General features: G+C 45.0%; 1 protein-coding gene and 1 long non-coding RNA gene across 2 annotated transcripts; both read left to right on the top strand.

The window, feature by feature from the left end:
- Positions 1–36,818: 36,818 nt before the first annotated feature.
- On the top strand, positions 36,819–176,941 carry LOC119169362 (uncharacterized). The gene is made up of 3 exons (XR_012889258.1): positions 36,819–37,092; positions 175,268–175,450; positions 176,723–176,941. It is a non-coding gene; the product is annotated as an uncharacterized LOC119169362 (long non-coding RNA).
- Positions 176,942–199,210: 22,269 nt separating this feature from the next.
- LOC142775667 (uncharacterized) lies at positions 199,211–208,139 on the top strand. Its single transcript, XM_075877311.1, has 2 exons — positions 199,211–199,288; positions 201,540–208,139. Exon 2 carries the CDS (start codon positions 203,588–203,590, stop codon positions 206,981–206,983), a length of 3,396 nt encoding a protein of 1,131 aa, XP_075733426.1. The 5' UTR covers positions 199,211–199,288; positions 201,540–203,587; the 3' UTR covers positions 206,984–208,139.
- The last annotated feature ends 80,219 nt before the right edge of the window (positions 208,140–288,358 follow it).

Here is a 288,358-nt window from a genome sequence, read left to right on the forward strand (position 1 = left end):
GTATTCAAAGAACAAATTTCAGGATCCCAGCTAGAATCGAACCCAAACATTCTGCGTGGCAATAAAGTATTTTACCACAGAGCTACCCCAGGTCTCGGAACTACTTGCCAAATAGACACTAATCTTCGTGAAACGTCAATAGTGGTTGCAGAGATGCTCACGCAATTTCATGAACATTACATACCTACTCCTTTGATACAGCCGTCCCATCGGTTTAACGTCAATTGTGGTTAGTTTCCATGCGCGGAAGTTGATTTATGTAGCAGCGTCTAGGGCCAACATCTTTGCGAGAATCAGCGTTTCGTATCAGCTTTTGGCTTTTGGTGTTAATAACACGCATGTTCCAGTTGGCATCGTTGCGCAATGCAAACGACTGGTTATATGAACATCTGCAACTCTTCAACATATGTCTGTGCGTGCAACATTTGTACATTTGTACATATATTTAGCGTAATTTCATGATATGTCGCTCAATAAAAATTGTGGAATGGTCACATTCCGTCCGCATGCTTTCGCAGAACGTCGATTCCCGGGTACGTGAGATCTGCCGAACTTTTTTGATATGGGCTAAAACCTTAGCAGACGGGCCACAAGCACATTCGCTTCCGTAGACACAAGAACCGCCGCGACCAGGGTGAAACCCACGCCATTCGGGTCAGCAGCCGAGTACTATAACCAGTCTACCACTGCCATGCTCATAATGAAGTAAGTGTAACCAGCAAACTAAGTATACTCTGACTGCAGACCGAAGTGAACTTTCCACTTTCAATTGTTTTTCTCTCTCAAATTTGTCAGTTATAAGCCTTTCTGAAAAAATGCGAAGTCACGGTGCATCAAAAAACCATCTTAAAAAGTACTCGTCTTCCCTCTGTCTATGTGAAAACTCAAGTCAGCTTCGCTCTGGTGTTGCCAAGCTAGAAAAAAAATGCGCAGCTGGGCAGCCTTCTTTGTCTCCCATTTTAGATGCCAAGCATATATTTGACTGACGTTCGTTACGTCATATGCAAGTCCGTACGAACGCGCCGCGATGGGATTCCCTTGCCGCAGGTGTTGAGGCGGTGCCAAGTAAGCATAAAGTTTCCTAAAATTAACTAGAGAGCTCTGGGGCTGCGATCGTTCAGCGACCATTGGAATGATGGGTACTACACGGATTTCCCTATTTTCATACCTGCGGGAAGCGAATCGCACTTGTGGCTTCATTTATTGCTTTGGTTCAGTTTTGTTTCGAAGGAAACAACAAACCCTTTTTCAACTGCGTCACCCAATTTGAAATGGTAAGCCTAAAAGATCAAATTGGTCAAAGGCGACCGCTGAACATTCGCTGAATTTTTTTTTAGTTGCAGAACAGCTGCAAGCCACACGAACACAAACGGACCCAGAAGAACGAAGATGAGACAAATCCGTGTTCCATCCATAATTTCCATGCTCTCTGAAATGCCATGAGAGTCAGCTCCCATACACACTAGCGCCAGAGCTCTCTAGTGAATAGTTTTCAATGGAGGCGAAAATGTTGTAGGCCTGTGTGCGCAGATTTGGGTGCACGTTAAAGAACCCCAGGTGGTAGAAATTTTTGGTGTCCTCCACTACGGCATTCTCATAATCATATGGTGGTTTTGGGACGTTAAACCCCTCACATCAATCAATAGATCCGTCTAGTAAATATATAGGAAACTCTATGCAAGTAAGTAGATCGATTCAGAGCTGCGCGTTGACGTCACGCTCACCTCACACGCTTCTGTCACAGGCGCGCACTGACGTCAATCCCTCACCTGCAGCACGTCCGCCGCAGCGCCCCTCCTCCGCCCGCTTGCAGGACGCTTCTCGCTCGCTTCACCCTCACCACCACCCGAAACCCTCGACCGCACATCGAGGGGAAACGCTCTTCCGGCTCGTTTACCTGTGATGAAACTTACACAATGCCCAACCTATCTCCCGAGTCTTTGTGTTTGCCCCGCCGCGGTGGTTTAGTGGCTGAGGTACTTGGCTGCTGACTCGCAGGTCGCGGGTTCGATTCCCGGCTGCGGCGGCTGAATTTCCGATGGAGGCGGAATTGTTGTAGGCCCGTGTGCTCTGATTTGGATGCACGTTAAAGAACCCCAGTTGGTCGAAATTTCCGGAGCCCTTCACTACGGCGTCTCTCATGATTATATAGTCGTTTTGGGACGTTAAACCCCGCATATCAATCAGCCTTTGCGTTTTAAAGAAATATTTATTCGAGTAAACACTAAACCGAGTTTCGCTTCAAACCCTTCTGCCAGCACCCACGTCGAAGCCTGTTTTGACCGGGTCAACGCCGTGAGCTAAGCTGCTGCTTCGCATCCCATCAGAGTTCCCTTCTTTTAAATATTTTGTCGTGCACCTGAATTGATAACTCAGTTATTATTATTCAGTATAGTGTGATAAAAGCATGCGCAGACTTGAGTTCATAGAGCACAAATACCAGCGTGTTCCATAAAAACATACGTGCTTAGCAATGCACTAAAACGATTGTTTTCAATGTTCTGATTATGTTATTTTACGAAAGGACCATGAATTCTTCCATTCAGGTATGCCGCAAATATATGTAATGATTGTATGCTAGGTTGTCTCATTCAAGTACCATACTTGTTGTCGTATGAAAAAACATAGGTGACGCTAATCATGGTCTGCATGAATTTTCTTGGTACCGAATAAGAGAACGCTGCAGCATACAATACCCATTGACGGGAACACTGTTTGTCATACTCGAAGCATTATCTGTGACGTATGCAGCACCTATAGGTAAACAGAACTTTTTTATAGAAAAGTTCCACTTACTAGCTGGAACCTATGTGGAACCAAATAAAGAGTTAAGCCTGAATATATCAAATTTTCAAAACGCATGGAACTGTTTCTGCATAAACAGTTGCATTCGTGTTTGAAATCTGGATTATTCAGGCTTAATTGTGTCGACGGAATAAAGCTTTTATAATCACCGAAGTATTGAATATCTGAATGATTCAATCAATATTGAGTCCTAATGACGAGCTTCTTGCAAACTGAATCACATAGCATCGAGTGGCATTGTGAAGCCATTTGCTGAGTTCGATATAACAGCACTCAATGGGACCGGAACAGATCATATATTGTGCGCCTTTTGTATGCAAAAAGCCGAATCAAAAGATAATGAGAGTTTAGCCTAATGCTAATAGCAGTTAATGTAATTAATGATCAATCTCCCTTTACATGGTGAATAAATAGTCTAACTCATCGCAAGTGGTATTGTTTCTTTTTCCGTGGGCGCAGTTTTACGGCAGCAGCTTCGCATTGAGGACGGGAGATAACTACAGATTGGGCTTCTATTCTCTTGGACCGTACAGAGTATTTCTAAATAAAAGTTGTGATGTAAAGCACCGCACCATGAAGGTACCTCATTAAAGGCTTCGACAATTTCGGCTTGCACATTGTGTCCAAGGACGCTTGTTTATCAATCTAAGTGAAAGTAGCTACACATCTGTAGCGGGAAACATATCTTTCAAACCTTACATCTGCTAAATTATATTGCTTTGTCGCTGTGTAACACAAAGCTAATGACCGTTGCAAGGAAGTCTTTGTAACAGTTCATCAAGGAAAAAGAAATATTCTTGATTAGGGTGAGGACCGAGGGACAGCTTGGGGAACGTTCTTTTTCAGTTGAGTTTATTGTATGCAAATAATGGTGTTGAAGTAAGCCCAAGGAAAAATTGCAATTTTAAGGGAGAGCTTTCATTAGCAGCGCATATCAGCCGACAACAAATGAGCTCTAGAAATGAAGATGCTTGCTCTGAAAACTCAAGAATCACCCTGTTAATAACGCTTTGTTTTAAGGATATCCAGCCGATGTCAGATTTGATTTGAGAGGCGCAAAAGAAGTGAATCACTGGGGCCATGTTGTTTGACTACTATGGCGTCAGCTGGGACCTGAACCATGTTCTCATACTTGAAACAACGGTCCTTCAATCACACTTCATGATGTCCACCGGATTATTCACGATATATAATTGCGTGACGCAACAGTTGATTTGTGTACTGACACGAAAGACCCGTACTTCCAACTTGCAGAAACAACTGCGTTCGTTTCGTGCAGATGAAAGCCACGCAATGGCGTCACCCTCAGCCCCACTTCCGACGCAGTGCCGTCGACAACACGTGGCAGAAATTAAAATTAATCTGGAGGTCGTTAAGTGATGAGAAACCTGTTACGAGGAGCCCGAATCTCGATAGGTGTGCTCACTTGTCAAGAAATCAATAGTGAAGAGAAGAATTCAATAGTGAAGAGAAAGTGAAGAGTGAAGAGAATTAATAGTGAAGAGAAAATATCTGCAGCTTCATACGACTAGGTGGCAATCTGCCTACACTGTAATGTGGCAGACACTCTATAGCCCCCCTTGTACTATAATGCAAAGGCAGCAACACAGTCGTACAAGCAGCAGCACTAGATGCAGAACCAAACCTTTTGAATTAAGCGTCCGAGGCTTCGATCTTCAAGTCGGACATGGTCGATCAGCCCAAAATCGACGCTCAGGCCAGGCAGGTGATTCAGGCCAGAGGGTTCTTGAAATAAGGGACCCTCTCACATTCACTCATTGGCCCCCTAATAAACGTTTTTCTTTCTCCGCATGCTTTATTTGTAGAACTGCAGGGAATAAATAAAATTCAGGGACACTTTGTGTAACCAAAAATAAAAAAATTATCAACACGCATTTGCGATGAGACCATAATTATAGTACATTTCATACCAACATGTAAATACATACGCAGTACCTAAGGGAAGTTACGATGCATTTGAAGAGGGATTTAAAGCCAAAAAAATACGCGACGCTGATAGAACAGGGTCTATGTGCAGGGAGGGGTGGGGGTGTTCCCTTACATGGTTTTTACGTCTTGTAAGCTCACGGTATCAAAACAGCTAGCAGTTGGGCGAGTTAGAATGAATTAATTGTTCAATGTGAGTTATCTCTCATGTTGTTTGTGTCTCCTCCTCATCCGCGTCTAGCGTTGCGCACTGAACAATGAGTTCATAGTATCACCATGCGCAAGTTCGTCACTTGCATATATATTGCCAAAATGATGCGTGTAAGCTCACGGTATCAAAATAGCTAGCAGTTCGACGAGTTGAAATGAAATAATCGTTAATTGTCAGTTATGACTTGTGTTGTTTGTGTCCCCTCTTCAATCCGTGTCTAGCGTAGCGCACTGAACAATGAGTTCATAGTAGCACTGTGCGCAAGTTCGTCACTTGCATAATTATTACCAAAGTCATAATTTCGGGAGATGATAAAATATATCTTGTGAAATCCCTATACGGTAAATCTGCCTTCACAGCTCAGATACCTTGTCGGGGTGTAAATTCCTCATATGTAAATTTATGGAATCGTTCAGAAGGCACGCATGTCACCGCTAGCCCTGAAGCAATTGACTTTGCGTCTGTTGGGCGAAAGGTACTTCGACCGCATACATGTTTACACCAATGGCTCCACTAATTCCAACAGCTATACAAGAGCAGTGGTTGTTCCATCTGATAGTGTGTTGATTCAATACAAGTTTTCTCACACCACGACGTCGACAGCAGCAGAGATCGCAGCAGTTCAAGGTGCAGTAAAGTACATTCTTCGGCAGCAACCAAACCAATGGGCTATTTTTTGTGACTCGAGGTCAACCTTACAGACACTGCGGTTCATTATGCAGCACGGGTTACACGAACAATTAGTATATCAGATAAGCCATGAATACCGCGAGGCGCTGAAGGAAGGTCACGATATTGTATTTCAGTGGTTGCCGAGTCACTGCGGAATTGTAGGCAATGACCACGTGGATGAAGCTGCTAGATCGGCTCATGACCAAGACCAGCGCACGCCCATACCACTCTTGAGAACGGACGCTGCAAGGCTACTACAATACTTGCTCGCCGTATATCTCTCCTACAATGTAATACGCAGAGTTTCTCCAACACGCACCTGCATTCGATTGACCCAAACTTGCAACTTCGTTTGCCATCCGGGCTCCGACGATGCGCTGAAACTTTATTGTGTCGCATGAGGTTGGGCGTGGTATTTACGAATTCGTACTCTCGTCTCCTTGGAATGGCGAGCACTTCGGCATGCAACATCTGCGCCTGCGAGGAAACGTTTGAGCACATTCTATGTGATTGCCCAGCATAGCAGACCGAACGACGTATTATGGAAGCCAAGCTCTGTCAGCTGGATTCACGGTCGCTTACAGAAAAGAAGATCCTGGGACCATGGCCGACGGCTTCCCTTACGCGCAAAGCCACGAAAGCCCTCTTGTACTTTTTAAGGGCCACCAGACTTCACGACCACTTGTGAAAGAACTGTGCGAGACCGTGCTGTGTAGTTTTGAGCTGAACAATAATCTTTCTGATTCTTACTCCTCTTCTTTTCTACCTCTTTCCTTTCTATTATTCTCCCTTTATCCCACCCCAAGTGTAGGGTAGCCAACCGAGCCAAGCTTAGTTATTCTCCCTGCCTTTCCCCTCTATTTATCTCTCTCTCTCTCTCTCAAATGCTCATGCGCTTAGCTGCACATGAGAGACTGCATTTTTCTGTGGCATAAATTAAATTAAAAATTACATGACTATTGGTCACCTCAAAGCTGGTAATAAGCTCACGTGCCACATTACGCCCACCGATCGAAGAGTGTTCCAGACTCGCTGTCATGGCTACTAGCGGCGCGGACTAACACTTCCACCCTCGAATGCACACATATACCCCATAAATTGAACAGAACAATGGCCGCCGCTGCCGATCAATTAGAAGAGCACTGGACGCGTCAATCAAAGGTCGCAGGTCCTGTCCCTGGCAGCAGCAACCTATATTTTCGTCCACGTTTCTATCTTCTCATTTGCTTTACAATTACTACTAATAACATCCCCTTTACTTCCCTTGGCATTATTGTCTGTTCATTTTATTTATCATTAACTGCAAGTACAAGTGGGTTGCATTTGAAAGCTCAAAAGCAATTAGTTTTATGGGCGAAGCCATCCACGTCAACGGGGTCCATCATGCAGATATTTATGAATGCGAAACACAAAAGAAAGGTTCAACAGTGGACTAATATTGAACACATATATTAAGGAGCAAAATAAAAAAAACCTAGAAGTACAAACCCATTACACTGGTCAGCGACTTCAACGTACGCATTACGAACCTTATGATCTAGTTTCGCCGTCGACTCTCACAGTCTGCTATCATGGTATATGAAAAACTTAAGCACTAATCGAAGATATATATCGATGTGAATAAAAAGAGGTTTGCAATAGACAAACAGTGGTCATAATTAGGATGGAACAACACAAAACACCTACAAGAACAACCCCTTTATACTAGATGGTCACTTTTACGTATACATTATGGATCTCAGGACCCAGCTTCGTCATCGACTCGTTATGTCACTTTGTGTCACTCAATTTACACTCTATGTAGCAACGCTCGGGCAACGTATGCTTTCTACTCCGTACGATCCGCAGAGGTTCGCCTGCTCGTCGTGATTAACTTTGCCGAGAAGAATGAATGAATAAACTATATTCAAGTCCGGCTGTTTCTTTGGGCGAGGTTGGAGAAGACTGGATTAACCCCTCCCCCTTCCCACTCTCCATCGATTGAGATGACGGTGCCCCCGGTGACCGCTAGAAGTCCTGCTTGGTTGTTTCGCCTCGCATAATACTCACTTTCTGACGAAAATTGTTCATGTGGCACTGTGCCGTGTTTCTTCATCCTCCATCCGTAATAAACAAAGCCAAAAGTAATTATATCACTCACGATAACCCATGTTTGCAAAAGAAAATCTTCTCTCCACAACCATCACAAAGTGTGTAACAAAGATCAGCAGATACGAAACATTTTGAAGTCCACGTGCGTCCATCAAACATTCTTTTTTCTCAGGTAAATAAAGTGAACGCAGAAGGCGGGTATCATTCGAGCAACTGTTTCCTTTTTGTCAGCGGTTTTCTGTTGTGTGAAGCCTTGGGTGAGCAAAAATCTTTATTGTCACATTTAATAGTCTCGAAGCTGCCTTTTTTTTCAGTGACTAGGATGTATTGTTTTTCTCGCACTGAGTATTGAGTATTCAGGAGACTGCCCAACGAAATAACTTGCATCATATTGTTGCTTTGTTGAGACGCATTATCTGAATTGCTTTCATGATTACTTTTCATCTGAGAATTTCATAGCTATCAGTTTCTAATGAAGCCTTTCATTACATGCCCTGTGCGAGCGTAGCTACGTATACAAATCGGCGCACGTGCATCTCTGCTATTATTTGGCCTGTCATTGTCTTACTTTCAAACCATTGTGTTTGCGAGAATCGCGGTCCTTGGCTTTAACACAACGTCATTAACGTTTCTGTCTCGCTTTTTTGTCTTTTATTTTACTTTGGGGGCAGGAGATAATTTGTTTCCTATTTTTCTAATTAAAACAACGTGAATGACGAAAGTTATGCGTTATTACAATAAAAAATATCATCCTTTTTTTACTTGCTGAGGAACCCTGCGCGCAAGACAATCTAGGAGAGAGAGATATATATACAGATGCAAGGAAAGGCAGGGAGGTTAACCAGACGCACATCCGGTTTGCTACCCTGCACTGGGGAAGGGATAAAGGGGAGAAAAGAGGTTGCAGAAAGATGAGAAGGTACACACAATCACGAGCACACTCGGGGAGCACACACAGTCTACAGGCGGTCGCTCAGGTTTGTTGACATGAGGTAAAGTAGCAGTGCTTTTGTTGCTTTCTGCGCAACTGAGGCAGATGCCCAAGGTCCTAGTATCTTCTGCACACAAAATGGTCCGGGGTGAAGTCGATTCAAAACCATCCGGAGCTGGCATCGCTGTGTGTCGTAGCAAGCGCAGCTGCACAGGACGTGTTCGATGGTCTCTAGGAAGCCCTTGCCAAACTCACCCTCTTACTTTTGTATCCTTTTAAGCAAGAGGGATGGTGGTGGTATGAGGCATAATTTAGATATTTGAAAAACGCGTCTTCAGGAGCCGTGTAACTCCTCACTTGTCACCAGGCATTGCTATATTTTTATACATTATGAAGAGTTTTCGATATGTACCCCACGCAGTCTAGAACGAGAGAAAGACTGTTTCCTAAAGATGTTGTACAAAAGTCCTATTGCAGTTGTTATAGAAGAAAAAGAAAAAAAGGAGAAGATGGTGGGGCAAAATGATCTTGGGGAAGGCACACGGGTACAGACAGTTTGCACACGCACACACACACCTCATACCAGAGACCACTCCGCACGCCTTTTATATACTTACAATGTACTCCCAAAAGCCAATTCTGCACCTGTTCAGGGAAAACAATTGCGCTGACCGACGCAGATTGATCAGAAACAGGACACTTTGGGCAAAGTAACTAATCCTGCCCGGCAACACTACCTGCGTTGATCAAACAATCTTACTGCTGAAGGGGATGAGCAACTCTTTTCAAGGCAGACAATCACGAACAAGAATATATGGAATGCAATCACGAGCTTGGTATATATTAATTGCTTTAACCAATGACTATCGCTACCATGAAATACATTTGCTTATAAATACGAACAAGAGGAGTAATGACAAGAATGGACAAGCGCGTTCAAAAATAAAAAAAAAGACGGGAGGAAGTTTTTGCGTATTTACCTCTTTCCTCCACACCGACGTGCGCTATTATAGTTTCTTTTAGAATTAAGACAAAAGTTACGTATCTCATTAAGATATCTCTTTTGGTTCTTTTAATCTCGGAGCTGTATAGAGCCCCATAATTTGCAGTCACAACATCTGACTACGACCAGTATAAAGCTGGTTTTTTGTTTTTTCTTTGTCCCGTTATAGATATGACGTTCGCAATCGATGCTTACATAGTATCATTGGTAGCCTCGTGACTCAAATGTGACCTGCATTCTCAACGCAGTAAGATGGCGAGAGCTTATTCCAAGAAGTACAAGCTGGTACTTGTTCATTTCTTTCACCAAGAACTATAGCTGCCATGGAAAACGTTTGCTTATAAATACGATCCAGAAGAGTCATGCACCTAACATAAACACCGAGAAATGCAGCAGCAGCCCTGTGCTGAGTGAAGCAGCTATAAGTCTGTCTTTTGGTAAAACACATTGTAGTTCATGTGAGAAAACCTGGTTGAATGGCAGCGCATAATAACACGAGGCCATGGTCTTGACGTGCAGCAGCCATCAAACGTTTCGGCATTGTCCCTGGTGCTCTCGCGATTTCTCGAACAGGCTTGACTATTCACATACTGCGTTTAATTTTAACAAAATGAGCTCTATCAATTGTGAAGGCTATGAACATTGCGGTACCAAGCTTAGAGAGAGAGAGAGAGAGAGAGACAAAGATGCAAGAAAAGGCAGGGAGGTTAACCAGACGCACATCCGGTTTGCTACCCTGCACTAGGGAAGGGATAAAGGGGAGAAAAGAGGTTGCAGAAAGATGAGAAGGTACACACAATCACGAGCACACTTGGGGAACACACACAGTCTACAGGCAGTCGCTCAGGTTTGTTGACTTAAGGTAAAGTAGCAGTGCTTTAGTTGCTTTCTGCGCAACTGAGGCAGATGCCCAAGGTCCTAGTATCTTCTGCACACAAAATGGTCCGGGGTCAAGTCGATTCAAAACCATCCGTAGCTGGCATCGCTGTGTGTCGTAGCAAGCGCAGCTGCACAGGACGTGTTCGATGGTCTCTTGAGCTCCGCAGTAGCCGCATGTAGGAGTGTCTGCCATACCAATGCGAAAGGAGTACACCTTTGTGAATGCAACACCCAACCAAAGGCGGCATAACAGTGTCGCATCGGAGCGGGAAAGTTGTGATGGTAGCTTAAGCTTGAGCGAAGGATCCTGTTTATAAAATTGACACCTTTGGAAGTTGGTAGACGACCAGAACGTGCGTGTGAGATCTCGAGCCAGCAGGTAAAGTTGTCTTGCTGCATCATTCCTTGATAGAGAAATCGGGACTACACGGGTTTCTTCATGGGCTGAGCGGGCTGCATCATCGGCTAATTGATTTCCGGTAATACCGATATGTCCAGGCAGCCATTAATACATAATATCATGCCCTCGTGCTAGAGCTTCATGATGGCAATGTCTTATTTCTTGTACCAGTTGGTCATGGCTCCTCCTACACATGGCAGACTGCAAATTCTGAAGCGCTGCCTTTGAATCACAGAATATGACCCATTTTCCTGGACGTTCTTGAACGAGATATTGTAAAGCAGCCCTTATAGCAGCAAGCTCTGATGCCGTAGATGTAGTCATATGCCACAACTTAAACTTGATTGTAATTTCTGCAGCCGGAATTACAGCGGCACCTGATGAGCTGCTGGATGAGACGGACCCATCAGTTATATCTGCGTTCGGTCTAAGTACACCTCATGTAATATTAGCAGTGTTGCTTGCTTCAATGCTACTCTGGAGTGACTGCTTTTCTTTTTGATTCCCGGAATTTCTAGACGTACTTGCGGCTGGTCGAGGCACCACAAAGGGCATGCCGTTCTCGCAGCTGGCGTATATCCTGATGGGATGCTGTTTAGGTACTTGGCTATGACGTCTGAAAACGTAGCACGTGGTCTTCCGGAAGGTAGAAGGGCCAAGTGGTGGTCGGGGACACGGCTAGCATGTCGAATGTGCGCTCTGAGGCAATCCACAACTATATATGTCCTGACCGGATGGTCTTTGGCAAGCATGATTGTGGCATAAGTAGAAGCGCATCGGGGCAGTCCTAGGTAGATACGCAGTGCCTGACCCTGCAAACTCTCCAATGAACGAGTATTCGATTTGCAAGTGTTAGTCAGTACCGGCAAGCTGTAGCGCAATAGACCCAGAAATAGGGCCCTGTACAGCTGTAGCATGGAGGCCACAGAAGTTCCCCATGCTTTACCGCACAAGAATTTCACGATATGCACAATATATAGCAGTCTCTTCTTCAAGTACGCACAATGTGGGCTCCACGAAAGACTTCTGTCGATAATTATGCCCAGGAAACGATGCGTCCCTGCATATTTGACACTCTGCCCATTGATGTAAACAGGGTATGGCGTCATTGGTTTGCGTGTAAACGTCATCAACGCACATTTCACAGTTGATATAGTTAGGCCTTGTTTCTGAAGATAGGCTGTTGTAAGGGTTGCTGCCCGCTGTATTCGTGCACGCACCTGAGGGCGAGTAACTGCAGCACTCCAGAGGCAAATATCATCGGCGTATATGGATAGGCACACCGACTTTGGCAGAACCTTCACCAGACCGATGAGGGCCACATTGAACAATGTGGGGTTTAAAACACCTCCCTGAGGTACTCCGCAGTAGGTGTAATGTTGGGCAGTTGTACCCTCATATGTTTGTACAAAGAAACCCCTGCCAGTTATATAATCTTTTATCCATTGAAACATTCGTCCACCAATGCCCATTGCTGCGAGAGAAGTGAGGATGGCATCGTGAGATACATTATTATATGCACGCTTCACGTCAAGAAAGAGTGCCACTGATATGCGCTTGCGACTTTTTTCTTGTTGAACAAATGTCGATAAGTCAAGGACACAGTCAATGGAGGAGCGGCCCCGACGAAAGCCTTCCATGCAAGAAGGGTATTTGGTGTATTGTTCCAAGTACCACTCGAGACGAAATAGAACCATTCTTTCCATCACTTTTCCGAGGCAGCTTGCGAGGGCAATAGGGCGATACGCTGTCAAGTCCAATGGTGATTTTCCCGATTTTAAAAGTGGTATTAATCGACTTATTTTCCATTCTCGGGGAACACTGCCGCTGAGCCAGGAGTTGTTTAAGCATGTTAAAAGTTCTTTTCTAGCTTTTTGTTCAAGGTGTCCCAACGCACTATAAGTAATACCATTAGGACCTGGCGATGACATGCGCTTAGAAGCGACTAACGCACCTTCCAGTTCTTCCATGGTGAACGGAATGTCCATTTCTGGTAATCGCGTCGCAGGAACGATCACGGCGTCGATGCTCTCGTTCATAATATTCCCGGCAACTCTCGTGAAAAATTCTTCAGCCACCTCGAGTTCTGTTTTTCCGCGATGGAGTGGCAAAGCTTTAAAAGGGTGCCGTTGTTGTGGAGAGGAGCGAAGACCACGAACTGTTCTCCAGGTATATGACAGTGGTTTATGAGGGTCTAGAGATTCGCAGAATGCTTTCCAGCGTTCGGTCTTCAGTTTTTAAATGCGTCGTAGAATCTTTTTTTGGAGCCGCCTTGCTTCCCTCAGATCGTAATTTGATCTTGTGCGTCTGTATCGTCGTTCAGCACGCCTTCGTATAGCTCGTAATTTTTCCAGTTCGATGTCGAACTGTGTTGTTTTAGACGAAAATGGTAATTTACATTTGGACGCTTGCATAGCTTCCACTATGGTATTTTCCAGGCTGCAGGCGAGGCCTTCTTGGCAAGCGTTCTCAAAACGCGATGCAAACATTGACCAGTCAGTGCCAATTGCAACACCGGAAGAGAAATTTTTATGATACGATCGATCGTCACGTTGGTGGGTATGTGATCACTCCCATGAGTCTCGATATCGCAAAACCACTTAACTTTGTGAGAGAAGCACCGTGACACTAATGTCAGGTCAAGGCAACTGCCATACGTGAGACCCCGCAGATATGGGGGGGCACCATCGTTCATGATGGAAAGGTGGTAATCGGAAGCGAATGTAACAATGTTCCGGCCCCTGGCATTCATCCTAGTGCTCCCCCAAAGCATGTGATGGGCGCTGAAGTCACCGGTGATGATCCAAGGCCCATCGGTTCTCATTAGGATGCCTTTTAATCTGTCGCAGTCAAATCACGATGACGGAGATATATATCCACCAATAAGCGTGAACGAAACAGCATTCTTCTTCACACGAAGACATACGTACTGATTGTCGTCATTTGAACTTATTGGGTGCGAAAGATAAGTCAAGTCTGTGCGAATGTAAACAATTACTTTGCTTCGTTCTTCGCAAGCGGCTGAACAAAAAGCTTCATAACCGGACAATCTATAAGGCGTTGATACGTTTGCTTCACATATGACAAGTATAGGGAATTGATTGGCCCGAACAAATTGGCGAAAGTCCGAGATACGGGACTTCATGCCTCTGGCATTCCACTGAAAAATCGACGCACTTTTAACTTCAGTGCGGAAGATGAGATTTTGTTGAGCCATTGTGCTTATACGAAGTTAGCAAGAACTGGATTCAGTGCATCCAGTATTTGCAGTGCACTCTTAGCAGACGGAGATTGTATGCTGCTCAGTAGCGTGCGAATCGTGGCAATTAATGACTGCACGATTGCAGCCACTTGCCTGTCTTGGTTGGAAAGATCTCGAACCGGGACGATTGCAGTCACTTGCCTGTCTTGGTTGGAAAGATCTCGAACCGGGAGCGCGGACTGGCCGTCATGAAGCTCCTTCGGTTCGCTTGATGCTGCTTCCCTTTGAAGTGCAGGCCACTCTGTCGCAGTTAGGGTATGCTCACTGGCTTTGTCCTTTACAGCCTTTCCCACGGCATGTGGTCTGGGAGGCAAAGGAGGTGGTACTGATGAGGGATCACGCAAACGTGTCGAGGAGGTAGCGGGCATCCTCGAAGACCGACGTCGACGTGAACGACGCCTTCTGACTTTAGCTGCGGCTTCTCGATGAGATAAGTGATCGCGCACCATCTCATTCAAGATGGCAATTTCCTTCTGAATCCGCGGGCAGTCCTTCGATGTGACTTCATGGGATCCATTGCAATTAGAGCATTTCTTGACAATTGCGACGCACTTATCCGCTTCATGGTGCTCGGCGCAGCGGTGGCATACCACCGAATTCTCGCAGACGCTGCTCACATGTCCAAGTTTCATGCATTTACGGCACTGGAGAGGCTTCGGAATGAAAGGCCGCACAGAATGTCTGAAGTACCCCGCCTTCACATGAGAGGGGAGTGATGTGCTCTTAAACGCAATCTTCACACAAAGAGACTTGCCTAGCCGGGTGACATCAACAATTGGAGTATCAGTTGTTGACTTAACACGAAGTTGTAAGTCCTTATTGGAAATAGTGACATCAATGTCGTAGATCACGCCGGTTACTACATCACATCCCAAGGGAACATGAGAGCGCGCCTGGTTGCCGTCCAAGTCAGTTACACTGCGCAGAACGCCCAACGCACTTGCGTGCAAAACGTCCACAGCCAGTATATTCTTTCTGGCGTTCACTCTTATGTCCGTGATCTCATTTGGCACGAGCGTTTCCAGAGACCTCGACACAGACTGTCTGTTAAGGCGTTTCATGCTGACGGTGGAAGTGCAGGCAGAAACAGGATGGTATAAGTGTTCGATTTTGGCGCTTCACTTACAGTTTGAATAGTTGAGGATGAGAATGTCCTCATGTTCCTTCTCTTCGCCTTGCGGCTCAGCACAGGTTAGAAACCGATCTGAGAAGTCCTCACTGCTGAGATAGTAAGCATGAGTATCTTCACTATCGCTGTCGCTCGCTTGTCCCATCCGCTTCCTGGAGGCGGTCGCCGCTGACGCCGCTGGTGCCGGCAGGCGCCCGGGGTGGTCTACTTCCATCCCCTCCAAGGGAGCAGCGGAAACTGATCAACAGACTTAAATTACAACTGAAATACGCCGGAGTTATCAGAGATAGCTCCTATTCAAAACACACTTCTTCGTCTTCCCCCGGTACCAAGCTTAGGTCTTTCATATGGCCTCTGGGACATACCGTGGCGCCAGCTACGTGATGATCTCAGTCAAAAGTTCCGGGTTCACTTTGCTAGAAAACTGCATTTCCTGCGCTTTTGTTGTGGGCAGCGTGAGTGATTTTCTATTTTGAGGCTCTGTTTTTAAAGAAGTGGTAAGACCTTTTAATACGGGCAAGCAAACTACGAATCAGTGTTCCACTGGCACTCTAGTGTCTAATTTTCATCGTGAAAACGCGACTAAGAACCGCTGCAGACGTATTGGATGGTGCAAGTGGTGTCACAAAAACAAAGCTGCCGTATTCCACAACTACGCATTCTGTCTGTGACGTCGAAACAAGTGCAGCGTGAATGCCGCAAAAGTTGACGCTGGTTCGTGAAAACTACGACCCTACCCGCTGAAGTCCCAGACTTCACTTGGTTGAGAGAATGACAGGCGTTGCCAATGGCCGACCGCCTTGCGGCGTGGGGTGTGGCGCCCTCCGCCCCATGTCCGCAATGCGGCCGGACGGAAACTCTAAATCATGTACTTCACGAAAGTCCTGTGGCACGTACTTTCTGGCGTTTGGTGACCAGCATGTTTCAAGTCAGCATGCAATGGCAGTCGCGGCACAGAGACATTTTTGTCGAGTTTGTGAAATGTATTGGTGCTTTTCAATTGCGGAAGCGGAGGGGACTGGCATGGCTGCGGAGACTTCCTCAAAGGGCCATGTTTCCTCTGCTACATCGCTTAAGAACCATGATGTTAACACATCTGAACGAACAGTTATTCATTCTGGGGGAGGAAGCTTTCCTCCTGCGGTGGTCAACACGATGTATTCTTCTCGGAAAGAACAAAGTGTCCATGCCTTGCCTTGATTACTGTGAAGGTAGGCAGTGTTTGTGATTTCACTGAACCTGCATTTAGTATTGTATAAGTATTTATTTATTCTTATACAGATTTTTATTGTTGTTTTTGTTCTTTTTCATAAATTGTACGTACCCCTGAGCGTAGTTTTTTTATGCACGTTATAATTTCTGTTTACGGGTACAAACAGCTCTTGGGCATTTAAATGTATATTTAGATATATTAGCAATGTCATGAGAACAAACAATGTAACACATAAATGTCTCCTGTGTATGTATGCTTTTTTCAGAAATAAAATTCTTTCAAACGCTGGCCTCTCAAGTGGACGCCCTCGCGGCCGCAACACCAAAAGGAAGCAATAAACGCGTGTGGTAATATTGTAAGTGCATACCTCTTGTTGCTATCACACAGCCAGGAAGACGTAAAAGAACATAATTAGAAACGATGAAGATAAGGTCAACGGACAATTCATTGTCGTTTTCCGTGTTAAATAACATATTGTAACAGATAGGTTACACAAACTTACGGCACTGACCACAGCTTGTCGCTCAGAGAAGAAAAACTTAGTTTACAATATTGATCACACAGTGTCACGCCAGCCTAACAAAACATACATTAACACGAAGTTGTTTGCATGATTTTCAACTGCCAAATACGAAAACGAGTTCTGATGCAAAAAGCAACTAGAGTTACTTCGAGTTACCTGCCAATATAAAAACACCTAACTTATGGTGTATTTTGTGTGCTTATTTGCGCGTGCGTCAGTGTTGTTGAGCGCATGTGCGTCTTACGAACTGCAACTAACAGAGTCCCGGAAAAAAGTTTTGAAAGGTAGAGTTCAAGAAAGCAATTGAGTTAGCACTTTTAAATCAAAAGTTCGTGTTCCCTAAATACCGCCATAAAAGCTTTACGCCGGGGCTGGCACTTACACCACCATACAACTTTATAAAAACCATGGACGAGCTCTTTCGAATAAAGAACATTATTATGTGATAATTTTCATTAAAAACAGCACCGTGCCTTCGCGCTCTGTTTTATGCCGTTTGGAAGTGGACAGAGCAAATGCGAAGCAGTTCACGAAATTGCGGAGGAAATGCCCTCAGAAGAGTTCAAAAGAGCAAAGCCTCTGTATTGCTTGTGTGTATTTCTCTTTATATCACATTACTTCCTATTTTATTCCACAACGGTTTATTTCTCTTCAGTGTGGGCAAAGCGCAATAAAGTAAGCTGTCGAAAACACTAAGCTTTCCACTCGCCTAATGCAAGCAGACAGCTTGTTCTATAACTTGACCAGAACACGGATTTCCTGAGTCTATTCACTTAAGAAGCTGAGATGAGGGTGAACAAGAAAGAAAAAAAAGAGCCGCTTGTGCTTTGCACCAATAATTCTACCAAACAAATTTTAATACGGAACACTGAACGCGAGAGCGCCCGATTGCAAATGATGGCGTTGGCTACATTTTCAGAAATATTAAAAAGAAGTGCGGATATTAGTAGAGCTCTTGCTCTTTGTTTTTTTTTACTTTTTTCACGTCTCTTTATTTCACGCTCTTTTTTGCAGTTCCTCATTGTTTTCCACGCATTTATTTCTAATGCTTCTACTTTTATTGCTATATTTTTCCTCTCTTTTTCTCTCTTCCTATTCTTCTCTTGCTTCCTCTTTCAATATTTCTACGTGGTTCATGTGGTCGTGTTTCCTCGGCCATAGCACTAATGTCGGCCCTTTCTAACTAAGGTGCTCGAAGAACAGAAGAAAGGTGACTACGCTTAAGCGCGAGTGCGGGTTTGGTATGCTACACTTGGCTATGCTATATGTAGTTGCGCCTTCGTTAATATCGCCAACAAGCAGCTCGAAGAACAAAAAGGAGAATACGTCTCTTTGGCGCGAGATTGCACTCGATATGCTAAATCTGACTATGGTGCATATGATTTTGCCTGCACTACGTCAAGCGATGACGACGGAATACGACAGCATAGGATAGCCTCACCACCTCAAGTGCTCCGACTTGCCTCAAGGACAACGCCCTGACTGTGCTTCTCGCAGACAAGGAAGAAGGGTTGGCTGTTCTTTCTTACATGCTTTTCAATTCTAAAGCAAGCGAAGCTGCTTCATCAGTTTTCAAAAGCAACGATATTGCTGTTATTTTTTCTTTGTTTCTTTTTGTTTCTTATTTTTTAGAGTACTAGTATTTGTGGTAAAGGTTGAGCGGAGAAGATTGAAAGTGCGCACTCTAATTTCTAATTTTACGACTACTCTGTTTAGACAAGAGCTTTGAAGCTTAATAAATGTTTGATTGTATATTTGGACGCATAATATTATTATTTTCTAGTTTTTACCCTAAACACAAGGTGGAAAGGGGAAGCTGTCACAAAGTAACTTTTTTATTAATATTTTGTTTTTATCAAAACACAGCTCGTTCTGTTGTCACTGTCGCCTCACTGATGCGAAACCAAAACGTTCTTTTCTCTCATTATTCTTTTCTAGCTTTCAACGCCCGCTTCCTATTTTAGAGTTATTAGCATGACGGCGGCTCAGTTCATATTTTTCACAATGTGTGCTAAAGCATAAGGAGAATCCATTTTTCTTCCTGTTTGATTGAAACCATTTCTGTGTCGGAGTTTGTATAAACGCTGCGTAATGGCTGGTAAGATTTTTATATGACCAGGACTTAATCTTTCCAGAGTGTTGTGAGGTTATGCTATTAAACAGATGATGCTGTCTTCGCTTGTATGCGAATGCATGGACGTCAATTAAAGTAAATATATAACGTGAACAAAATACAGATAGCTGCTAGCGCTGACAAAGGGGTTTCAGCTTTCGGATGCCGGAAGTGAAACGAGTGGTCTTTGCCCAGCTGTGGACGTCATTTTCAAAAGATCTACCTGATATATTATGCATGCTTGGTCAGAAAAAAAAGCACAAATACGCTAAACCCTCTCTTCACGGACAAAACATTTCGTGTTCTCTGTACGCGTGCGCTATTGGCTTCCGGCTAAATCCTACAATGTCAAGGCACTGAACATTGTGAAAGCACGTACCTGACCTGAGAACAAAAGTGAAATACTGGAGTGAGATGGTTAGGCAAGGTGCCAGCCTCTTCTGCCAAACAACCCCCAGCCATCGCCACAAAAGCTGGTGTCTGCATAACGAAAGCATTGTTTTGAAATCATAGCTTCGTAGAAACTGCAGCTTCATAGACGTGCAACAAGCATAGGTCTAGGGCAGTTTTAGTTCAGCAGTGTTAAATACTGCACCAAGTTCCAATCTTAACGGGTTAAACAAGGGTGAAATGTGAAAATACATTTCATGTATCTCCAAAGTTTTTTGGGGGCCTTCTTTGATTCTCGGGGCAGCTGACGCTGTGCAATTAATAGCCACAAAAATATTAAATCCTCAGTATATTGTTTCTGTTACCATTTTCTATTGCCAAAAAGGTCATCAGCTGGGCCAATTCATGTAGATGCATAAGTGGTACTAGCATGGACAGAGCTAGTTCTCGTTTTGCAGCGAAAGCTGTAATGAGATCAAAACTCGCGTCACGCGCGGTGCCGTTCTTGTCCACCGTCACCGGTGTGCTAAACCACTACCACAAAACAAGAAAAAAAACTTAGTACCACGGACCAAGTGGGGCTCGAACCCGGATCCACGGTTTGCCAACGCAGTATACTCCGGTGAGCCATGCCGGTGCTTGAGACAAGCTTGCCTTAGCCAGGCTTGATGACGAGAAACTAATGACGGGAAAGTAATGATACTGGGAAACTAATGAAAAAAATACACCCTGTGTAGAATGTAAGGAGAGCAATGATTGTTTAACACTCATTCAGATCAGACAAGGCATTCATTATCTTGAATGAGAATTAGCGTGGTTAAACAAAGCTCCTGTATGTGTTGAAACATTTCTGCAGAAGTAATGTTCAAGCAAATAAAAGCTTAATTAGTGAAGTTTTGTTAGGATAATTACAAACTGCATCAAAAACGTTCTTGTGGCTGCAGCCAAGATCCAAAGCACCGAAGGAAAGTATATTCTCTATTCTGAAGGTTAGCCCCTGGCTAGCGAATGGGATGACTAGAAGTGTTTTTCTGAGCAATCCTTATCGGCAACATGATGAATAATAATGATCTATTGTCTCTGATTCTGAACAAAAGTTTCATAGTGGTGATATCGCCAGACCTTCTCTATGGGAATAGAAGTTTAACATGGGGACATGACATCGAAATATAGTTACTACGACTTACAACTCTCTTGTTCAAACACGATTTCTCATATTCGTCAGCCACTGCATGAATAATTGGCACAAAATTCATTTCAAGTGTTCAGCGAATACAACGCTTCTCAGAAGAATGATGGAAAATAGCATAGCGAATGGTGCTCTAGTCCCGAGAACTTATAATCACTGATGCCGTTGTGGGTACCCAGAAAAAGAGCTTGCAGCAGTTCCCAATGAGTGGTTCGAAAAGGCTCCGAAGGGCCACTCTTCTACCTTTCACTGGGACTGTGCTGCGCCTTCTGGGCAGACCTAACGTATTTTTCAAAATGATAGTCTTTCTGGTGATACTTTAATGCGGAAATTTCGGTCTATCTGTATTTCTGTCTGTCACACATTTCAGCCACCTGGCTAAAGTTTTACATATTGAGCTGGTGGCTGCGTCCATTCTGTGAACATAGTGGATCAAAAAGCAAGTGTTACGCATATCTGAGGCAAAACATGAATACGTAACTATTAGGTGGCGTTGTCCTTTCCTGGAAAATACATGGATAGGTATTCTAGATACCGTAGTGTTTTTCACGGTGTGCCGAAAATGCAACGTTATGCAAGAAATAGCGGGCGCTTCCAACATTTTAAAAGACGATACGGTGTTGCCACCTACCAGTTTCTTTGCGTTTTACTTTCGTTTTTTGACATTACTACCAGATGGCGTCCACATATCGCACAGCACCTGCAGACAATGGAATTCCATGGAACGCAAATTAAAGAGGTTGAAACAATCCGAATTCTGGGAGCGCACCTCAATAATAGGGGCACCAACTCATTTGCTTTACATAAACTAAAAACGTCCTGCCTACAAGAGAGAGAGAGATAAAGATGCAAGGAAAGGCAGGGAGGTTAACCAGACGACCATCCGGTTTGCTACCCTGCACTGGGGAAGAGATAAAGCGGAGAAAAGAGGTTGCAGAGAGATGAAAAGGTACACACAATCACGAGCACACTCGGGGAGCACACACAAGTGTGCTTACAAATTTCTCGCATGATTAGTCGGGTGGCTAACCGACGACGAGGGATGAAAGAACACGACCTAATGTGACTCATTCAGGCATAAGTTATCAGTCGCATAAGCTGTAGCTTTCCTTACCTGAGGGTCTTGAAAGCAGATGAGCACCAAGTAGACATAGTCATACGTGGGACTCTCGAGAAGGCTCTGAACCTTACCCCGTGGACACTCACGCAACGTCTGCTTCAAATGGGGCTCCGCAATACCGTATCAAAACTTTTCCATACACACCACATGAATCCAGTCATGTGCCTCACCATCACTAAAATTGGACGGAAAACACTCCCAGAACTTGTCATCGAAGCCCCCATTGAGACAAGGGGAAAACAACGTATCCCACATGAATGGAGGCAAGACTTCATTATCAAACCACTACCACGCAACATGCATCCTTAGTTCTATGAACATCGACGTCAGGCACGGGCAAAAGTTCACGATAACTACTTAGATACTGAGGGCGCTTTCTCAGTCGATGCAGCTGGACCAGTGAACGGCGAATATACAGCAAGCGTCATTCATCGTGGAAAACAGGTTGATTGTATATCAGCCCAGGACACAGACACAACTAGTATGGAATAACCAGGAATTGCCTTCGCCCGACGAAACCCAAGGCCCACCTACATTCTAAGAGATTCAAAAGCAGCCTACCGAAATTCTTGTAAAGGCTACATTGGCCCCATTGCACATTGACTTCTTACACAGCTCTCGACCTCACGTTCAGAGGGAGAATGGAAAGAGCTGATATGAATACCCGGTCCCTGCGGAGTTAGAGGCAATGAGCTCGCCCATGTCTAGGCCCGAGAATTACTCTTCCGGACCTCCGACCCCGACATATCACACCCGCCCTCGGTTATGCGTATGAACCCGCTCCTAACAACACAGATATTTTAGAAGATCAAAGACTCGAAAGACGGAAACGTCCGCCCCAGGGCCAAAACTAAGTAAAGAATCGCGGGTAGCGTGGCGTCGCCTGCAGGCCTTGTCTTACCACAATGCATACATAATGTGCAATATAGATCCCGACACATACGCACCACAGAGAAGGTTCTGCGTCAATAAAACAGCCACCCTGTACCACATGGTATGGCAATGCCCACACAATCTACCTCTACAACCCAGAGTACAACACAACACTTTAGGGTGGGAGGCAGCTCTGTTTAGCTCAGCTCCGAAGACTGGAGAGGCCCTCGTGAGACGAGCGAGGACAGCGGCTCGTGCCATTGGGATCCCGTACTAAGGATCCAACTCACCTGCAATCTTTCCTTGGTCGCAAATTAATGTTTTATTCTCTCTCTGCAGATAGAAGACAGTGGTCTGTCGACGGCACTTACAGCGAAACACGCAGATATGTGGTAATTTTGTTTTCTTCTTGTGTGGGTAGCTTTCTTTTTCGTGCTGCTTACTACCATATTTGTTTTTTATTGCCAGCAGATGTACAACAAGCGTTCCTGGGGTATTTATGGTGACTCTGGAGACAAGCATAAGTAAAGGCCATGAAATTCCTGTGGGAAGACATGAATGGCCTCATTGCTTATTTACACTGCGCCGAATATTTGTCTTATATTGTCAAGAATGACATATTTTTTAACGTTGGAGTTGTTTAATCTGACCACTGGGACATGCGGGGCAAACAGAAAACTATTGTTATCATGAATCGACACACGCTCAGTTCATACTTTTGCACATCTTCATCGATCCTGCGACAAGAACGTTCTTACATCCAGTGTGGGATGCTATAACTTCAATGGGGAAGTAAACGAGTACACCAAGGATTGGTTGTTTGGTTGCGAAACTTTATTGTGGTACTGCAAGGCGCGCGTGAGCGCGCAGGGGGAACTCCCACGTCGGGACCATAAGGCCAAACCTATCGGACGGTGCGTCCCTGTTTTCCGCAACCCCGTTGGCCCCGAATCGTTGCCCTGAACCGGAACAGTCGGTTAGTGCGCACGTGATCTCGTGGGTAGACTCGTTGAGATTGGGGGGAGCGCCTTGGACCTGTCCAACATGTGCAGGAAACCAGATCAGTACGTGGTGCTTGATATCGTCGCGGCCGCCGCTATAAAGCACGCGAAGGGCTTTCTTGGAGACGACACGACGCTCGAAAGTGTGAATAGCTGACCTAGAGTTACTATAGATGACCTCCCTTCCCTCTTGCAGTATGGCCAGGGCGATGGCAACTTGCTCGTCAATTGTCGGATCGTCAGTGTGAACTGATGCACAGTTGGTGATTTGCTGTTTAATGTCGACGACGACTACGGAGAAGATGCGGCTCCCACGGTACGCTGCCGCGTCGACAAATCTGACGCCACGCTCCTCACTGTGAATCTGCTTGAGAAAAGTGGCAGCTCTAGGCCATCGCCTACTACTATTGTGCTCGGGATAGACATTCCTCTGTATTGGTGCCACGGCGATGAGGTCGAGAATCTCACGGTGCACCTGTCTCATCTTCTCGTCCACTTAAGCCGGAGAGTGGCCGTGCTTTCGGATCACATGTCTGCCGGTCTCGGAGCTCAAAAGGCGCGCGAGCTGGGCCCACTCCTGCGCTTCGGCGATCTCCTCCAACGTGTTGTAGTACACAGAGGATGAAAAAAAAATAAGTTTGATTGATTGATATGTGGGGTTTAATGTCCCAAAACCATGATATGAGTATGAGAGACGCTGAAGTGGAGGGCTCCGGAAATTTTGACCACCTGGGGCTCTTTGACATACACCCAGGTCTGAGCACACGGGGCCTACACCATTTCCGCCTTCATCGAAAACGCAGCCGCTGCAACCAGGATTCGACCCCATGACCTGCGGGTCAGCCTGAGTACCTTAGCCCCTAGACCACCACGGTGGGGCAAAAAGAAATTTAGGACAGAGAAACAGAAAAATTGAGTGAAAAATAAAAGATAAACGGGTAAAAGTAAATAGAATGAGAGAAAATGAAACAGAAAGAAATAGACACATAGAGCATGTAGCAAAGAGAAAGAGCAAGAAAGGAAGAAAGTAATAAAAATAATATCTGAGATTTTACGTCCCAAAACCACGAGATCGTTGTGAGGTACGATGAAGTGTAGGGCTCCGGAAATTTTAACCACCTGGTGTTTTTTAACGCGCACTGACATCACACAGTACAATTTCGCCTCCATCGATATGCGTCTGCTATGGCCGGGATCGAATTCGCGAACTTCAGTCATCAGCCAAGCACCGTAGCCTCTGTTCCAATGAGGTGGATCAAGACCAAGGAGGTTCGTGCCAGAGCACTTCTCTGTTAGTTTTTGTCATATATATATATATATATATATATATATATATATATATATATTGTTACAGTTTATATGCGGCTGAAGATTCATTGTTGCTCCACTTTCTTACAGGAACGGTATGTATTTTGCATGGGCGTACATACGCCCAATTTTAATAGAACGCGTGCATTCTACTATAGTAAGACCGTGGTGTGAGTCATAAGCGACGCATCAAAGGAGTCTCTGCGGCGCAGTGGACAGTGCGTTGTACTTCTAACCCAAACGTCTCGGCTCAGAATGTCAGCAGCGACTCCATCAATTCTGCCCGCTGGCAGTCTACGTGTTAAGCTGCTAATGAGCCGAAGGAAGTTTAAGTTTCAGCGTGAACAGAACGCGTATACTGCACATGCTACAATATGAAAGGCATGTGACAGTTGCGGCTGTGCTAACGGTTCTGACTTTTTAGATGTGAAGCAGCTCTTTGACTCACGTGCGTGCATTCCTACAAACGCGCCGCAACGCGTTTCCTTCGCCGCATGTGTTAGAGCAGTGCCAAGTAGGCTACGCTGCAGCTGCGCGTTGACGCCAAACTACCCTCACATGCCTCTCTCGCAGGGGTGCGCTGACGTCACTCTTTCCGTCACCCGCAGCACCTCGCGGCAGCACCCACATTTGCTGGCTTCTCCGCCCGCTTGCAACACACTTGTGTCTTGCTGCACCCTCCGCACTGCCCGCAATGCTCGACCACACATAGAGTGAAACACTGTTGCGGCTCTTTTATCTGCGATGAAACTTACATGAAACCCAACCCGCCTCTCGTGTTCTTGCGCATCAAACAAACGCTTACTCGAGTAAACGCTGCACCAAGTTTCGATTCAAACAGTTCTTAAAATAAACACACAAACTGAAATCAAGCCTACATTATCCATACTGGTGAGAACAAGGATAACGAATCACGCATTAATTAGCCTAAATGTGTTCCTAATTCAAATATGAATGACAATACATTTCAAATCACGCCCCTAAGTGAACGTGATAACATGAGCTCCAACATGCATGATATAGCAGCCATTTATTTATCTCACATAGGAAGGGTAAAGAAGGCGTGTGCCTACACAGAGAAGTCCCACATAGGGCAATTTTTTTCTTTACGAATTAAAAGTTAGGTCATGCCTCTTTCACGGGAATTGGTCACATCACAAAAATGGAAGCACGACGGTTTGGGCTAGTTGCTGGGTCAAGACGTTTGTTAGAACGCGAGCTCAGAATGATTCAGCGCTCGCCTTCTTGTTATTTGTCGTCATTCTGAGCTCATGCTATAATACTTGACAAAAATAAAACACTCCTTCATAGTAACATTTACAAGTGTGATGAACGTTAACGAATAGACTTTGCACAATGTCCGTTGGTATACTATCGGCTTGCAAGCCTCTGGCGTTGGCGCACCCCGCAGAAACCATTGTGTGTCGCATCTGTCTATCTCGCCGACTAATGCTGATGACGATCCGTAACGCGTTGTGGTAACTGAGGTGATTAACCTAACCATTGGATGAAAAGTGCTGTATATCACATGAACATGGACGTTGACGAAACCACACGTATGAAATCACTTGGGCTATCCGGAAATCGCTTTTTGGAATCGTGGTCCGCTGTCAGACAGCCCAATCTCGGTGCTAGCCTACGACCGTCTTGGGGGCTTCGCTTGGTGCGCGGTGTCGTCTCAGCGACAAGTTTTGCCGGAGCTGAACGAACTTTATGTACCGGCACTACAGTGTACGTGGCAGCTCTATATAACTTGCGAGGCGTTAAGTTTCACGAGTGCGAGAAGTGCACTACTCGAAGTGTTCTATCAAGTTTTCAAGCACTTTTTTTAAGCACAAGGGTGTTTGATCACCACGATTCGGGCTCACCCTGTTTTCTTATTTTTAGAAAGTCCTAGCTTTCGTTAATGGCTGGACGCCCGTAATATTGAACTCAAACGAACGTAAAGGTGCACTAAAAATATATCGCGATTTTCAATAGTTACTATATAGGAATGGCATAAAGCTGAACTGGTTGGTGAGTATCATTCTAAAAGACAAGGCGTAGGAGCACAGATACACTGCAGGCAAGAAGTTGAGACAAGACAAGCGTTTGTAGTGTCTGGACTTATTCTGTGTCTGTGTTTGAGCGCCCTGTTTTTTAAAAGGAAGCATTGCAATCTGTCCGTCTCTTTTCTTGAAAGCTTGTTTTCTTGCTGTCGTGAGATTCGCATGCTGGTGAGCAGTTATATCTTTATTCTACATCAATATTATTAAAAAATGTGTCGTCTGCACAAAATTCATCGCAGTTTTCTCACCAACAATGTATGCTTGTGGCCGCTGCCTCTTTAAAAAATAATTAAGCAACCCTAATCCTTCATCTTTAGGAGTTGAACGTGACAGCGACATCCTGTTCCTAGTGCGTACTTGAAACACTTAGTGCATGAAACCTTTTCCAAGTTGCTATGACTCCTCTATACGTGGACTTAAGGGAATAATTGCAGTAGTGCGTGTACCTTTTGTAGTGAAGTACCAGCTTACAACAACGGAGCCACTAGGATAATCACACATTCTGATGCCCATCGGCAATGGACGCTTGCACCACGCATTATTACTGCAATATTTTATGTTGCATTGTGAGCATTTATATAGAACGCGTGTGTTTGTGAAGCATGAACTCTACTTTCACTGTTTTATTAGCAGAGGAAGTTCTTTTGACTGTTCTTCCAAGCAGAGGCGTGGTCGAACGTCCGCTTGCCCCGCAAACAATCCAAGTTCAATTCACACTCAGACTCAAAGAACCCTGGTTTGGTCCCCACTCTACTGTAAGGTTTCTTGTTTTACTTGCATCGTTATCGAAGTTTCGGGACCGCACAAGATGACAATTTTTTACTCACAACCAACGATGCCAGCGCCGACACCGCAATTTCTGAAAAACGAGCTCTTTAACGCTATTAAGCTAAAAAGGTAGAAACCCTGTCAAGAACTTTAGTATGCAAGCACGTCCCCCATTTCCGTTGTTTGTGGAAATAAACGAATACAATACTGTATAATGTACAGTAGTGCACTAAAACAACATTATCGCGTATGATTGGGGACTGCCTTCGTATAACAAGGTGTTTGAGGCAATGCGCTTTGATTTAAAAATTTGTCAAATATAAATAATAAGTGAAACTAAAAGTTACCATAAATAGAGTTTGGAGTGTACTGGTGCAAGTTCATAGGAGGATTAAAATATCGGAGTAACACAAACACTGGCAGCTGTAAGGAAATCGCACGCCTCTCCGGAGACTAGACAAAATTCTTCTTTTGAAGGTTATTGCCTGAGACATAGAATGTGAGAAAAAACTTCCTCACAAAGGTAGTGCGCATATCTAGTGATATTGCTCGTTCTTAAAGCAGCAACATCAAAAGCGCCTTTGTTATGCACCCAGAGCCTTGGTTTTTGTCGCTGGAACAACGATACCCATTCGTGAAACATCGCGCAGCTTTATGTCCGCACTCAAAATGACAATACGGCTCTTTGTCGGCGAATGACTTAGCACAACAGAGAATGACTGATACAAAGGAGTGCGTTGAAAGGCACCCCTATCTCTTTGACTTGCTACAGAGAAAACAGAATTTCAATGGACGAGTGTGAGCGGTTACCGTTTTCTTCAGTTTGTTTCAATACCACATCTTTTTTTTTTCACTTTGCAACTTATATACTAAGGTGTCTTTACAAAAAAAATGCGGTGCATGATAATAGTGTCAATAACAATTCATTACCCTACAAAGGGGCCGATAGTAAGCCACATGCAGAAACTTATGCCAGAAAATAAATAAGTTGCGTCAACTCATCGAGTATAGAGTGACGTTGCGAAAGTTCTTACGCAGTCGTTCTCCACGTGCGCCGTCGAGTGTGGGTGTTCCAAAAGTCGCATTCATTGAGGAGGAACCCGCATAAAGGCAGGCTCGAAATGATGGCTTTTTGGCGAAAGTTTGAAATTATCAAGCGTACACGCAGCGCCTCTGACTAGCCCGGTATCGGCCAATATTTGAAATTTGAAGAGGGCTTTATGTTCTCTGATAGTAGAGCACCAAGTGCTTAAAATTTTCAACCACATTTTCTAAACACACATGTATGAATCTGACTATAATCATTTAAGGAGCCAACATCAATGTGCTCTACATTCGGCTTGTCTTGTCCTGCCCGATTATATTGATTACCATCTTCGTCATCAACAACGGGCAACGATACCGTTTTTTTCTCGGCTTTGTCTGCATTGTTCTGTCTTGCCACTGAGAAGTCTACATACCTAGCCAACACTGAAATCATACAAGATTCACAACGCGAAAATTCGGCCAATAAACAATAGAAGAGACGACGTATAAATACTCACCGTCCAACAAAACGTTTTGAACACACGTACTTATTACTACGATAATTACCATCACGCATGTGTGCACTATACTTTCAAAGAAGGGTAACTCCTCATGAGAGAGGTTTACAGCATGAGTGCTGACACAGGATGAACTAAAAAAAAAACAATTCAATGTTGTTGACTTGTTTTTGACAATGATGAGGAGAAGCAATAAACGTGATAGGAACAAGTTTGAAGGTCACGCGCAGAATGGCAAGCAGAACCAAACGTGCCCGGTGTTTTTCACGCACAAATGACGCACAAAACGCACTCACAGGTACAGATGCACACGAATAAGCGTCTCAGTTGTTACTTCGCTGTTTCTGAAAAGTGCGCACTTTTCGCAAATGGAGACTGCATTGATTGCAGTGACGTTCCTGCGCCCGGTAACTGCAACAGAATCGTTCCAAGTAAAGCCCGAGGCTAGCCAAGACGTATGATCCTCCCACCGCCAGATAAGAGCGCACGATGGAGCGTCACTCCCTTCCTCTAAACGGGACGAAGTACGTCTAAGAGACTAGAGCGCGTGCTGCCGCGTGATGTGACGACGCGCGTTTATTGCGCCATCTTGCTGGTGATGTTGAAAACACGACAATTTTCCCCGAGATGCCCGTCAGCAGCAGTAAGTGGTATATATATATATATATATATATATATATATATATATATATATAGCTTGCCGTTTGAACATTTAAGAACGTGCTTCTTGGTTGCTTTAATATTGAAACAAAAAGTGCTTCTCGGTGGCTGAATCGTTAGAGCCTCGCACTCAAGATTCAGAAGACCCAAGTTTGAATCCACGTGCCGAACCGAAGTCTTCTTTTTTTTTTCTTCCATTTTCGTATATATACATACGTATACAAAATGGTAAGTGACGGCGACGGCGATGGCGACGTCGACGCTGGCGGTGAAATTCAGCCGGGAGAGCCCATGCAATTGATATCGCAATGAAAAAAAAAAACTTTTCAGCCTGTATAACTTTGCGGAGAAGCCTGTCACCTCTTCTGTCGTAAATGTTGCAATGTGGAAAGAGTAGCTCAGAGCCACAATAAGTGCAGTGTGTTACAAATGAATGCCATTTTCTGTACACTTTGCGCATGGTCTTTAAGTCATTCACTTAAACCATGCCCTGTCTGCCACCACGTGACAGCGGAACACTGTAAGCTGATTTAGCATGTGCCGGCAACAATCTAAACTTCGTGCTCTTCTCTACAGCCCCATTAAACACAAATGCTCTTTGGATTGCACAATGAGGCTGAAAAATGCAGCACAACAGTTCAATTGTTGCCTCCACTGCTGATGTGGTCGACAGCATTCTGCTGTCGTGTGGTAAAAAGTACATATGCTAGACGTGGCGATGTTTGATAGATTGATATGTGGGGTTTAACGTCCCAAAACCACTATATGATTATGAGAGACGCCGTAGTGGAGGGCTCCGGAAATTTAGACCACCTGGGGTTCTTTAACGTGCACACAAATCTGAGCACACGGGCCTACAACATTTCCGCCTCCATCGGAAATGCAGCCGCCGCAGCCGGGATTCGAACCCGCGCCCTGCGGGTCAGCAGCCGAGTACCATAGCCACTAGACCACCGCGGCGGGGCTATGTTTTATAGTGTACTAATATTTTATGGGGTTAAATGTGGTTAAGGAGACGCCGTGGTGGAAGGTTCTAAAAATTTTCCCCATCTGGTGTTCTTTAACGTGCACTGAATTGAACACTACACTAGCCTCTATTTCCCCTCCATCAAAATGCGACCACGGCAGCTGCAATCGAACCTGCGAACTTCGAGTCAGCAGCCGAGCACCTTAACCATGGATACACCCAGATGTATAATTCAATATTTAAGTAAATGCTTGAATGCACACTAGGAAAATATAAAGAAAACGGTACATAAAAATCACCGAACAACACACTTTACCTTCACAGCGAAAGCTGTTATAAGATCGGAACACGGGTCACGCGCGGTTGTCCGCTGCCACCGCCGCTGGAGCCGTCGCCGCCGGTGTCCCTAACTGCTATCGATACATAAGAAAAAAGGAAACCTATTACCAAGGACACAATGGGGCTCGAACCCGAGTCCGCTGTGTGCCATCCCAGTATTCTACCACTCTGCCACGCTAGGTTTTTTTCTGCTTTATGGCTTGTTTCCAGACACTATGTAAATGAACAATGACGTAAACGTGAAATCAAGTAGTGGGAATCCTATACTGAATAGACACTAGCTTTAAAGTTTTTTGAAGTCTGTCAGCGGTTCCATCCTTGAAAACCACCCAGAAACGAACTCCTGTGTTTTCTTAAGTTCCACAAAATTCGCAATGCACTCTGGGAAGTACATTTTTGCGGGTCGTGCATCTGAATCACAATGAAATCCGGCCAAGTGGACCCGCCATAAACAGTGGAGGTCGCTTAACATTATTAGGTCAAATAGGAAACCATCCTCATTATCAATCTGGAGAAATCCGATACCTTACGAGTCTAGTGGAAATTCCTGTTACTGAGCGACACCGGGGCTTGGGACTTGTTCGCAACCTTGCCTTAAGCAGGCTTAATGTCGGGAAAGGAATTGCGTCAATATGAGAAATAAAGCGTTTCAGAACAGCAAAAGAACAACGAGGTGTCCCACAACGCGAATAGCGTAACGAGTGGGTCGTCCGTTGCTCTAACCCAGTACAAATACTTGTTTTTCATCACCTATTAATCGTGGCGCATGCCCATTTCAGGCATAATTTCTCATCATCGTCAGCGTCTGCATGAACAACTTGAACAAAATTCCTTGCAAGTGTTTAGCGTATACAAGGCTTCTCAGTAAAACGACGAAAAATAGCATAGCGAATACTGCTATACTACCCAGGAACTATTAATAATAATACTGTAGTGCATATAAAGCAAGTTTGACAGCAGCAGTCACCCAATGAGTGTTTAGAAAAAGGCTTTGAAAAGCCGCTCTTCCATAGCTTTCACTGTGACTGTGCTGCGCCTTCCGCGCAGGCCTGGTGTTTTTTTTCTTTTCTTTTTGTGGCTGTGAACTGCTGTCGCATGGTGTACTGTTGCTGCAGAAGTTGCGACAGGCTCATACGCGAGGTCATAGAAACCCGAAAGATAGCTTCTTTCAGTTGAGCCTGTGAAACCACTCATTATATACACCAGTGAAGTAAATAGTTGTCATTTCTTACAACGCAGTGCGTACATGTGTGACGGTGCCGAGTACATTATAAATACGTGTGGGATTCGATCAACTCATCTGGGTATTTAAGGATCGAATTACGTACTTTCACATAATGTGTGTCGGTCTTTCTCGCGCCTCAAACTATTGCCGGAAGAAAGTCTACAGGCCCAATCAAATTTACCGCAATTCTATCACAACGTGAAGAAAGCAGGATGTGACTGATTTTATTAACACTTTCGTGCTGAATTTATCGTCAACTAACAAAAAAGAGCAGCCTCAATTGAGGACCGCGTGTATGTACCAGCAATCATACCTAAATGTCACAATTTGAAAGTGTGAACCATCAGCAACTATTTTAAATGCGAAGCATTTATTAGCGAACTTCGGCGACATTGAGCGTATCTATCTATCTAATCATCTATCTATCTATTTATCTATCTATCTATCTAGCCGCTTACGTATGGATGCTCTCGTGGTCACCCCCTTAACTTGGCCTGAACCAAAATTAGCATGGGAGCATAAGATGGTTTGACGAGTATGACGCGCTGCTCAAGACCTCAATAATACAGTCCCGTCACGTACGTCGTCAAACACGTCCTGCCAGACAGTGGCACATACCCGTGGGCGGGTATGTGCCGCTGGTATCCGGGTATGTGCCACAGGTGATTGACACTTTGTATCTACCCTGGAACGATGAGAACACAGATGGGCAATTTTAACGTGCGAGCGTCAAGAAACAACATAAATTGGTAGCGTCAACCCAACGAATGCAAATAATAAATGTCAGGGTCGCAGCTGGAATCAAACCCGAGCATTCTGCGTGGCAATATATCATTTTACCAGAGAGCTACGCCAGGTCTCAGAACTGCTTTTCAAATAGACGATAATCTTTGTAAAACGCCAATAGCGGTTGCAGCACTGCCTACCCAATTTTATAAACATTACACATGTGCTCCTTTCTATATCCGTCACGTCAGATTAACGCCAATTGTGGTTAGCTGCCATGCTCTGAAGTTGATTTATGTGACGGTGTTCAGGGTCAGCATCCTCGCGAGCATCAGCGCTTCATATGAGCTTCTGGTGTTGCTAATACGTATGTTCCAGTTATCATCGTTGCAAAAGTGCAAATAACTGGTCTTATAAACATCTGCAACTCTTCAACATATGTCTATGCGTGCAACGTTTGTTCATATATTTAGAGTCATTTCATTACGTGTCACACAATAAATAATTTGCAACACGGTCACCTTCTCTCCGCATGTTTCGCATAACGTTGATTACTGGTACGGGGGAACTGCTGAATTTTTTAGATAAAGTTTTTAGGAGTTTTTCACGCTTCCGTTCAGCAGTTCTTTTCCAACGTAACCTGAATTTAATTTCCGTCATTCCAGCTGATACGTCCTGCTTCACTTTGTTTTTAGCAGCAGCTATTCAAAATTTTGTCGAAACCACGCTTACGCTCTGTATTTCTAATAAACTAGTAACAGAACCCTTGCATTGCCCTTCCATCTAGACTACGAATACTACGAAGATAGTTTTTTTACCCTGATTTTTACGACGAAGATTTTGTCGCAATTTGAGCTTTAGTCACAGAACTAATTCACTAATCTCATAGAGCGAATAATTAACCTCCCGAACTTCCTCCGGTAAGATCTGGTATCTCATGCAAAGCAAATATGTACTTGGAAGTTTAGTATTACCTAACAAATTCGTCATAACGTATGATTTCGAAGTTACCAGACCTGACGCAGCCCATACTGTTTATATTTTCACAATGGAAGGAACAAACAAACGAAAACAAGTCAGAACGAGCAATACTACGTAGGACGAGAGTATCAATCGCATATCTAATTTGCTCTTGGCTAGAGGGTGATGTCCCAAAATGTATTTATTTTCTGCCAATGACCCGCGAAGTGTCGAAAAAAACATGGTAACTGCTCCCTCCTAAGCTGCATGTAGTGTTCAATAATTATTCAATTATCTGCTTCAGCGTTATTGTTCCGTAACTTAACAAGGAGACAAATAATGAAATTGCCTTATTGAATCGCTCTAATGGCGAATCTCAGCGTTCAAGATAGCTTTGAAGAGTAGTGCAAGTTAAAAATATTTAAATCCAGATTAGAGGATTTTGCGTATGTGCTATAATTAAACAGCGTCACCATAGCAACGAATGGCGAAGGCTAAAAAATACAACTGTGCATCTGCCTCTAATTATTTTGCTGAAAACTTCAGTATTATTTCATAGTCCTGATAGGAGCGATGTGCAGTTTCACTTCCGGCATTTCGGAACGGTTACTTCAAGTCGCAACTTTCTCTCAATGGTGCTTTGCAATTTGTTAGACTATGACAAAAAGCCTTATTATAGCATATATGTACGGATGTTTGGAGTTTAACGTCCCAATACCATCATATGATTGTGAGAAATGCCATAGTGAAGGGCACCGGAAATGTTTTTACCATGTACGGTTTTTAGAGAGACCCTGAAATAATTTTTCAATTAATCATGGAATGAACTTACTAAAAGAGCTTATTGCCTCACAAATTCAAAGCCGCAAAAATTTTAAGAATCCGTCCAGTGCAAGAGGAGTTACGAAGGTTTGTCACAAGCTGTAATTGCATTCTCTCTTCTCTCGTCCCGACAAAAGCGCTGAAAGCTAAGCAAGGAGGGATGGCAAGGCCACAGAAAAATTTCACGTCACCCCGTGACCTTGAGCACTCTTTTACTTTTTCTTCGAATGCGCGGCTTTGTCAGTGTGATCATGCGCGCAAGCGTGCACGAGTAGCGACCTCCCACGGTGATCTCTGTAACGAGCGAGCGCGCCATGTTCAAATCAGCCAATGGCTGATAAATGGGCTTCCGCGTGTGGTTTTTGGGCATATTTCGTGGTTTGTCGAGAGAAGAGAAAGCAATTTTTAACTGACTTCGATAATTTTTTTTTAGTACCGGGGAGCGTGCTGCGCTATAATATTTGGCTCACGTGTTTTTGGGAGGGAGCCTCTACTAACGATCGGCAGCGTTTTCTGACCATGCTCAAAAAGTGTTTCAGAGCCCCTATAACGTACACCCAAATATCTTATTACGCGCACCCAAAAAGTCTTCGCTCTGTGCACAAGGAGATTGCTGATTTGTATTTTTTGCAGTCGTCCTCAATGCTGCCGGTGTCACTTTTTTCATAACGTTCATGCGTTCAAATTACCAATCTCGGTTTTCGCTGTTCCTGGGTAGACAATAGACATGAACTCTCAATCACCTCGGTTGATGTCGTCGGGGCCTGTGGCATGCGATTATGTGTGACACATGTCTGTAAGAAAGGGTTTGAAGACGTACGCGATAGGCTTTCCACGTTATGCTTGTCACGACCAGCCAGACAAAATTGTCAAACGCGGTTACTCTCTCATACTAACTTTGGTCTACTCCAAGTTAAGAAGGTGATCACGCGAGCGCTCAGATGTAGGTGGCTAGGTAAATAGACGCATAAATACAAGCGTAACTAGAAATGCTCAAAGTGCCAGAAGTTCGCTAAGAAATGCTTCACCATAAAAAGTCACCAACCTGAAAGGCGGACAACTTCCAGAACAAGTTTTGAAGCTTCCTGGTGTCAGCAGTACGCATCTCAAGGCGATGTTCACCGGCGACACTGGTTTCACTGGCGTATAATCCACAGCTATAGAGGAGATAAGTTCAGCCGGTCCAAATCATGTGCAAAAGCTGCGCTCGCAGGACAGGCACAAGGCACAACTCAGGTGAACCAGCATTATATCGGCACCATGCATTCGTTAGGAGCCGCCACAGCCGTGCGCTGCTTCCAGTGCCGAAGAAGCAGATTTGACAGGATGCGGGAGCAGACGACGCTAGCGGCCGCATGTCACTGTGCGATTATTTGTTGCTTCACTTGGGGTATTATCGTTCCCATTTGATTTCAAAAGAGAAAAAATAAATCGTTAGCAACCGTGATAGAACCATAGTATTAGCGTGTGAACTTTTTCGCCAGACTTCGTGCACCCTCAGGCGAACGCGGCCGCATCAAATTGTTGTCGAAAACGACAACGGGGTCGACAAGCCCGTTGCGCGAAAGTGCACGCCCGAAGCAGCACGGGCCGTGTCACTCTCTAAACGATCACCGTTTATCGCCCTCGGGCTAACGCGACAGCAAACTCGGCGGCAGCATGAAGCAGAAGACAGCAGCGATTGCCCTGTCATGGCCGCTGCAGGGGTGGTATCACGGAGCGTAGCCTCCTGACTTGCCCTACGCTGTTTTGATAGCCCAACACTCGCGGCTGGCTGATTGTATTGATAGCGTGGACAGACCGTCGCTGTGACGACTGGCCAAGCGCAAAAAGCACGCAGGGCTTTCGCAATTGCTCCCCTGTGCGAGCAGCTGAGAACATTCTTCGAAAAAGTTACGTATTCACGGAGCCTGTGGTGCCAGGACAAGCACGTGGCGCAGATTGAATGAACTGACGTCTAATGGTCTGCGAAGGTAAGCAAGTACTTTCAAGCTTGCGTAACTTCAGCCTGAAGTTCTACTGCCAGAAAAATGGTGTCACTTGGTGTAACTGAGACATATCCTGCTTACCGCAAAAACTTATGACAATGCCGGGTATTATTTTTTTTCGCAATATCGCCAACACGAATCGAAGGCGAAAGTCTGAGCTCTGCATATCAATCAGTCATGGGTAGTACCCGTCCTTTATGAAACGGAACATGTCAGTGCGTGGCCTGTGCTTTGTGGCGGCTGCCTGCAGGACCATCGTCAACCGACAGCAAAAGACAAAGACGTTAGCTTTTGGCGTCATCTATTGGCAAACAAAACAACGAGTTATGACCGCTGGACAAGCACTGCAAAATACTGTAGGCAGCCGTTGTAGAGAGCAGGTCACTCGATCGGGTGTTTTCTTTCATAAAGAACGACGGTGTACACAGATAAAACGCCTTGAAACGAAGTCCTAAAATACTGCTCGGTTTTCACCACGTCCGTGGAACGTACAGCCATGCCTGGACAAGTGGATAGATGCGACGCGTGCGCATGCGCCCCCTTTAGCAGCACCAACGCAACGCGTCTCTGTAGAGCTGGATTGCTAAACATGCGTATCGTTGCGGGGCCTATTCTTCCTAGTCATCCGCTAACATAGAACGTCAGCACACCACGCCCACTCAGGGGTCTTAACCAACCACTGATGACACACATAAGAAAGATGGCAAAGTCATAACTATGATTCGTTCTCTCATCGATGCCATCCGGGAGATCTTGTTGCACATGAGGACAACGTCTGCTCGAAGCGCTCTCAAAGTACTAGACGCTTTAAGCCCAGTACTTGAATCGCTCGAGTAGAAATATGGCTAACGATAACCATCACTTCTAAGAAGTCAAAGAAGCATCCATCATTCAGTGCTCCAGTGGACTAAACCACTCCAGTGGACTAAAACCGCGTCTTTTTGGACTTTCGCCAATTAGTGTACGTCATTATGTTCCAAGTCATCAGCATTTGTGAACCCAACGCGTGTGCGACCTCTCGTTTCTCTCAATTTTTTCCCATCTTTCAAACTCCCTCATTGCTATTCCCTGTGTAGGGTAGCATACCGGTCGCTCCAGACTGGTTAACATCCATGCCTTTCTTTTTTCTCCTGGTCCTCCTTCGTTGCGGGAAGAGCCGCGCAACGTTTCAGGGGCGAAGCTCCTTAAGCCGTGGGTCGTTTCACCTCGAAAGTTTTTTTGAATGCCTGCTAGATGGCGGTGCTTTTATATGATGAATATGTGAAAAAAAGATGCGGGATGGCAGTACTTAAAGTGTTCACTAGATGAATGGATGAACATGTGGTCATACGAACGAATAGTCGAACGGATGGACGGACGGGCAGGCAGACAGAGAGATGGATGGACGGATGGACAGACACACGGACGGACGATTCACGGTTTACTGATTAAATCCTCCAAAGCTTTGCCCCACTCATCATCGTTCACTCTGTGGATATGCTGTGATTTTTTTTTTGTCCCTGACCAATTCTGAGCCGTCCAGCAGGCCGAGGATGCCGCCCGAGTTCAGGGACTTCAAGCCGCCACCTAAAGCCACTGAGACCAAATTGCCGGCCCATTGTGTTCAATAAAGCCTTTTATCTCTCTCTCTCTCTCCCTGATGCTATCGCGACTGCTCGCGTGACAGAAAGCTTCCCGTAGTGAAGAGCAATAAGGTAAGTGCTTCTTGAACATCGTCATTCTCGTCCAAAGATAGTTCAATGTGGCTCTACGAGAATATACCATTAGGAGCCCGAAATTTGCCTCTTCGCCACACTGACTTCTGAAGGCGTCGTTAATGCAGGTGCGCTGCAAGAATCATGCGCCGGGTTCCGGCGGCATACCTTATGTTTTCTACGTTAGCGTGGAGCGCTAGTTTAGACGGCACAGATTCAATAATTTATGTTGACCCTCTCGGATACAGTCTTTCTGCTTCCCTGTGTGTGGGCGAACCATGCACATAACACCATGCAAGTGCCCATGTAGATCCGTTGTTGCGGCATTCACACCCTCCACGAGGCACTTTAATATCAGCGAGTCCTTAAACCTGGTGCACTCTTCATTTTAATCATTATTAACAAATTTACTTCGCGCTTGGAGTGTTACTCACACCACAAAGAGCGAAAACGTTGTGGAAGCACGCTCGTTAGCAGCAGCGCCAACTAATGGCTTGCTGCACAATGTGCCCGGCAGTCATGGAGTTTCCTAAATATACGCGAGAGGGAACTCTGGCACTAGTGTCTATGAGATCTGCATCGCACGGCGCTTCAGCGAGCAAGGGATGATGTGTAATACATGGATTTGTCTAATCTTTGTGCTTATGGCTCCGTGTATGCTTATGGCTCCGTGTTGCTTGAAGAAGTTTTCTCAGGAAACAACAATTGGCAAATGTTCGGAAATCATGCTTCATCACCTTCACCTTTTCGTCTTAGCTTTTCAAAGCGGGCCCCGAAGTTAAAAATTTTTTTTTCTTCGAAACAAAACCGAAACCAGCAATAAACGAAGCCACAAGTGCAATTAAGCACCGGCAAATACGAACATAAGGCCAATCCGTGTACTCCCCATAGTTCCCATGGTCGCTCAACAATCGCAGCGCGAGAGTCCTCACTAATTTATTTTAGGAAACTCTATGCCGGCAGTAGCACGGCAAGTGTTGAGGCGCGCGCTAGCTCCCTTCTTTTATGGCCTAAGCAGCCACCACGAATACAATAGAGATGTTTCTATAGAGTAACGACGGCGCACTTCGCGTGACGGTGTCGCGAGCCATCTTTTCAAAGCACCTTTCGTAGCATACTAATTGCATTGTAAGTCAGCTGTATCCAGCCACTTTGTCGTGCTAATTACTTCTTCCACTTCTAGGAAGCGGTGAGAGTATTAGAGGCGTGTGTGGCGACAGTTCCTGGCACTCATGCGTTGGGCAGCAAATACGCACACGCAACGCTACAAGAATGTCGGCTTTTACAGCTTGAGCACCTTGTATTTGCCGAATTAGGAAATGCTTGAGGTTCGTGTGCTTATTCGATTTATCATTAGGGCGCACGTTGAAAAGCCCCAGAAGGTTGAAATTCTCGGAGCCTTCCACTTCGGCGTCCTTCATAATCGCAGTTAGCCGTGAGACTCATCTGCTTCGGTTTCGCCTGAGTTCGTATTCTCACACGTCGCGCGTCGTGCAGACTCCGTCCGCGTTTAAGCACTCACAAAGCTCATTTATTTTCGCGTGTGAAGGGGAGACGCCACGGATGGCACCGTGCGAGGGAACCGAACACCGGCCTTCGCGAGTGCGAGACACCGAAGGCGTTGATATTTGAGTCTTGCGCTTCGCAGCAGTTAAAATGGCAAATAATCAGCTAACCAACATACACACACCACGCGCGAAGGATCACCCGTCGTCAAGCACTGCTAACATGACACAAGGTCTCTCGAGCGGCAAGGTTCTCGCACGACTCGTCATCATACGTAAAGGGAACTTAGTGCGTGGCGTAGCACATGCAGGAACAGCTCTTCCGGCCCACTCGGTGTGTTAGTGTTGGTTTAACTGACATCATGGCCTAAAAATTCGATGATTAATCTCTGACATCGCGCATGATATTTTCATTTTTAGTGAAAACGATGCTTGTCATAATTTGTGATGTAGAACAACTCAGACATATAAACAACCATCCTAAAATTGATTATAAAAAGTTATTTAAATTGTTTTGTAGATAATGATTCTTGAGTGATCCAAATAGTACTAAATCTTCCCGCCTTTGTCTACAAATTGGCTGCGAAGATAAGGCCGTACCTACTATAGTTTTTAAGTAAAAATACCTGTTACTTAAAAAAACTGTTATATTCGTAAGTAATAAGGGCAACGAATATGCAATTCGACCAACTTGTCCAGATAACAGTACGTTCATTTTCACTCTCACTTAGAAATCATATACGCTGCAGTCTTATATGAAGTTGCCACTTGTACCACAATACACTCGTCTTTGGAGGCTGCTTTTCTTTTATTATTTTCATCGAAGGAAAGTGGGATAAAACAGGGATTAATCCCTATTCCCCCCGCTTCGCCCGAAGCAACATCTAATAAAGTTCATTCATTCGTTCGATGGTGATTTACTCTCCACATTCTCCCCTTAGCTTGCTCGTTCGATGTGGTCTGGCCTCCGATTTCTGCCTCTGCGGTAAAGCATCTAGAATGCGATTCGTAAGTACAAGACTTTTATGCGATAGTTTCTTTTTTGTTCACAATTTTGAATTCTTGTGGCTCCTACGTACAGAGGAGTCCACTGCTAAAGGGAACACCGGAGCGTGCGTAGTCTGCTCGACGCAACTGTCGGCCGGCACCGGCGCTTATTTTCACGCAGAAGCAGTGAGTGCAGTGGGCAGCACTCGTTTGTCGTCTGCTACAGTTGCGGCCGAACTTCAGCTCGTCGCGAAGCGCGGCCGAGGTCGCGCAATCTTCGAATAGTCGCTTTCCTTCGAGCTAGAATAAAAATGTCTGGAATGTCCTCTAATCAGATAGCTATCCCCTGGCCCATCAGTCGGATTGCCGTCTTTCGTTATCATTCTGGTTAGATAAGAAAATGCCCGCTGCGAAAAAGCTCTTTCATACATACATACATACATACATACATACATACATACATACATACATACATACATACATACATACATACATACATACATACATACATACATACATACATACATACATACATACATACATACATACATACATACATACATACATACGTACATACATACATACATACATACATACATACCCGCCTCGGGGGTCTAGCGGTTAAGGCACTCGGCTTCTGACCTTCACGTAGCGGGATCGAATCGCACTTTTAATGAAGGCGAAAATGCCTGAGGCCCTTGTGCCTGTATTTAGGTGCATGTTAAAGAACCCCATGGGTGGTCAAAATTTCCGGAGCTCCCCCAGGTGGCGTCTCTCGTAATCACATAGTGGTTTTGGGACGTTAAACTCCAACAATTATTATTACATGAATGAATACACCCATAAAGACAGACCTTAACATTAGAACACAGCGCACGTGTATATCTTTGCCTTCGAGTTTCGTGCGTTGTTATGGTGCTCTTGGTTTTTCACAGCCCTATACCAACCAGTCCGAACGTGCAGAGTGGCGCACACGAATCACAATAACTATAACGCTTACACAATTTAGTTTATGTCCACTCCAACAAACCCTACGTGAATGCCATGTTCTTTGAGAAGGCCAATTCTTTTGCATCCGAGAAAGTACCTCGAGGGCTCCATCCGGCTGGCCTATTTTATGTGCGCACCGAAGAGAACTCAACTTTGCAAGAAGCAGCCTATAGCTACGCGTGACCAGGAAACTTAGCGTCATCCACTTTGTTCGCCCTTGTAGTCCTTTGATGCAAGCGCATAAGATGCCCGGAACAGAACAAAGAGAAAAAAAAATAATGTCGACCATGGGCAAAGAAGCATGCTTGTCTTCGCTATGTCGGAGTGCTAAGAATTCGAATAAGGCCGAGGTGCTTGTTTTTCGCAGTCACTGTACCGAGAGTTGTGACTAGAGCTTTTATTCAAAAAGTTTGTGTGAGTTGTGTTTAGTTCGCTCAACTAGAAGCCAGTCAAGCAGGCATGCATGGTAGCTTTCAGTGAAATGCCATGGGAGCGTGAAAACTCGCCATGTGCTCAGTCGCACTATAATGGCTTAACGTAGCGTACGAGAGTTTGAAGGAGAAGCGTTCCATCGAGGTAGTCTCCGATGTCGCCTAGTGAAATGCGTATAAATTGTAGGAATGGTTTCGCGAGGCCATCGTTGACGCATCTGAATGAAATGTTCTGTAGTTGAGACAGAAATAAAGTTATAGATATAGTAACCCGCAGAAGCAGTGCACGCTTAGATATTTTTATACGTCTCGGGAAAACTTGCGAATGCAAATTTGTCGCTTTGTACTCTAAGGAATTGGTGGCTTTTATGTGAGCTTTATACAATTGCGTCAATTTACTTCTTCAGATTTTTCGCACGAATACCAAGATATTATTTCGAGGCACGCCGTGGTGTAGACCATCAAACTGTTTGTAACTGCAACGGGTTTAGCATGCGCGTCAATTTCAATATATGGTTGTACTTGTATTTCGTTCCAGTCAATATTTACCCGTCTTGGCAAGGAATCTAACCTCCATTGTCGACTTCATCCGCGAGATACTTTAGCCGCTGAACTACCAAGGCGCATACATTTAAGTAAAAATATTACCAATTATTGTTTGTGTTTTGGAGCACAGAATTTTTACTTGGTCGTGTGACTTAAGATGATGACACTCGGCCTATTAAAGGAGAAACTCTACCCGGGAAATGAAAAGTCAATGTATAGACCTAAACTTCATGTTTTTAAACAATGGTAGGTGCCATCGATGTACTGAGGCGCTTGCAGAGGCGTCGTGACGCGTTGGCTCCGTCAAGCCTACAGAGCTCACCATCACTCTGTGTGATCCCGTGACGACGAGCACCGAAGAGGCACAGCTGCCTCCGAGCACAGCGCGTCGGGGAGCCTCCCGCGAGTTTATTGGGCACCAGCCTATAACACACCGTATAGGCACAAGTGGTTAAGCAGCTCATCCACGTCACGTGGTCAATAATCACTCATTCTTTTTCCGCATGGCATACCGCTTCATTAATTCTCAGAAATGAACCCCGAAATGATTGAGATATCACCCACCGTGTATTCCGCGTTTGCTCGCTGCCTTTCATCCATTTACATAATGAAGTACGATGCGAATAACGGTACGAAGTGTAGCATATCCAGCAGCTGTGGCTTCCGTCCAGGCTTTCTTTTCCTCGCTCATCTTCATGCAGTGAATCAGAACCTAGTAGTGAGAGATAGGCTGCTAATAGGTAACTGCAACAAGCCTAATCCAATCTTCATCTGCTGAATTGCTCTGAGGTCTGCATGCTGATACTATGTGCATCTTATCTGTCACCACTCCGTTACCACGCGTGCATATAAATGAGGTATCGGTAAGCAGAGTACATATGGAAGGGGTTCGAGAAGGCGAGTTTCTTCACATCGTTTTCTGCGCTCTTGTCTTCTCAAGCGCATATAGACAAAACTCGGCGCACCGAAGCAAATAGCACGGGCGACACGGCTGCGGTCGTCGGCACGGCAGGTACATTCGTGCGAACAAAGTAAGTGGACCATTTGCCGCTTTTTGGGGCAGCCATGCGGCAGTGCCTCAAGGCTCGCCAAGGTCCTTTTTCGAGGGAGCTCAGCTGAAAGAAACCGTGAGCATACGTCATGGTGAGGGCTTTTCGAAGGGCACCTATTCTGTCATGCTGAAACTGGGAAGTTCAGAACGAGAGAGAGCCGCGCAATTGTTCGTAAAAATTTATCACAAAAGAACCGTGTAGAGAAAGAGCTATATAACACCTTCGTTTACCACGATTTCCTTGCCCTGCTTGATTACAAAGGTCTTAAACTGCATCGGTCTTCTGTTTTGTCCTTTGTACGACCTGCGCCTAAGGTTATCATGTGAGTGTCTATTGGTACATGTCCGGAACGTGTGATCACGTACTACGCATCACTCCACGAAAAAATAAAAGAGTGTTCTCATCTTTGCGGCGTGAAGCTCCTTCAAGCACTCCCGGGAATGCCTAATGATTGGGATGGGGAAGTGGTTTTTATTGTAGTAGAATTGTTAGAGCGTCCGATGCGTATCGAATGGTTGTGAATTCAGATCCCACCGATGATACTGATGTTGTGTGGTGAAAATTTCAATTTTTACGTCATAAGCCACGTCCTAAAGGCTATATAACTAGAGCTAGAAGAGAACTACTAATGCCCCTATGTTTTCATTCGTCTAATTGTGTGTTGTATATATTTGGTTGTGTGTACCAAAAAACCGAGGCCCTCAAAAAAAGAAGAACACTTTCTTCCATTTGTATGCAAAGAAACCCAATATAACAAAACTATTCCTATCTATCTTTATTTAACAGGCTGCTCGTGTTTTAAAACGTGACTTAGTGGTAAATTGTTAGCTCAGTAGTCTTACCAGAGCCCATGCAGTGACGAGTAATGTTTTTCGTGCATCCAAACGCGAAAACAAATGTGATTGTGGACATTGCGGGCACAGCGACTAAACGAAGGGAACTTTTTATGTTCACATGACGTAAAGACAGCTTTGGAAGAAGCGCAAACGTTGCGATGGCGTTAATGAAAACAAACGACGTTGCTGTGACAGATGGCAGCAACTATTCCCTCGACGATCCTCATTCCCTGTGACCAGCTTTAACAGGCCGAACACGGCGAACACGCCGACTCTAATGACATTTCAGAACAAGAAACTGGTTTTAGAAATGAAATACTCATAATTCTGGCAAAATAACATAGCTTGTATTGTAAAAGTGGCCCACCAATGTTCGGAAGAAAATTTGAAAAATAATTCGGCGACAGCCGCTCTGTGTGTTCGTCTGTCCGAAAAATGTTGCAGTTAGTGCATGCTTTTTTCTGTTTCTTTTGTTTGTTTCCAATACGCTCTAATCTTTGGCCTTGGGCAGTAGCCATGTCGCCTCGCTAATGAAACGAGCGGCGAATTTCGCCGTCGCAATCTTCCGCATTGTTCTTGGTGGCACAGACGCGCACATCAGAGATCACATCATTTACTTATATTTGCTTTTTTAGAAGGATGCCAGTAGCCTAGAGACAAGGAGAGAGCAATAGGAGAAAAGCTGCGAGGTTGGCCTGGGCCGGCCCCGCTGGATTACACTGCACTGGGGAAGGAAGGTGCGGGAATGAAAGTTACAGAGCACAAGAGACAAATCCTTTTTTAGGCAACGTACTAGCATTGCCGCGCGTAATATCGCAGACAGTGAATGAGTCCGATACCCTTGAGATATCGCAAGAGCGATTTCGTTGTTTTTGTAAGTGTGATAGGCAGCGCCATGGTCTCAATAAATTCTCCACAGTAAAAGCGCTTTTATGCAGGTGAGCAGTAGGGAGGTGAAGCCTGCCATTTACGTAAGTCGGACATCAGCACAAAAGGTGCTCGATAGTTTCATCAGTAGAACAGTAACTCCACGTCGCAATGTCGGCCATATTGTCTTAAATGAGTTGGCGTTGGTGAATACCTACACGCAAACGACACTGTAAACTGCGAAGCATGCTGGCAATGTTACGTTGCCAAAGCTTTCAACATAGCGATAATACTCCGATGAGCACACTTGCGCAAATTAACTGGCTGTTTCAGAAAACTCTGGAAGATGTTTCTTTTTCTTATTTTACTCCCGTGTCACAAAAATGCAACCAATCAGGTAATAGGCACTGTTTTTTTTTCAACTGATAAATGCATCATTTTCCTGTATAGTTTTGGTAATGGCTGTGTAAAATGAATGAGCTCACTCTTAAAGTTTGTTCTACGCTAAAACTGTAAAGCTTATAAGTAAACATTTGTTTCCTTATTTTTCATGAACACAGCTATGGCTAATTTGGCTTTGGTAGACGGCAGTGAAAATGAACGAGATTTGAAAAGCATTGATGGACGAGATCTTTGCAGGCAGCTGCGTGGGTGTCGACAATAATTATGGTAACAAATTACCGATGCTACACCCTCTTCCAATTCTACCTAGAAGCATCAACATGGTGCAAGCGAAAAAAAATTAAGTCAGCTCTATCCCATAGTTGTGCCAAGCTTGAATATAGGGTGGAGCTCGATGGCCTCATTCGCTTCCCTTTATCACAGTGAAAGATGTCATGAATTCACAACAACGGCCGTTTTTGACGCCATAGTAGTGCTTCCCCGTTACCGCAGGGTGTCTGTTATCACTAGCACGCGAAATGAAAAAATATTCACAGCATATCAACGAAGTGAATGATGAATAGTGGGCCGAAGCAACTGTCGGGTCGTCCGTCTGTCTGCCTGCCCATTCGTTCGTTCGTCAGTCCGTGCGTCTGTCCGTCTGTCTGACCATCTGTCTGTCCGTCTGTCTGTCCGTTCGTTCATTTGTATATCCTTCCATCCTCCTGTCTGTCTGTCTGTCTGTCTGTTCGTCCGTCCGTCCGTCCGTCCGTCCGTCCATCCGTCTGTCCGTTCATGGTCCTGCAGCTCTTGCGGTGGTTTCGTTCACATGGCATGTAGCAAAACTGGTATGGTTTGGCATGATTGCATGACAAACACAAGCGACAGACCCTAACATAAAACTCATGACATATGCGTCATGTAACAACATGACTACATGCCGCGCTCATGATGCACTCACGGCCGTTTCGCTAGCTTAACATGGGCCAAACTCGGTATTACAGACGCGAACGGACGACATAGGTAAATGACACATCCAAACATAATAATCACGACGTCCGTGTCATGTAACAACATGAATACGTGCCACACTGATGATGCGCTCACAGCCGTTTCGCTAGCTTCACATATGCCAAACTTGGTATTACATGACGCCAATAAATTACGAAGGTATGTGACTGGTGCAAACAAGATAATCATGAGATGCGTGTCATGTGAGAACATGACTACATGCCACAGTCAAGGCGCCAATACATTGCGACATGATGCAGTGCGCGTGCTCGCCGGCGTTCGTTTTGTCGCGTCACGCCGGCGTCGCCACGCCAGGCACCGGTTTTGCCATATACTGCGTTGCTTTCACGGATGCGCGTTTAAGCGGGGAGCGAGCGGACGCGCGTCGCATGCGCTCCGCCGAACGTGTGCTCTCGTTGACCAGATTACTTCGATATCGTCGCCGGCACTGTGTCGGATCATCAAGTTTTAACTGTCCTGGGAACCGCACACCCTTCCCGAGGCTGTAGAGCATCTCCATTTTGCTCTATCGCCTTCAGAAGAACCCATGTGAGCGCTGGGCCGCTGGGCCTAAGCGTCGACCCAGCTCGCCTGTGCGAGTACGGGTGACTAGGCCTAACGGCGGGACCCCTTCCACAACAATATGGACGCTAGCACTACGCCAACTGCTGACGTGACTACTACCGGATGCGTTCAACCTGCATTCAGCCCCAACGACACCCATGTTAACACGGAATCTCTCGACCTCGACGAGCTCACCTCGGCAAGCGAAGATGAAGTTGCCGTGCACCATCCTACATCGTCAGCATCGCTGGGACCGGCGAACGACACCGACGCCAACTAGAAACTGGCGATTTCCCGTCGCCAGCGTCAACGCCAGAAAAAGTTCGACAAAGCTCGAGCGGAATTGATGCAGCCGGCCAGTCCTGCAAGCACTCCGCCCAGCCACGTCAACGCCGGGGCAGCTGCGGCTGCGAGCGCTCCTGCTGCGCAGGCAGACGCGGCCGGCGTCGCACCGGCGCGAACACCACCACCCGTAACGAAGCCGCGCCAGCTACGACGGAAGCTGCCGCCGCTTCCACGCACGGACATAAAGATCATCATGCGCCCGAAAAAGGGCCTGGCCATTCGGAACTTCACTACGCATCAAATCTCCCGAGCCGTAGCACTGGCGAGCAATTCACGACAACATTGTACTGGTGATCATTTCATTATACGTACTCGCCCCGGGTCGAACATCATCATTGCCAGCACGCCACATGTTGAGACGGCCGAAATTCTTCGTCGGATCACCACCCTCACGCTTGAGAGGAAGACCTACGAATTCAATACCTATGTGGCGGCCCCTGAGGGCACCTTGCGGGGAGTTATTCATGGGATAGACCCTGGCACAACTCCGGAAGAACTCACCGCCAACCTCCGCGTGCACACGCAGGGAGTGACAGTGCACAGAGCACGAATGCTTGGTGCTACCAAATCTGCCGTGATCACTTTTGAAGGCCCCTTCTGCCCCGATATGTACTGTATTACGGTGGGGAGGTGGCCTGCCATCCGTACAAGCCGACGCGACAAGCCTGCCAAGTCTGCTTACAACCGGGGCACCGCTCAGACGTATGCCCCACGCCAAACACTCCCGTGTGTCGGCAGTGTGGTATCCTCAACCCCGTTGACGGTCCCCGCTGTGCTCCCAAATGTCACTTGTGTGGAGATGCCCACTTAACGGGCGCGAAAGAGTGCTCTCAGAGACTGAAGGCCCCGCGCCCACGGCCACCTCCTCAACCAGCAGCACCAGCCAGGGGTCGCAACCCCCATCGTAACCCACCCACTCCCAAACGTAGGTGGTTCAGCAAGGAAAACGAGACCTCATGCAGCCACTCCCGCTCACGCTCGAGGTCACAGTCCTTCCCGCCCCTCCCTTCTGTGGAACCTGGCCAACAGCAGCAACCACAGCAGCGACAACATCCGAAGAGCCAGATGACCAAGGGGCAGCAGCAGCAGCAGCAACCCACCTGTCAACAGTCCCAGCACGCCTCCAGCAAGCATAATGAGAAGCCCAATCCCACTCCATCAGCCGGTGCCGACAATAAGGTGAGCTGGTCAGCAAATGTAGATCCTCCCATCGCTCCACTCAATACCCTGTCCACCGTATACGAACACCTTCTCGCAGAAAACATAAAACTCAAACAGGAGCTGGCGGCCGTCAGGGCACGTCAAGCAAAGGACAGTTCTCAACTTCATGCCCTAATGGCACGTCTTGGATCGCCGCCCGACTCCCCCGAAAAAAACCCCCCAACCTCCCCCAAGAGACAGAAGACCCCTAAAACGGCGCTATCAATTCCTGCTGCGTCGGGCACCACAGTCACACGCGAAGAGTTACGCGAAATGCTCTCAACGCTCACGCAGCAACTATCGCAACAATTCAGTGCCGTATTCACGCAGTTCGGAGAACGCCTCGCCTCTCTCGAGACACGCTTCGAGGCGCAAATTGCTGAAACAGGCGAAAACATACGCAGGAAGAGGGCCACTCGTAGCTCGCACGCCACGACAGATCAAGGTTACCATAGACTAGGATTGGAATCACATGCATCCGAAATCCTCGCTACCCCCGCATTGACACCCAGCGCCCTCACCCTCACTCCTACATCGGCGTCGCAAGCCGAGATTCCGATACCCACGCCTTTCCACTCAACGAATTAACCATGGGCAGCACAGCCCCACTCATTGGCGAACATTTAGAAGTCTGGCAATGGAACTGCCGCGGCTTCCGCAGAAAGCGGAGCCTCCTCCAACACTACATTAACACACACCTTGCTCGGCCAGATGTCATAGCGCTTCAGGAGCCCGGAACGCCACCCATATTTTCAGGTTATGAGTCCTAGAATAGTCAAACAAAGGGCAAAGCGGCCATCCTGATTGACAAAGCGCTAACCGCAGTTGGCTTAGACAATATCCCAGACACCAACATAGAACATGTGATTGTGGAGCTAGTTCTCAGGCAAAAAAAGAAAGGAGAAAAGCGAAGTATCATCATTGTCAACGTATATAGCGCCCCAAAGCAAAAAAACACTGATTTCCATGCCCTCCTCCAAGGTGCCTGCCGATTGGCCCAGGGAAAAGAACTCTTACTGCTCGGCGACTTCAACGCCCTCGACGAACGCTGGGGTTACAACCGTTCGGATGTCAAAGGCAAACAGCTTGCGGCTGCCACTGAAAAATTTCAGCTTGAACTGCTTACGGATCCCGCGTTCCCTACCCGGATCGGCAACAGTGTGTGCAGGGACACTTGCCCCGATCTCACCTTCGCCCGTGGCCGTGCAAACTATAACTGGGACAACCTGCAGGAATCCTTAGGCAGCGACCACTTCATTCTCCGCACAAAATTTACAGAGAGCGCAGCGCGTCGGTCTATTGGAGAAGCACGCATCACAAACTGGGACGCCTTTCGTCGTGAGAGCGAATATTCACTCGACAGCCTCACAAGCCTCACCGACTGGTGCACCCAACTTAAAGAAATTCGAGAGCGTTGGACCACCACCATTAACAGAACACCTGCACTGCCGGAAGTGGACGGCCATCTGCTACATCTGTGGGAAGCCCGAAGGAGCCTCAACCGCAGATGGAGGACGCAAAAACATAACCGACGCCTCAAGCTAAGGATCGCCACACTCACCACTCAGGCAGAGCAGTACGCTACAGAACTGGCGCGACTCAATTGGGCCCAGTTTAGCGACTCTCTTCGAGGCTCATTGGGCACGGCCCGCACGTGGCACATTTTGCGCGCTTTGATGGACCCCACTCGCACAAAAAATGAGATGAATAAGTCAGTCATGCGCCTCATACACGCCTTTGAGGGTACTGACGATGAGCTGCTGGATCAAGTCCGGCGAAAATGCTTTGGCGATTTCTACCCACCCGCATCTCAAGCTGCGTATCGTGGACGTGCCAATGGCACTCTCGACAGACCAATAACGGTGGACAAAGTTTACGCAGCCATTCGCAGCAGCAATCGCAACACAGCTGCTGGGGCAGACGGAATCACGTACTCCCTTATCAGGAACCTCAACGACAGCGCCGTACAAGAAATCACGGCGTGTTTCAATGATCATTGGCAACGTGGCACGCTTCCTTCTGAATGGAAGCACGCGGAGGTCATAATGATACCGAAGCCGGGCAAAAAACTTCAGATCGAAAACCTCCGACCAATATCCCTCACTTCCTGCCTTGGTAAACTCTTCGAGCGCGTCATCACTAATCGCGTGCAAGATTACCTCGAAGACAATGACCTTTTCCCGCACTCAATGTACGGGTTCCGGGCACATCTTTCAACGCAAGATGTACTGCTACAATTAAAAGAAGTCATTGATAACGCCCCCTAGCAAGGAGAAAACATTATCTTGACTTTAGACATTAAGGGCGCATTTGATAAGGTTAGCCACCAGGCCATACTTGAGGGCCTCGAGGCCCTTCATTGTGGGCAGCGCGTCTACAGTTATGTTCACGCCTTCTTGTCGGACCGCACTGCCACAGTCGGTCTCGGCTCCATCCGATCAGATGTTATCAAGGTTCCGAACAAGGGCACCCCGCAGGGCTCAGTGATTTCCCCGCTACTCTTTAATGTAGCTAAGGTTGGCCTGGCACATGAACTCCACCGCATCGATGGCATTCATCACGCAATGTATGCGGACAATATCACCGTCTGGGCCACGCGGGGGTCCCTTGGAGAAACAGAATATAACCTGCAGCAGGCAGCCACATGCGTCGAACAATACGCGCAGGCACGAGGCCTGGCCTGTGCAACAGAAAAATCTGAGCTTCTACGAATTTATCGACGCAAGCTCCCACCATCGACGCAGAACAACCAAGGCTCCCGCCTCCAGGTTGTCCTTGCTGGCAAACAAATCCCAGAGAAATCCACCATTCGAATATTAGGCATGTGGGTACAGTCGAACCGCCATGTGAATCACACACTTTCCCTTCTCCGCTACTACACTGCAAGTGGCCCGAATGATATCTCGGGTAGCCACTCGTCGCCATGGCATGCGCGAGGAGGATACCCTGAAACTCATACGTAGCCTCGTGGTCAGTAGGGTGACATACAGTTTGCCCTACCAACGCCTCACCAAGAGCGAACAGGGCCAAGTAGACGCAATGCTCCGCAAGGTCTACAAAGTGGCACTCAAGCTACCACCGGGTACTCCTTCTAGCAAGCTCCTCGCATTGGGCCTACACAACACCTTTGAAGAACTTTGTGAAGCGCAACTCGCCACACAACTGCAACGGCTCAAGCAAACACCTACAGGCCGTGACCTGCTCCTATGCCTTGGCTACATCAGCCAGTTTCACGACGCAGCTCGTCGCAAGCCCATTCCTGACCAACTTCGTGCCACTTATAAAGTCGCTCCCATCCCCCGCAATATGGATCCCCGACTACATCAGGGCCGGAGGGAAGCCAGAGTGGAAGCCCTCGAGCGAACTTATGCACATAAAAACACTACGTACTATGTTGACGCCGCCAACTACGACCATGCTACAATAAGGCTGTAGCCACAGTCGTGAACCACACACTCACTGAACGTACCAGCGCTTCCGTGCGGTGCCGCAACATCACCGATGCTGAAGAAACTGCCATCGCGCTCGCTCTCGCCCTCGGCTACAGACAACGAAGGTCGCTGACAGTTCTCACGGACTCTCAAGCAGCTTGCCGCAACTACCTACAGGGGCGCATCAGCCAACCCGCTCTCAGCGTCATCATGAGCGTTACAGACACTGCCGAGCATTCCATTACACATCCACTCAGAATTTGGCATCGGAATTTATGGACTCCGGGCCACATGGGACTGGAGGGGAATCAGGCAGCGGATAGGGTAGCTCGAGGGTATGCGAGCCGAGCACCTTCGAACTCCGCCCCTGAGGAACTCGTTCCGGTCCCTTGCGACTATTCGGCCATCCTAAACCATTACAGAGGACTTAGGAAAGCTTATTCGCTACCACACCGAACACTAAATAAAAAGGAATCGGTCAGCTGGAGGCAAATTCAAACCGGCACGTTTCCAAATTTGCATATCCTGAGTAAAATGCACCCCTCGGCATACTCTCCTCTCTGCCCATGGTGTTCAGCTAAAGCCACTCTTTACCACGTCACGTGGGAGTGTCAGGCCATTACAGCCTTACAACCAGTACAAAATCCAACAGCGGAGCGATGGGAGGAGCTGCTGGCCAGCGAGAACCTGGAAGATCAATTGAGTCTGATCAACCGGGCCCGCAGAGCGGCTGCTGCAAGCGGAGCCCTGGACTAAGGGCCCCCCCACCGCAAGCCAAGCATGTCCGACTACTTGGAGCTTCTCCGCAGAAAATTTCATGTAATTAAATAAATAAATATGTTTCCACCACCGTTTAAGCGCTTCTGGCGTCCCTTCGTCACGAAAAGAGGGAGAGACAGTGTTGTCTGGGTAACGCACCGGCATGAAATGCAGCTTGTCGCATTTCGCGCTGGTTGCCGTCGGGCTGCGCCGACCGACGCTGGTCGCGCCTAGCTTCAGACTATAATAGAGTGCTCGCGTTTCGCTAACGTAGCGTCGCTGTGCCCAGCGTGCACGCGCGTCACTGCTACATTGGAGTATATTAGGCCCTTCATGATGTGCACGTGGCCGTTTTGCTAGCTTCACATATACAAAATTGGGTGTTACGTGACGTCAATGGATGATGAAATATATGACTGGTGCAAACATGATAATCCTGACACGTGTGTCATGTAAGAACATGACAACATACCACGCTCATAGCTTTCTCGCAGTCGTTTCACTAGCTCTACATATAAATTGACCATTTGCGGGAAAACCACTGCGCATGAGCAGTAACCGCACAGGTAGCGTTCCTGTACAGGCGTTTTGGTTTTGGTTGGAAAACATCAGCCTGACGTTCCATCAATATGACCCGTAGTAACGGCGAACACTGCCGTTTTGACGCAAACATTGTACCTCACAGACGGTGCACAAGCCGTCCTCACTGAACCTATAGTTAATCGACAGACATTTCAAGGTTCAACTTCAAGTGTATAACATAATGTTCTTCTTAAAAGAGCAGGCGTAATGAGCCTGGCGAACCGTCGAGGTAGCGGAGTGCAGGTATCACCTCACTTCGTTATTTCTCAGGCTGAAACGCGAGAAATTCTTGTTTTACACCGTGTATACAAACGTCAACAGAATGTTTTTCTCCTTTACCTTCTTGTTTCAGTAACGGGCATGCGTTTTCGGTCCTAAAGCAACAAAACAAGCGTTTTGTTTTCCAACCAAAAGCGAAGCTTTCCTGTTTACACGACAGGGGGCGCTCACTTTTCCGCAAATGGTCAATTTGGTGGCACGTGAGGCGAATAGATGACGAAGGTAAACGACACATCTAAACATGATAATCATGACACGGAGGTCATGTACTGCATCATTTACCTCCACTTCGTAACATTGTGCTGATTTGAAAGTGCTTCGCGTATCATCTATTCCCACTGTACATGGGATCTGCCAATTTTTCCCCTTGTGCGACAGCGCATAGACGAATTGAACAAAGTACATACGAAGCGGGTGTGCTTTTGTAAACCCTGTTTTTATCATTATTTATGTTTCACGAACTCGAAACATCGTCATCGCCTTACAGCGTTCTGCACTTCTTTGCAGATAAAGAAACCAGACCAATTAGAAGATACTTTCAACCAAACATCTGAATTCTTGAAAATAAGGTAACAATAACGAGACAGACAAAAAGCTTTATGGAAGGACTAGCCAGAGGAAGAGGGGCGGGGGGCAGACACGTGAAGGCTCCTGGCAGGCTGCTTCCTGCTCCCATGTCGGAATTGCGAGGCCATGCCTTACTCTTTCATGGAGTGTATACTGTTTTCTTTTGTGTGTATTTGTGTTTCCCAAGCTAAATCAATGCCGGCCAAGCCAGTAGTATAGGTTAAACGGTACTTCAACTTTGGCGACAACTTGCCCATTGGTTTCCCTGATGAGGCCGTCTGGTTAAGTATACACCTAAGTTGAATATTGCTATTTCGAAAATAGGAAATGTTATTTGGAAAAGCAAATGTTGTTGCTTACAAGATTTCCTTTCTTCTGCTTCTTTTCTTGCAATAGGCTGGCAATTGTAGCATTGGCTGCCGAGGGAGTATTCCTGTTCCGATAGTTGGCAGCTCTAATGGTAGCTTTTGATTAATGATCTCGCGAGAAAAGAAGCCGAGTGGTTAGGCAAGAAGTATTGATCGACAGTGAGAACAAGGGCTGAATGAAGTGCGCAACCTGATTTATCGAAAGAAAGGCACTGACTTAGAGGAAATAGGGAGTGGTAAATCAATGCGGCAGTTGAAAAAACGTAGTCGTCAAGAGGTCTGAATAAAGCTCCAAGGCTATAAGAGCCCAGATAACCACGAGACGTTCTTCTTTCATCGTGATGTAATTACTATGACAATGTGAACAGCGCGTGAGACATAGAAGGACAAGAGATGAATGAGTTTAAGCACTGACTTCCACGTTGAATTTATTAACACAAACATAAAAGAATAATAACAAGTAGCACATATGAAAACCGCTGAAACATTTGCTCATGACGGTACACTTAGAAAGGGAACCGATAGGCACAAAAATAGCAATAAATTGCCAAAAAAACGCAAAATTACATCAAGCGAAGGGTTCGACTTGAATAAAACACCACAGATTTAGAGAAACTTGTCTTTGTCTGCGTGCGGTCAGCACTAAGGGTGACACCACTGGCTTCTGTGGGCTTTTCTCTGTGGGCCGTCGGGTGATAGTGGCACAAAGTTGGGCCAGGCGTCAGCGAGCGAAATCAATTCTTGAAGGCCTCGTAGTACTAAGTTGACTTCGAAAAGAGAGACCCATTGGTTCCAAGGAGCTTCATTAAGGGTGTAACTATGGTAAGAAAACTGCAAACGAAGCATCTGACGTGCGAATCCCGGCTAATGATGCCCTAAATATTTATTGAACGCTGACTCAAGAAATTCAGTGATAGCTCATAATTTATCTATTTTGGGAAGACTTCCATACTTTCTTGAACATGACGCAGCCTAGTATTCTCAGCTACCGTGTTGCCAACCAGCACTTCTTTAGGTTCATTTGTGGAGCGGCGTTGCTAAAACGCTTTAGGGATGTGTGTGTTGATGATGCACGAAGAAGTCCGCAGTGACAAGAGTGACGTCGATGAAGTAGCGCTAGCACGTGTTCTCGTTCAAGCGTCCCTAAGCAGTAACCATCATTCATTCGAAGATCGTGGGCGCATGACAGTGCAAACAACCTGATGTTGAATTTGTAGAAGCTGGCGGGTATTACTGAGGCTCGATACGGGCGAGACAATAATGAGTCACAGGTACCCTAAGTTCTATTACGCTGATTGCAGATCAAGAGATGAAAAGAATTCTTCTGCTTATAGGATGTGAGTCGCGTCGTCCATTTGTGTTTACCAGTGATCTCCGACTGTGCGAAAAGAACCATCCATCTTCGCAACACGAACAACAGGAGACTCACAGGGCCTGTTTCAAGGTCGGATGCCATCACGTCGAAGTATCTCGTCGACTTGATCGTTCATTACACAATGTTCTTCGGATATACGCAATATTTGCGTTGTTGCAGTGACATTTCGGAGCCAGTGCCGATGCGATACGTAACAATGAATGTGCGGCCTAGAGTGGTTAGGGTGATATTGGAATAGGAGAAGCTCTTTCAACAGACACATAGGCTGGAATCTCAGGTGCGGTGTTAGGTTGTCAGTAATGAAGGAACCGAAGACAAATGTGGGACGGATAATACGCAGAAATAATACAGGGCGTATATACAGGAACTAGCACAGTTCATGTATCGGATGCGTCCAAGACATGTCAGTATTCGAGAGGATATAGAGGTTAAATTTCGCTGAAGCACTGCCTTCGCAACACAGTGACAATGTGTAGAGAAAGATTAAAAAAAATAGCATTGTTTCGCCGAGTGATTAGAATGGTCACAAAAGACAACAGCAAGCCTACCTAAGAAAAAACATAGTCAGAAGGAGAATTTGTGTGCAATGAAGGGCGGCGTCGTCATGGGGGAGAAAATTGTAACTAGGTTGGCATCGTGGAAACATGCAGGAACTTCTATGATTGCTACGACGTACATATTTAGCATCATAAATGGCGAAGCTAGGTGTGCATACATACTGCTGTAATTTAAGGTAGATTCATTCTGTGGTAGCTGTACGAAGGGATTACCTCATAAGTGGCATAAGATGCCATGTTTTTTTAAATATTTGTGAAAAAAAAATTGGCAGATCCCACGTACAGTGGGAATCCATGATATGCGAAGCGCGAATGAGAAATGTTCAAATGTCACTTTAAAATAAGCACAATGTTACAAGGTGAAGGTAAAAGATGCCGCACATGACTTCCGTGTCTTGATTATCATGTTTGGATGTGTCGATACCTTCGTCATCTATTCGCGTGAAGTGATACCAAATTTAGTATATGTGGAGCTAGCAAAACGGCCGTGAGCACGCTATGAGCGTGGTGTGTTGACATTACATGCGTGTCAGGATTATCATGTTTGCACCAGTCAAATATTTATATGTACATTGACGTCACGTAACACCCAATTTGGTATATGTGGAGCTCACAAAACGACCTCAAGCGCGTAATGAAGGGCCCAATATATTATATTGTAGTGTTGACGCGCGCGCATGCTGGGAACAGTGAAGCTATGTTAGCAAAACGCGAGCAAATAGCAAAACGAGACCAAAAAGTCCGAGGCGGCTAGATAGATAGATACATACGCTCAAAGTCACCGAATTTCGCTATGAAATGCTTTGCATTTATAAAGAAAATTTGACGGATTTCTTTTCGATTGAGTTCTATGTCAGCGATTTGTCCTCTACAAGACACCATGGCATCCCAACAATGACAAACTGAGTTCAGCCATGGAAGGGCAGTACGAGGTTCTACGCAAAGTCTCACCAGGGAATTACCAAATCAATCAAATCAACCAAACCATGTTGCACCTAGATAGAAACTCCGACATGGCTCATGTTAGCGAAATGCGGTGGTTACTTTGTACCTTCTGAACTGAGACTTTCCCTAGGAGAGGAAGAAGAGTGTAACGCATGAACACACCTTGCACATATTCAATTTATAACATACATACATACATACATACATACATACATACATACATACTTACATACATACATACATGCATGCATACATGCATACATACGTACGTACGTACATACATACATACATACATGCATACATACATACATGCATACATACATACATACATACATACATACATACATACATACATACATACATACATACATACATACATACATACATACATACATACATACATGTCTGTACAGGTCTGAACACTCCTCGCAGTACAGCCCCGTTAATGCCCGTGGGCTCACACTGAAGGAACGGTGCGTGCGAACCTCTATCCAGGGAAAGTGCGGTGTTTCGCTATATAAAGTGTAACATGTCGCACTCTAAAGGCGGCAAAACACTGCAGTTTTAGGGGCGAAGCTCCTTAAGGCGTGGGTCTGTCCATCCTCAGCGTATGTATGTAGCCACTCCTAGTTTGTAATAGAATCCGTTCGCTGTTGGCGCGCGCTCGGAGTTGCCCGATGGATAAGCCCGCAGAGCGGCGAGTGCTCAAGGCGGTGGCTGCGCGTGCTCGCAAACAGAATCCCGATGTGTGAGCCCGCGAGGCAGAAGCGCTCCGTGAAGCTGCGCGACGCCGCCGCCAAGATCCTGCCGTACGAGAGCGGGAGGCCGAAGCGTGTCGTCTGGCTGCGCGACGCCGCCGCCAAGATCCCAGCGTTCGAGAACGAGAAGCCCAAGCGTTACGGCAACGGCGCGAGGACCCTGCCGAACGCAAAGCGGCACGGCAGTGGCGCGAAGAGGATTTCCAAAACGTCAGAGAACGGGAAGCGGCGAGAAAGCGCGCGTATCGGCAGGCAGACTTCCATGCAGTGAGAGCTTGCGAGGCGTCTGCAAAACGCATCAAGCGAGCTCAGCTCCAAGGAGCCGACGCGCGGTTTAAGCGAGACTTTCAAGACGTTACGTTCGGACACAGTTGCAGTGTGTGGTTCTCGCACAGTCAAGTGCCAATATCTTCCATCAAGAACGACCAGGCTCGCGCCAATGCCATCGTCGTGCTGCAGCGCGAGTATATATACACACACAGTGTTTCTCACGTCTTTCTTGATGATGTAGTGGGCGAACTGTCACTGAAGAGTCGCAATTTTACCGATGATTTCCCCTCAGGAGCTTCCTCATGAACATTCACCCCGTGGATATGCTGTGATTTTTTTTATTCCTTGTTTCTCAACGTTTTTTACTCGCACGATAGTTTTGTGTAGGAATTTAATATCAATACCACAAAATGATAAAATTCACATGCTGGCACACAAAATGGTCATAAACATGAACCGGTCATGAATCTGTTATAAACACGCCACGTAAATGCAAGTTAAAGAAAACATTGCTATTTTACTAAGGAAGTAGCAAATATCTTGAACTTACGAATTAACCTCTCGGGCGTAAAAAATAACATATCTAACTGAATTTGGCAGTGGTAATTTGCCTATGACTCGCTGCGGAACTTTTTCCTTCGGAGAACAAGATTGTAACAAGTGCTTTGCCGGAGCAAACAGTTCTGTAGCAAACGAAACCTTGAGGTGCAATAAAAAAAGAAGTTTTGAGAAGGCACTATTCACATGCGCAAAGACCAAAGTACTAGTCAAGAAAAAAAGCATATTTCATTCTCCACCCTCCTGAGAGACAAAAAAAACCTTAATATGCAGTCACGCTTCTTTTCTGGGAACACCTGAGGAGCACCGCTTCATTTCTACAAACAAAAGGAACAAGCTCTGCGCATAAAGAAGTCGGGTCACTGAACGGTATGACCGTTACGTCTGGCTAAGAAGAGTTCCAAAATACACACAGTTCGAAAAGTACATATGTCTGGTATGTGTGAGTTAGCAGGGAAAGAAGTTATTTTCTTCGAAAGCTATGGGTATGAGTACTCGTCGCTGAAAGTGCACAAACAGCGCGTTTTAACTGAATGTCCTTGTTTCGAAAAAAAAAGAGGAAGCAAAAGAACACAGAAAAGTAATATATATACAATGCCAAACAAAAGGTCAAAAGGCCTCGATAATTGCTGATGGAGGCCTCACGTGACCAAGCGGCAATCAGCGAGTGTAGGTCTGGTCGGGCAGCATCTTTTTTTGTATTGCTGAGAACGCAAAACTCTCGAAGTTCATTGGTTGCTAAATTGGAGCGGCAGGAAATAGGTATAAAAGAGGAGGTTCTCCAATCGCTTAGTCTTTTCGCTGCTTTTTCGCGGTGGTTGCCATCGGCTACAACCATCCGTGGCATGGTAATATTGATTGATATGTGGGGTTTAACGTGCCAAAACCACCATATGTTTATGAGAGACGCCGTAGTGGAGGGCTCCCGGAATTTCGACCACCTGGGGTTGTTTAACGCACACCCTAATCTCAGAACACGGGTCTACAGCAATTCCGCTTCCATCGGAAATGCAGCCAACGCCGCCGGGATTCGATCCCGCGATCTGCGGGTCTGCAGAGGAGTATCTTAGCCGCTAGACCACCGCAGCGGGTTGGCATGGTAATATTAAAATGGTCTGGCAATACGCATAAATATTTCTCATATTTATACGCTGAAGAATATTTCCTTCCAAACACGTCGATCCGAGTTACGTAGGAACGTTGCCATCATGAGAAACATCCCTTGGAATGCGGTATTTTGTTGAATATTGACAATAATATTATCCAATGATGTTATTCGTCTCGCGCAGCCAATATGAATTGGTCCTGCTCAAGTAAAATGTGAACATTTGGTTCGAAAGTCATTTTGCTTGCCACCTGATTAAATATATTACAACGGTAATTTAGCCAGGAGGGTTTCTACGATCGCTCATTACTTTGATATTGGCTCGACTGGATATGATTAGCCCCAACTTTCTCCCAGATAAAATAAGCCTCAATTTCGCCATCGAAATTTGCTGCCTTTGGTAATGAAGCTTCAAAGTGTGTCCCTCTCTGTGGACCCCTACAAGCGACAATAGTGCACTACTGCCCTGATAGTTTTCGGCGTTTGGTGATTCCGTTCCCAAAGCATTCATATTCGTTCCAAATAAACTACAGTTATTTCATGCTTAGTTAGTGCACGCGAGGTCAAATTCTGGATTTTAGCAATGGTTACCTGAGCGCTGACACAGCGAAGGCTGTCAGCATTATTGTGCAATCTTAACACACCACTGAATCTTCTCTACACACTAAAATCTGCAAGACGGAACAGCCTATAAAGTTCTTTCTTAATTAGTTAGCCAGACGTTTTATCAAATTACATAAATGACATTGACGTATAGTGCGCTGCCGCGTCTTTTAATGCATACTGGCAGCTGGAACTTGTTCTCTCTCAATGGTCAACCGAGGTTGCAAATGACTGACCATTTATGAAGGAACCCTGAAATGAAACTCATATATACGTCTCACGTTAAAAAGTATGCCGAAAATATATTCAAGCCACCCCCTTATCATTAGTGAAGCCAGTTAGGCAATGGAAAAATGTCCTTACGAAAAGAGAGTTTCTTGGATCCAGCCCATCATTACCACTTGCCTTCAGTTACCAGTACATGAACATCAAAAAGCTGTCCAGTGTTAGCAGGCAATTTTTACGGTATTAAACGTGAATGTGGGATATGACGTTGCGTGATTTTAATTAGCTTATGTCCGCGGTTCTGTGTCAATAACAATAATTCCCTAAAAACCACCGTCGAATGAAAAGTACCCAAACTCTGACTAAGCGCTGCCATAATGGAAAACCTCGCGTGCACGACAAACTTTTTTTGAAGTTCATCAGGAGGTTCACCTCTGAAATGGTTGGGCATTTTCTGCTAAAGAAAATTAAAAAAAAAAACGTGGTGGGCGAGGCCCTGCGATGTGATCTTCAGTAAGCCTCAGAAAAAGAGTGCAACCGTTCCATAGAAGGTGGTTGTTATTTAGCGATCACTCGTTTTTCTGAGCTATCGAAGTAATGTGAGTTATAGGCACGGCCATTATAACTCCCGTTGATGGTCCACATCAATCTCCACAGCTATGGGTTGTCTGCGGGTTTCACTTGACGATAATAGGCACGCGTCTAAGTTCATAATTTTTTTATCAGTGACTACTTTATTGAATGCATACTGAAGAACCCACAAATAATATTCCCCTCCTTCTGGGCCTCAGTGTATTCTTCAAAAATCTGCCCACAATGACCTCACACAGCAAAAACTTATAACGAGAAACTGCATAGAAAAAGACCACTAAACGAATTCGTCGGGGCATCGATCAGTTTGCTAATAGGGTTTGTTTCATTATTTATTAACAAATGTAAAACATGACAAGGCATTTTCGAAAAATAATTAGGCGTGTTCAAATTGCCAAGCTTATTAAGGGCACTGCGACTTCCAGCAAAGCATGCTGAAAAAAGTGTGTTAGGTAAAACAGATGGCTGCAGGACAAACGACAACTATTTCTCGTTTTAACAACATCCGATACAGCGTTCATTTTCCCCAAGGTGATAGTGCTTTATTATACACTGTGGAAGTCACCGTCAAGGTACTTTCAACATTATAGCTGTCGTGACGCTAAACGTAGATGTGGTGTAGCATCCGTAATACAGTAACAAATGCGACATTTTCAAATGGCTGCCAAAGAATAAGTAACGCTACAAAAGAAACATTGACCACGGCATAAAAACATCACTTGATGTGAGTTCGAATTGAAATGGTCTGGTATGCAATGGAGTGCGCTGTACATTGCCACCTGTGTTCGAGATCACAGCGAGTGGCGTCTGCTTTACTGTGAACGTAAGTGTGGTTTATAATGATGATAAAAATAATGATGATAATATTGGGCAATCAAAACGTACCACCTAAAATCATTAAATGCTGTGAGTTTTCAGCATCTTGACAGACACTCTACTAAAATATATTGGTCAATACTGAGATACGGAAGAAATGAACATGTCAGAGACCGTTTTTCTTTGTTGAACACAATAAATTTGGAAGAGCTAGTCATCTCGAGGAAAGTATAGGGTATATTGTTAGTAGTACATTTATGTACATTGTGAAGAAAGAAAAGGGGAAGAGAAGAGCCGGGGGGCAGGAACCAAACCTGCGACTTTCCAACAAGGCGTACGATGCCCTAATAACTGAGCTACAGTGGAGGTCATATGCCCCTCCTCTTCATGAGGTGTCTATGTTTGTTTAAACTTGGGAGCATCAGCGTCTTTACGTGCGCGCAAAATCGAGTAAGATGCAAATAAAATAAACATTGAGAGAAACCTGGGTCTGAAGGAGGTACGAACCAGGGTCATTCGCGTGGCAAGCAAGTGTTCCAACACAGAGGCACGCGTCTGCTTGGAATTACAGTGAAAGTGACTTCCTCTGCTTGGAAATACAGTCAAAGTAACTTGCATGCTTTTCAAACACACGCGTGTGGTATACATGTTTCAGAATGCAACATGCAATGTCGCAGCAATATTGCGTAATACAAGCGCGTATAGCAATCACGTGCCAGAGCATGTGACTATCGTGAATTCATGGTTTACAGCGTTCCACCCACTACAAAAAGGCATGCACACACGTTAGTGTGCATTTTTTCTTAAGGCCAAGTAGTGAGTGCATAGCAGGTTCGAAAAGATTTCACGTGCACGATTCCCCGTGGCTTAAAGCATGCTACTAATTACACAGAATGCAGCCGTGTGCGAAAGCTTCACGGATGCATGAAACTTTCAACTCAGCATGAACTAGGGACAACATATCGTGATCGCATTCAACTCTTAAAGGCGAATCTCAAGGTTCTCCGAAATTTTCCATTATTGCTTCTTGTCAGTAGTGGTTCGCACGCGCAGCTTCATCAGTAGACGCATTGTAAATTGTTCCATCTCCACTTTGTGTTCCTGTGCGAACTGTCTTAGGAGCTACGCTTGCCGCCGTTTCCTGTATCCCAGGTGTGCCGAGTAGTCACGGTCCATCGCAAAAATGGGTATGCGCCACAGTAAGTTGAACTATGCGATCACCGTGGTTCACTAAAGATAAGGAAGGCATGAGTTTGCCCAACAAATAGCCGATGACGATGGTGGAGCAGAAACAGTCTTCTTTGCATGACGTCAGTAACTGAAAGTTGCCATGTAGGAAGGAAATAAAGAAAGGATAAAGAGAGGAAGAAAATGCTCCTTAGGGTAAGCGGCATTCTGACACAGATTTCCGGTGACGTTAGTGGAGCAGAAACACTCTTTCCTACATACTTTACCCTTCCCTAGTTTTCACGTTCTCGTCAATAAACGCGGCCAGTTTGGTATTTATTTGTCTTAGCAATTTCGCGGTAAAATAAATTGGGATCATAACAGCAAGATTGGCGACTTGGTTATAATAATTATATGTGTGGCGAAGTGTAACGTCTCAAAATCGTGATAAATTTATGAGAGATGCCATAGTAGAGAGCTGAGGAAATTTAGATCACCTGAAGTCCTTTAACGTGCCCCTAAATCTAAGTACGTAGGCCTCAACCATTTTCGCCTTCATAAAAACTTGGGCTGCCACAGCCTGGATTTGATCCCGTGACCTGCTGGTCAGCAGTCGATCAGCGACTTGTTTACTGAACAGCTCGTGAAATGGGCAGCACAACAGCTACACTGCGCATGAAGGCACGATGACGCGTCGTCTTCCTTTGTCTGTGTCCTGTGTGCGCCGCGCTGTCGATTTCACAAGACGGAAGTATACATCTTGCCACGGGATAGTGAAACTCATCGCAAACACACACTTAGTCGCAATGTCTACTCCAACACAGGCTGCTTAAATGCACTGCCTGGAAATATCTGCATGTAAATTCGCCGTGTGCGCATTCACATGAAGATTGTTCAAATAACAACCACTCAAGGCCTGAAGTTTCAGTTTTAGCTCTATTAAGGAATGTCGTCGATCAGTGTGCAAAAAAAAGTTACGAGAAGAATCACAGTATATCCATGGAGTGAATGATGATGAGTGGGGCAAAGTGTTCGTCAGTCCATCTACACTTCTGTCCGTCCGTGCGTCTAGCAATTCATCCATTCATCCGTCCATGTAAACATCTGTCCATCCGTGCGTCCGTTCGTCTGACCCTGCGTTCGTCCGTTCGTCTGACCCTGCGTTCGTCCGTTCGTCCATGCGTCCGTCCGAGCGTCTCTCTGTCCGTCCTTGCGTCAACTAGACAGATAGACGACGGACGGACGCGGCCAGCGGATGATTCATGGTTTGCCAATAAAATTCTCTTAAGCTTCGCCGAACTTATTATCATTCACTCCGTAAAGATGTTTTGAGGTGGTTACTATACATGCATACATATAGGTGACGACCAACCCATGCTTTCAGGAGCTTCGCCCCTAAAAAAATATCCCATCGATTTTCTCGAGATGAAGCGCAATCCTGGAGCTGCTGCATCGTCGCTGCTGTCATTGCGTGAGCGAGATGTGTAATTTTTAATCAGGGATCGTATTCGCTTCATTTAGTCTGGCCACGCAGCCAGCCGTTTGGGACTACATTCCAAAACAGTACAAATTGTGTCACTACTTCAGTAAAAGTACTGCGACTAATAATAATAAAATAATAAAAACAGTAATATTTATAATAACAAAGAAAAGGCGTTTCAGAATACTGGCCCTTAGGGGCTTTACAGTGAAGAAAGGCACCAGAAATCTTTTCTTATAGAGCAAAAACAGTCAGATGGCGAAAGGAGTACAACGGTGTTGAAAAGACCGGTGAAGTAGACTGACTGATACAGGAGCTGACGAGATCAGAGGCACAGTGGTATCTTTTTTGACGAGGATCTTGCGCGAAGCCAATGAATTGTTTGCCGGCGTGAAGTCGGAAAGTAGCGCAAGCTCTATGTCGGCTGGTGCGCAATGAAGTAGGGCGTTCCGGCAGGAGATAAAATCTTTGTTTCGGAATGACGTTGCGAGAGCATGTAGAAGTTATGTTGAATCGGACGTCGTACAGAGCGTGCCGAGTGATTACGCTAGCTGTGCATACTTTCTTTAGGACGACTATCGAGGACACTGGCTGTACGGAGGGACATTACAGAAAGTGGCATCGTACGTTTTTGCAGCAAGCGGTTAAATTTGGTGTTCATAGGGGGTACGGCAGCTTATCGCACTGGATCGAAATGCCAAAGGCATGCGTTTGAACGGAAGTTGCTGTGAGGGAACCGCCCCAGCACGAAGTCCTAAAGGCGTTCATTTGACGCGGTGATCGGCCCTAGGAAGCAATGTACAATGGCAACAGTCAAGACATAGTACCAGCTCCCAGCCCAGGAGGACTCGTTAAATAGTTCTAAGGCTTGAATGCTATACTAATAAAATATTAATAAAAATACAATAATAATAATTAAGCACTTTGATCGCAAGATCAGAGTAAAAAAAAGGACGATCAAGTGTTGAAAAACAACTTTCTCACATTCATTCATCTTGATAGGGTTGACCAACGACACTGTTGAACACTTCAGAATGGCACCACAATATCAGTTCATCGTCTTCTTTGGGGTACCTCCTCTTGCGTATGCCTGGATGCACAAAAACAACTGTGTCTCGCCTTTCGTAGCGCATTCGCTTGCCATGCATGCTCTAGTATTGGGGATTATCTAAGACATGTTTAGCATGATGTTTGCTCTCGTTTCTTATGATGCTTTCCGGACTGTCTTGTGGGATATATTTGCTGGAAGAGAAATCTTTGAATATGTATCAAGGATCTATGTACATAATTATGAGCACTTTCATTCATATACTATTTTGTTTCACATTCTTTCATACACACTCAACGTGCTATTTTTGATGATGATGACAGCCTGAATGAATTTCTCACACCCACTCCAGGAGATTGACCAAGAAACGAGTAATTAGAAAGAGAGGTTTCATCTCGTGTTCGTATTCTTTCACTTCCCCGTTTCCTATTTCTTCTTGTCCGCGTGGGGTATTCTAGTAGGCTCGAAGTGAGTCCATACGACACGCAATTAATTATCATGCCAAAACCGCTGACAACTCAAAAGCGTCCGCACAATGGACTTAAGCAGTGCATTATATCGTTGTGTTGGAAAACTGGCCAATAAAAGACCCCAGGTGTTTCCGGTATTTTGGCACCGGAAGATTGCTACCCCACCGCAGCAGGTCCGCCCAGTCGTACACTGTCCCGGGATCGGCCCAGATTTTGTGCTGTCGAGCAACAGTGATACGAAAAAATTCTGACCAACGTGCCACCAAAAAGGTTCACATTAATACCGAAAAGAAAGTGGGATGACTCGGAAGGTGTCAGCAATGCTGCACTCCGAAATCGTCTAACTGATAATCCGACGCTTCTTCTCCAAAATTCTTGCTGACGAACTACAGACGAAGTGTATTCTTTGTGTATGTTTTTTTTCTGATGACGGTTTTTCTAGTTGTCTTTGATTTTCGAGCTTTTCTTAATATGAACGGCAAGTATTCGAAAGGGTATGCATTCGTCGTGAAGACTGCGCTTCTCATTTCGTGCGGAATAGAAGGCGCTGTTATGCAAACGAGAACTGGTTTGCTTAGAGTCCTTGAACGGCTCCTTATGTGGAATCTCGGCGTCTACAAAAAAAAAGTTGGACGCGACATCAACAGCTGCGGTGAATAATAGTGTGCGCTGATTTGGGTGGCTTCGTCTCCCAGTTTTTCGTGATAAGGAACTAGTAGTTCATTATGAGCAATGCTGAGAAGTCGTGCCCCAGGCAATCGTCAACACTGCGTGTAGTATGCATGAGGAGGAAAGTTTAATTACAGGAGTGCTTCCGGTTCCTTACACTTTCGACCGCTGAACCCGGAGAACTGTGGCTGTATTTCACGCATGATGTGAGGTTAAGTACACATAGCTCAGGTTGTCTTCATCTCCGTGTTGAATTATATTTAAAGAACCAGAGCACTCCTGTAGCGATCTCCGCAAAGGAAGTTCCTGCAAACGATATCACCTTGCTAAGCACAAACAGCGCATAGGCCTGCATTCATTCGTATTTGTGGGTGCTTGTGCCTGAATTAATAAGTAAAATATTTCACCAAGTTACGGAAATGCGGTATGGTATGATGGTACCACTTCTTTCCCGGTTGTTGTGCTTTTGCCAGTGAAGGCTCCCTAACAGCACAAAAGCTTTTAAAAAAACTGCTCCTATGGTCCATGCTTTTTTTGCGCTACTTCCTTCATACTGCAATACCAACTCACCCAACAGTCTATTCTTGAATTATTACTACGGTGTTGTCATTGTTGCTTTTCAGTCTACGCATTGCCAACGAGGAACTCATTCACCGTTGTCCACGAAGACACACCGTCAGTGAAATAGGTAGAGGCAAAAGTACAACGAGCGAACGAGCGGTATATAGACAAGGAGCACTGCCGTGCTGTCTTGCCGTATTCGCGTAAGCCGTTTTTCCGGAATTGGTAAAAAACTCTACTGATTAAAATCATAAAGAGTTCAAAATGTTATACGGTGGCACATGTTCTTTATTACAGGTGTGCCTTTGTCGTACCGGTAGATTATTTATTGCTATTTTTTGCTTTTCAATATTAATAATATTCGTAGTAGTAGTAGTAGTAGTAGTAGTAGTAGTAGTAGTAGTAGTAGTAGTAGTAGTAGTAGTAGTAGTAGTAGTAGTAGTAGTAGTAGTAGTAGTAGTCGGCTTTCGCAGAACGCCCTAGTTCATTGACTCAGCTGACAGGTGACCTGACCTTGCCTTGATAAATAATATTCAAGCGCGTGAATTTCAAATTTAGCGGGCGATTGATAACATCACAGGGGCGTCCACTCAAACGACAGGTCAGATGATCTCAGTATGGTTAGGTTAATTTGGTTTTTTATGGCGCAAAAGCAGCTAAGACTATGCTGCGCCAGACACAAGACTTTCAGGAATGGACACTGAAAAGATGAGATTTTAAAGCTTATTTAACAGGTTACATTCTTTCAGAAAGTTTAGCGAGTCAGGCAGAGGTACTACAGGGTCAGCTCCTAGGAACAAAGCAGGGTGTAAAGGTACGTGTTGTTTGTATAGCTTGCTGAAATGTTTTTGTCTCTGTGTTTCAATGGTAGGACATGTGATTAGGATGTGCATAAGTGTTAACGCTTCTTGGCATTTCTCACACGTTGGTTGTTCTTCATATGCGAGTAAGAAGTTGTGTGTCAAGTGTGTGTGTCCAATGCGAAGTCGGCATAATACAACTTCAATAAACCGTTGCTGGTGACGGCAGGCCTACCATTCCCCGAGTGTGAGTTTCACCAGGTGGAGCTTATTGTTCGTGCAGGTGTCCCATTGCTTTTGCCATTTTGCTAGTAGGGCCCGGCGAATTGTTCTCTGGATGTCTTTAAGGGGAGTTTTTACTTTTGTTAGTGTTTTATGGGCTGCCTGGGAAGCATACTTATCTTCTTTTTCGTTTCCGGGTATCCCAACATGACTTGGGACCCAGCAGAAACGGATGCAGGTTGCCTGGCTGTTTAAGTATACCATGTTTAGAATGTCGCCTACTATAGGCTCACATTCGGATGTTATATGTAGTGCTTTTAGTGTGCTTAGTGAGTCGGTGTATATGATTGCTTTCTTGTATTTTTCAGCGATGATTTTCCGAACTGCTTCACTCAAGGCATAAGCTTCAGCTGAAAAAATAGAAAAACTACGAGGTACTTTCACAGAAATTGCGCTTTTCGTAGTCACAATCCCAATACCCACGTGGTCCTCCGTTTTTGAGCCATGTGTGTAAAATTCTTTGTAATCCCTATATTCGTGCTGAAGTGTATAAAATTCTTGGATTATGTGTTCTGGTGGGGTGCTTTTTTTGTTGAAACGGCTTAGTGAAAATTCGCATAGCTGTGACAGGTCAAACCATGGCGGCAGTCTTGGTGGTTTAACAGCGACATCTAGTGATCCATCAGGGATGGTATAAAAGCGGCAGTATTGCTCGAAACGTAGGACAAGTGGTTTGATTAGGTTCGGTTTGTTGAGGTAGTGTGAGCACGAGTCACATTTTGCGGCAATTTCATAGCAGATGTGTTCAGGTGATGACCTTGTTCTTAAAACATATGACAAGGTTAGTAATGCTCTTCGATCACCTAGAGGGGGCTCATTGCATTCTACGTATAGACTTTGCACAGGTGATGTTCTGTAAGCACCACTTGACAGACGGAGACCGAGGTTGTGTATAGGGTTAAGACGGTGGATGTATGAGTTTCGCGCCGAGTCGTAGACTATGCATCCATAGTCTAAAATGCTGCGTACAAGAGACCGGTAAATACGTATAAGGCAGAGTCGATCGGAACCCCAGTGTTTATGGGAGAGTACTTTGAGCACATTGAGTGCTCTGTTTGCTTTAGTTTTGAGGGCATTTATGTGTGGCAGAAAGTTTAGTTTTCAGTCGAATGTGATTCCTAGAAATTTGTGTTCTTGTTTTACCGGCATGTTGATGTTGTATAGTTTGAGCGCGGGTTCAGGGAACAATCCTCTCTTTTGCGTAAAAAGAACAGCTTTGGTTTTTTGGGCTGAAAAGCGGAAACCATTTTGGTCGGCCCATTTCGTAAGCCGATTCATTGTAATTTGGAGTTGCCTTTCGCAGGATGAAAGGCTGGAGGCTCGGCATGCAATTTGCAGATCAGCAACATAGATGGAGTGCATGACTGTACGGGGTACAGCCCTGTTGATGGAGTTCATTTTCACTACAAACAGGGTGCTGCTCAAAACGCAGCCCTGTGGTACACCATTTTCTTGGACAAATATTCGTGACAGTGCCGTACCCAACCGTACTTGAAAAGTTCTATTCGATAAAAAATCGTGTAAGCAGTTCAGCATTCTTCCGCGAAACCCTAAGTTAGCTAGATCTCTGAGAATTCCGTATCTCCAAGTTGTGTCATATGCTTTCTCTAAGTCAAAGAATACCGAGAGACAGAACTGTTTGTGTAGAAATGCTTGTCGTATTTCTTGTTCAAGCCTAACAATGTGATCAGTGGTGGAACAGCCCTTTTTGTATCCGCGCTGTTGTGCGTCTATTAGGTGCTCCGATTCCAGAGTGAAGGTAAGTCTAATATTTATGATGCTTTCGTAAGTTTTTGCAAGGCAACTTGTTAATGCAATGGGTCTAGAGCTACTTGGGGTTGTTGGGGGTTTACCAGGTTTTAGGAATGGTATGACTATGGCTTTTTTCCAATCTTCAGGCATTATGCCAGAGTCCCATATTTTGTTGAAGAATTGAAGAAGTGCCTTCGCGGATGCTTGGGATAGGTTTGCCAACATTGCGTAGTGTATCTGGTCAGACCCTGTTGCCGTTTTTTTTACCGGCAGAAAGTACCCTGTTCAATTCGTGCAGCGTAGGCGGAAGGTTATAACTTTCATTTGAGGTACTGCTAGTAGGCAATCTTTGTCTTTTTGCATTTTCTTTATATTTCATGAATGAATTGGTGTAATTTGCTGAGCATGATACTTTATAGAAGTGTTTTCCTAATAGGTTGACCTGGTCTTCTAGTGTTGATTGTGTGTCTCGACTTGTAAGGAGTGGCATTGTGTAGGAGCTGTACTCTCCCTTGAACTTCCTCACCTGGTCCTAGATGTGTTTAGATGTGACTGAACTGTTAATTGATGATATGTATTTTTGCCATGAATCCTTTTCTCCCTGTCTTCGAATAAATCGGGCTCTGGCTTTTGCCTGTTTGAAGTTGATGAGGTTGGCGTAGGTGGGGTATCTTCGTAGAATTCCCCAGGCCTTATTTTGTAGTTTTTTGGCATCAGTACACTCGTTTGTCCACCAAGGGTTGAATTTCTTGCGTACGACGCCGTATGATTGCGGTATTGCTTTTTCTGCTGCTAAGTATAAAACTTTGACGAACTCTTCATTTAGTTCCTCAACAGAAAGCTCCGATGAGAAAACTTCATCGAGCTTAGCGTTTTCTGTGAAAACTGGCCAGTTCGCGAGCTGTAGTTTCCACCGGCGTGGCCTGCTTGTTAGAGTTGGGTAAGATGGTATGAGTTTTATGATGCTGGGTTGATGATCACTACCATAAGAGATGTTGACGACGTCCCATTTAAAATCATTAAAAATACACGATGAACACATGGCGAGATCTAAGCAACTAAAAGTGCGCGAGGTTGGTGAAAAGTAGGTAAAAGCACCGGAATTAAGAAGGCAGATGTCATTTGATAAAATGAAATCTTCCACGGCTTGCCCTTTTGCGTCAGTTTTGTCGCTACCCCAAAGGGTTGAATGAGCATTGAAATACCCAAGATCAATGGTTTTGGCAACTGTTCCAATAGATTTTCTAGGTTTTTGGTGGTGAAAAGGGTGTGAGGTGAGATATACAGTGAGCAGATGGTGATGGTTTTGTATGATAGGATGGTGACGGCTACGGCCTCGAAAGATGTGTTTATTTGGACATCTTGCGTAGGAGTGCTGCCCTGCACCACTATGGCTACTCCTCCTGAAAGACGGTTGCAATGTTCGCGGTCCTTTCGGGCAACTTTGAAGCCTTTTAGCAAATGGCTGTGTTTTGCACCAAGATTTGTCTCTTGGAGGCAAAAGGCTACTGGTGAGAATTTGTTAATGATGCCCTTCATGTCACCTAAGTTATGAATTAAGCCTCTACAGTTCCAATGTACGATAAAAGCCAAGGCAGAATACAGTTAAGTAAATATACTTCAGGGGATTGATCGGTATAAAAGATGATAGGTGACAATATTAAGAAGTAGAAATAGAGAGAAATACGATAACCATTACGGTTATTGCTTACTTATTGTGGTTATTGGGACTTTGTCCTTGTCCTGTTTGGTACGCTCGAGAGAGCGCTTGTCCTTCGGTGTCGATGAGACCGGAGTTTTGTGGTCGATCTCCATTGCCTTGTCTGAGGCGCTGGAAGATCGAGAGTGAGGCGCTGAGAAACGGATCTCAGGCCTTGGCACTCTATTGAGTTAAGGGCCCAGGGAGACCGGAGTCTGCGGGCCTTTTGATGTGCATGGAGCAGCTGGCGCTGCTTCTTTTACGGGGGTGGTTTGAGTCACCGTAGAACCACTGGGTGTGGTAGCGGTCGACTCCTGCGGCCTTTGTGACGCTGCCCCCGACTGCGTCACATCGGCGTAACTTCTGTGAAAAAGGTATGATTGCCGTGTTCGCGCTTCGCTGAATGATATTTTTTCTTTGACGGTCAGAGCAATCACTTCTTTTTCTTTTTTCCAACATGGGCATGACCGGGAATACGCTGGGTGTTCCCCGTCACAGTTAACATAGTGGGGTGAGGATGAGCAGTTTTCTGATTTGTGGTCGTTTGCGCTGCATTTTGCGCATGTTTCTTTGCCTCTGCAAGAGTGCGACGCGTGTCCGAATCTCTGACATTTGAAACAGCGTCTGGGGTTGGGAATGTAGGGTCTGACATTTATTTTTAAGTACCCAGCCTTAAGAGTGGTGGGCATTTCACATGTTCCAAAGGTTAGTAATACGTGTTTGGTGGGTACTTCCTGATTATTGCGACGGATTACAATTCTTTGGACTTTGATGGCGTTTTGGTCTTGGAAACCTTCGAGGAGCTCTTCGTCACTAAGACCTAAGAAGTCTTCCTCAGAGATTACTCCCCTGCTGGTGTTTAGAGAGCGATGGACCGAAACGGTGACAGCTGTTTCTCCAATGCTGGTTAGTTGGGATAGCTTAGGCACTTGGTCTTTTTCGGTTAACTCTAAAAGGAGGTCACCGCTTGACATTTTAGATGCTTTGTATGTGGGTCCTATTTTTTTCTTTTAGGCACTTGGCCACCATAAATGGGGATAATTTTCTTAGAGGTGTGCTGTCACTGTGGATATTGTGGTACTTCGCGAAAGTAACTTTAGTTTCTTTCGAGACGTGATAACTTGCTTCGGTGCGGCCTCTCTTGCGAGACCGATCAAGGTCGGCGGATGCTTGTAAAGCCATACAAGTATGAATGTGTTCGGTAACAGCGGCGACCACCCACCACGGAGCCCAACAAGGGGACGCGGTTGGACTTGCTGAAACAAGCCCTCCCGACGCCAGCCGTACGCTGTCACTATAACCCAATGTAATTATCCAAGGTGGGATACCTACACAAGGTTAACCCTTGCCGCCATGAATATCGGAAGTAAACGGAAGAGAGTAGAAGACCGGACAGATAAATAGTAAGAGATAAAGACGAAGATGTAGGGAGAGAGAGATAGAAAAAGGCGACTGCCGATTTCCCCTGGGTGGGTCAGCCCAGGGGTGCCGTTTACGTGAAGCCGGGGCCAAAGGGGTGTGTTGCCTCTGCCGGGGGGCCTTAACGGTCCAATCACCCAGCGTCGGCTCAACCCCCAGGATCCCCTTTTCCCCGGACACGGCAAAGCCACGCACGGCTAGGCGTGGGAGGGAGTAGAAACTTCCCCGTTAGCTCGGGTCCGTGGTGTCGCTACACACCAAACGCCTACTTGCGCAGGCGCCCCTGCGGGGGTGATCTCAGTATGATGGATCAGGTCTAATTGTGCGCATTTCAAATATAGCACCTTGCTCTCGGTATTCGGTGATCTCACATGCCAATCATATAGACCCGGGCACTGTCCTAACCACGCGAGATCTCGCTGGCCCGTCCGAGTCACGTGTAAAAATTGGCCTACCAAAGACACAGCGTGCACGAGCCTCGACACACGGACTTGCAGGAGCTGTGAGCTCGTCAGAGTGAGGCAATTCGCCAACTGAGAGGTGAGAACTCCTAAATGCGAACCTGCGAAGTTGAAGCAACGCGACAACAAAGAGTCGGCGTCGCTAACGAGGGCAGATAAAGCCACTAAAAGTAACCCCGTAAATGGGATTATCGTATTTTGACGTACTGACATCTTCATGGTGTGCAACAAGTTTACGGGGCTGCGTATATTTTTTTTTGTTTAGGGTGACACCGGGCCTAACTCGGAACACTGTTTCTAAATAAACGTTTATTTTTCTCTCTCTCTCGGAAGAGGAGCTTATACTTTTAAGAAAGTCGGCAAATGGCAGTAGGCATTTTTAATACAAGAGCTTCACTTGCACTTCTTCATTGCTGGCCTTGAGTTATGAACTTAGGAAATATCCGAATCAGTTGTTCTCTCATTCGGCGCCTCTACTCTAGGCTACAGTAACAGGGATGTTTACTAAGCAATGAAGGAATTTATCAGTCAGAATAAAAAAATATAGACCTAAATTTTTCTTTTTTTAAACGTTTAAATAATATTATTCAGCATTTATGTGTTTTGAAACATATCCCTACCATATACGAGTAGTATTGCGAAAAAACAAAAAAAAAACAAATTCACCTAACACTCGGCCAATCCCCTGCATTGGGTAAATTGGGTAAAAGCCATAAGAAGAAGAAGAAGAAGAAGAAGAAGAAGAAGAAGAAGAAGAAGAAGAAGAAGAAGAAGAAGAAGAAGAAGAAGAAGAAGAAGAAGAAGAAGAAGAAGAAGAAGAAGAAGAAGAAGAAGAAGAAGAAGAACTTAGGATTAGCAGACGTAAACTAAAAACACCTGCCTTGAATTTACAGCGACATTGAAGGATTTGCTGTGGACTCCTAGCCATATGTTATAGAGTTAGTCGATTTGCTTGTAATAAAGAAAGTGGGAACACAGCGGAAGCCTGATTAGCTCATTTGAAAACAAGTAATTCTTACTGCTATTCGGGGTATCATCCAGTGATGCACTGATATACTGAGTTTTAACGAAATACCGTTCAAGAGCTTGATTCTTAGAAATTCCGGTGTAGGCGTCAGCGTCGTTGGTTATGAGCGAAAAATCATCATTCTATGCATGATTGGAAAATGGAGAATGATGCAAATAAAAGGAATGTGGTTGTTCCATCACACGATCCACGCGACTACTTTGGAATACAGTGAATAGAACTTCCTCTGCTTGAAAATGCAATAAAATCAGCTTTCATGCTGTATTAACATATGCATCCTGTATGCATGCTTCACAATGCAACACGAAATATTGCAGTAAAAAAACTTGGTACAAACTTCCAGTGCCAATGGGTGCCACAACATGTGATTATCATGATGGCTTCGTGGTTTAAACCAGCCACCCACTACACAAGACACGCGAGCTACTGCGTCTATTCCCTGAAGGCTACTTAGGGGGTTCACAGCGTTGCAATTTTGAAAAGGTTTCATGCACTAAGTATTTCAAGTATGCACTAGGAACAGAATGTTGCTTCAACGTTCAACTCCTAAAGGCAAAACTTTAGCGTCCCCTAATTTCTTTGGACTCACATTTTTAGTTGTTTTCGGCATTTTGAAACTGCGCAATATGTGCGCATGCAATGTGCTTGCGTGTGCATTTTATGAAATATAATTCATTTACTACTTTTGCCAACTGATTACAACAGAGAAAAAGAACCAGTTCGCACTGAAATTAATGAAAACTTCAGTATAGTGTCCGCACAAATAAAAGAAAAGTGGTGAAATTTTTGTTAGACTGCAATGTTGGTGTAAGAGAAAAGCATACATCGATGGCGAGTTTTTTTAAGTGTCTGCCTTTTTAACGTACTCGGCTTGTTCACAGTCAGACTATCTATGTAAGCCTTTAAGCAGGGCAAAAAACATAGGGCAAGAAACCATGAACGTGGGTGCGGTATAACACTACGAGAAACACCACGCAGAAAAATACAAAAAACAAAGATAAAGGAAGTGCGAAATAGAGAGAAGTGAAATATTAGAAAGAATAGTAGAAACAACAAGAGCGAAACAAATGCATGGAAAGAGAGGAAGAAATAAGTAGAAACAAAGGAAGATTAAAAAGACAACAAAATGAAAAAGAAAAAAAGACACCAAGAGAGTAGGAAGGCAAAAGAAAAGCGAAGAAAACAAAGAACGTGACGCTAAGAGCAACTGTTGAGCTGCTCCACTCTTCCTTCAGGTGTCATGTCTGAAAGAAGGGTGGAGCTTTTCCTGAGTTGCTCCAAGTGTCACGTACTTTTAACTTGGAATCACAACGATGTTGATGAAAGAATAATTTTCCTAGAGAAGTTATTCGCAGCAAGCACCACTGCTGTTTTCATTCACTCATTAGCGCAATGACGATAAGAAACGTCCGCCAGTGGCTATTGCGGTAGGAAAGAGAAATATTTTCACAAAATACACTAGCTGCAAAAGTCTACTTTCGGGTGACGCTTATATGTATCTAATAAAAGTTACCGTTCACTGGAGGCGTTGATGCTTTCAAATCATCGATACTCTGATGACGCCGGCAACCGGAAAGTTCTCGCGCAAATCTGTATTTTACAATTTTTTTAAATAGTGATCTTTTTTGTTCTGGCTTCTCGAAATATATCAATTGAGTGACGTTATAAAGATGAATTTAGTTTTATTTTCTTCGAGTGAATGCCTTGTGTGACGAGCTATACACACGAATCGGCAGGAAAAAAAAGGGGCGTTGCCCTTTTTTGAAATTGAACGCGTTTGTCATATGTATTGGTTCTAAACGTAGAATGTGCCGGGTGCATCAGAAAATGCCTCAAAATGATCAGAATTAAGAAAGAAAAGAGCAATCGCTTGCTGCCTTCGCAATTAGTTTTTCTGTAGCAGCAGACGTCTTGAAAAGAGTGGGGACACCAATTAGCAGGTAACTAGATATTTTTAAGTCAAAAACTTTAATATGTGAAGACCGGTGGCAGTGGAAAGTGAGGGAATAGTAGTCACTTTTGTTAAGAGCCCACTACAGTTATAAGATGTCCAAAAAGTGGCCTTTGGTTACTATTGAGGAGTAATGAAACCTAAACCAAAATGCCGAAGAGCGAAACTGGTTGACGACTAGAGCGATGCCTCAGTTAACGACAATTATTGCAGTTCTGAAATCATACATGTAACATGCTTGCTACATGATCCTGAGCGCAGCCCCGCAGCCTCGTGATGTCGAGCGATGGTTCATATAGACACGCGCTTAATTTAGACGTCTTCGGAATATATTCAGTTGCGCTCTTCCACATTTTAGTTCGGGTTTCACCGGGGAACGTAGTCACATTTCATCATTCTGAATGAAAGTGACTGCATTTGCCTTTTGGAAATGTTAGGGTGGCAGTGGATTCATCAAAGGAAGCTTAAGCTCCAATTTCCAATTAAATCCGACCACATGTCTTCTCTGATTTGAATAACAACTTCACTTTTTAATAACTGCGGAAATAGATGTCTCGAGTCACAATAAGATTGAAGCCACCACAGAAAAAGTATATTAGCGAGGCAGAAAGGAAATATGGCATTTCGATTATCACTGATGTTTTTCGACCACAATTCTCGAAACCCCCAGCAGATCTCTCTGCTTTTGTTATATACACGTTTGATTGTGAAGTGGGGAGTAGTAGAATAAACGCATAAACGTACAACTGCAAGTGTGATAACTTCAAACGCCCATAAAACAAACATGAAGTCATTTCTTTCCAGTCGTGAGTGAAAAAATGGGTTATGGCTGCCAGTGAACACTTTTTATTAATCTCAAGTTTACTTCTCGAAAGAAGGAATAGAGGTGGCTGAATCTTTAGGTGTTTTTCGCTTGTTAAACCTTGATCATTTTCATTATAGATGTCAATTCTTTTTGAATGGTAGAAATAGAAAAACACAGTAACGAATTTTGCATGGGACTAGCGCTTCCATAAATGTGTTATTTCAGCTTTATGGACTTATATCACGTTAGGGAATGCTAGGGAAGCATCGAAGATCCCCATTCCTGAGATTAGGTAAGTTGAGACGTGGCAAACACTAAGTCGGCGAACTTTTACTGGGTAGGACATCCCGATGCAGGAAAGAGAAATACAACTACTGAAAGTTACTGCCAACACACTGCCAGGCATTCATAAATAGCCCAATGGTAACATTGTCAGGCGAGCACGGTGCTATTCAGATCAAGCGTTAAGTCATCATGACGTTCTATTGAATAACTCTGGCTTTATGGTGGCTTATGGTTACTTTACTTGATTGCGTTGATTACGGCAGCACTCATCGACATGCCGATTCCCAGTTCCCTTCAGCGTATACTATAGGAGGCTACAGACACTCTCCACTAAAATATCCCAGCCCCTTTCGCACCAAAGAGCGTTCTGTACTAAGGTTTCCTTCAATAAAGAGCCCTTTCCTAAGCTATATACTCAAATAAAGAGGCTTATCTTCTCTCAGTTTTGTGAATGATATCGTCTATTGAGTCTATTTTCATGCAACGAAGTGGCTAATCCAGCTTCGACTGCTTCCGAGAATAGTTATTGTTTGGCAGCTCTTAGTTATGCAGTCTTCACTTATGATAACTTATAGTTTGGAAATGCTATTACCACCTACACCACAATTGTTCAACACTTGTGCCTTTTCTCATAAATTGGTGGTAAGAAGAAAATTAAGAACGTAATTTACTTATCGCGTCCCCCGTGTAAAATGACGTAGTATGTATTTTCTGAAACCCTCTGTAGAATGTGGCCTTATGAAGGTGAGCACGTCTCCCTAGCAATAGATCGAATGACTGCCTTTTAATCAATTTTGTAATCTAAAAGATTGGCTGGAGGTAGTACTGAAGCCATGTGTAAAGGCATACACCCTTATATTAAATGGATATGGCCGTAAAGAAGGGTATTTTCAATGTCTAGAGAGAGATATATCTACGGCATAAACTAGGTTTCTCCTAGCTTTGAGAGGCTGACCTCGCAGATACCCATCAACGTTTTTATAAGGCTTTTGCGACATCGCCACCCCGTTTATTTGCGCTACGTGATGACGATACTTATCATCATTTCAGAGGTGCAGTTAAAAAGAATTGTACTGGTCACTTGGATAAATATTTGCTTTAGGATTGAGAGAGCTGGCAAGATAGATGTTTTTGTGTAAATGGTGGCATTGTCCGATATGTTATTACGCGCAGCACATCAGTACTGAGAAATAATTACCCGAGCAAATACGTAGTTAGTTCTTGAGTGTGTTTGGGCCCATAAGATCATAACGATTCGTACTGTTTTACAATATCAGTTTGCTTACAAATTTTATGAAAATTTAGAACTCATGGCGTGGCATTTGGAAGTACAGACTATGCTGCAAGTAGGAAAATGGGCACTACAAGTGGCTTTGTTGTGTGATGCGCCTACTCTATAACTGCATTGTATAATAACTGACTGGAAAAGATGCATCTTTATTCAAATGACAAGAACTGGCGTGCTGTAACCCCTTGCTATCGCATAGCTTTGCCCACGTTCTCATTCTTCTTTTGCGAAATCAAGAAAGAGAATACTCAAGCAAAAGAATTTCGCTTGACCGTTTAGAGTTGACGCAATGAAAAAAGAACACGCACATGAATCAACCACGAATGAAATGAAAAGCAGTGCCCGAGTGTGCGTTCAATTGCATTGTCGTCGTGGGCCCGACAGTGGACCACAGAAAGATAATAATATGTTTACGGAAGACTCTAAACCATAAAGTGAAGCTGGAAATTTACCTATTTATAGGAAATACAGCCCACATTGATGACTTAGGCGGAGTCATCCCGATGCACATATAATTGTGGCTACTCGTGGTTCCGCGTAGCTTCTTAGTTAGCACGACCAATTATTTAGGCTCTATACTACCGCGGTATTGCGAAATATTGTGATAAAGTGATGGTTATCAGGAATTCTTCATTGCACATCAACTCGCTTTCTTGAGGAAGCAAGAAAGTAAATCTCCTCTTCGTCTCAGCTCATGTGGCGGGTGAAACGATTTCTTTTGCTTTGCATGTTTTATTCAAGGCTTTATAGATATTTTCATGTGAGCTTATTAAAATAAGTCACAAAAGAAAGACGTCGAAAATTGTAATGAGATGTAACGAGAACATCTTCCATGGCATCGATCGAGAGGAATGAGCTTTGACGCAGACTCCTGTTAACTAGAAATTAACACCTGCTCGATGAATCCCGGCATGAATGGAGGCTCTATTGTGCACTCATAAACAATTTATTAACTCAGTTGTATAAGTAAAATAGCTCCTAATTCCGATTCTGTTATTTCCTTGTTTTCTTTTCGTATTCACAAAATAGCGTAGTGTGTCGGAAACAATCCGAGTGCGCTCCTACGTACTGCTACAGCGGAAAATGATAGCAAAGCACATGCGCACCTAACCTCTCAAAACTAGCAGTGACGTGCGCATCCACAAAAAAATCTAGAATTCGATGTGCACTCTTGAACGTGCGCTCTTCAAAAACCATGTGATTTTAACGCTGCAAAAAATTGTAAAGCACTACGTTTTTATCATCAGCTGCAGTTATTTATGAGCACCGAACTGACTTCTTAAAATGATGTGACCTAAAAACCCTTGACACAAGAGATTAGATGAAGACAAACACTGTCTTGTTGGTGGACCCCAGTGTCATCCTTTTTTCTCTGGCACCGGGGTTGTATTCTCTAACGCCTTTCCCTTTCCCATCAGACTTTACAGCCTTTTGTCTTTGCTTCGTTTTTCCCTATGTACAGGACAATAAATAAATAAACCCCAACCCTTAAAAACTAGTTTTTTGTAACTAGTTGATCTTTATGCCTTTCCAGAGAATCCTCATGACAATTAGAACTCCACGGCTCATTAGAAACGTGAATATCAAGCAAATTCGTGCACAAACTCGATCCAGTGAGATGACTTTAATCGTTCAAATTCACTGAAGTGCACGCTGGTTGAAAGATTTCAGGTCTCTTAAGACGGATTTTTTTTAATGACATGATGACGTTTGCTGAGCTTCCATCTGGACCAAGGTGACCTAGTTGGTGTAAGCGTATTTTACAAATAAGTGCGCCTAATGAACAGCGCGAGGATAGTGTCACGTTAACATGAGCTCAGTTCTAGAATATTTTCTTAATCAAGGTTTTTTGTGTGAATTTTAAGCTGAAAAGGGTACGCGAAACCTCTTGGCTATACCATGGTGGCAATAGTGCACTGTCGAAAAGCTAAGTGAACTGATGCACTAACTAGACTGGCCTTGTTTCCAAATAGACATGGTAGACGCTATTTTATACGTCGTATATAACAGTGGTCCCATAAACACGTTCTGAACAACATGCAACGAAATGCCAAGATAAGATACTATGTGATGTCTGTAGCAGTTTGCTTTGTAGTTTTTATTTTGTATTTGCAAGTATTCAAAGGGCCAGCAAAGAGGATCTGCTGACTTTTTCCTTTATGCCCCCGGAAATCATAAAACTCCACCACATTGCCCAATATGTCTGCCGCCTAAAGCTCAAATATTTCTACAATAGGTCGCGGTGTTCAAATTTTACGAAATTTCAGTGTTGCGCTCCAGACATACCTTCCAATTGTCGAAGTGATTCTCGTGTTTCTTTTCTTCCACTGACCAATTTTCCGTGTGTATATATGCTCAGCGACAAAATTTTAGACATAGTACATCGTACATTATTGAAGTTGTTGACTGGCCCTTTGCCCTATACGAAGTGGTGACATGGCCCTGTGGTGATGCAGTTTTGGCCCCGCAGTCCGCATTTTCATTTCCCTGTGCAACTCCACCTCCACCTCCAGTAGTGGAGCACCTCCACCTCACAAGTGGTGGAGGTGCTTCTCGTTCCCCCAAGTTCCCCCGTTCTCGGTGGAACTCCGCTCCTGTCGTCGCGTGTAGTTCTTTTCGGCAGTGCTAAGAACACGACTTCCGTAAACAACGAAGCGTTCGCGTGAGTTGTTGTCGCGCTGCAAGAGTACCGCACCCAGACCATGACTACTAACGTCGGTGTGAAGGATGGTGGGTGCGCTTGGATCAAAGTGGCACAGTACCGGATCTGACGTGAGGGCTTGCTTAAATGCCGTGAAGGCGCTTTCGCACTCTTCAGAATTAACGAAGGGGACGTTACTAGTGAGGAGTTGATGGAGCGGAGACGCAAGTTCCGCGAAGTCACGTATGAAGCGACGGAAGTAAGAAGCTAACTCCAGAGAGCTCCGCAGGTCCTTTTCACCTAGTGGACAAGGAAAGTCGAAGATGGCGGCAAGCTTATCGAGGTCCGACCGAATCCCTTCTTTGCTGACCAGGTGGCCGAGAACCTTGATTGTCTTGCTAGCATAGGTACATTTCTTGGTATTAAGCTATAGACCGGCGTTTGCAAGGCATGTGAGGACTTCGTCAGAACGTCGTAGTTGCTGCGTGAACGTGAATTAAAACACTACTATGCCATCAATAGAGCAGAGACACGTTTTGTTTTATTTCAAACCATGCAATACGCCGTCTGTCATGCCTTAGAAGGTGGCGGGTGCATTACAGAGTCGAAAAGACTTCACAATATACACGACATCTACAAAATAGCAAGCGTATAATAGCCTAGAACATATTTAAAAACAATTTCAATGCGCATGCGACGCGACTGAGCTAGATGCGACGCCCCTAGGGACGCCGACATCAGTGGGGTGGAAATGCAAACAAACCTACGTCACGAGTTTTTCTTGGCTGGTTCTTTGCGCTTGCGCTGCATGTGATTTGTTCCTCCGTGACGGCGGCCCGGTTGGCTGTCATTGTGGCACCCACTGGTGCGCGGCTACCATGTCCCACTTTTGCGTGGTCACGTAGCTGTGTTTACCTTGCTACCGCAAATGATGCCACCTGGCTCGATGCTCTTTGAAGCCAAAACTCTGGCTAGGTGCCCGGAAAACGTATCCAAATGAACAAAAGTTGCGCATTCACGCCGACTATAGGCTTGCGACCGAGACAAATGGGTCATAGGCTACGTATTGCAAAAACAAAAAAAGAAGCACAAAATGTTTGTGTCAGTGCTCCTATAAAGGTATTTGTTCTGCTTTATTTGAAATGACTATGACATTGAATTTTAGCTATCAAATGTGTATCAACAGGTAATTTATAAAACTTTCTTCTTCCTTTTTATTCGCAAGAATTGACGTTTTAGCTTGACTATTATATAGTATAGATAGAATGAAGTGAAAAATATTTATTCAGGCCCATCGGTGCGTGAACTAGCCCGAAGTGAGCCACTCCCAAATCGGGGCAGATTGGCCTAGCCTTGTCATCTCGTTGTGCACACATTGGACTGCTCATAGTTATGTTATAAATCTAGACCGCATAGCGCAGTAAACAACTTAGACAATGTATCGTCTTCGTCAACCCGTAACGCGGGCCAACGCCAGATAATAAGGTTTAAGCTGGCGAAGTATTGTCACCGAGCGTAACCCCATTCTGTTTAAGCAGTTGCGTAGTGATCCCCTCACGCTGTAATACTCATTACGACCTTACACTCCACGTCTCGTTAAATTGTGATGTTCTTATTTTGCACCTAAACAGGTAAATATTTCCCTGAGATGTCTGTTTCAAATTTGTAACCTGACGAGTCTCATGTCTAACTTTCTATGTTACCACCCCCCCCCTTTTGTAAAACCACAACAGTTACCTTTAAGGGAAAACAAATGATGATAATAATGATGAAGGCCGAAGCCTGAGAAAAGCATGCATGTGTTCGACAACTGCATTTTGAGATAAATCTAGTATAAAAGTGTGGTACTTCAGTATGCCTAGACCGTGAAGAGTCTGAACATCAATGCCTGAGGCCTGTTCAATTTACTGTGCAGTAGTGGATAGCTTCGCCTCCTCTGATAAAACTTCTTACTTAGTCCACTGAACGTGAGGGGTGGGGGGTGGAATTCCCTGTTGTTCACAACCTCATCACCATGCCATTCGGTATGCTACGTGGCCGACGAGCCCTCGCGCGACTCTGTGGGCCGACGCGTCGAGGTAAGACGCCTTCGATCTGTCTCATGTCAGCGGATAGCCAGACGATTGTGTATTGCTGAACTTTCTTATAACGGCGCATTATCGAATGCGCGGTCGCACGAACTCGAGTCGCTATATGTATATTTTATTTATAAAATACTGCAGGCCCAAACAGGGGCCCAAGCAGGAAGGGCAAAAGGATACAGACAAAGCAAGTAAAGGCAGAGAAATCGCATAATCAGCAAAAAAATAACACTGGCATGTGTACAAAAGAAAGTGCAGCATAAAATAAGGCAAAAACTACATAACTTATTAAAAAGTGGTACGTCGAGGAGAAGCAACAAAAGTAGAAACATCAAACAAAAAGTTTTCAGACACTGAAATAAGACCACGTGGTAAGAGCACGTCAGACATATATCCACAAAGAGGTATGAGATAAGGCAAGTGACATTGGCTTTTTAAACTAAGGATCAAGGAAAAGAAGGATATCATATAATGAAGCTATAAAAATTGGTACATCATGGTCAGAAGTTCAAATAGTATCATGCTCTAAGAAATCGTCGTTATGTAAGGGGGGAAATGGTAGGTTGTTCCAGTCGGTGATAGTTCATGGAAAGAATGAATATTTGAAACGATTAGTGCGTGTCCGATAGGGTGTTAGAGAGTCAGAATGACGATGCCGTGTTGCTCGAGCAGTAAGCGACAACAAACAAGGACTTGTGTTTATCGCAAAGAGTTTATTTTTCAGTGAAAACAGGAATTTTAGTCTTTGTATTTTTCTGCTTAGGTGTAGCGTCGTTCTCCCGTCTTCTAACATGGCAAAGCTATAGCAACCTGTTTCGGCAACCTGGCCCGCCATATTCTGAACTTTCAAGGAGCTTGTAACTCCCCCATCCTGGTTAATGCCGGCTGAAACGGGTGTTTTGCCGTATTCGTACCATTTTGCGTTCAGGAAACTGCAACTCGGGACATGTGCGTGGGCATCTTCCAGAAAGGCTTAACCCTACAGTCTGTCGTCTGCCTACAATGTACTCATCGTAGACATTCCGAAAATTCGGGGCTACGGTAATGCGCCCCCCTGTTTTCTTGAAGAACGCTGCCGTATCCGGTGTCGATTTCCATCGGGGGAACTTCAAGCCATTTCAGTATGTATCTCCTGGCACTGGTGGTAGAAAGTCTTGCAAACTGCACCCCCTCTTGTGAGTCGGCTGTTTTTTAGCCTGTAAAGAGCTCAAGCCTTCAAGATCTTAACGTGAATTTTTTTAACTACAACTGGTGCCTTTAGTTGACCATGTGTCTTGTTTGTTCATTCCCTTTTCCTTCACAACGATTCCCTTAAGACTGGTTCCCCGTTCCCTTGCACATGCTATGCTCTTCGACCTAAATTAAGAATAGGACTGCGCATGGGTGCGGCAAGTAAATGAATTAATTTAAAAAAGTAACGAAAAAAACAAAGTGTGAAAACTGAAACATTTGTCCCACAAAAAGCGGTGACGAATAAAAGTCCAATCTTATCGGGGATTTATTACAAAGCGTCGCAGTGCGTTCGCCGTGTGCTCTTCCTTCGCTGGTCCAAATTTAAACCTGTTGACCTTCCAAGTCAGCGCCACCGACTTTATTGAACCCGGGCAGGAAGTAACAGAAGACTTAGAACGGTCACCGGTGCGTCGTAGATTGCGATTCTTCTTGGAAGAGGTGGCTGCTACGTCGACTGTTTACTTCTTGGAGGACGTGTATCTCGATTTATTGCTATACGATCCTTTTGACGGGACTAATCTCATGAATTGGACGAACCAATGGCTTTAATCAAGATCTCTCTATTTTTGACTTCATTTGATTTGCAGGGCTTCCTTAAGCCCGGCATTAGTCGGGCACATAACGAGATGGAAAAAAATTAAATCCCGAACAGCAGACACCTTCGTAGTGTTTTAATCGACCTAACCTTTTTTATGATTCAATTTAAAAACAAATCACAGTGGTACACGCTTCCAAATAAAAGATTGCATACAAGAGACGAACGTTGCGAAATATACTTAGCGTACAATTAGCCCGTAGATACTTCCGATATTGCGGAAATGTAGTTTTGAAGCAAAATTTATCTAGTTACAATACGCAATCCGTGTACGTTGAGGTTTTGGTGGGTTTGATAGGTACGGCCTGCAGTTTATTCCTGAGCCATTATGAACTCAAAAAAGCACCCGTCTGCACACACTCGGAAACTTTCCAAAATCTGTATGTTTCAAAACTATAGCGTTCACAAAAGGCTTCCTTCGTATACATGCTGATTAGTTCAACTATAACCAACCTATATACTTACGACACACTAGCAATATTGTGAACTACTGTGATATTACAAAGGCTGATAGAGTGCAACAGCGTTTCAGGAGAACTGGTTTGTTCTAAGCAAATAGGAGACGACACGATTATCATCCGCACCAACTATTTGCAAAGCAAAAGTGTTTTATGCCGAGGTCAACCAAGATTTTAGTGACGTACTTTCGTCACAGAAACGATGTCTAAAAATAACTTTCAGGAGACAAAGTTCCATCAACAGGAGTCGCACTTATGACCTCTCGGTTGACGACAGCAGCCGCCGGGCATAATATACGCTGCGACATGGCCACCTACTTTGAAGCGTTTAAACACACGCCTTTATTATCTACCACAGCCTTCTCACAGAATTCTTGGTAAAGTGTGATAACGTATCATGACCATCGAATCCACATTACCTCCTTCACCACGCTGTTTCTACGCGTCCGTTCTATTCCGTGCCCTTCCAATAGAAGTGCAATTTCGCCAACGCCTTACCACTCTCCCAGGTGGAAACCCTATGTAAATCGTTGTTGTGGCTCACAGCATCCATCTATACCAACAATAGTTCTGTAACGCATGGAACTACCCGATCGCTATGTGGGGTTCAACGTCTCAAAACCACCACATGATCTTGAGAGACGCCTTAGTGGAGGACTCCAGAAGTTTCTACCACCTGGTGTTCTTTAAGCAGGCAACCTTACCCCAAGTTTGGCGTACAATGAGTCAAGCTCTTCTGGCTATCACACCGTTTTCCTTGCTTCCGCTTTCATCGTTAACTATGACCACAAAAGGTGCTAAATAACTATTAAAATTTATTATGAACTTTGTCATCAGAATGAAGATGCCTCACTAAGCGTCAACATGGATGCAATTACAAAAAATAATGCCTTAATTTACCTCTGGAACACCAACAGGCATTGTATAAGCTCTTTTAAATCAATGTACAATAAGCAGCAGTTAAACTACTTCTGTAAGGAGATGTTTTACTTTCGTGTTATACCGATTCCGAAGAGGAAAGTATCAACCATGTTCTTTTTCTGAAGTCTAGTATACGCACTTTGGACGTTTAGGGTTGCAAAGGATACTTCGTTACCTAACATGACATCCCATATATGCCTCAAAATAAAACTTGCTGCATTGTCTACTATAAGTTTCAAACCATTTCGTATGCCCATATTTTCTCGACTGTTGTTTTTTGCTTATTTGCCTAGGAACTTGTATCTGTGGGTACAGGTGTAGTGCCTGCTTTTTTGTTTTTCTTATCAGCGTGTAGTCCCAGGCATTGAAGCTGGCACAATTTTCAATCAAGAATATGTTCGCATTTTGCTAATTCCGTCCACCTCTGGCCACATCGGCAGCCTTTTCTACCCATCTCTGGTGCAGCCATTAGTGTGTTTTACCTACGAAATATACTTTTTTTGTCGACATCGCCCCGCGCAATGAAAAGAGGGGAAAAATTTGAGGGGCCCACTGCCTAGCGTGTATTCGCAGAGGACTTCTAAGGGATCAAAAAGAACATCTTCCTCTCGTCATTGACATGCAGATGTCTAAGGCCAATTTTCGGTTTTAGAGAAGACTGCTAAAATATCTTTCATAGTCCTGTTGTGAACAACCTTGTTCGAAATAGAAGGTTAAGGTTAAGGTTAAGGTTAACGATGTTGTAGGGAACCGGCGGATCTAGCCATGGATAATTTGCAGGCAATTGCCCACCCGGTTTTCTCTTAAGTAATTGTAGCTAATGTCCTTTCTTTGTTTTTTAACTTTGCAACCCTATCGGAAAAATTGCCATGGTGGATACTGGAAAACATGGTGGGAGTAGTGGAAATAATAGTGGGCATGGTGGAAATAATAGTGGGCATGGTGGAAATTATGATGGCTATGGTGGGACGTAGTGGAAAATATGGTGGTTATGCTGGGACATACTGGGTGATATGGTGTACAGATGATGGGTAAAGTGCAAATGATGGTGGAAAGCAGAGGCTAGATAGTGGGCAATAATGGGACACTCTGCCCACCATTGCGATAATGCTGGGAAGCCCTAAGCATATGGTGGGTGGTGCTTATTATGGTGGGTTACATGGTGTACCAAGTTGAGAAACTCTTCCCACCATTGCGATAATGCTGGGAAGCACTAAGCAGATGATGGGTGCTGCTTGTGATGGTGGGCCACATGGTGTACCAAGCTGAGAAGCTCTGCCCACCATCGTGATAATGCTGGGAAGCAGTAAGCAGATGATGGGTGGGCTTATAATGGCATGCAATTTATATAGTGTACAAAGCTGGGATCTGTACACTACATGTTCTACCACCATGATTTCCACCAAAGGTTAGGCCTACTGACCGAGCCCGTACAATTGTGTTATCCGTGCTTCCGGGTTTCAGAATACATGATTACGACGATTAAGTATGACAATTCAGCGCAGCCATATGGCATCAAATAACCTAAATGAAGCATTTTTCATTGTGTATGGTGTCCGCTCAAGAAGCAACAAACATCAATACGATGCGATTAAAGCACTCCCAGAGAACGTAATTAAGTGTCTTCTCACCGACAGCCGCCAGTCACTATCGCCGGCACTTCTCTAGCTTTTGTACGAGAACTCAGACGTGCAATTCGTGTGCTTGGTGAACCAATATGATAGCGTAATGTTTCCGGCACACTGCATTCGTTTTGGCCAAGCCGTTATGTAGTTGTTGCTTTAGCGAAAGAGCTACAGCATTGCGCTGGCGCGACCGCCCTCTACATTGCGCGAAAAGCATCCAAATACTCAATCAAATAAATTAGGCGGGCGTATCTATGGAATGAGCCTAGAAGCGTCATAAAGCGTGAGCAGATGTCGCCCTTTAGAACGAGCGCGAAACGGATAATAAACTTGGCAGACCCCGCCGGTAAACTGTTGCTGCTCCCCAGTCCACTTGGTTTTTTTTTTCTTGAAGTTGTGAATTGTAAAAGAAAAAATAGCACTAGTGTCATTAACATAGTGGCGATCGTTACAGGCCGCAGTTGCTTGTGTTTAATAAATGTGCAATATTTAGTAGCAGGTGTAGATCTTGTCTATGTTGTGTACACGACAAACATAACTAAGTTGAACCTTAAGTTTGTATGGTAACTAAGTCTTTAACACGCATTCTGCTTCTGGTCACCGACGCGTGCGGACGCAGGATGGCAGGCTCCTCAAGAGCTGTTACAGCGGCCGACGCTAGCCGCGGTTTCTCGTGCACATCGCTTCCCAAGGACTACCGTTTAATTCTGCCACCACTGCCCACAGGAGAAGGACTCAGACGCACGTTGGTTCTGCACTGCGACATCGAAGCGCGTCCGTACGGGATTAACGACTTCCGAAAGCCACTCAAGGAACTAGGCATCATTCAAGAGGTAAGCGGCATAGGAGTGTATCAGATGTCGCACGTCTGGCTTCTTAACATGAAGACAGATGAAGCCAAGAAGATAGTTCTGGACGCTGGCCTACTCTCCGTGAAAGACCGGCCCTGCGTCGTCGTCGACCCAGAAAGGCAAGAGGTGCGTCTCAAGTTGCATTGGGTAGCCTTTGACGTCAACGCAGAGACTGTACGGCGTGCTTTCCGGGAGTACGGTGAAGTGAAAGAAGTTATCAGCGACAAGTGGAGAGACGAAGACTTCGAAGGAGTTGAGTCAACCACAAGATTCGTTCGGCTACTACTCAAAGAAGGCGTTACTACGGATCGCATACCCCACCAGATGCGTCTCGGAAGCGGCATGGCACTGGTGGTCGTGCCAGGAAGAGCACCGCTGTGCCTGCGTTGCCGGAACACGGGACACATTCGTCGCGACTGCAGGGTGCCCAGGTGCGCTGGTTGTCGCGCTTTTGGGCATGAGCAGGCGGACTGTACTCGTTCCTATGCCAGTGCAGCAAGTCGAGCAACAAATGCCGACCACAGTGAATTGCTCATGGATGAAGAGGAAGCAGAGAGGGCCGCGGCGTCGAAGGCAGGAGAGGAGGCGTCTCATGCAGTGGCGACCAGCGAGGAAAAGACGGAGACACCTAAGCAAGACGCAGGCACAGATGAAAATACGGTTGTGGGCACTCCAACGCCACGGCGTTCGACTCAAATGGAAACCCAGCACAAGGCTGAACCAGTCATCGGGTCCGACGCTACTTCGGACATGGATACAGTTGAAGCTGCGCCAGTAAAGCGCCGCCTGAATGAGGGAGACGCGGCGTCCCAGCAGCGTCTGACCCAGGAAGATCAAGGGCAGTGGCGAGTGGCTGGCTCCAAAAAGTCTCGGGGTGCTGGCCGCCTGCGTTCGTCGTCGCTTTCACGCGGTGGCGACGAAACGACGCCGTGAGCGTCGGCCGGACAGTTGTTTAGGTGTTGGTAAGGTAAGCGTCTTTCGCTCGGCTTTCTCTCATCACGATGGCGACGATTAGATTGGCGACGCTAAATGTACGTGGGCTTTCTGCCAAACGGCGGCAAAACCAGCTTTACCGCCTGATTATAGAACAAGATCTGGACATCGTCGCTGTACAGGAAACTAAAGTAGAGAGTGAAGAGCACGCTGAGCGAATGGTGCAGCCTTTCACGAGAGTGTTTGATGTGTGCGTTTGTCACGCGGTAGGTGCGTCTGCAGGTTGCCTCTTGTTAATTCGGCAGAGCCTAAATGCGAAAGTGGAGTCTGTAACTACCTGCGAGGCGGGTCGTTTTATTATATGTGATTTATCCCTACCAAGAGAAAATGGAGAGTAATCTGTGTGTACGCACCCACTGTGATTCAAGATCGAAAGGAGTTTTTTGAAAAACTTGATGTGTATTTAAAATGTGAACGTAAACTAATTTTGGCTGGGGATTTCAACTGCGTTTGTTCGAGTATAGATAAATCAAGTTCCAGGTCATACAGAGATTCAAGCACTGCCGTTCTAATTGATATGGTGGCGAAAGCTCAGCTTGAGGACGTGGGTGAATGTCTTTGCAGTGGAAAAGGGGTTATGTTTACCCACTTTCAGCGTTCAAGCCATGCTAGACTTGACAGAGTATATGTGTCTTCCGAAATCATTCCTTCGTGCCATGATTACAGAGTTACACCTGTTACGTTTAGTGATCATTGTTTGGTTTCATTCTCAATGGGTAAACATAAAAGGAATAACATAAATTTCTCTTGGGACCTCTGGAAATTTAATGTAAAGCTACTAAAGGATGAAGAGTTTAATCGGATTTTTCTAGAGGGCATAGAAGACTTAGCAAATAGAACACTTGAATCCTGGGGACATAAGTGGGAAATATTTAAACAGACCATTAAACTGAAAGCACTTGAGAGAGCCAGTATCCTGAGACATGCTGAAAAAGAACTTGAAGTGCGTTTGCGTGAAAACTTGCAACAGTTAGTAGCGGATGAATGTACTCAGGCCGGAACATTTTCAGAGGAGATAAACATAACTAAACAGAAGCTAGAGTTGATAGACCAAGAACGTTATCGTGGAGCATTGATTCGAGCTCGAGCAGAAAACTTGGTAGCGGGAGAAATGCCAACAAAACGAGCTCTTGGAGCTGAGAAGAGACATGCCTGTAAGAATGAAATAAGAGAAATAGAATATAAAGGAACAAGGTGCCATACGAAAGAAGCAATAGCCGGTGCTTTTTTCGAATATTACAAAGAGTTATTTACACCAACCAGTGTACACGCAGAACGTTTTAATAGAGATTTCATTTCATTAATGCCAAGACTTGATGACAAAAGAAAGAAAATTTTAGAATTGCCTATAACAGAGCGAGAAGTTGAAAAAGCAATTGATAAGTTAAACAATGGTAAGTCTCCAGGACCAGATGGCCTTAGTGCTGCAGTGTACAAGGAATTCAAACACGTAGTTTCACCTATTTTGAGGGAGGTATTTAACGAGGCTTTTAAGTGTAAACAACTTCCACCATCGTTTTTGACAGCCCACACGGTCTTAATACCTAAAACAGAAGATCCCGCGAAGTTAAGAAGTGTTACTGCTTATAGACCAATTAGCCTAACTAATGTTGACTATAAAATATTGATGAAAATATTGGCCAGAAGACTCCAGACAGTTATGACAAAACTGATTGGGCCCCACCAAACTTGTGGCATAAAGGGAAGGAAAATAATGACCAACATAAACATAGCACGATCAATCCTAGAAAGTTGTGATGTTAAGCATCTCAATGTTGCCATGCTTCAAATTGACCTCGAAAAGGCATTTGATCGCGTGCCGCACGACGTGCTCCTTTCATTACTTGAGCACATTAACGTAGGGAGTTTGATTAGCGAAGGAGTGCGCATGGCTTACACTGGATGCACGACGAGATTGGTATTAAATAAAACTGCGGGTGAGCGTATACCTGTGCTGCGGTCAGTAAGACAGGGGTGTCCACTATCGCCCCTGCTTTTTGCTATTTTCATTGAACCTTTCTGCTTAAGTGTAATTAATAACCCTGCAATAAGCGGCTTTAAACTGCATGAAGCTGAGGTTAGCCTCCTCGCATACGCAGACGACATTGCAGTTTTCTGTACAAATTATGAGAGTATAATGCATGCTGTAAATGCCGTGAAAACTTTTTGCCAGGCGAGTGGTAGTGCCGTGAACTGGGATAAGTGCCTTGGCTTCTGGCATGGAGAATGGGACGTCACGCCAAGAGTATTTCTAAACATTAAATGGCAGGAAACACCAGTGAAGTATTTAGGAGTGCCGCTGGAGTTCTATCATGACAGTGAACCGTATTGGAAAAAAGAAACACAGGCATTGCGCAATGATGTAGAAAAATGGAAAGGTTTGGGGTATTTCGATATTCGCACGGGCCACAACATGCAACTTGTTTCTGGTGAGCAGGCTGTGGTACGTAATGCAGGTTTTGCACTGCAGTAGAATAAGTGTACAGAAAATACACAGAGTATTTGCAATTTTCATATGGAGCTCTGTATGGGAAAGATCAAGCCGCACAAACCTTTTCAGAAAAGTTAGAGATGGTGGACTCGGATTAGTTCATTTGTACATAAGACAACTTGTCAATCGTTTCCTTTTTCTGCGTGATGTGGATGACCCCTTTTTGAGAACTGTTATACAACTAAGGTTATCTAGAGTGCTGCCGGGATTTCTCGTATCATCATCAAATATGCAAGGACCAATACAAGGGTATTTAAAAGAAGTTGTTTCGTCTTTCCGCTTTTTGTCAGTAAGATTCTCGTTAGAGTATCTGGCTGAAGTACCACGTAAAAAATTGTATAGAGACCTTGTCGATGTTTTACTGCCTGTTCCATTGTACCGTCAGCTATATTGTGCAGGCCCAGGACAGGATGTTCTGAAACGTGTTAAAAGAATGCTTGTAGCGCCAGGGGTCAAAACTTTTTTCTTTAAATTACATACTGGTACCTTACCAGTTAAAACGTGGTTGCAGGATAAGGGAATATTCGTGCCATGGAGCACAAATTGCCACTTGTGTAATAAACCGGAAACAATTGAACACGTGTTTATAGATTGCTGGAGCGGGGTTTTTTTTCTGGGATATACTGCAAAGAACCTTGAGAAAAGAATTACCGTTAAGTCCACATGGCATCCGTTTTCTTTCGGTTAAAAACGAGGCAGGTGTACCTTATGATCTTATCATGCTTCTGGGCCTGCACAGTATATGGAAAACCCGATGTGCCTTTGAAAACGCGGATGTAGAAGTGCTAGCTGTGCGCCAATATTTTTGCAAATCTGTGTGCCATTTTCTTGAAATGCTGAAAAGCCAAGAGGATGTGCCAGACTGGATTGGGTGCATTGAGCGATTGTTACGAATGCCCAAGTATTGATTAATAGTCAGCCAAGAGCTGACGGTACCTCAATGAACTCTGTGGGTGTATTTTGTGACGCACTTGAATATGGACCCATATGTAAATATGTAAAATGTGAACAGTCATGATTTGCAAGGCAATAAAGAAAAAAAAAAGTCTTTAACACGCAATAAACGTCAAGTTGGTGTGGCGCAGTGGTTAGCGTCTTCGAATGAGAATCCGCAGCTTGCAAGTTCGATCCTCCCTGGCGCCGTGTCTTTTTTTTTTTACGGGACGGGTGTTTTTTATACCGTTTTTATAGAATTCTTTTTTATTTTTTTCTGGCAGCTCGTCACGGTGATTCTGACGTCATTTCGCGCTCAAGTGTTGCCGGCACTGCAGCACCCACCATACCCACCATGCGCCATGGTGGGCATTTCCCACCATTCACCCACTACATTAATCCACTATAATGGTGGGTGGTGGTTTCCACCATGCCCACCATTCGTTTTTTTCCAATAGGGAAGAGCAGGCTTTTAAAATAAAAATCGTCCATAGGGTGACGTACGCCTGCATAAGATGGCGGCCATCGTGCTATCCCACGTGCAGTATTGTGCCGGTACTCTATCTCGCTGCACCATACCCCTAACATAATAGTCACTTATCACCAGTCACATGCGAGGTCTGTAACAATCAAAAATTTCAAGAGAATACGCGACAACCGTTTCCTGAAGATTGAGGAACAACGCGGAAACACAATATCAGTCACGCTGTCACATGGCGAGCCTAACGGTTGTAGTTCATCAAACAAACCTTGCCGTTCCTTCTTAAGCTCACGACATTTAAGCAAATAGTGTTCTATATCACCATTTTCCTTGCACTTCTATATCACCGTTTTCCTTGCAGAGTCTGATCTTGTGGAGCCATGCTGGTGTACGCGCTGATCCCGTTCGGATGCGATGAAGCAAGCAGGCCTCTTCCCTTGATAGCTCTTGTATCACACATGGCTGCATTGTGAGGCATCAGCCATAACGAGTGAAAATGCTTATTGACAGCCTCTCGTAAGATACGCTGATTGTCTTTCGGAGCCTTCTTCGTTAGTGTAAGCTCCACAGCACTCCAGGCAAGTCTGTCAGCCGCCTCATTACCCACTATAACCCCATGTGATGGAATCCATTGAAACCTAATGCTTATAGCAATGCCATACATGTCTTCAAAAATTCGTAGTGATCTTTGAGTGCATCTATCCAAAAGCAATTTATGTTTTAGCCGCTGCAAAGCGGGCTTGCTGTTCGAAAACAGCACGACTTGTTGCTGCCTACAAAGCTTCAGTTTCTTCAGGGCTGCCTGAATTGCCACGCTTCCACATGCTGTCGATGAAAAAAATGCACTCGAGTCATGCTGCCGAGGACGCCTTTAGAGACGAGATCACAAACGCTGCAGCGCTTGCTCCGCGCACTATGTCGACTGATCCATCGGTGAAAACTTTCAAATGATCGTCGTACTTTTCTTCAATTTATTCAAGTACCAAAGAACGTACTTCTGCTGTGGGTGTGGAACGTTTGCTGTGCATCCGTAAAATTGTCACCTGACAGTCGACATCCTCATGTGATCAAGGTGGGTCTTGTTCAAGTTGTCTTTGTTTGGGGAAATCGATGATAAGATGGCGAAGGGTGGTGAGGGCCACAAAAACTTGCGATTTCGTGCGTCGACGAAGGCGACTGAGTAGTCCTCGTCGTGGGCTCGATTGCCAAGGCAGCAAAGCTGTGTCAGCAGTCGTTGAGAGGCGAGAAGATGTAACGGTGGAAGACGAGCTTCATGAAGCACAACTGAATGCAGGAACAGCGCAACCTACAAGTAGTTACTTCGTAACTACGGAAGCGCAAAAAACAAGGACAGAAAAGAGCGCTGACTTTCAACAAAGATTTAATATCGGAGTGGTGTACATATATAGGCGAAAAATGAGAAAAATGGGCATGCGTAGAAGGTTGCGGGAACAACTACTGCGATACAACGTCAGCAAAACTCTTGTCTCTTGTTGAATGGGCTGAGAAAACAAATGCATATGTAACTTAAAAAAGATCGAGATACACAATCTCCTTTTGCAACAACGCAACCGATGGGCAACTTACACAATTACCGCCAAACTTGTTTATTTGATAAGCTTCAATTATCTCACGCGTGGCCTGCGAGTTGTGCTTGCTTAATACCTCGCAACGCTCAAAAACTGGCACGCAGCCGCAGTCTCTGCAGTGGATTCCGAGGTGTCCTTGATTTGATATGTGGGGTTTAACGTCCCAAAACCACTATATGATTATGAGAGACGCCTTAGTGGAGGGCTCCGGAAAATTCGACCACCTGGGGTTCTTTAACGTGCACCCAAAAAGCAACACACCACTCCCGGGAGGGCCCGAGGTGTCCTTGAACTACGTTCTGTACATTGTTATTGTGCTCTCTTAGACGGTCATTAAGGCACCTTCCGGTTTGCCCTATATGTATACCATTCCGCACGAAAGCGGAATGAGATATACGACGCCAATAACACAAGGTACAAAGCGCGTTCTGTGTTTCACAGTGCATCTTCCTTTAATAGCAGCTGGATTATTCACCAGCTTACAAAGCTTTGTAAGCCTATCTGGGGCGTAAAAAATAACAGTGACACCAGCGCATTTACCAATTTTTTTCAGCCGATGCGACACGTTATGCAGATACGGAACTGCAACAAATTTCATGGGAACAGACGCACTTTGAGGCTAAGATCGCCCACCTTGATTTTTAATTTGCTTCAAAAGTTTTTCCCCAACAGCAGAAATCAGGGCGCTCGAGTAGCCGGCGCCTAAGAGGCGCTCTACCTGTGCTTTGAAACTGCAATGCATCGAGTGCGGGCATGACCTCTTGAGAGCGTTTACCAGGCAACCTTTAATGATACCCCTTTTCACCAATTTCGAATGAGCTGAGTGGAAAGGTAAAAGGGGTTTACCACTTCTCGGTGAAAACAGCCAGCACAAATGAGTACTTCTAAGACAGAGTGTTAGGTCTAAGAACCTAATCAAATTTCCAGACGGTAACTCATGCGTGAGTTCAAGAGGATTCAAGTGCTTTTTAAACAAATCTAGAACACTAAGGACAACAACTTCAAAAACAGTACCCAAACAATCAATAAATACAATGGAATCATCAACAAACCTACAGACCTTCACAACGAGAGACAAGCCGAGATATTTTTGAATGTGGCGATCTTTATGCGCAAAAAAGATGTCACTCAGGACTGGTGCCAAACAGGAACCTATGCAAATGCCGCTTTTTTGAATAAAATGCTGCTCATTCCAAGATGCAACCGTTGACTTTAAATAAAATGAAAGCAATTCCAGAAAACCTTGAACTGGCATACCTAATATTATAGGTACTGGCATAATATCGGAGTGGTACACCACTCCGATATTAAATCTTTGTTGAAAGTCAGCGCTCTTTTCTGTCCTTGTTTTTTCGCTTCCGTAGTTACGAAGTAACTACTTGTAGGTTGCGCTGTTCCTGCATTCAGTTTTGTCCTACCAACTTGCCCAAACTTCCACGCTTCATAACTTCATGAAGCACCTTTAAGCTCGCTGCAAACTTTGGCACTGCCAAAGCAACTCTGAGGCCTTTACGATGAAGTCTTTCCAGCCGTTCGTACTGTGACTCACTCGGAGAGATTAGAGGCAATTTGAAAAGCATACGATCGCCAATTACTGCCTCGTGTAACTTTATCATGGATATGTGGTGGCTCCCCCAGCTTCTTCCTGCCATCCTTCGAAAAATGCTTACACGGGGTGACAGCGCTGACATTGCTTGTCTACTGCCCGTCGGAAATTCATCGTGGTGTCTAGTGAGACTCCAAGGAATCTCATACACGTGACTTGTTTAATTGATTCATCAGGAAGTAATAATTTCATCCTGTTTTCTCGTCTTCGCATACCTGGTAATAACATGAATTGAGACTTTTCAGCTGATATTGTTAGTCCAATAGATTCAAGATAGGTTTGTGCGGAGAGTAGAACTCTTTGGCCAATCCTTTCCGATCGCCTATGCTGATATCCAGACAGCCAGATGCATATGTCGTCGGCATAAATTGATATTTGTACAGCTTTGCTCATAGTCTTGAGAGCATTAGGTAAACCAGCTATAGCCACATTGAAGAACATTGGAGACAGGACACTGCCCTGTGGCACTCCTCTGGTGATTTTCCTTGAGCTACTGAGCACTGTCCCTAACTTCACCTGCATCGAGCGATCACTTAGAAACGGCTGAACAAAGCGTAAAAGGTGCCCCGTTATTCCCATAGATGCAAGACCACAAATTATATCACCTTGAAACACGTAGTCGTATGCCTTTGAAACGTCCAGGAATATTGCCAGAGTTGAAAAGCCATATGCTCGTTGGTATTCTATGTGGCTCACCAAGTCCAAGATGTTGTCCTGTGCACTTAACCGTTGCCGAAACCCAGTCATACATGCTGGAAGGGCCTTGTGATTCTCCATCTACCTTGTCAGCCGAACACAAGCCAGCTTCTCCATCAGCTTCGCTACGCACGAAGTTAGTGATACTGGTCTGTATGATGCCAGTTCTGTTGTGTCTTTACCTGGCTTCAACACTGGCACGACCCAGGCCGTTTCCAGGCTTGAGGAATGTTTCCCGACTCCAAAACGTAGTTGAAATGCATCTAAAGCCTCCTCTTCACTTATTCAGGCAGATTTGAGATCGTTTGGTTTGTAATTCCATCAGGACCAGGAACACAACATCGACGGAGACAACTTATGGCTGAGGTAAGTTCCCGCAGCGTCAAAGCGTATTATAGGTTATCAGATGCCACTTTTCGGAGACCCGAGCAAAAAATAGAACTGAGGTCTTCCACTGCAGTCACAAAAAGGTAATCAATAATAAACAAATAAATAAAACAATCATTCGCTCTATCATTGCATCTTTGTTCATCAATGACTCTTTTAAGTTGAAAGCAAGTTCATTGTGGTAATATAGGTGGTTGAATAAAGTGTTGAATCATCGAGGGGAAGTAAAGCACGTAGTCAGAAAGACACAGTGGAAGAAGAAACTAACTGCACTTTATTCATTCACTGTAGCGTGTCGCTCGCACTAGCCACATATACCGATAGGTTTACTTTGGACTACAAGAAACACAAGGCTCTCATGGTTCAGTGAACCTTCAGTACATGGGTGCAGCTCTACACTGCAGAGACATGGTAGAAACGTAATGGTTTCAGTATTGCAGATCGTCGTTTGGGTTGTTTTGCCCATTATACACCCTACAGGAGAAAGCTTGGGCGAGTGAACCTACGGCAACTCTCACATTCGCAATTAAGCCAGCGGAATGAAATAATAAACACACATAGAACAACGAGCAATTACTCATTAGATTTATTTCTTGGTGAACTTCGGAGAATACACACACGCACACGCACATGCACACCCTAGAGAGAGTATTCATATTCTCTGTAGGATACATATAATACATATGTATGTATGATACATACGCTAGGATACATAGGCCCCGTATCCAATAATGTTGTATGAATACATAAGGATCATATGTGTTATGGTATGGTGAGAGAGATTATTGGATATGTCTCATACGTGGTATATGAGAATTTTCGATATGGCACACCCATACACATGCGCACGTACAGCTTATCTATCTCACAGCAAGCCCTCACATGAATATTCACAGAAGTTTATGCAGATGCGCTTAGCTCTGGGAGGTGGTGCCTTTAGATTGAAAAGCGGTCGTTCTCACTCATATTCACAGTTGATATGCTCATGCATCTACAGTGCGACGCATATGCCGCTCCAACGCGCAACTACTATTGAAGAAATTGAGAAGAATTCGAATAGAATAATGTCATTCACTCTCTTGAACTGGGAGAACCTATAAGCGACTTATTAGAGCTGATTTCACTCCGGCTCAGAGAAAAAAAGGAAAATCGCTATTTGCACACATGGGCCATTCAACGAGCCGATATTGACATAACGAGAAGTTGTCGCTTTATTGGCTCGGTGTATGCAGCGACGGACAAGTTGATGGAGTTTTTGCCTATACGGAGAGAACACTAGATTTCCCAGGAGTGGAAGCGCCATGTTATTCTATGCATGGTCTAACAAATGACAACGTGATAACGACTCCTACACAACGGCTGCCGTTTCAGGCTGTCTATGCGTTCTTCTTTCTGCTAGAATCGTATGTTTTTATGAACTGCTTGTCACTAGATATTGGCGCCTCTACTAGCCACTGACTACTCCTTTGATCTTTCGTGCAATACAAGAAAAAAAAAAGGCTGCAAAGGGAACACACTGAAGCATCCAGTGTTTTCTAATGTGTTTATAGGCCGACACACGAGCTAAAAGTGCAACGTCAAACGATTCAAGCAAGGACTCTCTTATCCGAGGCTCAAGCAAAAAAAAAGGCAGATCCCACGTACAGTGGGAATCTATAATACGCGAAGCACAAATGAAAAATGCTGATATGTCACTTTAAAATCAGCACAACGTCACGAGGTGGAGGTAAATGATGCCGCACATGACTTCCGTGTCATGATTATCATGTTTGCATGTGTCGTTTACCTTCGTCATCTATTCACGTAACGTGATATCAAATTTAGTATATGTGGAGCTAGCGAAACGACCGCGAGCACGCTATGAGCGTGGTATGTTGTCACGTTCTTACATGACACGCGTGTCAGGATTATCGTGTTTGCACCAGTCATATATTTTGCCATCTATTGACGTCACGTAACATCCAATTTGGTATATGTGGAGTTTGCCAAACGGCCGTGAGCGCATCATGAAGGGCCCAGTACACTTTAATGTAGCGTTGACGCGTGTGCACGCTGGGCACAGTGGCGCTACGTTAGCAAAATGCGAGCACTCAATAGTCTGACACTCCTTCGTCATCCACGACCTTCTTCGTCAGTTCGCGTCACGCAATACTAAGTTTGGTACATGTGAAGCTAGCGAAATGCACGCGAGCGCATCATTAACTGACATGGCCGCGAGCGATTCAGTAACTTACAATTCATGCAATTTAGAACCACTGCAAATTCGAAGACAAAAATAAAAACTTAAAACGTTATATCGTATAGTGCAAGGGATAATAAAAATACCTGAAGACGAGTACATACGCCTTCCCGGAAAACGTAGCGAGAGATTGAATTATGATGCCCCCATTAACCTTTCAACGCTCGCACTGACATCATTATGCCCCCATTACACCTTTCAACGCTCACACTGACATCTTTCGGTGGTCATTTTTTCCGGATGATATAGAACAATGAAATCGTTTACCCCATCATGTTGTTAATAGTATTGATGTGCAATCTTTCGACAGAGAAATGAATGGTTATTTTGGTCTTGGTTGAATTGAACAACTGCCAATTTTGGTTTCTTGTGCGCATTGCTATTTGTGTGCCAGTTGTTTTGGTTTTCTGCTTGTACTTACTATTGTACTTCCTCCCTGTTATAACCCTCAAACGAGGGTTGACAGTATTATAAATAAATAAATAAATAAGTAAATAAATAAATAAATATATATATATATATATATATATATATATATATATATATATATATATATATATATATATATATATATATATATATATATATATATATATATATATATATATATATATATAAAACAAATGAGCGTGGACAGTAGTCATGTTGTTACATGACATGCATGCCATGTGAATGAAACCCCCGCAAAAGCTGCAGGACCATGAAATGTCAATTATGACATTCATGACCTACATGGCATGCTTTTCATGTTATGACTAGTCAAATAAGTTCTTCATACAGTCATGTTATGTCACAGCAAGTTTGGTACCGATACCATTTTCGAAACGGCCAGGAGAGCTAAAAGTCGTAGGCGGTTAGATAGATAGATAGATAGATAGATAGATAGATAGATAGATAGATAGATAGATAGATAGATAGATAGATAGATAGATATATAGATAGATAGATATATAGATAGATAGATAGATAGATAGATAGATAGATAGATAGATAGATAGATAGATAGATAGATAGATAGATGAGCTAAAAGTCGCCGAAGTTTGCTAATAAATGTTTCGCATTTAAAGTAGACGTAGATATCATAATATGCAATCAACCATAGTAACGGCGTTCCTCCAATAGTCATTCTAACGCAATAAAGTATACCCGTTTGCGAACACATATTAAGATCTTTAGTATATGCCTCATCATGAGCGATGCTGTGCTTGTGATATGACACAAAGTCTATGAGCGACTCTGCATGTGGAGTTTCTCAGAGACCGAGACGTTGGACCATCTTGGGCCACCATTCGTTAACACGCTGTTTTTCAATAAATCGTAGCCTGTACACACTGATATAGTGCGTTGTCTTACCTTTTCGGTAACACCATCCGCTGCAGCGCTTATTAGGGGAATGATTTGTTTAAATCAATTAGCAAAGAAGTCCAACAAACAATTACGCGAGGTTCACGTCCAGGTATGTCTTGGAAAATATTTAACAGTGAAGCTGTCTAAGCTCACCGTTCTGCCATTTCGCGTTAAAAAAAACAAACAAAAAAGCGTCATCATGAAACGGTCTCTACCATTCTGGCGCGTACCACTGCTCCCCTCCCAAGCTCCCCAATCTGCTCGCGATGGGATGCAATAACTCGGATGGACGAGAGAGCGAGTGCATAAAGTAAGAAACAGAAAATGAAACGGAAAGACAGAATGAAAAAGATATTGAGAAAAAACAATACATTGAACGAGAACGAGAGAGTGAAATGCAGATAAAGTATGTGAAAGTAAAAGAAAGGAAACAGATAGACGGAGAAAATGAGGACACATAATAACGACGTGTAGTATAGTATAAGCAAGAAAGAGAAAACGCATATATATATATATATATATATATATATATATATATATATATATATATATATATATATATATATATATATATATATATATATATATCAGCAAAAAGGGATCATCTCCGAGAAAACCCTCGAGCGGTGCGCCACTTATTTTTCATCAAAATCCCGTGCTGAGGAGGCGCGCGCCATCATGTCCTTTTCTTGTTTGGTCATCAAGCCGCTGATCTCTTGGGTGGCGCACGAACTAGCGCGCGTAGTTTGAATACTGCGTTTGCCTTGCGTCATTATCCCTCCTCCAAAAGCGCATCGACCCGATGCGTAAAAGCAGTGTTGCTGAGATGGTCTGAATGCGTGGTTTCCATTGGAGAAATAGGTATTCCTCATAATCGGGTGTGTATAGTTCGATGTTCATTGCCTGGTATAGTATGGCTTCATTCTGACTACATGCACGATTTCTGTGCTCCTTCGGCATCTTGATGAGCTCACTTGTCCTTCCGGTGACACCTCGTACTTCAAGGAGCTGACGCGACGAAGGACTCGGTAAGGGCTGAAATAGCGGCGTATGAGCTTTACGGAAAGGCCAGGCGTCCTCACGGGAGTCCAAATCCAAACTAGTTCGCCTGGTGCGTAGTCAACTCCTTTCAGACGAAGGTTGTAACGGTTTGCATCCACGCGTTGTTGTTGTTTTATATGATGTCGCGCCAACTGCCGTGCTTCTTCGGCTCACTGAATGAATTCGCTGATGTCAGGCTTGTGCTCTGTATTGTCGCCTACAGGCAGCATTGCATCTAATGGTGTGGTAACTACTCGACCATAGACTAGCTGGAATGGCGCCACTTTAGTAGTCTCCTGCACAGCAGTATTGGAAGCGAAAGTGGCGTACAGCAGTATCTTGTCCCACGTACGGTGCTCCAAGTTAACGTAAACGGACAACATATCGGTTAGAGTTGTGTTGAGTCGCTCAGTTAGCCCATTCGTTTGGGGGTGGTAAGCCGTTGTTTTATTATGATTTGTGTGGGTAAGTTTCATAATGGACTGCGTCATATTGGCTGTGAATGCAGTTTCTCGATCCGTGATAACTACCTTTGGGGCACCATGCCGTAGTACAATGTTAGTGACGAAAAATTCAGCTACTTCTATAGCCGTGCCCCTGGTGAGAGAGGCTGTCTCGGCATACCGGGTTAAGTAGTCCGTCGCCCCTACTATCCATCGATTGTCCATTGATGACGTAGGAAATGGACCAAGTAGATCCATTCCTACTTGTTCAAACGGAGACTCAGGTGGTTCGATTGGTTGGAGAAATCCTGCAGGTTTCAATGGAGGCGTTTTGCGTGTCTGGCAATCTCTACATGTCCTTACATAACGCTGTACAGCATCCAGTAACTTTGGCCAGTAGTACTTGGTGCGGATGTGAGCCAATGTTCTACTCACTCCGAGGTGTCCTGCTTCTGGGTCATCGTGGCAGGCTTCCAAGATTTCGGGTCGCAAGGCCGAAGGAACGACGAGTAGGAATTTCTCCTTGCTGTGCTCGAAGTTTCTCTTGTATAAAACGTTGTTTCTCATGAGGTACGAGGACAATCCCCGGATGAAAACCCGAGGCACACGCACGGGTTGCCCTTCCAGATGCTTGATCAGTTTAAGCAACTCCGCGTCAGATCGCTGATATTCAGTCATGTCTGTGCTGCTGACCGCCCCAAGAAACGGAAAGTCGTCTCCATCTTCCACAGGTGCAGATTCTATTGGTGCGCGTGACAGGCAATCAGCATCGCTGTGCTTGCGACTCGACTTGTATACGACCGTTAAGTCGTATTTTTGCAACCTGAGGCTTCATCTAGCAAGTCGCCCAGAAGGGTCCTTTAGGCCTGCGAGCCAGCACAACCAGTGATGGTCGCTCACTGCTCGAAATGGTCTACCATATAAGTACGGTCGGAATTTCTGTATGGCCCATATTACCGCTAGACATACTTTTTCCGTCGCCGAATAATTTATTTCAACTCTCGAAAGAGTGCGACTAGCATATGCGACCACTCTTTCCTCTCCGTTTTGCAGCTGCACAAAGACGGCGCCTAGTCCCAAATTGCCTGCGTCCGTGTGAATCTCTGTTTCGGCTTCTTCGTGGAAATGTGCCAGGACGGGGTGGTGTAGGAGTCGCTGTCGTAGCTCATTGAACGCCTCTTCTTCTTCGTTTGTACAGGTGAAAGGCGTGTCTTCTTTCGTCAGTCAGGTTAGTGGCTCCGCAATCTTCAAAAAATCTTTGATGAATCTTCTGTAATAGGCACAAAGATCTAAGAATTGTCTCACAGCCTTTTTATCTGTAGGTCTAGGAAACTTTTCTACAGCTGCTGTCTTTTCGGGGTCAGGTCGAATGCCTTCAGAGCTAACCACATGACTGAGGAAAAGCAGTTCATGAAGACCAAAATGGCACTTTTGGGGTTTTATCATCAGCCCTGTTGAACTAATCGCTTCGAGCACAGTCCGTAGTCGTTCCACATGCTGATCGAAGGTGGCCGAAAAGATCATGACGTCATCGAGATAAACAAGGCAGGACTGCCATTTTAACCCGGACAGCACAGTATCCATCATCCGCTGAAATGTGGCGGGTGCGGAACACAGGCCAAAGGGAGTACCTTGAACTCGTATAACCCATCTGGGGTCACCAAAGCAGTTTTATCGTGATCTCGTTCGTCCTCCTCTATCTCCCAGTATCCGCTCTTGAGGTCTAGAGAAGAGAAGAATTTCGTGTCTCGTAGTCTGTCAAGGGTGTCATCGATCCTTGGAAGGGGATAGACATCTCGCTTTGTAACGACGTTCAATTTTCGGTAGTCAACGCAGAAGCGCAAGGTCTGGTCCTTTTTCTTTACCAGTACTACAGGTGAGGCCCATGGGCTGGCCGACGGTTGAATTACGTCATCCCTGAGTATTTCTTCAACTTTGCCTCTGATGACTTCTCTCTCTTTTGGTGACACTCGGTACTGGTGCTGGCAAATAGGTCTAACAGATTGATCGATTATGATGCGGTGTTTGTTGATAGATGTTCTTTGCACTTTCGATGACGTGGAAAAACATGAGGTGTACTCCCGTATATGGCTCTTCATTTTTTGTTTCTGGTTCGGTGATAGGGCTGCTTCGATGTGGATAGATGCGAGTATGGAATCTATACCGTCAGGGTGCAGTGGTAATTCGGAAGAATTAAAATCCGTAATCAGGACGCAATCAGGCAAGTGACCAACAACAGTTCTCTTCGCAAGGTGCTGCACCTCATTTCGCAAATTTGTCAGGAAGACACTCGTAGACCCGTCACGCAGTCGTACAATATCTCTTGCTGCACAGATCCCTTTCTCGAGTAATAGCCCAGTATTGCTTTCTGCCATTCCTTCATAGTCGTTGTACACATTGCTTTTTACGGTGACAACGATGATGGATCTTGCAGGTACTGTTACATCATCACCTGCAATCTGGAGCGCATCGAATCGTTTTTCACTCTCGAATGTCGTGAAGGCGTGTTTCGTCGAGAACGAGACGCACGTTTCCTGCAAGTTTATCACTGCGCCATTGGCCTGCAAAAGTTTCATTCCGATAATTACAACTCTTGAACAGTCTGACAGGACAATGAAGCTGGCGACGTAGGTGAAGCCGCGTATCCCGACTCTAGAGGTACACATGCCTGTCGAATCGATAAGGTGTCCCCCGGCGGTTCGGACTTGTGGTCCTATCCAAGGGATCACCACTTTTTTCAGCATTCTGGCAAGTCCCCTGCTCATGACGGAATAGCCTGCACCTGTGTCTACCAAAGCATTCGTTTCGTAGCCGTCTATAATTACCGACAAATCAGAAGCGACGTTACCATTTCCGCACGTAGTCTCGTGTCCATCATCACATTTTGAAATCGGCACTTGTGGTTGTTTTCTTGCGTCGGCAGTGGCCTTACCTCCCCAGGTCGCCGATTCTAGTTTTCCCGAAGTGGGCTTTGAGGAAGTCGCCTCGGAGAGTTTGAAGATGGGCGCGGACTTGGTGACCGATACCTCAATGGCGCTGTCGACCGAGACTGATGCTGCTGCAAGGAGTGAGCACCTTGACGCGTTGACAAGTACTCCTCGATTTCAAAAGGTCGCTCCCCATTCCGTGGACAGGCAGCGTTTACGGGAAAACCCCGAAGTCCATCTCGGCGATATTCACACATCCGGTAAAGATGGCCAGCTTCGCCGCAGTGATAACAAAGCGGAATTCGATCAGAAGTGCGCCATATATCAGCTTTTCGGATCCTATTCTCGGCTGGGGACGGCGTGAATCGAGAATTCGGCAGATGCGTGCTTGCTGTGGCAAAATAAGGTCCAGGAGTGGCGAAAGGAGGTCCAGGGGCGACGAAATGAGGTACAGGGGCGCTTCTCAGTGCCTCGGCGTACGAGACTGCGGGTTGCATCGGAACCGACGCCTGAACAGGTTGGGCTTGTGGCTGCTGCTCACGGACTCTCAACTCCTCCCGAACAACTTCCGCTAAAGACGAGACTGTTGAGGGGTTGCTGTTTAGCTTCTGGAGCTCTTCTCGAACCACCGATCAAATGAGCTCTCATAATACGTTGATGCCATTCCCGAAGACTGCTGACACCGCGTCTACGGATGCAACGTTAACATCCCGATTGTAGTGCCTCGCTCGCTGTTGCAGAGTCTTTTCAACCGCTGTCGCCTCGGTGCGAAATTCAATGACGTTCCGCGGGGGACATCAGAGCAAACCAGCAAAAATCTCCTGCTTCACACCGCGCATCAGGTGCCGAAGTTTCTTGTCCTCGCTCATCATTTGATCAGACCGGCGGAATAACCGGCACATGTCTTCCACATACATTGCGATGCTTTCATTGTTGCGCTGGTTTCTTGCTCGCAAGGCAGCTTCAGCTCTTTCCTTGCGGTCTGTACTCGGGTATGGGGCCAGTAGCTCCCGTCGGAAATCATCCCACGATCGAATGGTACCTTCATGATTTTCAAACCACGTTCGTGCGCTGTCCTGCAATGCGAACTAAACTCGGCAGAGCTTCCGTTCTTCGGTCCATTCGTTGCAGTTGGCGACGCGCTCAAAACCCTCCAGCCAATCCTCGGCGTCTTCATGAGGATCGCCATGAAAAGGGTCCGGCGTCCGTGGCTCACCGACAATGACGTGCGTGGCAGCGACTGGAGACGAAACGGCGTGTGCGGCAGTGGTTGGAGACGCCATTTCGGTACTCTCACCGGAGACAGCTGGAGACACTCTGGGCTCTCGTGGCAGGAATTATTCCGGCGGCTCACCACGTAGACGACGGCTGGAGCGCTGATGAACTGGCGTGAGCTCAGTGGTTCGACTGCTCCTGGTTCCGGGCTGCTTCCTCGAAGTCCAACTGGGTTTGGGATCATTACCCGGCTCCTTCACCAGAATTGTTACGTACAATCCAAATGGTGTACGAATAACTGTTTATTGGGGCGAACTTGTGCCCGAAAAGTAAAAAAAAATGTAGCGGCGTCTCTAACAGGCGATCCGCAAAAAGGTATCACTCTCCGAGAAAACCCTCGAGCGGTGCACCACTTCTTTTTCATCAAACTCCCGGCTGAGGAAGCACGCGCCGTCACGGCCTTTTCTTGTTTGGTCATCAAGCCGCTGATCTCTTGGGGGGCGCATGAACTAGTGCGCGTAGTTTGAATACTGCGATTACCTTGCGTCAATATATATATATATATATATATATATATACATATATATTTATATATAATGCCTTATTCTTTTTTCTTCGCTTCTGAGACCTGCCAGAATCATTCTGGGGGCAAGGCCGCCCTTGTAGCATATGTGTGCACAGCTATTCCCATCTTTTAATTTCATCACACAATATTATCTACCAAGAGCTCATATAACTGATTCATCAGTAATAGTGTATGGACAAGCGTGGCGGCAACCTACTGAAATTCTTCTCTGCCTTATTTGAAACAAGGCTCACTTAAGGCAATCATCAATGGAAACACTGATGCTTTTCTGTTTTAAAAATATATTGATTTGGAAAAAGCTAGAATTTATAGTCAATACCGGCAACAGTGGTGGTGTGTATCCATTGCATATGCTTATTTTTGGTCTTTAAAAGTACTATAAAATAAGTTTGTTATTGGCACGTTAATTCACTTTAGGTAGGAGTCAACATTTGTCATAGTGACCTAGGCTTAGAGATAAATATTAGAGCAGTCAACTTGCCCTAACTTCCGAGCGTCGCTATTAAACATGCGTAAAACGCCTTATATGTAAGGCCTGACCACAAGTTCAAATGGAAGTGTGGTATCACACAGGTAAAGCAAATACTTACTGCGCGGATCCTTCTTAACTTCATACAATAGGATCGTTTCATACCACGCATTTCTTTTTGAACAGGCTGTCTCAGATCCTTCCCTGGTCCTTCTTCTATATTTGATTTATTTTTGTTGAACAACTGGCTAGAAACAAATTACTTGCTCCTAACCGTTTGTTTAAAAAGACATTAAATAACTGGATGTCATAGAGAGTGTCTCATAGAGACGTGACCATTGTATAGCAGGAATGCAAATGAAAATTGCGAAAGAAGTGGATTAATTTCGGGTTTTCACCGCGGTATATATAAGAATTGCACTAGTAAAACTTGTGAAATACGTAGGAATTATTATTCTTTACAAACAACGCAACAATATAGTGAAAAAGCTTTTAAAATGTATTGAATTTTTTCACGACCTACCAGACACATGCATTCAACATCTAGGGCAGATCGTTCAACTTGTCCATCTCACTCTGCCTCGTGTTTTTTCGACCTATCTCGTTTTCTTTCGACCTCTATTAAGAAGCAGGGTAGCAAACCGGATCTGCGTCTGGTTAACCTCCCTGCCTTTCTTTGCATCTTTATCTCTCTCTCTATTAACAAGCCACAGACTGGTTAATAGATCGAAGACTTGTTTCTTCTTGGCTTTCTATTTTTTTCGTCGTTTTCTCATCATATCTCCTATTGTTCAATCTTGGTGATCACGCACGTAGTGCCGTACTAGACGAGTTTATTGAGTCTCGGCGAGCTGGAGCTTTTCCCCGAAAATGGAAAACAAGCCATTTGGTTCCAATTCTCAAACCTGAAAAATCATCTCTAGAGCTCACGTCATACCGACCAATAGTGCTGGCTAGTTGCATAGGCAAGCTGATGGAACGAATGATTCTTGCGAAACTCGAGTGGTTCTTAGAACAATACAGAGTCTGTCCAGACGCCATGGGTGGCTTTTGTCGTCCTCATAGCTCCATTCAGAACGTCATTGATCTCGTGACATACGTACAACACCAGAAAATGAGCCGACGGCTATCTGTAGCATTATTTTTGGATGTCAAAGAAGCTGATGACTGTGTCACTCATGAAGCCATACTTGATGCCCCCGAGTCCATTGGCTTGGGTGGGCGAGTGTACCGCTGAATCTGCTACTACCTTTTTATGAGGTCATTGTTTATGGAAACTGATGATGGGCCGACATCAGAGCATTACATGCACCATGGTGTCCCCCAAGATGGTGTATTGAGCCCCGCACTATTAAGTCTTGTCATGATTGGCCCCTTGGAAGCTATGCAAGAGTCTGTGCAGATATCTATCTATGAAGACGATATTGGTGTTTGGACATCTGGTGTAACACGTCCGCAGATACGTGTGAAACTTCGAAAAGCTGCAAACTTTATTTCTGCGTATTTTAGAGAGCAAGGCCTCGAGATTTCGCCGGGCAAATTGTCATTGGTGGCGTTCACGCGGAATGCAAGGACGTCATATCCCATCTCCGTCAATAGACAAATTGTCTGCTACTCCCGCACACACAGGTTCTTGGGAGTCACCATTGATCGAAATCTCTGCTGAAGTCCCCATGTAGCCACTCTGAAAAAACGTATAAGAGCCATCTACCATCTTTTCAACTTCCTAGGAGGAAAAAATTGGGGCACGTAAGCGGACGCAATGTTGCAGCTATACAGAACCTTGTTCCTGGGGTACCTGCGGTACAGCTTGCCTGTTTTGACGAACACCTGCAAAACTAGCATACGTACAATTGAAAACGCCCACGGTCCAGCACTCAGAGTTTGTTTTGAATTACCACGCTGCGAATCCACAGTGGAGACTATTGCAATCACCAAAGATCATTCGGGCTCTGTGCACATTACTCTTGAGGTGCTTTGAGCACATATTAGGCACCTTGCTCGCGCCCCTGCCCACAACCTCGCTTTGCTAGCAGAAGACTGAACAAGTGCCATCTTTTGAAAGAGAGTATTGAGTTACTGTGAGTGCCTTCCAGCAGGCCACACCCCTCCGAAACGTATCCTGACACCCCCTTGGTGCTTATACCGTCCAAAGTTACGCTTGACAGTGCCAGGAATTTGCAAAAGGGCGGATCTCTCGACACCAGCTTTGAAGCAGCTAACTCTACTTATCCTGCACGAAGAATACAAACACCACGTTAAACTTTATACAGACGGTTACACTAATGTTAGGGGATCTGCAGGAGCTGTGATCTTCCCGAAAAAAACCCAAAACCATCCTATTTCCAACGTCTCACAAAACAACATCGACAGCCACAGAGTTCGCAGCACTCCGCTTTGCACTCCGCAAGATTGATCAAGAAGCACCTCTAAAATGGTGCATTTTTATTGATTCGAAACCAGCTTTGTATTCTGTTCGAACTGCGCTAGGTCTTGGACCTCAAAGCCAATTGGTGCTGGAAACAAGGTAATTGTATAAGCAAGTATTATAGAAAAGGCATGATGTATAGTTTCAATGGTTTCCAGGCCATTGCATCTATAACGAGCATGCCGATGCTTCAGCAAAGAACGCTCACGAAAATGGCATAATGAATCCCGTTTCGCTGTCAAGAAGTGACGCAGCAGCAAGGATTAATACGCCCGTGTACGATGTCACCAGGTCTCTGTGGAACACGCCCGAATTTCTACACACCCCTCTTCACCGTCTGGACCCACACCTACGACTTTCCATTCCATCTGGGTTATTAGGATCTGAGACAACCATTCTCTGTCGCATGTCTCTTCGGGTGTCTCTTACGAACGCCTTCACTTGCCACATCGGATGGGCAGACAGTGCTGCATGTGATCCTTGTGGCACTGACGAAACCATCGAACATAGTTTGTGTCAGTGCCCTCAGTACAACTGTCAGAGACAGTCCGTGTCAGCAGTGCTTGCACGCCTCTACGATCAGCCGCTTTCCGAAAAATTAATTTTGGGATAATGAAAATATCGAGCTTCACGCCAAAAAGCGACGAAGGCCCTCCAGAATTTTCTGCAATCGACCCGCCTCGTAGAACGTTCGGGATGTTTTAGTGTGTTTGTGTGTTCTTGCTTCCATACCGCTCTCTTTCTCTCATTCCCTTTTCCTGTCTTTTCTGTCTCCTATTTCCCCTACCACGATGCAGGGTAGCAAAACAGACACTTGCTTTTTAGTTAACCTCCCTGCCTTTCCTCATATCATAACTTTCTCTCTCGTCCCTGTCGTGTGTCTCTCAGTTTACTAATGAAAATTGAAAAGAGTTCTAGTTACAAAGGTAACCTAGCGGATGGTTTGTATATTTATTATGAAGCACGAACTTTGGAACAGAACTTTTTTCATACTTTGCCGCAGTTTTCCCTCATTAATCATTACGTCAAGGCCACCAGAGTGCGATTTAAAAGAGTCTAATCGAAAAATCCTCTACAACCCTTCAACAGCACTCACACGAAAACACGACAGTATATTAAGGTCATGTGTATATAAAATAAAATATGATCAAACAACGAAGGCATGTAAGAATTTCCACGGCATACGAAAGCGGCACCTTGCACACGCGCCAATTTGTCTTTCTTTTCTTTCACATTTGCTCCACCTACTGTGAAGGTGAACCCCAGTCCATGCAAAAAAAAAAATATATGCCTGTTCTCGCGAGCTCTGCTGGGATTTTCACCCACCTATTTTTTCCCCTTTGCGTAAACTGTATATATGCGAGCGGGCGGCTCACTTCTGTAAACGATTTATCTTCATTAGTTGACGTGTCTGGCGTGAATATTGAGCTTCATGCTTCTGCAAGCATGCACAATGGGTTACGGCGAAAGATATATAACGGGAAGCGTTGTAGTGAACGGCAGTATAAGCAGTGCCAGTTGCACGACGCCAAGAAGTGCAGCCGTTTGGGACTGCGGCAGCGTATGTCTTACGCCCTGCCACGATGGTCTAGTGGCTGAGGTACTCGGCTGTTGACCCGCAAGTCGCGGGTTTGAATCCCGGCTGCAGCGGCTGCATTTCCGATGGAGGCGGAAATGTTGTAGGCCCGCGTGCTCAGATTTGGGTGCACGTTAAAGAACTGCAGGTGGTCAACATTTCCCGAACCCTCCACTACGGCATCTCTCATAATCATACGGTGGGTTTAGGACGTTCAACCCCACAAATCAATCAATCATCAGCGTATATCTTATACCCGTGAATAATTTCTTGCTATTGCACGACACACCTCAGCTATCATATCATTATCTTCTTCTGAACTACATGTTTCTTTTTTGTGGTTGTTGCTGTTGTTCTTCGTATTGCCTCACCGTATATATGGCCACTCTTATGAACGCAAAGGCATAGAACACTACCATTGCCGTGAATCAATCCTGGAATAGAACATGGTTGCTGTATTAAGCCACTGGCGTTGTTAACAAGGATGACGCGAGATTTCACGACTCTGCGCAGCACCGCAAATCTGTGGCGGTTGCGTGATTGGTTCTTTTTTGTTGTGTTTTTCTGCTTACCCATAAGCAGTGGTAGTCCTCAGGAGTGGCTGAAGCACCTTCTTATATGGCTTCCGCTTTATGTTACAACTCGATTTCGTGTATCAAGATTGTCGCGCAACGTTTATCCCACAGAGTTGCTGGTTAATTCTGACATTGAGCCTGCTTGATTTGATATCCTTGCAGAAAGATGTACGGCAGTACAGCTGCTCCATTAAACATACTTGCTTAAACACATCTCTCTCTGACTTGCTCTGACAAATGGTAACATGCTCAATTTCCCTCGAACTTAATAATATTGAATGATATGTGGGGTTTAAAGTCCCAAAACCACCATATGATTACGAGAGAAGCCGTAGTGGAGGGCTCCGGAAATTTCAACCACCTGGGGTTTTTTAACGTGCATCCGAAATCTGAGCACACGGGCCTACAACATTTCCGCCTCCATCAGGTATACCGCCGCCGCATCCGGGGTTTGATCCCACGACCTGTGGGTCAACAGCCGAGTACCTTAGCCACTAGACCACCGTAGCGGGTCGTATTTAGGAGGAATTGAGAAATGTCCGTAGGACCATTGAACTCTGCTAATCCATAAAACGCCACTGCAACGCACGCATAACATAACAGATTAATGCTTGCACTGTTTCTCACGATATGTGCGTATGTCTGAAATCTCAACACAGTTAAAAAAAAAGAAAGTGGCAGTGCAGACTTTTCAAGGAACACCGGCTCAGAAACACGAAAATGTACGCCATTAGCATTTTTTTTTCAATCCGTCGTTACAGGTCGTACATTTTAAATCGATCACAGTGTTTGTACGATCACAGTGTCTGTAAAGTGAGAGGAAGCGAAACTATCTTTCTAGAGCTCTATTGTTCCTAGTTGGCAAAACTATGCTGGCAACAATTGTAACAAAAGAAAATTTGCCACGGGCAAAACGCGGACCAGATTTTCGGAAAACCGGCCACGCCACACGTTACAGTCTTATTTAGGGCAGCCACTCTATGGGTGTTGCTTCGCAATGTGAAAACTATACCGGAATGCCTCTCAAATGCCTATTTTATTGTTAAGAAGCAATGAGTATACTTAGCGGCTCTCTTTGGCAGCAGTGCTTCTTGCAGCTTCGTAGGCAATTGCTGGCTGCAGAGATGGTGCAACTGTCCTGTGCATGCCTCATGATCTCCCATTTAAGCAGCAAACAGATGGCAAATAGGGTGCGTGGTATATGTGTAGAACAATAAGTTGACACTGTTTACATTCAGAACATTTGCCTAAATCAACTATGAAAAAAAAGAACAGTAAGAGAGACGTTATTTTACTTATTTGTAGATATCTTGCCGTCAATAAACATTCGATGAAGAGTTTCTTTGCATTTTGGCAGAAGGTGTGGGACCCAATCGCCTACCTTGCTTGCTCAAGCGAAAAACTTTTCACCTTGAGCATTGTCGAAAAGTTTGTATCTAAGCGTATAAACCAAGTTTTAAAAAAATTAACCACAAATGCAGGGCTCAAAATGATACATTGTAAGCCTGTTCGAGTAAGGACGGAGAACCATGAATTTGCTCAAGGAAAAAAAAAAACTAAATGGCCTGGAACCACTTTCGAAGTATTGGTATCGCGACCGGCACACCTGCTCGTTTTGAAATCTGTGTTGTAGCCGTTGCCATAAAAGCACGCGCTTACTTTCTGTATACATCCAACTCTCAAGGGCACATCCTATTCTTGAACGCTTACGGAGTTTTTAGATTTTTTTTATTTTTTCATAAGTTCCACATTTATTAAAGTTGCGAGTTGGGATAGCAACTCTGAGGCTGAAGACTTTGCGCACCTGACACGGGGCTCAGGTAAACAGGTAACACGCCCACTCAGCTCACTTGTAGCTAACTTTGAACAACTCGGTAACTTGAAAAGTTTGCGCCAAGTGTATCTGTCTGTAACGTATTTCCTCGCCTCCCGTGTCGGATGCACCGCACTTTTGTCCTTCGATGCTTATGTGTGTCTCTGTTAAGCTGCAGTGGCCGAAAACAAGATATTCTACTTGAACATGCCGCTACTTGTAGCATAATGGGAAAAAACCTTGCGCTTTTTTGTGGTACATTGTCTCTTTAATAATATAGTCCTTTAGTATTTCATATATATTTCTAATTATACAGTTAATATTTTGAGTGTCAATATATTTCTTACTTTTGAGTTCGCTATGGTGGACTCTGCAATATTCTTGTTCATGTTTAATTACCTTAATAGCTCGAACGTGCACCCTAGAGATGACCGCAAATGTTGTGCGAAAGACGCGTTTTTCGAGGAGCGTTCAGTACAATACTTGAGCACTAAACCTGTATGATTTCACTTTCCATCACGAAAGAAGCCGCGGCCTAACGCAGCGGTGTTGCAACTTAATTTCCTCAGACAGAAACACATTCCCTTCGAAATTCTGACAACAGCAGTTTCTGCCAAATATAGTTGTTGTACTTATACCAATATTTTATTGTTTTTTACACTGATGTGGCTTATGCAGAAACGTTCAATTTCGGCACTACCCAATAACGCAATTGACACTTTCATGCTAAAAAAAGCCTGTTTTTTCTTCGAGCTGTTAAGCTCATCGGAGACAAAAATGTCTGCCATGCCGGAAGAAAACATAGGTACTTTTCCTCCCACCTGTACGAGGTGAAGTATTCCCTAACAAAGCAGCGTTCGTGCCTCTAGGCAAAACTCCTCTCGCGGGGGTCATCATCACAACGCATCTGTCATTTTTCATGACACCATTATTATTGGAGCAGCGGCCGTACAGGTTCAAACGATCAATATGCGCCGTGCCACTGCTTTAGGTGCTCGCTGCCAGTTGTCGAGAGTGGAGGGAGGCTGCAAATTACGGAGCCGATCGATGGCCCCACTTGCCTCTTTGAGGCTTGACCATGAACGTGACTCGATAATGGAACCCGAAAAAAGAATTCAAGCTGGTTCGCGTGTGTGCACATCTCTATTCGGGCCACAATGTGTACAAGAACGCAAGCCAATTGCACTAGCGATGACACAGGCAATTCGACAATGCCGTGCACATTTCATATTCCCTCTTGATAAAGGGGTTGTATATAAACAAGAAACCAGAAATTAGGCGACAAGGATTTATAATTTACGACTATAGCGGCAACAGACGACGAAGACACCGAGAACACAATGGAAGTGTTTCTCGCGTTTTGTGCCTACTCACATTGTGTTCTATGTAAGCGTCATTCTACAGAAATTTCGTTGTCAAAAGCAACGAAGGTGAAAAATAATGCAAGACGAAACCAGGAGGTTAGCTTATGCATGAATAACTGGATATAATATATTTTTTATTTATTTTTTTTCTTAAAGTAAAATAGAAATATAAACACAAAACAAAAGCTTCACAGTGGCGTCCTGTATATCGTGTGTCGCTTCCTAAAGCTTCTCAAAGCCAAGTTTTATAAATTCATGAGCACGCCTTTGCTTAGCATTACGTTTGTTTAAGAGTGCCTTGGATGTTTTGCAATAGTACGTTTAGTTAACCGTAAGGCCATGCGCCAGTCACTTGTGCTCTGATCATCATCAAATCAACGCAAAGAAACTTTCCGGAATACTATGAGTACACACTCTTTGAAAAATATGGGCTGGACGTCAGACGATTACGTGCCCAAAGCTCTGAGGTACCGTATTCTAAAACTGTATAACAGCCCACTTGCCTTTAAGAAGCGCTACAGAGCGAATATTGCAGTCTGAAGGTGATCCCGACTGTAGCGTCCAAGAATCTTGGTATCTAAAAAGAATATTGATCCAGTTTATTTGATGCAATTGTAGCTTCTTTGCTTGGCGCGCTGAAATGTGAAACATAACAAAGAAAGTTCGCCATAAGAGCCATGGTAGTATCATACGAAGTTGGTGATCTCAGTGCGAAATCAATAAGCGTTTCTGAAACGCTCCCCTAGCCACAGGAAGCACGGAAACATGTATTTAGCTCCACGATAACCCTGTAAAATACGGAGCTGTAGTTTCAAGCTGCGGAAACAAACGTTCGTAAGCTACGTGTAATTTTCTGGTACCACAAAAAGCATCGTGCCGTACTTATACACTCTTGCACGTAACAAAAGTAAAACAATAACAAAAAATGGCTCCGTATCTGCATGTTAATCTGCAAATCTCGTCGAAAGACGACTGTCTTACGTGTGAAGAGAGTGAACAAAACATTTATTTGATGTTCTGCGCAAGAAATTGGTGAACGATATTCTGGAGGCGCTGCGTTCAAGTGCGGTCGAGCGTGCAGCGAAGGCGGACGAGCTCATGAAGTCACGTCACACGTGAGACATGAGCGATATCTGACAGTTCTCTAAAAAAACGAAGCGCGTGGCTCTGAGATGGGCGTGCGCGCACATCTCAGAGATGATAAGGTGTAGAACGCAAGGTGACAGATAGGTGCCACCACCATCTCGTCTTAGCAAAGCGTTGGAAACACTCGCCTTTTCGGGCTAGCGTTGCATGGTCAGTGCAGCGTTATAAGCACTACGGACCTTGAAATTACTTATGTATACCTTTTGTAGTAAAAGACGCACATGCAGAATACATACGTGTTGTTATGGGGCCCCACGAATTCGAAATATTTACTTTTTAATTGAAAATTGCACAAGTATGAACGCTAAATCTTGAGCAACATTCGTGGGCGCTGCGGATGGGGTCGACCGTTTCAATTACCTGGTGCCGTTAAGAGTGGACGAACAGACAATTGTACAGACAGACAGACAGACAGACAGACAGACAGACAGACAGACAGACAGACAGACAGATAGACAGGCAGACCCAAATTTTTGCGTCAAAGGTCCCCAAGAAAGACTATCGTCTTTAAAAAAAACATTACCGACGCAATGGGGCTTGACCTCGGGTGCTCTGCGCGACAGTCCAGTGTTCTTGAATCTGCAGTGCAAAGTGATCTAGGAAGGCTTCATGTCCTGAAATGAATCGTGCTGATGTGAGTATCAAAGCGTTTCCGAAACGCTTTAACCTTCACATCAGCGCGATTCATTGTGACGCATGTTTTTTCCTTTGCTGTTCTGAGAACAGCAAAAAAAATTCAGGCGTCATACAATCCGAATTGCCTAACGAGTTGGTCGTAGAGTGCACCAACAAAAACTTCCGGCATAATTCTTCATTGTTGCCATCCACAGCATAAAACATTGGGTGAAATTCCTTGAAAGTGTGTAGCGGATGCCACGTTTCCCTAAACAATGGCGAGAAATGGCGGAATGAATAAGGTGGCCAGCTTCATTAGAAATTGCTTCTTTCAGGGCCAATCTTCTGAGTGAATGTGTGCCATACATATAGGTCATCATTATCATCATCATCATTTATAGCCTCCCTAGTCACTACTACACAAAACTAGGATGATATATGTATGGTATGTTGGTACCGTGCAAGTGTGCTTGTGGCAGTTAGCCAAAAAGTGTTTAAGAAGGCTCTAGAAAAGCCGCTTTTCTAGCTTTCACTGTGCTTGTAGCAGGGATGGCAAGCGTACTTGTAGCAGTCACCCAGCGAGGGTTTAAAAAGGCTCTATTAAGACCGCTTTTCCAGCTTACATAACCCAGCAGGCCTGGCGGTTATTTATGACGACATTCTCAATGCTTCATTTGCCAGTGAATGTTAAAAAAAGTCATTTTTTGTCATCTTTGCAAAAAGTTTCACATGAACTATTTTTGAACGTTTCTTCACACAAGCTAAAATTATTATATCAGATAAGATGTCGATTGGAGAACTAAAAAATTTGTGGCTAAAACATAGCCAAAGTTTTTAGAAAAAAAAGGTCTGCAAATGCTTGTTTCTTTTTCAAGCATTATTAACCCGTAAAATTACATCTGTTGTTATCTAGGAAACCACGTTTAACAATGATATAAGAATGCTTCAAAACACAATTAAACACCCAGAATCAAGATTGAATACGCATAACTTATTCCCACCTATATTTTCCTTTTCGCTGGAACATTCAGAAGGTGCTCACTTGAATACACAATTTCTACACCAATTACTACACCAAGATCAATCCCACGCAGTTAGCTCTCATCTCTCTCGTTTTTTTTTAATTTTTACTGAAACTACAGGTACTCGAATTTCTTGCTGGGTTCTTTCATTTGGAAGAACTCCTTTTCGAAAGGCTGCTAGGCTACAGCGTAATGACAATGTATAACTTTGTGAAGTTGTTGAAAACACGTTATGTGCTAGTAAAATAAGTTTTGAACAGATGGTTGCTAGGTAGAAAACCCCCACAAATGTAGTAGGGCTCCCGCAGTGAAGCTCTAATGAGAAGAGAAATGTTATATCTCATTATCTTAAGAATAACTAAACTTGATAATTTAGAAATGAAATATGTGCTCCAAACACAATGGGTACTAATGTGGCCTCGTTATAGGTAGAATCTCGTGTGGTGACTGGAATCATGACATTCATCTGTCAATCTAGAGGTTGTGTATGACAGTGGCTGCTGGAAATTATGATCCCCATGGTTGTTCTTTGCGTTTTTTTTTCACACTTAGACACTGATTTCATCGATGAAGATCGTATAGTATTTGTAATAGGTGAATTCATAAAACTAATGGCAGCTCCGTTCTGTAGCACCATTCAGGAGTGTGCTACAGAACAGGAAAATTTTTGGATATTACTCACGCAAACATTTTGACAGTGGAAGTGTGCAGAGCAAATGAAATGCTATGTGGAAAAAAAAGTTCTCGTGTTTTGGTTTCTGCTTCTATCGCACTGTATTACTTCCAAATTAAAAAGTAATTATTTACAGACAAACTTTGGAGGAAAACACCGAAATTGGCAGCTTTGAAAGTGAAAAAAAGGCCGTCTCGTCTTTTTCGTAAACTTGGGACCAATAAAAGCAAATCCCACTCATTTTTGCCAATAGACTAACTTACGCGCACTATAGATCTATCACAGTAGTGTTGGTGTAGAATGTTGAGGTCTTTCACACGTCACGATGTACTTGTTTTTTGTTGTTGTTCCTTTTACCGAAGCTGGCATAGAAGCGACTTTACCTCGTGATGCTCTCGCCTCTAAAAAGTTGCGCGAAGAAGTTTCTTCTTTCGCAAGGAAGCTCAGCTTGCGCGCAAGCCGCGTGAAATTGATTTTGCATGCCCTTCTAAATATGCATTCCTCAGCAGAACTTCAAACTCTCATTCACTTATTTCGTATTCTTTTTTGAGGCAGATTCAAAGATTCAAGTTTTAACTGCGGAGAACGATCGTGTGCGATAAAGATGACGAGAATCTTCTTTCTCTCTCTCTTGCGTGCTGCCCATGCAAACAACTCTGACCGTTTACTTTAGAAAACCAAAACAAAAACAAAAAAGTGAAAAAGTGTTCAATGTGGTGCAGAACTTTTGTTTGGATTTCATAAGCCGCGTGTGCTCATGCTGATTTTCACACACTTTTCTATTTATGCATAGTCCAAATTCACGCATTCAAGTATCTTTATTTTTTAGACAGAAAAACTGAGATTGAAATGGCACCGATTGGCGATTGGCGTTGAAACGGTATTCCTCCATTTTTCATCGACCCACCGATTTTGTAACGGCACCTTGTCTCTTTACTGTTATCAGCGTTCGAATATTTCGGAGTGCTCTGAAAAATGCAAATTATTTTCTCTTCTTTCATAACAATGGTCTTATAAGGATGCACTCATCAAATTGAATGGAAATATATAGCTTTACTCACTCTACATTAGAACGACACATACTTGAGAAGCGTTTGTCAAGTTCAATTATCCTTATGAGCTAAATAACAGTATATTGGTACTCAGCTCGTCGGCTCTTACACGAGCGCTGTGTTTGCTGTCAGACGGGCTAAACTATACGGAGTATACTGCTAGGTATACTCCGTATACCTAGCAGTATACTCAGTATAGTTTAGCCCGTCTAACAGCTGAAGTCGATTCCATTGCGCAAACTGCGAAGTTATTAGATGTCACAATAATCGTAGTGCTCAGCACTGGCTGGTAAAAGTACTCTTACTCAACTAAGGCCTGTCACGATAACCTTTGCGATCGCACCCAACTGTCATAACACGTGGCGGATTACGGCGGTGCATGTTATAGCTGACGCAAAGCTAAGATTCCGGAGAGCATGCCTTAATCAGATACATTCTTCTCGCAAACTTTGTTGTGACGTACGGCGATAATACGGCGAAGATGCGCCGTATTGAGGGAAAGCAACCTGCTAACAAGCTGGCTTCTTTTCACCTTGGTCCTACTTCCCGCAAAGGATGGCACGCCTGCTGTAATGACACTCGCACATGAGGCAATGAGGAGCGCCAGAGAACGCAAACGAAGGGCCCGATACCAAAGACTCAACAAGCAAGGGTGAACGACAAATGAAACAGACAATACGCCATCAAATAGCAGTGATCATTCGGACGACAGCTTTTCTTTCGGGCAGGCACAACAAATCTGGACCATTACGTGCGGGATACCCAGAAAGTAGCGGCGTGGCACAGACGCCAAGGAAAGCATAACCTTGGACAGAGGGCGACAGCGAAACATCAGAGGCGACAATAGGTTCGTTGCAGCCAGACACGCGAAGAAAACTGAAAGAAGTGCAAATAGTGGATTGATTTTTTGTGCCGGAAAGGTGGCTAAGTGGACCGCCTGGGGCGGATATATCAATAGAGCTTCAGTGGAATGAAAGCGATACGTTGCCTCGCCAGCAGACGCGAACTCCGGTGGAGCTGATGCCCAATTCTATGGACGTTAGTAAATTTTTTCGGCCGCAAGCGCCCTTGGCCACCTTAAAAGGATTTTTTTCTTTTCTGTTGGCACTTTCTAGGTGAGGTTTTTCTGGCTCACACAAAAGTGACCAGCTCTGATGTTCCATTTGATTGATTGATTTTTCTTTACCCGGTAAGCCAGCAACAAAAGATGGGGAAACAATCTCCTTCGAGGAAACCTCAGGACAAATTAGTCAATATACTACAAAATGTGCCACCACCCGGTAGAAAATTTAGCGCGATGGCTGCCTTTGTTTTAACTCCGGCTAGATGTAGTAGCTATTTTGCAAGTGTGCTTGCAATAAAGGCATACAGAAGAAGTGACTATGTAGGTACACATTTAATTTCTCTTTTCGAACTCCTGTTCATTCACTTGTGACTCATGGGCTGTTGCACAATCTTAGTACACACATCATGTTTCACCACAACAGTTATGTTTTGCTCTTTCCATTTCAGTCATTTCAGTATCCATAATTTCTTTTGTTACTCAAGAGTAGCCGGGACCACTGTAAATGCTGCATCCTCTCCTCTTTATCATACAAAGGAAAGCCTTTAGGTTAGTTTGTGAAATGCCCTCGTTGGTGGAAGCGATAGGCCTGAGTGTGTAACGAACTTTCAAAATTCAAAGCGAAAAACAAATAAACGCGGTACGCTTTTTTCAACTATATTCCTCTGCAGTGTAAACGTTCACGAGACTGAGGAAATTATGAAAAGAAGCATCTGATCATTAATCTTACTTTGTATTGCCCCTTACAAGGGGACACATGTTTCATTAACGTAAACTAAAGCGACTAGGTTTGTTTTTTGTACTCTAACTACATGCACAGCGAGAACATAGAAATAATGTACAAATTCATTTTTACATCTATTTATGAAACAGCAGTGTTTGTTGATTGCATCTGCGAACAACTGCTTTGCATATCCCACACACGAAAAAAAGAAGGAGGAGCAAATCACGTATCAGAAGTGGTCTGTCCTCTTGCTATAATTATCGTCAAGTCATACCAACTAGCCCAAACTGCCACACTTCTAAATGTCCTCTAGCTGTTGCACAAGACGGCGCCTAAAGCTTCTTTTAACGCGATAGCATTAGAAATCTCGCGCCGCAGAAATTCCACCGTTGGCGTCAGCACCGTTGGTTGTGAGCCAAAAATCGTCCGTGAGCAAAAAATTGAAAACGAAGCAAATGAAATAAAGAATAAAATTTTCGGCCCCATTGAGGATCAAACCCAGGTCATTCGCGTGGCAATCGGATGTCCTTCCACAAAGCCACGAGGTTTTTTTTTTCTCTTTATTTTCAGTTAAACTTCACACACAGGGGGTAAAGATAGAGATATTGTTGCACATGCCTGGGAAGAAAACGAAGATGGGTGAACAGGCTTGCTGCCCGAAGCTGGAGAAAGAAGGAAGACGACGACACTGCGATCGTCAACCTGTTGGCCGTTCCGGCGCTTCTCTTCGCGACCAAAATAAATGGCCCCCTTCAGCCGTATACGTCCTGGTCCTCATTGTGCGTAACAGATTGGTGGAGGTGCTGGGTAAGACGAATCCAACGATGGGAGCTTCACTTCCAGGACTTCGCTGCAGCCGCCGCCTTGCCGGACTCCCACCTGCGCCGGTCGTAATGGCCCAAGATCAGTCATCTAACGCTTCAAGGCCAACTACTGTGGGTTCCGTGCCCTACTACCGAGCCCCACCAACCTTCGGAGGAAAATCGTGAGAAGATGTCGACACGAGGCTCGTCCAGTACAAGCGAGTCAGCCAGTCCAACGGCTGGGATGCCGCCGCTCAGCTCAGTAATGTGGTCTTCTGCCTTACGCATACGGCGCTTGTGTGGTACGACAACCACGAGAACACACTGATGACGTGGGACGTTTTTGTTGTGGAGCTGAAAGCGTGTTTCGCCGACTCGAGCATCAAAAGGAAGCGGGCTGAGCAGACATTGTCTCAACGCGCGCAGCTTTCAGGCGGGACATGTACCACGTATATAGAGGATGTGCTGAAGCTCTGCAAGGTGGTCAATGATCAGATGACAGAAGAAGACAAAGTAGGGCATTTGCTGAAAGGCATAGTCGAAGATGTCTATAATTTTCTCAACAGAAAAGATCACCTCAGCTCTGTGTCCGACGTGATTCGGCACCGCCGAACTTTCGAACAGCTGAAAATGCACAGGATTGCTACAAAGTTCGGCCGTCTCACAGATGTTACAACGGTTGTCAGCATCGACACGAGCTCCTGCCCAGACCTGTCCTCGACGATTCGACAGATCGTTCACGAAGGACGTTTTCGCTATAGAGAACAGACACATTCGGCAGTTGATAACCATTCTATAAACGACCAACAATCGGTATATGTGCCACGTGAGGCTGTGCCTGCGCCGCCGCCTTCTACGACCCCTTGGCAATCGATGGTCAGTGCAGCACCTGTTGAGTATAGCGCACCCCCACAACCAAGGAGAGCACCACGCTTGCTAGCTCCTCGCCATGACCGGCGCCCTCAGCGTCCACCTTCTTCGCGACGCCCGGTCTATCCTTATGATATACGGTATGAAACAAACCACTACGCCAGGGAAGACGATGTTCGATTTATTGACGAACAAACAGAGTTTCGACCTCTCATGGTTTGCTACTCCTGTGGTGTCCCGGGACATATTTCGCGATTTCGCAACCGTCGACGTGTAACCCCATGGCATGGCCACCCACCACACCTTGCACGGCCTTCCGAACGACTTCCCGACGACCCGCGAACAACGTACTATGGCCCACCCCAACGCTCCACACGATCGTCTGATCGACCACACGATGACCCTAGGGCAACACACCTGCTGCCTCGCGAAGACTACTGGACACGCAGCTTCCGGAACCACCCCCCTACATCTGAAAGGAGCTTGACGCCTCCACCGCCTCGTGTTCCCCGTTCTCCTTCACCACGGCGTCGCAACACGTCTCCTTTGCCACAGGAAAACTAGCAAGCAAGGCCGATAGAGGTGAGGTCGCCGGAGACGTGCTAATATCAGAAATACCTCCCGTGTTGATAGCTCAAGAACAAAGTACGTATTTTTGTTGATGATGTGCCTGTGATGGCTTTGGCGGATACGGGGGCAACTATTTCGGTCATGAGTGCGTGTTTTAAGATAACTTGGGGCGGAAGGTTTTATTTAAGTGGAATCAAGCTTCGTAGTTTTGCGGAGTGAGTGGTGAGGCACTGCATCCTGTTGGTGTGTGTCAAGCTGACGTGTTTCTCGGAGGCCGCGTTATCCTAACGGAGTTCGTGATTATTCCGCAGGCGACACATGATCTTATTTTGGGTATGGACTTTTTGAGGGAGTGTGGTGCGACTGTCAACTGCCCCACAGGGACAATAGTCTTGAGTGATCACGTTCCGCCAGCGCTCTTGGAAAACCCTGTGGATGATGAGACGACATTGTGTGTCTGTGGCGACACTATCATACCACCGTTGTCAACCGTTCGTGCACCTGTTGGTTGCAGCGACAGCTATCTCACCAACTTTGATGCCAACGAAGAAGCAGTGTACACCAACTGCATGAAAAAGAATATGTTGATCCCACATTGTGTGGTGTTGATCAGACGTGGACGCGCTGGTATATGTACTGTCAATTGCTCCACAGAACCCGTGATGTTACCAGATGGTCTAACGTTAGCCGTCGTCAGTGGACAACATGAGGCCCTACTTGTGACCGAGCTTAGAGATTCGCCGGAAGAGCATCGTAGTCACAGTTTTGAAACGGCTCTTCTGTCAATGGTGAATAAGTCGCTGAGCACAAGTTAACGCCGAACAGGGGTGAATGTAATTTCGAAGCACGTCTCTGCATTCGGCTTTGCGCAGAAAGATTAAGCGCCCTTAATCTCTGCTTCTCGGACATGTCCCACTATCAACGCGGGTTTGGCCAATCCGATTAGACAAAAGCCATACCGTGTTTCGCCATCCGAGCAGCGGATTATTAATGAGCAGGTGAACGAAATGATTGAAAACGGAATCATTGAAGAGTCGGTAAGTTTATGGGCAGCTCAAGTAATTCTCGTTAAAAAGAAAGACAGATCCTGGAGATTTCGCGTCGATTATCGCGGATTGAATGCTGTAACAAAAAAAGACGTGTACCCATTTCCACGTATTGATGATGCGATAGACTGTCTGCATTTGGCCTCTTACTTTTCCTCTGTAGACTTAAGATCGGGCTACTGGCAAATTCCCATGCATCCTGAAGATAAAGAAAAGACAGCCTTTCTAACCCCTGACGGCCTTTTCGAATTCAACGTGATGCCGTTTGGACTGTGCAACGCGTTGGCGACGTTCGAGCGATTTATGGACACTGTTCTTCGTGGCTTGAAGTGGAGCATTTGCATGTGCTATCTCGACGACGTCGTCATCTTTGGCCGCACCTTCAGCGAACACAATTCACGTCTGAATACTGTACTGACTTGCATAAGAAACGCCGGCCTTGTTTTTAACTCAAATAAATGCCACTTCGGAGACCGAAAAACCCTTGTTCTCGGACACCTAGTCGATCAGGATGGCATCCGTCCAGATCCCCAGAAGACAGCAGCCGTTGAAACGTTCAATGCGTCACGCTCTGTTAAGGAGCTCCGCAGTTTTTTTGAGCTTTGCTCCTATTTTCGCCGCTTTATACCTAACTTTGCCAATGTCGCGTATCCACTGACATGTTTGCTACGGAAGAATATTCCCTTCGAGTGAACTCCGGAGTTCGACTCCTCTTTTCGTCAACTGAAGTTCCTCCTGACGTCGCGGCCTGTTCTTCGACACTTCAACCCATCAGCTCCTACAGAACTGCACACGGATGCCAGCGGCATAGGAATTGCTGCGTCCTAGTTCAACTTTATCGTAACCGCGAGCACGTGATTGCATACGCAAGTCGCTCCTTGAGTAGACTCGAGCAGAATTACACTGTCACCCAACAAGAATGCCTCGCGGTAGTATTTGCGATTCAGCGGTTTTGGTCTTACCTATATGAACGCCCCTTTACAGTCGTCACCCACCACCACTTATTGTATTGGCTCGTCAACCTTTGGGACCCTTGTGGCTGTCTAGCGCACTGGGCACTTCGGCTCTAAGAGTACAATTTCATAGTCTCGTACAAAAGTGGTCGACGACACACCGACGCGGATTGCCTTTCGCGCATGCCACTGAGCACTACAGAGTGTGACGCCGATGACCTCGACCACCTTGTAGCTTGTGTGTCACCAAAGTCTCCCGACCTCAGTACTTTCAAAGATGAACAGCGAAAGGACACTAGGCTATCATCGCTCTGCACAGCTCATACGGCATGCCATTTCTGTGTACGCAACGGACTCCTGTATAAGAAGAACTTTTCCAGCACTGGCGCACGTTTCCACCTGGTAGTGCCGGAAAGCCTTCGGACAGCGATTTTAGGTGCTATGCACGACGATCCTACGTGCAGACATTTAGGTTCTGCGCGGACGCTTTATCGTGCTAAGGAACGTTTTTATTAGCCAGAAATGCGACAGTCAGTCGAGGCGTATGTGGCCAGCTGCACGCAGTGTCAACGCCACAAACGTCCATCTACTGCTCCGGCGGGTCTTCTACAGCCCTTGCCACCTCCAAGCACACCTTTCCAACAGGTGGGCATTGACCTCGTGGGCCCTTTTCCAAAGTCGGCTAAGGGCAATCGCAGCATAATTGTATGTGTTGATTACCTCACGTGCTACTGCGAGACGGCGGCCATACCAACTGCAACTGCCTGCGACGTTTCTGTGTTCCTGCTGCAGCACGATATCCTCCGACATGGTCCACCTCACGTGATCATCAGTGATCGTGGGCGACAGTTTACGGCAGATATAGTAGAAGAGCTGCTTCGATTGAGTGAGTCCAGCCTTCGTTACTCGTAGCGATACCATCCGCAAACGAATGGGCTCACGGAGCGCACCAACTGAACAATTGTGGATATGCTCTCTGTGTATGTGGCATCCGACCACAAGAACTGGGATGACGAGCTACAATTTATAACGTACGCGTTCAACACCACTAAGCACGAGACAACAGGCTATAACCCCTTCTTCTTGGTGTACGCACGACCGCCACGGCACACACTCGACACAGTTTTGCCATTCTCGGTGCACGAGAACCCCTCAGTCACCGAAATCTTCTGCCTTGCAAAAGAGGCGCGTCGTATTGCTCGTCTACGCACTTTGGCATCACAGGAAACATCGAAGGCACGCTATGACGTCTGCCAATAGCCTGTAACTTACCACCCAGGCGACTTAGTGTGGCTGTGGACTCCGGTACGAAGACGCGGGTTATGCCAAAAGTTCTTGGCCACATATGACGGACCGTTTGTTGTTCTCGACAAAATCACAGAAGTCACATACACAATAGCTCGCGTCACGAGAAGTGGAAGAAGAGCTGCTAAAACCCAAGCAGTCCATGTCGCTTGAATGAAGTTGTACACACCAAGGCGAATCAATTACCTCGCCCCGGCGGGCTTTGTCTGCGAGGGGAAGAATGTTGCACATGCCTGGGAAGAAAACGAAGATGGGTGAACAGGCTGGCTGCCCGAAGCTGGAGAAAGAAGGAAGACGACGACACTGCGATCATCAACCTGTTGACCGTTCCGGTGCTTCTCTTCGCGAACAAGATAAACGGCCCCCTTCAGCCGTGTAGGTCCTGGTTCTCCTTGTGCGTAACAATATTACAGTACACAACAATCATAACCAAAAATAACTACGGCCGTCAAGCCTTACTATGACACATCACGTCCTAAAATTCCTTCATGATCAGTAGGGCTTCTACCCGTTCTAACCATAATGGTGCACATTCGTCTGTTCTTACTACCTCGAGAAAACCTTGAAATACTTTGTTCCAAATACTCTCTTGCTGGTCTGCTGTCATGGTCACAGTGAAATCCAGCCAATCTAGAGCGTGACATACTGTGCAAGGCAGACATCATGATAAAATCGAAAGGTAATCTGTCATCATTCTCTATTGCCAGATACCTGATTCCATGAGGGTTCAACGGAAACTCTTTTTTATTTGTCCTTTGTAATACGTCCCAAAACTATACTCCTTCCCAACAGTGCAGGAAAACGTGGTCAATAGTGTCCGGTTTCTTACAGATTAGGCAGTGAGATCCCTTTGGCATATAGAAACCACGTCCCTCTAGAAACGTAGAAACGTCCTTACAGGAAGTGTTCCGGTGTGTAATTGAAAAAGTTTTTGCAGTTGGATTTGCTGGCATTTTTTAACTCGTTTAGGCACATTACGACTCTTGCATGCTGTATATAGCGCTTCGTGCAGTGAAATGAGAAGCATTTTGTAACATAAATCTTTGTACATTTTTTTCTTTCCAATAGAACACTGGTAGTCAGTCGAAAAACAAACGCACAAAAACCACTTGCTGGCCACAACTTCCTTCATGTATCCTTTCACAGCCCTTGTGGTAACATGACTGCTCACAAGAAACTCGGGCAACAGTCTACTTAGTCTTGTTTCATACACTGTTAGTAGGAAATGATCTCTTGTCTCGCGGAAAAAGAAAAACCTATTTACTAACTGCTTGATAAACAAATGTCCTAGCCCAAGGCCTCCACACTTCACCCGTCTAAGCAAATTCGTGCAACTGCACCTTTCCCAGTTAGACCCCCACAAGAACATTGCAAACACCCGATGTAATTTTTGCAGATTGACCCGGGAACAGTACAGCACTTGCATCCCTTACCATAGCTTAGACACAAAAAACCAGTGACATGCAGTAGCCCTAGAAAACATGGACAGATAAGTTGCATTCCACCTATTTGGTTTCTCTTTGCATCTTTTGTTTGCTTTGTCCAATATTCATCAGTACATTTGTAAGACTCAAGCGGATTCCTAGATATTTAGGTGGTGTTTTTGTCCATTTAATGGCTGCGAGAAATTCTGAGGTTGAATTCCAATAACCATGCCAAAAGTCGAGGCATTTACTGCAGTTTATGTGGCTTCCTGTAACTTTGGCGAAAATTTTAGAAACTGTGATTGATTCTGCAATACCTTCAACCACGATGGCTGTGACTGTCCGGAAATTCTACCTACGATGGACAACGCTCGTTTTTTTATGCGCCGACACCTCCTAAAGCAGTACCCAGACCAGTGTGGGGCGAATGAATCATTCCCTCCCCGTGTTCGTGGCCGTGGCTTGCCTCGTTGTTCCCGAGTGCTGTTGTACAAACTAAGAGTGAGCTTTGTGCTGGTGTGTGTACAATTACACAATCAAGGGCGTGTGGGAAGTCCGTTGTACGTACTTGTGGCTCCTGAGAAATACTTGAGCATCTCGTAGTGTACTGTCCAACATTTACTGCGCAACGGTCTTTGCTGATTGAGGAATATAAATTTCTAGGACTTAAGTGCACGACCCTAGACGACTACCTCTCTCCGAGCGGTTGTGCTTCCCGACGCGACCAGGCCCGCTGAGCTCTCCTTATATAAATGAACCAAACAAACTTGGCCACCCGTTTAGAGACAATTTTTTATTATTTTTGTTCTTTACTTATACTTGTCGAAGTCTTCTTCATTTTTTTCTCTTCCTCATCATTTTTTCTCTTTCTTCCCTCTGATCTTTGTTTCTTCTGTTTCTTCCCTCCTCCCGAAAGAGTGAGCAGGCGTTGTGCTCCTCCAGGTGGCAGCTTCCAGCTTGCTCTCTCTCTTTCTTCTGTGTCTTTGTCAATCTGTGTATACAAATCAAGTAAATAAATAAATAAATAAATAGCAAAGCTACAAATCACAACAGCATCAGCGTATGCGAGTAGTTTGAGCTCTGAGGATTGTAATCTAAATCCACTAATGATGTCGTTCTGCAGTATCGACCTACATAATGTTTCAATCTAGATGCAAAACAACAGTGGACCATCAAGGCAGCCTTGACGCAGTGCTGACGGACGTCAACGCTATGAAAAGCTGTTGATCTATAGAATGCGCCAGAATGGAGTAGTAAATTCCAGCAAAAAATAACGGTGTACTCTTAACGAACAATAAGTGCTTGGGGAAAATTGGTTCTTGAAGAATGGACTCGGCGAAGCGAGGTCATAGTAAATTATAACTGGATGCGACTTCACGCATGGAGACGCTTTTAACAAGCTTTGGCATTGTTACCAAAAATTTTATATACCAAGAACATTTTCAATGTGAAATTATTAGAAAATATATATATATAGATCTGCCGTCATCACATAGCCAATGCTATATGATGAAGGTAACACACAATTTCAAAAATACTTATCTTGCATAAAAAAAAACAAAAACTTCATAAAAATTTCTCAGTGAGTAGCCAATGAAGGTTTCTGTGAAATCTGCTATTGAGCATTATTTTATTAGGGCCACCTCAATGTTGAATTCACAGCGGAACACGTGCAAAATTGAACATTTTCGCGAATTTGTCACCTGTCAACTTTATTTGTCGCCACCTGTCAACAACATGGGACAGATTCTCTATATTCAAAGCCACATAAAAAATTTACAGAAGTGCAAAAGTTCGTAAAACTTATGTGAAGTAGCACACCTACCATTCTTCTAAAGGGTAAAATTTTTCTTAGCCTATTTTAAAAAAATGTATTTTTCGACAACGTGTATTACAAACTATGGCTGTGAGGTTTCCGAAAAAAATTCAGATGAGTTTAGCGGTACTGGAAAATGCTTTTCGCAAAAAAAATGTTTTGGGGGAGCATTTTCGGCTTTGGGTAGATAGTTCTGAAATTTTTTAAAATATACCACACATAGTCGACTACCAAGATTTGATCAGTTGACGGGAATGACCGTAATATTTCTTTTATGTAACACTGATTTTAATAGTCATTATTTTTGTAAATAGTTTATAGAGAACAGATGGTAAGCTGATTGGCCTGCAATTTTTTTAAGTCCTTGACGTCGCATGCCATATAGATTACGATGATGGCGTTATTCCTAGATTCTGTTACCCTTTTCTTTCGATTTATTGATTGATATGTGGGGTTCAACGTCCCAAAACCACCATATGACTATGAGAGACGCCGTAGTGGAGGGCTCCGGAAATTTCTACCACCTGGGGTTCTTTAACGTGCACCCAAATCTGAGCACACGGGCCTACAACAATTCCGCCTCCATCAGAAATGCAGCCGCCGCCACCGGGATTTGATCCCGCGACCTGCGGGTCAGCAGCCGAGAACCTTAGCCACTAGACCAACACAGCGTGGCACCCTTTTCTTGCGAAGAGACTTTTGGTATATAATGAAATAGAGTTGCTTCTCTTTTTCTCTTCGTATATAATGTGGCCAGTCTTTCTTACTCGATTTCTCCGCCATCTGCGTAAGGACTCCAAGTGTGCGCGAGCACTTCAGCAGCTTTCAAGTGTCCTTCTCAAAAGAAGGTGACTGTGTTTTATCTGTATTTTTAAAATTTCTCTAAATTCTTGTCGCCACTGTTTACCACTTCTGCAATACGGCTAGCGATATCTGCTTTTACAGAGCTATATCGCAGTCGGCGACTCAGTGAAGACGTAACAGCGAGAAATTCTTCCATAAAAGTTGTTCCGACACGGGGAATCGAACCCGGGCCTCGTGGCTGAGAGCCAGGTATCCTTCCTAACCACAAGACTATGCCGGAGAATACTCGTTCACTGCCTTTTCTGCCGATGGCTGGCGTGTGAAACACTATACGGAGTTCGGATAAGACGCGGAAAGCATTGTGATGAAGACCATGAATGCGCGCGAGCGCTTCAGCAAATATCAATTGTTTTTGTTGAGAGGAGCTGACTCTATGTATTTCTTTAAAATTCTTAACACTGTTATTGTCATTGTCCTACGAGCACTGCAATTCTGCTAGCGATATGTTCTTCTACAGAGCTATATTGCACTCGCCGGCTTAGTCTAGACTTGTTTTCAAAACACGGAAGCGAAAAAAAGCGGACTTTCATTAGTATATGAAATATTTTAGTCATACTGAAGAAAAACAGAGAGAGAGAGAGAAAGGCAAGTGGAAAGCAAGCAGTTTAACCAGGTTTGACGCGTCTTGCTACTTTACTCGAGAGAGGTTGAGGAGGAGAAAGAGAGGGAAAACAAATAGATGAGGAACAAGGGAAAGCGATGACAAGTAATACACTCGCATGCAAACAAGTGTGCGCCACCCAAAAGCAGAAGGTTCCAAATTGAGAACAGTCAGAGAGGGTGGTTTGATTTCGACTGTCTTAGACGAAGTGTATCGCTGTACAGGCGGTTAATGAAGGATCGCAAGGACTATCTCCGAGGGACCCTGACCTTGATGTGCGTTCCGATGTGATGGACTTGTGTGATTAGCGTGCACAATGTGCTTATCGGTGACCTCAACACAACGATTACACGTATGTATTCATCGCGTAAATCATCGATGGAGTGTTGCGCGGGCTCTTCGTGAATTCGCAATGGCGATGATGACATCCACGCGACATCTGCCGATGCTTTAGTCGCCGCTGCGTATTTTCGGTTTTCCGAATGTAGCACGTTGGCTCTGGGTGTCGGTGGCGGCAATAGTGGGGGGAGGGGTAGCTCTCGGTGATGAGGAGATCGGTGAAACTCTGGAAATTGAAAGTGAGGTGGTGGTTCACATTGGGTGTCAGCACTGGTAGTATTCCTAGACGTCTTTGTCGCTTTCTGCAGCATGTGTGAAGCATCAAGGAGGCGGCAAAACTGACGAATGAGATGTAAGTTTACTCAGCAGCATGAACGCTGCAGAGGATCATGTATTTTACTGTCATATACTTTATCGATGCGCACATGAACTTAGTTTTTCACACGGATTATTTCTTCTATCGTTGTGCGGGTGTTCAGTGTCGGTTTCTATGTTGTGGAGCATGACAAACGCAAACAAGAGTCAGCCCTAAGGAGCTTTGCCCCTAAGCGTCATTTATAAGCAGCAGTGAATCTCTCCGAATTCACACTAGACCAAATAGACTAAGGGCGAATGCCGAAACTCTTGATCCTTGCAAAGCGAGTAAAGTTTGCTCAACTCCCCAGTTATGAAACTGTGAGAAGATGCATTCTAGGGTACACTCTGAAGACGCTGTGTTTCGAAGCAACGGCGAAAGGCGGGACTAATATAAGCTAAAATTGTTTTGAGGAAACTATTATGTCTGCTGGTAACGACAAGCATAACACCCCTTAAGCTTGTGGACTGCTCATCATAAGGCAAAAACAGCGCACGCTCGATGAAGATGTATTCTTTATGTCTTGTGTAAATGGCAGACAGAGCAATGTCACTGGTGACTTCAGTGGTAATCCACGTCGTTACAAAATTCAATAAAGCACCCCGCAGTACCACCGACAGGTCATACTCTCACAATTAAACACCATTTCAAGAAATGCGCGCAAGTATAAAAGTCCCGTACGTGTCTTGGGGAAAATGAGGTGGTTATTCAACGTCATGTTCTGAGGGAAACGGCAAGGGCACGTAAATAAGAGTGGCGATTCATGGCATCGCAAAATAAAATACACTGTGCGGTGTCGTTTTCCTGGCATATTATCGTTCCGTTATCATAAATGTAAAAGACTTTTTCAGGCAGAACTTTCATCTGAACTTTTGAATCTGGTCTTCGTTACCAAGACTTGACTCGCGAGACCCTATGCGTACGTTACACCGACTTTCATTGCCTCTTTTTTTTTATTTTCGCGTGGTGGTCCCTGTGGTCCCTGTATAAGTACAGGTCAAGTTCGAGACTTATATCGATCCTGGCGTGGCCTGGGAGCATGTACTTCGTATTAAAAGGATAACGGCGAGCAAAAAGGCGTCGACGTCAGATGGAGTTACTGCTATTAACGGCGGTGCGACCATGAATTGACTATAATACACTGACTTATTAATTTCTACCAAACATTTTTTCTCCTTTCTCCCTTCTCAACGCTAATGTCCATGGCTTTGCTGGGCGTGTATTTTGTACGTAATAATATAGAGAGGGAGGAATGCATTTACTATTAAAATTATTCATTCACCTTTCAAGGAGAAACAAGTAACCGAATAGTAATGCTTAAAACTATGGTTTAAAATTTGACAGAAGAGTTGCGCCAAGCTTTGCTTTGAAATTTTCGACACTGCTTTTTTTTTTCACGGCATGCCTCCCCTCGTTCCTTGAATGAATCCGCTTTAATGAATCTGCATTGAGCAAATATAGGAAAAGGCTGCTCCGGATATGCTGTTCAAGATGTCATGAATGCAGCCAATACCTGTGCATGTCAGTTTACGTCGAACACTTTAAAGCGGCCAGTTGAGCATTATCCAACTCCTTGTCGACGAGCTTACGAAAGAGCGCTTCCTTGTGCCCGTATAGACATTGCAGCCATGTTTCAGGGATTGTTGCAATGCATCCACACTAGCGCACGGGCGCATTATATGGACAGCTTCTTTCTTTCGATGCCATGTCATTTGTATAGACGGCCCAGACGCAATTTCGCCATAGTTTTCGGCGTCGCCGTCATATTGCTTATAAAGGACGAGTCGGCACCCTATGAAGTTAGGTACCCTAGTGCGCTGCTAAAACAATTCCTTATTTTTAGGAATGACTTGAAATACGTAGAGAAGTTTGGCATTTCAAAAAATATTGTGGAAAAAGTTGGATGGCTGACCTTTGCGGAACAGAGAACTCTAGGCTATCGGTATAACACAAGGTCGCCGGAGAAGGCCTCGCAAGCAGTAAGCTATCCTTCTTGCGACCGGCGGGCTTTTCTGAACAACTGTAATCAGGACGCCTTCGTTCAGTATGATCTTTCATCTCGGCCTAATGTGCGTGCGTGTCTAAATGCGCAGCATTTCTTAGTGAATTTCAGCGACTTTGAGCGTATCTATCTATCTATCTATCTATCTATCTATCTATCTATCTATCTATCTATCTATCTATCTATCTATCTATATTCGACTTCAGCTCTCCTTGCCGTTTCGATAATGGTGTCAATACCAAAATTGTTGTGGCATAACATGATGGTATGAGGAGCAGAAATGACTAGTAATCATATGAAAATGATGACACATATGTCATAAATGCCATGATTTACATTCCATGGTCTTGCTGCTCCCGCGGTGGTTTCGTTCACATGACATATTGCAAAACTGGTATGGTATAGCAGGACTGCATGGTGAAGATAAGTGGCAGACCCTGACGTGGAAATCATCACATGCATGTTATGTAAGTCGCGACTACACGCCACGCTTATGGTGCGCTCGCGGTCGCTTTGGTAGCTTCACATATACAATGTTTGGTATTACAGGACGTGAATAAATCGCGAAGCTATGACTAGTTCAAGCATGATAATCATTAGATGAGCGCAATATAAGAACATGACTACATGTCACGCTCATGATTGGCTTGTGGTCATTTCGCTAGCTTCACATATACATAATTTGGTGTTACGTGACGTCAATAGATGACCAAGGTGCAAACATGATATTCATGACATGTGTGTCATGTAAGAACATGACAACACACCACGTTCATGATGCGCTCGCGGCCGTTTCGCAAGCTTCGCATATACCAAATTTGCTATTACGTGACCATGACGTGAATGGACGACGAAGGTAAATGACACGTACAAACATGATAATCACGACATGCGTGTTATGTAAAACATGACTACGTGCTGCGCTCATATCATGCTCGCGGCAATTTTACTAGTTACAAATATACCAAACTTGGTATCATGTGACGTGAATAGACAATGAAGGTAATGACACGTCCAAACATAATAATCATGGTATGCATGTCATGTAAAACATGACTGCGTGGTACGCTCATAGCGCGCTCGCGGCCGTTTCGCTAGCTCCACACACACCACGTTTGGCATCACGTGACGTGAACAGACGAAAAAGGTAAATGAAAAGTCCAAACATGATAATCATGATATGAATGTTACGTAAAGCATAACATGCTACGCTCATAGCGTGCTCGCGGCCGTTTCGCTAGCTCCGCATATACCAAACTTGGTATCGCGTGACGTGAATAGACGACGAAAAATTATGACACGTCCAAACACGATAATAATGACATGGAAGTCATGTACGGTATATTTACGTCTGCCTCGTAACGTTGCGCTGAATTTAAAGTGACATATCAACCTTCCTCATTCGTGCTTTGCATATCGATTCTCACTGTGTGTGGAATCTGCCAACTTTTTCACATTTACACAATGGCCCTTGCATTATCGCGGTCTTGGAGGAGAGTAACTAGCAGTTAAATGCGTTTTACAATGCGGTAGTCACAGTGATTGTTCTCGAACCACAGGCCGTCACAGATATCGCAGCTTAAGCCCAAGGGCTGCTATTCGCGGCGAGATCAGGCTATAGGCGGCAGCACCGTTCCCGCTAAAGTGTGAAAAGGTGGTAGGCGGCGTGTTTACAAATAGACGCAGCGGCGCTTCGTTGCGTGCTGTCTGAGCCGATTGTCGGCCGATAAAATGCGTCGACTATACTGTTTACTGTTAATATCTACGCTCTTCTCTACTGATTCGGTGCACGACGCCTATGAAACGTTAACATTGCCCGCGATAAACGCAATCTGCCTTTCATAGGGATGCTCACCCTGGGTGACTCTCTTCAGGCGTCACACCCCGACAGGACATGTGTCAGGGTTGCCAGTTCTCGCGCACAGATACTGCACTTCGCACTTTCGTGGACTCCTGGGTACGCGTGTCGGGCCAGGGCGGGCGTGAGCACCATGCCGGTCTGTAGTTGTCTCAGGAGGAGCCCCTCGCGCCGCCTCGGGTGGCTGTGTGACGCGTGTGCGGGGGGAGCGATCACCGACGCACTGCCACCGGACATTGCGAACCACATAGGCTCGCCCGATCACGAGGCGCAGCTCAACGCCATCCAGCGGCTTGACGCGGCCCTGGCTCTGCAAAAGCGAACGAAACAAACTCCTAGTAGCTCGCGCTGGGCCTGCCGTCGTTGAGGTCTAGATAGGCAGAAGGGTCCGGAACCCTGCACGGTGCTTCCACCTTCCCTACGCAGGACTGCTCAATAAAGTCTATTTCTCTCTCTCTCTCTCTCTCTTCACGCTTTCGCACTAAACTACGCCTTTTCTGTGTTGTTTGTACGTGGTTAGCTTGTGTTCCGCATGCTACGCACTGTTGTACCGTGACTGAACTGCTTATTTACATCTTTGTCATCTGCTTACTACAAAAAAAAAGGGAAAAAGAAAGATCTTAGAAAGCCTGCATATGTGTTCGATTAGTTCAGTACCACCGTTCGCACCTTATACGCATATGATTTTTTCCCCCTCTGATTCTGTTCACCATGAAATGTCGGACAGTTGTTAAGTATAGTCAGGAAAGCTTAGTGGCTGATGGCTCTTTGCGCTACACTGCGTTTACCACGCGAGCGCACATGTTCTTGCACTACTAAGAATATAAAACAATATATAAAAGTTAAGCTGAAAGCTTTTATAGGTAAATTACGTGCATGACAGTGCTACAACAGAGACTTGGTTATTGGGACAGGCATGTTTTGTTTTCTCAAACAAAAAATTAACGCTGCCTTCTGTCGGTCACTAACAATGGCACACAAACACTGAAGACAGTGTAAAAAAGATGAAACTTCGAGTGAAATCATATGACATCATATATAAGGCATGCCGTCTGAAATAATTGTCAACGTCTGGGCTCTTTAGAGCGTTCATATATCTAAGCACATGGTTGCGCATGGTAAGTCTCTTTGAAGTACAGTTTAAGTACTGATGCGTCACAGTTTATGCCATAGTAATATTTTTATGTAGTGATATCACGGCCAGATAAACACAACTAAGGCTCCTCGCATGATTAATAAACTACAGTGCCGCATAGTTACACCTACCAAAACGCGCAAATGCATAACCTTAAGCCCCCCCCCCCCCCTTTTTTTTTTTGAAAGCCGAGTTGCTGTGAAATGCTGCATTCACACACCATTTATTAGTACTCATGTTTGAGAGGATGCCAAGAGCATTTTGTGATGTGCTTCAAACAGAAAGTGGCATTGAATATTAAATATTCATGGTGAATGGAAGGTACGACGACAACAAACAGCACTCTGGAAAGTTGCACTGGCCGATCCTATTACGATGCATTAGCAGCGGAGCAAGACCACATGCTTTTGTACCTCGTTTCAGGCATACGAAGAAACAGTTACACTCGTGCTGACATGACCGGATAAATCACACTTTAAAAACGTTCATGACGTGCGCGCACATAGAAAAGCGACGTCGCTGGCAGACGACGCTGGAAGTGATCTACACTTCACCACTTCAGCCAGTTGCCGCCAGGTGGCGACTCGGCTTAATCTCGTGGCCAATAGAAACTCCCGCCGAAAGTAGTTCGTTCGCCCCGACGAACGCACTCCCGCAAATCATCCCATGGGCGTTGTTGTGGCCGAAACGTCGCTTGTTCGGCGCGCGTTATTGCAGGCGTTTCACATCGCGAGTTTACTCGGAAGCGTGTTTTGTAGGAGCCGGCTGCTACCGGTGATTGCATTCCCGTTCGCGGTCCATCGTTACTTGCGAGGCTACCGGATCATGAGCATAAGCTGTTCCGGCCGGCACTCGGCCTCCCGGGCCTGTTTTTCTGCCCGGACTGCACCATCGACCCGGCGAATGCGAGCTCTCACGTTTCTGCTGTTGGTGCTCTTCTAAAGTTGTCCGTAGCTTACCAATGTGGATGTTCTCAGTAGAAACTGATGCTCGCGTGCTCGGTGTCACGGCTGTGACGGAATGAATGACGTCACTCACAGAGCAGCCAATGGCGCCCATGCTTAGGTAGAATGCTCTGAATGACGTAAATGATAGAGCAGCCAATGGAGACTGCTCGTCACACCAATGCGGAGTGGTTTTTCGTTTCTCCTAGCCATCTATCGCTGTAAAGAAAAAAAAAAGGTGGGGGGCACTACGTGTACTTGACAAACAGTAAAGGCAGCCTTGGGTATAGTTTCAGAATTGCATTCTCCCGGAAGCGGCAGTGTTTATATACGCCTCTTCGCGGGATCAAATCCTCTTTCCTTACCCAATATAATCGTGTCGCGTTAACAGAGCCCGGGCCGACGTATAGCGTAAAAAAACAGGCGCAGGTTATGTGTACGAGCAGACTTGCATCTTTTTCGGCTGATGCATTTGACCGGGCCTGGACAAGCAGTGCAAAACAATTGATGTCCCGGGCCTGTGAAAAGGCAGTGGGATTATCTGGGTGGTTTGCGTTTTGCCGCCATGACTGGACCGATGATGAGAAAACCCAGGAAATCAATGACCACTAGAAAACACACTTTTTTGTGCAAACTGTTGTGCAGTAAGAATAACAAAAGCCCGGATATACGTGTTTGCGACTCGCAAAATCAATATCGAGGAGAGCCACACTTTTCTAGGATTCAGATCGACGAAATAAAACGCTTCCGTTTGTTGAGTGTTCGCCGTGCCCTGCACGAGCTTGAGTCTTAAGTCATTTATTCTTTTTTTTGTTTAGTATAAGGAAAACTCTAAAAAGAAGGTAGAAAGCAGTCTAATTCTGAGAGCCAATTTTTTTTAAACCTACCAAGAAATTACCGACATTCATTCCGCTCCAGAAACATGCAAAGCTTTCGCGGCTGTTGACAATATGATCGAGGCGTAAGTTAAGGCCGAGCCGACCGGTTCTCAGAAAGGCAAGCTAGTACACTCAAGCCTGCAGAAAACAGTGGGATCAAAGGCGTAAAAAGACGAAATAGGTATAAATCTTGAACTTTTTTATTATTTATTGTTTTTCATTTCTGCGAACAAAAAAAATCATTAATGCTGTCCCGTTCTTCCAAGCGACAAAGCCATATATAGAGACTTCTTCAAACGACTCTAAACATTCTCACTTCTCGAGCTAAAATTTCATTTCGGTTAAAGGAAAAGCAATGCGTTTGATTTTACTTTTTCAAGGCCACTCCATTTGACCCCTCTTAGCTAAATGAGATTGGAAGTGAGCTGAACCAAAGCGTTTTCACAGCGCTATATCCGGAAGTTTGCGTTGTATTTCGCAGCGGGATTGCATCGCACTAGGTCAAGAGAAATAAGGGAGAATAAAGTGAGTCCTGTGTGGCTTTTTTTCATAGCTTCCTACCTTGCCATTGAATAGTGACTAAAGTTACAAAAAGCCAGCAAAGTACCCTACCCGGCACTCGAATCAGGGGAATCCAATATCTTTTCTCGCATTGGCAAGGTTCGAAGACAGCATGTACAAAAGGTGGATCTGCCTGTCCGTCTATCTATCTATCTATCTATCTATCTATCTATCTATCTATCTATCTATCTATCTATCTATCTATCTATCTATCTATCTATCTGTCTATCTGTCTGTCTGTCTGTCTGTCTGTCTGTCTGTCTGTCTGTCTGTCTGTCTGTCTGTCTGTCTGTCTGTCTGTCTGTCTGTCTGTCTGTCTGTCTGTCTGTCTGTCTGTCTGTCTGTCTGTCTGTCTGTCTGTCTGTCTGTCTGTCTGTCCGTCCGTCCGTCCGTCCGTCCGTCCGTCCGTCCGTCCGTCTATCTATCTATCTATCTATCTATCTATCTATCTATCTATCTATCTATCTATCTATCTATCTATCTATCTATCTATCTATCTATCTATCTATCTATCTATCTTTCTATTTATCTATTTATCTATCTATTTATCTATCTATCTATCTGTCTGTCTACCTATCTATCTATCTATCTATCTATCTATCTATCTATCTATCTATCTATCTATCTAGCTGCTAGCTAGCTAGCTAGATAGATAGATAGATAGATAGATAGATAGATAGATAGATAGATAGATAGATAGATAGATAGATAGATAGATAGATAGATAGATAGATAGATAGATAGATAGGTTACTATGCTTCGGAGGAAACCAACGTTTGGTAACATCATAACTATCCCACGAATAGCGTATTTGAAAACACCTTCGATAACTATGTAGATTGAAGGTTAGCATTTCATTTTTGATTTTGGGAGAGGATAGATAGATAGATAGATAGATAGATAGATAGATAGATAGATAGATAGATAGATAGATAGATAGATAGATAGATAGATAGATAGATAGATAGATAGATAGGTTACTATGCTTCGGAGGAAACCAACGTTTGGTAACATCATAACTATCCCACGAATAGCGTATTTGAAAACACCTTCGATAACTATGTAGATTGAAGGTTAGCATTTCATTTTTGATTTTGGGAGAGGATAGATAGATAGATAGATAGATAGATAGATAGATAGATAGATAGATAGATAGATAGATAGATAGATAGATAGATAGATAGATAGATAGATAGATAGATAGATAGATAGATTTGCACAACTCAAGGACATTATGACGGCGGCAGTTTTAAAAGAACCTAACGCTATACACAGTATGTATAGGAACGAATTAGAGGAAGCCAAGAATGCGTAATCTCTTAACTTCGTGCTCCGATAGTATTTATTCCCGACTTACTATTATACATCTCATCCAAACCTCTACATCAGCTACGGAACTACGGTGGCTATGCTTCGGAGGAAACCAACGTTTGGTAACATCATAACTATCCCACGAATAGCGTATTTGAAAACACCTTCGATAACTATGTAGATTGAAGGTTAGCATTTCATTTTTGATCTTGGGAGGGGAGAGGGGAAAAAAGAGGGGCGGAAATTGACCACGGAAGCAACCTCCGCAGATAATTGGTAATCTCTGGCGTAAACATCTGCGTGGGCCGGGTATTGTTCGTGGGCAGATAATTGTGTTACGAAACCCACCTCTGCTACCGCAAGAAATGAGAGCACCCGCATTCAGCTACGAGGTAAGTAGCAAAAACATAAAAAATTTTCTTTTGAGAGGCCTGTGTAGAAACCCGCATTCACCTTTGCTTTTCATATACCGCCTGCTAACGAGCCCTGTTTGTATATTTCGGCGATAAAAATTTCCTTACTTCAGGAGATGCGGGAAGCCATTCTTTATCTAAGCAAATGTTTGCGACAGAGGGTAGTTGTGTGTTGTAAAAAGCAGAAATTAAAGATGACTAATACGTCACGAAAATGCACTTATATGGGACACTCATGATGAGGAATGTTATGAAAGAAATCATTATGGTTCTGTTTTTATTTGAAAGACTGCCCTTATAGGTGAAGTGATGAAGACACTGCGCTTTTTATAATGAGCAGCGTCACAGCATGGGACGATCATTATAGTAACTTCCTCGCTCGAAATACTGAAATTGGTTGGGAAGATTTTCACACATGCAAGTCAGCATTTGCACGTGGGCAAACTTATTACCACGAAGTTAAGCTAATACACAAAATATACTTAACTAATAGCGTCGCAATTTCGATTGAAATATTAAACTTTCTTTCATTATCAGGTATATGCGATGGAGGGTTTCACGCACCATTTGCGAGCCAGGTTTCTTTGAACAATCGACCACGTAGTTGGTTCAAGAAACTTCCCTCGTTGTCCGCCGCAAGATACTCTAGAAATAAAGCATTATATTTGAGCTTCTTGTACGGCGCGATTCACTCAGACAATTTCCGCTATCACATCGGGAATCGGGATCCACCAACAAACTATGTCATGACATGGAGGTATATTTCACCATATTCACAAATCTTGCCGTTTTTGTGTGTGTTTTTTCTGTTTGTGACTAGCTGTGCTTAAAGTGCGGGCTGCTGTGTGACTAATTACCTTGATGAGCTGTTTTGTACTGCTGACCCGAAAGTCTCCGGATCGAATCCCTGCGGCAGCGGCTGCATTTTCGGGAGGCGAAAATGCTGTAGGCCCGTGTTCCCAGATTCGAGAGCACGTTAAAGAACCGCAGGTGGTCGAAATTGCCTCAGTCCTCCACTACGGCGTCTCATAATCATATGGTGATTTTGGGACGTTAAACCCAACATATCAATCGATCAAATCAGCTTTCGTACAGCTTAGACGTTTCTTGTGTGGGAACCTCGTTTCTTACGTGTGAGCTCTGTTGACGTGTGAACGTTTATGTTGTTTGTAACTTTCCAGCGTAAGCTTTTTATTGCTTATCGTTTATTGATAACATCAAGATGCAAACTATTAAGTAAGCAAAGAGTAATAACTGGAGATATACCTAAAGCCAGCTAGTCTCTAAACGCAGCTAATTAAAATAGAGTGAGATCGTGTGAGGCAATTAGCTTTAATTTGTATGCAGAATAAATCGAACTTCCCACAATTAATTTGCACTAGAAGATGAACTTTGGCTTCTTGATCACTAATACTTGTAAATATAAAACAGCGCTGAAGAACAGATGAAGACTAAGGAAAACCGTAGTTTCTTAGTCCTCGTCTGTTTTTAGCGATGTTTTTGTTCATTAAAACCACCTATTGTTGCTCTTGCGTCCTGGTAAGTGTTTTCTCCCATTTTGTCGGTTGTAAGGATCCCTTTTGCCTTTGAAATCAGAGGTGTGCGGCTACTTGCCCGTAATATTTGTGAAGCGGGGAGTGTATACAGGGACGAAAATTGATAAAGGCAAAGAAACACTGTAAATTCAAGTGTATTGATTTCTAGAAGTGCCAACAGAGGGATTCGCGTCTGAGTCCTGTCACCGCGACTTTTTTTTCGTCTTATATTTTGATCACTAATGCGTGTAAGATCGAAGGGAGGCGGTTATGTCAATATATACCTGTGATTACCGCGACGCAATCGTGCAAAGTATGGCGCTTCCATGCCTACACTACCCCGATAATGTGGTGCAATATAGCCTATAGGGGAAAAAAAAACAAGCGACGCACCGCAGCTAGTTCAACAACGGGCCGCACATGAAGGGAACGCAGCGCAAAGGGAGTGGCTCAAGAATACCAATGCGTCGCCCTTCAGCAGCCCCGAAAAGGTTGATGTCGGTTGAACAGCGCCCACTAACCTGCTGTCGGACCACCGTTAGTTTGGCACCAACTATTCTAAGGGGTGGTAAGGGAATAAGTATTACACGTTTTCGTTGTATACAAAGGACTCATGCATCAAAGATACATGAATACTTCCATCTTCAAGAGGCAACGCAAGCTTCCTAACAGGTTTCGCGCACTAAAATTATAAAATTGCTCAGCGTTTTAGCAACAAACCTGAAAAATAGTTAACTAAATATATAGTTTCTTTTACTTAACGTTTTCTGATACACAATTAAGAATTTATTGACAGTATAAATGGTAACAGCTAAATAAATTTCAAGGAGTATTTAAACATGTAGTGCCAAAGCAGAAAACGAAGAGGACGAACAGTAGATAATGAAGAGCTTGTTGTGGAGACGATTCAACAGACGAAATATTGTGAATGGTATACCGCAATAAGTGACAACAAAGGCTACAGAGAGATTTCCCGCATATAGCTTTATGATAGCTTGAACTTGTAATAATCCTGAGTGCATCTTGAGCGCATCTATCCTGAGCGCAGCTATTTTTCTAATGCATAATAACTAGCTCGGTACTGCCGTCGTTTGATAGCGATTAAATTCTCTCTCAAGCGTAGAAAGCCGCGTCCTTACAGCAGACACGACATCAACGGCGCATTCACACAAGCTGCAGCCTACAAAGACTTTCCATGCACGGTGGTCACCTCAGGTGACCACCAATTTCCTGGCCTTTGCAGCTGCAAAGGGTAGACGAGCTTAACCCACATGCACCTATGAATTTTATGTCATGGTATTACCGACACCTTATTCAACGGAGAACAGATGCACATTCAGGTTTCCCGCCAATCTGACATCACCCCCGTTGCTAGGACACGAGTGATGAGGTGCGATGTCCTGATGGAGGTGTTTGAACCTCGTTTTATTGAATTCCCTATAGCGGCGACAGGCGACAACTAAGGCTATTCCCAAGGATTTCAACGTTCTGGATTGCCACTGTTAAACGTTTGACGCAAAAGTATGATATTAAAACGCGTGCAGGAACCATAAGCAGACTAAAGGCGTCGAGAAAGCGCTTATATGTTGGTCTTGCAATGGCACCCATCTACTCAACTTAGATATTCTTGTAGAAAAAACACGTCTAAAATATACCGCACGTATACAAAGAAGGCAGACGAGTGCGGATTTTATCCTGGTCGTCCGATTTCAACGTCGCTTGTTGTGAGCAAAACGCCGATTGGCTGTGTACACATGCGCAAATCCTCCATCGCGAAGAGCCGTAAGAAACACACAAAACTTTGGTATACATGGATCACCAATAAAAAAATCACTAGTGTGTAAGGTGGAAAAAATAGATTATATTTGAAGTTTGTTCCCGTATTATGGATATGAAATAGGATGCTCAAGGTGCGTGCAAATCCAATTTCGTCCTGTTTGTGCGGGAGGCATCCATCGTCGGTAGCAAGGTATTATACAACAGCCTTATGTTTAAGTGCACCCCACTCCATGGTATTGCTTTCAACTTTGTAGATGAAGCAATCGTAAGAACACAACTTGTGCTAGCTTCGAACCTTATGGCGACAAGCTATATGAGACCATGAACAAGACAAAGTAGCTTCCTATTCTCTCTTGGGCAGCAGTGCACGCAAACAGCGTGGACTGTCCCAAGAGTGCAACAAAACAAATATTTTTAAGTGGGATTGATGCGCCCAACTCGCAAGTGGCAAACAGGTCACTAAAAATTATTGTGCACTACTCAAATCAGGGAGCGAAATATCATGTCTTCACTGAATAGAAAAGTGATTCCAACAATTCACCTTGTTCAACTCGCCCAATTCTTAAACTATGATTTTGTTTTAGCTCGCAAGAGTCGTAAATAATGACGATATCTTAAATATATTTCCAATTAATTGCTTCTAAACACTTTTGCGCACGTATCAATGACAGCTATTGGCCTGTAGAGCACTCAAGTACTTCTTAATTTAGTAAAAGTTTTTATTGTTTCTTGAGGTAACTTAAAGTGTTACGCTAAAACAGGTTGAAACGGCAAAACAAGGCTTTAAGGTTTGCTTAAGGTTGCTCGTAAGCCCGGTAATACCGCGCTTACAAGCAGCAATGACATTCCCAGATCTATTATACTAGTAGCTTTAGCAAGCGTGTCGCCAACTAACCGTATAAGAGACTTCAATACCAACTGTTATGTGAGTTATATAATCGCAGGGATACGGAAGAGTAATCCGTGACCTGGAGTATGAAGTCTTAGTAACCTGTCTTTACGCATATTCCACCACATATATATGGCACACCTATAAGCATTCACCTTGTATTCGCAAATAGTCGAAGAACTGTAAATAAGCAACGGTTCCTAGAAATGCCACCTTTTCCTTCTACGTCGAGTTTCGAAAAGGGAAGCAGATAGACGTACGTGTATTTTCAGCCGACATATCTCCTCACTCTCGTCGGTTCCCTGCTGTAAGCACGACTCCATAAAAGCGATATACGAAAGCAATACAGCAAAAGCAAGGTATTCGCACCGCCTGTCTAGAGTCACAACTTTGGCGAGTCGCACTGCTGCAGGATATTGGTTTGAGCGTGGGGTTATTGAAGCCCGCACGTGTTGCCTATTCAAAACAGCACGGGCATGTTGGCAGGACATTGCAGAAGCATTGAAAACCAGCGTGAAGATCCAGAAAATGTTGCCAGGCGAAGAACGTGCTGTGCGCGTGAGCAGGAGCGCAGGGCAGGTTCCAGCGAGTATTAACAACGACCCCTTCCGAAATCTGCCTCTCGAAGGAGGAAACTGAGAACCGTCATATTGGCTTGGCTTCAAGGCAGCTGCAACTTATTCACGAGATGCAGTAAGGGACGTGTCGTCGCTTTTCCGCAATATGATCACTCCATCTCTTGAATGCCCTTTGCGGTTGTCTTATATAAAGCTTGGCTTTTGGCAGTGCCGGCACTGTTGTACCGTTAAAGATAAGTTATTTCAGTTCGATCAAGATGTTATTTCTGGCGCTAAGCTTGGAACACGGAGACGAAAAAAGAAGAAAAACAGATGAGCGTAAACTGCTACCAACTGTTTTGGACAGCAAAGGCGGCAAGCAATGAATACTTTTGAGCATGCGCAGATGCGTGATGAAGTGACGTCATACATGTCACCAAGAAAGCACAATTGATGTGTCACTGACACAGGCTCCCCTCATCCTTCTAATTTTAAACGCTTCTAATAGATCCTTTGCCACTTGATATGTACTCTTGCCAATAATATTAACTTGCACGAAACGTGGAACACATGAGAATGAAGCAAAATAGCGTGTAGATCGAGTTGGTGGATGTTCATCTTAGAATATTTTACAGTGCAACGGGTTAGATGCGGACAGAGAAGGGACACAGCGCTGAACTCTCAACTGAAATTTATTTGGAAAAAGAAAGAGCATATTTAGGAGACAATGAGTCATCAAAACTGCGCGCATGGGCAAATTTGTGACAGTACAACGCACTTCATGTCTTGTCTAACAGGAAGTTATATTCTTCATCTTGAAGAGTGATAGATAGATTACTTATGCACTTGTTATTGAATTTGATGAAAAAAAAAAAGCGTTGGCGCTGTGTCCCTTCTATGTCCGTATCTAGCCCGTTGTGCTGTAAAATATTTCACGATGAAGATGACAATGACTTGGTAACACGCGTCGGAAGACATGCACTATAAGTTCTTTCTACGCTATTGGCATGCTCCCTCAGGTGATCGTGGTGCGCCTCTTCTGGCTCTTCTGCCATCGTCGGACTGCTCTATTACTTCTTAGAGATATAAAACGGCAAGGCTAACAGCCCTAAATGGTGGCAACCTAAACACATCCGTGTTTAGGAGCCAGCATGTAAGGCTCTGAAAAAGAAAATAGTAAAAAAACATAAAAAGAAAAAAATAGGGGCCTGCCGTGGCAGGTGAACCACGCTGGTCAATTTAACTCTGCCAAGCAGTCGTGGAAGCACTCACTCACACGTTTATTCTGCCAGGCAATCACGGTTGTCACAGTTTCACATTCCAAAAGCCTGAAATAATTATAAACCACGCTGTAGCGGGGCACTGCAGGTGACTTTCACAACCTGGTATTCTTAAACATGAAACAAGATTTGTGTATAATTCTGTTATTCGATATCTCCTTGAATCTAACCGGCTTTCTCGAGCTTTGCTGTACAGCTTCTCTCTAAACCAGGTCAAGGTACAGCTCTGCAAGCAAACATTAAAGGTTTTTCATCACCAACAGCAAGAAATATGAAGGCCGTTTTCTGTGTGGCTTCCAAGATCTTAATGTTTTGGGCTGATAAGAAACAAAGCAAGAAAAGATTCGACTTCATTTTTAAACAGATGTTTTCAATTTTATTGAGCCTTGTTTTTCTTGCAGATGGCTTTCAGCTTTTACTTACTATAACTAACCTTCTTGTCTTTCCTCATATAAATCTTTCAGATTTTATTTATTAATACGATGTATTACGTTTCCTTACGCAAACTAAACGATGACTGCTAGGAAAACTAATCTAGAAGTAAATAATTGCTTATTTGCTTAATTGCTAAGGAGGGGGGGGGGATGGAATGAAGGAGCCTTGCTGAGAAACAGTTAAATACGTGAAGGCTGTCCAGTACATAGAACTGGTCATTCTTTGTTGAGATACAGTACACAAGAATTGAAATGAAATGAAAGGAGATTTGCGCAAGAAAAGATAGTTGGAAAAGAGAAGAAGAAAGGCAGATTGTACTTCACTCCTGTGTAGTACTCTAAAATGCCCAGCACTCTAAAAACTAAGGGAGTGCGGGGCATTCTTTTTGGGAGAGTACTTTTTTTGTCCCATATTTAACTCTCTTTACCAGAGTAAATCACCTCTTGTGGAGGCAGAGTACAGTGATTCCCCTGAACTGGTCAACGCACTCCCCCGCAACAGAGTAACATCACGCTGCCCGAAGCAGAGTAGTATGACCCCACCGAAAAGAGTAACAATACATCTCGCAAAACAAATAGCAGAACTGGAGCCAAAATTTGTCTTTTAAATTGTTTTTGATAGATCTCCGCGCGCGCTGATTGTAATAATAGCTAAGTACGAACAGTTCAACACACACAAAAAAAGAAAGGGCATGTAAAAAAAAACGTCACGCCTGCGCGGTATAAGCAGCACAGTCACAGCAAAAGCTAGAAGAGCGGCCTTTCAGAGCCTTTTCAAAACACTTATCGGGTAACTACTGCAATCACACTTGCTTGGTACCCACTAGGTCAATAATAATAAATTTTTGCGTAGTAGGCCACCATCGGCTGTTATATTTTTCGTCATTCCTCTGAGAAGCGTGGTATCCGCTGAACACTTGCTAGGAATTTTGTGCCAATTGTCCATGCAGTGGCTGACGACGATGAGCAATTATGGCTGAAGTGGGTATGCGCCACAGTTATTAGCAAACCAAGTACAAGTTTTGTAATGGGTTGGGGCATTGGACGGCCCCCTCGTTGCGCTAATCGCATTGTGCGACGACTGGTTGTTCTTTCGCTGTTGTAAAACGCTTTATAAGCCGTATTAACGTGATTGCTTTTCCGACATCAAGCCTGCCTAAGGAAAGTTTGACAAGAGTTTGACAAGAACAATGCAAGAGCATTGTTGAAGTGAAATTGAATAAGAACAAAGTTAATCGTTCAACAATAGACACCGAGCTTTGCCGAAGTTAGTTAGGGATTCACCACCAACCGTAGGAAACGTTGGTCATGGTAAGGTAAGACTGTGATGCTGGCTTACTATCATGTGAGTGAACGGTAACGTAAACAACGACTCCGTGTAACAATCACTTTACCAGGTCTATATTTCAAACTTTATTGATTGATTTGTGGGGTTTAACGTCCCAAAACCACCATATGATTATGAGAGACGCCGTAGTGGAGGGCTCCGGAAATTTTGACCACCTGGGGTTCTTTAACGTGCACCCAAATCTGAGTACACGGGCCTACAACATTTCCGCCTCCATCGGAAATGCAGCCGCTGCAGCCGAGAATCGAACCCGCGACCTGCGGTATTTCTAACTTTATATATCGAATGCTAATCAGTGTTTATAGTAAGCAAATAAACACATACGACAGGAACGAGGCCAGCACTCTTTACGAATGATTGCATGAGTCGGGGGAAGGGACGAGTAAAAGGGAGGACAGACGACAACCTATTTGCTCCCATATATATAACAGCAAGGGCTATTTCAATGCAAAATTATGAAGCATTCATGTAGCCCATTTCAATTTACAGCCGCCAACGAATAATTTTTGGAGCTCCTACTATTGGTAGTGGAAAAAGGGACTGTACAAATAGAATCTTAGCTATTCAGCGTGAAGCGTCCATAGATATTATCGACTCCCACTGTGTGACGTTAAGCTCGCGTGCTAGGAAGCAAAGCTGGCTATCGGCATCGGTTCTCGATAACTCCAGCACATACCGCTTTGATAGGCGCGTCTGTGGTACTATTATGGTACCCATATAGTGCAATATTGTCGACTCTGTGACGAAGCAATCGATCGGGCGTCTTCATCTGCATGGTCAGGCTGTTTCGAATAGGCAAAGGAATGAAGGGGTCGTATTGAATAGAGATTGCCGCTTGCTTGAAGCATCTTGCAATTTTTTTGTTTGTGAGCACGCAGATATACCTATATTATGCGTGGGTATTAATAGCGAAAAATGAATAAAGCGCTTTCACTGAAGTGTCCCCTTAGAGCACAAATGATGTGATCGCTGCGTAGTAAATCCGGTTAATACTCGACTGAATGCATGACCAGTTCTGTCTACACCTAATCTGATTACGAACTTTCTACATGTAATTTTTCAGTATTTAAAAAGCTGCTCAAAGGCAAGCCGGGATCTCAACGGATGCGCATGGGGATGTATACACCCAGATTATTTGCGTTTCTTAATACTCTTATATTCGCATTACCTACACTGTAAGCAAAAATTAGCCGAGATGAGAGTTTCTCCAGCATACGAGCCCCCAAAACTCCCCTGCCCCAATTTTTTACTCCATAGTACTGAGAGAACTCTGCACATGTCGTCGTAAAACACCCCCCTGCTTAATGACAAAGTTTATGAATGACATGACCTTGTTAAACTCTCCAGAGAGTTTCGGGCCACGTGGTTACAAACGCATTATGGAAGCTTTTGAAACCATTTTTTTCGTCGGGACGTGCGTGTGTGTGTGCGTGTGCTTATGAGTATGTATGGGCATCTGTTTGCTCGTCGGTGTGACAAGCAAGTGCTTTTTATGGCTGACCGTGTGAGCATCTGTCGACAAGCAACGAAATTATCAGTGCAGCGATGACTTCAACAACCGGTTGGTGTTTAGTGTGAACATTTCAAGATATTTCGAACCCTTGAATCACGCTGGATATCGGTCCGATTCCTCAACGAAACGCCGCCAATGCCCCGCTTGAAAGAGCCGAGTTACAAAAAAATTCGAAGAATAATTTGCAGGTAACAAAAGTAAGCTGTTACGATCGTCAGCGATTGCTCCCGGTGTTTTACCATCTAAATCTTCGTAGCGATGTGAAGTAGGCTTCGCTCGACCACTGCAGGCTCGCTGGCAACAACTGTGACAGTTGCGCCGGTGACGCACTCACCCCACCTCCTCCGATGGCAGCTTCTCGGACTGTCACCAGCATTTCACCGGCTGCAACATCTAAGCGGTAGGAAGGCCTCGCTATGCCGTCGGTATCAAGCCTGCGTCGTAGCGAGCTCGCACTGCGCGCCGGCCACCGACGAGCTAGCACTGACCGCCGGCGAAGCAAAGAATGTGTTTCACAAGAGATAATGGCTTCTGGGATGAATAACAGTATTCTGCGCCTTGCGACCACAGCTTTGAAATGACAAACACGAAGGCGAGCGCCGAACGAGGTGGAGACGCACAGAAACGGCGTACGGCATGCATGTCCATGAAAGGCATCCGAGCAACAGGAACTGCGACTGCGAATCGTCTCGTTCGTTCATGGTCATCGCTCCGTTGCTCAAACTGCGTGGACAGCGGACACCTATTTCTGTGAAAGATAAAAATCGCGAGATGAAGGCTGCACATCAGCAACCATTTTGTGATCGCCAGCTGTCATTCATCGAATCACCGTGCCGTACTCGGGCTTTGTGTACCATTCAGTGCATTTTACGGATTCACACACAGTACTGTTAATGCGAATTCAGCCCATGAAACAGAGCACCAACTGATAAAACTATATCGCTATAGTTAAAAAAATATTGAATATTGGGCAGGCTTAGAATGACCGGCATGTGTGTTGAAGTGCTTGCGTTAGGCCACAGAGACTACATGTATACCTACGCCGTGCATGTTTATTGCTTCATTATTAGCAAAACGTTCGCCCCGTATCTGCATGTTACATTGCAAATGTCGTCGAAAAACGATAGTCTTCTGTCTTGAGAGAGTGAACAAAACGTTTATTTGATGTTCTGCGCAAAACAATTGGTGAATGGTATTCTGGAGGCGCTGCGTTAGAGTGCCTCGAGCGTACAGCGGAGGCGAACGAGCACATCGAGTCAGGTCACATGTGAGACAGCAGCGCTATCTGGCAGTTATCTTGGAAAACGAAGCGCGTGTCATGTGCGCCTGTCTTGGAGGCGATAAGGTGTAAAACGCAAGGCGATGGGTAGGTGCTGCCAGCGTGTCGTCTTAGCAAAGCGTTGGAAACACTTGCCTTTTCGTGCAAACGTTGCATTATCAGTGCAGCGTGATAAACGCTATGGTCCTTAGAATTACTTATGTATGCTTTTTCCAGTATAAAGGCACATATTCTGAATATATATGTGTTATTATGGGACCTCATATATGCGCCATAATCGCTTTTAATTGACAATCGCACAAATAAGAACGCTAAATCTTGAGCAATATTAATGGCACTGAGGATGGGGTCCGCCGTTTGGAGTATTTTTTGGTGTCATTTGGCATACCGTTAAGAACAGACAAACAGACAAGTGTACAGACAGACAGACAGACAGACAGACAGACAGACAGACAGATAGATAGACAGACAGACAGACCAAAATTTTTGCGTCGGAGGTCTCCAAGGAAGACAATTGTCTTTAAACAGGGTCTCTCGAGAGCTACATGGGAGATTATAATATGGTGCCTATATATACCGGGTGACTAAAGGGTAGATGTGCAGCGCGAGTGGGAAGCTGTGGTGAGTGTGAGTGTTGTAACATTACGTGAATGTTGTGTGCATGCGTGTGTACTGTGATCAATACTGTGTGCTTCGAAGGTAATGAAATTAAAGTTGCGCTTGCGCATGGTACGGCTGCTGACGTCACTTTTTTTTTCTCAGTTGTTGTAAAAATTTACTCCCTCAGTGACCTGAAAAAGTTCACCGATGGATGTAAATAAAACTCCTCTAAATCCATTAAAACAAATTTCTCTCAGGGAGTAAATTTTTCTCTCCCTCTGGACAGTGTTCATAAAACCACCTTCGGGGCATGCGCTAGAGGACAAGTCCTTTACTCGGCTTATTTCTGCTTACAGTGTATTTCACTAAGAAGTCATAGTTACTGAATTATTCGATGAAGTACGCAATCGCGGCTTAAACGTGACGCATGGGAAAAACCTAGTTAAGTAGTACGGTTTCCGCTAGCCATGAAGTCACGCTCACGTGACCTTGAGAGGTTCTCAATCAAGAATAATTCAACTCATAAATGAGCGAAACTTGAGAAGCTCATGCCTCCGCCACTTGGCTATGGTCGCGGAGTGATGTTTTTTTTTTTACGTGAGTATATATCCTGGTTATATATACCATGTCTTGTATGCACGTCTTGAAACTTCTTGGATACCAAAAGGATATCTACTCGCTTTACATATCCCCAAATGTTTATTTGCTTTATTTGAATAAGGTTGGGCTTCACTCACCAAACGCCTATGTTACGCACCCACACGTGTTACCAACGTTCACCCCAGCGCATGCCAAATGATCGGGAAACTTCGCAATTAATTTAGACTGTTGTGCTACGGCTCACGCAGGACGAGAGTGCAGTCGAATTTTTCTGGAGGTAATTCGAGCATTAGCAATAACGCTAGAATATTCGACCATGCTCGTATACAAGACAACACTTCTCGCCGATCTTGTGTCACAAAGACCACTCTTTTTGAGAGTTACTTGTATTTTGAGCCAAATTATTACCAAAGAAAAAGATTCGTCATTACCAAATTCGTTGCCACCTTTTCTTGCCGCCATTACCACGTGACCATGTGTAACCTAAAATGCTACCGGTATTCCACTAAATACATGAATTTGAGTACACTGAGATAAAATAATAGCAGTAGTTGACAATTTATATATTCAGACAGGCAAGGGTCTTCATTAGTCAAGTTTGCGTAAGTGCATTATAGAGTTGTGCGAATTTGCTAGGAGACCCTGTAATTGCACTGGATTAACTGGTACGTGTACAAGTTAAACTGCATTGGTACAGTGCTGCAATGATTGTGTCTTGATGGCATCACTCATATTCTTGTTTATAGCAGCGCTTTACAAAACTTAGAACTATAGGTTTTGTTGCATACAAAGCTCGCCTCATTTCCTTGTCCAGAAAAAAAAAAGTTGCGACACGCCTTTAAATGAACGCATGAAGTAGCGCATGTTTGGCACAAATTCTACTTCCCTCTTTTGGATGCTTCACCCAAGAAACCACGAAAAAAGGGTCAGAAAGATGAAGGCTTCCATACTGAGCTTACGAATAAAATCGCTTTTTGGGTGTAGCGTTGCTAGTGTCCGATGTCCTAGCTTCAGGCATACCAACGTAGTATCTGCCCCTCATAGAACTGTGTATGAGCCGATTCTACATCACTCATTATTTCTTCTCCGCCTTTGCGATTGTAAAATTTGAACGTAAATCTAAGTAGTTTATATTGTGGTCTTTTGAGCGTATTGCTCCATTTCAGCTTGTTATAGGAATTACAAATAACTGTTTCATGGGCCTGAAATTGTTGCACTTTAACTCAATAGTGAACTGGTGTGTGAGTGTTCCATGATAATAACTCGCTAATAATTATTCATTGACCGCATAACTTCATCTTGTAGAAAGTTCACAAAACAAACGGTTGACGACGTCGCGTCGCGTCATATGACTTGGAACGTTATACAAACGGACACAGCACAGTGTCATGAGAGTCACCTTTAGAATACATTTCACTTCTTCTGTGTTAATGCGTAGGTGCGTGCGGACTTCTCTCTCGGTGCGATTCTTTGGGAGAATGCAAGCACAGCGATTGAAACAGCCTGCCGCTCATAACGGTGTATTCTCCCGTCGGGGGAGGGGGGGTGTTGAATACTCTGGAGTTCTGTCAACGAATCTTTCATTCTTACCATTGACAGATAACGATGCTTCGACACAACCAAAAGTTTGCAGAAATAAAGCCGATGTAGATTTCCCGCTTTCCTTTTCACACAATCTCTCAACGTCTTGAAAACATGAAGTCTTTTTTTATTGCTCAGGATTGCCTCAATTGATCCCTCTCTCGATGTCTCAATCATTATTTGCAAACAAGAAGTTCAGACTTTTGCTTCAGTTGTATGCGTTTGTTTGTGTGTTGTAATAAATTGATGCACATGTGTTTATACGTGTGACAGTGTAAACCTCTATGTCGTTGTTTGTGTGCTGATGTGTAGTGAACTGATTTAATTTGCCTTCTTACTTGAAATAACTTTCAATCGAACAAGCCTTACAAGAAGGGCTGGCGAAAAAAAATGTGATTTGAGGTTTTGTTGACATTATTAGCTGCAAGATAAAAGCGTTCACTTTGGAAGGCAGCCGCCATCACTCTCTTTTTTATGTGTAAAAGACTGCCCTCTTGGTTTAAAAACCACTCGCGTATCTTTTATTAAGTTTGGGGGTAACAACCGCTAACCCCCGTATTCTAGAACGTCCCTTCACTCAACGCTTCATCGCCCCGCCGCGGTGGTCTAGTGGCTAAGGCACTAGGCTGCTGACCCGCAGGCCGCGGGGTCGAATCTCAGCTGCGGCGGCTGCATTTCCAATGGAGGTGGAAATGTTCTAAGCCCGTGTGCTCAGATTGGGGTGCACGTTAAAGAACCCCAGGTGGTCGAAATTTTCAAAGCCCTCCACTACGGCGTCTCTCATAATCATACAGTGGTTTTGGGACGTTAAACCCCACATATCAATCAAATAAATCAATACCTCAACACTTCACCTTCACTTGAGAGAGCCGATGAGAGTGACGTCTCTAGGCACGGCAAGTCACTGCATATTGGCGATAATCTGCTGCGATTCTTGAGTAGCGCAGCGTCATTTTCAGGCAAACGTTGTCGCAGTGCTCAACTCTCTCAAGTGAACGGTAGAAGTCGAGTCGAGGAGCGTTTGTGAATAGGGGGGTAAGTCTTTAGCCTTATTAAATACGATATCAACACCTATATGCATTGTTTTTTTCTAAAGGGCAGCTAGGACGTATGAAATCGTTGTGTGCTTCAATAAATCGCAGATGTCTTATTGCAAAGACATGTTGATGCTATATGCACCTTCGTGAACGTCTGGCATAGTTCAGTCAATACAGTGTTTGAAGGAACCGAAAATTGTAATTTTATGGCTGGCTAGTACATAATACGTTGCTGAAATGTGCTCACAACATGTGCGTCACAGTGCTGCATACACAAAATCACTGCGCTCACCTGCTAAAGGACTTTTGGAAAAAGCTACTACATCACTATCTGACCGATGCTGCTCATCATTTTTAAGTATTTTTATTATTGGGAGTTCCACAATAGTTCCACCAACACCATGCAGCGAATCGAAAGATTGGTACCTGCGACAAAATCTTGTTATATTGAGATAAACGCCACACGTCACGTTGGTGGTGTTATGAGCCCTGTTGTCACGCAGTGCAATACCTACGGTACCGATAACACGCGAAAAAACTTCGTGAGAGACCGGATTATAGGTAAATTCTTATTTTGTTCCTTGCATTCCTATTGTGCCACTTTTATATTTATATATGAGCATGAATTAGAGATTAGAGAGGGTAGCGAACAGCATCCAACCATTATGATTTACCTGCCTGCCTCTCTCATATGATATTATTTTTGCCTCTTCACATGACGCCGAGAAGTATAATTTCAAACTATTGGGCTAGTTTTTAGCAGGTTTTTCAAGGAATACTGCTACTTGCGTCATCGGCATATTCTTTTGATTTCTTCAGTTTGTTTTTTTTTATATAACGTATATTGCGTATACAAGCCAGGCTAACGGTCTAAACTGCATGTGACTTCCTGGAACATGAACACCAAGTCAACATTCCATATTTTGGCGGCCTCAAAGCGTTCCGGTTTCTGAGGGAAGTTCGGTACGCGTCATATCTACAAACCAGGGAATGTATTCTAGCCACGGCCCTCGGAAAGTGAGAGCCATAGACAAATCATACAGTCCAGGCTCGGACGCAGAGTAATTGAATGATTCAGATAGCTTGACTGTGCTTTTAAGGAAGACAGAGCAGCTCTTCTCAAATGTAGAAGCCAATTAGCCACATACAACTAGCTATTTTTGTCCTATATGTGACGTAGAGCGTAAATTAAGAAATCGGCTCACAAACACACTCGCCGGTGATTAGCGATCTGTTCTCTTGAATTCCTGTGCCACGGACGTTTCTTTGATAGATCGATCTTTCTAGAGTTTTAGGTCGTTTATTGTGAATTTTCTTGTAGAAAAAACATGTCTAAATGGGTCAAATACCATAAATGTAGAAATAAGTGGTAGAACTACCGACCTCTACAAAATGTCATATATTAAGTGAAAAGGGGTTTTGGTAAAATGTTCGTGAAGAATGCTCTTGAGAGTTCATGTGTGCATGCAGTTCATTGATGATTCACGCAGCAGGTTGTCCGCATGGAAAAAGCCAGTTATTTATGACCATTGGTGTTAACAACGGCTGAGGCTATACTGAAAAGTAATAAGCCTCACTGTAGCCTTATTGAGCACGTAGGTGACACTTCTGAATGCAGGACAATGGAGATGGTCGTGGTGCCCTATATCGATGGTGTTTCCCACGGATTGAAAAGGGCGGTACAACACTTCAATGTTCCCGTGTCATTCACTGCTTCTCAGAAGTTGTCCCGGATTGCCATAAAAACTACATCGCTTGAACAGAAGGAGCCGCATTGCCAGGTGAAGCACCTAAATCGCGACTCAGAATGTGTAGAGGGTGTCTGCGGCATCCCGCTGACACGCCTCAAGCAGTATATCGGGCAGACTGGCCGGTGCGTGAATGACCTGTTGCGCAAACAGAGTCACAATATTCGACAAATAAACAGTTGGCACTTAGCTCTTCAGTGCAGCACCTGTGGCACTCCTGGATGCGAACCCCTATTCGAAAGGTGGAACCATGTAGTTCCCAACTAACGCGCGAGATAATTGAGGCAGCGGGAATCGGTAGAGTCGGCAATAGCTGCGTGAGCATTCCATCTATCGCTTTGACGGAAAAAGGAGTGCACTGTTTATCTCGCGCGCATGACTGCCGTAAGTGACGTATAAGGTGATTCCGCTTTTTGATTTTTGGCAAATATTCTTTTGCAATCTTTTGTTCGCATCTTTTTTATATTCTGCTCTGTTTCCAAAACAAATTTCACTTGTAAGTTCAGCACCCGCCTGTGTCCTTCCTATTTCTTGTCATTTGTTTTGCTGTTGTTAGTATAATGGACCACCAAATTGTCCAACGTTTTGCTCTCTTCAGTTTTTAAAGTTTTGTGGCAGGTCGTGTTTGAGCTTGACCAGTACACTGAGCGTCGTGCTCCTCTTCAAGTGTACGAGATGGTTGCGTACGTGCCAAAAGCGTGCAAGAGGGCAGGAAAATAAAATAATGCAAGAGCGTGTTTGCATAACAAAACAATGTGGCTCTCTTACGTCGATTTGGGACAAGCAGAGAATGCCAATGAACCTGACGCGCACAGCATGAAAGAAACCATTGAACAAATACATAGAGTGTTTCTTGGAACATGAACCTCCTTTGCAGTGTCGCTTTCACGTTTTGCCGAAAACAATTTGAAGAAAGATGGGACACCATAGCGTTTTGTGGGGCAATGAGAATGGCATCCTATGGCGTTTATTGATTAGAAAAGGCGAATGTATTTCGAAGCCTATAGAACTTAAAAAGCGCCCATTTGATCAATCGTAACTAGATAGCTGGGATATGTTCTTCAATGTTTTGTTAATATGCCTGTTTGTTATATGTAAACAAAAAAAAACATCTGACGCTGAGAGTGCTTCAGTGAGCGCCCTAATTCAGAAACACGTTTCATTTCTTCAGCTTTTCCAAGAGCACAAAGGAAAATAATTTTGTAGTTATATTTTTTACATAGAATTATTAATATCTTAACAATGACCGATGTCACAACATCCCATTGCAAGAAACACTAACGCCGTGAGCATAATTGGGAACGTCATGTCAATTTGGGATGTTCATGAAAACTTATTCTTTTAGGGTATTGTTCGAGGGGCTCATTCTACTTTACTTCACAACTGTGTAACAGTATAAACTATGTAACAGTATAAACTATGTAACAGTGTAAGCTATGTAACAGTATAAACTATGTAACAGTATAACAGTATATGCCTGTTTGTTATATGTAAACAAAAAAAGCATTATCTGACGCTGAGAGTGCTTCAGTGAGCGCCCTAATTCAGAAACACGTTTCATTTCTTCAGCTTTTAAAAGAGCACAAAGCACAATAATTTTGTAGATATATTTTTTACATAGAATTATTATTATCTTAACAATGACCAATGTCACAACATCCAATTGCAATAAAATTAACGCCGTGAGTTTACTTGGCAACGTCAAGTGAATTTGGGATGTTCATGAAAACTTATTCTTTTAGGGTATTGTTCGAGGAGCTCACTTTACTTTACAACACAACTATGTAACAGTATAAATAAAATAAAATATAAGCTCCTACAAAAAGACAATCAGGACGAACGCGTAAGATTAAGACAACAATCGTTCGCATACGTTGCCATGCATGGTATACCCAAACAGTAAAATCACTGACACGATCAAAAATATTAATAAGTTGATAACATCAGCACACTGAATTAAAGCTTTCAGAATAAGTTGCTCGTCTTTTCATACATTGTCTCAAAAAGAATTTTGATGTGCCGAAATGATCACGATAGGTCTCTACTGGAGCCTATAGAGCCTTTGTGAAAATGGTCTTGGCGTTGTCTATCCATCGCAAATGAAGGAGGGATAGTCTCGTTAATGCGCTTCCATCGAAAACGAGACGAGAAGGAGCTACCACTGAAGGCGATCCTTATCACACGAAATGTATGTGCTCAAGTTTCCCTCAATACAGCTCTTTTCGTTTTGTTGCAACAACGTACCGCTGCGGTTGCATTCGTGATGTATAGATAAATCACTTTCCTCTTCAAAACAGTATCGTGGTCTTCCTCTTCATCGAAAAGTACTGAGACAAAACACATAGTGGTGTTAATGCATGCATTCGCGTATTGCATTGATGGGAGTGATATTTACAATGTGTGATCGTATTATTTCTTTGGTTGACGCTGAACTTCTACACAACCTTCAATGAAGGGAAAATCAATTAACAACTGTATCCGTGGCCATGAGAAAGTTGGATTTGCAAGAACGCATAGTATTTTCAGGAGCAGAAATGTAACGAAACACAAACGTTCATAACATCAGACGTCTTGGACATGACAATGACATTTTTGTACAGCTGTGACGAGAACAATCGAGCCTTAACAGTAAAAAAATTTTTGCGACATGGGAAGTGCAGCAGTAGCCTGGGATGCACACAGGATAATTGAAATGCATCGTTCAGGTTGCTATGAAGATTGACACATTCCAGCCATCACAGGAGGTATCGATAGGTTCCCCTTAAGCAAGTAATAAAACGTCTGGAGGGGCTTCCCGCGTGCCATTTTTCCTACATTCCTACATCAGACACGATGTCACGCGACAGAGAACACTTTTTTTTTTCGCGCTCCATAGGGTGTCGAGCGGCAACACGCAAAACCACTTAACCCCGCCAGCGTCTTTCAGCCGCTTCACACGAGGCACGCAAGCAAAAGGGCATGACTCATCGCACACGCGCACTAGCAAACGCACAGACGTGGAGCTATTCTCGGTAATGGAGCTTCCGGCGTGAAGGTTATATTAGGGGCTGTTGTAACAAAGACGTTGCAGGAAATTATGTAACGGGAATTCAGTCAGAGTATGTCCTCCTATAATCAGTAATGGATGTGGCTCATCAAACGTGATCATGGTGAAGAAAACTTGTTTGGTTCTCTTTCGAGGTGATTGCTGTTATTGTGAATGCGCATTACAATGTAACAAATTGAACTGACCATGAAGCTGGTTCGAATGCAAGTCTGCTGAGGGACTAGTAGATGACAAATGTCAACCAGAGGCAAATGTCGACAAAGAGGCAAATGTCAAGAAATGTGGCCCAGCACTTTGCCGACCTTTTATGTTAAGCATATATTTAAATGATTATTGAATTACAGAAACTCACTTTTAGTTCAATGCAATGTTGCTTCCTCTGAAGACACAAAGATTGAATCCTTTGCATATTCTTGCTACAGCAATGTAAATTTAATTTCTATTATCTGGGAACGCCCACTGAGCTCTTGCAAAAAATATTTGCGTGACAATAATCAGCGGTGCTTGTTTTGATGCACGGTTTGCTTATTCTTTACTTCAGCATATGATATCTTGTAGGATAGTTTGTAACAGAATCCTTAACTATATGTCTGCCTAACCATATGCCTAGCGATATGATGTCCGCTGACCATTTGTTCAGGCCAGGAGAAAAAGTAATACGCGTGTGCTTATGAAGGTGAGGGCTTGGTAAAGCCCTTACTTTGACCTTGCTTCTCCACCACTGATCAAAACCGACAGAAGATAAAACTAACGTTTACTCCCTGCATAACTTCTTTACGGAAATCACAGAAATTGAACTATGCTTACTAGCGTAAAATATGAAACAAAAAAAAAACGCGGAGAGTTTGATGCAGCAGGAAAAATAAATTTATAAACAGCTGTGATATCTTAGCGAAGTTCTAATGTGTATGGGCATTTAGTTTGTGTGAATACATGTAGTTGTGTTTCGTGAACGTTTCTTTTGAGTAGACTGAACTCGCTCGCTGGATTCCGTGCCGACCAGTTGTGCCCTCGTGATCTCCGATGACAGCGCAGCTCTGGCCTACTGGGCTGGCCCTACGCCATCTCCTGACGCCGATCCCCGACGACAGCGTAGCTCTGGCCGACTGGACTCGCCCTACGCCATGTTCTATCGCCGACAAGAGGTCTCGCCAGTGGTGGCCCGTCCTCGGACTCCTGCGACCATCTCCATCTTTCCTATCTTTTCCTCACTTCCGTCATTTGCTGTCCCTGCGCCTCGCTCTCTCTTTCCTCTCTCTCTACTCTTTACATTTTACTACTATCTCTTTAATCCTTTCGTTAGCCCCACCCCTCGTAAGCTACTGTTGAGGTATCCTCCCCCTGAGAGACAGTAACGAGGCTCACTTTTTTTCATTTATTATCACCCTCTCCCCCTTGAGTAGACCATTCTTTGTTGTATCAAGAAACTGGGTCCATGTGCGGGAGTGTTCTTCTGTAGGCTTTCTGTAATTTTGTTCTTGTTTCTGACTACCCGATGGTTACTATAATGCGAGAAAAAAATCATTGCCGGCGCAACGTTTTTCAATAACTTCTCATATCTTTTATAAAAGGTGAAGCATTTTTTTGCGTACTGCACGCACTTTTTGCGGCTGTCTGCGCATGTGCCACTGCTTTCGTCTAGGTGCTCTGGTGATCACCCCCTTAGCGTGAAACAAAATTATTATGGGAGGGTAAAATGGTTTGATGAATATGACGTGCTGGTCAATACACGAATAATGTCACAATCTCGTCGCGGACGTCATAAAAAACTTCCCGCTGGACATTGGCACATCACAGGCGGGTATGTGCCACAGGTCATTGAAACTTAGTGTCTAACCAGAAACGACGACAACACACTCGGACATTTTTAATGCGTTAGCGTTTAGAAAAACCTGACATTGGCAGCGTTCACCCGACGATTGCAAAGAATAAATTTCAGGGTCCCAGCAGAAATACAACCCTATCGTTCTGCGTGGCAATCAAGGATTCTACGACTGAGCCACGCCAGGTCCTTGAACAACTTTTCAAATAGACCCTAATGTTTCTGAAACGTCAATTGGGGTTGCAGTGCTGGGTATCTGATTTTACAAAGCTTACACACGTATTCTTTTGATAGAGCCGTCACATCGGGTTAATGTAATTCGAAGTTAGGTGCCATGCGCTTAAGTTGATTTATGAATTGGTGTCTATGGCTACCATCCTCGCGAACAACAGCGCTTCATATCTATTTCTCGCTTCTGGTGGGGTAATACTCATTGTCCTGTTGGCATTGTTACGCGAGTCCGAAGAACTGGTAATATAAACACCTGTAAAGTCTTGCACTTATGTCTGCGCGTGCAAAGTTTATACATATATTTAGTGTCCTTTTATGACGTGTCGTTCACTTTATCTCCCGCATTCTTCGCATATAGCGTCCATTCCGAAGGTACGTGGGATCTGCCATTTTTTTAATAAAAAAATAGTTTGCGAAGCTTACCATGTGCTTCCTCCTAAAAAATATCTCTTAAACCTAGAATCACCTAACTTTTCCACATGTAGCCCTAGAATGTTCCTGCACTGAACACTTTGCTTAGTCAACGGTTCCTGACAGTTTAGCACTCCCCTGCAACTTGCTTAAGGTGTGCGACACTGCTTCTGTGTTCTACTACGACATTTCCAAAGCAAGGGCATGCGGGTTTGTAACAGCAACAACATAAAAAGCATTCGCTCGTTTTAATTAAAATAACAAAAAAACCTCTTCGCTGTTGTCCAGGCGCTCTTACTGCTGCGTTGAGCGCGCAGTGAAAACCAATACGCCATATCCAAAGAGAGAGAGAGAGAGAGAGCTACGAGGTGATACCTAGACCAACTTATGGTTACTTGTCCTCGGGGAGCGGATATCTTTCGCACCAGCACGGCTTCGAACTTTGAACAACATTGTTTTTTTTGTGTGTGTGTCTCGGCACGATCTTGGAAAACACCCGCGCGGGATTCTTTTCTTCGTATACTGCTGCTTTCACTTTGCGAAAGGAATTCGCGTTGTACCATATGGCATGTGCCGTTTTCTACTTCCAAAGAAAGTCCGTTTAGATTTTTTTGTTTTTGTACCACTTTGAGTTTTCTTTCTGTGCAGATGGCCTTGATTGTTTATTCTCAAAATACTCTTTTGTTAGTCTGATTTTGATAGTCTGAAATACTGATAGTCTTAGTAATAGACTGCGGAGGGTAATAGTAGACGCTTTGCGTAAACACTGAATTTGCTCTCGGGCAAGCGTTTGGTTTTTTTAATACGCTATAAGCTTGTTTTGAAGTACACGACACTTTAGGCAGCCATACTGTTGTATGTTATCGTGCGCTGTAGTATGCTGTCGCTGTTACTCGGCGTAGTGCACCATGTGAAGCATATAGAATGCGCGCTAGCGTCTGGAAGTCCCTTCTTCGAGCGCCTTGACGATAAGTGAGCGCGCGCTTACGCCAAGACATAGTCCGGAAATTGTATTGCCAGTGACTTGATGACGATCACTTACCAAAGTCAGCAAGTCACTTGGCGTAGTGTAATCAAGCGCGTATAAAATAGAAATAAGGAAAACAAGCATGAATTATATAAGTGGAGAAAAAACGATAAAAGAGAAAAAAATAAAAAAACCAAAAAAGATCAACACATAAATTGAAATAGAAAGAGAAAAAAACACAGAAAAAGAGAAAAAAAAAGAGTGGACAAAAAACAAAGAGAAACGAAGAAGGTTGGCCTGCTCCAAACTCCTTTCAGGCTATAGGCGTTCGTGGTGTGAAGCCACCTTAATTTTTTTTTTGGCAGCTAATGTTATGTGTTCTCAAATGAAGGGCTTCAACCTTAGTGAATGTTTGGCCCAGTTGGTGATTCATGATCGCTGTACACCGCGAGGTGGAGAACACTGACGACATGCGGGCATGCATCTTCGTCTGCTTGTCGTCCGTCTTTTCTACCCCACAGTATTCATCCTCAGGCACGGCCCCGTGTCGTGGACGTTCGTTTTATGTTTATTGTTTATTTTTATTCGTAATTATGATCGTTTCTTTATTTACTCATTATTTCTTTCCTTTTTTATTCTTCCCGTCTCGTCCTCCCTCCTTCCGAGAGAGTAGATAGGCGTTGTGCACATCCGAATGCCATCTGTCAGCACTCTGCCTCCCCATTTTTCTTATGTTCGGCATATCTGTGTGCGTTTTCATATAACATAGCGGAAATCATAGACAAGCTTTCATATGTTTTCAAGTTGTCATGACAATTCAAGCTATGTCTAAGCTCCACACAAAGCACGCTATCACCTTTCGTGGCTGATCATGTGTCGTACTAGAATAATATGCTGCAGCTTAAAATGTCGAGAGAGAAGCTTTGACCTTATGAAGCTTATATGGCATTCCTGCGACACGCTTAGATGGAACATAGATGTTAACCCTGCGCGCGTACTTTGAGCGAAGGGTGCAACAGGCGAACAGCCAAATTTATACAATGTTTAGCTGTATCTTTGAGGCCTTTACGTTGAGGGGATCAAACACAAGCTGTCGGCTGCAGTTTGGATGATCTATTGCAATTCTTGTGTTGTCCTTCTTTGAATAACTTTTGAAATATTTTTCTTTGTTTTTTAAAGAACGATAACCTCAGGAAGAACTATATAGAAACGTTAAAACAGTTCGTTATTTTTTGAGTTTCACTCCTATTGTGAGGTTCGACTGGTTTTATGATTGATTTACTGAAATAGTATATAAGAAATGGCAATGACTGAATAAACGACATAAAAAACCACAAAAGTCTTGTGATTAGCTCGCCCTAATTTTATGTTGCGAGTATGTTAAACTAGTCACTGTTGCGGATATTTTAAGGCTTCCATCTCTAATCAGAAAAGAACTATGCTCTCGGCAGTGTAGACAAAGTAACACATTATATAGAAAGAAGCGATGTCTTGCTAATGCAAGAATGTGGCAACTAGGACCAAGCAAGGCCAACTAACAATGGAATACGATTAGGTACACTGATGAAATGCGAATATGTCCAAATAGCGGATATAGTATTCTCGGCTGAGCTTAAGCAAAGCAGCTGTGACTGGAGGTCGCCGACTAAAAGCTTTATACAGCCCCAGACACAATGAGCTTCCTTTTAGAGTCAATTTTGTCATGCTTCCAGCTGCGAAAGACGTTTCACTCACGCCTATGAAAGTGAGCATGTTGCACCCCTTAGGCAGAGGCCTAATTAGTTTGTTAATTAGGCAGATGCTTATTCAGATGAAACATGACAATTAATTATGCCTCCCACTTTTTTAGTAGGTGCAATATTGTGTTCTGTTCCGCTTCAAAAAAAAGAAAAGGAACACAGTAGGGTAAATTGTTCTAGTAACCAATGCCACCATTCCACTGTCTTCAATATTTCATGAGTAAAATAGCAAAATTGATGACTACAGACTTGTTGACCCTTTCGTGTTTTTCGCAAGCATTTCTAACTTTTTAAGCCCTTATGAAAGATGAGAAGGTGCAGTTTCTGGGCTCACACGTGAAATAGTGCAGTGTATGGTTTGTGTAAACGTTGGGGAATGTCGATAGTGTAACAGGCAAGCCTTTCACGCTTCTGCGAATAGAGTAAGTCATTTTTTACGTGTTTTCATGTTTTCTTCCGATATGCTTAACCACGTTTTTTTTCCTCTTTTAGTCTGCTTCGGGCGTAAACGGCCCGATCTCCTGTCTCCCTGCTTTTATAATGATTATTTATCTTCCGTAACACATTTTTTACCGAAAAGTAGCGAGAGAGAGAGAGAGAGAGAGAGAGAGAGATAAAGTAGGACAGGTGGGTTAACCAGTGTAATTATACAGTTTGCCTTCCTGTACTGAGGAATTAAAAGAAAGGTGTAAAAGAATAGACGGGAAGAGGCGCATCCTGGGATGACATGCAGGTGACAAAACTAGCAAGATAGTTGTGAGTGTACCACCGTTAAAGTACTCTACAGCAACATTGTCTGCAATCAGTCACAGTTTGTCCATCAGTAAGACTTTTTGAAGCAATCGAGTTGAATTGAATGGACTTTATTTCTTCCGTTTATAACAGAAAGGAAGCAGAAGCTAAAGGCTATGTGGCCTGACAAAGGCTTCTGCTCGCAACAAAACCCTCAGAGTGGTTAGTGTTGAGGACCGGCTGGGCTAAGAGGCTCTAGGATCTTGATTTCTGGGGGAAGGCGATTTTCCAGCTGGCCTTGTGTGGTGGAGAGGACCGCTCTCTTGACATAGAGGCGTGAGCACTTACAGAAATCATTCCGCACTTTTCGTTTTTGTTTGTTTACTCATCTCACTCCTTACCTTGTTATAAGGAAGGAAAGTTGGCGGACGACTGTCCGTAGCGCCTTTTTTTATTTGGCATTAGCGCATAGAGCCGTTACGTTGGTGCTCGAATGCTCTGGCATCGCATGAACTGCGTTGATTGGTGGATGTTCACTTTCGTTACTTGGAATGGGCGTTTAAGCCCAGCTTTTATAAGACTACGGTTATGATAATTACCATGCTTTATTTAAATTGCATGCTCTTATCCCTATGGAATAATGTGGCATGTCACAAGGGAAGGCTCCGGAAAATTTTGACCACCGTAGTTTTTTTAGTGTACACCTAACTCCTTTATCAAAAGTGACCACCACAGTCCGAATGGCACCCAATTTTTTAATGACAGCCAAGCACCTTAACAAGTATACAGCCGGGACAGCTAATATTCTTGGTTGAAGAACTACATATTTTGTCGTTGAGTGAAGACTTAATGTATAAAGTCATAAACAAGTAAACGTGTGGTGTTCATTAGCCCTCGCGTGTGCCAGTGGTGACAAACACTGCGGCTGCCCACTTGGCAAATCTGAGAGCAACCTTGCACGTCGTCGCAATCGTTGCAATGCAAAAACATCCACTTGAGAGTGACCGGCGTCGATCGCGTGCAGAGAAACATCCGAGGAGCCACTGGCAACAGCTTCAAGGGTAAATGTTCAGGTGCCAGTAAGTCTCCTAATGCATGCGCGGTGAACTGTACGGCTTGGTACTGCTGTGTTAACTTCGTGGCCGAACATCATCGTGTATCGCGAGATGGTACAGATTGAGCCAAATCACGCAAGACCTTGGCCGAGAGCGCGCTGATGCTTCTCAGGCAAACCACGCCAGAAAACGGTAGTCCATGGTGACCTGAGTGAGGCCTAAGCGACATGAGCTGAGGGGTTCGGGCAGCATTATGGATCGTGAATTAGTCGCCCGGCGCTTTGCGGGGGCATATTCACCAATACGAGACAAAGAAGGCAGATGATTTCTTTGCGTCATGCAAACCCTCAGAAAAGCCCACTAATTACATTCCGTTCATAGACTTTCTCAGTATTTTTTTAGACAAGGAGAAAAAACTTAGTAAAGAGACAAATCGACAATGTACAAGTTTTGTATATATAGTAAGTTCATGTGGTGACGTTTCCCCTTACAAACATATGTTCCATGCGAAAACACCATTTCAAGTCAAAAATGCCATGCCAGGCTTCGGATAAGTGACAACGGTAAAGTTGGGGGGGGAAGGTTTCTCATATCGTTCTGGCGGTCGCAGGTTGCAAACCCCTGGTCTCAACAATTTAATTCGTATGGTACACCGTGCTGGCGCACAACGAAACATGTTCATGGAATGTAAACTAATATTTTTTTCAAAGAGTATATTCTAACAAGAGACACGCATGGCAAGGCACGAGGTTGTCCTCATCAAATATATATCCGTTTTTATAAAGGAAGCAACGCCAGTTCGGTTCTTAGCAGTTATTTTCACCAGAACACTTTTCACTAGGAACACTAGGAAGAGTTCGGCTATGATTTAACCCCTGATTACTGTTTAAACTGAACGCTGATCAGTGAAAAGAAAGAATTTCACAAATCGTATAGGGTTTATACGCGTACATCTATCTGTGTGCTAACAATTAATACAAATGCACCGGATTTTGCCATATTTTACCAACTTTTGCTTGCATTCACTGGATTCTCAATTCATAGACATATCTGGCCATTCTAATTTTGTTGTCACTAAGTGCCTTTAGCGCTTCGCCAGGGATTGGTTATTGCGTCCCCGAGCGGCTATTCATAATGGTTATTTCCTGATCTGTAGCGCCGCACACCAAACTTAAGGATTTCGTAAAACTGCGAAGAATCCCCCCCCCCCCTCTCCTCCTCAATGCGTACTCCGAATTCGACTGTCAGTGATACGCTTTGCACGGCACTTTCTGCTCTGATGACAGACCTTGTTTGAGAGCTAGAATTTTCGGGCAATCAGTGAGTGCACCAAGGATTTCCAACCATTCAGAATGGTATGCTGAGAAAGAGCTAGGAGGAGGCCGAAAAGAACAAAAGATAGGGAGCCCAGACAGCCTCTCGTCCTGTTTGCTGCCATTCAGCATTCGAATCGAGTATAGGAAATGACAGAAAGGAAGACAATGGAAGAACTTATTACAGGCTTATCAAGGTGAAGGAGCTATGGAGGCGATATGTGCCCATAGTTAGTTCAATAATGAACAACACGGTTTTCATCAATACGTTTGGTATTTCAACAGGTGCTTTTCTAGAAATTATTTACTTGTACTTAGAGTCTATATTGGTAGGTTGGAAAGAGGACGCTTATGCGTGACAAGTATTGGTTTTATTGCTGCTCTGGTTCTTAGTGATTTTTACCTTAGCGAACTTGAAAAATGCTTGAAAGGCGCTTTTGATGATTCTATTATTAAAGTCTTTTGATATGTGATCTGTGTCCTTTGCAGTGTTGAGGACATCAAAATCATGATAACCTCTATGAGCGAGAAAAATGAATTCAATTGAGGAGGGCTGAATTTTGATGAGTATTTCCTTCAGAATAATGGAATGCAATTTTTCAGACATCTTCTTTAAGTTCCAGAAGAAGCACGCAGGCTGGCAGTATCCTCCTAGATTGTCAAAATCACTTTTACATTTTCCGTCGAAGCCCTCAAAGGTAGTAAAAAAGGGCATCACTATTTATTGTCTTAAGTCTGCCGTCACCAAGTAGTGTGAGGACGAAAATAGTGACAGTTTTAACGCACAGTTCATGCTTCTATTAGGTGTTGGTTATGTTCTTGGGGAAGTGGACTTTGTTATTGAACGTTCAAAAAAGCAAGTTGTGTAAAGTCTGGGCATGCTTGCCGAACGTTATAAGAGGAACATTGTTGGTATACCATACACCCGTGTTGTATATAACAGACTAAATAAAGTAGCAATGGTTTTATACCGCAGCCACAACAAAAGACAAGGACCTTCCCCCCTAAAAATAAGAACAATGTTCTCATGTACATCACACCTTTTTTTCTTTTCTTCTTTATTATTTCATTGCACTGCTTTTCGTGGGTTCGCATTCACCAAGTACTCTCTCCATGTCAGCAAGTGATATAGGCTGGCTGATGCGTCCGACTTTATATTGCGGCTTGGGGTGGTTTTCCGGCCGTTATCCGAACCCCATAAAATTTCCAAGAGTCAATGTTGCTCGGTAACATGAAAAACAGTTAGAAACTACGTCTGAAGGCGCAATTTGAGGCCAATATGTATTCTTATGGTAGCCAATTTGGTTAATAGGCATTTATTGATAGTTGTATGCATTTATATCCGAATACGAAAGCTTGCATTGATGGGTGCTCGAAAAACCAAAAGAACTCATTCTTAACCTAAAATTGAATGTCACATATAAAAGTCGGGTAATAGGAGTGCAAGAAACGAAATTGGTGCACGCTTAAATTATAGTCTCCCATTATTAGCATTACGGGGTGAATGATGTGTAGGTTTTCACTGCACAAAATTTTCGTCTAGTGTGCGCTTCTGATTAATGGGCGCCCACATTGTTCCACATCGAAGCCATGACGATGTGACAATGCCTTGAAAGTTAATCCTGCACTTGAGCGCCCTTCTGAAATGTTACGTCATTATTTTTTCAATATATAATAGCTAGTTACAAGCACTGTGCCGTTTAGTATGACACAAATATTGATAGGTCATGTAGCCTCTTAATGACATAGCTCGTTTGAATGGGATGAGTGAATAACGTGGCTTCTTGTGAGAAGCAACTATTTTTATTGATATCAGCTACCCCAATGTATTCTTCCATATTAACAAGGGCGAGTGCAAGTACGGGTTGGGGAGTGGAGAAGTCAAAGGCTTCTAAGTAATATGTGCGTTGCGACATGCGCAGCAAAGTTTTACCAGTGAAGTGTGAAAAATAATGTGTATAAAGTTGAGAAATTGAAAAATATCGCAAATATAATACTGTTAAGGCACGTTAGCGCGTAAACTAAGGGCGGCTAGGACCGAATAAGTAAAGAAGCTTGAAAAACAAACATTTGGTGTGGTTGTGTAGCGAAGTTACATGAAAGGGGATGACAAGGTGCACATGCGTATTCATTCGAGAATGCACAGCGGTCACTTTGTCATCCGTGCAGTCTAAATCAGGGTTCGTCGCCAAAATATTGAAGAGAATCAAACATAATGCTGTATACATTTCAAATATGGTAAGCATTTTCACATAGGGCAAAGTGGCAACTTCTAACCAATAACCATTTTGGGAATAAGTCAGCAAACAGAAAAAAAGCGGTTTGCGCCAGTGTATAGTGGTTATGGAATTGTGACTGGCATGCAGCACTTAAAACTGAGCTCACTTGTGAACGAGCAATTGGGACACGTCTTGGTCGACAACAGCCATTTTAACATTGCTTGATTTGTTTGTATAAACAAGCCAAAAACCTTTTATAAGCTTCTATAAAATGCTGGATGCTAAATAATGAAAACACTGTAACATTTAGGCGTCGTGTTTAAAAAATGCTATTTTGCATTGACTAAAAATCAAACGCTGCAGTTTTACGGCTGGGGCAGAGCTTAGTTGGTTCTTTCCTAATACAAATAGTCCTCTTTTAACACGAAGTTAGTTAGCAAGCTTGTGAGGGTTACAAACACTATTTGCGTCGGCATCGTTAAACGCAATGATTATATACTTTGCGCTGGTGTCTGAGATTTACAATTCGCACAGTCTACTGATCTCATAGGAGCCGCTGATAAAAAATTAAGCGAAAAACCTTGCTGCAAGTTGGTAATATCGTCAGAGTACGTGCTCGTAATAATCCCACTCCCCTGCAGAAATACTTTTCTGTTTGTTGGAGGTACAACATGAATAACAAGTACTATGTTTTGGAAATACTAGGGACGTCAGTCTGACGTTGATAGTGCCGATGCAGCAGCCACAACTGACGCTATTTGTTTGGCACCAACACGCAGAGATATATGGGGTAATAACGGTGGTGGTCTCGTCCAGCACGTTCAGTGCTAATGAAGTCACGAAGAGATTTCGGCACATTTCTTGCTCAATAGTTTACGAGCGTATGTATCCGCATCCAGCGTAGCTTTTTCTGTGTATCAGCGACCCCTGATAGCAATGCCTTTCACGAGTAAATATTCGACTACGTGAACGTTGGAACAACAATCGGTAGTTTTCTTACCAGTGCCAGAACTTTTACTCTGAGTGTCCTTTGTCACTGACTTGTAGGCTTCGCTAATAAGAAGGCACGGGTCTTAGTGTAGATGTGATTTTGATATAAATTTTATCTATCTCGTGACCTTTTTTTTTTATTGCAGGCCAAGCAATTCCACAGCTTATCGGGAAAGAGCCGCCGTTTTCGACGGGCTGCGGCTCAGGTGTCGCGTACAACAAAAGCCTTCGACCTGACATTATTTGAGAAGTGGTCGAAAGTATTCACTCACCACCAGTTGTGGCGTAATCAGGACCGCAAAACCTGGTCTGGCCTTGCTCATAGACAGGTGAGAACTGCGATGAATATTTTGTACGCTTCCTTTAAACGGGTATGTAAGAGTATAATTTCACTCATGTGGCTTCCTGAGAGCCACTTTAATTTAGGTTACATGTCGCTCCTCCATATGCGCACGTTATCGGATCTCTCCCTATCAATCTTGGATTCTATCTCTCTTCTATTCGCCTCTTCGCTTCTTTTTTTTTCTCCACCGATGAAGGGTAGCAAACCGAACATGCGTCCGGTTTGCTACGCTGTCCGGTTGTTAACCTCACCCCTTATTGTTTTCTCTTTTTGTAATCTTCTAATATTAGCGGAGTAATCGAGTCAATTGTCATCAGCTAACTATAAAAATAATGTGTCTATATATTTCGCTTTGTCTGTCAGTCTGTTTAGCGTAAGCAGAAAAAAAAACAGTATACTCCCTTTTGTAACGCAGATGTAGTTCCGATGTAGTTCCGATGTAATGCAGATAAAGTTCCGGGTAATTCGTCAGCTTTTTCAGTAGATGTCTTTGTATCTTCATGGATGGTTGGTGATTCGTGTGTTGTAAGAAACAAAAAAAATTACTTGAAATTGTCCAGTTTCTAGAGAACGAGCAAATTTAGATTGATGTAAACTCTAAAATGATCAAAATAATAAAACGCAAGAACGTTTGTAGTATTTTAGGCAAAAAGGAGGAATACCTCTAACATTATCAAATCGTTTTCCCGGAAGTAATTTTAAAATAGCAGTGTAGCGATTGCCCCAGATTCTGCGAGTTTCCATGCCTTTAGATGCCGTTTCATAGGTAACAGCAGTCTACTAAACAACCTTACTGTTCATTTTCAATGTCACTGTAGCCTGCCACTCCCACACAGATAAAATATATCTACAGACGGCAAAGTCTGTGTGTGTGCGGGAGGTGGGAGTACTGTGTTGCAGTCTCTGCTCTTTGCTGTGCCACTTGAAAAAAGTTTAAAAATCAGTAATAACGTGACAGCCTCGAAGAAAATTATTCTTGGCCCAAGAGCAGATGTCAAGAATGCGTATGTCAATATATCGATTGTCGGGCCCCAACGTTCTTTCCATGGAGCCGCCATATGTGAGGGCCCCGCCAACTTTCTTGCCTATTACTTTTTTTCCTTCCTTGTTCCCTGGACCAACCAGCACCGCCTTCTCTCCGACGCGCTGTTGAACTGTTCTAACAAAGAACGAGCTAGCTGGCATTGTATACAAGCGACGAGAATCGCCAGACGAGGCGGCAAAACAAAACGATACCTTCATCAATCACTCACTGCAGGGCACCTGCATGCGCCGGCTGGGTTCGTCTGCGGACCTGTGCAATGCGGAAAGACGGAAGAGACGCTCACAAAAATTGTCAACGAAGTCTGTGTCATCATCCCGCATGGCGTTGAGAGGTGCCGTTGCCATGACGACGTTGCGATTCGTCCCGTCGCCCCCTATCTAATGCTCCTTCGGGAAAAGCACGCATGACGTGTTCGCTGAACAATAAACTACTGTCTCGCTGCTCACTTTACATCTCGCACTATCGAGGAGCCACGTAGAACTGAATAAGCTTGGCGTAATATGAGTACGGGGTGTTTCAATAATATCGATCATGGTAGTACTATTGGTTAGCTTACTCTCGCATTATCCCTTCCTGTGTATACGTACGTTAGATCTCAGTTTTATTCATTGACATTTTTATCATTTTTATGTTACGTCCGCCATTTTGAATGCCTAAGCGTGAACAAGTAATGTGCGCTATAGCAGTGAGCTGAAAAACCACTTGTGAGAACATTTCTCTTTAGTTCTTAGATGAACCTATTATTCAGTGGTAATAGGCGCATGTTTTAGCAAGCCAGCTGATAGGAAATAAAGAGCATTCAGAGAAAACCTTTTGTCAGTAATGAAACAAAACACCCGTTGAATACAGGAAATGAGCACTTCTAGGGTTGTTGTTGTTGTTTCCCTGTGCAAATGGCTCGCACCCGAAGAAGGGGATTGGCCGATTATAAGGTGAATTTGCCCTAAACTTTCAGCATTGCGTCATTCCTACCAATTTTTTTTGTAACTTAATTTTGATTTGAAAAGGGTTACTCACAACTCATTCACGCGAATTCCAAGCAAAGAGGCACTTGTGTGTTGAAGCACGTGGCACGCGGTTATTAACGCGCCATATTTGAGTACATGATTTCGGCGTGCTTGTTTGTATGATTCTTCGAGAACCACTCTTTCAGGCATCGCAGCTGTCTTTCTTAAAGAATTTTTTATTAGAATGGTTATTCAAGAGTATAGAAAGAACTTCTTTCTTGTCTTAACGACCACATTTGCTGAGCGCTCAACACCAGAGTTCCGTGGCTATGCACGAAAACGTTTTCAAAATTGTTATGTGCAGAAAACACGCACGTCGTATTTTTATTTTGTTCCACGTTAAAGCCACATAAAGTATCGGGTGTACCGCTGGCTCCAGCAGGTGATGTCTGTGTACAGCCTTCTAATACTCGTGCTGTCAGAAGCAGGCGGTCGAGCGACGTTCAAATTATCTGTTTTGTTACAGTTTTTTTAATTAAAATGAGTACCTGGGAATTTCTTTTGGACGGTCGTGTTTAGTACTTGTTTATTCCGCAACATGTTAAGCCCATATGCAGATAATGCATAAAAACTGGCACTTTATATTGTAGGCTCGTTCTTGCCTTTGGGCACTGGTTTCTTGAGCGACCTGGGAAAAAAGGCATCTATGTTTATTACTTTCATTTTTTTTAAACAAGGCTTCACACATTGAGCAGTGTAATACAATTCAGTATATTTCTTTTGCTTGAATGCCGGCCTTTTCAACAGAGAGAAGTAAAGGTTAAAAGGGAAACGAGTGTCTTAACTTCAGAAACCCTACGGCGGTAAGATGAAACATGCCCAAGATGTGATTTCGTGTATTTTCACCTGTATACAAGAAATTGAAAGAATATAAGGAATAAGCACACGTGCCGATACGAGCACGCACACACGCACATTCAGGCAGCACGCATACACACGCGTGCATGCGTGCACGCACGCACAGAAAAATGGCAGCTTGAACATTATAGTACACATTTATGTCGTATGAATGTAGCACTTATCTTCTGATCGTCTTACTGCCAAGACGCGATCAATTTGGCTAGTACGGATATTGTAGCACCCTGTCGAACACTGTGTGGTGGTTATGCAACTTCGAGAATCTATCGCAGTAGTTACGCTTGAGATTACTCACGCCGCTGTCCATCTGGTTCAGCACCTTTCTTAACGAAGGAACTGTCTCGTGCGAAAACAGTAACATGGTGTCAGTGTTAGCTTTTCTATTGATCCTATAGAGAAAAAGTGAAATAGGGCGTACCTATAGGTTGTCAGCCACGTTTTAGCACGTGCTTTAGAATCTAAGTAGAATGCAACCAGTGGACGGTCCCACAGTATAATCAGCTAAATACTGCATGCTATGTAGTGCATACACACACCAGTAGCGAGGTATGTTGCACTACCGTATAGACTTGAAAGGTGCAGATCAGGCCTGTGTTGGAACTGTCGTTGCGTGTTACATTAGGAAACAGCCTGCTTCAACCTTTAAAAGAAAATCGATTAGCGTGTTTCATGGATTACAGGCAGCTGCTGGCGATGGATTGAGACTAGACACGATTAACAACACGACCCACTTATTAGGCACTCATGCCACTCTAACAATATGTGCAAAAATCGTACGAAACAAATAGTAATAACTCCCAAAGTAAACCTCCCAACGAATTTCTTTACAGACTAAACTATAAGTATTGTGAGACATCTCTACAGCCTTACTGCTTCTCATGGTGCTTACGGTAACTTTACTTGTCGCACTGAGACGCCACTAGTCAATGTCCTGATCGGTCGTGTCAGATCTCTGTCTCGACGTTCTCTGCGAACGTCGCCGTCCGTGCCACTGCCGACGTAATCACCAATCGTCGTCATAGCCTGCTGTCGGTGCTGACATGGCGGAGGCTACCGAGCTTAGGCCTAGTGGTGGCAGGCAACACCCGGTGCTCCAGGCTGACGTGGCCACCAGGGGACTGTCTTTGTCGGCTTGCTTCAAAGAGGCTTTGCGCCACGAACGTCAGCGCTTGCTGTACGCGGTTGCTGTGCACTGAGCCCCGCTCAAACCCACTCGATTTCGGCGGCCACCATTCGGGACGCCGGCGTCACTGGCTGCCGAATCATAGTCCTGACGCTCCCGTCACCAATGATCTTGCTGGCGAGACGACCTTGTTCTTGTAAGCCCACGTGGACAACGCTGGTGTGTCGTTGCTGGCGCACCGATCGTAGCTCGGCTCTCACTGCCTCGGGCGTCGTGGTATAGTGCGCTGCACGAGCTGTTTCCAATCTTCTCTGAACTTCGTCGTCGAGTTGATGTCTTCGTGGAGCTCCTACTTTTGACAGCGTGCTAACGGAAGAGCAACAAAATACAATCAAACAGCTATGCTGTTTCCTGCAACGGGCAAAACCAGGCTGCTCTCGTTCGCCATCAGACAATTTTTTCTACCTCCACCCGTCGCGTAGATGGCAGAATTTTTCAAGCCATTGCGTGTTCGTGCCCTGCCATTTTGTCGCATCCTGAGGTCCCAAACATGGAGGCAGATTGGCCTATTCAAAGACGCCTTGTTCCTGGCTTGCTCGAGGCGCTGTTGTCTGGAGCGTGTGCACCGCAGCTTTCACCAAGAAACTCGCTCAGCATCTCAGGTGAGCGAGTTCAAGTGGCAGAATATTCTGTGCTGACTTCTCAGGAAGAAGGCGCCGTCAGTTTAATTGAAAAGCGTTGAGACGATTAGTATATCCAGTGTTCTGTCCTCTTGTGTTCTTTCGTATGCCGGCACTGTGTTTTTACTATTAATATACGAACTAGTCAGATGGCCGGTTTTTCGTGATTCGATGAGAATGAACATCAGCATAGCAATAAAGTTCATAATAAAGTACTCAAATCTATGTATTCCTGCGAGAAGCAAGGCTGCACTTGCCGTCTTCTTTGCGACATATCGGTGGTTGGCCGGCTTTTCTGTTATCTCAAAAGCGTTAGGAATGCTGGCAGTTTTTTTTTTAAGGACACTGCTCCGATTCTCACTGCACAGATTTTTGTAAATACGGGCACAGGGGCCAAATTGATTGATTGATAGGTGGAGTGTAAAGTCTCAAAACCACCATATGATTATGAGAGACGCCGTAGTGGAGGGCTCCGAAAATTTTGACCACCTGGGATTTTTTAACATGCCCCCAAATCTGAACACACGGGCCTACAATATTTTCGCCTCCATCGAAAATGCAGCTGCTGCAACCGGGATTTGATCCCACGACCTGCGGGTCAGCAGCCGAGTACATTAGCCACTAGACCACTGCGACGGGGCTCGGGCCGATTTCCGAAAGCTGTTTTTTGTCAGTGTTATACATAGTAATGAAGTACATACAACTAAAATTTTGAAGGTAGACGATGTTCACATTTGATATGTCTAACTTCGCCAATGAATCGCGTCATTCCTCAGGACTGCATTAGCGGAAGTATGTTTTTGTGAGTGCGGGGCTATAGGGGCCCTTTTCACATAGCTTCTCCTTTGTAAGCGCTTTTTCCCTTTGGTCGGCTGGCTTCGCTAATGAGGTGCCTCGCTTTGGAATAGGTTGAAATATGCTCACTGAAATATTGATAGTAAGACGTTTTGGTGAATACGAGCCCAGTTAGGCATCGGCGAAATTTTAGGTAGGTACAACAGTAGCTTCTTTTTTTAATTGCTACACATTTTCTTTTTTGTGTGTGCGAGAACGTCGTTTTGTGGTGCTGTTGTGGCGTTCGTGGCCGTCCACCAATTACCGAGCTAATTGCAACCACTTTATCAAGCAATAATTAATTGCTCTTCTGCAGTGGTATTTTATTCTTCCCGAGTTGCCGCATGAAGAGAAAACAGAACAGCGTGTCCACTGAAGCTAAATAGTATGAAAGCTGACGTTTCTAGTGAGCTTGTTAGGTGCTGCACGGCTTTCATGTGCAGCCTTTTTTGAATGTCCTTCTAGTGGACAGTCTTTCAATTGAGAAATTCGCGGAAGCACTCACGTGTTTTAAATATGGTGTTACTAAGCACAAAGCGAATTGAAGCTCAGAGAAAACGTTTTTATGTTTATATATTGGTACTGAAACTCATTTTACCACCAATAAATATACCAATTTTCCTCATCAAGTTTTCACTTTGCTCTGAATAATTTAGGGCTGTTCCACTCTCTTTTATTTTAAAGGTCCACATCTCTTACCAGCCCATATGTAAAAAACATTATGTACGCTTTAGGTCTTCTTTAACTAAAATAGGGTTACAGCGCAGCCCTGAAAGCACCTGTTTATAGCTTCGCAGTTTTAAACAGGCACATTGCACAACAGGGAACTTTGTCCAGAGCGATACGACATGATATTATAGAGAAAACTTCACAATCGAGGCAATTCTGTGGCTTGTTTGCGATATGCTGGTAACTTTTGTAGTTTTGTTTCTCTCGGTAGCGTACGCTGTCAGCATTGGGTACGCTTCTGCACATCAAAATCAGGGCTTATCTGTTTTCCTCGCATGATACGCAAGCATTGCTCAGCTAATGAAGTAATTACGTTCTTTTTTGCAGAAGCCTGCACATGTTTACACCTGCTTAGGCCATTGTTACGGTTACGTAGATTAATATTTCCCTCCTAAGTGCCAATGTGTTCAGTACGTAGCCGTGGAATAGTTTTATTGCTCTACTATGTGACAATAGAAGGAAGCATATATTGTTACTGAACTTGAGCCAGAAAGAAAACCTTGGTCGAATTTTTAAACTGTTGAATGAAGTAATTTTTCTGCATCAACTCGCCAAAGAGGGTATTAAGGTTCAGTTTCAGTAGAACTACACTTGTTTCTCGGGAATGTGTCGTTATAGGTTTGTTCACTAGGAGATGATTCTCTGTGATTCATTTACCATGTCATTGGAACACAATGATGAAGAAGAGTATCCTTGAAATATTGAGTTTTAACTGGTTTGCACTTTCCTCTCGCTTAAGCTTTCCCGAGGGTCATATCCAGTAAGAATGATTGCATCACTCGTACAGTGGTTGTGTGAATGCTATGCAGTGCCAAAGTAGCCTGACGTAGTACATGTCTACGGCATGTACTACGTCACGACATGTACACACTACACGATATGTACTACGACAAAATATAAACAAAATATTCGTAACAAAATAATACCCGTTTTCCATCAATTACGTAACAATAACCTGTATTATATACATAAATAAATTGTTGTGTCCACTACAGATGTCCTTACGTTGAAAAGAAACGCTATAATTTTTTATCAAAACCTTCAATACAAGGCATAGCATTTGTTGACGGGACATTTGGTTCCTATAATACAACAACTGTATCGGGGGTTATCCAAAACCGGTGAAATGCTATTACATAAAGTGTTCTTTCTGCTCATTTTTTGCGCATTCTTCTTTTGCACCACCCCTGGCATGGTATTTAAAAAAGTTGCGCAACAACTGTCACTGCAGTAGGTAAGAAGAGCCCGTCTTTCCTATATCATACTTCACTTACGACTTTTCTTACCCAATCACGCTGGTAAACTTCACGGGATGTGCTATCTACAATAATGACTTATGTTAGACAGAGCAAGACAGATCTCATCTCTGTAACGCAAGCCTTAAACTGGGCAGATCTTCAACACAAGCCGGCTGACACCGAGTATAAGACTCCTGGAGATCCCGAGTAACAAGAAAGTTTATTATCTTGTTCTCGATATAGTCCTGCCTCAATTTGGTTGCAACATTGACTTAGTCTTTCATTGTGCGTCTTATAGGGTCTAATCTTCCCTTACGCAACTTTCATGACGCAGGCCCCTAGTATATAATAAAGGCAAAGTAGAACGACGTTGTACAAAAAAAAATAGAGACAAGTCCGCTTTCAGAGAGGATATGGTATAGGATTAACAATGAGTCTCTGTAACTCCTCTGCACTTGGTGATCTTGGTAGATATGTCAAAGGAGAGGACACTTTAGTGTCATCTGTTGATAATGCGCCTTCGAGGGCGCCGTATAGACGGTCATCCTGGCATTATTCCAAGAACGTTGCCGTTGGTGTTAATGTCGATATGTTGGGTGCAAGACCCGCAACCCGCTGAACCCGCCTTTTAATGATGAATGATCGTTTGTATATGGGCAGATGTCACATTTGTCTTTTAAAAATTGGCCACGTATCTGCTCGTTACACTGCAAATGTCGTCGAAAGACGATAGTCTTGCGTCTTGAGAGAGTGAACAAAACGTTTGTTTGATGTTTTGCGCAAGAAAATCGGTGAATGGTATTCTGGAGGCGCTGCTTCAGAGTGCCTGGATTGTGCAGCTAAGGTGAACGAGCACATCAAGTCACGTCACAAGTGAGACACGAGCGCTATCTGGCAGTTATCTTATAAAACAAAGCTAGCGACGTGCGCGCCCGTCTTGGAAATGATAAGGTTTAGAACGCAAGGCGACGGGTAGGTGCCGCCACTGTATCGTCTTAGCAAAGCGTTAGAAACACTTGCCTTTTCGTGCAAGCGTTTCATTATCAGCGCAGCGGCATAAACGCTAGGGTTCTTAGAATTACTTGTGTATGTCTTGTCTTGTATAAAGGCACACATGCAGAATATTGACGTGTTGTTATGGTACCTCAGATATGCACAACAATCGCTTTTCAATTGACAATCGCACAAGTATGAACGCTAAAACTTGAGCAATATTGGTGGGCGCTGCGGATGGGGTCCGCCGTTTGAGGTAGCGTTTGGTGTCGTTTGGGGTACCATTAAGATCGGACAAACAGACAAATGTACAGACAGACAGACACATGGACAGACAGACTAAAATGTTTGCGTCAGAGGTCCCCAAGAAAGACTATCGTCTTTAAAATATTTCCCTATCTTTGTTCATTACAACGAAACTTTCTCAGCTCAATAAGATCTTCCAGCTCTTGCCTCATGTACGTATATTGCTCGTCTGTGTTCACTATATTAAAAAAAACGTATGAGAAGGAAACATTACTCACAAAGTCCCTTATACGCATTCGCCTATAAGCTCATAGGGAACTTGCCCGCTTATTTTTGTTTCTCACAAGGGGTAATTGTCCTCGACGACGCCCTCCAACACTAAACATAGAGCCCGACTAGTCGGTTTTCCATAGCAACGTGAAAATTGCGTGATACACACAAGTGCAAGGAAGCGAGAGGGACAGTTTGATTTGAATGTTAGCAACTGATCGTCGTTGGTTTCTTGTCCTTCTGTGACTCACTCGCTGTTCAATTCACCCCTCCGAAAGCTTCCTGTACCTAAGGTGGTTTAGCTCTGCGTGCAGGATTGAAGAAATTGCAGGCTTTCTACATTATTAATGGAGACCCACCTAAAAGCTATCTATATCCAGGATATCATAGGAAAAAAGCTCTAGTGTCCCGGAAATAAGTACCAAATTACGTGAATCATGATTAAGCGTGTAAGCCGCACATGAGTGTTACACTGCATCCGCTGTCTGGCCACTTTTCATCTCGAGACGACGTCTTGTGATTAATTCACAGGAACGGCGCAGATTTTGGCGACTCATAACGTAAAGTTGAAGTCGTCAGGTAATAAAGGCACTTAGTGGGGAGACCCTGTTTCGAGTGCTTTTTTATTTATTTTGGAGAAGTGATATAACCGAGTCACCGCTTGAACAACAGGAATCAGCAGCCTTTATTCAGTGCTGAGCAACCAATATATATAAGACTGGTGTGACGTCACGAGCCGCAATAGATACTATGTACAAGCAGCAGACAGATAACGCAAACAGCATGGCAGCCTTATCGCTGTTCTAAGGTTAACGTTTCGTTACCACATCTCGTCCCTCCCAGAAAGAATGTATCACTTCACGACTGAAAGTCTGCATGTTGGAGACGGTCTGGTGGCTTCCGCACCCTCGTGCCTGGGTGTCACTGCTCTTAGGCGCATTGATCGTTATAGGGGGAGGTGAAGTCGGTGTAGTCACTTCGGGTTGTGTCGGAGCTTCCGGTGGCATGGGGCGTTCGGCTGCGGCGTGACCACCTGGTTCACTTGCTGTTTGCTCAGGAATCGGTTGCGCGAGTTCCGTGGGCTCGAAGTTCGTGGCTGAGGGCACTGTAAGTGTGGAAGGAGCTGTCTCCGCTGGAGGGATTTGGGTTTGCTGTCTCTCCACGTCGTCCACCTTCGTAGACGTGCCGGCATTTAGCGACCGCATGTGATCGGCGTGGACGAAACGAAACTGGTTCTGCACTTTCACCACATACGTCACCGCACTAACCACTTGAGTCACCACTGCTTCCTGCCATGACACAAGCTGTCTGCGCACTGTTTTCACATAAACGTTCTCACCCACAAGAAACACACGCGCAGCACCCTGCCTCTCGTCACCGTGTTCTTTCACGCCCTCTTGCTTATCCCGCATTGCCTTCCTAAAATCAGGTTTCAATAAAGAAAGTTTCGTGCGCGTTTGCCTTCTTAGAAACAACTGGGCCGGTGACTGCCCTGTCACACTGCTGGGAGTGTTTCGATACGCACACATAAATTTGTCGATTGGTTCTTGGAATGAACAGTGACTACCCGAAGCGTTCTCTTCCAATACTTGTTTAAGAAGGCTCGCTTGACAAACTGCACCATGCGTTCTGCCACCCCATTCGATGTGGCGTGATAGGGAGGAATGGAAACGTGTTTCACACCATTAGCCGCCAAGAAGTCTGCTAACTCGGCGGACGTGAACTGTGGCCCATTATCGCTTACCAGCGTTTCCGGAAGTCCGTATGCGGCAAATGTGCCTCGCAGTTTTTCGATTGTCTTAGTTGCAGACGTGGAAGCCATTGGCCACACTTCCACCCATTTCGAGTAAGCGTCGACTAACACCAAAAACACACCCGCATCCTTGACCGCAAAATCCACGTGTACTCGCGATCAACACTTTGCCGGGTACATCCACGGGTGCCGTGGTACCGGTTCAGCGGCGGGTTGGGCGGCCTGACAGATCGAACATCGTTGAACGCATTGCTCAATCGCTAGGTCCATGCCTGGCCACCATTCATAACTTCTGGCAAGCATTTTCATCCGGCTAGCCCCGGGGTGCTCTTCGTGTAACAAGTTTAGCACTTCATCCCGCAAGGAGTCTGGAATGACAAGCCTAAAGCCCCACGTGACGCAGCCTTGTTCAAGCGACAGTTCATACCGCCTGGCATAGTAAGGCTTCAGTACCTCTGCGCAGTTGCTGGGCCAGCCATTCATTGTGAATTCGGCAACGCGGGCCAAGATTATGTTGCTTTTTGACGCTCTTTGCGATCATTGTAGCTCCTAAAGAAAGACACTCAAAGACTGCCAAACACTCGGCTGGCTCTTCTATGCTGCAATCTGCGCATGGAAGTCTCGACAGCGCGTCCGCTACTTTTATATTTTTCCCGCGTCGATACTTCAACTGACATTTATAAGCTACCAGCGTTATCGCCCATCGTTGCATGCAGGCCGTGGCTATGCTAGGCACTGGTTTCTTTTGCCCCAGAATACCGACGAGTGGCTGGTGGTCTGTGTACAGGGTGAACGTCCTTCTGTACAGGTAGCGGTGGAATTTTTTTAACCCGAAAACCAAGGCAAGGACCTTGCGTTCACCCTGAGCGTAGTTCTTTTCCACCGGTGTCATCGTTCGTGAAGCAAATGTGATCGGCCGCTCGCCATCCACTGGCTCTTGGAAGATCACTGCCCCGAGCCCGTACGCTCATGCCTCACACAACAACCCGATCGGCTTTCCTACACCATAGAATGTTAAGACGCGGCTGCTTGTGAGTAGCCTCTTTGTCGCGGCGAAAGCGCCTCTTTGTTCCTTCGTCCGAGACCACTTTTGCTCTTTTCGCAGGAACCTGTAAAGTGGCTCTACGATCGTTGAGACATTATTCAAAAATTTTGCATAAAAATTTAGCGTTCCCAAATACGCCTTTAGGTCTGTCCTGGTTGTAGGCTGTGGTGCCTGCAAGATTGCATTTTTCTTTGTTTCGGTCGGGTAGATTGCCTCTGCATCTACCTTGTGACCCAAGTACGTCACAAAATTCTTAAAAAACAGCATTTGGCTTCATTTAACGTGATTTTGTAATCGCAGAACCGTCCCAAGACCTGCTGAAGAGTCTTTTGGCAATCCGCTGCGTCTGAACCTGGCACAATGACGTCGTCAATATAACGCCCGACGTTCGGTATGCCCCTTTATACTGTATCCATTAGGGACTGAAAAATTGCGGGCGCACTGGCCAGCCCGTATGGCAATCGTTGAAACTCAAAAAGACCCATGCTCGTGTTATTGGTCAACAGTGGTCTGGATTCTGGACTGAGAGGCACTTGTTGATACGCCGATGATAAATAAAGAACGCAAAAAACTTTGCCGCTTGCAATGCTCGAGTACAAGTCTTCTGGCCTTGGCAAGGGATAATGATCAGTTTTTAAAACCGAGTTGATCGTTATCTTGTAGTCTCCACAAAATCGGTGAGTGCCATCGCTTTTCTTAATAGTCACGATGTGAGTAGCCCAATCACTGCCAGTGACTTGTTTTAATGTACCCTTCTGTACCATACTCATGATCTGTCTTTCTAGGGGCTCTCGAACTGCGAGAGGGACCAGTCTAGCGCGGCAAAACATTCGCGTGCAGCCTTTCCGGAGAAGAAACTTCGCCTCAAAACCCCGTATTTCGCGCAGTTCACTCGAACACACGGTGTGATATTTCTCTTTCAGTGCCTGCACCCTCTTCTCACAACACACGTTTCCTATTCCGTGCCAGTCTAACTTGAGACGTTCGAGCCAGTCACGACCCACCAGCACCGGAAGTCGCCTGCCTTCATCTTTCACTACCACTACTGGCAAGGTCATTCGCGGGGTATTGTGGTTGACCACCACCTCGCACGGTCCCTTAAGCTAGCTGCAGCTGTTCTCCCGTGTATTCGCTTAACGACACTCGGGACGGGGTGCACCTTACGTGTGCGAAAGTAGCCCTATACACGCTTTCTGGAACTATCGTTACGGCTGCGCCTGTGTCAATATGCATGTGCACTGGTCGGCCTTCTACCTCTATGCTAACCTCGTAACAAGACCGTGCCATATTTACGAAGTCGAATCCTATGAAGCTATTGAAGCTTATGTGTTGTTATGTCTTGATTTGAAATTCAATTACTTTTCTACTACAAATTGCTGTTTCTATAATATCTAATACTTCAGTTTTCTTTTTATTGGTAGCAAGATGTACTTATAAATTGTAAAAGTTATAAAGCAAATTAAAAGGTCACGATGACGTGGAACGAACACTGTATGCCGTAAAACAAGAAACGATCTTTTAGACTCATTTCAAAAAAGGTTATGATTTATTGAACATTCTTAGCTTTATTCCAGTTTTACCCAGCTTGGCATTGCTCACTCTTGTCAATGTTCAATGTGCCATATCTTTTGTTGAAATAGGCATAGAACCTTCATTCTTGTTTTATTGCACACAGTATTACATTTCAAGGTATTGTGACATGCTGACTGGCTTTCTCATACTGAAAGTATAGAAATAAATTATGCTTCAAATTATGCAGAAACTGTTGAATAGTTTCAAAGCTGGATATTATAATAAAATTTATATATTTAAAATTAGCACATAAGAATACATACCATGTAAAAATTTTGTAACTGTATGCTAAAAAAAACGTGTTTGTGAAGCAGTGTCTTCCCTTAAGTTAATTGTGTTGAGACAGATGCCGTTTGAAGGCGCGTTGACAACGACGGTAAATCTTTGCGTTAGATTAGGCGTCTTACTTTCGACTCAATAACGCCTAAGGGCTTATGGGACACTTACTGATATCGACATGCATGCTCGTTAATTTTGTGTTGTATTTTGTGTTTCAATATTTCCTAATTATGGTGATAATGTATATCTTTGTACAGGATGATTCAAATGCGCCCTCTCTCCCCCGTAGTCACATTTCCTACGCATCCTATAAGGCAACACGTGAATCTACTCAGCTGCTTAATTTTTATTGTGTTTTAACAGATGAATATTATGCTGTATATGTCCGAGGGCTTTTTAACAGGTAGGCCTTTAAGGCCTTCACTTGTTGCGCAATTCACATGTCTTGATCACTGGTGCTGTGTTATTCCCCCCCCCCTCCCACGTCATATTGCATGCGCTAAGGAGACTTTTCGTGTAAGATGTGTGTGCGTGCGTTTGTGTGTTTTCAGAAGTAGCTACAAGCAATGGTGGCTCATTAGTAGAACATCTGATTGCCAAGCAGAATTCATGCGTTTATTTTTCTCTTGATAGTAAGTTATTTATCAAGTATTTGTTTACATGTATCGCGAATTTGCACTCACAGACAACGCTAGTATTTCACTTCAAAAAAAGACGCGGACGCCGCCGCCGAGGCCAACACTGCTCTATCTGGAAAACGAGATTACAACAGTGGATCGACGAATATCTGGATACAAGCCACGGTGATGAAAACAGAAACTAACACCTGGCATTTAGTTGACTTTCATGTATTCATAAAACATACGGTCAACTTCTGAACACCACATAAATTCGCGTTTCATGTCACACAAGCTTTCATTGCGCTCTACCAGGTATTCTCGCATAAGCCGTAGCCACAGTTTCTGTCTTTTTGATACAAAAAAGATCAATTGTTTAAATGTTTAGCTAAGAGCAGTAAGTACAACGAGCTAAGTTGCTTGATATAAGATAATTTTAACCAATATTGACATTTTCCATACGTCAAACTGTGTTACACGTCGAATTCTACCACTCTTGGATACGTAGGTTCTCATTGCGCCATACGAAATATTCTCGTTGATGTTTGAAGGATCGCCACTGATATAAGCATAGTAAGCAACGTTAGTATAGAGTGTAGTTGCATAATGTGAGACTAACGTCGTATAGTGAAGCTTTTCTTGGCACACCTTTAGATTATTGCGAAAACACATCCAATCGCAGACGGGTACCGTCTATTTGGTTTTCGCTCTTCCATCAATGCTACCAACAATCCTTACGGGAACGCATCTGTAATCTACGTCCGAAAGGGTTATCGAGGTCGTAAAAGCGTATCAAGAGCCAATTCTGTGCTTTCTGTGAAAAGGACGTCATGTGCGCCATTTGCGTCAGAACCGCTGTCACCGCTGGCGTGGCGCGCTTTTTCTTTCTGTAGTACTCCTTGGGGAAAAGCTCCGCTGTCCATTCCTGTTTGCTTTATGTTTGCCGTGAGAACGTTATACGTCATATCTCTATAGTTGATTCCTTATGAGCCATCGTATAATTTAGCGTCGCCGCTGTCACCCAGGCTGCTGTATGAAAAAGAGACTTCCTGCACTGGTTTGGGATGTAGTTCAGAGAATGTCCGCTAAATCCATAGGAGAAAAAGCCTCGCAGTTCTGCATGACTTCTGCATACTATGTGCTGGCAATATAGATTTGTGGCTTTCCCATCAGAACGCTATAAAAAATCGCATAAATATGTTGTCCAAACGCCAAAAGCTCTTACGCACGTCCTTGAGGTAGAAGCTAAAAAGCGCAAACGTACGAGACACACACTAAAGAGAGACACACGACACACAAATACGCTGCACAACGGAAGGAATAGTTACATGTGTAATGAGTCACCAAGAATTTAATAACCTAATGATAATAAGTAAATGATAAGTGTGAAAACGTTTCTGCTTAGTAGGTACGTAATCACCAATTTCTTTATGGTTTAGTGGCGTACGACTCCCTTACCAATCGCAACTGCTTTTGTTATACATATTAAAACAACGTAACGGAGCCCAGCAGTGCCATGACCAATACAATTTAGGTGTTGTGACATTAAAACCTAAATTTTTGGTGCTATATTCCCAGTGTGAGCCTATATAATTGATTGATATGTAGGGTTTAACGTCCCAAAACCACCATATAATTATGAGAGACGCCGTAGTGGAGAGCTTCGGAAATTTCGACCACCTGGAGTTCTTCAACGTGCATCCAAATCCGAGCACACGGGTCTACAACATTTCCGCCTCCATTGAAAATGCAGCCTCCGCAGCTGGGATTCGATCCCGCCATCGGAGGGTCAGCAGCCGAGTACCTTAGCCACTGGACCACCGCAGAGGGGCATGTGAGCTTACATAGATTTAATAAATTTAACTTAATCTAAACACAAAAAAACGTGGCTGATTCCTCCATCATAGGAAGTACTATAACACGAAAGTGAAACGTGTCTTCACAGAAATGTCTCTTATTGTATAGTGATATATGAGAGATTGTACAATGTCTACTGGCGTTTCACAGCTATAGCACCGTTTAACGAGGACACACACACGTTGATGCTTTGTGGCACGTCTCCAAGGTAACGACTACCACCCTTTATCGTGATTTAACCATGGTGCTAACTGAGGTTTCTAACAGTTACCTGAAGACAGTGTATCATTAATCGCGCACAAAGATAACATCAGCAAGCACACACTAAACACCGCTACTTGATATGGGCGTCTTAAAGGATCGTAAAGTATCATCCTAAAGCATCGTAAGAACTTTTTTCTGAACGCTTTAAGCCTATTAGGTAGCGTCAATTTTACAAAGTCATATCCATGACGGAAGTACGTCACTGAAGCCTTGATGGAACCTGGCATAAACCGATTTCGTGTGAAAGAAACTGAGTTGTTTGCGTTGAGTTTTTTCTGTGGAGAGAAAAGAGAATGACTGACATTCTACAAACTAAAAAAGCAGTGTACACTAACATAAAGGGAAACTTTTCATGTTTGTGTATAAGTGGAGCCTAGTTGAATAATCCTATACGGTGTATACGGTATATGTAGGAAGCCACACGTCTTCCTACATGTGGTGAACCGGACTTTGAGCGGCAACGCGCACCTACTCGTCATTTCGTCAACGCATTGAACGTCCCGGTCAACTCCGCTTCTTCAGCCCTAATAATTTCGGCTGACCATGGACACCAAGCCCAACAGCGACGCCACGCTGAATCCCACAGTATCTGACCCTGTCTTCGCTACTTTCAGGCTGCCGGAGTTTCGGCAGGCGGACTGTGAACTCTGGTTTCTGAGCGTCGAGCTACTTTTCCGAAGACACCGCGGGTAAAGTCGCAAACAGCGAGGTAAGATTACGTCATCGACGCTTTACCACCTGCTGTTATCGCCATCGTAAGAGACATTCTGCGTTCTCCACCTCCTGACAACCCCTACGACACCCTTAAGAGGAGCTCATACGTCGGACAACTGAGTCGGAACAGCGTAGGCTGCAGCAGATACTCACCTCGGAAGATTTCCATGACCAAACGCCTACGGAGCTTCTGCGTCGCATGCGACACCTGATAGGGAACCACTCTGCTGCATTGAACACATACATCCTACGCGAACTCTTTTTATAGTGACTGCTACAGCAGGTGCGTATGATTTTGATTGTACCGTTTACAGAAACCCTCGACTCACTAGCGTAGATGGCCGACAAGATTATGGATATCAGTGCGCCGTCCCTATCTGCGATTGAGAGCACACGTGAATCTACCTTCTCTGCACCGGTCCGCTACGAACGCTTGGACCACCTTCTTCAAGCTAACGAGTATCTCAACCGCAAGGTGGATCAGTTGGCCACTGAACTGAGCGCGCTCAAGGTAGACCACCACCACGACGCGTCACGATAACGGCGCCAAAGCCACGAAAGATCGCTAAGTCTATTTTCGTCGTTTGCTGGTACCCCCACCGATATAGAGATCGTGCTCGTCAGTGTAACATCCATGCCAGTTTTCGGGAAACACACGGGACACGCACTGACGGTGGCCAGTGTTTCAGGCCCGACATGCAGCTGCCTATTCCATGTCACGGACCGCGTCACCAAAGTCCACTGCCTCATCGACACAGGTGCTGAAGTGTGTGTTGTTCCTCCTACGTTGGAGTACCGCCGACGACGCCAGACCTCGCCGCCTGTCACCGCGGTCAATGGTTCGACCATACAAACCTACGGACAGAGGTCTGTTACGCTTCGCATCGGCCTGAGACACACGTTTCGGTGGACCTTCTTAATCGCCGACGTGCGCGTACCCATCATCGGAGCGGATTTTCTTTGTCACTTTAAGCTTCTAGTAGACCTGGTACATAGCCGTCTCGTGGATTTTGAGACCCTCTTCACAGTTCAGGGCGTGACATCAAATTTGCCACCATTGCGTCTTGCGCAGCTCATGCCAAAGTCTCCCCGCCGTGTTCTACGCTTCTGCAAGAATTTTCCGACCTCTTTAGTGCTCCATCTCTTGAAGATCCGATACGCTAAAATGTCACTCATAACATAGTGACAGTAGAAGCGGCGCTGTTTGCACGTGCTCGTCGTCTCGCTCCTGACCACTACAAGATTGAACGCGAAGAATTCGAGTACATGCTTGAATTCGGATACGCCCGCCCCTCTTCCGGTGCCTGGTCGTCACCGCTACACACGGTTCCCAAGCCCTCAAGTGACTGGAGGCCATGCCGTGACTACGCGCCCTCAACGAACTGATGGTACCGGACCGCTATCCGATACCGCTCATCCAGGACTTCACGACATTGCTGCATGGTTCCACCGTATTTAGCAAAATTGACTTAGTAAAGGCATACTACAAAATACCTGTCGAGCCTTCCGACGTACTGAAGACTGCCATAATAACATTATTTGGCATGTTTGAATACATGCGTATGCCCTTCGGTCTACGAAACGCCGCACAAACCTTTCATCGGTTCGTGGACCAGGTACTTTGTGTTTTGACCTTGTGCTTCGCGTACATCGATGGCATCTTTGTCTTCAGCACCATTGCAGAACATCACGAACTTTACCTGCGTCAAGTTTTCAAGCGACTCCACAATTATGGACTAATCGTCAACAGACCGAAAAGCGAGTTCGGCGTTTCCTCAGTGGACTTTCTTGGCCATCACGTGGATATGCATGGGATCTCTGCACCCGCCGCGCGTGTTGAAGCTATATTGCAGTTTCCACAACCAACAACTACGAAGAAACTACGTGAATTCCTCGTGCTTGCCAACTATTACTGGCGGTTTATTCCTCAATGCACTGCCATCTTGCAGGCACTCCACGCACTTCTAACCGGTCAAACGAAGCCCAAAGCTTCCATCTTCTGGACGGGCGATGCAGAGACAGCTTTCATTTCCGCCAAAAAAGCTTTGGCTAACGCAACGCTCCTCGCGCATCCAAAGAGCGACGCCATTACGTCACTCACAGTGGACGCCTCGGACATCGCCATAGGAGCAGTCTTGTAGCAGTTCATCGACGGAGTTTGGCAGCTGGTCGCTTTCTTCTCACAGAAGCTCTCACTGACTGAGCGTCGTTATAGTACATTTGGTCGTGAACTGCTCGCGGCCTATTTAGCTGTCAAGCACTGTCGACACTTCTTAGAAGGTCGGTAGTTCCATATGCTCACCGACCACAAGCCGCTTACGTGTCAATCAACTGCTACCCACACCCCATGTGAGATCCACCAGCTTGATTACATATCAGAGTTCACGAGTGATATCCGGCACATCAGTGGCAAAGACTACCCCGTTGCTGACGCGCTTTCCCAAATCAACGCAATTATGGATGAGCAGCTACCAGTCGATTTTGCAACCATGGCTACTGCACTACAGGACGACAATGAGATTCAGGTGTTGGGACTTCAAGAGAACTTCCTCAAGCTTGAAGATGTCTAACTTCCAGGCTGCGCGATTCCCCTCGTTTGCGACACAACTACCGGTTGTCCTCGCCCTTACGTTCCAGCACCATTTTGCCGCAGGGTCTTCTACGCCTTGCATTCCTTGTCGCACCCAGGTATACATGTGACTCAGCGCCTCGTCACAGGGCGATATCTATGGCCTGGAATGAACATCGATGTCCGCCACTGGACATGTGCTTGCCTCAACTGCCAGCTAACCCAAGTCCAGCGCAACACGATCAGCCCACTAGGTACCTTCACGCCTCCTGACTCACGGTTCAGTCACTTGCACCTGGACCTCGTAGGCCCTTTGCCCCCATCACAAAACAGCCAGCATAAGCTAACATGCGTAGACTGGTTAACACAGTAGCATGAAGCACTACCGCTCATCGACATTACGGCAGAGTCAGTCACCCGCGGACTCATCACCATGTGGATAAACCGCTACGGAGTTCCCAAGACCATCACAACGAATCGTGGTCGCCAATTTGACACTGCGCTCTTCCGCACCTTGTCCTGAATGCTTGGTGTGGACCACATCAAGACGATGGCCTACCACACGATGTCGAATGGCTTGGTTGAGCGATTTCACCACCAACTGAAAGTTTTGCTAATGACCTCTCAATCATTGGTGCCCTGGAGCGTGGGACTACCACTCATCCTCCTCGTTCAGCGCAGCACGATACGTAGATGCGTCCTGCTCTTCAGCTGTGCTCGTATTCGCCACTACCCTAAGGCTTCCTGGACAGTTTTTCGACACGTCACCGGTATCACCATTGGACGTTGCTGATTATGCCAGTCACCTCATGAATGCCATGAGAGATCTGTCACTTATTCCTCCACGTCAACACTCACGCCCAAGTTTCGTCAGTGGTGCTCTCTGCGACTTGCACCCGCGTCTTCGTACGACATGACGCAATCAGACCACCACAGCAACCTCCTTACGGCAAACCCTTTTATGTCGTAAAGCGTTGCCCGAAACACTTCGTTCTGTCGCTTAATGAACGCGAAGACAGTGTCTTCATTGACCGCATAACAGCCGGCTTTTCTCGACACTGACCCCGTCCTCGAAGATTACAAGCCATCCGCGAAAACCAGACGAACACGCTTCGCAACAGCAGAACCTACAACCTGCTCATAGGCGTCGCTCCTTCGCGCACGGGCTACCTTGCTAGAGGAGGGGGGGGGGCTATGGCAAGCCGTCGGCGTCTCGGAGAAGACGAAGAAGTTGTGCCGCAGCTGCTCCGCGTGTTCGAACCAGCACGAGAGAAGAAGAAGCCAGCAAGAACGACAGCGTCTGTGGACGTCCACGTCATGTCTGAGCAGGCATAAATGAAATATGTGGGAAACCAAACGCCACACATTTTCCTAGATCTTTGTTTTTAGTGAACGATGCCCTTCTGCTTATACGCGAGTACCTCCTAAAGCAACACATAGACCAGCACGCCGTACATGGCTCATTCTATCCTCATGTTCGTGGTCGCAGCTTGCTTTTTCGTTCTAGAACACTGTTATAGAAACTAACGTTCGGCAAGTGCTGGTGCATGAACGTCTACGCCATCAAGGGCGTGTTGACAATCAATTGTGTGCGGCTTGCCGCTGTTTAGAAACACTTGAACATGTCATGTCACACCATCCCGCATTTATTGTGGCGCAGCTTTTACTGATTGAGAAATATACATTCCTTGGAATTAAAAGCGTGACCATTGACGATGGGATTTCTACAAGAGGTTGTGCTTTTCGACGTGACCATGCCCATCAAGCTATGGTGCCTTTCATAAACCAAAACGAACTGACCGCACGTTTATAGACGTTTCTTTTTCGTGTTTTCGCGTTTTCATTTCTTGCGCCAGAGTCCTCGCCATTCTTTTTTTTTTCTTTCTATATTCCTTGCTCTTAATGTTTTATCATCCTTTTCTCTATTCTTTTTTTTCCTCCAAAAATAGTAGTAATGTGCCCCACAAGCTGGTGGTTGTGCGCTTGCACTCTCCCTCTTTTCTCTGTCTGCTTGTTACTCTGTCTTTTCTTTCCTCCAAAAAGAGTAGCAATGTGCCCCACAAGGTGGCGGATGTCCGCTTGCACTCTCCCTCTTTTCTCTGTGTACTTGGTATTCTGCGTTGGAAAAATACATATATGATAGAGTGTTTCAATATGGAGTTTCTTATGCTACGCTCAGCACGTAAGCAAAGTTTTAGAGTGAGTGCGCATAAGCTTTCGGGTTAGCCGTAAGCAGGCTAGCCGTAAGCAAGCTAGGCTAGTAAGCAGGCCCACGCTCTGCTTACAGGCAGCCTAAGCAGATCGTTGAGCGTGGTCGCTTCTCCCGCTAATGAGTGGTGTTGAGTACACGCCCTTCCTCTCTCGTGCGTCGACTGCCCGCGTGTTCTAAGATGGCTGCTTCCAGTGTTCAACGCACTTCCCACGTGCACAGTGGCTTCACAATCGTCTGCGCTGTCGCATGGGCAGACAATTGTGTTTCCTTCAAGTCGCCGAATGAAGGCAAGTCACACCAAGTAAGGAAGACGGCACAGCTGAAGAAAACGTTGCTGATGCGTTGGCGTCCAAGCGGGTTGAACTGGCTCGGGAACGTGACCTCGCTGACTATCATCGGGCTATCTTCAAGTTCCCGCTTTATTTTCTTTCGACGAAATGGACTGGTAACTCATTGTAAGCGCAAGTCTCAATAATTCGTAGACAATTGAGTTATGTATATTTCTTTTTTACCTTTTAAATGGCATTTCTCGTTTCATTTTATAAGGCTGAACTTGCCAGAGGGTGCTGAAACTGCGAAATGTCCTCTCCTGAACGAAAAATAAACAACTAAAACGACAATATCGTCCGCCGCTCCACTGCTGCTTCGCGGGCCCACTTGGAACGGAGCAGGCCGTAAAAACGTGTAACTAAATCATTCTTAATAATAATAATAATAATAATAATAATAATAATAATAATAATACACTGCACAATTTTCGCTCCCTATTTCTCCACACCTGTTAACAATAGAAAACTGGTTACGAGTAACATCTTCACCTTTTTTTCTTTTTGTCTCTCTCAAGTCGAGCAGAGCATCGGGTTATTGCGGTATTATATGGTATTATGCTATGGTATTGTGTCCTCTGTTCTGCTATTTTTAATAGGATTTTCGACAGGCATGCGCTTACAATAGCTTGATAAATAATCTGCGCCGAGCCTTTTACCAAGCTTTATACAGTATATTCCAAAATCATTTATAGAGACGGACCGGCTATTCTGGGCTAGACTTCGATATAGTGCTAGATTGATTCAGCTGACTTTTAAGAAATGATGCAGATATATTGCAAAAAAGACGTATCCCATATAGATGGTTTTAAGTATTATCTATTAGTCATATTTTGTTGCCTTTCTTGCAGCTGTACGCGTAGTGTGTGAAGCATTTTGGGATGAAATGTTATCAAGGTGCCGCCTACGCGTACGTTGGCAGTGCACTTACTTCAATAGATTCGGGTGCGCAGTACGACACTTCCATGAAACTGTCGGCACACGATAAATGTTCCTCCCTACTGCGCCTTAAGTTTCAATGCATAGCCACTGCTACCACTTCTTGAAATGGTGCGCTTTCTGAATGGTTTCTTGTGGATATATCTTCACCTGTACTTCAGTACACACGACGAAGCCCGTCAATCGGTTTGCGATGGCGTTGCATTAAAAAATCACTGGCCCTCTGCGGGTGACAGAGAAGGATCACGACCTGTCCAGATGGCCACGAAGATGGATACGCTGTCACGAGCGGTGCACCTGACTGCAAAGAAGCCCAGTTTCCTAGTTTCACCAGCAGCCTAATGGAAAGCGCAGGCAAGTGGAACTCCATTTCGCATTGGAGAGTATGCCTGCAAGAGCTTGAAGTTGAGTTTGATTGGGCTTACATCGTAGTGGCCAAACTGCGTGGCTACGAAAGTTTTTTTCAAATGTGATTTCTATGGCAGGGTATCGGTCCTGTCATGGTGCACTGTGATACTCAAAGCAACGCGAGCACCTCAGCAGGTAATTATAGAATGGTCTTGTTTTGTTTTTACAGCAGGAACCCTTACATTAGGAATGGAAATCCCCCTCTTTGTGTCCGCACAACTATAAGCCAGTGCGTATTCTTTCAGGGTATGGTGTTTCACTACTAAATGCGAAGCATTTTTTGGCCAACTTTGGCGACATTGAGCGTATCTATCTATCTATCTATCTATCTATCTATCTATCTATCTATCTATCTATCTATCTATCTATCTATCTATCTATCTATCTATCTATCTATCTATCTATCTATCTAGCCGCTTATGACTTTTAGCTCTCTTGGCCGTTTCGATAATGGTATCAATACCAAACTTGGTATGGTATAACATGACTGTACGAAGAACGTATTTGGCTAGGCTTTACATGAAACTCATGACCAGTATGCCATTAATATCATGATTTACCTTTCATAGCCCTGCAGCTCTTGCGGTGGCTTCGGTCACAAGGCGTGTTGCAAAACTGTTATGGTATGGCTTTATTGCATGGCGAACACAAGCGACAAACCCTAACATGAAAAGCATAACATGCGTGTCATGTAACAACATGACTACATGCCACGCTAATGATGCGCTCGCGGCCGTTTCGCTAGCGTCCCATATACCAAATTCGGTAGTACATGACGATGCACTTTTTGGTCATACAGTACGTGAATAGATTACGATGGCATCTGACTGGTGCAAACATGATAATCATGAGATGCGTGTCATGTAACAACTTGACTTCATGCTACGCTCATTATGCGCTGGCGGCCATTTCGCAAGCTCCATTTACACCAAATTTGGTATAACGGGACGTGAATAGATGAACAAGGTATGATACTGGCCCAAACATGATAAACATGAGATGCGTGTCATGTAACAACATGACTACATGCTACCCTCATGACGTGCTCACGGCCGTTTCGCTAGCTTCACATGTACCATACTCGGTAATACGCGACGTGAACGGACGATATAAAGTAAATGACACATCCAAAATTGATAATTCCGACATGCGTGTCATGTAACAACATTACTACATGCCACAGTGGTTTGCACTCGCGGCCGTTTTGCTAGCTTCACATATGCCAAATTTGGTATTACGTGACGCGAATGGATAGTGAAGGTATGTGACTGGTGCAAACACGATAATAATTAGATGCGTGTCATGTGAGAACATGACTACATGCCACAGTTAAGGCGCCAACATATTTCGACGTGACGCGGTGTGCGTGCTTGCCGGTGTTCTTTTCGTCGCGTCAGGCCGGCGTTGCCACGCCAGACGCGGGTCCTGCCATATATTCGCAGGCGTGTGACCCGCTGCGTTGCTTTGACGCATGCGCGTTTCAGTGCGTCCAGCATCCCTCCATCACGAAAATAGGGAGATGCAGTACTGTCTTGGTAATGCATCGGCGTCAAACGCAGCATGTCGCATTTCGCGCCGGTTGCCTTCAGGCCGTGCCAACGGGCACTGGTCGCGCCTGGCGTGAGACTATAAAGTGCTTTCGTTTTGCTGACGTAGCGTCGCTGTGCCAAACGTGCGCGCGCGTTGACGCTACATTGGAGTGTATTGGGCTCTCTATGATAAGCTCGTGGCCGTTTCGCTAGATCTACATATACCATATTTTGTGTTACGTGACGTCAATAGATGAAAAATATATGACTGGTGCCAACATGATAATCCTAACACGCGTGTCATGTAGAAACATGGCAACATACCTCGCTCATAGCGTGCTCGCGGCTGTTTTGCTAGCTTCAGATATACTAAATTTAGTTTCACGGGACGTGAATTGATGGGCGAAGGTAAACGACACATCAAAACATGATAATCTTGACAACGAAGTCATGCACGGCATCATTTATCTCCACCTTGGAACGTTGTGCTGATTTTAAAGGGATATATTAACATTTCTCATTCGTGCTTCGCATATCATCGATTCCCACTGTACGCGGTATTTTCGAATTTTTTATCTTTAATCATTATTTCACATACAACTCTGCTCCTCTGCCGCAGAGCTTTAATCATTATTTCACATACAACTCTGCTCCTCTGCCGCAGGCGTGCAGACTCAACCTTTGTTTCAAAACTTCCTTAGCTAGCCGCTAGACAACGAGTGGCGAAATAATTGACCTAGGCAGAAAAGTTGTGATCTATCGTACTCAGTAATATAATAACGTTCATAACGTTCGCATGCTCATGACAATGATGAAACTCAGATCAGGGGTCTGGTGATATGGATAACGTCTTGTAGTGCGTTATCTTGTCTATTTCAGCCATACCGTCATCTGCGCTGTTTCATTGCGAACCGACTGTACTATTTCACGGGCCTTATGCAATTACAACGCTAATTTTTCTCTTCCAGATGTATATCGGTGGCGGTGAAATGATCGAGGCCCTTGCACTGTGTGATGTCTGCGCAGGATAAATAACAGAAGATAGCCGAAATCTCTGGTGATTTCCACTACAGCATTCACATATTAATATGGTGTCTTTGACACGTAAGACCGTAGATAGCACCCTTATTTGCAGTGCTCTTTTCTTTACATATTGTATGCCGTCTCACCTACATTTAAGTATGGCTAATCCAGGCGCGTTCGTATAAAAAAGATATAGAATTTAACAGATATAAGCTGGCATTATGGCATACACTCACTATTCTCGTTAGGGAGCTTTCTTCAGCCGTGTATAACTACAATGTTACAACACGCATGAAACTTTCAGAGTTCTGTTAGCCTCTTATGGTCATATTCTTGTCTGAAAAGATGTTCTCACAATATAAAAAACCTTTTTATTACATTTATTATTGTTCTTCAGTATGTAAGGGTCAAAATAAGATATTACTTTTTCATCTGAGAATTTGCGACATGGCGGTTTTTCACGGTGTCAATGAAGCTATTTAGTAGGAAGTCATTTGCCGTTATGCTTTCCAGTTGCAATAAATCAGCACGTAAGCGAGACTGAATGAGTAAGTTAGGTGGTTATAGCTTCCCACTTTGACAGAGCAATCGAAAAAAACACTTTTTGTTGTTGCCGTGTAAAATTTGTGTAAATCGCTGGAGCAAATCATAGCTCTCTCAAAGAGCCTTACTTTATATCCATTAACGACATGTTATGCAGTGTACAGGCGGTTACCTTGAGCCTGGTACAAAGAAACTCATACACCTCATCTCATACAAGCTCATACCTGTCAGCTAACTCTTACACGTGAGCGGATGTCGGAGCACCGGTATTGTCTATTTCGTTCTTGTGAATGACTTGTCTTGCACTCAAGAGTTTCCTAATCGTATTCGTAGCTTTCTCAATGTCAGAGTATTTACACCATCATATACACTTCAACAGTTTTGAGACATCTTTGCAGAGATGCTGTGGCAATGTCAGGTTCAATAGAAGCTTGTCAATACCGAGAAACTATCTTTGATATGGCGCCCCACCGGGCGCAGGCTCTCACCTTGTGATGCGATGGTGATGCGACTGGTGCGCGTAATTGTGAATGATTGAAAAGTGCGCGAAATTAAAGGATGACCGAGTGCACGTGCTGGGTCGCCTGAACAACGACGACGCCGAGGACTGGTACACGTGAGAGCGTGGAGCGCAAGCATCCAAGACCATAAAGCAAACAAGGGCCAATGGCTGATCACCACGGAGTTTTGAAAGGCCAATCGGGACGAGACAAGTGTGCCCCAGAGGAAGCCAATCCTGAAGGGAAAAAGAGCTAGTAGTTCGAGGTGAACGAGGCAAGAGGAAGGACACAGCTGGGAGCTGAAGACAGGCAGTCGGGTGGCAGACCTGAGCCTTCTGGACTTCACCCGGTCTGGACCTCCGGACAACGCCTTCCAAGGACGGCGAGCTGCCTCAACGGTCGAGACCAAGGACTGCAGATTCCGGTGCGGGTGCAGCAACGGCAGTTCGGGTCACGGGCCTGAGCCTTGCAACCAGCCACCTCATCGGGAGAATCTGGGCCGCCACAGGCATCACCGAGCGAGTCCCGTTCCATCGTCGCCGCCAGCGAGCATCGGTACACGCCGTCGCCACCATTACAGCAGCAACGTTTTGGTGAGATCGAACTTGCTCTCTTCCCTGCACCGCCGAATCCCCGCGTCAGAACTGCATCATGTAGCTGTGACTTTCCGTCGGCAGTTTCGGGACTTTAGATGTTTGTTTTCCTTCTAAATCCCGCTTTTAGCCAGCTACTCATTTCTTGTAGTTTGTGTTTGAGTTTTGCTTCAGTTCTGCAGTAAATGTTTAGGTGTTGTTTGTTAAGCAAACGGCTTTGTCCTTATTAGAAAAACTCTCCGGGGCTCAACCAGGAGAAACAAATTAGCAACAAGAACCCGCATCACAAACTGGCGTCCGCAGCGACAGGACAAAGCCGTTGGTTTGACACCTTCATTTATTGACGCGGTTGACATCATGTCGAATATGCGAGAGCTAATGGCCTTGGCGGATCGCATGGGAATTGATGGGGCGGATTTTAAAGCATGGTACGAGGAGAAGGAGGCACGAGCACGAGAGGAACGGGCTGCGGAACGAGAAGCTCGAAAGGAACAGTTGGAACGGGAGACGCAGGCCAAGAAGGAGCAGCTTGAGCTCGAGACGCGCGAAAAAGAAAAACAGCTCGAACTGGAGACACGCGCAAAGAAGGAGCAGCTGGAATTAGAGAACCAAAACCTGCAACTGCGTCTTAGACTTGCCGAAGCTGAGAGTAGCCGTGTGGAGACAAGAACTGTTGACTCAGCACCAGGCTCAGCACAAGAAAGGAGTGTTTCATGCAGCGTGAACCCTCATAAGTTGATACCGGGATTTAATGAAAGCCGGGACGACTTGGACGCCTATTTAAAAAGGTTCGAGAGAGTCGCCATCGGTCAAGAATGGCCTAGGGACAAATGGGCCACAGCTTTAAGTTTATGTTTGAGCGGAGAAGCCTTAAAGGTGTTTGGAAGACTTTCGCCGGAGGATTCACTCGATTATGATAAAGCCAAGTTGGCGTTGCTCCAGCGTTTCCGTTTTACGGCCGAAGGGTATCGGGAAAAGTTCCGACAAAGCAAGCCACAGGACGGCGAAACAGGCAAGCAGTACGCAACTAGGCTACTGAGTTTTTTCGATCGTTGGGTCGAAATGTCGAGGACCGGAAAAGAATATTCGGCTCTTCGTAACTTGATAGTTACAGAACAGTTCTTAAGAAACTGTCATCACCGTTTGGCACTTTTCCTGCGAGAAAAGAACTTCAACAAGCTAGAGGACATGGCCGAGGCCTCAGATAACTTTTTAGAAGCTCAGAGGCAAGTCAACCTGTTAGTTTTCCGAGAAAAAGTGGAATCTAAAAGCAATACGGAAAAAAGTGGTAGTTACTCGGAGAGAGGAGCAGTACGTTGTTTTGTATGTGGCAAAATGGGTCACAGGGCATCGGAGTGCCGATCAAGGTCAAAACAACCTTTCTGTGGATATTGTCAGAAGGCGGGGCATGATTCCAAAACTTGCTCAAAGAAGAACGGTTCAGCCAACAAGACGTCATGTCTTTTGTCGCCAGAGGAGCACTCAACGGAAGTGAAGCTTTCACCGGACAAAGAAGAGGACATGGCGGGCGCCGTGAATACTCACCCGAAGTTTGCCACACACAAAATGCCCGTGTTACAGGGCCGAATCTTTGGCCGAACCGTCTCAGTGTTGCGGGATACGGGTAGCAATACACTGGTGGTGCGTCGTTCTCTGGTACCCGATGAAGCCCTCATAGGTACTACCGCTACGCTATTCTTAGCCGATGGCAGTAGCATCATCGTTCCTGAGGCGGAGGTGGAAATTCATTCACCTTATTTTTCTGGTACATCTATTGTCAAATGCATGACAAACCCACTCTACGACCTTATTGTCGGAAATGTACCAGGTTCACGTGAAGTCCATGACCCCGATACCAAGTGGGAGGAAAGGATTCCGGTAAAAACCTACCCCAACTATATAGCGAGTGGAAAAGGAGCAGATAGAGAGGATGGTACCCTGAAGTCTTCAGTGGTTGGTATCAAAATCCGAGAGCAACGGTCAATCTCATCTGAAATCGATGTACCCACCTTGAAGACGACCCGAAAGGATCTTAGTGCCGCTCAAAAACAGGACAAGACCCTAGATTCTTGCAGGAGTAAAGTAGGTCAAGGGCTACAGGGAGGATCAAAGTCCTATTCGTTCGAGATAGAAAAGGGGCTGCTATACCGCTATTATCACCTACCATCTGGTAAGGTGATTCAACAAGTAGTAGTGCCCCAAAGATTGCGCAGCCAAGTGCTTACTTTGGCGCACGAAACCCTGATGTCGGGGCATCAAGGAATAAAAAGAACGATTGATCGTGTTCTACAATCATTTTACTGGCCAGGAGTTCAAGAGGCAGTGAGGAGATACGTGCGCTCTTGTGACGCATGCCAACGAACCTACCCCAAGAGCAGAGTTGGTAAGGCACCACTAGGTCGAATGCCTTTGATAGACACCCCATTCGAAAGAGTGGCAGTGGACATTATCGGGCCTTTAAAGCCAATATCACACATGGGTAATCGATATATACTAACACTAGTGGACTTCGCTACTAGATACCCAGATGCAATAGCCCTGCCATCCATCGATTCGGCCACAGTAGCCGAGGCACTGGTAGAGATGTTTTCTCGAATCGGGTTCCCGCGTGAGGTACTTTGTGATCAGGCATCATGCTTTACATCGGAGCTAATGAGAGAGGTCAATGACTTGTTGGCGATCAAGCATCTCAGCTCCACACCCTATCATCCCATGTGTAATGGCTTAGTGGAGAGATTTAATGGCACACTAAAGCAAATGTTGCGTAAATTGTGCCAAGAGGAACCCAAGACATGGGACCGACTATTAGCCCCACTCCTGTTTGCGTACCGGGAAGTCCCGCAAGCCAGCTTGGGATTTTCGCCTTTTGAGCTGATCTACGGTAGAAATGTTCGAGGACCTCTCAGTCTACTTAAAGAATTATGGACCGGAGACAATCAAAGCGAGGAAGTGAAGACAACATATGGGTATGTCCTGGATCTCAGAGATCGCCTAGAAAAAACATTGCAGTTGGCACAAGAAAACCTGTCACGAGCTAAAACAACGCAGAAGAAATACTATGACCGGGGAAGTCGGATGCGTCGGCTAAAGGTTGGAGACCGCGCCCTCGTACTACTTCCCACGACGGAAAACAAGCTTATGATGCATTGGAAAGGACCTTTCAGGGTCACAGGAAAGAAGGGTGACTCTGACTACTGGCTGGATATGGGACATACTACCAAGCTGTTCCATATAAACATGTTAAAACGCTACGAAGAGCGTCCTCCAGAAATATCACCCCAGTCCGCATCTTTCATTGTAGTGGAAGAGGAAGAGACAGCTTTCGAAACACTAAAGCAAGCTCTGGCGTCTGGACCTATTTTAAAGGCTCCGGATCTCAAACGTGGATTTGTACTCCGCAGTGACGCCTCCGATTCTTGCATCGGTGCAGTCCTTATGCAAGAGCACGACGGTGTTTTATACCCGGTAAAATACGCCAGTCGTCAGCTACTGCCTCGAGAACAGAACTACTCAACAATCGAGCGGGAGTGTCTCGCGTTGGTGTGGGCAGTGGAAAAGTTCCACATATTTTTATATGGGACATATTTCACGGTTCAAACAGATCACCAACCGTTGCAGTACTTATCTCGAGCAAAACACCTCAACAGCAGAGTTCTGCGGTGGAGTTTAGTACTGCAAGAGTACAACTTTCACGTAGAACATATAAAGGGATCCGAGAATGTTGGAGCCGACTACATGAGTAGGTTGCAGTGAATATGTTCTGTGTGTTATTATTACAAGGTTATGCTTGTGTGGTGGACTGTTACTGGAGTTAATGACTGTATTTGTACTGTTCTTAGTTGCTGCCAAAAACTTTTCTTATTGTTGTTGGTTGAATGTTACGTTCTGTGGACTCGGTGTTTCGACGTGAGACATGTCAACGAAGAAGCAGTGTGGTGCCATCGGTGTGTTGTGATAGCTTGTGTGGTGCGCATCGAACGGCAGTTTTTCAACGGGAAAAACTTCTTCGAAAGGGGGCCATTGTGATGCGATGGTGATGCGACTGGTGCGCGTAATTGTGAATGATTGAAAAGTGCGCGAAATTAAAGGATGACCGAGTGCACGTGCTGGGTCGCCTGAACAACGACGACGCCGAGGACCGGTACACGTGAGAGCGTGGAGCGCAAGCATCCAAGACCATAAAGCAAACAAGGGCCAATGGCTGATCACCACGGAGTTTTGAAAGGCCAATCGGGACGAGACAAGTGTGCCCCAGAGGAAGCCAATCCTGAAGGGAAAAAGAGCTAGTAGTTCGAGGTGAACGAGGCAAGAGGAAGGACACAGCTGGGAGCTGAAGACAGGCAGTCGGGTGGCAGACCTGAGCCTTCTGGACTTCACCCGGTCTGGACCTCCGGACAACGCCTTCCAAGGACGGCGAGCTGCCTCAACGGTCGAGACCAAGGACTGCAGATTCCGGTGCGGGTGCAGCAACGGCAGTTCGGGTCACGGGCCTGAGCCTTGCAACCAGCCACCTCATCGGGAGAATCTGGGCCGCCACAGGCATCACCGAGCGAGTCCCGTTCCATCGTCGCCGCCAGCGAGCATCGGTACACGCCGTCGCCACCATTACAGCAGCAACGTTTTGGTGAGATCGAACTTGCTCTCTTCCCTGCACCGCCGAATCACCGCGTCAGAACTGCATCATGTAGCTGTGACTTTCCGTCGGCAGTTTCGGGACTTTAGATGTTTGTTTTCCTTCTAAATCCCGCTTTTAGCCAGCTACTCATTTCTTGTAGTTTGTGTTTGAGTTTTGCTTCAGTTCTGCAGTAAATGTTTAGGTGTTGTTTGTTAAGCAAACGGCTTTGTCCTTATTAGAAAAACTCTCCGGGGCTCAACCAGGAGAAACAAATTAGCAACAAGAACCCGCATCACACACCTCAACGATCAGCAACGGGCCATACAGCAAGCCCGCGAGGTGCTGGAGACACAAGACCTCGACGTTCCCAGATACGAGACCCAGGCCGGGCCACTCGAATTGCTGGTTTTCAAAAAAAAAGTTTTTTTCATTATTTCTCTCCCTGGCCAGGAGCCTGCAGCTATGCCCAACACAGGTTTTAATATTAGTGCTGAATATATAGAGATGCAGTTCTTTCTGACCCATATATTGGCCCCTGCACATTCAGATAACTTTCTGTAGAACCCCTCTCCCTTCCTAGTTTACTCCTGATCTCACTACCTTGGGTACTGGCATAAGCTAATGATCCACTTGACATACTCTCCAGACTACCATCACATTGCCAAAATGGTCAAACTCTACTATAGATAATGGGTACACAAGCAAAACAATGCAATTGAGGTACGAAAGGCTAAACACCGCACACTGGTAGGCTACCATGCTCAGCCCCAACTCAAACTGTGAACCTATCAGAAGTGTTCATATACAGTGGCTGAGTGAGTAAAATCTTGAGATGCGTGTATACAACTCCTTGTTTAGTTGTTATAAGGTATAATGACTAAAAAAAAAGTCAACATGAACTAGTCTGCCAAGATCATCAATGTGGCATATGTATGCAGGTGGTAGTGCTACTCCAAGTTTTCAGTTTAATGACACACACGAAAAAAATGTGGTCTGTGTGTTCCGTCATGACGCGTCAAGACTCTCGTTCAAAAGTCATCAGACACAACTGGCTTGAGATTGATCTTCTAAAGAAAGTATAGTTCGCTTTATGTCATAACGAAACCTAACCCTTTACTAGAACCACTCGTTCTCCATTTCCGAAAACAAATAAGTGATCATATGTGCAAAATACCACTGATATTTTTCTGGATGATATATTTTTACGCAGGAATACTTTTTATTGGCCGCTGACATACACATACATGAAGAAAAGAGCGACAACACTAAAGGAGGTGGAAAGAGTGGCAGAAAGAGCGATTCCAACAATCGAAATTTTTTCCGACTATATCGGTTTGGAATAAGATTGGTTCGCTCGGAATATTCAAATATTCACTTCGAGGTATGACCAAACGCCCAAGACGGGCGGCCTTTGCAAAGGCTTGCGAATTGCCGCAGAACCACTTTTTAAACCTCCGTCGTTTCAAAGCGCTACTCGAGACGAATCGCCGATGAAGTTTGTGACTTTTTTTTTTTTTTACTCTTGAAAGTGCTCATAATTTGAGGTTCTGTGAGCTACAGACGACGTACCTACGCGCACGTTTTTTTTCTAAGAGTGTGTGCTCCTAAACAAACAAATCCCGCAATTTGAATAATGTGTTGTGGTGTAAGCCTCCGAACAATTACAGCATGCATTTTCGAAACCTTTATCCTGTTGTCGGCATCACAACGAACTCCACACATATTATAAGTTCGTAATACCCTTTGATGCAAATCACTAATGTGTTGACGAAAAAACAAATTTTACGCGCGAACAAACAGAGTAAGGCTGTGTGTGTAATATATACATCTTCCTGCCTCCATTTTTTCTCTTCCTATACGGTCGACATTAAGAGCTAATTTAGTTACTTGCCATAACATTGTATATTTTAACACATTTTGAATAGATATATTGAGGCATTTTAGCGTGGTATACGTGTCGTTCAAGGGCTGTCATTGCTTATCTCGAAGAGGCTTTTTTTTTTTTGCTTGGTGAACTATAAAACCGCAAGGCCTGCGCAGAACACGCAGCATAGTCACAGCAAAAGTGGCTTTCAGAGGCTTTCCTAAACACACCTTGGGTAACTTCTACAAGCACACTTGCTGGGTAGCCACTACTCCATAAATGATCATAATTTTTGTGTAGTAGGTCAGCATTTACCATGCTATCATTCGTCACTTTTCGCAGAAGCGTTGTACTCTCTACACACATGCAACTATTTTTTAATGCAGTGGCTGATGACGATGAATAATTGTGCCTGAAGTTAATACGTGCCACTATTATTAGAGGATTAAGAACAAGCTTGTGTAATAAATTGGAGCATTACACGACTCTCGTTACGCAATTCGCATTTTTACACGCCTGGTTGTTCATTTGCTGTTATAAAAATTATTATTACTCATATTACCGAGTTTCCTTTCCCGACACCAAGCTAACCTAAGGCCAGTTTGCAAACGGGTTCTGAGCAGCACCGTGGCTTTGTGGTAAAAAATTGGGCTGGTACGGAGGAGACCCGGCTTCAAATATAATTGTGTCCTTGGTGTTTTGAGGGCGAAGCTTCTTAAGCCGTGGGTCGTGCGTCCGCGATGTATGTAGTAGTAGCAGTCGTCGTAGTAGTAGTAGTAGGTAGTCACCACCTGCACGGCCAGACCGAAAGAGTGGCACACACGGATTCTTTTGAATTGAGGAGGAAAACCGTGCACGTTAATCATAAATAAAAACATCGTTGTTTTTGATAAAACAACCTACAGAGACGAGTATCGGTGACTTGATCTGCAATAAAATTTTCCTCGAATTTGATGCATTTCTTTTCTTAGCTCTGTCGATTCATATTTCCGTTTCACAAAATGCCTTCTTGGCATGTTCGGAACGACCCATGGATTACAACATCTCAGTGAAATACAGTTTTGTTTGCGTTATCTCAAGAAGAACGTAAAAAAAATTGTAATTAAAAGACAACTGCACGTTCACTGGACTCTTCAAAAGCTAGAGCAGGTACATTTACACGTTACTCAGCAAACGTTATTTTATGTTTTTTTAGTATTGCAGTTGGCCGTTGTCTTCATGTTCGTCTCAGAAAATTACGGACATTCAACAACCTTGTACATGCGCCCTTAGCGAGCTCGCAGCGTTATTTACCCACAGTAGAGCTCCTCCCTTCTGCCGAGTGACTTCCGACGCACCTCTCCATCTCCACCATGCGGCGATGGCAACAGCGAATATTTAGAGGGATGCTTACAGCAAGCATAGATAGATAGATAGATAGATAGATAGATAGATAGATAGATAGATAGATAGATAGATAGATAGATAGATAGATAGATAGATAGATAGATAGATAGATAGATAGATAGATAGATAGATAGATAGATAGATAGATAGATAGATAGATGTCTCATTACGATAGTGGCCTCAACTAAAAATGCACACAGATGGCTACAGATGCAGGCTTAAGCTTTAGAAATAATAACGAGAGCAAGACGAGATAGTGCTACAGAAAGAGAGAGAGAGATAAAGATGCAAGGAAAGGCAGGGAGGTTAACCAGACGCACATCCGGTTTGCTACCCTGCACTGGGGAAGGGATAAAGGGGAGAAAAGAGGTTGCAGAAAGATGAGAAGGTACACACAATCACGAGCACACTCGGGGAGCACACACAGTCTACAGGCGGTCGCTCAGGTTTGTTGACCTAAGGTAAAGTAGCAGTGCTTTAGTTGCTTTCTGCGCAACTGAGGCAGATGCCCAAGGTCCTAGTATCTTCTGCACACAAAATGGTCCGGGGTCAAGTCGATTCAAAACCATCCAGAGCTGGCATCGCTGTGTGTCGTAGCAAGCGCAGCTGCACAGGACGTGTTCGATGGTCTCTTCCGCTCCGCAGTAGTCGCATGTAGGAGTGTCTGCCATACCAATGCGAAAGGAGTACACCTTTGTAAATGCAACACCCAACCAAAGGCGGCATAACAGTGTCGCATCGGAGCGGGAAAGTTGTGATGGTAGCTTTAGCTTGAGCGAAGGATCCAGTTCATAAAATTGACACCTTTGGAAGCTGGTAGACGACCAGAACGTGCGTGTGAGATCTCGAGCCAGCGGGTAAAGTTGTCTTGCTGCATCATTCCTTGATAGAGGAATCGGGACCACACGGGTTTCTTCATGGGCTGAGCGGGCTGCATCATCGGCTAATTGATTTCCGGTAATACCGATATGTCCAGGCAGCCATTGATATATAATATCATGCCTTCGTGCTAGAGCTTCATGATGGCAATCATGCTACAGATTGCTACAGAGTGCACAAAAATGCACTTCTATGCCATAAGTATATATGTTGAAGTGAAAATTAATGACTAGATTAAAGCACTTCTGTTGTGGCTGCTGTTTGATTTCTTGTCGTGAGTAATTGAACTGTGGTTTGGCCTTATTCCGGCCGCCGTACTTCATTCTGACCATGTAGAACTCAATGCGCAAAGTGAGCACATCAAGGAAGGCATTGCTACTGCACCTTACCGGGAAGTCACAGTGACTTTCGTACCCACAAAGATGATGATAGAGAGTAAGGCGTCTTTTGACAAACGATGGCTGACAATGAGTCGGGATTCGATGACACTGTCGTTACCGAGGCAAACCGAGTGAATGGTGGCACGAGGGCGGGAAGGAAAAAAGAATGTTTCGCCACATCAAAATACCGAGTGATGTGGCTGCTTTGACTTCATTCGCACGGTAAAAAATGAAAGAGTGAGCCGAGCCGGGGGCCATTGAAGGAAGTGAACGTTTCCATTCTAGGTGGCTTTCGCATGACTGAAAAACTGTCTAGGAGAGTGCAATCTAGTGAGCCCATTAATAGCGGCCCGCTATATATATAAGGGTGTCAAAAACGAGGATGCATTAAGGGAGAAGTAAGTCAGAGTTGTGGTGTGAGTATCACTCGTCGGAGCAGACGGAAAGGCTTATTTCATTAATAGGCTTCCTGCGTGTAGTGGCTCGAGCAACGAGCGACACGCTTGTGCCTATTTTAAGCACATCCAATCAAGCACTCCTTTCTGGTTTTCTGAATATCAAGTAAAAATCTTTTAATTAGTAAAACCACCAGAAAGTTTATAGTTCTGGTCAGAATTAGGAGAGATATTGGAAATGTGCGACTATTGTAACACGTTTACGTAAGGCAAAGGCCAATCAACGCTATGGGGAAATAGTGAGAAATAATTGAATGGGTTCCCTGTAAAAGCTGACAGTATTCTTGCGAGCAGCTGAAAATTTCGCGGCACCTGGTGGAGCTGGTCTAACCACGTCAACGCTTCTTTGGGCGTGGTCTCTGAGACTTGCATCGATAGTACAAAAAAAACAATCACAGCATATACACAGAGTGAATGATGATGAGTAGGGCGAAGCATCCTTGCGTCCGTCCTTCTTTGCGGTCGTCAGTCCGTCTGTCTGTCTGTCTGTCTGTCTGTCTGTCTGTCTGTCTGTCTGTCTGTCTGTCTGTCTGTCTGTCTGTCTGTCTGTCTGTCTGTCTGTCTGTCTGTCTGTCTGTCTGTCTGTCCATCCGTCAGTCTGTACATCCGTCCGTCCTTCTAGTGAACACTCGAAGTATCAGCATCTAGCATCTTTTCATCAGTACGAAATCATATAAAAGTACCACCATCCAGCGGACATTTAAAGGACTGAACGAGAGGTGGGTACGACGACACATGACGTACAAATCACAGCGTAAGAGGCTTCACCCATAAAAAAAACGTCGTTGATCTCTTCTTCATAGGAATACGCATAGCACGAAAGTAGAATGTCTCCTGATGTGTTACATTGATATACAAAAGCTTATTCTATATTTGCTGGTGTTTGACAAATGAATCCCCGTTTTTTTTTTTTGTAAATGCATCCACGTTGACGCTGAGTACAGATCTGCATCTGAAGACTAACGTCCATGAATGATTGAATAATGACCAAATATGTGTTTGTGGTCGTGGATGCCCGTGGTAGCTGTAGTAGCCAACGGTAACAGAAGCATCAGAGAAAGCCATGTGGCAGATAAAAAAACGTGATTGATTGTGCGCCAAACTTAGGCTAATGGTGCCTATACTCATGGCATGTTAGAGTTATTGAACGCCACTTCTCGATTAGAGGGAAATGCAACACAAGTTGTGTCTTCGATGTTGGCCATTCACAATTTTTTCGCGTGGTTAGCGTAAGGGTGAACGCGGAGTTACAACCAGGCGAGCAGATGCGTTGTTCTATGCGTTTTAGAAATATTTTACATGCAAAGCAGCTCTTTTACTCACGTGTGTAACGCCGTACGTATGTGCATCCGAACAAAAGCGCCGCTAGCGTTCTTCTCACCGCAGGCGTTGGAGCAGTGCCAAGTAGGTCATGCCGCCACTACGCATTGACGTCATGCTCCCGTTGCAGGTTTTCCACGCAGATGCGCACTGACGTCACTTTCTTCTTCACCCATGACACACGCGTTGCAGCGCCTACAGCTGGCGATACATCTGCCCTCTCTAAACATAGTTCTCTCGCTTCATTATCTCGACCACCCGCAATGCTTGACTGCACGTCGAGTGCTAATACCCTTTTGGCTCCTTTTTTTGCGATGCAAATTAAACGAAACCCAACCCGCCTTTCTGTCTTTGCGCTTCAAACGAACGTTTGCTCGAGTAAATGCTACACCGAGTTTCACTTGAAACCGTTCTGCCAGCACCCACGTCGACGCCTGTTTCGAATAGGTAAACGCTGTGCGAATTGCCGCTGCTTCGCATTCCATCAGGGTACTCATTGGACGGGATAATCAATATTTTTTTTTACATGGATCGATGCGATGAGCCACGCCGACGGTTTAAGTAAAGTCACCACCTGGCAGTGTGTCAAGGCGTTCACAAAATTGCACTTATCCTATTCGAAATGCGTCGAATAGCATGGACGCGCAGAAACGTCCCGTTAAAGGTACAAATCGTGGATCGCGTGGCCATGACACAATATAGCACTCTACAAGAGTACTGTGAGAGGGTGGCGCTAGATATAAAAGGCGTGTTTCTAAAACCTACAAAAAATGTGACGGTGGAGCATCCTGGCTGCTGTTTAGATCTACCGAGAGGTTCAACTTCCATTGAAGAACATTTTTCTTCGTTATCCGATTTTATTTCTAGGCGCCATTTCCGTGGCTAAAGTACGTCACTGAAATCTTAGTGGATCTCGACATAAAAGTTTCGTGTTAACAAACTCCATGTAATACTTTGATGTCTTAATTATGTAACTGCTGAAGAAAATAAAAAAGTGTTTTTTCCAAGCCTTGAATAGCAACCTTTATATGATTCCGCACTTGAATTATCAAAAATTCACTTTTAAGGCGTACAAGTTTGTATGTCGTGAATTTTTCTTAAGTGACAGAAGCGAGAATCTTGCAATGAAAACCGTGCATCGGGACTTCGCAATATATCGTGCGCCACGTCTTGAGTGCACGCACAACAAATGAACAAAACTATTGAAGATAAAACTTGCCTCAATAAGGTGATAAAAAACGAAGTGAGCGCATTTGCACATGCTTCGGGTGCTCCGCCATCAGCTACAAAACAATTTGTTCTAGTATACGATACGTCACACCACATAGCACAATATTTATCACTCTGAAAGCTACATTCCCCGTGAGTACTTGACAGCTGGCGTTAAAGGTGGCACGCATTCCGTGACTTGCTTGCTCGAATTTTTTCGGTATATCGCGAATTCTCGACATTATAGGCAGTAAATGCTTAAACTATACATGTGAGTACACGTGTGATGAGGACCAAGTTGAAGCCCCTATACTTCGTAAAAGTATCACCATCTGATCTTCCTTCGCTGCCACCTCTCCAGAGTTGCTTTTTTTCTCTAGCTTGCGACAGTGGCGCCCCCTGTAACGTGTCACGAGCTTGCTCCAGCAGGGAGAGGAGGAAGTGGCGCAGATCTAAAGAACGTTGTATTTTTTCCGAGGATATAGGGGCTTTAGACCAATTTAGGGGCTTTAGACAATTAGACCAACCACGATATTGAAGTAACTAGAAGAATAAGAATGGGGTGGAGCACATTTGGCAAGCACTCTCAAATTATGACAGGTAGATTACCACTATCCCTCAAGAGGAAGGTATATAACAGCTGTATCTCGCCGGTACTTAGCTACAGAGCAGAAACCTGGAGACTTACAAAGAGGGTTCAGCTTAAGTTGAGGACGACGCAGCGACCAATGGAACGAAAAATGGTAGGTGTAACCTTAAGAGACAAGAAGAGAGCAGATTAGATTAGGAAACAAACGGGGGTGAAGAATATCATAGTTGAAATCAAGAAAAGGAAATGGACATGGGCCGAGCATGTAGCGCGTAGACAGGATAACCGCTGGTCATTAAGGGTAACTAACTGGACTTCCAGAGAAGGCAAGCGCGTTAGTGGGAGACAGAAGGTTAGGTGGGCAGATGAGATTAAGAAGTTTGCCAGTATAAATTGGCAGCAGCAAGCACAGGACCGGATTAACTGGAGCAACATGGGAGAGGCCTTTGTCCTGCAGTGAACGTTACCAGGCTGATGATGATGATGATAGGTATCGTGCAAGTGTGCTTGTAGTAGTTACCTCAAGAGCATTTAAAGAAGGCTCTTCAAAGGCCGCTCTTGTAGCTTTCGCTGTAACTGTGCGGCGCGTTATGAGCAGTCCTATAATTTTTATGCGCAGTCCTATATAGTTTCTATATTTTATTGGTTATTCATCAGTAGGTGCTAATCTATTTTTATTGGTTATTAATAGGCTATCACTAGGCCTTCATGGCTATGTTTGTAGCTGCTTGGCACATATCCGCTTTCAGTGATACTTATGCATACCTGACAAAGCCATCCCAAGTTTTTGCGGACAAAAGATAGACTAATGGTCATGATTGATTGATTGATTGATTGATTGATTGAATTATATGTGTGGCTTAACGTCCCGAAACCCCCATATGATTATGAGAGACGCCGTATTGAATGGCTCCGGAAATTTCGACCACCTGGGGTTCTTTAACGTGCACTTAAATCTCAGCCCACGGGCCTACAGCATTTCTGTCTCCATCGGAAAGGCAGCCACTGCAGCCGGGATTCAATCCCGCGACCTTCGGGTCTGTAGCCGAGTACCTTAGCCACTAGACCACCGCGGCGGGGCACTAATAGCCTGTATCAAAAGCTCCAAATATTGTTTTAATGTACCTAAATATAGGTTCGAGGGTTCCATGCAACAGCACAAAGAGAGTTAGGGTCTTTTAATATAAGAGCAGCTAGGTACGGCAGATGAAGTCAAATTCTTTGTTTAGAAAATTAAGGTAAAAAATGCACCCCGCCCATGAAAGGACCCCGTCCCCACCACGAAAGAACCCCGTCCATACTTAGTGTAATAAAGAATCAAGTACCTTAAGGAACTGATTTAGAGCCCTGGTGTTGCAGATAGCAATCATAGTCTTACTGTTGACGTGTCGACATCAGCATCCGCTAACTTCCCACAAGTAATCACGATCCTCAAAGTAACTCTCTGTACGCTGCAATGCTCTTTTCTCGTCATTTGTGAGCTCTTATTTCACCGTTCCCACTGAGGTCGATCCTCATTAACCGGAAATCTCTCCTTCAGCAGAAATGGCTTTGCTTTTACGCCATGTCGGCTCCTTTGCTTGACTTGCCGAGGCCCGGAAGTCTCCCTCTGGAGCCTTCCTAGCATACATGCCGAAAATCTTCGAGAACGAACTGATGTAACGACTACCGATCATTTCATTCGGTCTGGCATGCCCTGTCCCAAAGGCCGCACTAGGGAAACGAAATAAGGTGTGGTACCGGGTGAGTGTGCAAGCCATAATTACGTGCACTGCGTCGACGTACTGTTTCCTTGATCTCGATATTTTCTTTTTGGTTGTTCTTCAAGGTAATGAACCTGACATTACGTACAAGTGCGTGTGGTGTCATCACACGTGTGATGTCTAGTTTTCGTTTTCGTATTTATTAGTATTTGTCAGAGTTTTAGACTCCGAATCCACAACGTGATTTGGGAAAAACCGGTAATGGAGGTATCCGGAACTTTTGACCATCGCGCACCTAGATCTAAGTGCATGGCCCTTTTGCATTTCGCATGCATCAAAATGCAGCTACCACAGCCAGAATTCGATCATCCAACGTACAGCTCAGCAGCCTAGCACCATAGCCACTAGTCTTTCTTTCTTTTTCTCATGTATACTTTTAATAGCAGTTCGATGTCAGTGCCAGAGCTCTTTGGTCTTCTAGTTCTCTGTCCTTTTCTGCACTGTTCGCGAAGATGCACTAGCAAGTATACACTCAGGAATAAGAAAAGTACAGATGAACCTGCCAGCGACTAGTGACGGCTGATACAGGATGCGTTTCAAGGTTTTTGGTTAACTAACTGTGTGGCACTCAAGAGCCCCACGCTCAAACACCAACTAAAGGCATTCTGCAGAGGGCCCGGGAATCGGCGGAACGCCACCATTTTCCCGCCATGACTCGGGCGTCACCTACAATGGCAGCTGCTAGGATGTCCCTCGTGGAAACCGTAGTGGCTTAAACACCGCAGGACCTTTGAATATTGTTCTTGACTGATTGAATATCTGTGTTATAAGCCTTTTCATCTTTATGCACCACATTTTACATTATGCATCGTGGAAGTATGAGGTGAAAAGAAATAAATATTGAAAATGTGGTTTATGTAAAGTTGGTGGCATCAAATTAAATACAACGCTTATTTATTTGTAAACGTATTCTTCTTCATTGCACAGTTCGAGTGAACTTTCTTTTTGTGTGCGACTGTTTCGAGTCTAATTTAGTTTTCAGGTGTTTATATTTTGTTTTTACTAGTGACTGTACATACTTCAAATGGAGCTTTGTTGTAAATGGCGAGTCAACACATGAATATGTTGCATTGCTTGAGACTTCTTTACAATAAAAGCTTTCAAAGACAACGTAGTTAGAATCATTCTCGAGATCCAAAACGACAAGCTGGGGAAAAAAGTAGAAGGAGGCCAGTGCCCAGAATTGTCGCATAATAATTTTCTTATCAAAACAATAAAAAATCACACCTCCGCCTCAAGGGTGAAGTAGCCAGCGTATAACTAAAATTGAAATTTCATACGAATGGCGACCACTTCGGCATGCAACATCTGCGCCTGCGAGGAAACGCTTGAGCACATTCTATGTCATTGCCCGGCATACCAGACCGAACGACGTATTATGGAAGCCAAGCTCTGTCAGCTGGATTCACGGCCGCTTACAGAAGAGAAGATCCTGGGACCTTGGCCAACGGCTTCCCATACGCGCAAAGCCACGAAAGCCCTCTTGTACTTTTTAAGGAACACCAAACTTCACGACCGCTTGTGAAAGAACTGTGCGAGGCCGTGCTGTGTAGTTTCGAGCTGACTATTTATGCTTCTCTTTCTTACTCCTCTTCTTTTCTGTCTCTTTTCGTTCTATTATTCCCCTTTTCCCCCACCCCAAGTGTAGGGTAGCCAACCGAGCCAAGCTTGGTTAACCTCCCTGCCTTTCCTCTCTATTTATCTCTCTCTCTCTCTCATACGAAGTAAAGCTGGCAGATAACTCTCGTGAATCTGATAACGCATACTTCACAGTCGTCGACTTGATTTCCTAAATTGTCGCCTTTAGTGGGCTGTGATTGGCTAGTCACTTAACCGTGGGAGTAATGACCATCTAGCATTTTCAATGATGTTACTGTGCTCTATGGCTCTGCGGACGTGCCTAAAAAAAGGTAAAAAACGTCATTGCCATCGGTTGGTGGTTCAATGTAAAACAGTTCAGTGACGTAGACGCCAGCTTTTAGTATTTCATTTTGAGTTGATGTGCGCAGCACTATTGCACTCTAGATTGTTTCTTACCGAATCTCTGTGCTGTGACTGCGTATGTTTTGTTGATTTTACGTTTCAGCAGAACAAAGCATGCGTTCATTGCGTGGTTTATCGTGCGCTGGCATCATGCTAAAACTCAAAGACGATGTGAATGAGGCAGTACGCCACAGCTGAAGTCCTCGAGTGCGTCGTGTCGAACTCCCTACAAAAATACATTTCAAATAACTTTGCGGTCTTTCAATATCATACTGCAAATAAAAAATTTGCCAAAACAAGCATTAGACGGACTTTCAAGGCTACAGATATTTCAAGTAACCGCAGACAAGGCAGCCGCCTTGTAGGTACATACACACTTGAAAACGTGGCACTCTGGTCGCTATATACGCTAGTACAGTGACCTCGTTCTTTTGTGCGAGATTTTCAATGTAATCAATTGTCAGGGCTATGGTAAATTCCTCAAAAATCTATTGATTCATTTATGAGGGTCAGGCCACACGTTCTTCAACGTGACACTCACGATCATTTGAGAATATATGGTTTCACCTGGCGTATTACCTTTTTATTTTGTGTGTGTCAATGCCACAGTCCTGGTTTTCTGTGGTGTATGGAACACACACCAAAGCGGTGAGGCCACCCCATGAGTCTGTAAAAATTGCACTCATACTTTTCAAAAAACATAATTTACAAGGTAACAGCTGCAAGTTCGCGTCGATCGCTAGTTTCTATTTTAACAATCCGGTATTTTGCCGCATTTTGAAACTATTGTTAAATATCTGAAAAACGCTGCGATCGATTCAAAACCGAGGAACGAAAAGTGGGAGCAAGGCAAGTAGGAGAATGAAATCAAAGAACGCGCTATCAAGCCTTCGCGCTCTTTGTAATGTGTGCTACTGAATGAAATAAGTGGATGACTCGTTATTATTTTATGCAACAGTAACATGTTCATACTATGTGGAATTTATAGAACAAACGTAACGTCGGCAAACTAGAAAACCTAATGTTCGTAAGGCGATATAGTTTTGAAAATACCACATCCTTTCTTCGCATTTGTTTGCATTATAAAAAGAGAAATAAAATTGAGGTGTTTTGGAGTAAAGAAGCTGCTTGAATGGCATCGTTCGTCCGACGTTCGTTGAACGGCTCAGCTTGCAACGTCAATGAACCGATGAAGCTCTTTCACTCGCAAAGTGTGCAATGCTTGTGAGCTAAACGAAACCTCATACGAGCAGCTTAGGGTGCAATGAACCGTGTGGCATTACATTTACTCTATATTATTTTTCTTTCTATGCGAAAAGGCAGTTCTTTTGAGTTTTACCTTTTGCTACGGCTGGAAGTGAACGCACAGCGTTGAGCTCTCTATAATTAACCTTGCGAATTTGTCTACCATCATTTGGAGATCAGGAACTTGCAATAATTATTATTTTATTTATTTGAAAGCCGACCATAACAGCACTTTTAATGTTTCCTTCTCGAACAGCGACCTACGTGAATCTCTATTGAGGATGCCTTTTCTTAGAAGAAAAAGTTAAACCATCAATTGGCAGCAAGACACCGAGTTTGATGTCGGCCGTGTAATGTGAAAGATCGAAGTTATTTCCTACCGAGCACTCATCTGTCATGTAGTGCGGACATGTACTCTATGATCAGTGTTTGCGACACAGCAACTTAATCACAATTTTCTTTCGGTCCATCTCCATTCACTTAAATCGCGTTACCAGTGACGACTATCATCACATAGAATTCGTAATAGTAGCAGAGAAAACTACATGGGACGTGATATCTTTCTTTCTTTCTTTCTTTATTCCTTTCTTTCTTTCTTTTTTTCTATCTATCTATCTGTTTGTATCTCTGTCTGTCTGTCCGTCCGTCCGTCTGTCTGTCTGTCTATCTATCTATCTATCTATCTATCTATCTATCTATCTATCTATCTATCTATCTATCTATCTGTTTGTGATATATAGATTGGGTGAAGTTGCAACGGCCTAGCACTTCTCAGTGCATACATACATACATACATACATACATACATACATACATACATACATACATACATTGATTGATTGATATGTCGGGTTTAACGTCCCAAAACCACTATATGATTATGAGAGACGCCGTAGTGGAGGGCTCCGGAAATTTAGACCACCTGGGGTTCTTTAACGTGCACCCAAATCTGAGTACACGGGCCTACAACATTTCCGCCTCCATCGGAAATGCAGCCGCCGCAGCCGGGATTCGAACCCGCGCCCTGCGGGTCAGCAGCCGAGTACCTTAGCCACTAGACCACCGCGGCGGGGCATACATACATACATACATACATACATACATACATACATACATACATACATACATACATACATACATACATACATACATACATACATACATACATACATACATGCATATACCGCAATGGTTGTGTAGCGGTTACCTTGCTCGACTGATGTCCCGAATGCCGCGTTTCGATGCCGGCCGCGGTGGCCGTATTACTGTGGAGGCGTAATGGTAAAGGCCCATGTACTGTGCAATGCCAGTGCGCGTTAAAATTCACCATGTCATCTAAATTCTCGGAGCCCAGTACTACGGCGTGTCTCATGATTGTATGACGATTTGGCGCGTAAAATCCAAGGTACAAAATAATATTACTAAATAGGCATATACGTACATAGAGTACACCTTTTTGCCACGTACTGCGCATACAAAGAATGCGTCCGAGTCCCTCCAAGTCTCTATTCAACGACGCGTGCGCACAGAGTGATCCCTAAACATCTGCCATTTTCGCACGGCTTGCGTGCTTTTGACAAAAGGAGCTGGCCACGTCTGTTTTCGAAATTTCCCGACACGTGCACGAAGAAAATAAAACTCCTCACGGTGTTTGTGCTGGTACGACGAGCTGCCTTACGCTTTCTGTGTGGTCTGACGTTCTTTTTTTAACACCGAGGAGCTTTTTCGCGGCATAAATTTACGTCAGCGCTCGTCCGACGGTCCCGATCTCACAAGGTTCCGTCGCGATAGGCGTTCGTGTAGCGCTCTGGGGAGTATTTCATTAATTATAAGTGTTGCTGCAGTGAGCACGCGTCCGTAAAACCTCTCTCGTACACCACAATAGACTTTATCATACAGAGCCCAGTGTTGCTTCCGTATTGCTGCTTTTCCATAATTGTTTGGGGTTTCTTTTGAGGGGCACCTGTTACCTTTGTATGTACGTAACGCTCATTGTGTTACCGCGAATCACCGTCATTGAGGTATTCATGAAAAGTGTAATTGTTTTCATTATCTTTCACCTCCTATTTTGCGTCCTATATCCAATGAATGCCTCTGTCACTGATATCCAGTTTTTATTGATTTGCACGTGCTGATTACATATAATACTTCTGGATCTCTTTATAGACACCTTCCGACCCCTTACTGCTCCCGGCTCACTTTTTCATCCCGTTGTAAGGCCATTAGCTGCTTTGACTAAGCAATGGTTATCAGTTCTACGCATTACTCGACCCAGCCAAGTCCACTTTTATCGCCATATCGGCAACGAGATTATGAACCATGACCGTTTGTTTTGCTATCCGCAATGCTTCTTTATCTCCTAGCATCACACCTGTCACTTTTTATTCAAGTGTAGGGTGCGTGGTATTCAACTTCTGAATTTTTCGTTATGCATTTCTCAACCGCGTGTAAGTAGTGGTACAGTTCAGTGGCTAAGCCCTTTGTGCTTTAGAAAGAGCGGTTTGGTTTAAAAATTACGTGACACTGTATGCGCTTCTAACCCCCTTTTATCATGTCGATCATCATCAGTAGTGTATGTTATATGAACTGATGGACCAACTGCCTATCCCAACGATCTCAAATTCACCCTGTTTTGTTCGAGCTGATTTCATCTTCACCTACGTATTCACCTTAATTTCGCTTCTCGATGACAACACTCAGATCCGCGCATCCTGGCGGCGATGAGCACCCAGGCCACGATGAGCATGAAGGCGCCGATGAGCACGAGCTGCCTGCGTTTTCCGCGCACCCAGGTGGCGATGAGCACCTTTGCGCCCACCACTCCACTTCGTCTGTGCCCCACTAGTGATTCGACACGTACGGTGACGAACCCTGAAAAAGGCACTCGTTCCCCACACACCCAAGCACAGCCCGTGCAGCAGCCACTCGGAGAGTAGCGGTACAGTGCCATCTAGAATATCCTGATTCGACCATATTTTGTGAGTACTTCTATGAGACAGCGCCATCTAATATACTGTTCGGGAGATACGGCTGGTTATGCCTGACGAGGGAAAAGGTTAGACTATGAAGAGCTTCGCTACTGAAAAAGCACTGCGTTCCTTCATGTCGTTCTTCCCGGTAGGTTTCGCGTCATTTTGTCACACTGCTTCAAACAAGAAACCATTTTCCATGTGTGAAGGCTTGTACAACTGCCGCGTGGTATAGAGATGCAGACGCTATGAATAATTACACCAGTGGCGCTCCTGTAAGTAATTTATCATAACGTTATGCAGTAGAAAGAGTTTGCGCAATTATTCTCGCTAGTAACAATTAGCTTTATATATATAGGTATGTGCAATATTTCTTAAACTTCTCCAAGAAATGCCAGGGTGCGCGAAAGGCGCAGCACCGTCACAGCGAAAGTTAGAAGAGCGGCCTGTCAGAGTCTTTTCTAAACACTCATTGAGTAACTACTGCAAGCACACTTGCTTGATACCCACAACGGCATAATAATAAAATTTTGTTGGTAGTAGGCCGGCATTCGCTAGGCCATTTTTTCGTTATTATTCTAAGAAACGTGGTATCCGCTAAACACTTGTAAGGAATTTTGTGCCAATTGTTCATGAAGTGGCTGATGACGATGAAGAATTATGCCTGAAGTGGGTATGCCCCACAGCTTGTAGGTGAACAAGAACAAGCTTTTGTAATGGGTTGGAGCATTGGACGACTCACTCGTAACGCTATTTGCAGTAGTGTTGCCGACGTGGCTTCTAGATGTCGGGTGACTGAGATTTATTTATTCTTCTTTTTTTTTTACTGTAGACAATCAGATATATTTTTGCTCGCATATATTGTAATAGGCAGTATACGTTGCTGGTACTATTTGCAGTATGTTGATAGTGAACTGTACACACAACACAACGTTTTCCCAGAGCAAGTGGCCCCGCCGCGGTGGTCTAGTGGCTAAGGTACTCGGCTGCTGACCCGCAGGTCGCAGGTTCAATTCTCGGCTGCGGCGGCTGCATTTCCGATGGAGGCGGAAACGTTGTAGGTCCGTGTGCTCAGATTTCGGCGCACGTTAAACAACCCCAGGTGGTCGAAATTTCCGGAGCCCTCTACTACGGCGTCTCATAATCATATGGTGGTTTTGGGACGTTAAACCCCACAAATCAATCAATCCCAGAGCAAGTGGACGCTACACACATTCGGGAAATGCCTCCAGGTGTGGTAAAGAAAAACGGTTAAAATATGCGAAGGGTCCGCGAAGATGGAGCTGTCGTTAGGGTGCTCGGCAGCTGATCCCAGTCGCGGTGGTCGCGTTTTGTAAGGGGCGAAACGGTAGAGACCCATTTACCGTACGTTGTCGGCTCACGCTTAACACCAGACCGCTTAGCTTTCATGAGCCTTGCACTGCAGCATCTCTTATAATCAAGTGGCGGTTTTGCAAAGTAAAAATTCAGAAATGATTATTAGGGTTTGAAAAGGACGGACTGCTGGGCGAGTTGGTAACTCAACTTGCATGAACATTGTGCAAAAAGAATGATAACACTAGAGCTTGCACCGTGTCCGTGTTGCCCCGCCACGGTGGTCTAGTGGCTAAGGTACTCGGCTGCTGACCTGCAGGTCGCGGGATCAAATCCCGGCTGCGGCAGCTGCATTTCCGATGGAGGCGGAAATGTTGTAGGCCCGTGTGCTCAGATTTGGGCGCACGTAAAGAACCCCAGGTGGTCAAAATTTCCGGAGCCTTCCACTACGGCATCTCTCATAATCATATGGTGGTTTTGGGACGTTAAACCCCACAAATCAATCAAACGTGTCCGTGTTCATTCCTCTTGTGGTAACACTTTTGGGGCAAACCCATCGAAGAAAATGTTACAGAGAAATGTCTGTGTGCTTAGAGCCAACAGCAGGTGGATCGAGTCCTCGTGTTGAATCGATCCTCGCCGAAGAAAAATGAAGGGGGGGGGGGGGTGACTCGAGATGATTGAGCCCTCATCTCAACGAAGTACTCTAGAAGCAAACAAGGTCCTGCACAGAACGAAGGCAGTTCGCAACGGACAGGCTTTTGTGTAGCTGAATAGAGGAAAGACTTGAGGTGCAGTTTATATACTACCCAAAGCTTTCGAATCTTTTCGTGCAGAACAAACATCAGCTGACAATGTTTATCCTATAGTTATGTTGATAATAAAAAAATAAAAAGAATCATTTCCTAGATATTGTTTCAAATTAGGGTCTCTAATTTTTATATTTAAAGTCATTCATTATTAGGTACCAGCTAGTCTGCAACATTGCTGTTCCTAAGAGCAAGGTCTAACGGGGTCTTAGTTGCTGATAAAGGCCCAGTGGGGTAAATAAGACAGCAGAAGAAACTTCCCTCATTTGTTTCATATTGTATTTAATGGTCAATAATAGGAATAATAATAAGTTTGGCAGCTAAGTGGGCTAGTTTATATCGCATTTTGAAGACTTTTAATGCAAATATATGGCGAAGGACGAAGAAAGTAAACAGACACCACAAGTGCTCACTGACAACTGAATTTTTCTTAGACGACAGAGAACCGACATATATGCAAACATCGCATCGCGCATGTTAAAAAGTGTTACAAAGCATATATCCACGGCACGTGTTCAGTCTTTTTTAGTATCTTTGTCTTTCAGTGATAAAGACGGTTGGCTGACAGATAACATTTCATTTTTTTGTGATTTGATATGCCTCCGAGATTTCTTAAGGGATTTGACGGAGGTGAAAAAGCAACTTTAGTGTGCTTACAAACAGAGACTTGATCTTACGTGCCTGACAATGGGAGGCATGGGTAGGATGAATGAGTGCCATTCACCGAATTTTTGTGTTTTTCGTGGCGTGTGTTGATACAATGAGGGTTTGGCCGATGTACACATGATCACATGAAACAGGAATTTGGTACAATGCATTTAAAAAAAAAGCACTTGCACGCTTTGACCACAAACTTCACTTCTCCCTGCAGAACCTTCTGTACACGACAGAGCTGATAACGCCAGAAGTACTAAGGTAAAGCTATATTACTCCACATCTCTCCCCTAAGCTTTGTCAACCGGCCACCTCTAGACCACGTTGACTTGAAACTGGCGGCGAGAAAATTCATGTGTGTGTGTGTGTGTGTGTGTGTGTGTGTGTTGATTGATTGATTTGTGGGGTTTAACGTCCCAAAACCACTATATGATTATGAGAGATGCCGTAGTGGAGGGCTCCGGAAATTTCGACCACCTGGGGTTTTTTAACGTGCAACCAAATCTGAGTACACGGGCCTACAACATTTCTGCCTCCATCGGAAATGCAGCCGCCACCACCGGGATTTGATCCCGCGACCTGCGGTTCAGCAGCCGAGTACCTTAGCCACTAGACCACTGTGGCGGGGCATGTGTGTGTGTGTGTGTGTGTGTGTGTGTGTGTGTGTGTGTGTGTGTGTGTGTGTGTGTGTGTGTGTGTGTGTGTGTGTGTGCGTAACAGGGGACTGGTGCATAACAGAGGGCTGGTGCGTGTGTGCTACCAGTCCTCTGTTATACTATCCCGCCTTCTCAATTGCAATGCCTCTCACTCCCTTCTAAATCTTCTCCTACCCTTTTCCCCTTCCTCCCTTCAGGGTTGTGGTAGTGGTGTCCTCGCCTTGAGGCAGTTACTGCATCACTTACCCCTCTCTTCACCCTCTTTTACATCAAGCATCTCTCCCCCCTCACCCCTCATGTGATATCTTGTGAATATATGGCGCCATATTCCTGTTCTTTTCAATACTGATAGCAGGCTGGAGACCATGTCACTCTTTAACAATGCACACGAGCTTTCCGCCTTCTTTCAATCAATGTGATAAGTTGCACAGGTAACGTTTGTATTTGAGCGTAGAGAACGTTATCCGAACTGTGAATAAAAGCTTGAAACATTAACTTTGAAGACGCTTGAGCTTTGCCTTCAATAGTAGAACGCGATAAAATAATCGGGCCCAATACGCATCGCCCTCTCAACAGCTAGCCAGGCTTTGGTTCTCGGTGCATTCATAAACCAGGGCGCGACAATACCAAAATATGTGTTGTATCATTGAAGGTTTCAAACTATTCTAAAATGCTTACTGCAAGTGCAGCTGCGCATTGCCCTCTACGCCGTAGCTCCCCTTTCGTGAAGGGAGCCCAATAGACATCCGCAAGAGAGCACTCAAACCTGCGGAGCTGCACACTCTGTAGACGCTTTTTATGATAATCATGAATGTATATCAGTGCTTCGTAAATGGTGAGCGTTTTAAGCAGAATATCATTGCGTATTTTGCTTGTTTCGACACCCGGCGCAATACTCCACTTCTGTCACGCATTACACGTGCTACGGGGAGTCCTCCCACTACAAGATTTTTATGTAATATATTAAAGGCAATAGTCTTTCTTGGGGACCTTCGAGGCCGAAATTTCAGTGTGTCTGTCTTTCTGTCTGTCTGCACAATTTCTGTTTGTCTGCGCTAACGATACCGCAAACGGCACCAAACAATACTTCGAATGGTTAACCCCATCCGCAGCGCCCACCAATATTGCTCAAGTTTCAGCGTTCATACTTATGCGATTGTCAAATAAAAAGCAATTATTCCGCATATCTGAGACCAGATGACAACACGTTGATATTTTGTTTGAGTGTTTTTATCCCAGAGAAAGCACCCATAAGTAATTCTAAAGACGGCGGTGTTTACGACGCTGCGCTGACAGTGCAGAGCGATGTTCAAAAAAAAAAAAAGGCAGGATACCCACGGAGTGAATGATGGGTAGTGGGGCGAAGCATCCGTCCGTCAATTCGTTCTTGCTTCCGTTCATCTATGCGTGCGTCTGTGTGGCTGCCCGTGCGTCCATCCGCCCATCCGTGCGTGCGTCTGTTCGTGCGTTCGCACGTTCATCTGTGCGTCTGTCCCTGCGTTCGTCCGTGCATCTGCTCCTGCGTCCGTCCATGCGTCCATCCGTCCGTGCAGCTATTCGTGCGTCCGTCCATGTATCTGTCTGTGTGTCCGTTCATACACCTATTCAACACTCCAAGTACCACCATCTCGCATCTTTTCATCATATATCCCTCATATAGAAGCACCGCCATCCAGCGGACATTCCAAGAACTGAACGAGAGGAGGCACACGCACACTTTCTTACGGCTTGCGCTTCGTGTCTACTTCCCACCTTTAACCACCTCTAGTTCATGGTATATACTAGTTCACTGTATTCATGGCCCTGCGGCCCAACGCTCGCTAAACCTTTCTAAAACCATGGAGGTTACGCCCAGCGAGTATAACGTAGCAAACTTTCTTGTCAGATAGTGCTCAATGTACATGCCAATGGCTACTTAGGGAGGATGAGAGACAGAAGAATTCGGCTTTTTGTTAACGCACACGCTGCGAAATTTTTAGTGTTCAACAACGCACAGAAGAAATCTCCCGCCGGCACCACCTTGGAGGTCAAAATGTAAGACTGGTTACACACTACTACTACGACTACGAGGGACGAACGGGTGCCGCTATAAGAGGCTTCGCCCCTAAAACGAATGCCCGAAAATTTTAACGCGCGAGTTTAAGAAATCCCCACCGCGGTGGTCTAGTGGGCAAGGTACTCGGATGCTGGCCCGCAGGTCGCGGGATCGATTCCCGGCTGCGGTGGTTGCATTTTCGATGGAGGCGGAAATACTGTAAGCCCGTGTGCTCATATTTGGGTGCAAGTTAAAGAACCACATGTTGTCGAAATTTCCGGAGCCTTCCACTATGGCGTCTCTCATAATCATAAGGTGATTTTGGGACGTTAAAGCTTAGATATCAATCATATCTATCAGCGTAACTAAATAGCTGACATCGGTAGCGTCAACCTGACGAATGCAAAGGTTAAATGTCAGAGTCCCAGCAGGAATCGTACCTAAGCATTTTGCGTGGCAATGAAGCATTTTACCACAGAGCTACGCCAGGTCTCATAATTACTTTTTAAATGACGCTAACTTTTGTGAAACGTCAATAGTGGTTGCAGTGCTGCCTATCCGATTTTATAAACACTAAATATGTACTCCTTTGATACAGCTGTCACGTCGGGTTAACGTCTATTGTGGTTAGTTGTCATGCTCTGGAGTCGATTTATGCAGCAGTGTCCAGGGCCAGTATTCTCGCGAGAGACGGCGCTTCATATCAGCTTCAGGTGTTGCCAATACGAACGTTCCAGTTGGCATCGTTGCGCAAGAGCAAACAACTGGTTATATAAATATGAACTCTTCAACTTATGTACCTATATTTAGCGTCATTTCATGACCTGTCGCTCAATAAAAAAATTGCAACGCGGTCACCTTCCCTCCACATGCTTCGCATAATGTCGATTCCCAGGCACGTGGGATGTGCCGAATTTTTTGCTGTTCAGCTGCTTAAACTTACACCGACCGTTTATTAGGGCCTAACCACATAAGCGCGAAAATGCACGCGACAGCGACGAGCGACGCGACGTAGATCGGCTTCGCACGATCAGTCGCTAGCGCAGGCAAACTTTATTCACGCGACGGCTTCGGCGAGCGAATTCCACTGTTGCTGGCATGAGGCCGTCTACTCGCACCAAGAAAACCGCGTAGCGAGTGGTATACAATTTAAAAATAAGATATATTGTTGTGTAATGAAACGGAAAGTGTTTATTATTGCCTTGCAGCACTTTTTATATGCACATGCGTAATAAACATTGCGTTATTTCTTGTTGCGCATACGTGACTCGGGCAGGGTCGCGTGCACCTATGTAGTCTTTGTCTTTTCCGGTATTTCGCTATTGGCTTCTTGAAACCAGCACTTTCGGGCGATGAGCGACGGTTTCCAAATCTGGAGAACCGAGCGATCGCGCGAAAACGAGCACGCGACACGTTGCGCGAACGCCCTGTTTCGTCGCTCATAGCATCGCTCGTCGCTGTCGCGTGCATTTTCGCACTTATGAGGTTTGGCCCTTATTCTCATGAAAATCATTTCCGGCCCGTAGGGCTCTCATGGTGTCCTGTATGGAGGAATTTACCTAGTGTCGACAATTTCCAGTGGGAAGAGGCTTGCTGCCCAAATAATTTCTATTCCTCCTATATTAGCCACTTTTCCTGCTGAGCTGGTGCAATGTCTGACCACTAACGCTATTCGTGAGTGCAACTCGTGCTTAAGTTATTAGCGACAAAAACAGTGCCTATATGAAAACCTTCAGTGAACTGTCGGAAAATAAGCCACATGTTTTCTTTTTTTTTTGTCGCACTAGCGACGATACGATAGAGAATTAAGCGCTTATTCTGATTGCCTGAAGAGGCAGATGTTACGCGGGAGTCTGTAATGGTCGCGTAGCTAACGTAAGTTATGACTTCCCTATTTAACTGCGCACTGATTTACGCCAACACATGTTGGCATACCAGTAAGTAAAACAGAAAATGCACACGGATGTAAAGAAATAAACATAGCTGTATTTACATTAGGAGAAATATTCAAGTGTTCAATTGAAATGAGACAGAAGACTTGCAGTGCGATGAACTGCTATCTCGTCCTGAAGTATGCCGTCGTTAAGGAACTCAGTAAAAGTTTCAGCCAGACGGTCGTCTTCATCATCGGTGCAGTTGTAGTACACAAACATGCACAAATATTCATAGATGACTTCAAATGGTGGGGAGCGGTCCGAAAACGCCGTGATCGTGCCATGCACGTCAAGAATCATCTGAACTTGGGAAATACCGAAGGCTTTCCGCGGGTCATGCTCTTCAGAGGGACCATTCTCCCGCAAAAAAATCTCGTAGCTGTGTCATGATGTCTACGGCACCTTGCTTGGTGAGCTTTGGCCTTCGAGTCCCGTGATCGAAGACTTCGTCGGCTTTGAACTCATCTTCTTCTTCGGGTGACTTCGATGAGCTGATAATGGATTTACCTGCACCCGGTCGCTTGCACTTGCTGTTTGACATCATCCGCGAAGTTGTGGTCTTCTTATCTTTTGAGTGGCACTCTGAATCAAGTCCTTGACTTGCGTTACGAACCTCGGTAGATTGTCGCTTACCGTGGTGAGATTCCGGTTGCATCCGGAAATGAACAAGAAGCTCTAGCACGTCGGTTCCCATGTTGGAAGGCTTGATGTCTGGGCCTCTGCTGGTCGATTCAAAGCCGAAAGAGTGCTTCGGCTTCTGTGTCGTCCCCATCTTGCGCTTGCGAACAATAACGGTTGAAATGACCTGAATGTGATCTGGTTCCGACGAACTAGGTGAGCTTTCTGGAACGCTGGTTCTAACAGCTGGCTTCCGATCGTAGACGAAGAAGATACCACGAGCGTCGCGAGCAGTTCGAGGGCAGATTTGATTTCTTTATCAAATGGTTCATACCCACTGTGGCGTATTTGCCAAGAAAGTGTAGCGTATTTTTTTTCTATGAGCACTAAAACAATGGTAATGAATCATATAAGATGCAAATATTGTAAGAAAAATTATAAAGAAAGAGAGAAAGAGACAAGAAACAAGAAAGTGAAACTCTGAGATTTTGAGATGACCAGACGGTGGCACTTTCTTCATTCAACAATTCAGAATCTATGTGTTAAAACACGTATCCATGTTAAGCAACAGTATTTACTAGAGTGGAGCTTTACAGTGGGATACGTGTTAATGCCCGAAAAAAATCGCAAACCGAATCGATTACGTCCCAGAAGCAATGAACCAAAATCAAAGGCACCAAAGCTTAGCACAGTTACTACCGTCAACCTAATACTTATCTCCAAAAATGCAATAGCTGGGATTTTTTTCTAATTTCAGAGTACCGGTGACGTGATAAAAACTAATTTTCAGTGGTTTCTATTTCTTCGCAGAATGCATAGAGGGGTGACACCATCTGACGAGCTCTGTGTAGATATAGATACCGAGGGAGGACACGATATCGAATTCTAGTAATCAATACTTCGAATGTTCTGGTCTTACTTTAATGAGGTCACAATGGAGACTTGAGGTGGTTACAATGTAGCGAGAAAGAGACCGACTCGGAAGAGTAGGCGCAGACAACACTGGCACGTAGTAATGTTATGTCCATGTAGGTATATTTTCTGTTATATGTGTGCGAATCTGATTTTCTATATCTGATCGCAGTTATCTATTCTACTTCTGGAAGTACAGATATTATTGAGCTCTAAAGCGTTGCTCGTGCTATACAATCGGCCAGCTCATTCAATCATAATCCGTAGTGACCTGGGACCCTCAGTAACTTTAGGTGTTTCAGCTGTGGTGGTACTAATGCTCGGAATGTTCCTAAAGTTCGGGAGTTTTCAGAAGCTGTAAGTGCTGCGCACACTGAAAAGGATCTGTCCTTATGATGCACTGTTTCAATTTGACGAAACTTTTCGAAGTTCCAATATAACCGCCATGAGCTCAGTTTGAAAAACTGGAGTAAAAATTGGGGTACCCTTAAGCTTCGCCTTTAAGAGTTGAATGCGATAGCCAAATCCGGCCCCTAGTTCGCCTTACAACCGCTAAGTGCATAATTATAAATATGTTTTGTTACACACACACACACACACACACACACACACACGCGCGCGCGCGCGCGCACACACACGCTCGCGCACGCACGCCCAGAGTACATTGTACCAGTGCTCTCTCGCGAATGGCACATTCTAGTTTTTATACTAAAGCAACAGTCGCATGGCCTCCAAGACTCACGCCGCACGCTTGCCATCTTGGAGGCCATAAAGAGTCTCACAATGCCTCGCAGATGGCAGCACATTATCTAGCGTTTGCTGTTTGCTTGAACAACGCCTCTGAAAAGGTATGATACGTTTTCTGCTAGATGGACTTTGTTGTCCATTTTTAGAGCTTTTTGAAAGTTCCTGTGTCTTTTTAGCGGTGATGGCTGCACTATCCCGGTGTTTTTCGACGTAGCTTGAGGCCTCCCAAATGCGCCTACATATCTTCGAATGGGCTTGTTTTCGTCGTGGCACCTTCCGAACAATATGCGTTAAAGGGACACCCGAAACACTATTTCAAGTAGCCATGGAATAAATTAAGTTGAAGCACTTATTAACGCACGAATTCAACGCCGCCACAATTTTAAGAACCCGTCCAGTGCGCGTGGAGTTACAGAGGTGTGTCACATGCTGCGATTGCATTCTCTCTGCTATCATCCCGACAAAAACGCTGGACGCTAAGCAGGGAGGGGTGGCAGGGGCAAAGAAACTACATTACCCGCGCCTCATGACTTTGAGCACTATTTTCTTCTTTTTTTTCCCCTTCGAATGCGCAGCTTTGTCAGTGTGATAGCAAGCGCATTCGTGAACAAGTAGTGGCCTCCCACGGCGATCTCTGTAACGAGCTTTTTTGCTCACAAACAATTTTTTGTTCAGAAACAATGGGGCCGACGGGAATGACAGAATTTCCGCAACACGAGCTCTTAAAGTTTATCGCGTTACAATCAGGAAGCCCTTTGAGAAGAACCAGTAAAGCAAATCAGATACAGTTTCCGTGCCTGCCTTGTCATTGTTTAGAAAAGCCTGTGTGGTTATTATAGTATTTGTTCCTGCATGTACCAAATAATAAATTATTTTTATTTTAGGAGCGGACCTCTTTATAGCGGCACATGTTCGTGTCTCGAAGCCGTTGAAGGATGTATCAAGTAAAACAGTTTGACCTCCAAAGTGGTGCCGGTGTGACCTTTCTTCTGTGGGTTGTTGAACAATAAAAAATAGTGCTCAATGTACATTCCTATGGCTGGTAATGGGGAATGAAGGACAGGAGCATTCGGCTTTTAGTAACGCGCACGCTGCAATCGCCATCAACAGCCACTGGCATGTACATTGAGCACTATCTGAGAAGAAAGGGTTGCTACGTTATACTCGCTGGGTGTAACCTCCTTAGTTTTAGAAAGGTTTAGCGAGCGTTGAGCCGCAGTGCCATGGATACAATGAACTAGTATATACCATAAACTCGAGGTGGTTAAAGGTGGGAAGTAGATACGAAGCGCAAGCCGTAAGAAAGTGTGCGTGTGCCACCTTTCATTTAGTCCTTGGAATGTCCGCTGGATGGCGGTGCTTCTATATGGGGAATATGTGATGAAAAGATGCGAGATGGTGGTACTTGGAGTGTTGAATGAATAAACAAATGGACACACAGACAACTGCATGGATGGACGCATGAACGGACGCAGGGGCGGATGCATGGATGAACGCAGGGACGGACGCACGAACACACGCACGCACAGACGGGTGGATTGACGCATGGACGGTCACACAGACAGACGCATGGGCGGACGGAAGCAAGAATGAATGGAGGGAGGAATGCTTGGCCCCATTCTCCATCATTCACTCCGTGGATATGCTGCCAATTTTTTGAATATTTGATCAACTAGAGCTTAGCTTTCGGAAATTAATTACATCGTATTCTATTCCAATACTACAGTTCAAGCCATTGGCTTCAATTCATTTCTTATGTCCACATATATGCTTTCTAGTTTAATTAAAAAACATTATCTGGGGTGTAGGACACCATGGTCAATTGACAAGATAGAAAGTGTCTCGATCAGAGATAAAGGAATATTAAGATCTTCTTAGCGGTAAACCATAAAATTTCAAAAATAATTTTACTGTTAGTATGTGGAATGCACAAAGTAGTGTAGGAAGGCGCGGTTCCTGATACAGTACTATCAACAGCAAAAATTTGCGGGATGTGAGATATGTGATCCTGCGAAGTTAGGAAGTGTTACTGCATATAGACCAATTAACCCTAACTAATGTTGACTATAAAATATTCATGAAAATAATGGCCAAAAAACTCCAGACGGTTAGGACAACACTTCTTGTGTCACGCCAAACTTGTGGCATAAAGGGAAGACACATAATGACCAACATAAACATAGCACGATGAATCGCAGGAAGTTGTGACGCTATGAATTTCAGTCTTTCCATGCTTCAAATTGACCTCGAAAAGGCATTTCGTCGTGTGCCGCACGACTTGCTCCTTTCATTATTTGAGCACATGAACGTACAGAGTTTGTTTAGTGACGGAGTGTGCACATCTTACACAGAATGCATGACGAGATTGGTAATAAATAAAACTGCTGGTATGCGTATACCTGTGCTGCGGTCAGTGAGACAAGGGTGCAATAACAAGAGTGCAATAAGTGGCTTTAAATTGCACGAAGCTGAGGTTAGTCTCCTTGAATACGCAGACGACATTGTAGTTTTCTGTACAATATATCAGAGTATAATGCATGCTGTAAATGCCATGAAAACGTTTTGTGAGGTGAGTGGTAGTGCCGTAAACTGGGATAAGTTCCTTGGCTTCGTCACGGGGAATGGGATGTCACACCAAGAATATTTCTAAACATTAAATGGCAGGAAACACCAGTGAAGCATTTAGGAGTGCCGCTAGAGTTTTATCACGACTGTGAACCGTATTGGGAAAAAGAAACACAGGCATTGCGCAATAATGTAGAAAAATGGAAAGGTTGGGTATTTCGATATTCGCACGGGCCACAACGTGCAAATTGTTTTTAGTGAGCATGCGATGGTACGTAATCCAGGTTTTGCACTGCAGTAGAATAGGTGTACACAAAATACACAGCGTATTTGCAGTTTTCATTCGGAGCGTTGTCTGGGAAAGCTCAAGCCGCGCAAACCTTTCAGAAAAGTTAGAGATGGCGGGCTCGGAGTAGTTCATCTGTACACAAGACAACTTGTCAATCGTTCCCTTTTTCTGCGTAATGTAGATGATCCTTTTTTGAGAACTATTATATAACTAAGGTTATCTAGAGTGCTGCCGGGATTTCTCGTATCATCATCAAATGTGCAAAAACCAATATAGGGGTATTTAAAGGAAGTTGTTTCGTCTTTCCTTTTATCGGCCAGATTTTTGTTAGAGTATCAGGCAGAAGTATCACGTAAAAAATTGTATACAGACCTTGTCGATATTTTGCTGCCTGTACCATTGTACCGTCAGCTATATTGTGCAGGCCCAGGACAGGATATTCTGGAACATGTTAAAAGAATGCTTGTAGCTCCAGGGGTCAAAACTTTTCCTTTAAATTACATACTGGTACCTTACCAGTTAAAACGTGGTTGCAGGAAAGGGGAATGTTCATTCCATGGAGCACGCATTGCCACTTGTGTGGTGAACCGGAAACAATTGAACACGTGTTCATAGATTGCGGGAGCGGGGTCTTTTTCTGGAACATATTGCAGAGAACCTTGAAAAAAGAATTACCGTTAAGTCCACACGGCATGCGTTTTCTTTCGGTTAACAACGAGGCAGGCGTAGCTTAAGATTTGCTTCTGACTATGCTTCTGAGCCTGCACAGAATATGGGAAAATCGATGTGTCTTTGACAACGCGGATGTGGAAGTGCTATCTGTGAGCCAATATTTTTGCGAATCTCTGTGCCGTTTTCTTGAAGTGGTGAAGGACCAAGATGATGTACCAGACTGGATTGTGCGCATTGAGTCATCATTACGATTGCCCAAGTATGGATCAATAGTCAGCTGAGAGCTTGCGGTACCTCAATAAATTTTGTGGGTGTATATTATGACACACTTGTATTTTGACCAATATGTAAATATGTGAACTGTGAACAGTCCTGATATGCCAGGCGACAAAAAAATAAGCGTAGCTTAGTGGTAGAATTCTGGAATGGCACCGAGCGGACGCGGGTTTGAGCCCCACTGTGACTTTGGTGCGAAGTTTTTTTTTTCTAATTTTGCTCGATGTGGTTACGGAGACCGGCAGAAGCGGCAGCGGTGACGTACAACTGCGCGTGAACCGAGTCGTGATCTCATAACAGCTTTCGCTGTAAAACGAAATGTCTCCAAGAGAAGGTGATGTGGAGTTTGTGAAAACCAAGAAACTAGTGCTAGGCTGGTTTGATAGGGCAGCTTTCATTGGTAAGTTTAGTTTTAAAAGTGTGATTAATAGCTGCCCAGCGCTCTTTATTGGAAATAAAGCGAAAAAAGCTTCGCTTACTTTTAGCATAATCTTTCTTAGTTAAACTTGTACAGACCAAATTGAAACCATGTAAAAATTTACCGATAACAATGTTGCAATTTGTGATATCTCTTCAGTTTTACTGAAAAATCAGTAGCTGCAAATGTAATATTGCAGTCACACCTGCGCCATTTATAAACGTGTGTACTCTCCCCTTCTCTCTTTATTTACACTACTGATTTGCCCCTTACTGTAATCCATGTAGGGTAAGTGACGTGCTGTTTCAAACTGGTGAACATCGTCGCCTTTCTTCTGTCTCTTGCTGTTATGCTTCTCACACAATATATTGCTTTAAACAGCTTTATCAGTTTGACATTGATCCTGTGCTCCTAAACTTAACCCAATTCATTTGTTGCTATCCGTAACAGAGGAAACTTCAGCATACGTGATTGAAAGGATCCTGTCCAGGTTTTGAGTACTACATCGCTTTCGTACAGCTTCTACAATTTTACTCCACTTTTCTAAACACGCAGGTTCTTTGCATGAGTAATAACTAAGAGTATTTAGGAATCACGGAATAATGTTCCCTCACGTCCTGCGGGTTTCAAAGAACCGCAAAAAAACGGCTTCCGCTTCCGTACGTCCAACTCGCTTTACAGGGTTTTGCGAACGCGGCTATCGTAATTGGGTGGCTTCATCCGGACTGCTCATAGGTATACGTTTCACCACTGGTCATTTCCGATTGCTTCATTGTACACTTCCTGAACAAACAGGAAGCCTGATGTTTGACAGCCGTGTTCAGGCGATACATTCTCGAGGCTAGTACAAAGTGAATCGTCGAAATTTCACCGCTCACGGCTGACCCTAATGAGTGATTACGTCACTGAAGATAAAGGTCCACACTCCCGGCATCGCTAGTATGGCTGGAGTAGTTACGAGTGAGACACAAATTTCAACAGGGGCGGAAAAGATACGGTTTGTGTGACTTTACAAGAGGCAAGTCTTCCTGCACCTACTCAAGTAGATATGGAAAAGTCATAATTATTCTCAAACATTCTGTTAAATAGAGTAGAGGAAAGAAAAGATCAGTATAAACGCAAGAGAGAGAGAGAGTGGTAAAAAGCAATGAATGGATAAAAAAAGGAAGGCTAAGCGGTTCAAATAACCTCGTCGCCCCGCGAAGCACGTCCAAAACCACCTTCACATCCTCCACTCTGACCAAGCGCTATCTATCGGTTCCAAGAACAAAGGCGCTTCTGCAAGGAGTGGAGTGGCATTTCATCCTTATTACTCAGTCATTACGCAGCCATTTCAAAGGAAAATGATGCCTCTACCAGCAATACAGGTGACGCTTGGGCCGAACTCCCAAAGATACATGCGCCTGATGAGAGGAATCAGACTTCGACAGTGAGGGACACTTCATCGGCACCTCATAACGTGATGAACGAAGGACAACTTCTCGGCATGGTTAACACCCTGGTCAGTGCTATTGTTGCGACGCTTACCTCCGACGACGTTACGAAGGGCGCCTCGAAATCTCACCGCTGCAACCACTGTTTCGAAAGACGGCGATGCCAACACGGTCCTGAAGGCGCCACTGCTTCGAATTCCACCGGGAAGGTCACCAGCCGTTTGGTAGCGTAGGTTTCTCAGCTCGCGACTGCTTCTGCGCCAGATAGACGAGCGGACGAGACGACGGTGAGTTAAACAAGGTTTATGTACAGCATATATACAGAGGCGTTACAAATTCGGCACTGGGGCCGACAGAGACGCGAAGAGCCGAGCTCTTCTCTCTAACACATAGCTCTACTCTCAAATGGGTCTGCTGTCAAAGGGGTCTGCTGTCAAAGGGGTTTTTCGACGCACCACAGGGCTTCTTTTATATGCACCGGGTCCAACCCAAATGTCCAACCAGAAGCGCCGCTGGTCGGGAGGTCAGAATCTTCCAATGCGGTTGCCGCTGGGCCGGGTCATTCTTTCTCATCGAATCTGGAGAGGCTGCGCTGCAGGTGGCTGCACCCAAGGACGCGTGACGTCGCGAGGCATTGCGTCAGCCGCCAGACAGGAAGACGCCGGTTGTTTACTCAACGGGCTCGCTTGCTGAGGTGACTCACTGCACGTGCACACCAGAAAGGCGCCGTCGCCTGTTGACGCCGTTGAGTTGTTCGCGTCATGCGGACTCGCGGGCTGGCCTTGACACAGATTGCCTTTTTCAGAGGCACGGACGTTCGCTGTGGACTCGCAGGCACAACAGCACCCCCGCCGCCAGACAATGCACCGGAAAGACGAGCTGCTTCCACTTGGCTCGGATGTCAGGCGCGCTCGTTCGCCAGGTCCCTCCAGGTTCGCCTCCAGGGCCATGGGGAGAATGCAGCTCCAGACTCTGTTCAGGGAACACATCCCATTCTTGAGGACGGATCCCAGCTCTACTGGCTTGTCGCCACAACTTGCCGACCCGCTTCGCTCGTCTCTTCTGACAATCTTTGGTTTCAGCACTTGTCGATGGTTCTGCAACTTGTCAAGAACGGATCGACAACAGACAACACACGACACAAGCAAGTGCCCTCGGTCACCCGACAGAACACCAGACAAAGTATAGTACAACATATACCTAGCTACGTGTCTATCGGAATTTCGTTCCCTCTACATCAAGAGGCACATGCGGGACACAAGACTCTTAAATGAGAACTTATTTTTTTTACACGTACAACATCGTAACGAATTAGAATACAACATAAAGTTGGCTCCTTGAGCTCACTCTGGACGAGAGCGCTGAGCTAAGGTCGTGATGAGGTCAAAATTTTGCCCCGAATCGCCAGCGAGAAACCGAAAGGTTGAGAAGGTACTAGCTAGAACGCACTGCTCAATGCTTCTGCATAAGCGTTGAGCTTTCCTTTTTTTTAGCGAACGAAGTTGCGCTGTCGGAGTATCATGCTCCACCTCAGTAACCAGCCACTTTTAGGCGACGATACCTGTGCGGTACCAAGAGCTGCTCGTATTTGCGACGTTGCACATCTGTGCAACTACAATAGGAGAGTCCAGATTTCTCATAAAAACGAACATTCCCTCTCAGGTCCTCCTTCTGGACTTCACCTAACCTAGGCTCTAGGTTTAACTGCTCCAAGATTACCTCCGATCCCTTTTCGATTACCTCACTAGAACTAAATATTTCTGCTCCCTCTTCCTCTGAAGCATTCAAAAGCAGATTTATGACTGCTTTCAAGTTACTGTGGTAAATTTTGTTCGGCCACCTTCCTGATTTCACCTCATAATTGGTATTGGAAAGGTTAGATATTACATTGGCGGGCCCTTCCCAATGAATCTCAAGCGTGTGCTTTTTGAACGGCCGCAGCAGCACTACCTGATTTCCTACTTCAAAAGCGCGCTTTTTCGCCGATTTGTCGTTATACTCCTTCGACAACACTTGTGCAGCTTTCATGTGGCTTTCCCCTAGCGCTTTAATCGAGAAGTCCTCACGCTTCTCTCGAATGAGCGTCTCTCGATCAACCCTCGACAGCTCACTCCAACTCTCCGCTACAGGCGAGAGCGTTGCATCCCTCTCGCTTCGACTCAATGGCGCCATGTCGTCTCCCCTTGCTACGGAAACCACGCTGGTCGCTTCGGCGACGGGCCGCTCGAGTGACTGCTCAACTGACTCACACAGAGAATCTTGTGTCTGAGGTTCCGCCGACTCGCCGCCAAGGTCACACAGATCTGCTACTTTTGAACTTGTTTTACCACACAGAACAAGATCAAGCTCCCGCGAAAGCTTCCGCGCTTGCGATCGTGTGAGGGCCATGTCCTCGCCTACTACGAACGGTGGCAGTTGGTCGGGAATTCTCTGACCGCTGACCTGAATCGTCGGAGAAGCAACGCTAGGCGCCTGCGAACACTGTAGGATTGCCAGTTCTATTCGTTTTAACTCCTGCCTCTCGGCCTCCTCACGGCGTTCTCGCCTTTCAGCTTCTTCACGTTCGCGAGCTTCTACTTCTCGCCTTTAGGCCTCTTCGCGGCGTGCTTTGATATCCTCCCAGGTCTCATCGACTTCCTCAGCCGAAACTCCCTCATCGTTCATGATCTCAAGGATCGCCTGCTTTCGTTTCGCACGGTCCAAAGTAATGCCGAGTTCCTCACAAATTTCGATGAGTTCCTTCACTTTAAGGTTCTCCATCGTTCACACTAGCCTCTTGCTGTTTGCCCCTGTTAAGAATCTACTTGCCGTACCCACTATAAGCCTACTAGCAAGACGCGCAAGCAATTTTTAACACACCCTCCGCATTAACTTTGGTTTCAAAGCGCTTCGACTTGGTTTGAAACGATCAAAGCTCAGTCTAATGCTTCACACAGCCCTTCTCTAAACTACTACAACCTGAGCTAGAGTAATCTGGTGAACTAAGGGGAAAACATCAGGCACTCACCGCATCGATGTCGCTGACGCCGGCCGATCCCGCAGCTGCCAACCACTGTTGCGACGCTGCCACCCCCGACGACGTTACGAAGGGCGCCTCGAAATCTCACCGCTGCAACCACTGTTTCGAAAGACGGCGACGCCAACACGGTCCCGAAGGCGCCACTGCTTCGAATTCCACCCGGAAGGTCACCAGCCGTTTGGTAGCGTAGGTTTCTCAGCTCGCGACTGCTTCTGCGCAGAGCTGTTCGACGAGCGGACGAGACGACGGTGAGTTAAACAAGGTTTATGTACAGCATATATACAGAGGCGTTACAAATTCGGCACTGAGGCCGACAGAGGCGCGAAGAGCCGAGCTCTTCTCTCTAACACATAGCTCTACTCTCAAATGCATCTGCTGCCAAAGGGGTCTTTCGACGCGCCGCAGGGCTTCTTTTATATGCACCGGGTCCAACCCAAATGTCCAACCAGAAGCGCCGCTGGTCGGGAGGTCAGAATCCTCCAACGGGGTTGCCGCTGGGCCGGGTCAATCTTTCTCATCGAATCTGGCGAGGCTGCGCTGCAGGTGGCTGCACCCAAGGACGCGTGACGTCGCGAGGCATTGCGTCAGCCGCCAGACAGGAAGACGCTGGTTGTTTACTCAACGGGCTCGCTTGCTGAGGTGACTCACTGCACGTGCACGCCATAAAGGCGCCGTCGCCTGTTGACGCCGTTGAGTTGTTCGCGTCAGGCGGACTCGCGGGCTGGCCTTGACACAGATTGCCTTTTTCAGAGGCACGGACGTTCGCTGTGGACTCGCAGGCATAACACTATGCACGTGCTGCGGAGCAAGATGCAGACACCGACAGCTGAAAGCGTGTTTGAACTGCTTGCCAGTATTACTCCAGTTATCGGAAGCCTTCAGAAGCCTGCTGCTTGAGAACGCAAGTGGCACCATCATGGCTTCACTATCGGCAAGATTTTGGGTGCATGTAACCACGCATGCAAGTTATTGCAACGAATGTGCTTAGTTGATTAAGACCCGAATGTCACTCACCGTCTGGGATGTTAAGAACATAACTGCCGTTTTGTCGACGGAATGAGTGACATTTTCCTCCTTCTCTCTCTCTGAATTTTATTCCCCCTACCCTCTCCCCAGAGCAAGGTAGTCTACCGCGCTTAGCCATTGTTAACCTCCCTGCTTTTTTTCATCCTTATTCTCTCTCTCTTTGTTTCGACGAGTTTTACTTTAAATTGCATGCAAGTGCAGTGGGCCTGATATTATCTAAAATAAACCCAGCGCCTTGCTTCTTTTTTAAATAATAGAATCACTTTTACCATATCTCCAGTCAAGTGGAATCCCAGAACTTCTAATGAAATGATTAAGAACTTGGAGTGGGCCAAGTAAGTAATTTTTATGTACTGATTTTATGACCGACGTTGTCATTCCATCGGAACCAGGAGCAGAATGGGGTAGTGTCCTTACTACATTTGATAATCATGCAGCTGTGATTTCTTCAAAATCCTCACCCATATGGGGGACTGGACTTGATATAAAAGAACAATCGTGAAGCGACTTTTCAGGTCCTGAGCAATATCTTCGAGAAAGGCCTTCAGTTCATCTAATGATGATATTACGGAATCTACGTTTTTCACTACCGGAGAAAGTTTCTTGTTTTTCAGAAAGCGAAATAGTGCTTTTCTATTGATGGGCTTTGATAGGAACTCAGATCGTTCGTTGTAAAATTTGTCCTTCGCATTAGCAACGGTTCTGTTAAATGTAGCAGCCACATAGTTCCACTACAGGTTGGTAGAAGGTTTAAAACTTTCAATTGTGAATTTACAATTATTCTACGAGTAATTTAAAATGTCGCTCATTCTGATGGCGTCTGGTTCCCTATCATATGTTCGCTTAGATCAAGCGCCTCGTAATGATTTCTCAAATGTACTTAAGTTTGCATGCGTAACCGTTGATCTAATCGTGGAGGTTACTGGAATACTCGAACAATATAGGCATATGGTCGCTACTAATGGCCGAGTTAATCGCAGACCATGATGAGGTGGACAGGTTAGCGTTAAATCTTTTTTCACTCTCTTCACTCCTTCCGCTTCTTCCTAGTCTGGCACGTATTCACATAACAATATTTCTACTTTGAAATTATGAAATGCAAAAATAACTCGAGTCTGAGGGAGCACTCCGAGAAAGGCATGGTCATTCCATGCGTGTTAAGTATCTTCTTGTTAAATACTAAGGGCTTTCTATAGGTTATTTTTTTGGAGGGTCCATTTTCCCGCAAGAGATTTTGTAGCTGCGTCATGATGTCTACGTCGTTTTTCTAGCTGAGCTTCGGCTTTGGAGTGTCGTGGTTGAAGACTTCGTCGGCTATAAAATCAATTTTACCTTCAGCAGATTTCGACCAGCTCATAATAAATTTATGTGCACCCGGTCACTTGCACTTATTGTTCAGCTTTGTCCACGTAGTAGTGACATTTTCATCTTTTGAAGGGCACTGGCAATCATGTCATCGCTACTGCTTCTTATATCGGTAGACGGTCGCTGATTATGATAAGCTTCCTGTTGCATCCTAAAATGAACAAGAAGTTTTTGCAGGTTGGTTTCTATATTAGAGGACGTGTTGCCCGGGCTTCTACTGCCCGATTTAAAGCCGAAATATTGCTTCGGGTTTTCTTTCGTCCTTCTCTTGCTATTTATAACAATGTCGGTTAACATGCCCTGAATGTTCAAACGAACTAGGTAAATTTTCGGTAGCGCTGGCTCAGGTAATTAGCTTCCGATTGTAGACGAAGCGAAAATACTGCGAGCATTCCGAGGAGTTCGAGAACAAGAGGAAGAAGAAGAAGGTGATGATGATGGCCAACATGTATGACTCCTATCTACTCCGGCGCATTGGCCAAAAAAGAAATAGTTAAAGAAATTACGTAATAATTGGATATCAAATCATTAAAAATGTCTAAAAAACAAACTTAACTGATTTATAAATTGGGGAATGCACATTTTTTCGTTTTCCTTAGATTTTGGTTCTTCCACACTATGTGGCCATACTGGCGTCGACAGAAGTACTGAATATTGTTACGAGAAGGAGACTGACTCGGAGGGGTAGTCACCGATGTATTTACAGCCGGTTGGGCGAGCAGTGCCAGCCACACAGATTAGCTTGCGCCTGTCTATCTGCTGTGTCTTCTTCAACTCCATTAACTGGCACGTAGCATGACCCCCGGCGGTGGAGGCACCGTCCCGGTGCTTTAAAGGTCGTTATCTGACGCATTCTTGTAGGGCTTGATCCGCGAGACGTGTACAATATCACTGGGCCGCGTAGTAGATGATGAATAATATATGGGGCTGATCTCGTAGGTGACAGGTGTTACTTGACGAAATATACGGTAGGGTCCCATGTAATAAGACAGATGTTTTTCTGATAGGCCCAGCCAACGATGAGGGGACCAGAGTAAAACGAGGGTACCGGAAGCGAAATGTACGTCTATATGTTCCGCATCGTACCGACGGCATTGGTTGGTTTTCGACGCCATCAGCCGAGCGTGAGCGAGCTGACGGGCATGATCGGCTCGCGCAATCGCGTCGCGGGCATACTCGCTAGTGGACGAGGTGTGAGCTGAGATGACTGTGTCCAGTGGTAAAGTCGGCTCTCTTCCGTACAATCTTTAGCTTGACCATCACAACTTTCCCGCTCCGATGCGACACTGTTATGCCGCCTTTGGTTGGGTGTTGCATTTACAAAGGTGTACTCCTTTCGCATTGGTATGGCAGACACCTCTACATGCGACTTCTGCGGAGCTGAAGAGACCATCGAACACGTCCTGTGCAGCTGCGCTTGCTACGACACACAGCGATGCCAGCACCGGATGGTTTTGAATCAACTTGACCCCGGACCATTTTGTGTGCAGACGATACTAGGACCTTGGGCATCTGCCTCAGTTGCGCAGAAAGCAACTAAAGCACTGCTACTTTACCTAAAGTCAACAAACCTGAGCGACCGCCTGTAGACTGTGTGTGCTCCCCGAGTGTGCTCGTGATTGTGTGTACCTTCTCATCTCTCTGCAACCTCTTTTCTCCCCTTTATCCCTTCCCCAGTGCAGGGTAGCAAACCGGATGCGCGTCTGGTTAACCTCCCTGCCTTTCCTTGCATCTTTATCTCTCTCTCTTCCGTACAATAGGTAGAATGGCGAAAAGCCCGCTGTGTCGTGACGGGATGAATTATACGCGAAAGTTGCATAGGCTAAGGCAAGGTCCCAGTCTTGGTGGTCGGGGGACGCGTACATAGCGAGCATATTTGTTAAAGTGCGGTTAAATCGTTCCGTGAAGTCGTTTGTTTGAGGATGGTAAGCGGTTGTCAGTGTGTGTTTCTTGCGTAGAACAAGAACGCAGAATATCGGTGATGACTTGGGATAGAAATGTACGGCCACGGTCTGTGAGAAGCTGTCTCGGAGCACCGTGAATCAATATAACGTCCCGTAACAAGAGGTCAGCGACGTCGGTTGCACAGCTGGTCGGTAGAGCTCGTTTAATAGAGTAGCGTGTGGCGTAGTCTGTAATAACGGCTATCCTTTCTTTCCCAATGTTGATGTGGGAGAAGGACCAAGCAGGTCTAACCCAACACGGTGAAATGGTTCCGCGGGTATGTTAATTTGTTCAAGATGGCCAGTGGGTAGCAGCGACGGTGTTTTACGACGTTGGCATAGGTCAGACGTGGCGACGTATCGGCGTATCGAACGAGCAAGGCCTGGCCAGAAGAAACGGTGCCGGACGCGCTCGTACGTGCGGGATACGCCAAGTTGTCCAGCCATGGGAGTGTCGTGAAGTTCGGTGAGAACACAGTGGCGCAAATGCTTAGGCACAACAATGAGAAGATCGGGCCCGTCTGGTCCAAAATTGCGACGGTATAGCACACCCTTTTGAATGACAAAGTAGCGGATGGAAGCATTATTTGGGGAGGATTCCATACGGCTGATGATGTCAAGCAACTCAGGATCACGCTTCTGTTCTTCCCCAATATTAAGGAAGTCGGACAATGACAAGATAGAGTTCTCCGTGGGCTCGTCAGTGTTCTCAGGATCATCGACAGGGTATCGAGACAGGCAATCGGCATCATGGTGTAGGCGGCCAGATTTGTAGACCACAGAATAGGTAAACTCTTGCAGGCGCAAAGCCAAGTGACCAAGGCGGCCTGATGGCTCTTTCAGAGAGTTGAGCCAGCAGAGTGCGTGGTGGTCGGTAACTACCGAAAATGGGCGTCCGTATAAATAAGGTCGAAATTTCGCCACCACCCATACAAGAGCCAAGCATTCACGCTCTGTGATCGAATAGTTACGTTCAGGGGCGGATAGGTGGGGGCTGGCATATAACGCAACCATGACCATGTTGTTTCTGAGCCAGCACAGCACCAATGCTATGTCCACTTGCATCTGTACCGATTTCCGTAGGGGCAGCAGGGTTGAAGTGTGCCAGAATCAGAGGAGTAGTTAGAAGAGCGACGAGAGTCGAGAACGCAAAAGCATCTTCGGAGCCCCGTGAAAACGGGACTTCTTTCTTGAGGAGCTGCGTAAGCGGCCTCACTATGTGCGCAAAATTTTTTACGAAGCGTCGGAAGCAGGAGCATAGTCCGATAAAGCTGCGTACATGCTTCGCAGATCGTGGTTCAGGAAAGTTTTTGACGGCGCTGATTTTTGCTGGGTCTGGTTGTACACCGTTGGCGTCTACTAAATGGCCAAGCACTGTGATTTGATGGCGTCCAAAGTGACATTTGGACAAGTTGAGTGGCAGGCCAGCGCGACGGAAGATTCCCTGGATGGCTGAGAGGCGCTCTATATGAGTTTAGAATGTTGGTGAAAAAACGACGACGTCGTCCATGTAGCACAAACAGGTGGACCATTTGAATCCTATGAGCAGGGAGTCCATGATTCGTTCGAAGGTGGCTGGAGCGTTACAAAGGCCGAAAGGCATGACCTTAAACTGATATAGGCCATCGGGGGTGATGAATGCCGTCATTACCTGGTCCATTTTATCTACCTCTATTTGCCAGTAGCCGGAACGAAGGTCTATGGAGGAAAAATAGTGGGACCCATAGAGGCATTCAAACGCATAGTCTATTTGTGGCAGAGGGTAGACGTCTTTTTTGGTAATTTTGTTTAGGTGTCAATAATCGACGCAGAAACGCTATGCACCGTCTTTCTTGCGGACTAGCACTACAGGAGGAGCCCGAGGACTGCAGGATGGCTCAATGATGTCCTTGGCGAGCATTTTGTCGACCTGACTCTGGATAATGTGACGCTCGGCCGCCGACACCCGATATGGACGCCTATGAATAGGATGCTCATTACCAGTGTTTATTCGGGGGCTCATACCGGTAGCTTTCTCCAACGGACGTCTGCTGATGTCAAAAACGTCGATGTAGAACACCAGAACTTGTTGGAGCTCATCAGTCTGCTGCGGCGTTAAGTTGGAAGCGATCATTGACGTAATAGCGCTGTCGCAGCAAGTGGCAGATTGATATTGAGCGTGGGTGTCAGAAGGAGCGGCTATCGCGAAAACATCTACCGCATTGTCTTCTGAGGTGCAGAGCAACGCCAAAAAGATCCCTTGCGGCAGAACTTGAGGTGTCGAGCTAAAGTTGACAACTGGGAGGCACGTAGAATTTTCTGCAACGGAGAGAATGCTCTGTGGTAATGTAATGCCGCGGTTTATGAGGACATCGGTAATAAGGGTCAGAACATAGTCACCGTCGGGAAATGGTGGTATTGAGACGAGCTCTACGTAGGTCAGTGTCTGTGTAGGGAGGCGCGCGTGTCCCGTTGTGCAGAGGCGACTCGGCCGTTGTGCAAGAGGTTCTGTTGCGGGCAAGTGTAGACGGAGTGTACAGGTCGAACAGTCTATGAGGGCAAATTGCGCGGGCAGGAAGTCGAGGCCTAAGATTACGTCGTGGGGGCGTTTATCAAGGAAGGTGAAGAGAACAACTGCGTGTCGATCCGCAATGCTCACACCAGCGGAGCACATTCCAACGATAGATGCTGTTCTACCATCCGACGAACGGAGTGGTCGCAGGTGTGAGAACCTTCTATAGAGCTTGCAGCGAAAATCACTCGTCATCACGGAAAGTTGAGCGCCGGTGTCGACAAGAGCAGTGACATGTACGCCGTCCACTTGTACGTCTATGAGGTTCAGTTTTGTTGGTATTGTCAAAAGAGAATTTTCGGTCAGTCTGATTAATGCAGCACCACCTCCGGGGGCTGCAACTTTTAGTTTTCCGTCGGGGAACCTCGTGAGAAGGCGGAGGAAGATGGTCGGCGGGGCTGTGGAGAACGAGACTGGCGACGTTGGGGGGATGGAGAGTGGGAGTAGCGGTATTCAGAAGCAGGTTCTTGGGCAAAATGGTCGCGGCTGGTATCATGGCGATAGGAAAAAAGTGAATAGAAGGGACGAGAGGACTGTTGTGAAGGAGGACCCCAGCGACTTCTGCAATGGCGAGAAATGTGCCCGATTTTGTGACACTAGAAGCAGATAGGCTTGTCATCGTGTTTTCACAATGCGGACGGATTTCGGAACGTTGAGGGAGAGCTGGTCGGGAAGCGACGTGCAGGCGTGTGTTGGGGCTGATAGTCGGTGCGGGGAGGCGATGAGATTGAGTGAATTCCCAAGCTGGCGATTTCCTGCCCGACGACTGCTTGAATGAGAGGCAACGTGATTGGCGGATAAGGGTCAGGGGACGTTGGTCCCACCTTAGCTAGAGCAGCCGTTTCAAGTTCCCGCTTGACGATTCGCGTCAAGTTGTCACAGGTGTCTGGTGGATGATATGTGTCGAGACACGAGGACGTCGCAGTGCTGTTCGGGAGGCGCTGGAACTGATGGGATATGCGTCTGCTTTTACCTTGTTGGAACCAGCGGCATTCTTGAATGATTGCATCAACAGATGACACATTGTTGAATAACAACAAGTTGAACGCATCGTCGGCGATACCCTTTAGGATATGCGCAACTTTTCCAGGTTCAAACATGTTTTCGTAAACTTGGCGGCATAGTGAAAGGACAGCCTCAATGTAACCGATGTAGGGCTCCGTGGAATATTGTGCGCGAGTCGACAACTCATTTTTCGCTGCTTCACGACGACCAGGGATGTTGCCAAAAAGCTCACGGATCTTTTCTTCGAAGCTGTCCCAGCTTGTTATGTCATGCTCATGGTTGTAAAACCAAACACGAAGGGTTTCGTCGAGATAAAAGATGACGTTTGCGAGCATAAGAGTGGGAACGCATAAGAGTGGGAGCGAGTGTGCAGTTATGTACCTCAAAACTAGGGCATCCTGGAGCGATGCTATCAGCAAAGTGGCTGAATGTGCTACGAGATGAGAATGAACCTGCCTGTAGCATCCGAAGAACCGACGACTGTGGCAGAGTGAGCTTGGAGTGCGGAAGCGGGTGCCTCCGCCCAGACACATGCTCTGGCAGTGCCCGGTGTTACATGGCGCAAAGTTCCGCACAGAAGAAGACTGGGAGAGGGCTCTTAAAAGCCCCGAACTCTCAGTCCAATACTCGGCAGTCCAGGAGGCCTGCGAACGGGCGGAGAGTCATGGTCTTCCAGTCCCGGCATGGATGTGGCCAGCAACGAAGGCAGACACCTCTTAGGGGAGTGTCTGACCAGTTCTCCAGGACCAAATAAAGTTCATTTCACTTCACTTCATAAGAGTGGGATCCCACCTGTAAGTGGCGCTGACGCGTTCATAGAGGCGTAGCCACAAGTCGACGTCGGAACCCACACTGCCCGAGAACACGCCGGTGTCTTTGAGGGCGGGAAGCGTCGCGAAAGTTGTTGCGGGCGCTGGATTGACGGGCTGGGCAGAAGGGCGGGCAACCAGAGATGATGTACCCGAGTCTTGAGTGGTCATGTTATAAGCCGCGAGAAAACATCCGCTTCGGAGTTCCTTGGCGAGGACAAGGATCGCACAACCCCGCCAAATATGTTACGAGAAGGAGACCGACTCGCAGGGGTAGTCACCGATGTATTTACAGCCGGTTAGGTGAGCAGCGCCAGCCACACAGATTAGCTCGCACCTGTATATCAGCTTTGTCTTTTTCAGCTCCATGCACTGGCACGTAGCAATATTTTAAGAGCTAAAACTCTATCTAACAAAGGGATAAGGATGCTCGCATTATTTCGTTAAATTGGTAAGTTCATGAAAACGGGAATGAGATACTCGTGGTCCTTCGAAGTCTTAAATTGTAACGTAGCATCATCCGAAAGTTTTCGCGGTGTTTTCTTTGCCTCTAATAAACGCTTGCGTGCGTGAAAGGTCCGCGGGGCCAGCTCGAGCATGAATTACTCAAATTTACGGGTGATACAGGTGAGGTAGATGATCAGGTGAAGCAATCACAAGCTGCTGGCGTTCACGAGCAGAGTTAATAAACGCCGCTAATGTGAGAGCAGGCAGAACAAGAAAGTACCAAGGTGAAAAAACACTGCAGTGTCATCGGACGCATGAACCATTAAATGACGAAAGCAACCCGGTGTTTTGCGGGAGCATTTCCAAGGACAACAAACCAACAATGTGTCATGGGGCGACGCTGACGAAGGCTGAGATGGCTTCTCCGACATGAAACTGCTTCTTTGGCCGAACTTGTGACCGGTAATTGGAAAGTCACATTGCATACGGCGATATACGCTGTCACTATTGGCACTGAGAGGCGCGAACAGAGCGTCGGCCGTCGATCAACTGACAAGCAGTCATGTGCGTCGGCCTTTATACATCTGCCGTCGAATATTCCAGCGTTATCACTAGCAGCGCCATATATTCCAGAACAACATGTTATATTCGCAGTGTGCACGTATTTGCATCGCAAGGTTCTAAGATTATCTCGATGGTTCTTAGTTCTTGGCGCGGTTTACGCAAGGCAGTACTCGAACAGGTAATGAGCGATAACAGAACTTGGTAAAGGAGTGTGGCAATTGTCTAGCTCCATTGGATACGTAAAAGCGCTACCGACTGTTGCGTGCAGGGTCGTCAGTGTAAAGTTAGGGTCGTGACTGAAGTGGATGGGTGTTGCAACGCACGTCCGAAGGAAAGCCAACTGTAAGGAAATTTGAAAGGAATGAGAACCCTTACGCTAATTTATCTGCGGGGAGACATCGTCAAAACGAGTACAGTGCCACGACCCCTTCGTCGATCATGATAGTGCTCAATGTGAGATAGTGCTCAATGAACATGCCAAAGGATGCTCAGGGGGAATGAGAGACAAGAGAATTCGGCTTTTAGTTAAGGCACACGCTGCGAATTTTTTATTGTTCAACAACGCACAGAAGAAATTTCCCGCCGGCGCCGCCTTGGAGGTCAAAATGTAAGACTGGTTGCATACTACTACTACGACTACGAGGGACGAACGGGTGCCGCTATGAGGAGCTTCGCGCCTAAAACGAATGCCCGAAAATTTTAACGCGCGAGTGTAAGAAATCCCCGCCGTGGCGGTCTAGTGGCCAGGGTACTCGGGTGCTGACCCGCAGGTCGCGGGATCGATTCCCGGCTGCGGTGGTTGCATTTTCAATGGAGGCCCGTGTGGTCATTTTAGGTACAAGTTAAAGAACCCCCGTGTTGTCGAATTTTCCGGAGCCTTCTACTACGGCGTCCCTCATAATCATAAGGTGATATTGGGAAGTTAAAACTTACATATCAATCATATCTATCAGCGTAAAAAAATACTCGACATCGGTAGCGTCAACCTGGCGAATGCCAAGGATAAATGTCAGGGTCCCAGCAGGAATCGTACCTAAGCATTTTGCGTGGCAATGAAGCATTTTACCACAGAGCTACGCCAGGTCTCCGAATTACTTTTAAAATGACGCTAACCTTCGTGAAACGTGAATAGTGGTTGCAGTGCTGCCTATCCAATTTTATAAACACTAAATATGTACTCCTTTGATACAGCTGTCACGTCGGGTTAACGTCTATTGTGGGTAGTTGCCATGCTCTGGAGTCGATTTATGCAGCAGTGTCCAGGGCCAGTATCCTCGCGAACGTCAGCGCTTCATATCAGCTTCAGGTGTTGGCCTAAACGCGCGTTCCAGTTGGCATCGTTACGCAAGAGCAAACAACTCGTCATATAAACAACAATTCTTCAACTTGTGTGTGCGCGTACAACATTTGTACCTATATTTAGCGTCATTTCATGACGTGCCGCTCAATAAACAAATTGCAACGCAGTCAACTTTCCTCCGCATGCGTCGCATAATGTCGATTCCCAGTTACGTGGGATCTGCCGAATTTTTTGCTGTTCAGCTTCTTAAACTTACACCGACTGTTTAATATTTTCATGGAAATCACTTCGGACCCGTATGGGTCACTTGGTGTCCAGTGTGGAGGACTTTATCTAGTGTCAAAAATTTCCAGTGATAAGGGGCTTGCTGCCCAAATAAATTCAATTCTTACATTAGCCACTTTTTCCCGCCTGTGCTGGTGCAAAGTCTGACCACAAACGGCATTCGTGAGTGCAACTCGTGCTTAAGGTATTAGCGACGAATAATGTGCCTATATGAAAACCTTCAGTGAACTCTCGGATAATACGCCGCATGTGCGCTATTTCTTTTTTTTCGCGTTAGCGATGATACGCAGAGGGAAATAATTACGCGCTTATACTGATTGCCTGAAGAGGCAGATGTTACTTTCACGGGAGTCGGTAATGGTCGCTTAGCTAACGTAAGTTATGGCTTCCCTATGTAACTGTTCATTGATTTACACCAACACATGTTGGCATACCAGTAAGTAAAACAGAAAATGCAACGGATGTAAAGAAATAAAGATAGCTGTATTTACATTAGGAGAAATATTCAAGTGTTCAAGGTAAATGCGACAGAAGACTTGCAGTGTGATGAACTGCTATCGCGTCCTGAAGTATGCCGTCGTTAAGGAACTCAGTAAAAGTTTCAGCCAGACGGTCGTCTTCATTATCAGTCCAGTTGTAGTACACAAACATTCACAAATACTCGTAGATGACTTCATATAGTGGGGAGCAGTCTGAGAACGCCATGATCGTGCCATGCATGTCAAGAATCATCTGTACTTGGGAAATACCAGAGGCTTTCCGCGGGTCATGCTCTTCAGAGGGACCATTCTCCCGCAAAAAATCTCGTCGCTGTGTCATGATGTCTACAGCACCTTGCTTGGTGAGCTTCGGCCTTCCAGTCTCGTGATCGAAGACTTCGTCGGCTTTGAACTCATCTTCTTCTTCGGCTCACATCGACGAGCTGATAATGGATTTACCTGCACCCGGTCGCTGGCACTTGCTGTTTGACATCGTCCGCGAAGTTGTGGTCTTCTTTTCTTTTGAGTGGCACTTGGAATCAAGTCCTTGACTTGCGATCCGAAGCTCGGTAGATTGTCGCTTACCGTGGTGAGATTCCGGTTGCATCCGGAAATGAACAAGAAGCTCTAGCACGTCGGTTCCCATGTTGGAAGGCTTGATGTCTGGGCCTCTGCTGGTCGATTCAAAGCCGAAAGAGTGCTTCGGCTTCTGTGTCGTCCCCATCTTGCGCTTGCGAACAATAACGGTTGAAATGACCTGAATGTGATCTGGTTCCGACGAACTAGGTGAGCTTTCTGGAACGCTGGTTCTAACAGCTGGCTTCCGATCGTAGACGAAGAAGATACCACGAGCGTCGCGAGCAGTTCTAGAGCAGATTCGGTTCCTTTAATAAATGGTTCATACCCACTGGGGTGTATTTGCTAAAAAATCTAGCGTATTACTTTTATATCTATGGAAACTAAAACAATGGTAATGAATGAATTGAGATACAAATATTGTAAGAAAAATCATAGAGAGAGAGAGAGAGAGAAAGAGACAAGAAACAAGAAAGTGAAATTCTGAGATTTTGAGATGACCAGACGTCGGCATTTTCTTCACCCAACCATTCAGAACTGATGTGTTAAAACACGTATGAATGTTAAGCAACAGTATTTACTAGAGTATAGCTTTACAGTGGGACACGTTTGAATGCCTGAAATAATCGCAAACCGAATCGATTACGTCCCTGAAGCAATGTACCAAAACAGAGGCACTAAAGCTGAGCACAGTTTCTACCGTCAACATAATACTTATCTCCAAATATGAAATAGCTGGTTTTTTTCTAATTAAAGTTTACCGGTGACGTTATAAAAGCTAATGTTCAATGGTTTCTATTTCTTCGCGGAATGCACATAGGGGTGACAACACCTGACCAGCTCTGCGTAGATATAGATTCAGAGGGAGGACATGACATCGAAATCTACTGATCAAAACTTCCGAGTTTTCTGGTGGTACTCCAGTAAGGTTACCATGGAGACTTGGGGTGGTTACATTGTTACGAGAAGGAGACCGACTCGGAAGAGCAGACGCAGACACCACTGGCACGTAGTAATATTATGTCGAAACTGTTCGACAGAATAGTCGATAATGTTGTGACGAAACTTTTCGAAGTGCCAGTATAATCACCACGAGCTCAGTTTGAAAAACTGGAGTAAAATTGGGGTACCTTTAAGCTTCACCTTTAAGAGTTCAACGCGATAGCGAAATCCGGCCCCTAGTTCGCCATTCAACCGCTAAGTGCATAGATTTTAATATGTTTTGTCACACACACACACACACACACACACTCAGAGAGAGAGTGTGTACATTGTATCGGCGCTCTCTCGCGAATGGCACATACTGGTTTGTATACTGAAGCAAGAGATTCATGGCCTCCAAGATACACGCCGCGCGCTTCCCATCTCGGAGGCCATAAAAAGTCTGGCAACGCCACACAGATGGCAGCACATTATGTAGTGTTTGCTGTTTGTTTGATCAACGCCTCTGAAAAGGTATGATCTGCTTTCTGCTAGATGGACGTGGTTATCCATTTTTGGAACTGTTTGAAAGTTTTTTTGTCTGTTTAGCGGTGATGGCTGCACTATTCCAGCCTTTTTCGACGTAGCTTGAGGCCTCCTAAATGCACACAAATCGCCGAATGGGCTGGTTTTCATCGTGACAGCTGTCGAACAAAATGCGTTAAAGGGACCCCCGAAACGCCCTTTCAAGTACCCATGGAATGAATTCACTAGAAGAGCTTATTGACTCATGAATTCAATGCCGCCAAATGTTTAAAATTCTGTCCAGTGCGCGTGGAGTTACAGAGGTGTGTCACATGCTGCGATTGCATTCTCTCTACTATCGTCCTGACCAAAACGCTCGAAGCTAAGCAGGGAGACGGTGGCAGCGGCAAATAAACTACATCACCCACGCCTCATGATCCTGAGCACTATTTTCTTCTTTTTTTTTTCTTTGAATGCGGGGCTTTGTCAGTGTGATAGCGCGCGCACGCGTCGACAAGAAAGGGCTTCCGCGCTGATCTCTGTAACGAGCTTTTTTGCTCACAGACGATTTTTCGTTCACAACCAAGGGTGCCGATGACATCAGCAGAATTTTCGCAACACGAGCTCATAAAGGTTTTCGCGTTACACTCAGGCAGCCACTTTGAGAAGAGCCAGTCAAGCAAATCAGATACCATTCCCATGCCTGCCTTTTCATTGTTCAGAGAAGCATCCGTGGTTATTATATCATTTTTTCTGCATGTACCAAATAATCAATTAAGTTGTTTTTTAAATATCTGATAAACTTGAACTTAGCTTTCAGGAGATAAACTTAATCGTATTCTATTCTAATGCTACAATTCAAGCCATTAGCTTCGATTCAATTCTGATGTCGCCCCGCCGCGGTGGTCTAGGGGCTAAGGCACTCGGCTGCTGACCCGCAGGGCGCGGGTTCAAATCCCGGCTGCGGCGGCTGCATTTCCGATGGAGGCGGAAATGTTGTAGGCCCGTGTGCTCAGATTTGGGTGCACGTTAAAGAACCCCAGGTGGTCTAAATTTCCGGAGCCCTCCACTACGGCGTCTCTCATAATCATATAGTGGTTTTGGGACGTCAAACCCCACATATCAATCAATTCTGATGTCCACATAAATGCTTCCTAGTTTCTTTTAAAAATATTATGTGGGGTGTAGGAAATCGTAGCCAATTAACAAGATAGAAAGTGTCTTTGTCAAAGATAAAGGTGTGTTGAGATCTTCTTGGCGGAAAGAGATAAAATTTCAAAAACGCTTTGACTGTTAATATGTGGAATCCACAAAGTAGTGTAGGAAGGCGCGCGTGCTTATACAGTACTATCAACAGAAAAATTTGCGGAATGTGAAATATTTTATCCCGCGAAGTTAGGAAGTGTTACTGCATATAGACCAATAAGCCCTAACTAATGTTGACTATAAAATATTGATGAAAAACATTGGCCAGAAGACTCCAGACAGTCAAAACTGCTTGGGTCCCACCAAACTTGTGGCATAAAGGGAAGAAAAATAATGACCAACAAAAACATAGCACGATCAATAGTAGAATGCTGGGACGCTATGCATGTCAATCTTGGCATTTTTCAAATTGACCTCGAAAAGGCATTTGATAGCGTACCGCACGACTTGCTACTTTCATTATTTGAGCACATGAATGTAGAGTTTGATTAGTGATGGAGTGCGCATGTCTTCACAGGGTGCACGACGAGATTGGTAATAAATAAAACTGTTGGTGGGCGAATACATGTGCTGCGGTCAGTGACACAAGGGTGCCCGCTATTGCCCCTGCTTTTTGCTATTTTAAGTGCGAATGCACTTTATAAGTCACCCTGAATCCGCCAGCTGCGGTGCGCCTCCTCCTCTCCCCTAACAACGGTGGGAGGAGTGGAGAGGAGCGTCTGTAGCATTGGCGCATTAACGTCACACACCACGTGATATCGCGCGCTCCGCCCTCCGCTCCGTGGCTGCGCGCTCACGTGCAGCTAGGACTTGCTCGAGATCGGCAAGTCGCCATAGGTATGGATCCATCGCAGGCATCAACCTCTGCTGTGATACCGCACTAACGAGTACAACGCAAACGAATGCGAGCATTGCACGCGTCGTTGAAGATGTCGCGCCGGTTGAAGACAAGGCAGCGCGGCGAAGGGCCCGTGATGCCGAGCGCAAGCGGGCGAAGCGGGCATAGGACATAAACATCATTATAGTGCGAATTTACTCCCACATATACGCTTGAACTCACCAAGATTTCCCAAGAGGGTCTAATGGTTCCTGATAATCGCAATGTGATCACACGGGGGAGTTTACGTTAACTCACTGGCGTATGTTAACGGATTTTATCTTTACTCCCCCTCATAGCATCACCCCGTGCGTTAAATCTTAAAAATGTTACACCTCGGGGAAATGCTTGGGAGTTTTTTATTGAATTTTCTGTTTAAGCGTACCTAACAACAGCGCAATAGGTGCCTTTAAATTGCATGAAGCTGAGGCTAGTCTCCTTGAATACGCAGACGACGTTGCAGTTTTCTGTACAATATATGAGAGTATATTTCATGCTGTAAATGCCGTGAAAACGTTTTGCCAGCTGAGTGGTAGTGCCGTAAAATGTGATAAGTGCCTTGGCTTCTGGCACGGGGAACGGGATGTCACACCAAGAGTACTTCTAAACATTAAATGGCAGGAAAGTCCAGTGAAGTATTTAGAAGTGCCGCTAGAGTTTTATCACGACTGTGAATCGTATTGGAAAAAAAGAAACACAGGCATTGCGCAATGATGTAGAAAAATGGAAAGGTTGGGGTATTTCCATATTCGCACGAGCCACAACGTGCAAATCGTTTTTAGTGAACAAGCTCTGGTACGTATTGCAGGTTTTGCACTGCAGTAGAATATGTGTACACAAAATGCACAGCGTATTTCCAGTTTTCATTTGGAGCTCTGTATGGGAAAGATCAGGCCGCGCAAACCTCTTCAGAAAAGTTAGAGATGGCGGGCTAGGATTAGTTCGTTTGTACACAAGACAACTTGTCAGTCGTTTTTTTTTTCTGCGTGATCTAGATGATCTTCTTCAAGAACTATTATACAAACCAGGTAATCTAGAGTGTTGCCGGGATTTCCCGTATTGTCATCAATTATGCAAGGACCAATACAGGGGTATTTAAAGGAAGTTGTTTCGTCTTTCCTTTTATCGGCGAGATTTTCGTGAGAGTATCTGGCTGAAGTATCGCGTAAAAAATTCTAAATTGACCTTGTCGTTATTTTGCTGCCTGTACCATTGTACCGTCAGCTATATTGTGCAGGTCCAAGACAGGATGTTCTGAAACGTGTTAAAAGAATGCTTGTAGCGCCAGGGGTCAAAACTTTTTTTTTTTTTGAATTACATACTGGTACCTTGCCAGGTAAAATGCGGTGGCAGGAAAGGGGAATATTCGTCCCGTGGAGCACATATTGCCACTTGTGTGGTGAACCAGAAACAATTAAACACGTGTTTATAGATTGCTGGAATGGTGTCTTTTTCTGAGACATATTGCAGAGAACCCTGAAAAAAGAATTACCGCTAAGTCCACACGTCATGACAATTTCTATCGGTTAACAACGAGGCAGGCGTACTTTAAGACTTAACCATGCTTCTGAGCCTGCACAGTATATGCGAAAACCGATGTGTCTTTGAAAACGCGGATGTGTAAGTGCTATCTGCGAGCAAATATTTTTGCGAATTTCTGTGCCGTTTTCTTGAAGTGCTGAAGGGCCAAGAGGATGTATTAGACTGGATTGTGCGCATTGAATCATCATTACGAATGCCCAAGTATTGATCAATAGTCAGCTGAGAGCTTGCGGTACCTCAATGAATTTTGTGGGTGTTTCTTGTGACACACTTCTATTTTGACCACTATATAAATATGTAAAGTGTGAACAGTTTTGATATTAAAGGTGACAAACAAAGAAAAATCACTGGCTGTCAAGGCATGTGGACGTTGCTGTGATAGCACCTGCACAGAAAGAGGCCGATCATCCATTCGCCGCATTGCATTGGCAAGTACTTGTCTATCTGAGGCAAATCGAGGACAGTGGCACAGAAGGTGTTCGATATTTTCGTCGGTGCCACTTACATCGCACGCTGCGCTATCCGTAATTCCGATTAACGTGGTATAAGATTTCGTGAAAGAAACTCTCAGCCAAAGGCGATAGAAAAGCGAAGCTTCACGTCGATGTAGGCCGGGTGGAGGCCGGAGTTGTGGTGAAGGGTCGAGCTCGTGCAGTCTTGTGCGTCGTACGCTTGGCGTGTTCCACTCAGTCAGTGTGAGACTGCGGGACAGTTGACGAACCTGCCTCGCCGCATCCGCTCTTGAAAGCGGAATCGGAACGCTGTTTGCTTATTTATGTGACGTGCGAGCAGCATGATCTGCAGAATCATTTCCGCCTATACCACAATACCCAGGTAACTACTGAAAGACGATGTCATGGCCTTTTTGTATTAAAAAGTGATGAAGTTTCACGGTGTGGTAGGTCAACAGGTCATGGCATCCGCGTCGGAGAACTGATAGTAGGCACTGTAACGCTGGTTTTGAGTCACAAAACACTGCCCATTTACCTGGTCTTTCTTCGGAATTGATGAGTTCCAGTGCATTTCGCGGGGCCTCGAGTTCTGCCATCGTTGACGTTGTCACATGTGAAGTCCTAAAACACCGAGTTACCCCTTGTGATGGTATAACCACTGCTCCACCTAAACTAGACGGCGTAGTAGAGCCATCCGTGTAAATTTGCACGTGGTTACTGTAGTTTTGTTCCAGTAGGAACAGACTCAGTTGTTTCAAGGCATGTGTCGGTAAGTTCGATTTTCTCCTCATTTCTGGAATCATTAAGTGAAACCGCTTAATGGACCTAAATGGACTTAAAAGAGTCCTCTTGCATTTGCACTAAAGTATAATGCCTAACTATATGACTTGGTGAGACCCGGACGGCATATGTAACGTTTATTACACTGTTATGAACGAGGGCAGTCAGCACTTCAACCACCACTGACGTTATGTTCCTTTTCCTAAGTATAGTGTGAAACTCTCATCATCTGCCTTTCAAGACCGTATTATTGATCATATTCAATGCTAAAACAACTTTTACTCCTTATTGATAACCTTAAATAAAACCCCACCCCTTATGTAATGCCCCTCCTAGAAACCCGGCTTTCAATGTAATAAACTGAACTGAACTGATCTCTGGCAGTGTTCTGCGGTAGAATACTTGACTATGTGAAATGGCGTTTTTTTATTACTCGCACCCATCGAGATATTTCACCCCCACTACAACGACAATGACGCTGACACTGAATTTTATTCGACACAGGCTCCGCAACACAGTCGCGGTAAAAGTTCCAGTGCCTATTTTTCGCCGTTCTTCTGGTGACATAGACAGTGGCGCATACGCACATTGCACGGTCCGTGGTTATCGGGTATCTTCCATACATGTTCGCAGGATGAGGATGATGATGATGACGATGATTATAATGGTCCTTATAATATTGGCGTACACCCACAAAGGGGGATCGGGCTAAGAACCGGGTGGCAGGATCGACAGGAAGTTAAAGGGTTGCGGGAAGTGGTTTCGTGCCGCACAAGATAGGCATGTCATCTTTTCCACCGTTTTGATGTCAGTCTGGTTCGTCGTACACGTTCATACGTTTCATTGCCGATTTCGGTTAACAGAGAGGGGAGGAGGGTACCAGAAGAGCACGAAGACATAAGCGGCTAGATATACCAGGTATAGACTTCCTTTGGTTTGCTGAAAATAAGTTTCTGATTTGAAAGTTGCTTTTTGATAAGCTGCGCCCAAATAGCCATCAACGGAAAGTTTTAAATGCTCAGCATTTCTTAGCGAATATCGGCGAAATTGAGAGTATCTATCTATCTATCTATCTATCTATCTATCTATCTATCTATCTATCTATCTATCTATCTATCTATCTATCTATCTATCTATCTATCTATCTATCTATCTATCTATCTATCTATCTATCTATCTATCTATCTATCTATCTATCTATCTATCTGTCTGTCTATCTATCTCTCTATCTATCTATCTATCTATCTATCTATCTATCTATCTATCTATCTATCTATCTATCTATCTATCTATCTATCTATCTGTCTGTCTGTCTGTCTGTCTGTCTGTCTGTCTGTCTGTCTGTCTGTCTGTCTGTCTGTCTGTCTGTCTATCTATCTATCTATCTATCAATCTATCTATCTATCTATCTATCTATCTATCTATCTATCTATCTATCTATCTATCTATCTATCTATCTACCTATCCACTTACGGTTTGGTTCTCTCGTGGTCACTCTTACCTTGGCGTGAACGAAAATTAGCATGGGAGGGTAAGATGGTTCGGCGAATATAACGCGCTGGTCAAGGCATGAATAACGTCATAACCCCGTCACGTGCGTCGTCAAACACTTCTTTCCGCCAAACAGTGGCCACACGTGATGGACACTTAGCATCTGCCCAGGAACGACGAGGACACACAAGGGCAATCTTAACGCGCGAGCGTTAAGAAATCCCCGCCGCGGTGGTCTAGTGGCCATGGTACTCGGGTGCAGACCCGCAATGTCACGGGTTAGATTCCCGGCTTCGGTGGTTGAATTTTCGATGGAGGCGAAAATGCTTTATGCCCGCGTGCTCATATTTGTGTGCAAGTTAGAGAATCTCATGTGGTTGAAATTTCCGGAGCCTTCCACTACGGCGTCTCTCATAATCATAAGGTGATTTTGGGACGTTGAACCCCACATATCAATCTTATCTATCAGCGTTAAGAATTCCCGACTTCGGTAGCGTCGACCTGACGAATGCAAATGATAAATGTCAGGGTCTCAGCAGGAATCGTACCTAAGCATTCTGCGTAGTAATGAAGCATTTTACCACAGAGCTACGCCGGGTCTCAAAATTACTTTTAAAATGACGCTAACCTTCGTGAAACGTCAATAGTGGTTGCAGTGCTGCCTATCCAATTTTATAAACACTAAATATGTACTCCTTTGATACAGCTGTGACGTCGGGTTAACGTCTATTGTGGGTAGTTGTCATGCTCTGGAGTCGATTTATGCAGCAGTGTCCAGGGCCAGTATCCTCGCGAGAGACTGCGCTTCATATCAGCTTCAGGTGTTGCCAATACGAACGTTCCAGTTGGCATCGTTGCGCAAGAGCAAACAACTGGTTATATAAACATCAACTCTTCAACTTATGTCGGCGCGTACAACATTAGTACCTATATTTAGCGTCATTTCATGACGGCTCGCTGAATAAAAAAATTGCAACGTGGTCTCTTTCCCTCCGCATGCTTCGCATAATGTCGATTCCCAGGCACGTGGGATCTGCCGAATCTTTTGTTGTTCAGCTTCTTAAACTTACACCGACTGGTTATTATTTTCATGAAAATTACTTTGGGCCCGTACGGCTCACATGGTGTGCTATTTAGAGGAGTTTATTTAGTGTGAAGAATTTCCAGTGATAAGAGGCTTGCTGCCCAAATAATTTCTATTTATATATTAGCCAATTTTTTTCGCCCGTGTTGGTGCAAAGTCTGACCACTAACGGTATTCGTGAGTGCAACTCGTGCTTAAGGTATTAGAGACGAAAAAAGGGCTTATATGAAAACCTTCAGTGAACTCTCGGAAAATAAGCCGCATGAGTTCTATTTCTTTTTTTTTTCGCACTAGTGATGATACGCATAGGGAATTACGCGCTTATCCTGATTGCCTGAAGAGGCAGATGCTACTTACGCGGGAGTCGGTAATGGTCGCTTAGCTAACGTAAGTTATGGCTTCCCTATGTAACTGTTCACTGATTTACACGAACACATGTTGGCATACCAGTAAGTAAAACAGAAAATGCACACGAATGTAAAGAAATAAAGATAGCTGTATTTACATTAGGAGAAATATTCAAGTGTTCAAGTGAAATTCCACAAAAGACTTGCAGTGTGATGAACTACTATCGCGTCCTGAAGTATGCCGTCGTTAAGGAACTCAGTGAAAGTTTCAGCCAGACGGTCATCTTCATCATCGGTGCAGTTGTAGTACACAAACATTCACAAATACTCGTAGATGATTTCAAATAGTGGGGAGCGGTCCGAGAGCGGCGTGATCGTTCCATGCATGTCAAAAATCATCTGAACTTAGGAAATACCAATGGCTTTCCGCAGGTCATGCTCTTCAGATGAACCATTCTCCCACAAAAAATCTCGTAGCTGTGTCATGATGTCTACAGCATCTTGCTTGGTGAGCTATGACCTTCGAGTCTCGTGATCGAAGACTTCGTCGGCTTTGAACTCATCTTCTTCTTTGACTGACTTCGACTAGCTGATAATGGATTTACCTGCACCCGGTCGCTTGCACTTGCTGTTTGACATCGTCCGCGAAGTTGTGGTCTTCTTATCTTTTGAGTGGCACTTGGAATCAAGTCCTTGACTTGCGATCCGAACCTCGGTAGAGTGTCGCTTACTGTGGTGAGATTCCTGTTGCATCTGGAAATGAACAAGAAGCTCTAGCAGGTCGGTGTCCATTCTGGAAGGCTTGTTGTCTGTGCCTCTGCTGGTCGATTCAAAGCCGGAAGACTGTTTCGGCTTCTGTTTTGTCCTCATCTTGCGCTTGTGAACAATAACGGTTGAAATGACCTGAATGTGATCGGGTTCCGATGAACTAGGTGAGCTTCCGGGAGCGCTGGTTCTAGCAGCTGGCTTCCGATCGTGGACGAAGTGAAGATACCACGAGCGTCGCGAGCAGTTCGAGGGCAGATTTGATTCCTTTAATGAATGGTTCATACCCACTGTAGCGTATTTGCCAAAAAAGCGTAGCATTATTTTTATTTCATGAGCACTAAAACAATGTTGATGAATGAATAAAGACACGGATTTTGTAAGAAAAATTATAAAGAGAGAGAGAGAGGGAGAAGAAACCAGAAAGTGAAATTCTGAGATTTTGAGATGACCGGACGGTGGCATTTTCTTTACCCAACCATTCAGAGTCTATGTGTTAAAACACGTATCAATGTTAAGCAACAGTATTTACTAGAGTAGAGCTTTACAGTGCGATACGTTTGAATGTCTGAAAAAAAATCGCAAACCGAATCGATTACGTCCCTGAAGCAATGTACAAAAACAGAGAAACCAAAGTTGAGCACAGTTACTACCGTCAACCTAATACTAATCTCCAAAAATGAAATAGCTGGGAGTTTTTTCCAACTAAAGAGTACCGGTGACGTGAAAAAAACTAATGTTTAATGGTTTCTATTTCTTCGCAGAATGCACAGAGGGGTGACACCATCTGACCAGCTCTGTGTAGAGATAGATTCAGAGGGAGGACATGACATCGAAATCTAGTGATCAAAACTTCAAGATTTCTGGTCTTACTCAAATGAGGCCGCAATGGAGACTTGAGGTGGTTACAATGTAACGAGAAAGAGACCGACTAGGAAGAGTAGGCTCAGACACCACTGGCACGTAGTAATGTTATGTCCATGTAGTTATATTTTCTGTTATATGTGTGCGAATTGCTGATTTTCTATATCTGATCGAAGTTATCTATTCTACTTCTCGAAGTACAGATATTATTGAGCTATAAAGCGTTGCTCGTGCTATACAATCGGTCAGCTCATGCAATCGTAATCCGCAGTGACCTGGGGCCCTCAGTAACATTAGGTGTTTCAACTGCGGTGGTACTAATGCTCGGAATGTCCCTAAAGTTCGAGAGTTTTCAGAAGCTGTAAGGGCTGCGCACACTGAATAGGATCTGTCCTTATGATGCACTGTTTAATATTGACGAAACTTTTCGAAGTGCCAATATAACAGCCACGAGCTCAGTTTGAAAAACTGGAGTAAAAATTGGGGTACCCTTAAGCTACGCCTTTAAGAGTTGAACGGGATAGTGAAATCCGGCCGCTAGTTCGCCCTTCAACAGCTAAGTGCATACTTATTATTATGTTTTGTTACACACACACACACACACACACACGAACACACACACACGTACACACGTACACACACACACACACACACACACACACACACAAACACGCACGCACAGAGTACATTGTACCATTGCTCTCTCGCGAATGGCACATACTGGTTTTTATGCTAAAGCAACAGTCGCATGGCCTCCAAGATACACGCCGCACGCTTTTCATATCGGAGGCCATAAAGTGTTTAACAATGCCTCACAGACGGCAGCACATTAACTAGCGTTTGCTGTTTGCTTGATCAACGCCTCTGAAAAGGTATGATACGTTTTCTGCTAGATGGACTTAGTTGTTCATTTTTACAGCCGTTTGAAAGTTCCTGTGTCTTATTAGCGGAAATGGCTGCACTATCCCGGCCTTCTTCGACGTAGCTTGAGGCCTTCCAAATGCGCCTACAAATTTTCGAATGGGCTCGTATTCGTCGTGACTCCTGTCGAACAATAGCGTTAAAGGGACCCCCGAAACACTATTCAAGTAGTCATGGAATGAATTCACTGAAAGAGATTATTGACTCACGAATTCAACGCCGCCAATATTTTAAGAACCCATCCAGTGCGCGTGGAGTTACAGACGTGTGTCACATGCTGCGATTGCATTCTCTTTGCTGTCGTCCTGACGAAAACGCTGGAAGCTAAGCAGGGAGGGATGGCAGGCACGCCTCGTGATCTCGTGACCTCGTGACCATCACGCACGCCTCGTGACCTTGAGCACTTTTTTTTCTCTTTATTTTTCTTCGAATGTGCGCCTTTGTCAGTGTGATAGCGCGCGCACGATTCGACAAGTAGTGGCCTCCCGCGGAGATCTCGGTAACGAGCTTTTTTGCTCACAGACGATTTTTCGTGCACAACCAAGGGTGCCGACGGCGACGGCGGAATTTCCCCAACACGAGCTCTTAAACGTTATCGCGTTACACTCAGGCAGCCTCTTTGAGAAGGGCCAGTCAAGTATATCAGATACGATTCCCATGCCTGCCTTTTCATTGTTCAAAGAAGCATCTGTGGTTATTATACTATTTTTTCTGCATGTACCAAGTAATCGATTAGTTTGGTTCTTAAATATCTGATAAACTAGAACTTAGCTTTCGGGAGATAAATTTCATCGTATTCTATTCTAATACTACAATTCAAGCCATTAGCTTCAATTCATTTCTGATGTCCACATATATGCTGCCTAGTTTCTTTTAAAAGATATTATCTCGGGTGTAAGAAATCGTAGCCAATTGACAAGATAGAAAGTGTCTGGGTCAAAGATAAAGGCATGTTGTGATCTTCTTGGCAGAAAGAGATAAAATTTCAAAAATGCTGTTACTGTTAATATGTAGAATCCACAAAGTAATGTAGGAAGGCGCGCTTCCTGATATAGTACTATCAACAGCAAAATTTTGCGGGATGTAAAATATTTGATCCCGCGAAGTTAGGAAGTGTTACTGCATATAGAAAAATTAACCCTAACTAATGTTGTCTATAAAATATTGATGAAAATATTGGCCAGAAAACTCCAGGCAGTCAAAACTGCTTGGGTCCCACCAAACATGTGGCGTAAAGGGAAGAAAAATAATGACCAACATAAACATAGCACGATCAATCGTATAATGTTGTGTCGCTATGCATGTGAATCTTGCCATTTTTCAAATTGACCTCGAAAAGGCATTTGATAGCGTACCGCACGACTTGCTCCTTTCATTATTTTAGCACATGAGTTTTATTAGTGATGGAGTGCGCATGCCTTCACAGGGTGCACGACGAGATTGGTAATAAATAAAACTGCTGGTGGGCGTACACCTGTGCTGCGGTCAGTGAGACAAGGGTTCCCGCTATTGCCCCTGCTTTTTGCTATTTTAAGTGCGAATGCACTTTATAAGTGACCCTGAATCCGCCGTCCGCGGTGCGCCTCCTCCTCTCCCCTAACAACGGTGGGAGGAGTGGAGAGGAGCGTCTGTAGCATTGGCGCAATTACGTCACACACCACGTGATATCGCGCGCTCCGCCCTCCGCTCCGTGGCTGCGCGCTCACGTGCAGCTAGGACTTGCTCGAGATCGGCAAGTCGCCATAGGTATGGATCCATCGCAGGCATCAACCTCTTCTGTGATACCTCCAACAACGAGTACAACGCAAGCGAATGCGAGCATTGCACGCGTCGTTGAAGATGTCGCGCCGGTTGAAGACAAGGCAGCGCGGCCAAGGGCCCGTGATGCCGAGCACAAGTAGGCGAAGCGGGCCTCGGCCATAAACATCATGATAGTGCGAATTTACTCTCACATATACGCTTAAACTCACCAGGATTTCCCAAGAGTGTCTAATGGTTCCTGGGAATCGCAATGTGATCACACGGGGGAGTTTACGTTAACTCACTGGCGAACGCCAACGGATTTTAACTTTACTCCTCCTCATAGCATCACCCCGTGCATTAACACTTAACCATGTTCACCTTCGGGGAAATGCTTGGGAATTTTTTATTGAATTTTCTGTTTAAGTGTTCCTAACAACAGTGCACTAAGTGGCTTTAAATTGCATGGAGCTGAGGTTAGTCTCCTTGAATACGCAGACGACATTGTAGTTTTCTGTACAATATATCAGAGTATAATGCATGCTGTAAATGCCGTGAAAACGTTTTGCCAGGTGAGTGGTAGTGCCGTAAACTGGGATAAGTGCTTTGGCCTCTGGCACGGGGAGTGAGATATCACACCAAGAATATTTCTAAATATTAAATGGCAGGAAAGACCAGTGAAATGTTTAGGAGTGCCGCTAGAGTTTTATCACAACTGTGAACCGTATTGGAAAAAATAAACACAGGCATTGCGCAATGATGTAGAAAAATGGAAAGGTTGGGGTATTTCGATATTCGCACGAGCCACAACGTGCAAATTGTTTTTAGTGAACAAGCTGTGGTACGTATTGCAGGTTTTGCACTGCAGTAGAATATGTGTACACAAAATGCACAGCGTATTTGCAGTTTTCATTTGGAGCTCTGTATGGGAAAGATGAAGCCGCGCAAACCTCTACAGAAAAGTTAGAGATGACGGGCTCGGATTAGTTCGTTTGTACACAAGACAACTTGACAATCGTTTCCTTTTTCTGCGTGATGTAGATGATGCTTTTTTAAGAGACTATTATACAAGTAAGGTTATCCAGAGTGCAGCCGGGATTTTTCGTATCATCATCAATTGTGCAAGGGCAAATACAGGGCTATTTCAAGGAAGTTGTTTCGTCTTTTCTTTTATCGGTGAGATTTTCGTGAGAGTATCTGGCTGAAGTATCGCGTAAAAAATTGTATAAAGACCTTGTCGATATTTTGCTGCCTGTACCATTGTATCGTCAGCTATATTCTGCAGGTCCAGGACGGGATGTTCTGAAACGTGTTAAAAGAATGCTTGTAGCACCTGGGGTCAAACCTTTTTTTTTTAAATTACATACTGGTACCTTACCAGTTGAAACGTGGTGGCAAGAAAGGGGAATATTCGTCACATGAAGCAAACATAGCCACTTGTGTGGTGAACCGGAAACAATTGAACACGTGTTTATAGATTGCTGGAATGGGATCTTTTTCTGGGACATAGTGCAAAGAACCTTGAAAAAAGAATTACCGCTAAGTCTACATGGCATAACATTTTCTTTCGGTAAACAACGAGGCAGGCGTACCTTAAGATTTAACCATGCTTCTGAGCCTGCACAATATATGGTAAAATTGATTTGTCTTTGAAAACGCGAATGTGGAAGTGCTATCTGCGAGCCAATATTTTTGCGAATCTGTGTGCCGTTTTCTTGAAGTGCTGAAGGGCCAAGAGGATGTATCAGACTGGATTGGGCGCATTGAGTCATCATTACGAATGTCCAAGTATTGATCAATAGTCAGCTGAAAGCTTGCGGTACCTCAATAAATTCTTTGGGTGTATTTTGTGACACAGTTGTATTTTAACCACTATGTATATTTGTAAAGTGTGATCAGTTTTGATATGCAAGGTGACAAAGAAAGAAAAATCACTGGCTGTCGAGGCATGTGGACGTTGCTGTGATAGCATTTGCACAGAAAGAGACCGATCATGCAGTCGCCGCTTTGCGCTGGCAAGTACTTGTCTATCTGAGGCAAATTGAGGACAGGGGCACAGAAGGTGTTCGATATTTTCGTCAGTGCCGCAAACATCGCACGCCGTACTATAAATAATTCCAATCAACGTGGTATAAGCTTTCGTGAAAGCAACTCCCAGCCAAAGGAGATAGAAAAGCGAAGCTTCACGTCCATGTAGGCCGGGTGGAGGCCGGAATTGTGGTGAAGGGTCGAGCTGGTGCAGTCTTGTGCGTCGTATGCTTGGCTTGTTCCACTCAGTCAGTGTGAGACTGCGGGCCAGTTGACGAATCTGCCTCGCCGCATGCGCTCTTGAAAGCGGAATGGGAACGCTGTTTGCTTCTTTGTGTGACGTGCGAGCAGCATGATCTACAGAATCATTTCCACCTATACCACAATGCCCAGGTAACCACTGAAAAATGATGTCGTGGCCTTTTTGTATTAAAGAGTGGTAAAGTATTAAAGAGTGGTAAAGCCTTTTTGTATCAAATAGTGGTAAAGTTTTGTATTAAAGAGTAGTAAAGTAAAGGTGTGGTAGGTGAACTTGTGACATCCGCGTCGGACAACTGATAGCAGGCACTATAAGGCCGCGTTCACACTGAGCATTCCGGCCACCGAAAGTGTTCCGAATCCAGTTCGGTGGCGGCAAAATTCGCCGAAAGGGCCCTCCCCGCGCCGATCGCTCTCGGACCGATTTTTGCGGCGTCTGCCGCCGCAAAAATCACCACGCGCTCCTATTGGTCACCACGGACCAATAGGAGCGCTAGTCAAGGAATTTTGAAAAATGGCGGCCAAGCCCTACTCACTTGTTATGCCGCAATGCAGGTAACTGAATGTTGACACCAACGGGAGTTTAACCTACTCTGTGCCTGCTTTGCCTCTGTATTTCGTGGAAGAGGTGACCGAGCTTTCTGTTGGCGTGACCGAGCTTGTTGCGGTCTTGCAGAGCAAAACGAACCCACCAACACCGCTGGCATCGGTGGTTTTTCTGCTCTTCGTGCATCACAAGACAGCCACTTGCCAGCAAAGTAAGCAGTACTGTCTTTTCTTGCGTACGAGAATCGTCGAAGTACACACTACCGGATAGCGTAGTGGCGTTTGCGAGCCGCGACAACAACAAGGTGACAGCGCATCCATCCCGCGTTCGCCCCGTATTAGATGGCATTTTCGGCGGTGCGGGGCGCGTCCAGTGCGAACAACGCTGCGTTTCGGTGGCAGGGGAATTGTGGTCGCTGTAGAAAGCGGATGCTTCAGTGTGAACTAGGCATAACGCTGGTTTTGAGTCAGAAAACACTGCCCATTTACCTGGTCTTTCTTCGGAATTGATGAGTTCCAGTGCATCGCGCAGAGCCTCGAGTTCTGCCATCGTTGACGTTGTCACATATGAAGTCTTAAAACACAGAGTTACCCCTTGTGATGGTATAACGACTGCTCCACCTGAACTAGACGACGTAATAGAGCCATCCGTGTAAATGTGCACGTGGGTACTGTAGTTTTGTAGGGGCGAAGCGCCTTGTTTAGAAAAAATTTATTTACAGCATGTACAGAAGAGAAAGGCTTCATACCATTCCAGTAACAGGGCATACACACCTCGGCACATCTATATTTCACGACTAACATCACTACGTTACAGTGAACACATTTGCTCTAATGTACATGACAATGTTGGCATATATGTACACAAGAACTCAATGCAATATCATGATACAATGGTATAACGATACAATAGATGCAATTAAACACGATATGTAACAAATGAAATCATATAAAACAACTCAACGAGCGCTGCTTAGCACCAAGTCGGTCGAAAAATGAGTTGTATCCTTTCGTGTTCCACCTTGACGAAAGGGCACGACCAATGCCACAGAAACTCTTGCTCCCCGAGGAAGAAAAGCTCCTCGGAGAGGAACGCGATGATCTCTCGTCTCATTCTCCCCAGTATGGGCCACAAAGCACGCCGGCGGCAATTGGCAGCTACGGCCTCACATCGGTTTCTTCAAAGGCTGAACAGCCCCGCAACTATTAACAGAGCGGAGAAGCGGCTACGCGGAAATCGGCCGTTGGACACAAAAGTTCGCACACCCTGTCGCCGAAAACCAGCATTAACCGCACGCAAAAAATGGCGGGAAACCACACACTCAAACGTCGCATGTCGATTGGTCTCTACCATGACGCAGTTAGGGCAAGTGGGAGTGCGAACCACCTGCCATCACTGCAACCGATCTCGCGTGGGGAGCAAACCCCAGCCCAATCTCCAGACAAAGTCTCTGAGATGCCCTGACAACACTGCGGCAGTTATTGGTTTCCAAGCGTGGTTCATTACAGATTGACGATGCTGGGGCACCAAGGGCCGTAGAAGGGCGGCCATTGTGTCCACCACTTTAGAATTGGCCACCTCTATCTCTGGGCACGTAGCTTCCAAACGTCGGTGAAATGCCAGAAGGGCTCGATACAAAGATGGTAATTCAGTTGATTGGGGACCTTGGTTTATTTAGCTATCCGGCAAGAAGACGCGTAGTGATGGCCCCAGATGGTAGCGAGCCAGTGTCTGAGCGGGCATGCCATCATTGCTTAGTATTCGCAATAGAGTGCGGAGGCACAATGTAGAAGCCGTGACGGAAACGTCGGGGAATGCAAAACCGCCTTGATCTCGCGGTTGAGCTAACGCTGGACGCGATAACAATTCTGTGCCACGAGACAAAAAAAAATGAACTGGTGCAGCTTTGCACGATCCTGCAGACGTGGAGTGGTGGTTTAACAGAATGGCAAAGGTACCAAAATTTTCCTCGGTACACCGTTTGAGTTAAATATCGGCGTTCCAAGAGGGGGAATTCGAAGTACCTGGCTGCTTTGATATCACTTAGAAGAGTTTGTACTACAGATGACCAGATGCTATCCTGTATACCAAATGCAGTGAAAGCAACTCCGAGTATTGAAACCTCAGGAGACCACTGTAAAGGCGACGTGATGTTCATACGACGGCTGGGGTTGCCAATAAAAAAATACTGGCCTTTAGAAAAGTTTAACCTTGCACCGGAGATAATACCGAAATCATGGAATGTATCAAGAGCATGCTGCAGCGACTGTTCATTATGTACATATAGAGTAATGTCATCTGCATATGCAGTGACCTTAACTTGAGTGTTACCGGGTAGAGGAAAGCCATGAATCTGCGGGTGATGTTCAAAGTCCCTTGAGAAAGGTTATAATGCAAGGATAAATAACACTGGGGAGAGGGGACACCCTTGACGGACCCCACGCGTGACTCTAAATGCGTGACTCTCACGGGAATCTAAGTAAAGGGTACTTTCTGAATTAGTGTACATGGCGTGGATAAGGTCAATGAACTTATCCGGGAATCCGTATGCATGTAAAACATTTAGTATGTAGCCATGTTCTATGAAATCAAAAGCTTTCTCTTGATCTAATGAAACCAACAGTCCTTGCGCACATTGGCTAGTGGTGTATTGAATGATGTCACGCGTTAACCACGTATGGGTGTGTATTTCTCGGCCCGGAACAGAACAGACCTGGTGGGGAGCAATTAATGTTGGAAGAAATGGACTGATTCGGCGCACCAAAATGTTGGCCAAGAGCTTGTAATCTACATTAAGCAGGGTAATAGGGCGCCAATCTTCTGGTCGCGTGGACATTGGGTCTTTCTTGGGAACTAGTGTTATACGGCCTTTGTGGAAAGAAGTTGGAACTGTAATATCTTGGAAACACTTGCGAATGACGCGTGACATAGTTGGACCAGTGATAGGCCAGAACTGTACATAAATCTCTGCGGGGAGTCCGTCAGGCCCTGGGGCCGATCCCTTTTTCATTTCGTCTAATGCGCCTTTGATTTCGTCATCGGATGGCGGTGATAGGAGGACGTCATTTGACATGTTGGAATCATAAGGTAAATCTTTTAGCAGAGGATGCAAAGAAACGGATCCTGGGTAACAGACATTAGCACCAGATCGAGCTATTGACTCAAAGTGTTGAGTGAATTCCTGAAAGTCGCGCGTACCCGCAGCAGCTGGGGTGATAGAGTTCAGCGAGTGGGCAGGCGAGCCTGGTGGACAAAGCAGAGCTCTGCGTGCATACCTTAGCACCTCAGGGTGCGCACACGGTGCACGTCTACAGCGCCAAGCTGCAGCCGAGAGTGAAGAAGCGCACATAATACCTGGGTACCGTTCAATGAGCTCCTCTTGCCATGCCAGCATTACAGTGGAAGGACTGGGATCTCGATTGGCAATGCGTATCTTCTGGATTAACAATGACGCATCTTTCAACATAAGGGTGCAAAGTCCTCTGTCCGACGCACTGCAATGATGGTACCACTGTTCTTTGAGGCGATCCCAATCAGCTACATCCGCCCCAATGAGCGATGCGCGTAACGCTCGGGATAATTACTCCGTAGCCTGAGAGTCCTGGAGGACGCGGCAATCGAGACGCCATGGTCTGTGAATCATTGCCGTCCCCTCTGGCAGGCGGAGAGAGAACATAAGCGGCCGATGGTCGCTAATGTACACTAGTGTCGGTGGCAATGACATTACCCCGGTGTCGTGAACGTAGGTAATGAGACGGGGGGATGCCTACACGCGATCAATTCAGCTGCTCGACGCTGCTCGACGCCAAGTATAGGCATAATTACTGCCATGCACACTTTGATGAGTGTCACTCAATGCCAATTGCTGCACTATACGTTCGAGTTATCTGGCATTCCAGTTTGACCGGCCGCGACCCGGACCTCGAACGTCTGCGTGTGAGTCTAAGACACAATTGAAATCCCCTAAAAGTACCACATGTCGGGAATTTAAAAGGAACGCATCAAGAGATTGGAAAAACGCGTTTGAGTTCTTGCGTGCCGCTGGGACATACACGGCAACAAATCTTATTCTTAACGAAAAAAAGGTGCAGTCGAACGCCAGCACGTGTCCGAAGGCATCAAAGGAAACATGATGGTCACGTAAAAGACCTTGGTTAAAAATAATGACTCTGACGCCAGTCGAACGCGTGCTGGCGAAAAGAAACAATCAAAATTGAACGTGCGCTTGAAAGCGAGTACATCAGAAAGCTTGAAAAAATTAGTTTCTTGCACGAACAGCAAATCACAGTGCACTGAACGTGCGAAAGCCAATACCTCAGCCTGTTTTTGTGGATTTCGGAAACCTTGAACGTTAAAAGTAGTAACTTTTAGAGTAATAGCCATGGGGAAAATGAAAACATAGTATAGGATCACTCAAATGCAGGGATACCTTTATCAGGTGCGGGAGCCGGTGCCCCGCAAGTGGCTGAGTCATTTTTTCCGGCCAGGCGATCCACCGAAGGCTCGAGGCCTCCGGGATCACGTCGAAGTCCGCAGGGGACTTCTGTCTCTGGTGGGGGCTTCTAAGTCACGAGTAGTTATTCGGTGGCGTTTGGTGTCCGGGTTCTTGAGCGAGGATGGTACCAAGACGTCTCCAATGACCTGGCTTATGCCACTGGGGCTGGTGTCTTCGTCAATTTGTAGGGGCGCTTCACTCGTCGTGCTGTTGGAGTCCTCGTAGATGCAGGCGTCGTCGTCTTGAGATGTAGACTTCTCGATGACAGCTGAACTTGTTGTCGACACAGCAGCAACGCGAGGAGCCTCAGATGCAATATTTCCATCCGAGACGCCGTCCACACGAGGCGCTTCGTCTCACGAGGGCTTTGCCTGCGATTCCTCAGAAATGGCCACGGGACGCGGGGAACTTAAGTTTTCAGTACCTGGAGGGATTACCAGGTCCGGAATCGTTGGGGACGCAGTGGGCGTCTGGTGCAGCGTCGCATTGGCGCACCTTGGTCATGGCAACACCAGCTAGACTATTCAAAAGGCCCGTTCATACCCCTCTCTCCAGACGGCATACGTCACGCTAGTTGTCCGATATTATGACCGGCACAGCAAGGAGGTGGCTTGCAAGGGACGCTCATCGGCGTAACGGTCAAACGCTGTCCGCGTCCTGCAGGAACGCGGGAGGCATCTGTGTGCGCCGCAGGAAATGCACATCAGCGTCGCTGGGACACACAGTCGGCGTCTAGCGCGTGCACGGATGGCTATAAAAGGAGCGTATCGGGAGTGGCTGTGCTCTCTCTCTGGACTTCGCTGGCCCGCTCGTCTCGAGTGCGCTCTGGGCCCTTGTGATGGAGGAAAGGCGCGTCTGTACGCTCTCGTTGCAATGTACTTCTCTTGCAAATATGTAAATTAAACGCATCTTCTACTTGTTCGTGAGACGCGTCGCAAGAGTCGTCCTTCGCTGGATCCTGGGTGGCAGCCTCAACCCCTCCCCGGACATATCACCGACCGTCCAGTGGCCGAGGACGCGTCGCTAAGGTGGTGGTGTTGGTCACCCCGCGCACTTTGTTACCCCGAACGGCAGACAAGCCACGACAGCTTTGCCTTTAATCGCTACCCGCTTCGCTGGTTAGACTGCGTTAGGCTTGGTGCTGCATCGCACTGATCTGAGTCTTCGTCCGTTCCCACGTGTCCTATTTTATTGGTGTTGTATTTGTGAGTATGTGATTACACATCGATCAGTGCGACGTGGGACGTTGTTGTGTTCCCGGGTGCCGCGGCAATTATGACAGTGGCCCCAAAGTGCGTGTTTTCGCATTCCCCAAGGATGAAGCTCGGAAGAAGTCTTGGATAAAAGTCATTCCGCGAAAGGATTTCACACCAAACATACACTCCAAGGTGAGAAACTGCTGAAGTTTGTTGTCTTACCGGCTCTATCGCATTACTGGCGTTCTGGCTCTGTTACTTTTTAACGGAGTGAGTATCGTGAGTGGTGATGGTAGTTTTGTCGCGCTTCAGGTAGGGCAGTGCGGTAAAGTAGAACAGAAATACTCAGGCTCGTGTCAAAGTTCCCATTAGCCCGTTTCGTATGAAAGTAATGAAGTCACTGTTATGCTTGGCGCAGGTCTGTGAACTCCACTTCCTCGAGGCTGACTTCATCACAAAGCTGTCGAATTTCGACGCAGCGTCGGGACGGACATTTACAGTCGACAGCGAGAGGGTGCGCCTAGTGTCAGATGCTATACCATCGGTGTTTCCGAACTGTCCGTCCTACCTGAGCACGAATCGCAATCGTTGAGAATCTCCTGTCTCGAAACGAGCTCGAATGGAAGCCGAGGCCTTGAGCAAAGCAATTAAGGACTCTATATGCGCAAAAAAAAGCGAAGAGGAGAGAAATGCTGTGTCCTCTTTCGAACACTTAAGAGGCAAGCTTTCTGCTGTATGCAGTAATGATTTCTGGACCATCAAGGCCAACGATCGTTGTGTGATGTTTCTCCGCATCGAAGATAATCCTTCACCACACGTGAGGTTTTCCGTCACTGTGCTTGCTGATCTCTCACTTGCAGTCTCAGCAGGTATGACCAAGCTGGTTTCATTACCTTGCGGAGGCGCAGTTCCAGACGCAGTGCGCGACATCCGGACGTTGTCCTCACTGCTCCAGCAGCTGGAAAACCACATGGCTGAGACGCCTGAAGTTGCAAGTCTATCGAAAACAGCGTCAGTGTTGCAGCACATCGGCTCCTTATTGAATGAACTGTCCCAAGACAGTGACACGACTGAAGAACACAGTGCTTTGTTTCGTTTGCTAAATGAGCAAATAGCTCTCGCACTCGCTGGCCCCATTCGTCGCTACAGTGCTGAAAAATTAGTGTTTTCTAGCATCCTGCACTCCATATCTCCGCACGCCTATAAATTTGCCAGATCAGCGTCGACGTTGACTTTACTCCACCCTTCAACCCTGCGCCGCGTTTGTTCCAAGTATGGAGGCGATCCACTGAAGGAGCAAAACGAAGCGAACTTCCTCTCCTACTTTCAAGAAAGAGTGAAGTGCATGCAGCCGCACGAAAAGACGGTGACGCTAATGGTTGATGAAATTCATATCAAGCCATACTTCGATTATAAAGGGGGCAGCATAGTTGGATCTGCAGCCAATTCTCAAGAGGCAGCCACAACCGCTCATGTTTTCATGCTTCAGTCGCTCTTGTCATCAAACAAAGATGTGCTTCACATTCTTCCTGTTGCTAAAATGACCGCCGAAATTCTACATGAGTTCTGCAAGAAAGTAATTTTAGAAGTGAAATCTATGGGCCTCAGGGTCATTGCTGTAATTACCGACAACAATTCTCTCAACCGGAAAATGATGTCCTTTTTCTCAGAGAAACAGGAAGTAAGCATTGTATATCCTCATCCAGCCGACAATAATCGGCCTCTGTTTTATGTCGTAGACCCTGTGCACATACTGAAATGCATCAGGAACAACTGGATGAATAAAAAACGAAGGAATATGCTTTTACTTTCCTGAAGTGAGCCTGTCAGGAATATTGTCTGACGGGCCGCCCAGAATGAAAGCAGCATCATTTGAAGCCGTAAGGCAGCTGTATGCACTGTAGCAGACATCGCTTCTCAAGCTTGGCTACTAGCTAAATTCCAAGGCAATCAATCCAACACCTATGTCGAGACAAAATGTAAAGTTGGTGTTAAATGTCATTAATCCGTTTGTATCAAACGCACTTAAGACGCGTGGCGATGCCCTTGAAACCACATGTGCCAGTTCAACAGCTCTCTTCATAAACATCATATCGACGTGGTGGAAAATCGTCAACGTGAAGACCCCTTCGAAAGGTCGCCGTCTGAACGACACCCTTCAAAATTTAGTGAATTCTACGGTGGATCAACAGCTGGTTTTCCTTAGTGGCATGGTAGACTGGCTGGATGCTTGGAGCAGCGTCAACTTGAGCCGTGGCTGCTTGACAAGGGAAACAGATTCTGCGTTGAGACTCACTTGCTACTCCCTTGTTGAGCTGTTGCGGTACTGTTAAGAAGAACTGAAGTTCAAGTATGTCTTGCTGGGAAAATTTCAAACTGACACTCTTGAAGATCGCTTCGGTCGCTACCGTCAGCTTGCTGGTGCACAATATCATGTTTCCGTGAGGCAGCTTCTGGGGTCTGAAAAGAAAATTCGTCTGCAAAAGCTGCTGATGCTTCCGCAGCCAGACATCAGCAGCGAAAGTGACACAGAAGTATCGCAACATAACTTCTCTGTTCACATCTCAAATGATGAAATTTTCAACCCAAAGCATGACATGGAGGTCGTTGCTTATATCGCTGGATATTGTGTTCATTCAGCTCTGAAGAAGCTGTCATGCGCATTTTGCAGCAGCGTGCTCGTCCTGGAGAGCAGGAACATAGATGTGGAAGGTAACACAATGATTGACAACTTGTCAAGAGGAAGCTTAAAGTTTCCGCAGCCATGTACTGTGCACATGGTGCTGGTGACAACGCTTGTTGTCAAAAAGCTCACCAAGGGAGAAAATGCAAAGGCGTTCCTCGCGTCGAACAACCAACGTGGCATTGTAAGCTCCATTACCACATCACTGCTAGGAGATGTTGAGCTAGAGACTAGTGAAAATGGCCATACCTCTGAGACTATCGTGCGGCATGTAGTGCGTGTTGCAACAAATGTAGCTCTGAGCAACTTTTGTAGACTTCGAAATGACACCATCCAAAGCACCGCACAAAAAAAGGCAGCTGACAGAAAAATCAAAACCTTGAACAAGAAATGAGGTAGGATGGTTTTAGCCTTTCGTCCTAATAAAACAACTTCTACAAATGCATTTCTGACTATATTACACTTTGATCACTAAAGTGTAAAGGCAGGCATAACCAAATGCAGACCGTGCAGGAACAAAAAAAGAACAAAAAAAAGAAACACTGGCTTTCAATAAGTGCCCACAGCAGATATAACGAGAACGAGTGGCGACGATGGCCGGGGTGCAGGTGGGCAACTAGCGTGACGTCACGCTCTCCCTGGAGGGGCCTTGTCAATTCTAGGTGGTGTTGGTCGTGGTCGGTTACCACGGCTCGCGTTGACGAATCGTCGCACTTGTTCTTAGATGGCGTTCCTGGTTGAAGTGGAGGGAAATCCTTGGATGCCGCCTGGGAATACGATGGCCTGATGGTGCAGGCCATGGTGGCATGCGGGTCCCCACAACGGCGACACGGCAGCGAGCAGCCTTTCCCGTCGTGGCCATAAACGCCGCACCTTCCACAAAACGGAGCTGTGCAGTTCATGCGGAAGTGTCCACTGTCTCCACATCGACGGCACACTCGCTGGATGCCTTTATAGTCACAGGGTACTCGATGGCCCGCGTCCTTGAGGTAGTTGGGCACCGGTGACGAAGCCTTCATTTCCATGCGGCCGTATCGCGTCCCAGTGGTCACGGTTGGGCGCGATCCCATGAGTCCTCTGGTGATGTGCAGCACCTTCCCGTAGGGAGAGAGTGCTTGTGCGAGGACTTCGCTAGGTACGCGGCACGGCAGGAACAGGACGGTCACTTGGGTCATTTGGGGTCCCAGGGGTACGATGGCGACGCGCTCTCCTCGGATGATAAGGTGCGACGCGTCTACGATTTGGGCCAGTGTGGCCTCACTGTTGACGGTAACTTGGTAGTTCCGGCCTCCAAAGTGCTGAACGCAGTACACTTATTCGATTCCTACTATTGAAGACGTCGCGTCAACGACGTCTTCGGGACAAGTCCCCTCGGGGACGACTACGTCGAAGGCTAGCGCCTTCTTCGGGGGCTGGCTTGCCATTACGGGCGTCCGCCAGCCGAGGGACGCCCTGAGATGCTAACGACGACAACGCTACCAGGCAGCCTGGCAGCGTCTCCGATGTCTCCAATGTGCGTGGCTTGTGCGTCCCTCGTAGTACGTAACCACCAGTGGCACATACCCGAAATAGCGGTCCTTACGATTTTGACCTCCAAGGTGGTTCCGATGACAGATTTCTACTGTGCATTGTTGAACAAATAAAAGATAGTGCTCAATGCACATGTTAATGGCTGCTAAGGGGGAATGAGAGACAGGAGCATTCGGCCTTTAGGTAACGCGCACGCTGCGATCCCCATTAGCAGCTATTGGCATGTACATTGTGCACGATCTGACGAGAAAGGGTTGCTACGTTATACTCGCTGGGTGTAACCTCCTTGGTTTTAGAAAGGTTTAGCGAGCGTTGGGCCGCATAGCCATGAATACAGTGAACTAGTATATACCACGAACTCGAGGAGGTTAAAGGTGGGAAGTAAACCCGAAGCGCAAGCCGTAAGAATGTGTGCATGTGCCACCTCCCGTTTAGTCCTTGAAATGTCCGCTGGATGGCGGTGCTTCTATATGGAGAATATATGATGAAAAGATGCGAGATGGTGCTAGTTGGAGTGCTGAATAGATGGACGAACGGACACACAGACAGATGCATGGATGGACGCATGAACGGACGCCGGCGCGGATGCATGGACGAACGCAGGGATGGACGCACGAACAGACGCACGCACAGACGGGTGGATGGACGCATGGACAGCTACACAAACGTACGCAGGAACGCACGGAAGCAAGAACGAATGGACGGACGAATGCTTCGCCCCACTCCCCATCATTTACTCCGTGGATATGCTGCCATTTTGTCCAGTAGGAATAGACTGAGTTGTTTCAGGACATGTGTCGGTAAGTTCGATTTTCTCCTAATTTCTGGAATCATTAGGTGAAACACTTAATGGACTTAAATGGACTTAAAAGAGTCCACTTGCATTTGCGCTAAAGTATAATGCCTAACTATATGACTTGCTGAGACCCGGACTGCATATGTAACGTTTATTACACTGTTATAAACGAGGGCAGTCAGCACTGCAACCACCACTGACGTTATGGTCGTTGTCCTAAATATAGTGTGAACCTCTCATCATCTGCCGTTCAAGACCGTATTTGTGATCATCTTCAATGCTAAAACAACTTTTACTGCTTATTGTTAACCTAAATAAAACCCCACCCCTTATGTAATGCCCCTCCTAGTAAGGGGGGCTTTTAAGGTAACAAACTGAACTGAACTCTGGCAGTGTTCTGTGGTAGAATACTTGACTATGTAAAATGGCGATTTTTATTACTCGCAACCATCGGGATATTTCACCCCCCCCCCACCCCATAAACGACACTAACGCTGACACTGAATTTTATTCGACACAGGCTCCGCAACACAGTCGCGGTAAAAGTTCCAGTGCCCATTTTTCGCCGTTATTCTGTTGACATAGACAGTGGCGCACATGCACATTCCACGGTCCGTGGTTATCGGGTATGTGCCTCACATGTTCGCGGGATGATGGCGATGATCCTTATAATAAGAGCGCACACCCACAAAGAGGGATCGGTCTAAAAACCGGGCGGCAGGATCGACAGGAAGTTAAAGGTTTGCGGGAAGCGGTGTCGGGCCGCACAAGATAGCCATGTCACCTTTTTCACCGTCATGATATGCAAGTCTGGTTCGTCGTATACGTTCATACTTTTCATTGCCGATTCGTGTAAACAGCAAGGGGAGGAGGGGACCAGAAGAGCACGAAGAGATAAGCGGCTAGATATACGAGCTATAAACTTCTTTCGTTTGCTGAAAATATGCTTTTCATTTGAACGTTGCTTTTTGATAAGCTGCGCCCAAATAGCCATTAACGGAAAGTTTTGAATGCTCAGCATTTCTTGGCCAGGCGACTTTGAGAGTATCTATCTATCTATCTATCTATCTATCTATCTATCTATCTACCTATCTATCTATCTATCTATCTGTCTATCTGTCTGTCTGTCTGTCTGTCTGTCTGTCTATCTATCTATCTATCTATCTATCTATCTATCTATCTATCTATCTATCTATCTATCTATCTATCTATCTATCTATCTATCTATCTATCTATCTATCCACTTGCGTTTGGGTGCTCTCGTGGTCACTCCTAACTTGGCGTGAACCAGAATTAGCATGGGAGGGTAAGATGGTTTGGCGAATATGACGCCCTGGTCAAGACATGATTAACGTCATAATCCCGTCACCTACGTCGTCAAACACTTTCCGCCATACAGTGGCCTCAGCTGATGGACACTTAGCATCTACCCAGGAACGACGAGAACACACAAGGGCAATTTTAACGCGCGAGCGCTAAGAAATCTCCGCCGCGGTGGTTTAGTGGCCAAGGTACTCGGTTGCTGACCCGCAGGTCGCAGGATCGATTCCCAGCTGCGGTGGTTGCTTTTCGATGGAGGCGAAAATGCTGTAGGTCCGTGTGCTCATATTTGGGTGCAAGTTAAAAAACCCCATGTTGTCAAAATTTCCGGAGCCTTCCTATACGGCGTCTCTCATAATCATAAGGTGATTTTGTGACGTTAAATCGTACCTAAGCATTTTGCTTGGCAATGAAGCATTTCACCACAAAGCTATGCCAGGTCTCAGAATTACTTTTCAAATGATGCTTACCTTCGTGAAACGTCAATAGTGATTGCAGTGCTGCCTATCCAATTTTATAAACATTAAATATGTACTCTTTTGATACAGCCGTCACGTCGGGTTCGCAAACCGAATAGATTACAAAATCGCAAACCGAATAGATTACGTCCCTGAAGCAATGTACAAAAACAGAGGCACCAAAGCTGAGCACAGTTACTACCGTCAACCTAATACTTATCTCCAAAAATGAAATACCTTGGATTTTTTACCAGTTAAAGAGTGCCGGTGACGTGATAAAAACTAATGTTCAATGGTTTCTATTGCTTCGCAGAATGCACAGTGGGTTTACACCACCTGACAAGCTCTGTGTAGATATAGATTGAGAGGGACGACATGACATCGAAATCTAGTAATTAAATTTTCAAGTTTTATGGTCTTACTCAAATGAGGTCGCCATGGAGACTTGAGGTGGTTACAATGTTACGAGAAAGAGACCGACTCTGAAGAGTAGGCGCAGACACCACTGGCACGTAGTAATGTTATGTCCAAGTAGTTATGTTTTCTGTCATATGTGTGCGAATTGCTGATTTTCTATATCTGATCGAAGTTACCTATTCTACTTCTGGAAGTACAGATATTATCGAGCTATAAAGCGTTGCTCGTGCTATACAATCGGTCAGCTTGTTCAATCGTAATTCGAAGTGACCTGGGACCCTCAGTAACTTTAGGTACCAACTGCGGTGGTACTAATGCTCGGGATGTCCCTAGAGTTTGAGAGTTTTCAGAAGCTGTAATGGCTGCGCACACTGAAAAGGATCTGCCCTTATAATGCGCTGTTTCAATTTGACAAAACTTTTTGAAGTGCCAATATAACCGCCACGAGCTCAGTTTGAAAAACTGGAGTAAAAATTGTGGTACCCTTAAGCTTCGCCTTTAAGAGTTGAACGTGATAGTGAAATCCGGCCCCTAGTTCGCCCTTCTACCGCTAAGTGCATACTTATTAATATGTTTTGTTACACACACACACACACACACACACACACGCACGCACACACACACGCACGCGCGCGCGCAGAGTACATTGTATCAGCGCTCTCTCGCGAATGGCACATACTGGTTTGCATACTAAAGCAAGAGTTTCATGGCCTCCAAGATACATGCCGCGCGCTTCCCATCTCGGAGGCCATAAGTGTCTGGCAACGCCTCACAGATGGCAGCACATTATCTAGCGTTTGCTGTTTGCTTAATCAAGGCCTCTGAAAAGGTATGATGCGTTTTCTGCTATATGGACTTAGTTGTCCATTTTTAGAGCCGTTTGAATGTTCCTGTGTTTTTTAGAGGTAATTGCTGCACAATCCCGGCCTTTTTCGACGTAGCTTGAGGCCTCCCAAGTGCGCCTACAAATCGGCGAATGAGCTCGTTTTCGTCGTGACAGCTGTCGAGCAAAATGCGTTAAAGGGACCCCCAAAACACTCTTTCAAGTACCCATGGAATGAATGCACTAGAAGAGCTTATTGACTCACGAATTCAATGTCGCCAAAATTTTAAGAGTCCGTTCAGTGCGCGTGGAGTAACAGAGGTGTGTCACATGCTGGGATTGCATTCTCTCTGCTATCGTCCCGACGAAAACGCTGGAAGCTAAACAGGGAGGGGTGGCAGGGGCAAAGAAACTACATCACCCGCGCCTCATGACCTCGAGCACTTTTTCTTCTTTTTTTCGAATGCGCGGCTTTGTCAGTGTGACAGCGCGCACACGCGTGGACAAGTGGTGGCCTCCCGCGGCGATCTCTTTAACGAGCTTTTTTGCTCCCAGACGATTTTTTGTTCACAAACAAGGTTGCCGACGGCAACGGTGGAATTTCCGCAACACGAGCTCTTAAACGTTATCGCGTTACAATCAAGCAGCCCTTTGAGAAGAACCAGTCAAGCAAATCAGATACTATTCCCATGATTGCCTTGTCATTGTTCAGAGAAGCATCTGTGTTTATTATATTATTTGTTTCTGCATGTACCAAATATTCAATTATTTTTGTTTTATTAGCAGAGCTCTTTATAGCGGCACCCGCTCATCACTCGTAGCTGTTGTAGTATGTAACAAGTATAAGATTTTGACCTCCAAAGTGGTGCCGGTGAGAGATTTCTTCTGTGCGTTGTTGAACAATAAAAAATAGTGCTCAATGTACATTTCAATGGCTGGTAATGGGGAACGAAAGACATGGGCATTCGGCTTTTATTAACGCGCACGCTGCAATTCCCATTAACAGCCATTGGCATGTACATTGAGCACTATCTGACAATAAAGGGTTGCTACGTTATACTAGCTGAGTGTAACCTCCTTAGTTTTAGAAAGGTTTAGCGAGGATTGAGCCGCAGTGCCATGATTACAATGAACTATTATATACCATGAACTCGAGGTGGTTAAAGGTGGGAAGTAGATACGAAGCGCAAGCCGTAAGAAAGTGTGCGTGTGCCGCCTCTCATTTAGTCCTTGGAATGTCCGCTGGATGGCGGTGCTGCTATATGGGGAATATATGATGAAAAGATGCGAGATGGTGGTACTTGGAGTGTTGAATAGATGGACAAACGGACACACAGACAGATGCATGGATGAACGCATGAACGGACGCAGGGGCGGATGCATGGATGAACGCAGGGACGGACGCACCAACAGACACACGCACGGACGGGCGGATGGACGCATAGATGGTCACACAGACAGACGCATGGAAGGACAGAAGCAAGAACGAATGGACGGAGGAATGCTTGGCCCCATTCTCCATCATTCACTCCGTGTATATGATGCCAATTTTTTTGAATGTCTGATAAACTAGAGCTTAGCTTTCGGAAGATAAATTTCATCGTATTCTATTTTAATACTACAATTCAAGCCATTAGCTTCAATTCATTTCTTCTGTCCACATATATACTTCCTATTTAAAAAAACATTATCTGGGGTGTAGGAAACCATGGCCAATTGACAAGATAGAAAGTGTCTGGGTCAGAGATAAAGGAATATTGAGATCTTGGCGGTAAAATTTACATACTAAAAGTAAAAATGCTTTTACATTTAGTATGTAGAATCCACAAGTTAGAGTAGGAAGGCGCGCTTCCTGATACAGTACTATCAACAGCAATGCGGGATATGAAATATTTGATCCCGCGAAGTTGGGAAGTATTACGGCATATGGAAAAGTTAACCGTAACTTCTGTTGTCTATTAAATATTGATGAAAATATTGGCCAGAAGACTCCAGACACTTAGGACAAAACTGCTTGGGTCCCACCAAACTTGTGGCATCAAGAAAGAGAAAATAAAGACCAACATAAACATAGCACGATCAATCCCAGAAAGTTGTGACGCTATGCATGTCAATCTTGCCATGCTTCAAATTGACCTCGAAAAGGCATTTGATTGCGTGCGGCACTACTTGATCTTTTCATTATTTGAGCACATGAACGTAGAGAGTTTGTTTAGTGACGGAGTGCGCACGGCTTACACAGAATGCACCACGAGATTGGTAATAAATAAAACTTCTGGTTGGCGTATACCTGTGCGGCGGTCAGTGAGACAACGGTGCCCGCTATCGCCCCTGCTTTTTGCGATTTTTGTTGAACCTTTATGTTTAAGCGTACTTATAAACAGCACAATAAGTGGCTTTAATTTGCATGAAGCTGAGTTTAGTCTCCTTCAATACGCAGACGACATTGCAGTTTTCTGTACAAAGTATGAGAGTATAATGCATGCTGTAAATGCCGTGAAAACGTTTTTTCCGGGTCAGTTGTTGTGCAGTAAACTGGGATAAGTGCCTTGGCTTCTGGCATGTGGAATGCGACGTCACACCAAAAATATTTCTAAACAATTAATGGCCTGAAATACCAGTGAAGTATATAAGAGTGCCCCTGTAGTTTTATCACGACTGTGATCTGTATTGGAAAAAAGAAACACAGGCATTGCGCAATGTTGTAGAAAAATCTAAAGGTTGGGGTATTTCGATATTCGCACGAGCCACAACGTGCAACTGGTTTTTTGTGTGCAAGCTGTTGAACGTAATGCAGGTTTTGCTCTGCAGTAGAATAGGTGTAAACAAAATACACAGCGTATTTGCAGTTTTCATTCGGAGCTTTGTCTGGGAAAGATCTAACCGCGCAAACCTCTTCAGAAAAGTTAGAGATAGCGGGCTCGGAGTAGTTCGTCTGTACACAAGTCAACTTGTCAATCGTTTCCTTTTTCTGCTTGATGTAGATGATCCTTTTTGAGAACTATTATACAACTAAGGTTATCTAGAGTGCTGCCGGGATTTCTCGTATCGTCATCAAATGTACAAGGACCAATACATGGGTATTGAGTATCACGTAAAAAAAAATTTATACAGACCTTTTCAATATTTTGCTGCCTGTACCATTGTACCGTCAGCTATATTGTGCAGGCCCCGGACAGGATGTTCTGGAACATGTTAAAAGAATGCTTTTAGCGCCAGAGGTCAAAATTTTTCTTTAAATTACATACTGCTACCTTACCAGTTAAAACGTGGTTGCAGGAAAGGGGAATATTCATCCCATGGAGCACACATTGCCATTTGTGTGGTGAACCGGAAACAATTGAACACGTGTTTAGAGATTGCTGGATTGGGGTCTTTTTCTGGGACATATTGCAGATAACCTTGAAAAAAGAATTACCGTTAAGTCCACACAACATCCATTTTCTTTCAGTTAACAACGAGGCAGGCGTACCTTAAGATTAACCCATGCTTCTGAGCCTGCACAGTATATGCGAAAACCGATGTGTCTTTGAAAACGCAGATGTGGGAGTGTAATCTCTGAGCCAATTTTTTTGCGAATCTGTTTGCCATTTTCTTGAAGTGCTGAAGGACCAAGAGGTTGTACCAGACTGGATTGTGCGCATTGAGTAATCAGTACGAATGCCCAAGTATGGATAAATAGTCAGCTGAGAGCTTCTGGTACC

Source organism: Rhipicephalus microplus, chromosome 2, assembly GCF_043290135.1.
Source record: "Rhipicephalus microplus isolate Deutch F79 chromosome 2, USDA_Rmic, whole genome shotgun sequence".
Lineage (NCBI taxonomy): Eukaryota > Metazoa > Arthropoda > Arachnida > Ixodida > Ixodidae > Rhipicephalus > Rhipicephalus microplus.

Bases quoted from the DNA above. Each gene is read 5' to 3' on its own strand.
- LOC142775667 (XM_075877311.1), top strand. From the start codon at position 203,588: ATGTCGAATATGCGAGAGCTAATGGCCTTGGCGGATCGCATGGGAATT.